Raw genomic sequence first — 249,444 nt, 5'->3', positions numbered from 1 at the left:
TCATTTTATGATCAGATATTGGTCTTAAAATAATCACTTGTGCAAAAATTTCAATGGATCTCCTCCTAATAGCTACAGGCTTACATACTTGAGCAGAAAACTTAAAATGTGTCTTTTTATATCTTAATAATATTCAACTTTCAGGCTCATACTGATGCTGCTTATACCGGCCACTTCAAGTGTTTATAAGTTATGGATTTCTGTTTTAAACAAGTGCTCCTTTCAGTATTCCCGTCTCCCTTCATTCTTCCTGAACGCCGGCCTCTGGCAACCTCCCAGGGCCGGAGAGGAATAAGATCTATTTGCCAACTGTACAGAACACAGTTTCTCTGCACCGAAGGTCTTCCGCTCAGCTTGAATGGGCTCTTTTTCCTCACGCCAAAGTCTTCTATTCATCAAACTCTGTCGAGGGACCTCACGTATGAACAGTTTGTATTCTTTAAATCATAGATGTAAGCTGCTTTCCGTTAGAAAGTAAACTTTCCACTCTGTGACTTGCCAGCTTCTGTTGCATGTGAACATAGGACTTCTGATAATATTTTCTGAGGTTCATTGTTGATTTTTGTTTGGGGTTTACTTATACTGTGCCTACAGTGGCAAAAGACCTGCATGGACACTGAAAGATTGTACTTTAAACCCAACAAGCGCTGATCTGTGCACCTTGATCAAGAAGTCACGTGCCACTGAACTGGCGGGGTATTGTTGTTAAAATCGTATACTATTAAATATTTCTGGTAATTGAAATACAATAAAGTAGGCGTATATACTGTATAGAAAACTTAAAGGGATAGTTCACCAAAAAATGAAGACTCTGTCATCATTTACTCATCCTCGAGTTGTTCCAAATCTGTAGAATTTCTTTGTTCTGATGAACGCAGAGAAAGATATTTGGCAGAATGCTTGTAAGCAAACAGTTCTTGGCCACCATTGACTACCATGGAAGGCAAAATGACAATGGTAGTCAAAAGTGCCCCAGAACTGTTTGCTGTCCTACATTCTTCAAAATATCTTCTTTTGTGTTCAACAGAACAAAGACATTCATAAAAAAACTTCCTATGTTAGTCAATGGTGGCCAATAACTGTTTGGTTAAAAACATTCTTCCGAATATCTTTCTCTGTGTTTATAATAACAAAGAAATGTATACAGATTTGGAACATGAGCGTGAGTAAATGAAGACAGAAGTTTCATTTTTGGGTGAACTGTTCCTTTAAACTGAACAAAAGTTAGAAACGTTGCCTTGGTCATAAACTGTTGAAATTAAAGAACCAAAAATTATTAACTGAAGATAAATACAAACTAAAGTAAACCTAAAATAAAATAAAATAAAATAAACATAAATAGCAAAACTAAGTCTAGTCTAAGACTAGTCCAAGACTAAAATGAATGTTTGAGCTGAAAATAATTTGCCCTGCCATATCTTTAAATATATCAGTAACATTGTTTTGTCTAAAGATGAACAACAGTAATGCGTTTATCTAAGGCATTTTATTAAAGGGACTTAAATATCCTAATTTAACTAAGACATAGTCCTGGCTTAAACTAAGCCTTGTCTGTGAAACCGGGCCTAAGACTATTAATAAAATTACAAAAACAAACAAAAAGAATCTCAGAATACTGTCAATATACTAAAAGACCAACACTATGTCTGTGTAAATAATTCAAAACTAATCCAGCGCAATAAAAACTCAGTTTAACGTGGACCAGATTTCAGTCAAAAGTGTGGCCATGCTTCACTACCCCAGAGAAACATGCAATGTAATACATTTCATTCATTTTGTTGTTTTAAGTAAATGAATATAAAAAATAATTTGAAATATAATGGTACAATCCATAATAAAATATGTATTTTAACAGAAAACGTCAAAACTGTTCAACACTCAAACTGCAGATGGCAGTCCTGAAGTCCCGTGTCGTTTTGAAACTCAGGAATGAATAATGTTGAGTATTTTCCCAGACAGACTTCATTGTCTGTTATGACAGCACGTCACTGTGCACCATACATCAGTTTCACGGAGAACGTGTCTTCCAGCCGTCTGCACGGGTCACCGGATGCACTGAATGCAGATGGAGATGGACTGCTGGACCGTCCCCATGGTAACCAACGTGGATGATAGCAAACCCTAAAAGAGAAGCTGGAAGAAAGAAACCTTGATGTCTGCGTTGTTTTTACATCATTGTTTGGAGAGAGGCAGAAAATCAAACAAACTCAACAAAAGTGAATGATGCAGGTGGTCGTACCATGACAATGTATACTTACAATAATGTATACTTACTACGCACATAGCACTCCTCATCACCACCATCTATAAAAATACATCATCAAGCTACAAAAAGTTGAATGCATGTTAAAATAAATATGGTAGAATACGTTAGCATTTACTATAGTAAAATTCTAAGATACTATTGTGTTTTTGAACCTTATAGTAAATATTAAAGGGGTCATGTGACACGGCTAAAACGAATATTATGGTTTGTTTTAGATGTAATGCAATGTGTAAACACGATTTAAGGATCAAAAACGCCGTATTTTCCACACACCGTGCATGTTTGTATCTCCTCTTTGCCCCGCCTCTCTAAAACACGCAGATTATTTACAAAAGCTCATGGCTCTGAAAAGCGAGGTGTGCTATGATTGGCCAGTTCACCAGTGCGTAGTGATTGGTCGAATACTGCAAGCGTGTGACGGAAATGTAACGCCTCTTACCATATTTGGAACATCAGGTTCCTCTTCAATTGTACTGACAGGTACGCCCACCTTACTTGCGTATACATTTGGGCGGTCTTAGTCTAATTATATGACGAACTGACGTAGATTTGTGGGGGTGTGGTTACACGAGGCGTTTCAGGCAGGTCTGGGTGAGCATTCGCTTTTAAATAGAATGCATCTTTTGTTCCGACACTTTAATTATTGCAATTTTACTACATGTCTCATACATGCATGGGCAACTTATAACACACCAAAGACACAGAAAAATTATTCGCGCCATATGACCCCTTTAAAGTACAATGCAGTATTTACCACAGTTTATCAATTCACTATAGTTAATACAAAATACTGTAGTGTACATCAACAAGGTGTAGTGATTGCTATAATTTTCTTTAGTATACTACAATTTACTACAGTAAATACTACTGTATACTACAGTGTATTTTTACTGGGGGTTGTTTCAACACACACACACACACACACGCACACACACACGCACGCACGCACGCACACACATATGTAAAGCTTAGAAAACAAGAAAAAACACAGTATTATGGTGAGGTCATAAATGCACAATTTCATTCTTTTTGACTTGATCAGTACAGTAATGTTGACATGGAGATGCGGATTCACACTGGGGGGCAACAGTGTCATGTGGTGACCGTGCGGCTTCTTTCAATGAGTTTCTCCGCTCTGACTTTGAACAGTCCGGATGATGTTCCCTGGCTCGATGAAGAGCCGGGCTAGAAATAGACTAGAGCTGGAAATGAAATGAAGTCTCTCCAGGATCTTAATTACGACTCGTAGCTGCAGGAGATTTTCTCTGATGGGAAAATAAAACAATAAGCCGTGAGAGGCTGTGATAAAATCCCCATAATGCACGACCTTGAGCTGCGTTTCGCTCCCAACCACCGCAGCAATATGACAAATGACACATACTGTCGCTTTCGTGTGTTTTACTATAAGGCAATTACATTTAATGTACATATCACATATGCATCGAACATTTATGAAAGAGAAAGTTCACCCAAAAATGAAAATACCGTCATCTTTTTATTTTCCGCATGTCATTCCAAACCTGTATGACTTTCTTTCTTCCGCAGAACACAAAGAAGATATTTTGAAGAATGTTGATAACCAAACCACATCGGACCCCATTGACTTCCATCAAATGGGCACAAAACCACTGAGACATTCCTCAGAATATCTTCTTTTGTGTTCCACAGAAGAAAGAGTCATATAAAGGTTTTGAAAGACATGAGGGAGAATCTTTAATTTCGATGAATACAGTCGGACAGGTAGGCAGACAGACGACACGATAAGCATCGAACAATCCAATTCATAACATCTACTATAATTTAATATCACAGTGTAACAAATTTTTATAGTTCTTGTACAATCCTGTGGAGCTAATTATTGTGGTAATATTTATTTTCATGAATAGCATCAATGTTTTAGTGCATATTTAGCTCAAGTAAATTTTGAGCTTAAGTCATTCGATATATCGGTATATTGCAAATAAACAAAAACTGCGTAAATATTCATGTAGTTTAAAAACTATTTTCCAATGGTCACTGTCAGACATTTCTAGAAATGTCTGTAGCACAGGGAAGGTGGGATGAAGCGATGATGGGTGACTACGTCTGGAACTTGGTTCGTGAAGACAGTATTAGTCATAAAAGACAAAAAAGATCAAATGTACACTTCTGAAGTTTCGGACGACTCATTTTTAGTAACTGTTTGGTTAAACTCTTGTTTGAGCGCAGTGTTATGCCAGTACCTTGTAATTTCTGCTAATAAGTAATAATACCGAAATGGATAAATGTGTGGACATATTTTTTTGTTAGTAACGTCGATGTAAAAAATGTATGTGATTTTCATATACAGCATCTTAAACTTCATACTGTAAAGAAACTGTACAAATTAAAGCGCAATAATATGATAATATAATATAATTATACTATAAATGTATAGTATAATGCAATGTAAGTCGCTTTGGATAAAAGTGTCTGCCAAATGCATAAATGTATTTAAAATGAAACCAAATTGGCTTTTTACCAATTTTTTTCATTGTGTATTTGCACTCCAGTTTCGAAGAAATGCATGAATATTTATGTAGAGTTGCATCACTCTGAGGCCAATTTATAGTCAAGGTTTGATCCCAGCAGTTTAACTTGAACACCACATGAGTTTAACAGTCAAACAAGGGTGGGCCGGAAAAAAACGTGGCAGCGTCTGACACCCAGGAATCTTACAAAAGAAGCCATTTCGTGTGTCACACCGCCATCAAAGGAAGCCAATTTCTACTCTGCCTTTTTACCCCACAGATTTAGTGAGCAGATGGAGAAGTCATCCCTCCGTGACAGACAGCCGAGACAGAAAGAGAGAGAGAGACCTCCAGAATCTTCAGTCTGAGGGTGCACCGCCGAACACGGCTCTAATTCAACAGCAGCTGTCATAAAGCAAACAGTCGTTTCTCCAAACCAGTCACAAAGCACACAATCTCTCATGTGAATGACAATACCACCAAAAAACATCAACTCATGATTGGATTACGTGAAGAAAAACAAAATTGTATTGCTCAGATGTTACTCTTTTATAAATCAGGAGATTTGGAGATGTTTCTCCTCAAATTGCTTAGGAGAAATAAAACTGAGAGTAGAATTGTTGAAATGCATGAAAAGTATGGAGGTGTAAAATGAATGGCGATTGTAGAGGTCAAATAATCTGGATTTGGGTAAATTTGATGAGAAATGTTTGAGATCATATTGAGATCTTCAATAATATCAACTTTCGATTGCAGACTTGACAAATCTGAGCTCAGTTTGAGACATTGTTGACATCTCTTTTGAAACTAATGCAGTGGTTCTCAAAGTGGGGGCCCCAAGATGGATCCAGGGGGGGCCGTCACAAAGGGGGCCTTACAACGAAAAAGTTTGAGAACCACTGCTCTAATGACAGAGACATTTGTGAGAGTTCTCAATCTTTTTCTCAGGAGAAATGAAGCGTTTAATTCCATAAAGAGATAACTCCGTTTTTAAAATCGTTCAAAAATCACGTTTTTATTATGCAATCATGTTTATGTTTTATTGTGTTAGTTAGCTGCATTTTTTTTTAGTTATTATGGCTTAAATCAAAACAAACCAACTGCAGTTTGATTGATATTCATTGGAATGCTGATGCACAATAAAAAAACATGATTTTTGAACAATTTTAAAAACTCTTTTTGGAAATAAACTCTTCAAAAATCAAAATCAGTTTCCATTTTCTCTCCATTTAACCTCACTGATGTCTAAGAGAAATAACAGAGATATTAAAGAAATCTCATCTGTGAGTTTTCTTTCTGGAACAGCTAGCCTGTCATTCATTTATTCACCCTCATGTTGTTATGTGATTTTCTTTCTTTTGTGAAACGCGTTCTGTTTTTCCATACATAAAAATGGACAGCGACAATGTTCGTAAGGCTTCTATTAGGCCAAAAATCTCCATAAAACACCACACCAGCAGTCCAACCCGGACTGTTTTGCGGGTCTTTTGAAGCGTGAGAAGCTTTGGATGAGAAAAACTCGAATCGAAACGGTTATTTAATGGCGCTGCGACTCACATTCGTTCTTCTGAACGCCCATACTTGAGAAGCAATGATGGTGTTTTTCAATATGTGCATGAAATGTGAAGGAAAACTGCAAGTCAAATGAACTGCTTTTCTGTCTTTTATGAAGCATTGCTCGCCGTCATTATTTATAAACCAGCAGCGCAGACGTTCAGCAAAAATATCAATTTTCAGGTGCACTGCTTCAAGAACATGATAGTAAACCGACTGCGTTTTTGGAAAGGTTGGCTGTTTATTTTATTTTTTTGTGTGTGCGTGGGTTGCCAACATCTCTGCGAGTTGCTACGGGTATTGTGGGATTTCTCTGTGTTTTGCAGGCTTGTAATGGGTGTACATTATGTGGCGCACTAGTCTCTGAGGGACACATTTTCTGCATTCGGGACAAACGCTACCTCAAAATAGTGCATTGACACCAGCTCTATTTTTGCTGCCGTCAGATTTTATCAGGCTTTTTAAGTGGCTCGTGCTATAATCTAAAGCGTAGACCCTGCCTAAATGTCAAGTATGGAATGATGGACCGCAAAGTCTGCTATCCCGTAATATTTTGTGTCAGGAGAAAATGTCAGCTTCAGATTCATAACACAGCTCGCGCCAATACCTAAAATATTTAAGCATCCCGACTCGACCAAACTATGTTTGGTTTATCAAGGACGATTTATGTAAATGATATTCATATTTTATGCATGATAAGCACCATTACCTTGATAATTACGGCAGTGAAGAGAACGATACAGATGGCAATGCGAAAAGCGCAGACCTCAATCTGCTCCAGGAAAATGTTCTCCAACTGCTTCCCGCCTTCGTTTTCATTGAAACTTGAACGGAGAAGAAAGTCACACAAAAGGTTTCGTGTGAAGACGATTGCCCTGATAGCACACATACATCTGGTTTACGTCTATTTGACATCTGCATTTACATCTGCAAGACATCTACAATACATCGTTTGCTCATCTGCAATACGTCTCGGAGATGTCTGCTGTCAGACGTCATATAGACATCTAGAAGATGTCTGTAAGATGTTTATGATTTAGAATGGATGTACAACAGCTCTTTCTAAGATGTTTAGCAGATGTTTTTAAGCAGCAGATCTCCAGATCTTTAGCAGACGTATTACAGACTTTCAGATGTCTCCGAGACGTATTGCAGATGAGCAAACTATGTATTTAAGATGTCTTGCAGATGTAAATGCAGACGTCAAATAGACGTAAAACAGATGGATTGTGCTATCTGGGTGGATTTGCTCACTAGGCCGAAATTGGGGCGTTTCTAATTCGTCCATACGTTCTAGTGGATCACAACAAAGTTCTAGTTTGCAGGTTTCGAATTCAACTCAGTAATGTGTTGTGAATTTAATTATACGGCTCATGAAAAACAGCAATCGTCGTCATCAGATTAAAGATATTCTCTGCGTGAGTAATAACCCTGCGAGGTATGATTGCAGAGCGAGTGGAGCTGTGTTTGCTGTTATGCAATAGGTTGCTTGGGAAATTACTGTTTTTGCCTGCTGCCTTCGCTCTATTGTTGTTGTTTCAATAGCAGCAGTGTTGTTATTTTATGACGACGGTATCATTTAAAACGAAAACCATACGGGACGCACTTTTTGTAAGGAGGCAAAGACATCGGGGGATGCGCAAAAAAGATCTCGATTACTTGAAAGGATTTTATAATGAGGCTGCACTCTTATAAAAAGATGCTTAAAAAAAACCTTTTGGTTCCACAAAGAAGCTTTAACATCTGAAGAACCTTTCTGTTTCACAAAAGGTTCTTCGTGGCGAAAAAAGGTTCTTCAGATCATATAAAAGTAAGAAGACCTTTGGCTGAATGGTTCTTTGTGGAAGCAAAAATGGTTCTTCTATGGCATCGCTGCGAAGAACCTTTTAAGCACCTTTATTTTCAAGAGAGTGGTTTGGGTTCACCTGACCCTGACCAACGTGTTAAAGTAAAAGTTCACCCGGAAATAAAAATTCTGTCATCTTTTATTCACCCTCTTGTTGTCCCAAAACTGTATATGACTCTTTCTTCTGTGGAACACAAAAGAAGATATTTTGAGAAATGTCTCCGTTGTTTTGTATTCATACAGTGGAAGTCAATGGGGGTCAGTGTTGTTTGGTTACCAACATTCTTCAAAGTATTATCTTTTGTGTTGTGCAGAAGAAAGAACATCAAACAGGTTTGGAATGACATGAGGATGAAAAATGACAGAATTTTCATTTTAGGTGAACTGTCCCTTTAAGCATTACTTTTACATGCCGAGTCCATCTTTCTTTATTATACCTTGAAACCAGGGTCGTAGCTACATGGTGGCCATGGGTGGCCACGGCTACCCCTGAATGATGGATGGCCACCTATCTGGCCACCTCTGTTGTGCGAAGCAGTTTTAAGATGCGCCTGTCGGAGTTTACGGAGTGCTGCGCAGATCATTTAGCGTATGCACTGAAAGTAACGTGAGAACATTACTCTCGCGTTAATATGATGTCATACGCTGATGCACTGACGCAAACAGTCTGAGCGCTATAGCTGAACAGCTGCTAACCGCTTCGTGACAGCGTACTGTCTGTGTACCATGGAAGTTCACCGCGAGCAGAAGGATCAGGTCGGTAAAATCAGTCTTGTTTAACTGGATTCCATTCATTAATTACAGTTTAATTTGGGGTACTGCAATGTTTATTTTCTATAAAAAATGCTAACTTACTGCAAATGATAGCTAGCAAATTATTTTAAAATAATGTTAGCACATGAAAGCATTGCGAATAAATTGTTTACTTTACGTTCTTTGTGTATGTTTTTGACCAGCAAACTATGTGTAATGAAGAATTGGTGTAAATTACAGTAGAAGTTAAAGAATTTCAGTCTGTAAGGATTTTTTGGTCACCCTAATAAAATCACTGGGTCTTACCTGGACACCTCTAAAAAAAAGTTCTGGCTACGCCCCTGCTTGAAACGCTTATTTATTTTTAAAATTAACTTTTAATTATTCAATTAAATTTAAATTAATCAATGACAATATTGTAGAGCACTCCAGGGTAACTTTAAAAAAAAAATCTCCTTTCCAACATATTATCCTTAATATTTGTCCTTGACCCATTAACAGCTAAGCAAAGCGTGCTGTCAGAATCGTTTAAAAATACAGAAAAATATCTAGAATAAATAAACTCTTGGTTGTTGGTCACCATGACAACCCGTCACATTTCTGTCACATTATCAGTTCAAGAAGTGTGCATGGTGCACATCTGTGTGTGAGGCGAGAGAAGACAGTTTTGAAAGGTTTTGATGTGTGATGGGTTTGTCATGTGCTCAGGATCTCATCACCTCTGGTTTAATGGAACAGTCATCAGTTTCACCTGCGCCGGTCTTCGGATCAAACGATGAAACTAGAAATCTCCAAACAAAAGCAAGAGGCTGAAAAAAAACTAAAATTTGATATTTCTGGTGTATTTGTTTACTGTCAATTCAGATATTAAGTAGTTACTCACCTACAGCCGCAGAAAAAAATAAGAGACCATTTCAATTGACTTTTTATGCGTTTAGGTAAAATGATCATTTGTGTTTCGTTCTGTGAGCTGCTAACATTTGGTCTCATTAACTAAGCATGCGTGCGCACAAATTTGTGCGTGAAACCTGCGTACGAACATTTTGACGAACAAATCACGATTCACTAAAACTTTTGTACTAAAATATATTCTAAATATATTTATATATATATACAGTAATTACGCTTAGATGTATTAAGTTAAATTATTTCATCACATACAGTGAAAGAGTAAGAAAAGCTGCGTTAGACTATAGCTCGAGCTGCGAAATTTCTCTGAATAACAGCAAGAGCGGAGAAACAGGTCAAAATAACAGAAAATATGCTCTATTTTTTCAAGACCTCAAATACTACAAAGAAAACAAGTTCATCTTCACTTTTAAGCAATACAACAGTCATATTTCTACATGTATTTAGGAAACGTTCAAAAACAATTTTTTATGTGATAACCTGGATCTTTATTACAGTTTCCATACGTCTTGTCATGCTGTCGGTCTTTCACATTGCTGTTGGATGACTTTATGTCAGGTTTGATTTAGTTGAAATTCAACAGATAGAAATGATGATTAAATGCAAATTTGGAATGCTCTCTCTCATTTTTTTCTGCGACGGTACATGGCAGCACTATATTTTGAAACGAAGCTATGGCTTGTTGGTCGCCGAGTGAAACCGAAGTCAAGACATTTCTGTTTAATTGTTGGTCCCACACCATTTTCTCTCACATTACGTACGTCGTCTGCAAGCTGCTCTCTGCCTTAATTTGCACTCTTTCTCTTTTAATTTGGTGAATTGCATCTACAAGGGGCAGTGCAAATTGTCCCGACTGAGTCTCGTGTGTATCACGCTCCATTTGATCAACCTCGACTGTTTATATTCCCATCACCGGCAGTAAACTGGCAGTTTCACTCGCTCAATTTCCATCCCTCATCAATATTTGATCACATCTCTGGTCCTACAGCCAGTTTAAAGCTCCACATACAGAAGTCAAACATTTTGTTTGATTTATAAACACTGAAGCAAAATTTCCTAAACTAAAAATCTCAATTTAGTGTATTGTTTTGACCTCTCCATTAGTTGCTGTTTATTTCCACCAATCACTAAACTGCACACACAGGATTATGGGATATCTATACCATTATTAATGCCTTCCTACTTGTTTTTTTATTCAGACCCAGCCTTCATCTTTCACTTGAACTTGAAGTCATCATAAAAAACAAAAGAAAGATTCCAGAAAATTTAGAAAAGCAAATGACTTTTTATTTGTAAATGGCATTTACAAATGAGTATATGTACATAACCTTTTATTTTACAAATTTCTCACAAAAATAGAACTCTTTTCAAAAATGTTAAATATATGTACATTTTTTATGAACGTATTTACAAGAATGGTGGACCCATATGAAGGAGTCCATGTTTAAAAGCAATCCTAAATCTTTGACAGTGTTTTTATATTCAGTATCACTAACAAGAATAGTGAGAACCAAATATACGGCACGACAACACCGCTCAACTGAATAAAAAACAAAAATCTGTATAAATATACAAGTTGTTAACACAAAGACAACATGGGCAGCGACACAAACATTTCAAACATAGCAATGATGCTATATCTGATTATATTTGGCAGGTATGTGCAAACGTGAACTTTTTCCCTTTAAAGTAACGCAGAACAATTTAAAAATTAGTTACTGCAGCTGATCTTGTAAATAAATAAACAAACGGAAACCTTTATTTCCAAAAACACCATGAAATATTATACAAGGCACTATTATGAGTGAAGAAATGAAGGTAATGTAATAATAATTGAATTCTGCCATTACCCAGATGTGAAATGTGATTACAAAGTAAATAAACAAAATGGGAAATTTTCTTGAATAATTACACATTTTTCAATATTCAATATAAATCTTAAATCATAATGTATAACTCAATGGGTGTACATACTTGACAAGTTAATTTTCTTATTTTTTTAAATCTGCAATTCAACATTTGTCTCTCTATCGCCATCTCTGTTTAAAACATAAAATTGCACATGACTTATTTTTATAGACTTAGCGGCAACAACAAACGTTATGTGGCCCAAACTTAACTCCGCAAAGAATCAATAATAGTTGAGGAGTTTTAAATCCATTTAATACAATTAATATACAATAAAATATTAATATAAATTAATATGAATATAAAATAAAATAAATTGTTATATTATAACAAAACACAGACCGGAAGTTAACTTCAGGACAGGCGTGTGTGTCTGATCAAACCGTCTAAACGTGGCGTGAAGTCAAAAAACATCAAACTGATATGTATGTACTTGCTCAATGACTAAGATTTGTTTATTTTCGACCTAAAAAAGTTACAGATTGCAGATTTAAAGGTGAAGTGTGTCATTTTTGCGCCACTAGTGGCAACAAACAGAACTGCAAAAACAAAGATCACTTGAATTGTTTTTGCACAATCGATCAGAAGTTACTCATTCCTGTGTGTCCACTGTGCTCTTTTTAAAAGTTACTCTATTACGATGAACAATTCATTGAAGCGCCACGCATCGAAACCGCCACATTTAAAGTTCACGTTAAAAATAGTTAAGCAGCGTATCAATGCGGCTACAAACGCGTCTTTAGGACTCTCAAAAAAAAAGCAGAAGAATGTTTTAAAAGCGTCACACGGCCACAGTGTTAAAACTCCAGTTTACAGTATATACAGCTGCACATTAATCTGGAATATGAGAAAAAATATTAAGACAAAAATCACAAACTTCACCTTTGAAACAAGCGCATGTAATGGCAACGATAACTTTGTTCCTCATAAGAAATGTGTGTTGATAAATTCACATCTGAATGTTGAGCATCATCTGGATAAGCGGGAGGTCAGAAAGTTTAAAGCAATACTGGATTGATGTGACAGAACTCGGTCTGTCAAACGATTAATCGCGATAAATTACATCTAGAATAAAAGTTAATATATGTCTGTGTGCTGTGCATATTCGTTTTGTATTTACAAACACATACACGTATATGTATACATATTTAGGAAATATTAACATGTCTTTATTTATATTTACCAATAATTTAAATGACATATAAATGTTTATTCATTTTCATATTTTTCTTAAATATATGAATATATGTAAATGTGTTTGTAAATACAAAATAAACATGCACAGCACACAGACATACATTATGCAAACACAAGGGCCGTTAACACATACAGTGTCTATATTGTCGGTCAAAGTAGACGCTGTGTACCGCCAGATGCCCTGTTGGGTCTAAATTTGATTATAAATGAGATGTATTACCAGTAAAAACAAGACGTCATTCTGTTCTGACAGGGAATCTGTATCCGTGCGGCTAAAAATTCATATTCTGCAGAGGTCCGTGTTTGTATGTAAATCACGGCGGGGAATAATGCATCAATATCACGCAGAAGATGAAGGATTATCAATGCACGAATCGGACCCGCTCAGAATACCCGACATGCTTTCCATATCATATCCTGTATCTGGGCAGAAACTAATCCTGTAAAAGAATAAAACCACTCACTTACATCACAGCACCGACAACTAGGGGGGCACTAATCTATTTCTTGATAAAAAAAGAAAGAAAACACTGTACGTGTGAGCGACCCTCGGTGAGCGTCACTTTAGGAATGGCTTAAAAAAACCTGCTCCGTCGTATGAATATGTCCAGCGAGGTGAAAAGAACACATTTACACCTTTTGTCTCTTTTGAAATACAAAAGCTGTAACACTCTCAGAGTGAGATGTATAGAATATATATTTCTCCACTCGGACGGTGAAGAGTATTTCGTTTTTCTGTAAATCCACTCAAAGCTTAGCGACATTAAGTGAGTGTCCGACCCCAAACCTGTGCTTGAAAGTTGCTTAGAAGAGAGATCCAAAGATCGTGTCATATAGCAACACAAAAGTGACAGCGAACCCTCAAACCATTGTGCAAACCGTGTTGAGGTTGGGATCGAAGCGGACCACCTTTCCCTCGATGGATTTGGAGTTGGTGCTGTACATTGGGTTTTCGAATGTAGCCTGACCGTTGTTGTTTTCATGCACGGAACAGCCGGTGTACTCCGTTTTATCAGACCTCCTGCGGTCAAACATGAAGGAAAAGGTTATCAAGCGTTAGAATTTTACATCCAAGAATTGTTCAGCGTTTGCTCTATTCTACTGCAGGTCTGTGTGTTGGAATAGTTCTCCGTGTTACAACAATTTTTTTGCATGAATATTGCATGAATGTTAATACCTTAATGCCTTTTGTAAAGTATTCAGTATACAGTATATCAGTAGTTCTCAAACTGGGGGCCGTGGCCCCTGGGGGGGCCCCGAGATGTATCCAGGGGGGCCCCGAGATGTATCCAGGGGGCCACAGATTTTGTGGCATTTTATGAAATATAGAAATTGATCATAGATTTTATGCAATCAAACATCAGAAAAATAAGACCACCAGACAAAAGAATTGATGTTTCAGCATTGTATAACCGATTATGTTTTTGTTTAAATAAAAATGTTAAATTTAAGATTATAAGTCTTTATTTGGGAGGCCGCAAAGCGATGCACTCTACACAAAGGGGGCCTTACAACGAAAAGGTTTGAGAACCACTGCAGTATATACTTTGCAGTATGCTAGTGCACATCACACAGGCGTTCTAACACACATACCTCTGTTTATAAAGATAAAATCCAAAGCCTGCAACGATCAGGGCAAAGAAAGGCACGAGAATGGCGACGGCCACAGAGCTGCTGTTGGTTCTGGGTGGAACCTCTGGGCTTTTGGTGGCCTCCATTATGTTCAAACCTGAATGATGCATGATGGGAAAAAAGATACTCATCCAAGTGGCTTGACAAAACAATCATTCAAGTAGAACTTCATCAGATGACTACATACGTCATATCACATACGTTAAGTGTGATTTATTTATTCCCACATCAATTCCTTATGAGAGATATTAGTAAATATCTCATAATATGATTCATTGTGTTGACCTTGTGATTATGATTAGATGACAAATGTATTGAGGCGTCGATAATAAGAGCCTGATTAAACCGAAACATTAACATAATTGTGTAATTCCTTAGTTACATTAAACATAATAGAATGATGGCACGGTGCATGAAAAATATGTTCTGCTTGCATGAATATGCAGGGACCAAACATGAAGAACAACAGATTAAATATTTTAATTTGATAATATATTAAATGCTGTAATCAAATTTACAATATGATACAGATTATGTAAATATAAAATGTTAGAGATATTTAAATTTGACTGTATATTTAATATAGAAAAAAATATATTTTTAAATTGAATGCATATTTAATATTTTAATGTAATAATACATTTTACATAAGAAAGTTATTCTTAATTAAATAATTAAGTAATTAGTAATAAAGTAAAAATAAGTATTTTGATCATTTTTAAATAGATTTAAATATATGTTTTAATGAAGTTCATGTTAAATATGAAAAAAACGCTTATTTATAATATATATAAAATAATTATTTAGTATATTAAATATAATAATAATTATTTTAAAATATAGTAAACGTTTATAAAATGTTAACTACATATTCAGGGATTTTGTAACTTTTTTTGAATGTTACACTTTAATTTAAAGTTTAATATTTTGATTTTTGTTTTATATTCTGCTATTTTAATTCAGTGTATATTAAATATAATAATGATTATTTTTAAATATATTAAACGTTTATAAAATGTTAACTACATATTCAGGGCTTTTTAAACTTTTTTGAAAGTTACACTTTAATTTAAAGTTGAATATTTTGACTTTTTTGGAACAGGAAGTTTGATATTTTTGTATCTACGAATATAAATCTATATGTATTCTATATTCAGATATTGTATAGTTACTGTTTGACTTCTCCCATGACAAACACAACGGATCACTGTAGTAAAATGAAGTTCACCTTGTCTCTGTAGTCCAAACGGGCCGTAATCTCTGCCCTGTATGAAGCCTTGGAACAAGTATGTGTTTCCTTCATGATCAGCAGAGACCTGGAGTAAAAAATCTAAGATGAATACCAAGATCTCTCGACCTCACGGGTCTTTAAAAAAGCCAGAGATGATCTTTGGTGAGCGTTTGACACAAACGCACCATTATCACCACGGCATTAATAGATTCGCTTAACCGATACTTACAAAGCCGTCCATGATGAAGGTTTCCTCAGTGACCTTGCTGTACGTGTTCTTCACCAGAAGTCTCATGTGATACAGCTGCAGGGTCATACGGGCGTCTCTGCTCTTATAAACACCTGCGTTTAAACCACAAGACATTCAATTGTACATGACGGAACATGTGTGCACCAAAAAACACCAAACAAGAGTGATTTGAGGACATTGAGAAAGCCACTGTTGTGTGGAGAAAGAAATACACAGAGAAAGAAATATGACAGAGCTGCTTTCCTGCATCAGGACCCCTGACAGCTTGATAGTGTGTCATCAAATGAGAAACGAATTTCCAGTTTATCAGACATTCTGCATGAGAGTGTAAAGCCACCTGTCCAGCCACTGAAGCTCAACACAAGTCTGCTGATGCCACGGGAAAACCGAACGGATTTAACAGAAGATGATCAATATTCTGCGGGGATATGACCTCAGTCTGATTGACATCCTACGGCATGACCTCGTCCTGAGAACTTTTGTAAAGAGGAAGTGTAGAAAGTTCCTCTAGACCAGTGGTTCTCAAACTTTTTTGTTGTAAGGCCCCCCTTTGTGTAGAGTGCATTGCTTTGCGGCCCCCCAAATAAAGACTTATAATCTTAAACTTAAAAATTTAAATAAACCAAGAAAATATTCAGTTAAACAATGCTAAAACATCAATTCTTTCTGATGTTTGATTGCACAAAATGTATGATAAATATCTATATTTCTAAAATGCCACAAAATCTGTGGCCCCCCTGGAACCATCTTGGGGCACCCCAAGAGGACACGGCCCCCAGTTTGAGAACCACAGCTCTAGACCGTTTTGTGGAGGTCTGAGCGGCAATTACAGAAACGTTTGCTGGAGGTCACGGCTGTCAACCGGCTGTTAAACACAAGGGTTTCCACACTAGAGTACATGATGTGTTCATGTATTTCATATCATTTTCATCATATAATCAAACTAAAACTAATGTATTCTGTAGGAAAAAATATGTTCTTTAAAAAATTAAGAGATAATTTCAGTTTTTCTGAATGGACTATTTATAGGTATGTGTTTATGATCATTTTGTTTCATTCTGTGAGCTGCTAACAATATTTCTCCCAAATTTCTAATGTAAATATTGTTTCTATTTGCATTTATTTGCAGAAAAGATGCTCTGTATTTGTTCAGACATCAAATAAGGCAAAGAAAACAAGTTAAGATTCACTTTTAAGCAATACAACAGTCATATTTCTACATGCATTCAAGAAAATTATGTCACTCCTGAGGTTTGATTTGGTATCAGGATGACGTTAGTATCAGGATAAACACAGGTTTAGTTGTGACTTTCACACAGGCACCGCCCACATAATGACACGTCAAGTGAGCTGTCCAGTTATCATTGGCTAAAGGTCAGCTGCAAATGGGATCAGAGTTGATATTGTTTGAACTCTGCGCATCGACACATGACCTGCGTGACAGCGTGAGGGCGAAACGGTCACGAAACGGACTTCACGGAAGCCTCAGGTCTTTCTGAGGACTGGAAGGATAAGGCTAATGAAGTTGAATGTTTTTTTTCTCTCTTTTATAATGTGAAGAAATAGAGTGAGATGAGTCGTGGTGAGGAAGGGTTTGATATTAAATGGAGTTTAGTTGTTTACGGTTGATTTGCAATGTTTGAACTGAAAATATCACATCCATAACGGCCAAAAATATGAGCTTTTAATGCCTCCTTCAAACAGGAAGTTGTATAATATTGAAATTCAAACAGCATTTAATATAAAGTTGAAGCACAGAGTCAACATTCAATTATTATGAATAATCTTTTGGTTCAAGTCCATCAAATAAAGAGGGAAAGTTAAATTTAATGTGATCAAGTATCATCACCACATAAAGCATTTAATACAGTAATATGCTTTCCTGTAGCTCAGTGGTTAGAGCGTGGTGCTAGCAACGCCAAGGTCATGGGTTCCATCCCAGGAAGTGCAAATACTAACAAAATGTGTAGTATAATGCAATGTAAGGATAAGGATGCTTTGGATAAAAGGCCAAATGCATGAATGTAAATATACTATTACTATTACTCATACCAAGAAAACATCAAATTAAACATACCAAGAAATGTTTTTCCATCATACAGTACCTCCCACATCTAAATTGAATTCAATTAGCAATAAAATCTACACACATATATATATACTGTATATATATATATATATATATATATATATATATGAACACATTTACACTTCATACTGTTGCTGTGAAGAATGAAATGGAGCTATAACGTCACATCTCGTGGAAACAGTAAGTGACAGTTTTTCCCCATGACTCTGACACGAGCCGTTTCTCTGGAACGGTTGACACGACACCGAGCAGATGTTTGCTCACATCAGGTGTTTGTGACATGAGCTGTACTGCACAGAAGCGCCATTACGGCATCTTACCTGACAACAGCAGTTCTGAATGTCTGTTAGTTAAAGTCACGTTGACTTTCCCCGAGCTGGAGTTAAAGCTGGTGATTGTCAGAGTCATCGGCTGTTTCAATCCTTTATATTCGAAAGAACCTTTCCACGCGTACGTGGGAGCGAACACGTCATCGGGGACTGCAATGAAGAACGTTAATGTGTCAGATTCAGAGCCATTTACACTACTGGGTTTGGTACAAATGAACACCTTCAACTTTTCCACGATCTCAGTGTGAAACGCTGATACTGTGAGCCATACTACCTCTCCATATAACACTGACTATTATAATAAAGCACTTTAAAAACAGATATTTCAGATCTCAAGGTGGGATACCATGGGTCACATAAAGCCACTTGGCTGTTTTGGTGAAAGACATAAAAATGGTTCAGTCCATTTACTGACTACTGAAAAAAATAGTTTTGAGTTCATTGAACTTAAAAATATTAGTCAACAAAGGGTTTGCATCAAATTTATTGAATGAACTAATATTTTAAGTTAAATCAACTCAAAGTTTTAAGGCAACCAGGTAACTTAATTTTTAAGTTGAAAAAACAAGAAACAACAAATCCTTTTACAGTGATAAGCAATGATATTGGCTTCGATTTCTTACCATGATGCATTTTCGTATTGCAATTAAACTTATATTTCATTCATACAATGATGTGGATGTTTTTTCCCCATATTTCCATTTTAAACTATTTCTGTGGGTCCTGAGGTTATACCTGAAATAAAATGGGTCCTGAAATATAAAAAAAATTGGCAACCCCTTTATTAATAAGCATGTAATAGTTTGTTTGCCAGCTTGAAAAAAAAAAGAGAAAACATTTAAATAAAGAGAAAAAACTCTTTATTTAAATGTAGGAACTTTATGCTCTTCATTTTAAACGTATACAGTTATTTGACAAATAAATGTGACCATGTGTCCTACAGTGTGACATAGCCAATATCTACTGTCAAATTACTATTGCATTTTTGTTTGATGCCTAATTGCTTGTTTTGATATCAAACAATAATGTGAGGACCCCATACTGTACCACTATGGACCCCCTATTAGTTTATGAGATTGCTGTTGCTTGCGCTTTACAAAAACACATACGATCAACAGCATCATGTTGATGGTTGCTAAGCAACTTAATGCAGTAACTTCTAATGTATGGTAATATGTTCAGGTATAGACGGTTTAGCGGCAACAACATAAGCAAACATTATGTGGCCCAAACTTAACTTCCGGTAGACCTTTGCAAAGACCCAATAGCTGTTGAGTAGTTTTAATTGAATTAAATCCAAGTGAAATACAATTAAATATGAATATAAATGAAATAAATTGTTATATTATAACCAAATACAGACCGGAAGTTAACGTTGGGCCAGACAAGGTGCGCCCATGAAACCGTCTTTTGTCCACTTGGGAAGATGCAAACAACGCTGTTTCAGTTTTTTTACACTGCACAAACGTTTGAAAAGAATACAACCAACAAAATATTTATAACAGAATCGGAATGCTAAACGAATTTATGTAATATTAAATTTATATGTAAGATTAAAAAAATAAAATATAAAACCGGAAGCGCTTCTGAACCATCCAGTAAAATGTCAGGACTTGAGCTTAGATCAGAATCCATTTGCAACAAAAGCAAAAAAAAAGTAAATACTGTATTTGAAAGCATGTTAAATACAAATCTTTACGTCACATATTATACACAATACCACACCCACAGCACTGTAAGATGCTCACCGTTGACTTTAGGGCTCGGAGTTCCTTGAACAGGCGTCATGACTTTTTCTGTCGTTTTGGAGCCAGCTGAAAAACAACCAAACGCATATCATGGCAAATGGCACATGCCCGTCGCATTTGAAATGGGTTTAAGGAAACACATTACACACATGACTTCTCACAGCAAGCGGAGGGAATGATATTAGACCATTTCTGCCTCGACAAGACAAAAAGCAAAGAAAGAAAAGTAACGGGCCACGAGGTTCGGGCAGAATATAAATGTGAATTTTGGGGGGATTTGACTGGTTACCTCTACAGACGGGCACCTTCCCGGTCCAGGATCCATCTGTGCGGCACACCCTGTGCTCGGAGCCTCCGGTGAGAATGAAACCAGGCTGGCAGGAATACAGCAGCGTGTAGCCAAAGGATGGCAGGTCCATGCCCAGCACGTTGGCATGCGGCGGGGTCTTTGGTTGCTTACAGGAGTGAGCTGAAGACAGACACATGACAGCCGGTCACGTCAATTTGTTTGACCTAAAAACAGATCTGTGTCGTATTTTCACCCAAAAGTCTATTATAGGAAATTCTTCTCATTACTGTAATGTGGCCGCGTTTTATAAAAAAATTTGATGTATACATTATATTTTTTTCTGTAACATACATTATTCTCGAAGGTCATTCTTATTATAATCACATTTCCTTTTTTTAATTTAAATCAGCATAAACCACAACAAAAGGCCTTTCAATCTAAATGAATCCCAGAAATAAAAATACAAGGCAATGTCTTTAAATCTCAACAAAAAAACGCAATAGTAGTCTTTTAACTATCTCTCAAACTACACGCAATTATTCTTTCGAGCATTCTGAAATATGAAATATGACAGTTTTCAGCATGAGACACATTCCCTAACTAGAGGCGAGCATTATAAAGTCCATTCAAATGCTGTATAAAGCTGTGTTTTCTTTTGCACATGAAATGAAATGCATATGAATGCAGGAGAAAATTTCTCCAGGGCGAAAGAAAAAAGTCTCGAGACGTCTATAATGGATGGCCTGTGTCAAACAAACAAAATAATTGAGTTCTGTAAGAAAGTATAATGCACAAGGGTCAAAACCAAACTAATGCTCAGAGAGAAAACCACCACCCACACATCTGTCATCTCATCTTTCTGTCATTAGAGAGAAATGAACCTTGTGTTGAGTCGTGTGTTACACTGATTTCATAGGGTTAGTAACGGTCTCTTAAAGGGACAGTTCAAAACTGACATAAAAAGAACATTCTTTCATCATTTATTCACCAAACCTGTATGACTTTTCTGCAGAACACAAAAGAAGATATTTTGAAGAATGTCATCAACTAAACAACACTGGGACCCATTGACTTCCACTGTATAGATACAACACCACTGAGACATTTCTCAAAATATCTTCTTTTGTGTTCTACAATAAAGAGTCATATACAGGTTTTGAACAACATGAGGCTTAATAAATGATGAAAGTATTCTTTTGACTTTTAAAAGTAAAAAATTCAGTAAAATCTATTTACGGCTGTTTTCAAACCTTTATTATCGCTCAATTTCATGTACACAATTTAAATTATAATATATTATAAATATTATTTTCAGTTTTCCTAAATTCTTCTGAGGTACGTGCTTAAGTATAAAATTGTCATTTTTGTTTCATTCTGTGAACTATAGTGACAACATTTTTCTTAAATTCCCAAAAATCTTTTTTTGCGTTTAACAGAACAAAGAAATTCATAAAGCATTTTTTCCTACTATGGTAGTCAATGGTGGCCAAGAACTGTTTGGTTACAAGCATTCTTCCAACTATCTTTCTCTGTGTTCATCAGAACAAATAAATAAATACAGATTTGGAACAACTCGAGGGTGAGTAAATGATGACAGAATTTTCATTTTTGGGTGAACTGTACCTTTAAGGCAAAGGGATCTCTTCATTTTATATTATTTTACATTTATATATTTCAAAATAAAAATGCCTCGCAAATGCCTGTATCTCCCAGAATAACCCAGTTAACCGTGGTAAAGTCATTGAAACACATGACCAGTGGCATAAACATGATCCATCCCTTCTCCATAATGCTTGTTCTATGAAGTGCCGCAGAGAGCGCTGGAGTCCATTCCAGCACATCACAGAGACACTCAGGACATGTGGCCGGCCAGACACACACGCACACACGCACACACACAAGCACACAAGCACGCAAACACACACACACTGACCTGCGGACAATTCAGAGTCTTCATCTCACCTGATCTATATGACTGTGAAGGAAACTTACAGCAACACATTCACATACTAACTCACATACTTACTAACTCACTCACTCACTGACATACTCACATACTAACTCACATACTTACTAACTCACTCACTCACTGACATACTCACATACTAACTCACATACTTACTAACTCACTCACTGACATACTCACATACTAACTAACTCACATACTTACTAACTAACTCACTCACTCACAAACTCATACTAACTCACATACTCACTCACATATTAACTCACTCACATACTCTCTAACTCACATACTCACTAACTCACTCACATACTAACTCACTCACATACTAACTAACGCACATACTAACTAATTCACATACTAACTAACTCACTCACTGACATACTCACATACTAACTAACTCACATACTAACTAACTCACTCACTCACAAACTCATACTAACTCACTCACATACTAACTAACTCACATACTAACTAATTCACATACTAACTAACTCACTCACTGACATACTCACATACTAACTAACTCACATACTTACTAACTCACTCACTCACAAACTCATACTAACTCACATACTCACTAACTCACTCACATACTCACTCACATACTCTCTAACTCACATACTCACTAACTCACTCACATACTCACTCACATACTAACTCACTCACATACTTACTAACTCACTCACTCACAAACTCATACTAACTCACATACTCACTAACTCACTCACTCACATACTCACTCACATACTAACTCACTCACATACTTTCTAACTCACATACTCACTAACTCACTCACATACTAACTCACTCACATACTAACTAACTCACATACTAACTAACTCACTCACTGACATACTCACATACTAACTAACTCACATACTTACTAACTCACTCACTCACAAACTCATACTAACTCACATACTAACTAACTCACATACTTACTAACTCACTCACAAACTCATACTAACTCACATACTCACTAACTCACTCACATACTCACTCACATACTAACTCACTCACATACTTTCTAACTCACATACTTTCTAACTCACATACTCACTAACTCACTCACATACTAACTAACTCACTCACTGACATACTCACATACTAACTAATTCACATACTAACTAACTCACTCACTAACACAGAAATATGCTCTTTGCTTTTAGAAATTGCTTAAAAGTGCATCAGGTGACCATGAAGAAATAGCGCAAGTCAGAGAAATATAGCAAGGAAAAAAACTTACGGATGCATTCGGTCTGAATACCACTCCAGGTCAGGTCTTCTCTGCATGTGCGTGTGGTGGAACCCAGTAACAGGTGACCAGTCTGACAGTGAAACTTCACCGTACTGCCCACCTGAAGATCAATGACAAGCATTTGAGTACATCCACATAATAAATCAATCACAGAACAAAGGACAACAAATGTTTCTAAATGTGTGATCCAACACTACATAACCCAGTTTTAAAGTAGTAAAGAGACAGTTCACCCAAAAATGAAAATGATATCACCATTTACTCATCCTAATGTCGTTTCAAACCTGTATGACTTTCTTTCTTCTGCAAAACACAAAAGAAGATATTTGCAAGAATGTTGGTCACTTCCATTGTATGAACACAAAACCACATTTCTCAAAATATCTTCTTTTGTGTTTCACAGAAGAAAGAGACACATACAGCTATTGAACAACATAAGGATGAATAAATAAAGACAGAATGTTTATTCTTGAGCTTCTTCTGGAAAAGTAATCAAACCACGAATTCAAATATGACCTCACAAACAAACAAAAAGTGTTTCCACAGCATCAGACAGTACCTAAAGAACCAGATATCATTTTTCTGGTAAAGTATAAATGTAAAACGCAATCCAGTATTCTTGTCAGGATTAAAGAAGAAGATGTAAATGAGGAGGAGAAGCGACGTGCCGTCAGGTCCTGCTGAGATGAAAGGCCTCAGCACACTGGAACATTAGCTTTCATTACAGCAGCTCACTTCTGAAGGAATCGGTGACAACAGAAACCCGACTGACACAAACAAGACACAACCCACTGAGAGGACCTTTCTTTTCTTCTGCCTTTCAAAGAGCTTTAATTCCTCCTGGCTTGAGTGATGCAAAGCCAACGGTCAAATATATTTCACATTACGTCTGTCAAGCAGCGGGAGACGTTTGCCTAAAATCTGCCGATAACTAAACAGATAATGCATATTCATTTTCAGTAAATATGTGCGACTGGTGCTATTGATGTAAGTGACTCTGCATACATTTGAATTTGAGAACATCCCACCATATTCAGATAAGACGCTCGAATATACTTTGCTTATGTTTCAATTTCACTAATTAGCCTAATATATATATATATTTTCTCTGACAAATGAATTGTTTTGCTTCAGAAGTCATTTTATTAACCCATTGGTGTCTTTTTAATTATTTTATTGAGGTATGCATGCAATTTATGGAGCGTGCATACCTCAATATAAAAAATACGATTATTTAAAATATTATTAACATTCTTTAATTTACTTCAATTTAATTACTATTATTTATATTCTTAACAAATATTTGAATACAAAAATGTTTACAATTAAACTTTGTGTTCAACTGAAGAAAGTCAATATAATATACTTAACATACCATTTTTTAATATTATAAATATTATTATAATTCATATAATTCACATTAATTATTATTTATATTCTTTGAAATCATATCAATATAAAATGAAACTTTGCATTCAGCTGAAGAAAGTCAATATAACATAGTTCATTTAAAACGATTTTAATGATATAATTTAATCATTAAATTAAATTAAATGTAATTAATATTACGAACTATTAAAATATACTTTAATAGAAATTATCAATCTAAAAAAATAACTATTAAACTGTGTTCAGATGAAGAAAGTCAATATAATCTAGTTAATTTAAAATTGTATTATTCATTTTAAATATTATTCATGTCATATAATGAAAACAGTGCAGCGTGGAAAGTTGAAACCCGTTGCATTGACACGTACTCAAATGAGAGGCTTTGATCGCGTCTCTGACATCAACCGCTTTAGATGACCCCGTCACCAGAGCAGAGAGAATATCCTTTTTATCATGAAAGTGAGACTTTCCATTCTTAATAGGCACATCACATATCACACTGTACCATTTTACACAGCGCTGGAAGATAAAAAAAAGCTACAAACATTCTTTATTTACTTTAATTTAATTAGTATTATTTATATTCTTTACAAATATTTAAATATAAAAATGTTTACTATTAAACTTTGTGTTCAACTGAAGAAAGTCAATATAATATACTTAATATACCATTTTTTAATATTATTATAATTAATTAAATTCATATTAATTATTATTTATATTCTTCGAAATCATATCAAAATAAAATAATTAATATAAAAATAATAAATATTAAACTTTGCGTTCAGCTGAAGAAAGTCAATATAACATAGTTAATTTAAAACCATTTTAATGATGTAATTTAATAATTAAATTAAATGTAATTAATATGATTAATTATTCAAATATACTTTAATAGAAATTATCAATCTAAAACAAGAACTATTAAACTGTGTTCAGATGAAGAAAATCAATATAATCTAGTTAATTTAAAATTGTATTATTCATTTTAAATATTATTCATGTCATAAAATTGAATTCAAATTGTTTATTATAGTCCTAAAAAAATACTTTTTATTAGCATAAAAATAGTAAATATTAAAGTTTGTGTTTAACTGAAGAAAATCATCTGGAATGGCACGAGGTAAATTATCAGAGAATATATATTTTTGGTTTACAATTATCTTTTCGCGACATATGAAAATGCAAGTGAAACAGAGCAGTTAAATTCATTTGCGTTTGATATAAATGTAATTCAGGCCTAACTTGTATTTAGAATAATATCCTCGGTTTGAGTTACTGAAAAACCCGCATCCGTGGACCTCCATAGCTCACATGATGTTACAGGAGGCCGTGCTTGCAACAGATATATGTGCAATACATTGCTTTAACTAGTGTCTAATTCATCTATTGTTTCTCTCATCCCTCCAGGAAAGAGCATCATCATCCCAGCAGTCTTTAAAGTGGCGGCGGGGTCGTTTAGGTAGATAAAGTGAGTGTATGGAGAGCAAACGCTCCCCCGGACAATAAGAGCTGATGGCAAGAGGAGGACACACATCCTAAATCTGTTTGACAAGAAATCAATTGCGCTTATGAAAACAGTGCAGCGTGGAAAGTTGAAACCCGTTGCATTGACACGTACTCAAATGAGAGGCTTTGATAGCGTCTCTGACATCAACCGCTTTAGATGACCCCGTCACCAGAGCAGAGAGAATATCCTTTTTATCATGAAAGTGAGACTTTCCATTCGTAATAGGCACATCACATGTCACACTGTACCATTTTACACGGCGCTGGAAGATAAAAGCCAGCTACGACTGACAAAATTGTCTTATACTTATTCTGATTATAATGGCTTTGATATAAAAGTCCAGGAAAGTCTGTGAGCGTCAGTCTCAGCTCATCTTACCTTAAAGCCGAGACTGCTGTTCAGAGAGCCGTACTCCGGGGTGCCTGGATTTTCACACGTCGTCCTGCTCGGTTCTGTGGTTAAAGTGATATAATGACGATATGATCATCAGCGTCACCTTTATAATCGACATAATTGCAAGAGAAGTGAACTAGAGCGGATATTACAGTGTACGCCATTACAGCTTAATAAGCCTTAAGCTCAACAAATCTGAATGTAAAAATGTCTATGATATGAGATTGTACGTGTCATAAAATACCTATGCAACGCGGCTGGGTGCCGCTCCACGTGCCGTCCATCAGACACATGAGTGTAGACGAGCCCACCAACACGTAGGGGGCGCTGCAGCTGTAGGTGATCTCAGATTTAAAGATGAAACTCTGGCCCTCCCTTCGGGCGTGGGCCGGCAAGCCGGGGTCACCGCAGAACTTAGCTGTAAAAACATTGACAAAATTCATGGTTTTTATGATCTTTTGTAATTCATTCGACTCTTTTAATGTGATATGCTGTATTTCAGTGCCGAGCAGATTATTCAAGAAAACGAGACGAGCAGGATTTTATTTAATCTTACGTCACACGATTAGATGATTAAATGTAAGTTATATTGGAGAATTGGATAAGAGGAGTGTGTGCCGTCAGCCGTCATAAAGCAATATTACTAAAGCGGAGGTTTTTTTTCCTGCGGAATAACACACGGAAGATAAAAAGAAAAATCACGGATGAGATCTCTTTAATATCTGAATGATTTCTTTTGGACATCAATGAGATCAAATGCAAAGCAAATGGAAACTTTTGCTCATGTGTGTCTTGAGAAAAAGAGCGAGAAATCTCACGAACGTCTCTGTCATTAGAGTTTAGAAGAGATGTCAACAATGTGTCAAAGTGAGCTCCGATTTGTCAAGTCTACAATCAAAAGTCAATATTATTGAAGATCTCAATATGAGCTCAAAAATTTCTCATCAAATTGACCCAAATCCAGATTGTTTTACCTCTACAATCGACATTAATTTGACACCTCCATATTCGGTAAATTACCCGCAATGTCACGTTTTAAACAGAGATGGCGACAGAGAGGCAAACAAGATTCGGTTGCAAAGTTTAGCCTATTTCTTCTAATCTCATTCTTAAATCAGTTTAGATGGTGCTGCGATTCCTCCCAGTCGATCCATCTCTGCTGTCAGGGAACATCTCATCTAATGACCGTGATTTCGGAACGATTTATCTGACCTGACAATGCCAAAAGAACTCCAAGTGTGGACAGAGACTTAAAAGAGCAATACACTGCTTTAAAATGCACGCTGTGAGAGAGACGGCGTGAACCCGACACGAGAAGAATCCATTTTTCAACTGGCACAGCTCTGGAGGAAATCCTAATATATCATTTAAAAACATCACATCTTTTCTAGAGATATACTAAATTTCTCCACCGATACCGATTATCCAGAGGCTGTTGACATACAAAAGAGGTAAACAACCAAGCGTTTGGCATTTTAGGTAACATGCTCTGGTTTTACCAAACACACACTTCTGAGAGCCAAAAGTCTGACAGAACCCAAATAAAATCAATTTCTGCATCTGATATAGCAGGATTTGCAGGGGCGAAAGCATCTGACGTATAAATTGCAGCAATGCTCTGCAGGCAACCTGGTATTTAAAGATCAGAAGTGAAGCGGAGCATTTCAGTACACAGGTTGACTCACACGTCTCACCTGAATGTGAATCACACCAATTATCGTGCTTTAAAAAACTAAGCCGAATGCTAAAGGGGGCGCGACGGCTAACCCGCTCTCTGATGTATAATTCACGGGGGTGGGACTGGGAAGAGATGGTCCGAGTGCGACCGTCTGGTCGACATCGCCACATAGAGAGAAATTCAGGCCAGAGAATCAGCGTGGATGGAGAATTATCTGTGGAACACATAAGAAGATATTTTTGAGAAATGTCTCAGTGGTTTTGTGTCCATAGTAGGGTTGCAGGGTGTACCGGTGCTATGCTAGCTGTGGCGTCTCTCTCCTAAATTAATCAGAGTTTTGAACGACTCCGATGAGATATCGATTCAGTCGTTCATCCAGACGCTTTCTTCAGTCTTGACTAAATCAGTCGTTTTGAACGAATTGGTTAAATGATTCACTGATTCAGCAAAAATTCCCGTCACCTACCGGCCGTTTTAGTTTCACATTTGAAGCTATGCCTAACATTTCCCTTTATTTTGGGTGAATCATCCCTTAAATGTGCTACTAATGTCAATAAAGTTGATTTAATGTGCCGCATTATTTATGGGAACCTCACTCTGGGAATAAAATCTAGAACCACAAACTCTCACCTTCAATATTCTCATCACACCAACAACATACAATCCTGACAAAGAAAACGAAGATTTTTTATTTGTGCCCTCGACCATTTTCAACAGATCGAAATATTTGTGTTTTTTTGCATTATTTACTGCGTAGAGATATTCATTTATATTTAGTTTCCTTAGTACATTTCCGACATCAGAATATTACAGAGCATCCACAGTACCAAATTCCACATTTGAGGACTTCGATGGCATCGAGATAACCCGCTATTTATTTTGTTTTCTCTCCATAAGATAAAAAAGGATCAAGCTTTCTCTGCCATCACAATTGACCACGATAAAACCACATCTGATTCTTTTCAAACCGTGTGAAGCAGAGTTTCTCTCAACAATTCTGATCCGGCACGACCAGACTCCACCCGACTGCGACTTCGCCTCAAAATTACGACTTTCTAAATCAATGGATTTCGCTTAGACTCAATGACACGAGAATGGCTGGCAGGGTCGGGGAATAGATGTATTCCTGCAGTATAAATTGTGAGAGATGAATAAAGATGCAGACAGAACCGCGAACGCCGCTATTATATATTCCACAAGCGACGGGTCAATGGTGGCAAGGCGACGAGAAGCGTCTATGATGTTCGTACAGTACAGATCTCGTTCTGTTTATTTTCCAGTCTTCCCAAGGAAAAAAACAACTTCGGCTCCAGGCGAAAGCAAGTTGTGCATGAAAATGAGAAGCGGAGTGAGAGAAAGAGAGAGAGAGAGAGAAGACCCCGGTAGGACGCCGTGTCAAAGAGACTACTTGATGAATAATACAAAGCTGTGGGGCAACAACAAACAGCACACAACAAAACGCAAAACTGGGTTTCTCGCCGCAGACGTACGTGAGCTGGTGTGATTAAAAATATCCATGAAGTCTTCCTACTTGGTGTAATGGGGTAGTTAAAATAAAGAGAAGGAGGAACATAATGGGAAAAGAGAAAGAAGGACGATTCCCTTTCAAATTCAATGAACCGGGTCTTGAGGGCACGGATGTGACACCTGGACACACAAACATGTTCTGTGTGCTTCACACCACATGTTACCCATTGCTTTAATCTTGTAGTCCTGGCAGATTCCTCCCAGAATGAATTACGGTTCCCGTAGCTCAACCGGAGTTTTGTGAACCCGAGGTCAGGGGTTCGATTCCCAGGGAACACACATATTATTATTAAACAAAATCTACCGTGAATGCGCCGAAAGTCACGATAGAAGCATCTGCCAAATGCATGAACGTCAACATAACAGTTGCTTCTGGACACACGGGTGGGAAACGGGGCGACTTCGGGTCACGTTTACCTTCTGGCCGCGGGCACGTTCACGTGAAGAACGCTGGACGTGCATAGGAAAAGTTAATGAGGAAGAAATTAATGAGCTGTTTACATTCCGTGCTTGCTTGAGATTCTGAACAACTTCATGAAACTTGGATTAAGCGATGCTGAGAGAGGCTTTTGCTGCGTGCAATTTATTATTTCCCCCTCTAACGCAAACATTAATGTACGGATATCTGCCGTCTGAATGGAAAGAAAGGCCATAAAGTGGAGAAAAAAATCAAATGCTAATTATGCTCTTTCCCGGCTCACAATGTACTGTTTGGAAAGAGATTGTTTTTCTTTGTAGATGATGCCGAAATACTGGTTATGGATGATGAAAAGTGTCTCTTTTTTCCATTAATGAATGACAGAACTGTGCAAAAAGCTCTCACAAATAAAAGCAGATAAGCATGCCGGTCTTACAGCTCTGAAAAGCACACAAAAAGCCCACTCTGCGCACTTCTGTCATCTCGTTTCATACCACAAAAATGTTCATTTCTATTCGCAAAAAAAACAGGGATAAATACATGTGGTTACACTTTTTAAAGAGGCAGCCGTATTAAAAAATTCACAAGTCATATTATTTATTAAAGGGATAGTTCGCCACAAAATTGAAATTCTGTCATCATTTACTCACCCTCAAGTTGTTTCAAACCTGAATACAATTTCTTTGTTTTTGTTCAACACAAAAGAAGATATTTTGAAGAATGTGGGAAACAAACAGCTCTGGGGCACCAATGACTACCATGTAGTATTTTTTTCCCTCTATGGTAGTCAATGGTGCCCCCGAACTGTTCGGCTACAAACATTCTTCCAAATATCTTTCTTTGTGTTTAGCAACGAACAGACAGTAATCTTTCGGTGAACTATCCCTTTTAAAATATCGAAACATTCCCTATAACGTGACCCCTTCAAAATCCCATCAAAGCAAAACTACAGGTGAAAGACTCACGCAGACACAGAGGAAGCTCTCCGCTCCAGGAGCCACTGGACACACAGGTAAGGACGGCGGGGAAGGACAATTCATAACCCGTTTGACAGCGGTAGCTCACGCTGACGCCCCACTCGAACAAAGCGCCCTCCACTTCACCGCTGGGAACGCTGGGAGGAACAGGACAGGTCACCGCTGCAGGGGTGAGAAACACAGAGATGAAATCACTGTGAATGAACTGCACCATCATTTATTTACAAGCACCGTCTGCATCCAGCAAACAAATTCACTAATGATGAATTATAAATCTGGTAATGACACAAAAACGGCCACAAAATTAGGATGGTTTGGGCAATCTGGTCATTTTTGAAGGGCAAATGGGCACAATGCCATATATTGTAAACATGGACGTGAATATTGTAAGTGTGTGTATAGACTTTTTCAGCGGCTACAACATAAACAAACGTTATGTGGCCCAAACGTAACTTCCAGTAAACCTCCGCAAGGAATCAATAACTACCGAGTAGTATTTTAATTTAATACGCTATACATAGAATAAAATATAAATGAATATTAATCAATTAAATTCAAAATACCAAACACAGACTGGATGGTAACTTTGGGCCGGGCTCTGCGTCCAATGAAACAATCCGCTGTACATGTGGGTAAAAAATGTGGTGATTAAATATCACCACTATTGATCAGACAAAATCCTCATAAATGACATAAAAACTTAATATGCAATATTAGAAGTTTTGTTTGTCACATACATAACAATAAATGATATAAATTCAATTACATTCTAGTTGATTTGTATAGCACTTTTCACGGTTTACAATGTTGCTAAGCAGCTTTACAGTGAAATAAATATACTGCATCACTAGATTGAATTATATAGTTTAGGGATAACAATAAAAGTAAGAATAAAAAGATGAGGAAATCTATAGATTAAGAAAAAATGTGATAATATTAAATAAAATCGAATTTAGTTTTAACAGAAACATTTTCAAAATGTTAATTTTAGTAAACTAAAATAACCTTGGTCTATAGATAAATTGATATACTTTATATATGAAAAATCTTTCTCATTTTTCCCGTTCCCATTATTTGCTTTTTTGGCCATAAGTTCTGGAAGGAAACAGAAAACCAAACTTCCTTGTGCAGAGCTGCAGGTACCTAACATTAAAGTACTGATCAATATTTTTAAACTCTTCTGCCCTCAGGCCAGACTTTAATATTTCACAGACACTCCGCTGAAGAAACAAAGGCATTTTTCAAGTATTTCTTCCGTGAAGGACTGTATTCCACTTTAACACAGCACAAACATCATATTCCATACTGTACGTCACTGACATCAACTCCCGCCGTATCGAGTGTTATTTATGTATTGCCACTGAAATACAGGCTTTAACAGCACTCGCTCCTCTCGCCGTGTATTCAGAGTGTTAAGAGGTTTGAAAGAAGCAAGTTCAACAACGTGTTGAGTAAAATATGTGTGGGCATCATCCCCCCGGGCCACCATCCGTCTCTCTCTTCCCCACTGCAGCAACGCTTGCATCATTCTCAATTTGACTTTCAAGAAAAGTCTTTCCACGAGCCAACGTTTATTTACAAATATCCAACAAACCCGTGTCGGCGAAAGCAACAGAAGCCTGCAAACGTCTGTGGGCCAATCAAAAGATGTTTTAAATTGCAAATCGCAAATTAAAAAAAGGTTGCGGGGGGAGCAGATGGAAAACATGTCCACTGATATTCTGACACAGTTGGAGAGCGATGGTCGGGGAGCAGCTGGGGTTTGGACGGCGTATGAATAAACGATGAGATGTTTTGGAAAGCAAGCGCTCCAATAAAACGGATAAAAAAGACGTTCTGGAGCCACGGCGCTCCTTCGTGAAGCTTCTATTGTAAACACATGTAAATCCTGTTAGTGTTTACAAAACCGTGCCAGAGTCATAAATTAACACTAAAGGTCAATTACGTGTCCAATAATTCATCACAAACACCCACAAGTGTTCATTAAAAGGAAACGCATATAAAATATTCGAGGAAAGACGTCAATTTCAAAAGGTCAAAAGGGTTTGTAATGACATTGGAAGGATGACAGAATTGTAACTTTTGGGTGAACTGTTGCTAAAACCTTTGTGCTTCACCTCAGTGCAAAAATAAGACCCGCACACCTGCGTGCTCATCTGAAGGTGTTGGAAACTCCAGTGAGCATCTCGTAGCTTTGGAGATTAGGTGTAAAGAGAGGACAGAATATCCTCCGCTGAACACAGCACGGGCTTTAAGCTTCTGGACTTACCGGGCTGATGCTTCAGTAAATATCAGACGCTGGATACCAGCCGCACCGCGACTCCAGTGCCCGGACCAGCTGTCCGGCCCAATCAAACTCAAAGGCGGAGGGATAAAACCATGGCAGCGAAAGTTTAGCCCGCTCTTTACAATGACCCGGATGATTAAAAGCCTTCACACTTCTACGACGTTTAATGTATAAAAGATGAGTGAACGTTCAAGGTGTGTGAAGACTGCAACTCCGGAGAATTTAATGTTCTGACCTTTTAGCTCAAGGCTCGGGTTTAATGAGAGATGCTAGCTAACAATGTTATGAATTCATAGGCGTTATCTCTTAAATAAGGTGTTTATGTTTAATGTGTTGCAAAAGGTTAGTGTAACCCAACTCAATTATAAAAGCAACACATGCAGTAAACCGTTCCAGTGCACTTGAGTTAACAGGTAACCAGACGTCTAGAGAAATCTTGCTACACATACTTAAAGGTCCAGTGTGTCATTTTTTGGAGGATCTAATGACAGAAATGCAATATAATATACATAACTATGTGTTCAGAGGTGTTTAAAGACCTTACATAATGAAACTTTATGTTTTTATTACCTTAAAATGAGCTATTTCTATCTACATACACCGCGGGTCCCCTTACATGGAATCCGCCATGTTGTTTCTACAGTAGCCCTAAAGGGACAAACTGCTCTACAGAGCGCGTTTCCTAAATAAGTTATCTCCTTCAGCAAAGAAGCAAAAACGTGACGACATCTTAGCGCTGTGTCAGCCACCGTAGTGCTTCGAAAGGGAGGGGTGGAGTGAGCCGTTGGTTGCAATTCGCAACCTCACCGCTAGATGTCGCTAAATTTCATGCACCGAACCTTTAAAGTATTGCATATTTACAAACACTTCAAATATTTCATACTAAGACTATCTGACCGAAACGGTTATTTCTGCACCACTAGCATCAACAAACAGAACTGCAAAAACAATAATTACACTTCTTGTTCTTCCAAGGGTCAGATAAAAAGACAGTCCAGACCCAAACTCACGCCACTCACTGAGACAATATTGCTTTGTCTGTTTGGTCGAGTTTCCAACAAACAAAATAATGTTTGGGTAGTGCAACAAGGCTGTAGTGTTTGCACAAAGGAATTCAACACACCAACAGCTTATTTATAACAAAATGACAAACTTCAGCTTTAAAGGGTACTCGACTATTCAACCCCGGAATTGGCTATATATATATGTTTAACATAAACTGTGTAAATGTCAAAGTTTTTAGAAAAAAAGTTGTTTGTGTGACAAGGATTAGCGTGCAACTTATTTTCTTAAAACGAGATAAATATATTACGTTCAGCATTTTCAATTTAAACGTAAAGGAAAACATGAACGTTGAGGATATTAAAGGAGATAACAATCGAATTGTACATGAAAATAAAGACAATCCTGTCAAAAAGGTAAGCTTATGCATTAAACTGTCATCTGATAATAAAAAATCAATCATTTAAGACATCCATCACTGTCGCATTCTTCATAGACGGTTTCATCGGACGCACGCACCTGGCATGAAGTTAACTTTCGGTCTGTGTTTGGTTATAGTATAACAATTTATTTTATATTTCATTTAAATGAATATTAATTAATATTAATATTTGAATGTATATTAATTAAATTCAAACTACTCAACAGTTATTGATTCTTTGCGGAGGTCTACCGGAAGTTAAGATTGGGCCATATAACGCATGTTTATGTTGTTGCCGCTGAAACGGTCTATAGGTTTTAAGAAAACGTAAGTGTCTTACGTAGGTTTATTATATTTACAGCACAAAACTGTCAGGCTGTTTAGAGCTTGAATTGACTAAGTGTTTATGAAAATACACTAAAAAGCATCTTTGAAATATTATTTCAAATGTATTTTTTACAGCAAATTATATCTACAAGAGAACTTAGTAGTGGTTTCTTTATCTATAGAATGTTGTATTTCATTTTGTTGTAAAAGTGGCAAAACCAAAATTCATCACTGACTGACCTAGTAATGGCGGCCTCCTCAGGTTAACATGTGTATTACATGCGTTTTTTCAAGTAGTAGTTTAAGTTTTTACTGATAACTGTTAATCCTTCGCTATTAGAAATTTTGCCATTTTAATGCAATTACAATGTTTGAAGTCTTCACAGTCAGGGTACCCTTAAAAATCTGTTGTCAAGATTCAGAATACACAAACAAGAAAGGTTAGACCTGGGGCTTGTTCTTCATACATAGCTTACTACATCAAAGATCAAACGAAACATCCAAGATCAAATCATCTCGCCGTTTATGATCTGGTTCATTCGGTCCTTCGAACCTCTGTTGTTCACAAACTGAAGTAGTCAAGTGACAATTCAGGGTTATTTTAGTTTACTAAAATTAAAACTTTGAAAATGTTTCTGTTTATTGAAATCAAATAAAACATTCTCCTAAAAATTATTGGAAAAACTAAAAAAAGAAAAGTTCAAATGTTGCCTCAGAAATAAACTGAAATAGGTTTAAGGCACTTAAATTATAATAATAAACACAAATAAATAAAAATAAATTAATTTTAAAGGTGCAGTTTGTAACGATCAAAACAACAATGATTTTAGTTTTCAACAATGAAGTAGTTGGAAACATTTGAGATATTGTAAGTACTCAGCTAAATATATAACACAAGCTTAGTGGTTTTTGTATATTTTACTGCAAAATTGTTACAAACTGCACCTTTAAATAGCAACAAAAAAAATGAAAAAAGCATATAACAAAATTGCAAAAAATTTACTAAAATTAACATAAAAACTCAAAATTAAAGCCAATTTAATATATTAATAAAACTAAGAAAAACTATATTCAAACTTTTATTAACTCTATGACAATTAAGCACATTTTTTTAACTAAAACATTTCAACCAGATGTATGTATAAATTAATCACAAGCAAAAAGTATGAATGTAAAATAATACAATTGTAAAGTTCAACTGATGGCATTTTTGGTTTACAGCAGAAATGCCTGTTTGGCCAAACAATGGATGAAGCCCAAATTCCCTTTGCTCCCTCAAATCCCCTAGAGATGTCACACTGAAGCTTTACAGATCTTTAGACTCTTGCAGGTGTGGTCTCAACAGGCAGTTTGTGTGTGTGTGAGAGCGCAGGTGTACGTATACTCTCAGCATGTATAGCACGTAAGGCCCGTCTCTCAAAGCGAGTCCCTAAGGCCGTCCGTGTCTCCGCACGGGTGACAGATGCACTGCGTCACCAGCGCTCATCTGCACGGCTGACCCCGAGGTGAACAGCAGTCCTGCCAAGTATAAACTGTTCTCTCCGAAATGGCGCTTTTTTCCTTTCTTACGATGTTTTGACAAGACTTTCACATCCTTTCCAACTAACCTTACCCTTTACCCCCGGTAACAGCTTAAAGCTATTGTTTTCACTTCTGACAGAATATCAACTGTTTTGGTGTGGAAACTGTTCACAGGTCAACAAATTAAGCAGCGGTGCACGTTTCAGAAAGAAATAGCTGCTGTTCATTAAGACAGAGTCAACTGTCCATTAACAAGCGTGTAGACACGATGTTTGGAAATGCTTGGAGCGCAATGTAATAGCTTTGAGTTGTTCTTTCATAACGTAAATATTAAAAATGAATGAAAAAGAATGCAGAAATCAAAAGACAAGAAATGAGCCCATTTGGAACACAATCGAGGTATAAAGCTGCATAAATAATGTGAAAGAAGAAAACACTTCTTCTTCTTCGTCTTCTTTTACGAGAGCACTTCAAAAGTAGACAGGTTTGTGCGACGAACGCCGCATGGGGCTTGCCCCTATTGGATGCCGGCGTTCTGACGCACAACGCAGAAGCGCAACTCTGTGTTTACATGCAGAAGATGCTCTCGTGAACGCGCGCCATACACTGACAAGAAAGAGGAGAATTCGGTATTCGGTAAAGTCGGTATTTTTGGTTTGTTTTTCGCACGTAAAGCATTCTCGTCACTTCAAAAAAGTTCAACCGAGCCACTATGAGCGGATGGACCAATTTAACGACGTCTTTAGTACTTTTCTGGACCTTGGCAAAAACTGACATCATGGTTTCAATGAGGAGGCCTGGAAAGCTCTCGGATGTCACCTAAATATCTCTATTTGCGCTCCCAAGACGCCGGAAGTTCTCTAAACATGTTTTACGTCATGTGGGCGAGTAAAACATCACACAAAGTTGATTTTTGGGTGAAATTCCCCTTTAAGTCTCATCTGCGTATATTTCTCCTGAGAAAAAGAGTCAGAATTCTCACAAATGTCATTAGGGTTTGAGAAGAGATGTCAACAGCGTCTCAAACGGAGCTCAAGTCTGCAATCAAAAGTCAATATTATTGAAGATCTCAATATGAACTCAAACATTTCTCATCAAATGAAGAGTTTGGTTCCAAAATGAGATTCAAACTTTTCAAAAATCATGTTTTTTTACTGTGCATTCCAATTAAACTGCAGCTGGTTGGTTTTGATTTAAGCCATAATAACTAAAAAAAATACAGCTAACTAACGCAATAAAACACAACAAAAACACGATAACATAATTAAAAACATGATTTTTGAAAACTCTTAAAAATGGAGTTGTCTCATTTTGGAATCAAACTCTTCAAATATACCCAAATCCAGATTATTTTACATCTACACCACGTAATTTTAAGAGAAACATCTGAGACTACGTTGATTTTTAAACGAAACACGACTGAGAACTCCATCAAATCTCTTGAGCTAAAAAAGAGCTCAGACCTCAGAGACAACTCAAAAAAACATTTCAATAGCCTATTTTCCTTATTTTTTCTTAAAAAACCCCAGACACTTCAAACAAGCCTTTGTATATCCAGATGCGTTAAGGAATCGCCGTCTCGAGTTCTAACCTCCAACAGCTCGCTGGACACTGACAGCCTTCAGCTACGCTGGCTGCGGTCGGCGAGAGGGAAGCGATGGAGGAGAAACAGAGAGATAAAGCGAGAGAGAGATGAGCCCTCAGGCAACACACTTCACCGTTGACTGGTTAAGCCGCTGACAGAAAGTTTGCCCCGGGGTCAGACTCGCTCTCACGGACGGCACTTATCACTCATGCCTCCATCCGTCCGTCGCTATAGAAATGGCTTTCTAATGACTCTGCATTAGGGTCTATTAGGACGGCGCATTGATGATTCTCAGAAGGATTTCACGGAGCAATTTCGCTCTTTTGTTTGTCGGAGTCGTCTAATGGGCACCATTTTTAAACTCGCAATGCAGATTTCTTGTGCAAACAAAAAGGTTTTTGAGTGTGGAAAAAGGGTCTTAATGAGACGGATTTTGGATATTCATGTTCATTTCCTTGAATGGCTAACGCTGGAATGACGATGATGAGGTCTACCTCTAAAATATCGAGCAAGAACTGTCAACAGACATTAGGCAGTAATGGGAACGCCGGAGGAAGTAGATTTTCCTCTCAGTGATTTGTAAGTAGATGCGAGCATGTGGGCAGGCAAAGAAAAGATGACAGCGGATGAATAAAACAGCTTTTTAATACAACTGATACTATGTATCAAAATTAACAATGAAATACAAATGAAATATATGTTAGGAATTTCAAATAAAAATATTGTTTCTATTGTTTCCCGTAATCTCCCCTTAGTGTTTCATTCCCCTCACCTGCCCTTTGTAATTATCCCTCCTTAGTTTTCCCCATTTAAGGCCCTCGTGTTCTCTGTCCGTGTGGAGTATTCCCTGTTAGATATACCTTGTTCCTGTTTTGCCTAGTTGTGTTTTGTGGATATTATTTGTCATCTGGACTTCCTTTGTTATTCCCCCTCGTGGTAAGTGTTCTGTTTGTATTATTATGTCTTGCTGTTTTGCCCCCTCATGGGTTTATTGTTTATTATAAGTATTTTGTTTTTTACTTCGGCTGTCTGCGTTTGGCCTCTCTGTCTGTGCATATCCTGACAGAAAAAGATGCTCTGTATTTTTTCAGACTTCAAATACTGCAAAGAAAACAAGTTCATATTTACTTTTTACCAATACAACAGTAATATTTATATATGTTTTAAGGAAAAGTTAAAAAAAATCACAGTTTTCATGTGTCTTGTCATGCTGTCGGTCTTTCACATTGCTGTTGGATGACTATGTCACTCCTGAGGTTTTGATTTTTGACACTGGACTAGAATGACCACAATACATCTACAATACAATGAAAATTGGGATGTATAAAAAATATAAAAATATATATTGTCTTTTTCTAATTGGGATAGGACAGTTTTCTTAGAAACTAAAATGTTGCCAATTAAAAAAATGAAGTAAAATTTTGCAAGTCTTTAAGTTATAAAACAGAAGATTGCATAAAAGTGAAAACACTTTTACTTTGATGCTTTCCTTGAAAAACATCGGCCCCCATTCAAGATGTCTTGGCAACTATATTCTGACATCCGTTTGCTTGTGGCATTCGCCGCCTAGACAAACAATCCAAATCTGTCACAGTTTTGTGGAAGAGAAGCTTTTAACCTTGTACCTCGGCAGGCGGGTAACGCGCCGCTCCAGGTGCCGTTGTGGAGGCAGGTGCGAGTAGCGACGCTCCCGTTTTCCATCACATAACCAGGCTGACAGGAATACGTCACGTTCTGGCCGATGGTGAAGCCGTCTCCGTTCCTGAGCCCACTGGCTGGAACACCTGGATCTCCACAGCTGATCACTATCAGAGGACAGAGAGGTTCTCAAGATTGTGCGAAAAGTTCGAAAATGTGAAAGTTCACGTCTCGAAACTCTGGAACGGAGATGCCATTATGCAAGTGAAGAGACTGTGGGTGTACATAAAGAGTCTAAAATGCAGAACATCATTAAAATGTTTATAGTCTCAAGACTGTCTCCAAGGGAACTATAACTAAATAAACCCTTATTCTGGATGCTTCAATTAAAATTCAGGCTGCTGTTTGATGGTCTAATGGTCAAGCCTTGAGGTGAGATGACAAAGCCATTTTAAACATTTTATACGACAACATTTAGACTGTTGTGAAGTTTCATTCATTCATGCAGTATTTTCTAACTCCACTCAGACAAGCAAATAAACAATAATTTTTTTAATATCAATTATATCATTAATAGTTTTTGCTAAAGCAAAACTTTGAACTTTTTTACTACTATTTATCTTTTTACATCTTTTTTACTACTATTTATACTGTATGAGCACAGATCAACACCAACTCTAAATAATAATAATAAAAAATAATTAAAATAATAATATTACAGGTAAATGAAACATATTTGTTAGAAAGACCAGAGTCACATTTATGTACTAAAAGATCAGAGAAGGACTCTTTTAAAAGCTCATTCACATTGATCCAACAGACACCAACAAAAGACAACAAACGTGTGAAATCTTTCCCCACCAGTATTGAAAAAGTCATTCAGAACCTGCATTTTTGATGCATCACCCTCATTCATGGGTCTACGACAAAAGCTGCGGGACAAGTAGCGAGCCGAAAAAAGTATGGAATAAGAAAAATAATAATAAGCATGCACAATAGTAATAGTGAGCTTTTTCAAAGCATCACTAATAATAAGTTTAAGTGCTACATCAGAATGTTGGCTTTCTCAAGCCAACATAATAACATTTCACAACACTTCATGAAAAAAAGCTTTTAGCATGACTTTCGAACAAAAAAGCCGAGATTATTGTTTTCGTCGAAGACTTTATCCAGATCAGATTTAGAACGAGGATCAAAACACAGTTGCTTGTTTTTGGATCCCTAGATTCTGTACAATATAAAAAATGCTGGGCAATTTCAACCCAGCACTGGGTCACCCGCTGAGTTAAATGAACCAAAAACATTTTTTTTTACATTTGACCCACCAACAACCCAGAATTTTAGGATAAAATAACCCAGTATACGTGAAATTACGAACAATTCGTTTTTGACCCAATGCTGGTCTGAACAACCCAGCACTTTTAATTCAGAAAATACGAAAAAGCACCCTCTGTCGCATAACAGTGAAAACACAGAAAGACGGTCATAAATGATGGAAAATCTTGTCAATGATGGGGAAAGAGCTCAGTGGATCAGTAAATCACTATCTAGAAACCACTAAAACACAACTGCATAGCGATGCTCTAAAAACCGCTCAGAACACCTTAGCAACCAGACAGCAAAGCCCTAGCGACAACCCGCAAAAAAACTACTCTTCTTATTTACTCTGGGGAAAAGAGAGATTTATAGAGAGTTTATATAAAATTTCTCTCTTTAAATTAAAAACATACTTTAAGTGAAATGCCATGGAGATTTCAATTCATGCGTCTAATAGAAAACTAATGACGCAGGGACCGGTGAAATATGACTGTCATTTCTGATGTGAACTCACTATACTCACAGCATCTCTTTAACACTGTGACATTAACGTCACATCTTTTCACGAGGCTCTCTGAAATACTCAATTCTGATTGGTCAGTCGCGACATTCAGAGGTAAACTACGCCATTCCCCAATAACAATCGCTCAATAACAAAAGGTCATCCGGGTACTGCGACTAATCTTAAGGAGGGCAGTTGAATACAAATAATCTAAATACAAATATATATATTTTTAATAGCATAAGATTATATTCGCAAATGATTACACCAAATCTGGTTTGTCTTGTTTCAATTTTGTCCCTTGGTTTAAAGTTGCATCTTTTTATTTGTTAAAAATGAGCTAATAAAGTATTTCAAATCAATATTTTGTGTACAATTATTCACTCACTTGGGAAGTATACAAGACCTGTTCACCCTGTCGCAGTTTATTTGACAAAAACAACCCACTAGATTTACTAGTGTACTATACTTATCCAAAACACACTATATATATATAGTTCTCGTAATGCAATACAACAATTTATATGAATTGATGACAAAAAACAATATATTTTTAGGGTGCACATTTAATGTGTATCGATCGGATCAGCCAAAACAACACCGGCTCAAACAAAGTCAATATTTTCGCAACGCTCATTATTTTTGCAATTGCGTTTGATGGCGCTAATGGTTGAGAAATGACACACTTCACCTCCAGCGTCCAGTGAGTTTATCTGGACACTCCATCAACAACGCACGTCGCTTCACAGCCTTGAGTAATGCCATACCAGTGGCCTATTGATATTCACTGTAGCCCCGCCGCACTCCCCCGCTCATTATTCGCAGACTATGCCAAAATCAATCTCGCATTATATGTCAGCCCGAGATTGATTCTTCCTGTCAGATCATTCTCTTATTACTTAGACAGCGGCGCTAATAAATCTCTTTATATTAATGAGATTGCTGGAGAGGTGAGCCGGGTCCATCTCAACAAAAACACTGTTAGAAGATGCTCGGCTAATTACAAACTGGGCGTCTTGTTGGTATGGAAAATCGGTCCTGCTGGATTGGCAACACTAACAACACTAAACAGATGAGAGAAGACTTCAACAATGCCAAATGTTGCTTGGATTTGTTCGAGTTTTGCCGCGATGCGGAACAACAGCTTGAGGATCTCAAGGTTTCGAGTACGTACAGGTGCAGTTGGGCTCGGCGCCAGACCAGGTACCGTTTGCCAGGCACTGTCGGGTGGGTGAACCGGAGAGCCGATATCCGTCCACGCACGAGTAGATGATGGAGTGAGAGAACATGGTGCCATCCACACGCAAAATGCGCCCATTAGCCGGGGTCCCTGGGTTCCCACATTGAACAGCTATTGGATGAGAGAGAACTGCATTAGTAGTCTGCCAACACAAACACATGTGTAGGGTTATTTAGTGTGTAATGTATAGAACTACATTGAATTTGACATTACAAGACTTGTGCTAATGATAATGAAACCACAATGTGTTTCCTATAATGTCTAGGAAAATGCATGGGGTATAGACTGATTTATATTGTACATATACACAAACAAACATACTGTATACATGGACACACGTACTGTATACACATACATATTGTACACGCACACACACACTGCATATACACATACACAAATATATACTGTTTATGCATCCAAACACACACATATGCTGTATATACACAAACATAGACGTATATCATACACTCCTACATAATGTATACACACGCGCACACACTGTATATACACACACACACACACACACACACACACACACACACACACACACGCACGCACACACGCACACACACACGCACGCACGCACGCACACACACGCACGCACGCACGCACACACACTGTATCCTTGAAATAAAAAATCTTGCATATGCTGTATCAGACTGGCAAAGTGATGTGTTTGTGTAATGCTTCTGTGCTATGGATTGAATCTGAACAGCCCTGGATGTTGTTTAATTCTGAACAGGAGAAACTCAACGCAAGTTTGCTGCAGTGTGTTTTTGTCTGCACGCTACACTTTGTTAAACCGGTACCTTTACTTTTGCATGTCCCTTTCATCCAATGAACTTGGCCCACGCTCAGGTCGAGCCGGGTTAACTTTTAAGGTTGACCTTTTTCTCTAGTCACTCAATTCAAGATTATTTTTCTTACCCCATTGGCAGATTTTTTTGCTTGTTTTAAGCACAAATTCACTGAAATTCATATTTTTTTACTAAAAACAAGACTTATTTTCTTAGGTCATTTTGCTCATCAAGAAAATGCTCTTGATTCAAGAATTTGTAGACATTTTTCACTGGAAAACAAGAAAGAAAAGACTAAGTAAGAAAGTCATTTTTTGCAGTGTAGTACATTATGTTCTACACTCAAAACCGTTTCTTTATTGTAACGTGTGTGCGTGTACAATATGTATGTGTATACAGTACGTGTGCCATGTATCGCATATGTTTGTTTGTGTATTGTACATATAAAACGTCTTACCAGCATTTTCCAACTTATAGGAAACCATGTGGTTTCATTATCATAGAAAATTCTTGTAATGTAAATTCATAAAGTTCATACAACTAAATAACTTACAATTGTAGGGCTGCAGCTATCGATTATTTTAGTAATCGAGTATTCTACTGATTTTCCATCGATTAATCGGGTATTCGGATAATAAGTACTTTTTCTTTATTAAAGAGCAATACTAAATATACAAGAGAAAATAAGACAAGGTCTCTTGAACATAATTTTTTCCTTTTTAGAAAAATTAACTATTTATTGCTGAAATTGCATCCATTAACATCTGTGAAAACTAAACCCATTTAGTACATTCCATTGCCATATTACATTCAAAATGCAATATAGGCCTAATACAAATGTATAACATAGAAACATTAATAAAAAAAGAAAGAATAATTTCAAAGTAAACAATAACTTCAGCTTATGCATGATGCATTTAGTTTATCTAAATTAGTTTTAGTTTCTTTTTTTATATTAAATAGTAATATATTTGTCCACATAAAAATACCGAGTTACCGACTTTTATTTTGGCAGGTCGTCGGAAGACGCTTATTTTTTAGTGCATTAGTTTCACTCAGAAAATTTCTGAAATAAACTCTCAGAGCAACTCTGGAGTGAAGTTCATGTCCTCATAAAGCGCAGAGGCAGACAAATTCATGAGCATCACCGTGTAGCACGTTAAACTGTGCAGTTCATTCACGCAGACACGCAGAACAGACAGATGAATGTGTAAATAACAGGATTCGGAGTCCACAGTCGCATCTAGTTTATGGACTCAATGCAGCGGAAAACAAGTTTCACTCGCAAAATAGACTAAAACAAGTAAAATAGCAGTTCACCATTTCAATAAGCTTCATTATTTATCAGCATGAGAATACGTGTGAGCGTGTGAACAGACTAAAATGCGTGTGTCTCAGGTGAATGCGGAGACTTGAGACCCGTAACATGAAAGAGTTTAGCGGGCTGTGCGTCAGTAATAACGGTCGTGGGGAAACGCAGTGCTCCGTGTGTACTGTAGTTAAATGGATTAAACGAGGCTTCGAGGCAACAAAAATTGCCTCGATGATTTTTTGTATTCGAATAACTCGAGTTACTCGAGGAATCGTTTCAGCCCTACACATGTGTTTGTGTTGGCAACTAATGCAGTTCTCTCTCATCCAATAGCTGTTCAATGTGGGAACCCAGGGACCCCGGCTAATGGGCGCATTTTGCGTGTGGATGGCACCATGTTCTCTCACTCCATCATCTACTCGTGCGTGGACGGATATCGGCTCTCCGGTTCACCCACCCGACAGTGCCTGGCAAACGGTACCTGGTCTGGCGCCGAGCCCAACTGCACCTGTACGTACTCGAAACCTTGAGATCCTCAAGCTGTTGTTCCGCATCGCGGCAAAACTCGAACAAATCCAAGCAACATTTGGCATTGTTGAAGTCTTCTCTCATCTGTTTAGTGTTGTTAGTGATGCCAATCCAGCAGGACCGATTTTCCATACCAACAAGACGCCCAGTTTGTAATTAGCCGAGCATCTTCTAACAGTGTTTTTGTTGAGATGGACCCGGCTCACCTCTCCAGCAATCTCATTAATATAAAGAGATTTATTAGCGCCGCTGTCTAAGTAATAAGAGAATGATCTGACAGGAAGAATCAATCTCGGGCTGACATATAATGCGAGATTGATTTTGGCATAGTCTGCGAATAATGAGCGGGGGAGTGCGGCGGGGCTACAGTGAATATCAATAGGCCACTGGTATGGCATTACTCAAGGCTGTGAAGCGACGTGCGTTGTTGATGGAGTGTCCAGATAAACTCACTGGACGCTGGAGGTGAAGTGTGTCATTTCTCAACCATTAGCGCCATCAAACGCAATTGCAAAAATAATGAGCGTTGCGAAAATATTGACTTTGTTTGAGCCGGTGTTGTTTTGGCTGATCCGATCGATACACATTAAATGTGCACCCTAAAAATATATTGTTTTTTGTCATCAATTCATAAAAATTGTTGTATTGCATTACGAGAACTATATATATATAGTGTGTTTTGGATAAGTATAGTACACTAGTAAATCTAGTGGGTTGTTTTTGTCAAATAAACTGCGACAGNGCACATGAGAGGTGATGTCGTACATCTTAAGATGAATTCGTGTTCAGGTTTGAGGTTTGAAGATGTGTGCAAGACGTTTTCATAATCGAGTAGTTTGTTTTTAAGAAGAACTGTGTAATTATACTGCAGGTTGTTTAGTATCTGAAATAGCAGATCGGTTTACATGAAGTTTGTTGTGGAATTAAGCAGTGTTGTTTAATCGTGACGATTGTGTTTTTTTATTTGGTTGTTAAGTTTTGGAGTCAAGACAGAGGTGTATCACAACTACTGCACTGCTGTTTTTACAGCAGAGAAAAAGCTTCACTTTTAATGAGCAAATTCAATTTGTTCCAGTGCTTTTTAACTAAAACATGGAGCATTTTTTAATTTGCCATTAAAATACGTTCCATGTTTTAGTTAAAAAGGTCAATATTACTGCATAATGTCTACATGCAATGTTTTACTTTATAATGTTGCCTTTATAATATATATTAATATTACTTTTAATGTTTACTATACATTTTACTGTATTAAAGTATAAATATACACAGTACATACAAACACACTACCGTTTCAAAGTTTAGGGTCATTTCATTGAAAGTTTAATCTGTAGACATTTTCATGACATTTATTTATTTATTTAGGAGACACTTTTATCCGATGCAAATTTACAAATAAACAAAACATATAATAATGCCAACCTATTAATTTATTTTCTTATAAAATAAAATAAAAATTGACGTTTTGAAATGCGTTACTGACTGCTAAAATAGATTTGTTTTCAGTTGTCAAGTTTCAAGTCTGAACATAATTACTGTAGTTATGAAAAAGTATTTCAAATAAAAAATAATTATGCCAACATTTCTTTCTTTTAAGAAAAATACTATTTTCATGTTTTTTAAATGCATGACTGCTAAAAAAATTTAAGAGCATTTAAAATAACCAAAAATGTAATTATGTCAGCATATTTATTACTTTATTATAAAAGTTAAAAAAATGTTTTTAATTTCTTGACTATTAAACTAGTTTTATTTGTTTTCAGTTTTTGTGTGTAAATTCCAATAGTTCTGTTTGTTTTTCCTTAGTTTTGATTTTATATATATGTTTGGAGAAAGAAAGTAATTTAATAATATATCTTACAAGGTGAACGTTGTTTGGAGCATGACATATGTCCATCAATAATTGTCTTGTTGCAGAAGACAGTGAATTTGTGTGCTGAAGTGAAGTGGTGCTTTAAAGCAGATGAATGTATGCTGTATATTCTCTGTTATTTTGTACACGTTTCATTGTATGAGGAAGCACGACTCGGCTGATATTCACCCACGCTGCACTTGTGTTGTGTGGCATCTTCAGACCCACACAGAATCTGTGCTTGTACAGGCCCTGAACATTTCCACGCTATCATTCACAAACTCTCCTTGTGTCTCTCACATCATCAGGTTATATTTGAACAGACCAATAAGAAAAGGAATTAGGAAAAAGACTAGTTGATCTCAGATCCCCTTTGCAAGTTAACACAAAACTTGTTGACAAGATAAACATCTTCAGTATGAAATGGTTGTTGTGTAATGTTTTTGTTCTGCAGAGGTTGACTGCGGCCACCCCGGATCCCCTCCCAGTGCGGTAGTGATCGGAGACAAATTCACCTTCGGTTCCACCGTCCACTACAGGTGCTCAGATGACAGAATTTTGATTGGTGATTCCACCCGCAGCTGTCAGCTGAACGGCCAATGGAGTGGCTCTCAGCCCCACTGTTCAGGTAAGACCAACCTCCAAAATCCCTAAGGTCCCTCGCACACCTGCCACCACGATGATGCTTAAAGCATAAGACAAGACATTTGACATAAAATAAATAAAATAAAAATCTTTTAGTCATCCTCACGTCACGCCAAAACCTGTGTATGACTCTAGTGAGATCTGATTCTGTGGAACGCAAAAGAAGATATTTGGAGAAATGTCTCAGTGGTTTTGTGTTTATACAGTCAATGGGGTTCATTGTTGTTTGGTTGCCAACGTTCTTCAAAATATCTTCTTTTGTGTTCGTCAGAGGAAAGAAAGTCATGCAGATTTGGAAGGACATGAGGATTAATAAATGATGACAGAATTTTTTTGGGGGGTGAACTATCCCTTTAAAGAAGTTTTAAGCCCTCTGTGCCTCGTGATGAAGAACTCTTGTGATACAATCATGGTCTTCTGTAAAATAATGCCTTACTGTACATTCAGAACTGTTGCTTTAAGGTCTTTGTGTCTACATTTGCTAATAAGGCCCAGTGTGATGTTTGAAAGAGAATTTGTACATTTGACAAGTGAAGTTCATCTTATTTTCTTGTCATTATGTGTCAGTCTAACATTAACTTCATTAAGTTCAGATGAATAGTGACTTCTGTGTGTGTGTGTGTGTGTGTGTGTGTGTGTGTGTGTGTGTGTGTGTAAAACAGTCAGCGTACATGCGGAGACATTATTTTCCTTTGTCTTTTAAATTCAGTCACATCGTGCATAGGTTTTTTTTATTACTTTGAATGAAAAGTTTGTGAAAAATGGGAATTATTTCATCATTTGGAACATCATAAACGTTTCTTTAATATAATCAGTAAAGTCATGTCCAGTACAGTTAAATACAGGTAATATGCATAACTAGTCCAACCTTAAGACCAAAGACCCACAAAGTGTGTGTGAATTTGTGTGAAATAAAACCAAAATAGAAAGTGTTTGAATGGCATCAGTAAGAAACGGTCTGTGCATTTGTGTGCAGCTCTGCATTCATGATCTCGGACTACTCTCTCTCTGTCTCTGATAGTCCTCCTTTATTCTCTTCTCTCTCTCTGTAGCTCACTCGCTTTTATCTCTCTCTATAGGCATTTCTCTTTAGCTCGAGCTCTGTCCATGTGTCTCTATATACAGTATATCTATACATCTGTTTACAGGGCTCTCTATAGCTCTGTGTATAGGTCTATCTATCTAATTTATCTATATAATTATATTTTTACGTCTTTCTATAGTTTTCTCTATAGCTGTTTCTATAGGTCTCTCTATCTATAATTATCTATACTGGCAAAAAGTCTATCTATATCTCTGTTTATATACAGTATATCTATAGCTCTGTCTATAGGGCTCTCTCTATAGTTCTATCTATATAACTGTCTATAGTTCTGTCTATAGGTCTCTCTCTTTAGTTCTATCTATCTAACTTATCTATATAATTATATTTTTACGTCTTTCTATAGTTATCTCTATAGCTGTTTCTATAGGTCTCTCTATCTATAATTATCTATACTGTCAAAAAGTCTATCTATATCTCTGTCTATATACAGTATATCTATAGCTCTGTCTATAGGTCTCTCTCTATAGTTCTATCTATATAACTTATCTATATAATTATATTTTTACGTCTTTCTATAGTTATCTCTATAGCTGTTTCTATAGGTCTCTCTATCTATAATTATCTATACTGTCAAAAAGTCTATCTATATCTCTGTCTATATACGTAACAATCTATAGTTCTCTATAGCTGTCTATAAGTCTGATCTGTAGGTCTCTCTATACTTAAAGGACTTTTTCTATAGCTATATCTGAAGGCCCCTCTCCTTTATCTCCATAGCTCTCTTACGGTTTCTCTCTCTCTCTCTTTATATTCTAGATTTCTATAGCTCTATCTCCCTCTGTATAGATCTTAAAGATCTTTTTCGTTCCTTTTTTCTTTCTCTTGGTCTCTGTATCTTCCTGTTTTATCTTGCTCTCTCTCTCTCTGTGTCTTGCTGTCTCTGCCTAATTGCTTTTGTCTGTCTTTGTGTTTGGAATGCTGAGTGCTAGCCGAATATTTAATACTACACAGTATATAAAATGTGTACTGTGCATCATGCAACAACAGCGTAAATGTTTCAGGCAGTAGTGTGCAAGAAGATCTTTGATACCTGGAGATGCATGAGTATTCCCATTCCTTTTAATGTCAGTGACCATTACCCAGAACTTTTAGGAGAAACATCAGAGACGAAATGAAATTTAACAGAGTGTTTCATTACGTCTCTGGAGCTTTGAAAGAGTAACCTCTGAGCAATAATGTCCCTCTGAGTTCTCCATCCGTGTCTTTCTAGTGCTGCTTCTGTATTCCGTGTGAGCGTGCTCAGTCTTTCTCAGAGGGTTTGATGTGGGGACTGTGTTCTGGAATTCTGGGACATTCCTCAGGATACAGTATTTTAACTTGTGAATTTGCTGGGATTTTCAGGAGGTGTGAGGAACAAAGTAGGCATCTGTTACTGTGGTCGTAGGAGCCCGCAGATTTCACCGCTTGTTTTTGTTAAAGATTGAAAGCGCGTCCCCTGAAGGGCTCGGCTCTGTGGGAGTTTCATGCTTTTTAGCCACTGCTTCACGTTATTTGGCGAAATGAATTTCGCTGCAGACACGAAGCCGATACTACCAGCCCGACGTGACAAATTGTGCATGGAAAACAAAATCAATAGCTCTCGCCGCTGCCAGGTGATTCAGACTTTATGTAACGAACTTCGCAGCCTTATTATACGGCGCTAAGCTCCTGGTGGGCGAACTTTAACTCAAATTCACACCTCTCCATAGTGCCAATTACTGAGAACTGTAACGCTTTCATAGCATTCAACACCTTCACCTTTGTAGAAGTATCTAATGAAGCTTATATAATAGTTCAGCGCATGTACGCCCGAGTCCATTGGGAGCAAAACACTGTTCGGTTTCAGCTGATGGGAAACATGATGCTGTTTTTAAGGCCGTTCGAGGTTAAAAAAAATCGTTTCCACGCTGTCTGTTTGGAACGTGGAGAACAAAGGCAGGACATCGAACCGAAGTGGTTAATGAGCAGAAGCAGCAGGTCTTTTGTCCCGTCTGACACCATTTTATTTGAGGGAGACAGGTGAGGTGAGACTGAGGAAACGGTGTTTTTCTCTCGCTCTGCGTGCATCTCTTTCCTCTGGAATGATGTCAGACGGACACGATCCTTCCCTCGCTTTCCATAGCACTGCGTAGAGAAAGGAATGTCCCAGATTTCTAGCGAACTGAGCCGAAAGTCTTTTTTTTCGTTTATTTACGAGCACGGAGCGTGACGGTGCACTGAAGATGCGAGCGTGTTGCTGGTTTTAATCACTGGTTAGTCGTCCCCCGGGTTCACGCGGCATTTGCTGAGTCGGGCTTTGTTGATCGGCCTCCGGGTGCTTGTACATATAATTAAACGGGGTTTGATTTTCGGGTCATCAGGTGATTTTAACAGGACTGGATCCTCAGAGGAACTGTCTGCGTCCAGCTCTGTTTGATGAATATTTCACCATCATTATTTGTGGTAATCCTGCGACTGTTAGATGATAATTGATTGCTTGTTGGGTATAACGCTGTCATTTGAAAAAGCGTCGCATTTTTCACACCCCTGCAGATTTCTATTCGCGGCATTTCACACCGCTAATAAATGTAATTTCGTCCTTAATTGTTTCTCTTGAGAATATGGCCGGGTTATTGCACTTCAAAAATACAGTTTTCACAGGTTTATACTTGTGCGTTTTAACTGAACAAGAAAAACTGCTGGCTTGTTTTAGCTCATAGAAACACACCTCAACTGTTGGTTTAAATTTACCTCGAACATGTCTGTATTTGACCCAACCATGGATCAGAACAATCTAGCATTTTGGGCTGAAACCGAAGCATTTATAGTTTTGTTTTTATTGCTTTTATTAATAACTTGTGTTTGCTTTTTTATATTTTTTGTTTTGTTATGTCATATTAGTTTAATTTTTAGCAATTTTGTTATGTGATTTTTTTTATTTTGTTATGGGAGTGTCATTTTATTTATTTGTTTATTTTATATTGCTATAAACTGTATTTAGTATTTTATTTACTTATATATTTTATTATAATACAATGTTTTAAAAGTTTTGGTTCTTTAAAAGCTATAAGCAAACCAGAATAACCCCGTTTAGATGAATTTAAACCCAATGTCCATATTGTACCCAACCATGGATTGAAATAAGCAACTTTAAACCTTTTTGTAAATGAATAGTTTACACAATAATGAAAATCCAACCATTATTTCCTCATTGTCATGTCATTTATGACTTGATTTTAGAAATATAGGGACCAGAAGTTATGTTATTTGTGGATTTAATTTTCATTGTATTGGAAAAAGACGGTGTAACGTTCTGCCTGATATCTCTTTCATAATCCATTAAAGAAATAAAAAGTCAGGTTTGACACGACATGGTGTTGAGTACACAACGATAGAATTTCCATTTCTATTATTTCAACAAATCCTCCTGAAACTGATTTGATTTTCCATTGGCTGTGTCATCGTTCAGATACCTGCCTGTTCGCTCAAGGCCGGCAAGCAAAGCGTTTTTAGAAGCTCAATGAGGCAGCAGTTTCACACACAAAAAGCGTTTGAAAAGTTCCTCTCCTCAAATCTTCTGAAAGGCCACGAAGAGTGACAGCTCGGAGAGGTGGGCAAGTGTTCCTCTGAGACCTCTAACCGCTCTTTATCCAAGCTGTGGCAGTTCAGTGCCGTGAAATTCTCCTTTGTGGCCAAACGGCGCTCCAGAACCGCTCCGGTAGAGGCGGAGTAGCGTTCGGATTTATAATATCTTTAATAGATCACGGACTATCTCTTTATTGCTCTCGGGCAATAATGATTCCAACTGTTGTCATCCCGATGAAATAGTGGTAATATCTTCATGTTCGCTCCGTTCGCAGGTGATAAAAGGAGCGCTTGCGGGGATCCGGGCACTCCGGCCCACGCCACCCGAGAGGAGAGCAGCTTTCAGCAGCACGCCAAAGTTCGATTCACTTGCTCCACGGGTCACACGCTCTACGGCTCGGCGGAAAGGATCTGTTTTCCCAACGGCACCTGGTCGGGCCGACAGCCCACCTGTAAACGTAAGTGACTCCCGCAGATGCCATAAATAATGCATGCGGTGTGTAGGCACACGCAGAGACGCCGATATCTATTCTCTCGTCAAACATCAGACTCGCGTCGCGCCGTTCACACACTTCGTAACTCACACGAAGGACGACCTTGCCGCCCGGCCCAGAGGCTTCGAGGAGGCGCGCGGGTGCTTTTGCAACTCTTTTTAGCTTGACGCATTGTCCACGCCGTCTCAAGGGTGACAGGTTATTGCAGTCCAGCGCTCAGCTTGGCTATAAAACAGATTTACAGATTGTTAGCGCTCAGGCCCCAGGAGGCGGAAATTTCTCAGGCTTGAATGTTTTTGCTACGCAGCTCTGGTCCAACAGCTTGTCTTGCATTAAATCCCATCATGCCTGTACAAACATCAACACATCCCCCCTGTAAGTTAACCCGGCTCGACATGAGCGTGGGCCAAGTTCATTGGATGAAAGGGACATGCAAAAGTAAAGGTACCGGTTTAACAAAGTGTAGCGTGCAGACAAAAACACACTGCAGCAAACTTGCGTTGAGTTTCTCGTGTTCAGAATTAAACAACATCCAGGGCTGTTCAGATTCAATCCATAGCACAGAAGCATTACACAAACACATCACTTTGCCAGTCTGATACAACATATGCAAGATTTTTTATTTCAAGNGATTGTTAGCGCTCAGGCCCCAGGAGGCGGAAATTTCTCAGGCTTGAATGTTTTTGCTACGCAGCTCTGGTCCAACAGCTTGTCTTGCATTAAATCCCATCATGCCCGTACAAACATCAACACATCCCCCTGTTTCAAGTTTATTTTTCTTACCCCATTGGCAGATTTTTTTGCTTGTTTTAAGCACAAATTCACTGAAATTTCATTTTTTTTACTAAAAACAAGACTTATTTTCTTAGGTCATTTTGCTCATCAAGAAAATGCATCTTGATTCAAGAATTTGTAGACATTTTCACTGGAAAACAAGAAAAAAAGACTAAGTAAGAAAGTCATTTTTTGCAGTGTATATAATGTATACACACGCGCACACACTGTATATACACACACACACACGCACGCACACACACTGTATACTTGAAATAAAAAATCTTGCATATGTTGTATCAGACTGGCAAAGTGATGTGTTTGTGTAATGCTTCTGTGCTATGGATTGAATCTGAACAGCCCTGGATGTTGTTTAATTCTGAACACGAGAAACTCAACGCAAGTTTGCTGCAGTGTGTTTTTGTCTGCACGCTACACTTTGTTAAACCGGTACCTTTACTTTTGCATGTCCCTTTCATCCAATGAACTTGGCCCACGCTCAAGTCGAGCCGGGTTAACTTACAGGGGGGATGTGTTGATGTTTGTACAGGCATGATGGGATTTAATGCAAGACAAGCTGTTGGACCAGAGCTGCGTAGCAAAAACATTCAAGCCTGAGAAATTTCCGCCTCCTGGGGCCTGAGCGCTAACAATCTGTAAATCTGTTTTATAGCCAAGCTGAGCGCTGGACTGCAATAACCTGTCACCCTTGAGACGGCGAGGACAATGCGTCAAGCTAAAAAGAGTTGCAAAAGCACCCGCGCGCCTCCTCGAAGCCTCTGGGCCGGGCGGCAAGGTCGTCCTACGTGTGAGTTACGAAGTGTGTGAACGGCGCGACGCGAGTCTGATGTTTGACGAGAGAATAGATATCGGCGTCTCTGCGTGTGCCTACACACCGCATGCATTATTTATGGCATCTGCGGGAGTCACTTACGTTTACAGGTGGGCTGTCGGCCCGACCAGGTGCCGTTGGGAAAACAGATCCTTTCCGCCGAGCCGTAGAGCGTGTGACCCGTGGAGCAAGTGAATCGAACTTTGGCGTGCTGCTGAAAGCTGCTCTCCTCTCGGGTGGCGTGGGCCGGAGTGCCCGGATCCCCGCAAGCGCTCCTTTTATCACCTGCGAACGGAGCGAACATGAAGATATTACCACTATTTCATCGGGATGACAACAGTTGGAATCATTATTGCCCGAGAGCAATAAAGAGATAGTCCGTGATCTATTAAAGATATTATAAATCCGAACGCTACTCCGCCTCTACCGGAGCGGTTCTGGAGCGCCGTTTGGCCACAAAGGAGAATTTCACGGCACTGAACTGCCACAGCTTGGATAAAGAGCGGTTAGAGGTCTCAGAGGAACACTTGCCCACCTCTCCGAGCTGTCACTCTTCGTGGCCTTTCAGAAGATTTGAGGAGAGGAACTTTTCAAACGCTTTTTGTGTGTGAAACTGCTGCCTCATTGAGCTTCTAAAAACGCTTTGCTTGCCGGCCTTGAGCGAACAGGCAGGTATCTGAACGATGACACAGCCAATGGAAAATCAAATCAGTTTCAGGAGGATTTGTTGAAATAATAGAAATGGAAATTCTATCGTAGTGTACTCAACACCATGTCGTGTCAAACCTGACTTTTTATTTCTTTAATGGATTATGAAAGAGATATCAGGCAGAACGTTACACCATCTTTTTCCAATACAATGAAAATTAAAACCACAAATAACATAACTTCTGGTCCCTATATTTCTAAAATCAAGTCATAAATGACATGACAATGAGGAAATAATGGTTGGATTTTCATTATTGTGTAAACTATTCATTTACAAAAAGGTTTAAAGTTGCTTATTTCAATCCATGGTTGGGTACAATATGGACATTGGGTTTAAATTCATCTAAACGGGGTTATTCTGGTTTGCTTATAGCTTTTAAAGAACCAAAACTTTTAAAACATTGTATTATAATAAAATATATAAGTAAATAAAATACTAAATACAGTTTATAGCAATATAAAATAAACAAATAAATAAAATGACACTCCCATAACAAAATAAAAAAAATCACATAACAAAATTGCTAAAAATTAAACTAATATGACATAACAAAACAAAAAATATAAAAAAGCAAACACAAGTTATTAATAAAAGCAATAAAAACAAAACTATAAATGCTTCGGTTTCAGCCCAAAATGCTAGATTGTTCAGATCCATGGTTGGGTCAAAAACAGACATGTTCGAGGTAAATTTAAACCAACAGTTGAGGTGTGTTTCTATGAGCTAAAACAAGCCAGCAGTTTTTCTTGTTCAGTTAAAACGCACAAGTATAAACCTGTGAAAACTGTAATTTTGAAGTGCAATAACCCGGCCATATTCTCAAGAGAAACAATTAAGGACGAAATTACATTTATTAGCGGTGTGAAATGCCGCGAATAGAAATCTGCAGGGGTGTGAAAAATGCGACGCTTTTTCAAATGACAGCGTTATACCCAACAAGCAATCAATTATCATCTAACAGTCGCAGGATTACCACAAATAATGATGGTGAAATATTCATCAAACAGAGCTGGACGCAGACAGTTCCTCTGAGGATCCAGTCCTGTTAAAATCACCTGATGACCCGAAAATCAAACCCCGTTTAATTATATGTACAAGCACCCGGAGGCCGATCAACAAAGCCCGACTCAGCAAATGCCGCGTGAACCCGGGGGACGACTAACCAGTGATTAAAACCAGCAACACGCTCGCATCTTCAGTGCACCGTCACGCTCCGTGCTCGTAAATAAACGAAAAAAAAGACTTTCGGCTCAGTTCGCTAGAAATCTGGGACATTCCTTTCTCTACGCAGTGCTATGGAAAGCGAGGGAAGGATCGTGTCCGTCTGACATCATTCCAGAGGAAAGAGATGCACGCAGAGCGAGAGAAAAACACCGTTTCCTCAGTCTCACCTCACCTGTCTCCCTCAAATAAAATGGTGTCAGACGGGACAAAAGACCTGCTGCTTCTGCTCATTAACCACTTCGGTTCGATGTCCTGCCTTTGTTCTCCACGTTCCAAACAGACAGCGTGGAAACGATTTTTTTTAACCTCGAACGGCCTTAAAAACAGCATCATGTTTCCCATCAGCTGAAACCGAACAGTGTTTTGCTCCCAATGGACTCGGGCGTACATGCGCTGAACTATTATATAAGCTTCATTAGATACTTCTACAAAGGTGAAGGTGTTGAATGCTATGAAAGCGTTACAGTTCTCAGTAATTGGCACTATGGAGAGGTGTGAATTTGAGTTAAAGTTCGCCCACCAGGAGCTTAGCGCCGTATAATAAGGCTGCGAAGTTCGTTACATAAAGTCTGAATCACCTGGCAGCGGCGAGAGCTATTGATTTTGTTTTCCATGCACAATTTGTCACGTCGGGCTGGTAGTATCGGCTTCGTGTCTGCAGCGAAATTCATTTCGCCAAATAACGTGAAGCAGTGGCTAAAAAGCATGAAACTCCCACAGAGCCGAGCCCTTCAGGGGACGCGCTTTCAATCTTTAACAAAAACAAGCGGTGAAATCTGCGGGCTCCTACGACCACAGTAACAGATGCCTACTTTGTTCCTCACACCTCCTGAAAATCCCAGCAAATTCACAAGTTAAAATACTGTATCCTGAGGAATGTCCCAGAATTCCAGAACACAGTCCCCACATCAAACCCTCTGAGAAAGACTGAGCACGCTCACACGGAATACAGAAGCAGCACTAGAAAGACACGGATGGAGAACTCAGAGGGACATTATTGCTCAGAGGTTACTCTTTCAAAGCTCCAGAGACGTAATGAAACACTCTGTTAAATTTCATTTCGTCTCTGATGTTTCTCCTAAAAGTTCTGGGTAATGGTCACTGACATTAAAAGGAATGGGAATACTCAAGCATCTCCAGGTATCAAAGATCTTCTTGCACACTACTGCCTGAAACATTTACGCTGTTGTTGCATGATGCACAGTACACATTTTATATACTGTGTAGTATTAAATATTCGGCTAGCACTCAGCATTCCAAACACAAAGACAGACAAAAGCAATTAGGCAGAGACAGCAAGACACAGAGAGAGAGAGAGCAAGATAAAACAGGAAGATACAGAGACCAAGAGAAAGAAAAAAGGAACGAAAAAGATCTTTAAGATCTATACAGAGGGAGATAGAGCTATAGAAATCTAGAATATAAAGAGAGAGAGAGAGAAACCGTAAGAGAGCTATGGAGATAAAGGAGAGGGGCCTTCAGATATAGCTATAGAAAAAGTCCTTTAAGTATAGAGAGACCTACAGATCAGACTTATAGACAGCTATAGAGAACTATAGATTGTTACGTATATAGACAGAGATATAGATAGACTTTTTGACAGTATAGATAATTATAGATAGAGAGACCTATAGAAACAGCTATAGAGATAACTATAGAAAGACGTAAAAATATAATTATATAGATAAGTTATATAGATAGAACTATAGAGAGAGACCTATAGACAGAGCTATAGATATACTGTATATAGACAGAGATATAGATAGACTTTTTGACAGTATAGATAATTATAGATAGAGAGACCTATAGAAACAGCTATAGAGATAACTATAGAAAGACGTAAAAATATAATTATATAGATAAGTTAGATAGATAGAACTAAAGAGAGAGACCTATAGACAGAACTATAGACAGTTATATAGATAGAACTATAGAGAGAGCCCTATAGACAGAGCTATAGATATACTGTATATAAACAGAGATATAGATAGACTTTTTGCCAGTATAGATAATTATAGATAGAGAGACCTATAGAAACAGCTATAGAGAAAACTATAGAAAGACGTAAAAATATAATTATATAGATAAATTAGATAGATAGACCTATACACAGAGCTATAGAGAGCCCTGTAAACAGATGTATAGATATACTGTATATAGAGACACATGGACAGAGCTCGAGCTAAAGAGAAATGCCTATAGAGAGAGATAAAAGCGAGTGAGCTACAGAGAGAGAGAAGAGAATAAAGGAGGACTATCAGAGACAGAGAGAGAGTAGTCCGAGATCATGAATGCAGAGCTGCACACAAATGCACAGACCGTTTCTTACTGATGCCATTCAAACACTTTCTATTTTGGTTTTATTTCACACAAATTCACACACACTTTGTGGGTCTTTGGTCTTAAGGTTGGACTAGTTATGCATATTACCTGTATTTAACTGTACTGGACATGACTTTACTGATTATATTAAAGAAACGTTTATGATGTTCCAAATGATGAAATAATTCCCATTTTTCACAAACTTTTCATTCAAAGTAATAAAAAAAACCTATGCACGATGTGACTGAATTTAAAAGACAAAGGAAAATAATGTCTCCGCATGTACGCTGACTGTTTTACACACACACACACACACACACACACACACACACACACACACACACAGAAGTCACTATTCATCTGAACTTAATGAAGTTAATGTTAGACTGACACATAATGACAAGAAAATAAGATGAACTTCACTTGTCAAATGTACAAATTCTCTTTCAAACATCACACTGGGCCTTATTAGCAAATGTAGACACAAAGACCTTAAAGCAACAGTTCTGAATGTACAGTAAGGCATTATTTTACAGAAGACCATGATTGTATCACAAGAGTTCTTCATCACGAGGCACAGAGGGCTTAAAACTTCTTTAAAGGGATAGTTCACCCCCCAAAAAAATTCTGTCATCATTTATTAATCCTCATGTCCTTCCAAATCTGCATGACTTTCTTTCCTCTGACGAACACAAAAGAAGATATTTTGAAGAACGTTGGCAACCAAACAACAATGAACCCCATTGACTGTATAAACACAAAACCACTGAGACATTTCTCCAAATATCTTCTTTTGCGTTCCACAGAATCAGATCTCACTAGAGTCATACACAGGTTTTGGCGTGACGTGAGGATGACTAAAAGATTTTTATTTTATTTATTTTATGTCAAATGTCTTGTCTTATGCTTTAAGCATCATCGTGGTGGCAGGTGTGCGAGGGACCTTAGGGATTTTGGAGGTTGGTCTTACCTGAACAGTGGGGCTGAGAGCCACTCCATTGGCCGTTCAGCTGACAGCTGCGGGTGGAATCACCAATCAAAATTCTGTCATCTGAGCACCTGTAGTGGACGGTGGAACCGAAGGTGAATTTGTCTCCGATCACTACCGCACTGGGAGGGGATCCGGGGTGGCCGCAGTCAACCTCTGCAGAACAAAAACATTACACAACAACCATTTCATACTGAAGATGTTTATCTTGTCAACAAGTTTTGTGTTAACTTGCAAAGGGGATCTGAGATCAACTAGTCTTTTTCCTAATTCCTTTTCTTATTGGTCTGTTCAAATATAACCTGATGATGTGAGAGACACAAGGAGAGTTTGTGAATGATAGCGTGGAAATGTTCAGGGCCTGTACAAGCACAGATTCTGTGTGGGTCTGAAGATGCCACACAACACAAGTGCAGCGTGGGTGAATATCAGCCGAGTCGTGCTTCCTCATACAATGAAACGTGTACAAAATAACAGAGAATATACAGCATACATTCATCTGCTTTAAAGCACCACTTCACTTCAGCACACAAATTCACTGTCTTCTGCAACAAGACAATTATTGATGGACATATGTCATGCTCCAAACAACGTTCACCTTGTAAGATATATTATTAAATTACTTTCTTTCTCCAAACATATATATAAAATCAAAACTAAGGAAAAACAAACAGAACTATTGGAATTTACACACAAAAACTGAAAACAAATAAAACTAGTTTAATAGTCAAGAAATTAAAAACATTTTTTTAACTTTTATAATAAAGTAATAAATATGCTGACATAATTACATTTTTGGTTATTTTAAATGCTCTTAAATTTTTTTAGCAGTCATGCATTTAAAAAACATGAAAATAGTATTTTTCTTAAAAGAAAGAAATGTTGGCATAATTATTTTTTATTTGAAATACTTTTTCATAACTACAGTAATTATGTTCAGACTTGAAACTTGACAACTGAAAACAAATCTATTTTAGCAGTCAGTAACGCATTTCAAAACGTCAATTTTTATTTTATTTTATAAGAAAATAAATTAATAGGTTGGCATTATTATATGTTTTGTTTATTTGTAAATTTGCATCGGATAAAAGTGTCTCCTAAATAAATAAATAAATGTCATGAAAATGTCTACAGATTAAACTTTCAATGAAATGACCCTAAACTTTGAAACGGTAGTGTGTTTGTATGTACTGTGTATATTTATACTTTAATACAGTAAAATGTATAGTAAACATTAAAAGTAATATTAATATATATTATAAAGGCAACATTATAAAGTAAAACATTGCATGTAGACATTATGCAGTAATATTGACCTTTTTAACTAAAACATGGAACGTATTTTAATGGCAAATTAAAAAATGCTCCATGTTTTAGTTAAAAAGCACTGGAACAAATTGAATTTGCTCATTAAAAGTGAAGCTTTTTCTCTGCTGTAAAAACAGCAGTGCAGTAGTTGTGATACACCTCTGTCTTGACTCCAAAACTTAACAACCAAATAAAAAAACACAATCGTCACGATTAAACAACACTGCTTAATTCCACAACAAACTTCATGTAAACCGATCTGCTATTTCAGATACTAAACAACCTGCAGTATAATTACACAGTTCTTCTTAAAAACAAACTACTCGATTATGAAAACGTCTTGCACACATCTTCAAACCTCAAACCTGAACACGAATTCATCTTAAGATGTACGACATCACCTCTCATGTGCACCGCACACGAGCGCCCCCATTCAGCTAAGATAAGCTTCTTAGCATGTCCGCTTTTTGATGTTTACTTTCTTTTGAATTGGAAATGCACCTGAATTACAGCGCGGCGGTTAAAACTTTAATGGCATTCATCAGATTCAAAGGCTGAGGAGAGAGCCGAAGCCGCTTATTAAAAATCCCAGTTTAAAAGCAGCAAGTGGCCTCCGTCGGCCAAGTAAAGTGAAGAATCGCCTGGCGTACACCTGAGGAAACCAAAACAAGACTAATAAACAGCCGGCAGGATTCTTCACTTTCCCTCGCGGCAGAATCCAGAAAACTGACAGAAAACAGTCAAACTCGGGTTTGAAGCAATTACACAGACGGCGAAACACGAGGCAATTACAATCTCACAGGAAAATGAACACGTCTCGCTAATGAACCCGCCTGACAATCCCCAGCATTAGTCTCCCTTGACCTTAACACTCCTCGCTCTTCCCAAGCACAGAAAAGGTGCGTTAAACTCCCCGCCGTCCACCGCTGAACGTCTCAAACCATGAAGACGTTCACAGACAGTGAAGACTTCATCGCAACGATTCTGCACTGGGACATTTCCCGTCGCCTTTCAAAGACATCAGTGATAAAGAATCCAAACCAAGAGAAATGTGCGGGGAGACGTACCCAGGCAGTCCGGTAATGGCTTGTCCCAGTAACCCACCGGCTGGCAGGTTAAAACCGATGACCCAAAGAGGTAATAGCCGGGACTGCAATCGTAGGACACCACGGTTCCAAAAGTGAAGTTGCCGTACTCGATTTTACTCTTTCTGATGGAGTTGGCTGGAATTCCAGGATCAGTGCAGTTCATGACTGTAAATACAAAACCACAAGAGTCATACTACTGTATAATGTCTTCGAAACCATCTCCAAACAATTCAGAAATTAAACTAGAATATAATCTGATGTGATTAGATTCGTACTGTTAATATTAAACTCTTAAAAAAAAGGTGCTTCAAAAAAACCTTTTGGTTCCATGAAGAACCTTTAACTTCTGAAGAACCTTTCTGTTTCACAAAAGGTTCTTTGTGGTGAAAAACGGTTCTTTAGATGATAAAAAAAGTAAGAAGGAGATGGTTCTTTAAAGAACCTTTGGCAGAATGGTCCTTCCATGAAGAACCTTTTAAGCACCTTCATTTTTAAGAGTGTAGAAGAACCATTTTTGGGTGAATGTTTTCATAAAGAACCTTTAACATCCGAAGAACATTTCCGTTCACAAAAAGGTACTTATCAAACAAAAGAAAGAAATGGTTCTTTTAAGAATATATTTCGAATAAATGGTTCTTTGGGACATCGAAAATGGTTTTTCTATGACATCGCTGTGAAGAACCTTTTGAAGTACCTCAAGAGTGAAGGCAACAGAAAAACACCGTTTGGTGATGCTATTGATGTTGAAAAGACAAACTTCAGTTTTCGTGAGACGCAGATATGCGTGTACCCACTTTGGTGAATTAAACATCACTGGTATTTGACAAATCTCCTAAAATATAATTATTTTCTTGTTTGAGAAGCTCATGCAATCAACAGCAGCCTTGAACACACTAAGAGCGTCTCATACCCAGGGGCGGACTGGCCATCTGGAGTACCAGGCGTTTTCCCGTTGGGCCGCAAACGTATAGGGCCGGAACGGAGGCGGTGGCCGCTAACGTATGGGGCCGGAACGGAGGCGGTGGCCACTAACGTATGGGGCCGGAACGGAGGGGGTGGCCGCTAACGTATGGGGCCGGAACGGAGGCGGTGGCCGCAAACGTATAGGGCCGGAACGGAGGCGGTGGCCGCTAACGTATGGGGCCGGAACGGAGGCGGTGGCCGCTTAGACGGACATATTATAAATGCGAATGCACGCAACGCGAATGCAAAAGACACGTGTGCATATCGTATTACGATACATTTTTCATATTAGTAAATTGATCTATATTCAATTTCATTGTACAATAAAGAACAGTCTAACATCTTTTGCATTTCATGGAAGAAAGAACGTCACACATAAAGGTGAATAAATGACGACAGAATGTATGACCCATTCCTTTAAACTCTCAGATATATGGATGAATAATGGTAAAACGCTGGCAAATGTGGGAACAGTACATTTCCAATCTTCAGATATTTTCGAGGCAACCAGGTGAGACACGGCGAGTTTCCACCCAGAAAGTAATTTGTTTGTCCGTTCCGAAGGCAACACTCTGCAGAACATATTTAATGTCTAAAAACAGATTTCCATCATGTCTCTCATGTCCCTGCGTACGCTTTTCTTCCCACGTTATTTACACTCAAGTCAAAATTTCATGTGTGTTTTATATTTTGAATAAAGGTAGATAATAAGCACAATAACGCGTCCTCAAGTCGCAAAATAAACCCAGACAGGGTGATTGTGACCCCGACGCAAAGCTATATAAGTTGCCAGGGGCGGACTGGCCATCTGGCATACCGGGCGTTTTCCCGGTGGGCCGCTAACGTATGGGGCCGGAAAGGAGGCGGTGGCCGCTAACGTATGGGGCCGGAACGGAGGCGGTGGCCGCTTAGACGGACGTATTATAAATGCGAATGCACGCAACGCAAATGCAAAAGACACGTACGCATCACCCCCCACCCCCGTCGACAGATTCGGTGGAGGGCCGATGCGGGCCTAAAAATGCCAGGGCCGATTTTTCTTACCAGTCCAGCCCTGTAAATTGCTCATAATCAAATATATTAATATGAAGCGGTTTCATTCAAGTATCAACTTAGTCTCATATGTTTCTTCTAAAACTGAATATGTGTAAGATTTCTGCGTCTCTTTCTCAGGAGAAACATCTGAGACGCAGATGAGACTTGAGCAAAAGCTTCCATTTCATCTCTAATTAATCTCATTGATGCCTTGAAGAAATAACAGCGGTCTCGTCAGTGATTCTTCTTTCTCACGGGCAAATACAACCAAAAGTCTGATCACCAATCAGCCGAACATCACTGTTGATCACTTCATCTGTTTTGTTGTGAGAATGAGCCACTACAGACGTCCCTCAGAGACCCTCATAATCACGCCGCTAACAAATCGGAGATTAGATTCAAAATATACATCTCATCTTGTGATTCGCAGCACTAAACGGTTGCTCTCTAGATTACGACTGAATGGGTTTCTGCAGGCTGAAAGGCCAGAGGGCTCCCAGCTGAAATGGGCCATTGGCGTTTTTTAACGGCGGCAGAAATAAACTCATTTCCATCACTGCCACAGAGCTTAACTTGAACTCTAATGAGAAAAAATCTCTTCGGGGTTCGCACCTCTGCAGGTGGGTGGCTGCTGACTCCACTGACGGTCGGCCTGACACTGCGCTTGAGACGGACCTTCCAAGATGTAACCGTTATTACAGGTGAAAGTCACCACGTCGTTGAGGTTGAAGCCATCTCCAGTGGTGCGGCCGTAGATAGGACTGCCCGGGTGACCGCAACTCACGGCTGAAACCCCCAAAAAATGAATATTACAACACGTTTACAGTAAGAGTAAGTGTTTGGACTAGGGTTGCATGATATTGAAGAAAAATGTGATACGATGCAATAACTTGCTAAATAATGTATCATAACATGATATCCGATACTGCAATATAATGCATATAATTGTTTTATCCAAAGCACATTACAAATGAGAGAACATTTGGTCTAAAACTTTTTTATTTTCTGTTCTCACAAGCAACTTCATGAAATGAATCCTTTGCTGTTTAGAAACATTATCTTTATTTTAGTTTTGAATCTCATGCGTAGGCACAATTTATATCTCTTTAAAGGAGTAGTTCGCCTTCAAACCTGTTCAATTTCAGTTCAATTTCAAACCTGTATGACTTTCTTCTGCAGAACGCAAAAGAAGATATTTTGAAAAATGTCGCACTGCAAAAAATGACTTTCTTACTAAGACTTTTTTCTTATTTTCCAGTAAAAATGTCGACAAATTCTTGAATCAAGATGCATTTTCTTGATAAGCAAGAAAATAAGTCTTGCTTTTAGTAAAAAAAAAAAGAAATTTCAGTGAATTTGTGCTTAAAACAAGCAAAGAAATCTGCCAATGGGGTAAGAAAAATAATCTTGAATTGAGTGACTATTAAGGTAAACCTTAATTCAAGATTATTTTTCTTACCCCATTGGCACATTTTTTTGCTTGTTTTAAGCACAAATTCACTGAAATTTCTTTTTTTTGTTACTAAAACAAGACTTATTTTCTTAGGTCAGTTTGCTCATCAAGAAAATGCTTCTTGATTCAAAAATGTTTAGACATTTTTACCAGAAAATAAGAAAAAAGTCTTCGTAATAAAGTCGTTTTTTGCAGTGTGGTAACAGAACAGCACAGCCCCCCATTCACTTCTATTGTAACCAACGCAAGTGAATGGGGGGCTGTTAACAACATTCTTCAAAATATCTTCTTTTGTGTTCTGCGGAAGGAAGAAAGTCACACAGGTTTGAAATGACAAGAGGGCGAGTAAATGATGACAGAATTTTCATTCTGAAGGTGAACTACTCCTTTAAAAACGTATTCGTGGTCTTTTAAATATAAACATTTTACATTTAGTCAGGTGTGTCTGAACCTTTGAGTGGCATCTGTATAAGACTAATCTTCAATTCTGGATGAGAAAAAACAAAAACTCGCAAGCAAATATCTAAGAAGCTTTACACTGTGTAAGTCAAGTGACGCTGCTGTTTTCATCTCAAAGAGTTCATTGGTAATGATGAGATTTACAGTTCTAATGAGGTTTGCCTCATGTTTTTCACTGGCTAATCTCTTGGATGCCTACCAAACTTTACCCACAATGCTTTGTCCTCCTCAAAGGCAGGATGAACTTACACACGCAGGACGGGAGCTGGCCGGACCAGTTGTGATCCTGCTGGCAGATGCGCACGGAGGAACCGATGAGCCGGAAACCAGGATTACATTGATAAACCACCGTATCCCTGTAGCCGAAGTTCTCCCCGATCACCTGACCGTTCACAATCTTGTCTGGAACACCACAGTGACCAGCTGACGGAGGAACATGAGAAAATGTCATCGGAAATCATTGAGACGGGATTAACACGACATATCTACAGTACATGTTCCTGAATCGATATTCTTCTACAAATAAAATATCAGATTGACTACGTTTACATGCGCACCAATAATGCGATTATTTCCAATAATCAGAGTAAGGATTTACAGTAATCGCATTAACATGTTTACAAGTCACGAGCAAACCTCTTCACTCCCGTTTACATGCAGTTCTAATTATTCGGATTATTTGCTATAATACACAGAACAAACGATGCTCTCGGGTACAGTAGGCGTGTTACTATTAATATATTCGTGTGAATCGCGTCAAATGCTAAACACCTTCCTCCGGGTGTGTTTCATAGTTAATCGGCGCTGTGATAAACACAGAAATATGATGGACCGTTTGTGTACGCTGTCATCGCGTTCGCGCAGTTTCTGTATGAAGATAAGGAGCAGAGACTGCTGGCAGCGAGTTGTGTTGACGGGGACACTATAGACTGTCATGTTTACCATGAAATTTGCGCTTAAAGGGACAGTTCACCCAAAAATGAAAATTCTGTCATCATTTACTCACCTTCGAGTTGTTCCAAATGTGTATAAATGTCTTTGTTCTGATGAACACAGGGAAGATATTTGGAAGAATGCTTGTAACCAAACAGATCTCAACCCCCATTGACTCCCATAGTAGGAAAAAAACAATGGTAGTCAAAAGTGCCCCAGAACTGTTTACTGTCCAACATTCTTCAAAATGTCCTCTTTTGTGTTCAACAGAACAAAAAAAAACGATATAGTAATTTTCCTACTATGGGAGTCAATGGGGGTTGAGATCTGTTTGGTTATAAACATTCTTCCAAATATCTTTCTCTGTGTGCATCGGAACAAAGAAATTCATACACATTTGGAACAACTCGAAGGTGAGTAAACGATGACAGAATTTTCATTTTTGGGGGAAGTGTCCCTTTAAGGTGCGTGACAGAAGCGCATGCGCATGCGCCTTGGTCAGAGCAGCATAAATGCGATTAAGTTGTTTACATGCCTTCTTATTGCGATTAAAACCGGCGTACGCCACATATGTTACTTCTATTGTGCTTACTGCGATTATTATCTTAATCGCATTATTTAGGTCGAATGATCGCGTTTACATGAGGTAAAGTGTAATCGCAATATTGCCAAAATCCTATTATAATCGTATTTTGAGGGCGCATGTTAACGTAGTCATTGTGGTGTTCGACTTTGGGGTGAGATTCCAACATTTTCTTTTAGAGGACTAGGAATTGAGAAGAATTTCTTATGCAGAATTTCTTTATTAACTTTTAATATCAAGACTTTTTAGAGATATGGTACATACAATATGCTTCACAGACAACCTAAATCCAATGTGAGCGTTTGGAATAGAGACACAACTTGAATCTGAATCATTAAATCATTGTTTCTCATTTATCCTGGGACCCTGAAACGTGTCTTACACATTTCTATCATGTCGTGCTATATGATGTATAGATGTCTTGATCAAAACATTTACAAAATATGAATACCTGTGAAAGTGTTTTGGAGAATCACAATGTGGACAAAGGAATTCACAATATAGTCCGACTGGGAGATGATGTGTTGAATGACAAAGAAAGACGATAAATCAAAAGCTGTCAGTGGTTTCCTCTGTTTTGATTGATGATGAAACTCAACAGAAGTCTGCACACTTCACAGAGCACGCCGCCTGCTCAAATAATGCACAAACCATTTCTTTACCTCCTTCCTATTCCAGAAAACGCACTTCATTTCCGGTTGCAGCGGTTGGAGCTGAAATTATTCTTTTACATGAAGACGCTCGCGCAATTGCCGCTCAGGGAAACATAACGGAGAAACGTGAAGATCCACAAAGATTTCTTTCTCCGTTTCAAAAGCTCCCCCGCTTAAGCCAGCAGAAACCGGCCTGAGGTGCTCGGCTGATCTCAGAGACTGACAGGATTTGATGGTTTTACAAAGGTTTGGGTTATCGATGGTTATTTTTTAAAATGATTATGAATCGCTTTTCCAACCTTTATATTTATTCACATATCATAAAGATTTTATTATAAAGATCTTTATAGTCTTTTCATAAATACAGAGGGTGAATGACAAACATTACCCACAAATGCTGTCTACAGTATGTTGCTTGTAATTGGGATAAAGTAAACATCTGATAAGTATTTTTACATTTTTATGATTGTATTGATTTTGTCGGCCACCACCCGCTGTCATAAAACATTTACAAAACTTACAAATCAATTTCACAAAACTTTGAGTGCCTCCAGAATAATCTTCTAAGGATGGAGGAATATTACCTCTCGAATCTGGGCAGGTTTCTTCAAAAATACAACATTTGGAACAAAAATCTCTATTATCCAATTACCTTTTACACATAAGCTTAAAAAATACACTGCAAAAAATGAATCATTATTATAATGCAAATGATTAAAAAACGTTTTTAATAAAAAAATACATTATATTGTGCAATCTTGTTTTGAATAAGTAATAATAACTAAAAAATACAGCTAACTAACACAAAACACAATAAAGACATAACACGATTTAAAAAAAGAAAATCTGTTTTTGCAAATGTTCAAATATTAATATTTCAATATTTATTAATTGAAAATAAAAATAAGAAAAACTGATGTAAAGTGGTCAAACTTAATTTAAATATATTTTTCTTACCCCATTCTTGTTTCAAGCATAAATTTGATATTATTTTTATCTGAACACAAAACTTTATATCTAAAGTCTAAAATAAATGTATCTCGATTATACACGGGAAAACAAAACAAAAAAGTAAGAAATTCATTTCATTTGTAGAGATCAGATATTTGCTCATTCATTCAAGCAAATGCTGTTTTATTTATTAATACTTTTCAGTACAGAATTTTAAAAAACTACTAAAATATTTCTCTAAAATTTTTCTCTACCTTTTCCCTTTTACTGAGCTTATCACAATGCATTGTGGGATTGGTTTCTCTATGAACATGTGCTTCTACCTTAGAATTTGGCAAAAGATGATGTCTTAGAAGGCAGCATACAAAGGCACCCCAGTACGTTTTGAAACACAGCCTTTGTGTGTGTGTGTGTGTGTGTGTGTGTGCGTGATACTGAAGCTGTGTATAGTCACTGTTGCCATAGCAATACAGATTATTAAATGCCACCGATCTTTTTAGGATCCCATCTCTGCTTAAAGGTTACGCTGATGGTAATGCCTAACAGGTGTGATGTTCTGAAAGAGAAGAGGTTTGTTGCGTTACCCAGACAATGCGTTTCCGTCCCACTCCAAAGACCCGAAGCCAGACATTCCCGTACGGTGGAGCCAACCAGAATGTAGCCCGAGTTGCAGGTGAAAATGGCCGTGGCTCCAAAGGTCGTCTGCGTTCCAATTTTCTTTCCATTAGGAGGAGTGGGCAGCTCTCCGCACGAAATAACTGCAGTAAGAGGCAATAGAGAGCGCGGAATGAATCGGCACGCAAGAGTCGAAATGTGCTGCGATTTACCCCCCATTTGTGAGCCTGTTCCCCTGCCCCAAAAACACACACAAGAAACACACACCACAATGAGGAAACTATCTAAGACGAATGGCTGCATGATGCTGGATTTCAGCTATTCTTGCGGTGTAGATCCGCACCACAATCTTTTAAACGCTTTACTTATCCACTGTTGAGGAGTAACTAATACTTCAAGTTAGAGATGCGCTGATACTAAATTTCTCCACCCATACGACAGACGTTTATTAAAAATGATATCTGCTGATGCGGATTCTGAAGATTAAATTAATATTTCTTTATTTTCTGAATGTGATTCATTCATATTCGGCCCTGATCATCTGCTTTTTTTAAACTATCGGCTGATAGCGTGAATAAACGCTTTTATCGACTGATACCGATGATTATGCCGATATGTCAGTGCATCTCTACTTCAAGTAGACTTACATAAGACTTTCAGTAAATTTACATAAACAGTGTAACTTTTATTTGTTTTCATCATACACAGACACTGAATTGACCATTTTGGTAAGTTGTCGGCCATATTGGGCAGGGCACGTGAAAGAGGGGGCTGGGTTTCTCTGAAAAAAAGCATAAAACATTTACATTTCTCCACTTGAATTCAAAGGTTTATGATGCATGTGGAGTGCAAAAGAGTCCTGTCACATTTTTATTATCAGACAATTATTTATAGGGCTATTTAATGATTAATCGTACCCAGAAAAAAAAAATTGTTTACACATAATATATCGAATTTATTTTGTATTTAAAAAGACATACACTTACATGTACATGTTAATATAAACAATTTAAATTTTATATAAACATTTAATCATTTTTATATTTTGTTTTTTTATATTATGTAAACACAAACTTTTATCCAGGATGCGATTAATCGCGATTAATCATCGAAAAGCCCTTAATATTTATTGTCAAAGAATTGTGAAAACTTGCCCCTGTGTTTAATTCTAAGTGTTTACAGGACAGTCTTAGTCTACCCAATATGGCATCAACATGGATGTATGATTTAGAAGTCAATGCGGTGTCTATTTTTTATCGATGGCTAATATTGGCACGAGCAAATTAAAATCATCTGGAATATCAGATCAGACATTGTTGAAGGTAAACAAATAAATATTTATCATGTACAGTACGTGATGCACAGCGGGTTGCCCATGTATAAAAAAATGCACGGTGGTTTCCAGCTGCTCATCATCTATCCGCTGATTGTTGTTGTTTTTGAAAATTGCCACGGCGCTGAGTTCCCCCTCAGCAGCGCATTGATTCTGTCAGATTCCATCAGTCATAAAAGGCCTCTAATGTTTAGATTGTGAATCTCATATGGGGGCATCTACACATTTATCACCTCTGAAGCTACAGCACAAGACTGTTTTCCCCACAACGTTGAGAAGCAAACCATCCGAGGACAGCACCTGCCAATACACAACACATAATGACACGCAAACCTGCTTTTTAAAGAATCGGAATAAAAGGGAACCTTTATTTATCTTCACGTATCTTGAACAGATGGAATTTGTTATTGTGACACTAGTACCATACGTCTTTCTTTTTAACTTCTTGATAAGGACAGAAGGTGTGTGAGTGAACGAGTATTAAGAAAATAAAACAGGGTTCGTTTTACTTTCACGTGTGACTGTGTTTTCAAGACTTTATCGACACCATGGTGATGGTTCACCAAAATATGAAAGGTTCTCTCATAACCCTGCTAAAAAAAACAATAGAACCATGCCCAAAATATCCCTGCTGAAAAAACAATAGAAACCATTAAAGAAGTTGTAATGGTTTGAATGGTTTTAAGGAGATTTGTATTGGTTTTAATGGAAACTGTGATGGATTCTATTGGTGGGATGTTAAATCCTACTGGAATAATGCCCAAAACACACTACAAAAAGGCATTTTGTAATGGTTTTAATGGAAAAAGCTAATGGTTCATAATGGTATTTTATTGTAAACCATTAGAATTTCTGTAATGGTTTCTGTTGGGGTTCTATTGTTTTTTCAGCAGGGTTGTTTTTTTTCAGCAGGGGTGGTTTAAATGAAAACTGTAATGGTTCTACTGGTATGTCATGGATTCTATTGATGGGACGTTAAATCCTTTTGGAATAATGCCCAAAACACAATACAAAAAGGAATTTTGTAATGGTTTTAATGGAAAAAGCTAATGGTTCATAATGGTAGGTATATTAATGGAAAGCATTAGAATTTCTGTAATGGTGTCTGTTGGGTTTCTATTGTTTTTTTCAGCAGGGCCATTTTCATTCTGTTGTTCTTTTCAGCAGGGATTTAATGGTTATTATGGGAATTGGATTGGTTTTAATGGAAACTATAATGGTGTATACTGGTATGTGATGGATTCTATCGCTGGGGCGTTGTCTGGCAGATTATTGAAATATTGTCCAAAACTCGCTACAAAAAGAAACTTTGTAATGGTTTTAATGGAAAAAGCTAATGGTTCATAATGGTATTTTAATGGAAACCGTTTCTGTGTCCGTTCTGAAAGTTTCTGTGATGGTTTCTATTGGATTTCTGTTGTTTTTTTCACCCTCATGCCATCCCAGATTTGTGACTTTTCTCTAATCAAACACTGAAAAAAAACACGTTTTAATTCAACAAAATTAAAACACATTTGACATTATATGATTTTAAAAACAAATGTTTCGATGGCAAGAGTGTGACTAAACTTTAAACGTATTTTCATGTTTTGGTGAACTATTCCGTTAAACCACCATTTTATTTCATCTTATGCCTTTCACCACTAGGTTACATCAGCCCCAAATAAACAAAAACAACATAAACATACAAGCAGAAAAACATATCCTGGCAAAAAGTTGTAATGTAATTCTTTAGCAACAAGCCAACACTGATTTTTAAGCATTAAACTTTACTCACAAAGTTGAACACCCATGACCTGTTTCACGTATGTTACTGTATATTACAGCTAATGTGAATGTTTTCAACTATCAATCAGAATGCTAGATTAAGATCTACTTTCCCCAAATAAATAGCAGAAAATGTTTCCAGATGTCGTCTGGACCCGACAACGAGCGTCTGGATGCTGGAGGCAGCCGAGCTGCTAATCCTTCACACGTCAGCGCTCAATTGACAAAATCATTAGTCTTGTTGTCTGGACCGGCTGACCTTAAGAACAGGTCATTTTAACAAGGTCTGGGATTGTGTATGTCATCTTTCCTACGCTGTTCATCTCCGAGCAACAAATGAAGCGCATCACTTACTCTTGCAGCGAGGTCGTTCGTTTCTCCAGCTCCACGTCCCATTGGCCGTGCAGTGAATGTGGGCGGGGCCCAGCCGGTAGTAGCCCGGGTTACAGGCAAAGGCCACCTTGGTGCCAAATTCGTAACGAGAGCCATTTACAATCCTCCACTTGCCGTGATCCAGGGTGAAGGAGCCGATACTGGGACACACCACAACTGTAAAAAAAAAACAGGGCACATGTTCAACACTTCTAATGACACTTCTAATGTTCGCCAAGGTTTCTTGTAACCAAAACAGTCATAATTTAATTTAACGCAAGGCTTCGTTATGAGAGGACCTGGGGGAGTCATGGCCTCCTCTGCCAGACCTTAAAATTCATCATGCAGCCACTACATAGCGATACGGAAATGTATGCTAATATGTGAATGAGTTATCATAACCATTACTGAATGACTCATTTTTAGCATCTTAGTATTAGGGCCTGGGGGGCATAAGATCGACAGTTTTTTTTAAAGCAAGAGAAATGCTGTGATATTGCCCTGTTAAAATTATGCAACCGGCTTCGTTTTAAAACCTAGTGAGCATGCAGGAACTTAAAATACTCACTTATTATATATACTATGTAATATAAATTGAATTAAATAATTGTGCTATAATAAAGGAACAAGCTTTCCTGTGGCTCAGTGGTTAGATAAAAGCGTCTGCCAAATGCATAAATGTAAATTGTATATTAAATTATATACATATATCAACTATAATATTTATTATAAATGTCCAAATTATATATACAAACTGTATATATAGTCTTTAGGAACATAAGACTTCTGATCGAGATGAATTGCTTTTCTTAGCAAATAAACAATAGACGGTTTCAGCGGCAACAACATAAACAAACGTTACGTGGCCCAAACTTAACTTCCAGTAGACCTCCGCAACAAATCTATAACTGTTAAGTAGTTTTAATTGAATTTAATACAATTGATATGCAATAAATTATTAATATAAATTACATATCAAATTAATTGTTATATTATAACCAAATACAGACTAGAAGTTAACTTTGGGTCAGGGGTGTACGTCCGATGAAACTATCTATATAAATATATTAAATATTGGATTCCATATTATATTTAATATATTTATATAGATAGTTTCATCGGACGTACACCGTCCGATGAAACGTACATAAATTACAAACACGCATATATAATGTAATATACAATACATTAAATAAATGTACATTAAAAAAGATTCAAAAAACCTAAATTAAATAAACATATTATATATTAAAAATCATATTTAATAAAATGTCCAAATTATACATATATATATATATATATATATATAGACTTCTCACAATCAAGATGAATTGCTTTTCTTTTCAAATACGCTACATAGATTTATTAAATATAATATGGAATACAATATTTAATATAATTACAATATAAATTGCGATTTCAATAAAGTTCGGCATTAAATTAAGTTAATTTGTCAATACTCTCCCTTCAAAGCACAAAAAAGCGCATTTTTAACCTTTTTAGATGAACTGCTTCTCTTATCAACATTTGCTGGTATTAAAAGAATGACTTTTCTTTTGCTTTGCCATTTTGTAGGGATGCGATGCAATGGAATTTGTCCGAAACAAAGTGTTTTAAAAGGCAGCATAATTACGCCGCTTATCTTCTGAAACAGCGCGTCAATGATGCATTAACACGTTTAGAAGCTCATTACGTTTCCAAACTGAACTCCAGTATGGTCAATGAAAACAGCCACCAACACAGCCTCACAATCTGTGGATTTCGTCCTTCACCTGTGCAGCGAGGGATTTTATTGTGGTTACTCCACGTGCCGTCAGCCTGGCACACGGTGCTGGTCACCTCTTTGGAGGACAGCCGGAAACCATCGTTACAGAAATATGTGGCTCGTGTTCCTGAGGAATAATCAGCGGCCAGAACTCCTCCATTCACGGGAGCCACGGGTGCGCCGCAGGATACAGCTGCGAAAAGACACGCTGATGAGACCCACAAACTCCAAACAAGGAATAAAAAATGACATTCAAGACATGGTCTGTTCCTCACATCCAGCTTTCATATGAGCTTCACAAGAATGTTTTGAAGGCTACACTTACTTGGATCTATAGTTTCTCATGTCCAATTTTTCCTTAAAATACTGGAAGTGAAGTATTTTCACGAAGGCACATCCCACTCATGAATATTAAAAACATAAATACTTCAAATACTGACAAACGTTGTGTTGTACAATGTTAACACTTAACTTACCTCTTCTAAGGCTACATACAGTCCTGCCATAGCTGAAAGATGCCTTTAGATTTTTTTGGAAACATGACAAGCAGAACGTGCATCACAGGCTGAGGAATTCAAAAGAGATCAACGCTGCTCGATGCAATAAATGTGAATGGAGATAACCAGATTTCCCCCCAAGAATTGCAAAATGAAATTTCTGATTTGCGCCGGAAGCTGAAGCGATCATTTGACAGCTGCAGAAATGAACAATGCAGCGAGAATGTTTTACAAACACTGTCCATTTCTTCTCCTTTAATACTGTTTATAAAATTATTAAAGAACCTGCACATATCTGCACCACTCAACCAAAGTAAATAAACATCAACATCATTCCCATTTTTGGGAGGTATTTTTGCCAGCAAAATCATAAACTTTCTTTTGGGAAAGGAATGCTTGTGAGATAAATAAAAAGAAGGACAATAAAAAGATAAAAGACAAGTCAATCATCATTTTAAGGGCAGAACTGTCATGGCGGCTTAACGGAAAAATGTCTTCATCCAAGTTTCAAAGCTGATGGTTTGCTTTAAAAATGGCAGCCTGTTACTATCAGAATCTAGTTAACCTATCCACATAAGCCAATTAAACGATAATTGAAGCGGGGCACTGATACACACACACCTCGCCGAGTTTTCCATCAGGTCAGGGAAGGTCAAGTCAATGCCATGGATTCAATTCCCAAAGAGTGGACCTGGAATTAACCCTTTTTCCCTGCAGAGACCCGTGTTTTGTTCCTGAATACCAGCAATGCTTTTCCAAATTACAGACCGCTCGTCTCTATAGGTTCCTATATGCAGTACATCATATCACCATCACAGAAGTCATTATTTACTGGGAAAAATATTAAGCCCAAAAGCAAAAAAAAGTTAACTTTTTTTGTTTTTATGACTATGTAAACAAAGTGGTAAATTATAAATCCTTTTCATTTTTTTTAACTAACATACGCAGCTTTCACTATACCACTTTTGGTGAGAAGCAACAACCTAACCATCAGTATTTGGATTTGAAAAAGATAATAAATAAATAAAAAAAAAATAGAAATTTACAGAAGTCAGGATAATATAAAAATAAAAACACTACTAATTTTACAAAAATTAGGAGCAATGATCTTCAGCTTTTTACTTTAATTCGTGAAGGTTCTCTTAATTTTCGCCTTATATTTGACATAATCAGGTTATTCCTTTCTAAAGTTAACCATAGTTTTACTACAAATAAAAAAACATGACTAATATTATTAAATCAAAGAAATTTACACGTTTGAGCTCGAACCAAAGCCTATTTCTCAAAGTCTGCAATACTCTTACGTAAAATACTGTAAATTCATTAAATTACAACACAAGTTTCAGAGTTTTTCAAGTACTGTATACCAGAAACAGCCCACCTACATTCTGAACAGTCATGTTGAATAATCAGGCAGCGCTGTGTTTAGCCAAGATGGCAGAAATGTGTAATGAAACATTTGGAAAAGGTGCAGGGGTTTGCTCAAAGCAACATCAATATGGTGCTGAGACATAATGGGATGTCCAATTATTGAGTGCTAAAAATCTAATCAAATCAAACCAACAAAACAATGGCGCTCTCATAGAAAGCTAATAACGGCGAAGCAAAAAGCAGGCGCTCGTCCGGTGGTGTTCATTAGCAAAAACAAAGAGCCAGTTGGTCAATGTGGCTGGCACAAGACACAGCATACCCCAGCAACAACAATTCAATCCAAATAACACCTTCCAAACACACTGCTGAAAGAACCTGTGTGGCCATACTGTTAAACAAAGTGTTTTGTTGATGAAATGTACTGAATAAGATCCAAGCGTTAAATTTAGATTGATAACAGATACATGTCATTGGTTCTTGAGTGTCGTGACACAACACGCATGACGACTAGTGACAATACACGCAAGAACAAATGAGATATACACAATTTCATATAATTTAATAATTTAATATAACAAATAAATTCAAATTATTTTCTTTATACTTTCTAGTTAGAGGTTTTCTTCAAGGTTATTATAATTTACTAAAACTAATTGAACATTTCTGTTAACGGAAACATTAAAACATTTAGGTCCACGTTTTATTTGAAATACTAAATTCATTTATGAAACGTTGAGAAAATGAATTAAACAAGTATAAATAAGTTACTAAAATTACTAATCATAAATGAATTCAAAAAGTCAAACTGAAATACAAATAAACCAAACTCATAAAGCAATATAAAAAATAAGATGACAAAAGCACATTGCCAAAAAAGCCCTAAAATGAACAAGAAATTACAAATATAAAAAAGATGCTAATTAAAATATTAATAAAAATACATAAACATATATAAAAACATAAAATTGACTTCAAGAGAGTTTTAAAGGAAGTTTACTCAAAATAATGCCCCCCATTGACTTTCCATAGAAGGAATATAAATTACTTTACTAATTTTACTAATTATTATTAATTAAATATTACTTTACTTTTTGCGGACCATTTGGGTGAAGTATTCCTTAAATTTTTGGACCATTTTGTAGCCCACATAAAAATAACATGATAGTATTTTAATATGAAATTGCGTCTAATAAAAATGAAGTCACGGGCCATCTTAAGGGTGAATAAATTGTTTCATTTTTGAATAAACTATTCCTTTAATGTTTTCTGGCCAAACTCATTTCTTCTTTTTGTTCATTCTAGTGATTCAAAAACGAATTTCTTGTTACACTGAGAAGAACTTTGCAGAAACCCCTCTGGATTGTTTTCTAACCTCTCCAGCACTTGTGAATAAGAAAATGAAAATAATCGTCCTCCAATCCGCACCAATGTTAAAAACTAGAAAACAAAGCTTAGCTTGTTTACAGCCAAGGTTAAAACACAACAGCGCTTTGCAAGTGACTCTTTTAATCGACACCGGATGTGTTTCATACAAATCGAGGTAAAGGAAATAAATAAATGAATTCAACACCTTGACAGGCGGGCACAGACGAGTCCCAGGCCAGAAAACCCAAGTCTGTTCTCCTGCAAACGGCCATATTTTTGCCAATGAGCCTGTAGCCGCGGTCGCAGGCCCAGCGGACGACACTGTTGGCGTGACCGCCCGTCTGGCTGACCACGAAGCCGTGCTGAGGAGAGTCAGGTGTGCTGCAGTACATGGCTATAGATAAAACCACAAACTGTTAAACACTTACACATGATTCGCGTGACACAATATTTCTATTCTACTCCTTTCTTCAGGTCACGTCAGAAAAAATGGCAGAACAAAACTGATCAAATATAAAAAGCTTCTATAGCTTTTTTTCGGTATTACTCTTAAGTTGTAATACGCCATTTAATTCTAACCAAAATCACAAACACACATCACAGCTACAACATGTAGAAACTCCGCACACAACATAATGACCGTTTTACACATCATGTATCTGCCAAAATACCATGTTTACCACACTTTTACTATACTAAAACTATGGATAATGATTGTAACAATGCTAACAGAAAAATCAATCAAATATAAATAAAAAGAAAAATATGAGAGAGACAAGTCATGTATCTGTGGTAATGCAAATGGTAACCAATCTGCCAAACCACAATGTTTACTATACTTTTACTATAATAAAAACATTGTACATTTTCAGATACAGAGTGTTTAAAACAAGCCTCAAAACAACTCAAGCACACTCAATATTTTGATCAAACAGCTTCTGACACACTAACTTCAGAAATACAAGGGTACATACAGATACACAAACATTTGGACACAAACACGAGGACAAATGGACATACACGAGGACGCTGGGGTCATGGACGGGACAGACAGAACGTGACGAGAGACACACAGAAAACTAAAGGAATTACCGATCGGGGATACATACTTTGATACTCACCAACGTAAGTGATTCGGAAGCCTTTTTTATTGGTGCCGTGATCGGAGGACCAGCGTAAAAATAACTGGTGGCCCGTCGTGGTCATATTAAAGGGCACGCTGAGATCTCCGCTCAACACCGCCAGAGTCGGACTGTAAATATTGGGCCCTGCAAAAACAAACCGAAATCAGTAACAACTAGACTGCAATGACATCATCACCGTAGATTTAGGATATTCTCACAGGGTACATCAACACATGTCTTTCCATTTTTTCTTCAAAAAAATGTGATAAAATACAAAATTACATACGCATAGGGAGACCGGGGGACAGTTGCAATAGGGGACGGTTAAGCGTCAATGCATTTATTCAAAACAAACTTTTAGAGGTACAAAAAGTGACATTTTTTATAAGCTGTATTTTTGTTATACGGCCCTAGCATTTTGTATAAAAGAATCAAAACGAACTTTCAAACAAAGTCATGGTTTTGTTGACTTCTAAGTGAAAGTTAACAAGTGTCAGTGTGTCTAGAACTGAGATAGTTTCAACAAGTTTATCTGTTGATAATTAAAAACTAAATATATTTTTAAAAAATTATAAACGTTTGTTGCACTGCAAATGAAGAGTTTGGTTCCAAAATGCGATGACTCTGTTTCAATTTTTTTTCAAAAATCATGTTTTTTTTATCGTGCATTCCAATTAATATCAATCAAACTGCAGTTGGTTAGTTTTTATTTAAGCTATAATAACTAAAACAAATATAGCTATAACTAACACAATAAAACACAATAAAAACATGATAACATAATAAAAAACATGAATTTTGAATTTATCTCATTTTGGAACCAAACTCTTCAAATAGTTCATATAGTGAAATATAGAGAATAAACATTTTTAACAACAAGAAAAAAATAAATAAACTCAATATAAAACACTCAATACCATAAAGCTATTGTATAAATAAAATCTAAAAAATGTTCATGAGACACACGAGAGCCAATGCCATTTCACTGTCAACGCTGACGTAACGGTTCACACACCAGCGGCAATTTTTATTTCCGTCACTGTGCTCGCGATACCACTAAATCCTATTGTAATCGAGCTGGCTGCGATATGCAATGTGTCGATATCTTTTTTCAAGCGTAGCTTGTCCGTGAAGCACGGCTCTGGGATCAGTAGGAAATGCTGCTCGATCTAAAAGCAGTGCGAGTTTGAGTCGCTTATAATGTGCATTTGAAAAAGCAACACCCGTCAAACATGATCGTTATAAATATACTTTATTATCATAAAAATACCTGAGGAGGCTTGAGTAACAGTGATAAAAAGACGTCCATAGGCATTTCCCAGATTCTAGAACGTGTCATGGTCTTCTTCTGCAGTGCGTAATTGGAGTTTCCGCACGAGAGCGCCCTCTGGCTTTCGGATGCAGCAGCATTTTCCCGTACTTCACTCAAAAGCTGTGCATAAATCACGTGATATGATATTTATCGTCAATTTATCGTGACAGCCCTATATGTACCTGACCGTATTTTGTGGCGCTGCAAAAAGTATACATAGGTACGCATTTCTGAGACCAGGTTGTTAGAAACAGAGCTCCACAAATCCCACTTGAGTATCACTGCTAAACATTCAGGAAACGCTGTCGCTGAGAGGAGGAGAAAATAGATACGGCTCCTCGTTCTCTATTCCAGTGAGACTGTGGCGATGGCGCGAGCATTAATGAGCGTCCCATCACTGATGAGTTATAGGGTCATTTACTGATTGCAACCACTTAAATAATTAGCGGCTAATAACACACCGAATGCATCTCAGAGTGTCTCGGCCGCCACACCGCTATCAAGAAACACTCCAGCATCTTTCAGTGGTTTGCACGTCTGCCGCTCCTAAATGAGATTTCAGGAAACATTTTTCCGTAATGGTCACACGGCATAAAAAACCCACTCCGTTATTTCTCAAACAGATTCCGAGGCTCCAAATTACGTTTCAAATTCTCCACCGAGGAAGAAAGGGTGTCAGAATTACGACGGGGCGAAGAATAATGGCTGTAATACTCAGACGGGCGCTTGTACCGCTGTCGGTCTGAATGTGAGGAATGATTCAAACTCACCATCAAAGATCTCCAGAATATCAAACTCTTTCTCCGTCTGGAAGAGTTCAAAGTGCAGTGTGATGTTGTAGCCCTTCTCCACGTTCACCATCCAGGAGCACATCTGAAGGTTTGGGTAGCTGTCTGGGTAACCCGGACTCAGAATTACGCCGTTCGAGTCGAACAGAACCTCGTTGTCTGGACACTGAACTACGAAAAAAACGCGTGTTAAATACAACAGACACCAGCAGACATACACACCATCTGCAAGACACTATTTATATTTCCTAGATGTTTTTTGATTGATTACCATTTGTGTAAAAATATTATGGTTAGACCAGTGTTGGGTAAGTTACTCTGAAAAAGTAATTAATTACTAGTTACTAATTACACATTCGATAATGTAATTAGATTACTGTACAAGTTACTCTCTTCAAAAAGTATTTAATTACTAATTACTAATTACTTTCTATATCCTACATCAACCTTGATGAGTTAAGTGATTCAAGGATAGACATGAAACAGCTCTTTCAATTCATTTAAATAAATAACATAAAACTACATAAAGTATTATTATTAATTACAAACGTGAGAATTATACATTAAAGCACAGATTTTTATGTTAGACTTTGAATTTTGATGTAAATTCCTCTTCTGCACACACACATATTACACAAAGTATTTAGTTTAATTACATCAGAAGTAACTGTAATTAAATTACAGAAAAAATAAGAGTAATCCCTTACTTTACTTTTTCAAGGGGAAAGTAATTAAATTACAGTAACTAATTACTTAGTAACTAGTTACACCCAACACTGGGTTAGACTATGGTTAAAAGCGTGGTTTATTTGTGGTCAATATGGTTACTATAGTTAAACCATGGTACATTTTCATAACATCTCAGTCTCAAGTTCATTCTGTAAGCGCTCTGAGTGACTCAAACTGATAACTTGTGAGTTTTCCGGAGTCTTCTTGACTGATTTTTGGAAAGAACAGGCTCATAAATCTTCCACGTTGCTTGTTCTGTACAGTGTGTTTATTCTGAGTGCAGCCAGTGAGACTCGATAGAAAGATGACTCGCCTATCTATTATTTTCTTTCACTCTTATCGCATTCAATTCAGACAGCAAACTCCAGTATAATACATTTCCTTCCTTCTGTGTCGCTTTTATATTAGAGATTACGGAGTGGAACAGCAGTTCAGGAAACTGAAATGTTGATACGCAAACCTGGCCGATCGTGGACACATGCTCAGGGTTGTGATGGCGTTTCAGAATAAGATATCAATGAGGTTTAGTCATTTTAGGTTATTGTAGTTTTATTCATTGTAGCTTTATTTTTTATATATTTTTATTTTCAGTAAGCTGTCATTCATCTTTTTCTTTTCAGGTTTCACATTATTTTAGATTTGTTTTATGTCTGTTTTTCTATCTTTTAGAAATACTGGTGTTTTTTTACTTATAGTTTATATTTCATTTTTTTATTTCCATTTTAATAACTGCTTTAGGCAACATTTCTCACTTTCAATTAGTCTGGGTCTTTCACATAATATTACTTAATAAATAATATTATTTTTAGTTTTAACTATATTTTATATTTTGTCATATTTTAGTAATTTAGCTTTAGTTAACAATAATAACCCTGGTATGGATTAAACCCTGCAAAAAAAATAATTTCTTACCTTTGCATTGTTTTCCAGTACAAACATCAAAAAAGCAAAGCAAAAAAAAAAAGTATATATATATAATATATTAAAAATATCATTCTGAAAAGCAAAATTACATCTTAGGCCCTAAGATATAAAATCTTGTATTTTGAGAAAAAGTTTACGCTTAAAGAAAGAATATCAGCCAATGGTGTAAGAAAAATAAACTTAAATTTACTTTGAGAACTGAAGTTTACTTTTGTACCCCATTGGCAGATGTTCTGTCTTGTATTAATCGTAAACACACTTCATTTAGACTTTATTTTCAGAAAACATCAATTCATTTCTTAGGTCATTTTGCTCCTCAAGTTAACGTATCTTGATTCAAGAATGTTAAGATATTTCTACTGGAAAGCAAAAAAGGTTAAGAAAAAAGTAAGTAAGAATTTCATTTTTTTTGCAGTGAATGTTAAAGTCTCAGTGAAATTAAAATTTACAATGCCTATTTTTTCATGAAATATTGCAGAGTTTATTGTAAATAGTTTATCAATGTGGGTCATTGTCTCTTAAAATTGGAGTGCCCTTCAGTTAAAATCTGAAAATGCACTTCCTTCCTCAAATGACTACCCATCTTAAATGACCTTTGTTAGACGGCTTGGGCGGGGCATCCGTTAACTTTCGGTCTGCTGCCGGTTCCATTTCAAAATGCAATGGCTGTTTTTATACATCCAATCAAATCGCAGAGAAAGACGAAAGCCACGCCCACTATCTTTCTCATTCAAAATTCCATTTCACTCGGAAATGCGTCAAAATATGGAAGAAAAAACGATCGCAACTTCCGGTTCACGGGGACTTTAAGAGTACATCTATACATGAAATAAAACACCAAAAGAAACCCAATTTTAAAATCCACAACCTTTCGCATCAAGCACCAAAGACACTAACAGCCGTTGACAGAGCCGACAACATGACGAGTGAAACCGCAAACAACACGAGACACAAATGAGACGGCGTACGGGACGTTCTGCCAAACTCACCTTGGCAGACCGGCGGAGGACCATCCATCTGCAGTCGCTCACCCAGTCTACAGGTCAAGATCTCGCTCCCGAGCAGCGTGAAGCCCGGCAGGCAGCGGTACCTGATGATGTCTCCTGTTGAGCGATCGCACACACGGATGTTTGCTTCGGCCTGTTCAACTAACGCTCAACAACTCATCAGTTCATTAAGTCCCGACGGCTTACACGTGTGACAGTAATGATGACAAATGCCAAGCAACGCATGTTATTTTTCCCACAAAACAAAGGTGGGAACCTCGGGAATGTCTTTTTAATGAGGATTCCACACACGAGAGATGTAAACAAACACATGATCAAACGTTCCCTTATTTACCGATCTGGAATTCGTCGTCTTCTGCCTGGATCTCAGCGTTGGCGATGGGCAGGGGCGGCTGACAGACTCGAAGCTGGTAGGCTGAGGAAAAAAATAAGACATGTAATGTTTGTGAAAACACTTAGAAACCTACGCATGACGTATAGCTGAATTACCCGAAGACGCGTGTCATTCTCAGGGTCACAGATTCTAACTCAAACTAATCACGTTTCTAAAACCAAAATAAAATTCTGTCATCATTAACTCACCCTCCAGTTGTTCCAAAGCTTTATACATTTCTTTGTTCTGATGATAACATATTTGGAAGAATGCTTGTAACCAAACAGTTATGGGCCACCATTGACTACCATGGAAGGAAAAATGACAACGGTAGTCAGAAGTGCCCCAGAACGGTTTGCTTTCCTACATTCTTCAAAATATCTTCTTTTGTGTTTATCAGAACAAAGAAATGTATACAGATTTTGAACTCGAAGGTGAGTAAACGATGATAGAATTTTCATTTTTGGGTGAACTGTCCCTTTAAACAACAGCAACTTCTGCAGAACGCACAAGAAGATATTTTGAAGGACGTTGATAACCAAACAACATTGACCTCCATTGACTTGCATCATATGAGCCCAAAACCACTAAGTAATTTCTCAAAATATCTTCTTTTGTGTTCCACAGAAAAAAACACAACATGACGGTGAATAAAAAACTGAAAACCAAATGAAAAACCTTTTGTTTAACCCACCATTGCTGAGTCTTTCTTTTAAGAAAAAGATATATTCTTTTTTATATATGGAAAGAGAGCTTGCCTTTAGCCATCAGGCACACGGCGTTTCTCGGCTTTCCACACCTGCTCATTGAGAAACGCTTATTATCACACACGATGGAAGCTTCCAAACACATTACAGCGCCATCGAAATGTGACAGAGGTAATAATCCCAGCCATTTTCCCAAGAAATAAGTAATATCGCTCCTGGCCCATGTGTTTGAGAGCGGTAAAACAAGAAACAAGGGGCTGGAGGGCAGCAACGTGACGCTTAAAAACAGACACAAATGTTCCTCATGCAATTTCACGGCCCCATTTGTGTTGAATGTACGAGTATTCGTGTAAGCGATTCGTGTAAGCGTAATGTTTTCGTGGGAGGGAATAAAGCGGGATAATCGACCTGACAATAGGCGACACGTGAGCTATATGAGAATTAAGCCCTCGTGAATGCGGAGACCTGAGAAACGATGCTCACCATGGTAACGGAGAACAAAGAACCCGCTGGTGCTGAAGTCGCTGTGGAACTTCAGAAGGATGTGATTGGACATGCTGGAGACGGCCTCCTGGGGCGAGCTGCCGCTGAACTGACCCAACTGTGGAGATGTTTGGTCAGGGCCGTCCCTACGAGAGACAGCGGTTCTGTTCAATGCCATGCATTCCACACACATCAACATTTCAAACCTTTTTCATTCTGTTTATTGATGCGCCACGCTCTTTCACTCTCTCTAATTTCTTCTCGCACTCGTGGCCAATCTGTCTCGGAGCTTCAGTAATGAATGTTCATAAAAGCAGAACAGCAAACGTCAAAGACTTCACGAGCGTAAAAACCAACGGCAGCACAGTATAAATAAAGGGAAGAAAAGCCATTAGACGCTGACCTTGCTTTTTATAGAAAAAAAACCCACAATGTATAGCAAAGCGCCTTTATGAAGTGAACACCAATGTATTCTCATCTATATCGGTCATCATGCTTTTATAGGAGTATATTCAGTTGAAAAAAGAGTTTTCAATGGAAAGCTACATTGAAAAAACGAAATGAAGAACTCCTGCGCAAACTCTCACCCCCACATTTAATCTTTCATTTAGTTTTATGTGACCATCTTCCACCCTCTCTCTTTAACTCAAGCAAACCGTTTCTCCTGCTGTACTTTGTATGTAAATGACCTTTCACATGCCAAATGAATCACAATTCATTAAACCAATGAATACATAAATGAAGGTCATGTGTTGACGATGATGTCACAAAAGATGATTTAAATGAGGAAAACAATATCGTATGTTGTGACCTTTCACATCAGCAATCATTGTAAAAATCATTTAAATGATATTAAAAGTGCAATGTGGAGATTTTAGCAGCATCTAGCGGCGAGGTTGTGAATTGCAACCACCGGTTCACTCCACCCCCCCCTTTCGAAGCTCTACGGAGTTCTACACGTCTATACGTGTCTTTGCATTGGCTTTGCCTGCGGAAGCAGGACAAGATAACATATATTATTCCCGGGAGTGTGACAGAATCCCGCTGAACCGGGTCGTAATGACATCTGTCCCGCGCGCAGGTTCTTAGAACAGTCAGCCATCTTCTTAAAGGTACAGTGTCATAAAAATCACATGACCCGCGCGACTAGTCGACATCAAGCTTTAAATGTCACGCCAGATCATTAAGGTTCGTGCAACCCCTTATGTATGTAGATAGAACTAGCTCATTCTAAGGTAATAAAAACATGCCACTTCATTGTGTAAGGTCTTTATACACCTCTGAATAGATGGTTATGTATATTATATTGCATTTCTGTCAATAGATCCTCCAAAAAATGACACACAGGACCTTTAAATATACACTACCAGTCAAAAGGTCTAGAACACTTGGGCGAAACATTTCTCATAATATTAAAAACAGTTTATGAAGGTAAATGCTTTAATGTCTCAAAGTAGTAGACAAAAAAAAAACCATAATTTTGCCAACATGAATGCTTTTTTCGTTACAAAACTAACATTTTATTTAATAAAATTGTTTATGAAATGGATGACTTTGAATAATAAAGCTGCTTGATAAAACGACAAGAAAACACTTTTGCAAATTTAAGGCAAAATGTGACTACACTGAAGACGCTAAAAAAAGGTTTAATTCAGTTTTTAAATAAATTTCTGAATCAACTTTTGAAACGCATATCCTGACTAACATTTACATCTCTCTACTACGTGCATCAACCAAAAACCGGCTATACATAACATTTCAAATGATTAAAATTACTCAGTTTTTGCAAACCACTGCGTTATGCACATATATATTGTATATATAAGATATTTCTTGATAAAACTTGCAGCCCTTGTGTTCACACAGTGTGGATGTGGTTCGCAAGAGCATACAGTAAACAAAAGACAGCGTGTAAACTAACGACAAAGCATTACATAACTCTGAGCTAACAGAATCATCACGAGAGAATAAAGTGCAAACGCTGCAGAGGAACGTTCAACGCTCTTCTCCATCATTTGAATTAATAATGTCGTGCGTTTTTAATATAGTTTTGTACAGCAAAATTAATAAAATAGCGCTGAGTTCTAAGGAACAATCCAATAAATAGCCTAATTATGTGTTTATTATGTGTATAATTGTTATTATTGTTGTAAAAAAAAACAATTAAAAATCTGTTATCAATTATCAAATACTTCTAATAAATAATCCAGCTAACTCCTTAAAAAACACTGTCTGATTTTCCTCGATTCAAAACAATGTTTCCAAATCGTCCTGACGTCTGCATTGGTGCGTTTGCACATAACAGATGTTAGTCTTTAGGTGACGTGTTCTTATAAAGCGTTTGCAGAAGTCTTACCAGATGGTGATGTAGTCGTAGATAGGCTCCGTGTTGAGCACGGTGAAGTTGATGTGAATGCCGTTGCCCGGAGGAACTCTGATGCTCCATATGCAGTCTTTCAGATTGGGGTAGTCGGCCGGGTGGCCCGGAGAATAGATGGTTCCGTTCAGGGCCGTGATATTACCACCGCAAAGTGCTGATGAAAGAGGAATCCAATCAAAGAGCTATTCACCGAGAACGGCGATGCATTTCGCGTGCGACGGAAATAAATGCGGTGATAAAGTCTCGCAACGCTTGTAACGGTTGCTGTCTATGGTATTTGGTCCATATGTTCCCCCAAAAGCTTTGAATTAAATTTGATTACAAAACATCACGGGTTAGATTATAGAGAAACACATCAATTTGGTCGGGTACCTTCACAGCGAGGTACCGGGTGGTTCCAGTTGCGGCTGACCCCATGCAGGCACGTGAGGGACGCCTCGCCCAACAGGGTGTATCCCGGCAGGCATTGAAAAGAGATGGTCATGCCCACTCCAAAATCACTGCCAATAACCATCCCGTTCCGAAAGGGTCGTGGGTCCGGGCACCTCTGAAGCTCATACGCTGAGCAGACAAACAAAGCTCTTCAAATGTTTTTAAGTGGAACATCAAGAGTACATTTGTAAAAATAAAAAAGTCCTTTAATGGCTCTTCTGTATCCGTACCCTTCTCTTAACACAAAGCCATCAATAGACTGTACTGTCAAAGTTTCTCAGTGTTTCCAAATGTTCGAATCTATACTCGTTGAAATAAAAAAAGGACAAATGGTATCGCTCAATGCAGCGGTACGAAAAAAGGTCTAAAAGTTTGACTGAACTCAAAAAGAACAATTGGTTACATATCTCTTCCTGTTAGTGTCTGTATTGGCAGGTGAAGCGATGGCTGAAGACAGGTCTCATCTGTCTTACCTTCGTAGGTGATGCGGAAACCGGGTTTGTTCTGGGAGTAATCGCTGCGAAAGAAGAAGCTGGTCTCGTGGGTCGTGCTGAAGAAAGGCTCCGGTACAACAGGACCGCTGAATCTATCGATCACCGAGCCCGAGTCCAGCGTCCCGCTACGAACTTCAAGGTAGTCGTGCACGGCCTCCGTGGAGAAGTTGAGAAATTGCAGGTGAATTCCTGATGAAAAATGAGAGACATGCAGTACGTTTTGAGAATACCTCAGGATCTACTTTGAGGTTTCCCTGCAGGAATGGAAAAACTCGTCTTTAAAGTCTCAATTGTTTCTCACAGATACAGAGAGAATGGAGAACTTTGCTCCAGAGAAAAACCGCTCGATAATATCATGGGGTCTTCAGAAGATACGCTTCAGAAGAAGAAATCTCAAAAATGACTGAAGTCGTAAATAGATATGATAAGATCTTTGCAACTAAAGGCCAGACAGTCTTTTGACTTTCACCCATCATAAAATAAGTTTAAGAAGAAAATGAGAATGACCAATGATCTTTTCGAAGACACTGTTGAGATCTCTTGTGAAACTCTAGAGGAGACATATAGTAGTGGCAAAATTTATGTCTAACTTTGGAAAATTGATGGCTTTACACTTTATTCAAGTATGTTATTAAATATGTATTAAAACTCAAGAATTTAGGGATGTAACGAATACCGGTTTCACGATTAACCATGTTAAAAACGCCCAAAGGTTAGTATTATTATTATTATTATGTCATATTTCAATTATCATTAAACCGTATATCGTTTTTAAAACTAATGGTAAATACTGTCCAGCATCAGCCAAATTTAGCAACAGTATAACAGAGGCGCATCATGAAATGCGGATTTTGTTCATTTATGTCAGGAGTGCAAAATAAACAAGCAAAATAATATGTTATTGATCCGAGACATTCATACAGTATTCATCCTCATATGCTCCTGTTTATTCGTGATCACAGGACTTTTAGTCCAAAAATATGCACATTGGGGAAATATAGATATACTGAAACACGATCACTTCATATTTCTTAAAGTCTCAGTGAAATTTAAAATGACAATGGCTATTTTTTCATGAAATATTGCAGCGTTTTTTGTTAAGTTTATCCATGTGGGTCATTCTCTTTTTAAAATGTGTGTGCCCTCATGATCTTCACTTAAAGTCTGAAAATGCACTTCCTTCCTGTAATGACTGTCCATTTTAAATGACGCGTGTTAGACGGCTTGGGCGGAGCATCCGTTAACTCCTCCCCTTCGACTGTCAGTCTGCTGCCAGTTCCATTTCAAAATGCAACGGCTGTTTTTATACATCCAATGAAATCGCAGAGAAAGACGAAAGCCACGCCCACTATTTTTCTCATTAGAAATTCCATTTCACTCGGAAATGCGTCAAAATACGGAAGTAAAAACGATCGCAACTTCCGGTTCATGGGGACTTTAAGACAGACTGAATGACGAGTTAAACTCCGTCTGTCTCTTTTGCGATCGTTCTTATGACTGCAGATGTCTCCTGGGTCCTAAAGTACACCCATTACTCAACACATGAAGACAGATGATTTTCTGATTTGTGTTGCGTTTAAATCAATGTTTGATTTGCTTAAGGTTGTGTTCAACCTGAACAAGAGAAACTTTGACCTGATGGCCCCATTGTGCCATGATTAATGTTAATGTTTAATGTTTAATTTATTTGATGTTTACGAGAACAAAAAGGTGCTTTTAACAAGTCACATCAATATTAAACTTGATATCTTGGTACTTTTTTGTACATTTAATCATCTGATAATCGTGATCATTTTGTTCACTATAATCATGAGGTGAAATTTTCATACCGTTTCATCTCTACAATAATTTAAGGAAACAACACATGAGCAAAATTTGTTGAGTCAAGACCCAGGAGAATGACTGCTGGAGTCAAAAACCAAGAGAAATAAAAATAACAATATAAATATCTGATAAAACTTTAATACTCAATGCTTGCTTTATTTCCTCTGAGCTTTAAATGCCTTTTTTTGTATATAATAGAATAAAATCCATATTCCCTAATATGCTGTCGTTTGCCTTTTTGCTAAATAATATTTCCAATAAATTCCTTCAAATCATTTTTTTCTCCTCCTTGAACCATACAAATCATATTTTGATGGTTTAACTGACCCTGAGGGGGCATTAAAAGCAACTATAAACATAAAAATATACCCTCAATAATCTGAAAAGTAGGAAACACAGATCTCCATTTGCTTTTTCTAAATGACTCTCAGTGCCATGAAGAAATATAACAGCAACCCACATGACAATTACATAGATGAACTTAAAGGAAATAAAAAGTAGAAGAAAGTAGAAAAGTTAAAGGATACAAACCAAAACCAACAGGAAGCTGGACGGTCCAGTTGCAGTCGAGACCGCTTGGGTAATTTCCAGGAAATCCAGGACTCAGAATGACTCCATTCATCTCAGACAGAAAACCTCCACACTGAGCTGTGAACCGAAAACATCATGTACACAATCCTCCATCAACACTTCTGATAGCATCACAACAACACCGCATAAACCAAATCCATGAAATCACTCATATAGAAAAAGAAACAGGCTTATCAACTTCTCAAATGAAGAAGAAAGCCAATAAAAGCCAACAATACTATTATCACGCAGATTACCTTCTCAACTCCATTACGGAATCTAGCGAAACACAAAATGAACTAATTTGCACATATAAGAAACCCTCGCGTTCTTTATATTAATACTAATGCAATGGTGTGCAATAAGAAAGAGAAACGTTAATGGAATGAATTTACTGCATTCGTTTTGAGCTTGGAAGAAAATGATGCATGGGTTATGGCTTCTCCTAATGACTTTTTAAATTAACAACGTCCAATCTCGTTCGCATTCCAAAGTCAATATTGAAGCAACCGGTGCGAGGGGGAGTGAAGTACATGCCCTCGAGTGTGTGTATGTCTCCCCCTGTGTTTGAGTTTGTCTTATTGGCAATGATGTAATGAACGCCTCCTCTGACTGACTGCATCCATTTACGCTAGTTTACGAGCGCAATTGAAATGTCAATAGAGACACGCGGCAAGCTTTGTTTACGGTGCACGAGCTCAGATCAATTAAACATCAAGTGTCACTCGACAGTAAAACCACAGACGTACTCTAACATATGGTTGAGAAAACATCGCTTCTTTCATCTCCGACGGCAACGTGCTGAAAAAAACATCAATGATCTTAAAAGAAGTGTCAGGTTATTTGGATAATAAAAAAATGGTTCATGCTATAAGCCAGTGGTTCTCAAACTGGGGGCCGTGGCCTCCTGGGGGGCCCCAAGATGGATCCAGGGGGGCCACAGATTTTGTGGCATTTTATGAAATATAGAAATTTATCATAGATTTTATGCAATCAAACATCAGAAAAATGACACCACCAACCAAAAGAATTGAGGTTTTAGCATTGTATAACTGAATGTTTTTGGTTTAATTAAAATTCTAAGTTTAAGATTATACGTCTTTATATGGGGGGCCACAAAGTGATGCACTTAACACAAAGGGGGCCTTACAACGAAAAAGTTTGAGAACCACTGCTATAAGCGATATATTCTCACAAGTTCACAGAAATCTGTGTCAAAATCAGCATAATAAAGGACTTTCAGTACATTTTTGTAAAAATGGGGATTAGCAATACTCCAAATTTGTATGCTTAATTCATACATTTTTTGTATATGTATTTAAATAAATATTTAACAAAAAAGTTATAATCTCATTGCTGTCGGGCGGAAACCTCACATCTTTATTTTTCATGATTTTCATTTATCTTTTTTATAAAAAATATGAAACTATATATTTTTTGTTATTATTGTTCATCTTTTATGTTTGTCTGTGGGTTGCAAATATTTTCCCAGAGAAATGAAAAGAGAGAATTAAGAACAGCTATATACAATGTTTATTTTTTCATTTTTTTCCATTTCAGTTTTGAAGCTACAGAGCTGTCCCCCAACAGCGATGCTATAGAAAATATAAAAAGACATATACTTAAGGATAACTGATATCATTTCATATCTCTCGTATGCCCTCCAGCTCTTAAATGTTCAATTTCAGATGTCCCGAAACGTTTTCCTTGCCACTAGGTTACCGGAGGAACCGTCAACAGTTTGTGAGTTCTTACTGGAACTAAGAGCAAGTCTCTCAGAGACCTGAACTAGTGCCAAGAATATTCAGGAGATTCTGCCAGCGTGGCATCAGAGGACCCATAAAGAATCTTTTAATTCCTGCATTCAGAGTAAATTGCTTTTGGAGAGCGGTGTTCGCTGCATTTAGTGTCTTTATGTGTAAACTGTCAGTGGCAAATCCTAAGAGACACATACTTCAATAATCTTCTGGAGTTGTTCTCAGCTACAGTAGTAAACAGCTGTCACTACTCATCGCAGTACTCACATTAATGACACAACCGCTCGGAGATCTGGACATAAACTTAAATTGAGAGGAACCCTTACATCCCTCTCTGTGTGTGTGATAGTGTTAAATTATAATGCATTTCATTTCTGTTGCTATAACTACACACAGACATACATACTGTGTACATACTAGGGATGCACGGATGGTCTCGGACGATAAATGGTCTTTTTTAATGTTATTGGAAATCACCCGATAACAAAATCAGGCCGATATTTTATAGCCGATAAATTATGAATCCTCTGGTTGAACCACTTCAGCTGCACGCTGCTCACAGTTAAAATCCAGTACAGTCTTGATCAATCACTGCTATTAGCAAAACATTGTTGATGTAGGTACAGTATGTAGATCTTTACGAATGTGTAAATCATAGGAACAAAAGCATATTGTTTGAATCAGATTGCTGTTTGAATGATTTCTGTCTTGAGACCTGTTAGACTTTTCTGGGTTGCACTGAAAGAACATCTATAATTTGATAAGTAAATAAAAGTGATACCAGAAAAGTTTATAAACAGCATTCACTTGCCCCCCCCCACCGCACACCAAAGGCACAGACAGACAGACAGACAGAGACAGACACAAGACACAGACACAAGACACAGACAGACAGACACAAGACACAGACAGACAGACACAAGACACAGACACTGAAGGACAGCCAGAGACAATGGCAGATAAAAAGAGAGACAGAGACAGCAAAACCTAGACAGACAGACAGGCAGATTCAAAGACAGACAAGTCAGGGAGAATAAAAGACAGACAGAGACACTGACAGACAGACAAAGACAGACACAAGACACAGACAGACAGACAGACAGACAGAGACAGACAGAGACAGACAGACAGACAGACAGACAGACAGACAGACAGAGACAGACACAAGACACAGACACTGAAGGACAGCCAGAGACAATGGCAGATAAAAAGAGAGACAGAGACACCAAAACCTAGACAGACAGACAGACAGATTCAAAGACAGACAAGTCAGGGAGAATAAAAGACAGACAGAGACACTGACAGACAGACAGACAGACAGACAGAGACAGACACAAGACACAGACACACACACAGACAGACAGACAGAGACAGAGACAGACGCAAGACACAGACACTGAAGGACAGCCAGAGACAATGGCAGATAAAAAGAGAGACAGAGACACCAAAACCTAGACAGACAGACAGACAGACAGACAGATTCAAAGACAGACAAGTCAGGGAGAATAAAAGACAGACAGAGACACTGACAGACAGACAGACAGACGCAAGACACAGACACTGAAGGACAGCCAGAGACAATGGGAGATAAAAAGAGAGACAGAGACACCAAAACCTAGACAGACAGACAGACAGACAGACAGACAGACAGATTCAAAGACAGACAAGTCAGGGAGAATAAAAGACAGACAGAGACACTGACAGACAGACAGACAGACAGACAGACAGACAGACAGACAGACAGAGACAGACACAGACACAGACGCAAGACACAGACACTGAAGGACAGCCAGAGACAATGGCAGATAAAAAGAGAGACAGAGACACCAAAACCTACACAGACAGACAGACAGATTCAAAGACAGACAAGTCAGGAAGAATAAAAGACAGACAAACAGACAGAGATGTTAAGAAACGTATAGCCAGACAGAAGCTGTGAAAGACAGACAGACAGAGACACTCAAACATAGACAGACAGAGAAAACCTATACGGTACAGACACTGAAAGGCAGACAGACAGAGAAACAGTGAGACAGACATCTAAAGATAGACAGACAATGACAGTGAGGTAAGTAAGTAAAACAGACACCAAAAAGACAGACAGACAGAGACCATGAAAGAGAGAGAGAGAGAGAGAGAGAGAGAGAGAGAGAGAGAGAGAGAGAGAGAGAGAGAGATGACAGACAGACACATTGACAGAGACTACGAAAGACAGACAGACAGATACACTAGTCTCTAAACATTTATTTTCCTCTAAATACATAAAAGATATAAATGAAACAAAGACAATAATATTGGCTCGTTTCATTCAGTTCAACTGTGACACCAAACACAAGACATTAAAGACATATCAAACGCCTTCGCTGTCCTGTACTCGAGAAAGACACTTGACCTCAGAGGGTCTCGCTGCTATTAGAGAACTTCTGAATGAATGACAAGAGTAACATTACAACCCAGAAAATCGTGAAAATGTGAGACATGAATGAGGTTTAAGGCCAAAAGATTTCAACAAAAGAGAAAATAAAAAGACGGCAAGAGCGGACTGAATGAAAGCTTAAACGATGGCCTGAAGATAGTCTTTTCATAGTCCGTTTGATTAAATAGAGTTTCAACATACTACATCCGATCTCTCCACGGTCGGTCCATTAGAATGAAACAGCTGCTACAATGAGACGAAAAAGGCAGAAACTCACAGAATAGCAGGAACGCGGGGGTCATTACGGCACGCTTATTTGAAGAATTGAGATTACCCGGAAGGAAAGTGGTAGAAGCGCAGGGACTGATGTCGACACTTACCCAGGCAGAGAGGAGCCGGATAATTCCATCTTCTGACGGGTCCTGGCATGCATGTTATGTGTGCACTTCCCTACAATGAGTGAAAATGAAGAAAGATGTTCACTAATCCAAAGCAACGTCTCGCAGGATCACCGGGGACCAAAACAACAACACTGCGCATTCTGAATTGGTTAAAGGGAAAGTTCACCCAAAAATGACACTTCTGTCATCATTTGTTCATCCTCGTGTCAATCAAAACCTGTATGTGACTAGTTCTTCCGTGGAACACAAAAGGAGATATTTTGAGAAACGTCTTAGTGGAAGTCAATGGGGTCCCAAACTGTTTGGTCACCAACGTTCTTCAAAATGTCTTCTCTTGTGTTCTGCAGAAGAAAGAAAGTCATACGTGAAAGATGCATGAGATTTCATTTTTGGCGAACCGTCTCTTGAATGTGTCGCCAATTACGAAAAAAAGCCAAAATAGGAAAGACATTTCTGGTCCTCCAGTAGCACTAAACAGAATTTATGAAAAAAGGACAAACACATTTCCCCCAAACAGCCCCTCCTCCCTCTGTCATTGCTCAACAGAAAACACACACTGTTAAAAAAGCAATCCCATCATCTACATAATAACATGTATTTGCGCAAACATTGTCTCATCACATTGAAGAATTCTGCTGATTTGTTTTAAGGGTCGGTGAGCTCCCAGCATGCACTGCAGTATAAATAAATAATGCAGTTACTGTAAAAGCATTATTGCTGTTTGCTATATTTATGCTGTTGTTGATTCTGTGTTGTGTGCTCTTCTCTTCACTTGACGAGCTTTGTTGATTGCCACTTTTATAGAACTTGTGTGTTAAGTCTGTGCGCGTCTGTGCGAAAATACGGCACATAATATCTAATGAAAAGTATGTCTTGCAAGCCATAGATTTCATATTAAGAGGCATATACAGTACATGTAAAACCAATAATGGCAAATAAAATCACTTGTCTTGACAATTTGTTAAACAAGAAAACTTTAGGTCCCCTGAAAAGAATTTATCGGCTGCATGAAACATTTTAAATTTAGGAAACGATCCATTTGGAATGGGCTAAAACGAATATTTAAAATGATATTACAAAAGAGATAATTCACCCCAAATAAAAACCATATCACTGACTTACCCTTGTGTTCGAAAGATGTAGGACTTTTCTATTCTTTACAATAATGAAACCTTTTTCATTTAAAAACCTTTTTACTTTTTTCCAAACAAAGAAAGTGAATAGTGACACTCACTAAAATCAACACAAAAGCCTGTTTACACCAACACCTATAAAGTTTCAAATATCGTTCTAAATTTGAATACAGCACCCCAACGATAACTATACAGAGGAACAATATCGATCGAGCATTTTCTTCAGCTGATGAAAGTAAACATTTTCGAGTTATAATAAAAAGAACATTATTTGAAAAATAAAAAGAACATCGTCCTTCAGTATTTATTGTAGTTATTACAGTTGTCTTGCTTTGCGTGAAGTTCGCACCTGCTTTGTTGTTCCAAAAAAGAAAGTCAGGGGAATAAAAGCCTGTTCACACACAAATGCTGTGTTCTCACCAAACGCGAATTAAGCATTTGGCACCAGTAAATTACATACAAAGCCAATGCAAAGACGCGCATAGATGCGAACTCGCGGCAGGCGGTGCGAATGACGCGAATCAGGCGGCGCGTTTGAGGCATTCTTCCGCGCAAGTTGAAAATTTTCAACTTGAGCTATGAATTCGCGCAAAGATTTTCGCGTCACTCACGCGAAAATAACAAACTTTTCCCGCGATTACTCGCGTTTGGTGTTCACACAGTATAAGAATGATAAACATCAAAATATATAAGAAGAGTTTATTTGCAAAAACAGGTAGTTACGTTAAAAAAAACAAAATCAGGTTTTTATGGTGTTGTATTGTGTTAGTTAGCAGTATTTTTTAAAAGTTATTATAACTTAATGAAAACAACCCAACTGCAGTTTGATTTATATTTTTTGGAATGCACAATAAAAAAACATGATTTGTGGACATTTTGAAAAACAAAGTTGTCTGTTTTTGCAAATGAACTCTTCATAAATGATACCGATGAGTCCATACCGATACGATAAGGTTACATTTATTCTAAGTTAGTTTCACATTTTAAACCCCTTTACATGTTAATGTTTTTAACGTTCATCAAATAGAAAAACGTAAATCTGAAAGTGGTTTCAACAATATCGTTCCTCAGTTACGTTACGGTTAAGGTTTTGGTGCGGACTCGGCTATTTCTTCAATCTTTTCTTTATCTATATAAAATTATCGGCCTTATGTACCAAAATGTCCTTTCTGTGAGAACTTTACCTTAAAGACGGTTGTTAAGACGAGTCAAAAATCATCTTCCAACTTCTCTAAACAATTCCCTTTTTTTCCACGCCCAACCTCACGCTATTGGTTGAGTCAACGTTCCTCCGCTCAAACAGAGAGTTCGTTTACGCCTTTTCTAAACCTCAACCCACAAACGTCATTTCTGCATATTAAACTACCGTAGGACAGGACGCCATTTTAACCATCAAAAACAATGACACGCCTCACTTTTAAACCAAACACTGCTGGATTCTAAATCAACCCACCTTTAGTGTATAGCCCTGTTCACAGTGAAACGACACGACGTCACCCACCAAGTAACGGTCGCCCACTTTCAATCCATTGCTGGGGGTTTGAGGTTCCGGGCAGGAGTCCAAACCTATTGCTTAGGATACAAGGAAACTCTTTATTTGTCAGAAAGTGAAAGGTCCCGACGCACAAATGTATTTCATGCCTCACGCTGAAAGATGCAAAGCAGCGCCCTGTGGGAGAAAGAAAGTCACAATACAGCAAACGCTGCGTTACGTCCCTTTCTAGAGGCCATCAGTCATCATACCTGTGTACTCCAGATGAAAACCTGCTCCGGAGACGCTCATGTCCGTCTGAAAGGTGAGGTACAGGTTGTTGGACGTGGTGTTCAGCAGGGGTGGTATGGTGGTCCCTGGAGGAAATCAAAAAGAATTTTTGGTTTGCGTGATGGGGGAACAGTGAAGGATTGTGACGTTCCGCCATGTGGATGTCAGTCAACTCTGTCAGGGCTGTCACTGGTTTTATGGAGTCGCTAGGTTCATTGACGGAGCGCCGCTCAAGTTAAAGTTGGGTCGCACCTCGCTGCCGGTCCACCTAATCACTCTGAAATTACAGTTGGGCACACGACAAGACGGATCAGACCTATCGCTGTTTTGTGAACCTGCCGTGACCTCCGTGGAAAAGAGTGATAGCCGCTCTGGAATCTCGATGATGGGCTATTTGTCGAGCGAGCGCTGACATTCGGCAGTAAAGAGGTCGTGACGGATAGAGTCAGGCATCGCACTCGCTGTCTTAACCTCAGGGTGAATTTAGATCGAGGGCGTCCCATATATCCTATTTGCCGCTCCAAATAAAGAGCAGGAACGCTGGTTCTGCTAAAGCACATTCGGGTCCTTCCGATAGATTCCTTTAATCTTTCATTTGTCCTCCGAGCAGATTAAACGTCAGCCTGTCGACAATAGTTAAGGTTTTGTCTAAGAGTGATGGCGAGCACTAAGGTCAGCCTGTGTTTATTTTGCATTGTGCTGCTGACGCGATAGCCGGTGTCTGGCGGTGGGGATACGCTGCCAAATAACGCTGATATCATCCCGTGTCTTCTACTTACAGCGAAGGAAACTCAGACTGCGAGTTCATTCTCGTTGCTTATAAAGCTGTTGATCCGTGATATCCTGTGACAGCTCAAATATTGACACGCTTTGGCTGATAAAACAAATCTCTAGATGAAAGCCAGACCAGAGTGAGGTTATTTTTATGAGGTCTTCACAGATACGACAGCCGTGATTCTCATCAGACTCTTGGGTTGACTAAAGTAAAAAATAAGCTACAAGAGGGAGCACCTAGATTGTGGGTGTCGGTTTATTTGGAAAATAACCTGTCACAAGTACGGTTTTTATAGATAGCAGATAGTTTTGAGGAAATGATCAGGAAATAAGACGGAAGTGAACTTGTGTCACCCATTTGAGCATCACAACTGTATTTGTAATTAATAATAATGATAACAATATTGTATACCTAATAATAATAACAATATTAGGTAACACTTTATTTTACGATGCCCTTTTACACACGTAATTACTATACATTTTGCTTAAATTAAAATAAATGTAACTAATAATTTAATCATAACAATAATTCAATATTTGTGATAATAATATCTAATAAAATATCTAAACTGAATATTGTTATTATTTCTAAAGATAATAATAATGAATAATAATGATGATGATAATAATAATAATCATTTTCAATATGTCAGTAGTTGTAATAATATTTAATAAAATATCTAAACTGAATAATATTAATAATGTTAATAATATTAACAACAATAATAATGATAATTCTACGATTATAATCATTTTTAATATTATTAATCAGTTTAGTTTTTATTAAATATTATTATTACAAATATGGAAATATTGTTACATTTTCTTTATCTGCACATGACAGTGTCCATCTTACCTGAATAGCTCCCGAGTCTTGGAGCGTTGCTGTCGACACCATCGTAAAAGTCCAATGAGTCCCAGTTGTGTTCGGTGGAAAATGTAACAACTGTAATCTACAGACATAAAATAAATTAATATGGACAAAAAAACAATAATGGATTTCTGATTTATAATGAACAGCTTAAATACTGTACATATAAACTGGTTCATAATGAACAGCTTATTCTAGTTATGAAATATTTTATCACACCGTAACTTTGCCGTCATTTTCTTTTTTTATATTACAAAGAAGATGCTGTATTGACAAGAGACTTCCCTCTTTAAAATGTAAAAGCCATAAAGAAAGGCAATTTAAATACCACAGCAAAGCAGAAAACACTGAAATTCCCTTGATAACATTTTCAAGCTCCTTGAAAGCTTTGAGTAATCAAACTCACTTCAACCAATCCTCATTCAACATGTTTTTCAGAGATGCAACAAAACTGTTTGGTCTCACTTGGATTCCGGTTCCCTCGGGCACGAAGACCTTCCAAACGCAGTTCAGGTGGTTGTCATAGGGATCCGGGTAACCCGGAGACAAGATGGTCCCACGACGCTTGGTCAGGACGCCTCCGCAGGGAACTGAACGACAGATTTTGGAAGAAATTCAGAATGAATTTGACAGAACGGGTATGAAAAACAGAGCGAGTAAACAAGCCCACAGAGCCAAAATATATCAAAAATACAATAACCTGAAGCAAGAGAGAAAATGAAGGAAGGTGATCAGCAAATGTTATTATAATTAAAGTCTAAATTGAATCGTCAGTTCGTTGCAATGTTGTATGCAAGTGTTTTGAATTTAATCTAATCTGATTTGAAAAATAAAGCTTTAATAACACGAACAATCCTACATAGCAGATATACAGTATTCAATAGGAAAAGCCCTGTGCATGAATCATAAATCTCAGTTCATTTTATTATCATTTTAATATCATGTCATAAAATGACATTGAAGATTGCAGCACAATGAGGGGATCTCAACAATAACAAGTAAGAACACATTACAGATGTAATATTCTCCAGCCTGAACACAACATTATTCACAATGAACACTTCCAAAACCAGGTTACTCTTACACCTCAAGCAAGCAGCCAATAATCAACCGGGTCCATCTTTCTCAACTCCACAGGGATGTCATTACCACAACCGGGTTTAGTTTTGAAGTGCCACACATTAATATTAACATACATTGCGCCCTCTGCTTTCATGTAGCATGAACTAGTTATGTATAAAAGTGTCCTTGCCTCCCACTTTATTCAGATTCTGGGAATTGAAATGACATCCAGAACACGGTCCGGTATGGGGCGACCGCAGGATTTTAAGACCTTTAATACAGGCTCAGTCTTGCTCCGGTTAAATCACATTATGCATTCATCACTTTCAATTATTTAACCTCGCGCTCCTACTTGAAGTTTCCCCTCGTATTTCTGCTCGCCATCGAGAACCCTTTGAGCTGAGAGAAACTCTCGTCTTTTGAAGAGTCGTCTCGCTTAAGAGCGATCCCGCTCATCTTTTTTTCCTTTGGTCACACCTTGCATATAATCCAAACTCTATTGTTAAACTGAACACTTTATATCATATAGTAAATAAAAGCTAGTTTCAAACCATGGTTGAGTCAAAGAAGGACATTTCTCATCAATCAATCGCATCCAGAATAAAAGTTTGTGTTTACATTCCATATATCGCTGCTGTCCTTCTGAAACCTTGTCTCTCCATATTTCCTGATTTCAATTTTTTGCCATAAATCATTATTATTAGTCACCCTTTATTATGTAACTAACCAATAAAAAGTAGGGGTGACCCCGAATAGTTGAAGATTCGATGCTTCGATAGGAGGAGCCTGATTCGACAGTCGAATCTTCGCAGAGGTGTTATGCAATGGGGATCATGCCATTTCGGTTATATAGTCAGTGGCGTAGCAGACGGGCACGCACTGCGCCGCTAAAAATATTACTATATGATATAAAAATGGGACATTTTTAGGGTTGAGTACCGAAATCCTCGGCACATATGAGTGCGAGGTCTAGCTATAACCCAGCGCAGGCCCGGTTTTACAGACACGGCTTAGCTTAAGCCAGGACTACGCCTTAGTTGAATTAAGTTATTTATGTCACTTTTATAAAAATGCCTTAGAAGAATACATTATCGGTGTGCATCTTGAGACAAAACAATGGCACTGATATATTTTAAGATATTACTGGGCAAGTTATATTAAGTTAAGACAGGTCACACATTCATTTTAGTCTGGGACTAGCCTTAAGCCTTGTCTGTGAAACCGGGCCATAGTGTGATTGAGAATAATTAGTCATATTGGTGGCACAGAGGGGCCCCCACATAAAATTCTGCTTAGGGCCCCCCTGAAGGCTTGGGCCGGCAGGAAGAGTGAGCAGGAAAAAAGGTACTTTTTGACGGTTTAAATTGTAAGATGCGTCATGACATTGCTCTAACATGCAATCATGCAATCTGACATGCGCTAACTTAAAGGTAGTTCATTGGTAATGAACCGTTTGTAAAAATATAATTCATTATTATCGAGTAGTTTTGAAAATAGTTTTGAGGCGAGATCTGGTCTAGTAAGTGGCACAGCATTGTTACGTGATGTAGGAAAATGTCCATTAATTTGACTATTTGTGGCTTGTGTTTTGAATATATGTTCTCCTGCATTTCAGACACTTTGCCTAAACACGTTTTTAATTATATATTTTTATATTTATTATATATATATATATTATATAATATAATATATTATATATATTTATTTTGTATTCATAACACATACACGTATATATTTAGGAAATGTATCTAATAATATTTATATACAGTCATTTAAATGATATATAACATTGATTCAATTTTATATTTCATATTATTCTTAAATATATACGCATATGTATGTATGTGTTTGAAAATACAAAATTAATATGCACACAGTGCACAGACATGTATTATGTAAACACAAACATTTATTCTGGATGCGATTAACCGCGATTCATCGTTGAACAGCCCTAATTTAAACCAACGGTTGGATATGAACACAGCATTTTTTATAGTGCAGATATGCACAAAACTTGATCATTGAATATCACAAACAATAAACACATGGATTAAAATATAAATGAAGTATACTAATTAATCAACTAATTCAAATGTGATTAATTAAAGTCAATAAAAACTCTAACCCAGAGTATAAACCATATAACATTGATATGTGTTTCTAATTATTTAGAGATGCTTTGACATGGAGTGGAATGAAACGATAAGATGCCATCAATGGAGATCATTTTAAAAGAACAACTGTTCCACCAGTCAATCAATAACATAATACCAAGAGCTACACAAATGTGTTCTTCTTTATGTCCACAGACGCAAATACAGTCATATCCATTTTAATAACCCACAGCCACCGCTTGAATACAAACACTTTATCATCAAGAATGACTTTAATTTACCATTTCCATTAATGCACTTCAAAACATTCAAAGCATACATACAGCGGCTAAGAACAAACACGACGAAAAAAAACCCCTCTCAGACTATAATGTAGTGAAAGAGAGCGAGAAATTAATCTTCCGCGCCTGGCGCTCTCAACCTGACCGAGAAAAAATGCCGCGTGGTTGTTTTTCTCTTCTTTTCTACGCCTCTGTTGACTGGTAGGAAAAACTGTATGTACGTGGTTAATACATACTTCCAGAGAGGTGCTCTTACGCCTCTGTAAAACCATAACATTTCCAGCGATGTAATGTCTTCATTAGCAGATGTAGCAATCAAAGCAGATCACTGAAAACACACGTAACATACATGAAAAGCGGCACACAACAACACGCCTCCATCTGTTGTATCGTATGTTTTAAGACATGATTGAGGACGGAGGCTACAGACACACGAGGACAACCGTCTCGTTCAAATCAATGTTCATCTGGACTGTGACGGCGGTGTTATTTTTAGGACTGGAGGGAGGGCAGAAACGTGGCAAAGGTGAATGCGGTAATGGACACAAGGACCTTCTGCACCTGCACTGAGAATGCCACAAAAGAGAGAAGAATTACATAAACCGTTACCAATAGCAACTACTGTTGCCCACACACTGTAAGAATGAATATGACTCACTCAAGTTCCTCGTGTAGTGGAAATAATCGATGGTGAAGCATGCATGAGGATGCACGGAAAGATCTGCTATTGTTTAACAAAGTTATATTATGTACATATCATAAAAAGATATGATTCCTTAATCTATTGCAAAGTAATACGGAAAGAAAAGCTTTTTAACACTGGTTCAAGCTGAATACAGACAATAAAGTGTCCAACTTTTATACACTTTACTACTTACTGCACACTACAAAACATACAGTTCCAGTGCGATTCCTTCGAAGGCACTTTTAAAGTCCCCGTGAACCGGAAGTTGCGATCGTTTTTACTTCCATATTTTGACACATTTCTGAGTGAAATGGAATTTCGAATGAGAAAAACAGTGGGCGTGGCTTTCGTCTTTCTCTGCGATTTCATTGGATGTATAAAAACAGCCGTTGCATTTTGAAATGGAACTGGCAGCAGACTGACAGTCGAAGGGGAGGAGTTAACGGATGCTCCGCCCAAGCCGTCTAACATACGTCATTTAAGTTGGATAGTCATTACAGGACGGAAGTGCATTTTCAGACTTTAACTGAAGATCATGAGGGCACACGAATTTTAAAAAGAGTTTACACCGTTTACAATAAACGCAGCATTTTTCATGAAAAAAATCATTTTTAATTTCACTGGGACTTTAATAACTAATACATTATACGGTAAAGCCGATTCAAAACTGTTTTTTATATATGTGTTGTAAAATGCATTATAAAAGAAGGTGACTTGACTAATAGCTTCTTGGGATATATTGGATATTAAACATCAGAAACTTCAATACTTCAGCATATGACACTTGTAGATCAAGAATGCCTGTCTTGCGTCCAGAAACCTCCCATTTAAAAATCGCAGATGAAAAATAAGACCCAGAAATCTTATATAATATATTAAATTGCATAACTATCTTGCATATTTCACCAGGTTAGTCCCTTGCGATTCAAATCTGTTGTCAACAAAACAGGACAAAATAAAAACAAACATAAAACAAATGAAAATTCTGTCATCATTTACTCATCTTCTTGTCATTTAAAACCAGTATGACTTTCTTCCGCACAACACAAAAGAAGATATTTGGAAAAATGTCGTTAACCAGCACCCATTGACTCGCATTGGTTTTGTGTCCATACAATAGAAGTGAATGGGTGCCGGAGCTGTTCGGTTACCAACTTGCTTCAAAATATCTTCTTTTGTGTTCTGCGGAAGAAAGAAAGTCATACAGGTTTAAAATGACAAGAGGATGAGTAAATGATGACAGAATTTTCATTTTTGGGTGAACTATGTCAAATCTTTGTAAAAAGAGAATTATTAAAATATGGAGCTGTAAAAAAACTATATTGAACCTGCAGCTCTAAGCAAAGCCAAGAGTTTGTTTACAAAGAACCCAAAAAATCCCAACAGTTTATAGACAGAAGGGTAAACGCTCATGTAAATCCAAATTACGAGTGCGTTGGCTGAGAGAAACCTTGCCTAAGCGATGGCACACGAGGGAAAAATGAGGCCTTTAATGCAAAATCATGAGTATTCGCGCTCTGTGCACAGAAAATGATAGCACATTGATCTGTTGGTGGATGGTTGCTTTGCTTCCAGCGCCTGTTGATTCTCTCGCAGGAGTGTTTCTATTAAACTGCGGGAGGACAGAGCCAGAAGGAAAGTGTTCCGTCAAGCTGCATCAGGAGATTTACCTGAGAATCACATTTCGCTTGAAATTGCGCTCCATAGTTCTTTCTTCACACCGCGTGAATGCCTCCGCATCCATTAGCTCACGGCATATTGATTTTTAATAAAACCCACTTAAATCTTCCTCCAACTTTGTTTCAAAACATAGCGTGCTGCCTTGCTGTTCAATACCTACGTAGAGAGCTGTCTTCTAAGGCGACATGCAAACATCACGGACACTCGCAAGGGAGTGTTTTAGGAGTAGCACACCTCATTCCAAATGCACAGAAATGTAGTAGAATTGCCAATAAACTATAAGGATTATAAAACATTAAATAAATGCAAATACATTTTCCACTCATTTAGACAACTATAGCAATTATTTGTATTACTTTGATTGTAAAAATATATTTTATAACTGAATTGCGTGTAAATACATTGCGTCTGAATCCATGAAGCATGCATGCAATGCTGACACAAAACTGCCAAGGGTTGGGCAATATATTAAATATAAGATAAAAGTACAGAATCTTCTGAATATTAAATACGGTCGAAAGTTAAGATGAATGCACCAAAGACGACACCAACAGGCAACCTTACTTCTCTTTATGTAGTTGTGCAAAACATAACACGTATATATATATATATATATATATATATATAAAAATATAAAATATAAATATAAAAATGCCGATACAAGAGACAGAGACAAAGGAGTGGATGGCGAATTTGTATTATGGGTATGGGTATGGTTTGGTTTTGAAAACAAAATCCACATTTTTTGCAAGGTATGCACGTATACACTTTCATCACCACAAGCAGCATTTATGTGTGTTCTGTGAATTCTACTAAATTTGAAAGAAATTTAAAATGTGAAATTATTTTAGAGCAAAAGCAAAAACATTGAGAGATATGGAGCCTTAATAAAGAGCACAGGTACGTACCGACACATGTTGGCACAGTCCCGTTCCATTGGGCAAGAGAGTTGGGAATAGCCTCACACCTGATGGCATTTGCTCCATGCAGAGTATAACCTGGGTTACATTCGAAAAGCACAACGGTGCCAAATCCAAAGTCGTTCCCGATCCGTTTGCCATAGCGAGGCTCGGGCACAGAGTTACACTGAGAGGCACTGGTCCTGGGAACAGCTGCAAAAGAGCGAAGAGAAACAATAAGGTTCGTAAGAACCGTATACAAGGAGTTCTCACATACTACTGACTTAAATAGCATGTAAAAGACTGCAGAAAAACACTGCAGCAGAGTATGTAAATATACATATTCACTCAAAAAAATGATTCGTTGAATTTACTTATAAAAGCTGCGTCAAGTGGTTCCACGCAACAATATTAATTAATTTGAACAAATAACACTTTAGTTGTATGAACAAAATAAATTGAAGTAATGTTGACAAAACTTTTTTGAGTAAATCCAAACCATTCCGATTGTACCAGTAATTTTAAGTTAACTGAACTCTATATTTATCCTTCTCAATGGTACTTTTTGTTGTCATACATAAATTATATACGGACGTACTGCATGTACTGTAAGTCAAAACACAAAGAGTAAATCAGATGAGAGGCATCTCAGTACTGGCATTAGCACAGTTTAAGCTCAACGAATGATGCAACAGACATAAGGGCGCGCATAAACCTCTTAAAGACTATGCATATGTACCACTCTTCAAAACAATGGCAACCCTAAAACTCAAAACTACAACAAACTCTTTTAAACCTCAAAGATTTAATGAACATTAAGCACAAACAAGTCTTTTTTCTTTACTGAAAAACACTTAAAATAAAACTAAGTTTCGAAATTTACTGCCTAAATGCAGTCTTACGCAAAGCATGCTGGGAACTGAAAATCCCCCTCAACAAGTTGAATTAACTTGTTTATATTAAGTAAACTCAACAATGGGTCCAATATTATAGGGTTTTGCGTTCTACTCAACAATGTTAAGTTAACCAGTCAAACACTTGTTAAGTGAAGCTGACAGATCAACATGTTTAGTAAAAATACCATAGTTAACTTACGTTAATGCAGTTACTTGCATTCTTTAAGTACTGTGAACAAGGATGGGTTAAGTAAAACTAACAGCAGCGATAGTTAATTTTTTTGTAGTGAGGTTGTTGTCACCTCACTACAAGCAGCTATCCTCTCAAAAATAAATATAGTAAGGCTGCAAGATATTGCAAAAGTGCAATATACAGTACATATCACAATGGTTTGCAAAAGCTGAATGATTTTAATACTTGAAAAAAATATGCAAAGTTTTAGGGAAGGTCTGGCAAACAGAAATTACACTTTCTTTTACAGAAAGAATGTGAAACACGTTGGTCACATCATTTTCCGTTTAAAAAAATATTATATATATATAATATATAATTTAAAGGGATTTTTACAAATATTAGGCATTGTGTCGCACTTTGCATTATTAAACAATGACTGTATATCATGTTTTTCTTCAATATCATGAAGCCCTGTTAGTTGTTATTCAGTTTAAAACACTACCGGAAAATCGGAAACACCGCACTGTGGGATTCATTATTCTATATAATATTTACATAACATGATGTACAGTACACAATCAAAACAATAGTATACTATTCAAAACATGCCTTTAAACATAAACATTAAGCCAAGCTTACTGCAAAATTTTATACCTTGATAGACGAAATGAAAACCTTTGGCCGTGTTCGGACCCTCTGTCTTGAACTTGATGGTGATTTCGTTGGCGGAGCTCAGTGGCAACGGTTCTCCTGTGAGAGCGGATATTTGGGGAGGAAAGCAAAACAGTTCTGTTATCTGTTCACAGTCACAACAGCGACATAAATGAGATCAATATCAACACATCCGCAGAGGACTAGCACATCAACAGGGTTGAAATGATACGCCTTCACACACAGTGAGCTCCGCAAGACTGAAGCCAAAATAAAAACTTTTTTAAAGTTATAGTTTTGGCTTTTATGGCTTTATTTGGACAGCAGAGTGCAGAGGCCAAAAAACGACTAAGAGTGGGGACACAAACATGGGTCGCTCGAAGGCTATTGGTGTTGACATTCGTTTCTAACTTAATATAAACTGTTTCATCACTAATTACATATCACAATTAAATAGTTGAATTTTTAGTACTGTACATGTCATGTTCCCCTTTTGCTTTAAAGCATGCATGGATGAGACATCAATGTGTTTAATTGGTTTGCCCGGAAAATAAAAGAAAAATGTTAAATGCACATATCAGCCAAAAGGTATGTTAGGAGTCAACTTTTACAGTAGTACACTGGAATATGGATGACGTCAAAAGCGTTCTCAAATCCGCAAAACATACACAAAACTGCAGTTTTGACTTCAGAGAATTTCAGTGATACTTTATAACCAGGTTGCATTTGTTAACAACGCTTTCAAACGATTAATTGCGATTAATCGCATCCAGAATAAAAGTTTATGCTAACATAATATATGTCTGCGTAATGTGCATATGAATTTTGTGTGCAAAAACACATACATGCATATATTTAAGAAATCAAATTTACATAATTATATTTATAGAAAATATAACTTATTAAAACTTAAGATATTTGTAATTATAAATAAATAAGTGTAAATATTTCATAAATATGTAAACATGTAGGTGTATGTGTTTATAAATACAAAATTAATATGCACAGTACACAGATATATAATATGTTAACGCAAAGGTTTATTCTGGATGCGATTAATCGCGATTAATTGTTTGACAGCCCTATTTGTTAACATGAACGAACAAAGAAAAATACGTACACAACATTCATTAATCTTAGTACATGTTATTTTGAACATTTACTAATACGTTTTTGTTAAATAAAACACTGTATCTGTTAACATTAGATAATGCACAATGAACTAACATGAATCAGCAATTCTATTTGCATTAACTAACATTAACAAAGATTAATAAATGCTGTGAAAATATATTGTTCATTTATAGTTTATGTTAATGAATGCGATTTTACAGTAAAGTCTTACGACATCATTTTGTTCAAACAAAATAAATTTTTAACAGAGTCTCATACTTTAAGACCTCATGGTATATCACAAGCCCGTCAACAATACATCACATCCTCCACCGCTGTATTCCTGCACACAGTTTAACGTCGTCTCTTCTCAACAGACCTGACTTCGGTTGTTCACACACAGGCAGGGTAAACAAAGCCTTTTACCCGAGTGAGAGCCATAGATTGAGGTGAGAAGAGGAGAATCCACTGAGGGTCCGTCAAAGATCTCCACCACATCATTAGGGGTCGTCTGGAAGAACACAAACTGGCCGAAGAGAACTGTGAAGAAGGACAAACAAAAGTTAGGCTTCTTAAAAATGGGCACAAACTAAAACTAAACTGCTGCGTGTCTGTTGTAATTCATTTGCTTGGGTAAATCTCGACCTAATTATGGTTTATTTATATCAGTTTTTATATCTGATATCAGCAGGTTTTACAGTAGGAATGTTTCCCAGAGGGAAAAACATGATGTTTTCACCATGCTTTAAAAGGGAACCGAAGAGCAACAACAAGTCTTAAAATTAATAAAAAACTCCTGTATAGACCATCTGACACCTTCCACAATATAGGCCAATATTTCATCTCTTATCCAGTATGGCTCCCAATACGATCATCCTTTAATTGAATTCAGGAGTTGAGACTAAAGCCACCGCTCCAAACTTCAGCAGTGAAATACAATAAATTCATCTCGCAGCTGTAAGCGAAGCTATAAAAGAGCAGAGAAGTCCATGCTCTTTAAAACTAAACTTTACAAAATACGAAACCATAAAGCAAGTAACTCAAACCAGTCCGCCCGAGGCGCAGAAAACAAAGTATACCTTCAGGCAACTGCAGTATATTAGACACATGATAAAGGACTATAGCGATGCTTAAGGTGAGAATAAAAACACCATATGTTTGTCATTTCTTATGAATAATTCACAATAAAACCTGCTTCTTCGTTTCACTTTCAGGCATTTAAAAGAATTATAATGTCCTGTATTTAAAAAGATTAAGTGGAGAGCACATTTGTTTCTTTGAAAGAAGCAACGCATATTAAGTCAATTTTAGCAGCGTGTCACATTAAGGGAATGGCAAGGCAAGGTTAAAGTCGGCATGAAACGGAAGCAGCGATTGTGTTTTTTTCCATTTCGTGACGTATACCAGAGTGAAACGACTTCTGAAATGAGAAAAAAATGTAGGGCGGGACCAGTGTTGGGTAAGTTACTCTAAAAAGTAATTAATTACTAGTTACTAATTACATATTCAACAGCGTAATAAGATTACTGTACAAATTACTCTCCAAAAAGTATTTAATTACTTATTACTAATAACTTTCTATATCCTACATCAACCTTGATGAGTTAAGTGATTGAAGGATAGACATGAAAGGGCTCTTTTAATTCATTCAAATAAATAATATTAAACTACGTAAAGTACTCTTATTAACTGACCAAAGTATTACAAATGTGAGAATTATACATTAAAGCACGGATTGTAAAGTTAGACTTTGAATTTTGATGTCAATTCCACTATTGCACACACATATATTACACAAAGTATTTAGTTTAATTACATCAGAAGAAACTGTAATTAAATTACAGAAAAAACAAGAGTAATCTTACTTTACTTTTCAAGGGAAAAGTAATTAAATTACAGTAACTAATTACGTGGTAACTAGTTACACCCAACACTGGGCGGGACTTGATTTCATCCACTGACAACTGATTGGATCGTTAAAAGATGAAAAATTTGAACGCCAGTTTGCAATCTGTCAGTCATTGAAGCCCCGCCCTCACACCATTTCTCGTGACCAGAAGTGAAGAGAGGTCGTTTCGAGAGGGGGAGGAGGTTACAGTTTTTGAATTTATAATAAATAATTCACCAAACCAATTAGAATGATCATTTTTTATTTTATGCCGACACAAAAAAAATGTGAGCAGTGAAATTCTGCCTTATATTATGTAATATTCTTTGTATATTTTTCTTGAAAAATAACCTGGATAGCTACAAGATTCAATATACTCTAATACACTGGGTTTAGTGATAGTATCAATATTTTAATAGATTTATTTTCAAACCATTACCAATTTACAATAACATTTTTATTGCATATACAACCTTTTATAGAAACGGCAAAATTCTGAACACATCTTCTGAATGTAAATGAATTCAAATTGTATCAGAAAAATGAACAAAAATAATTTTATAAAATATTTAAAATAATATTTCAATGAAAAAAAATCTAAAACCAAACAGAACTTTTTAAAACAGTAAAAGGACAACATAAAAATAATAATAAACATAATTGATGCAGGTCATAACATTCAAGTTTAAAAATTAACATAAAATTGAGAATTTTATTAACAAATTATTTCTGTTCATTTTTCTGTGACAGATAGTTTTATTAATTTACATACTGGAGGTTTAATAAAATTTTTATAAAAATTATTTTAAATATGTTAAAAAAATCATATTCTAAACTTTATAACATATTTTACATAATAGTTTAACATATTAACACAATATTAAATAAAGAAATGAATTTAAAAATCCCAAGAGAGAACTTAAAACATTAAAAGCACAAAAAAATGAAATATCATTTGTTGATGCAGGTCACATGTTGGCAGCTCAACCAATAGAACTAAAAAGATGACATATCGTTAAAAAATAGTCATAAAATACATATAGACGTTTTATTTCATTCTTTTTTTAACGCCATGCCAGCTTCTATGGCTATATTAACTGCAGATGTGTTAAATTAAAAACAATAAAACTCAATACGTTTTTTTAAGATTACATTTTTCTAAAAACTACAATCGAATTAAAAACTTTTTCAAAAGTATCAACAGCATAAAACAAGTTCCTTACAGATGCAGAAGTAATACAATCCATCAGACTTTATGTTTAATGGATAGTGGATTCTAACAAGGGTTTCCTCCTGATTGTAAAAATTACTAGTGAGTTTTGAGTGTAGACATTATTTGTATCGCAAAACATCAATCTCTCTCCACTTTTAGTGCATTTAATCCACGTTTTTCATCTTTTGTATTCTTACTACCAACTGAGCTACAGGAACACTTCTATGGAGTTGCCAAGGTGCTCCGGCTGGTTGCTAGGGTCTTCTGGGTCATTGCTTTCAGGCTTATTTCTCTCTCTCTATGATATTTTGGTACCTAAGTAAGCGTAAGTATAAGCAGTAATAATAGTGTTGGTTGCCTTAGCAAGCACCATTAATTACCACTCATTAACTTCCTTTAATCTGCTTCTCTTTCTAACCACCTCAATTATCAGCAGTCAATAATAAAGAACTCCCTCGGGTGCGTCTGACTGCCGGAATTAATATTTCAGCGGATCCTACGCCAAAGATCCCGTCGGGCACACGTAATCGTATTATATTACAGGTACAAGAAATGAGTCAAAAGTCAAAATCAAGCATTCATTGCATGATTCATTCCGACAGACACAAATCAAGCTACTTAATTGGATCTTCTGCTTTCTTTTCATGCAACAACCGTGTGCTGCGTGATCTTCACACAGTGTCGAGTAAATAACGCTATTCTCCGCACGCACGGTACGGAGGTCACACATACCGTCTGGTTCGACATCACTCTCCCCTGGGAATCGATCAATTAAACGAAAGTTTCATGCATCAAAATGATCCCAGATCTTTTACCGAAAGCGTCATTAACACAGGCTCTCCAACATCACGGCCTTTAATGGTTTATTATCTTAAGGCAACAGCACCGAGTGTTGGCGCGGCAACCTTTTTCTTTCTCAACGAAGACCATTAAAGCGAATCCAGTCGACATCTTTACAGCGGAGGTCAGCAGACTGATCTAGAAAGGATAATGTTGAGAAGCTGTTCCTGTCCTAACCAATCTAACTGCACCTTCAGGATTTTATGGTGCTGCGTGATTGCATGTGTGTGTTCGATCGGTGGACGTATAAATCAGCGACTACACACGAATACTGTAGTTATCTCTGACGAAAGCTTCTGTTGAAGAAGAAGAATTATCCTGCTGTGTTCATGGAACGAAACAGTGACCTTTTTCAGTGCCTTGGTTTAGAAAGCACCTATTTATTTTTTATATTTATAAAATTCTTAGGAGTTTTAAGGAATGCACTATAACTGAAATGTACAATGTAATAAACATAACTATGTCTTCAGATGTGTATAAAGACCTTACATAATGATGCGTTATGTTTTTATTATCTTAATCTTAATTCAACATGGAATTCTCCATGTTGAATTTAATTGAAGGGGGCTGGGGGGATCCGGGACCCCCATAAGGTATTAGGGACCCCCCAAAACAAGTACAAAATAGACTTCAATAGGTCCCTCAGATATTTTTATTTGAGTAAAAATTATAATGACAAATGTGATTAAATTCATGCAATGGATATGGTACATTTCGTAAATTAATTATTTACAATAGTTTATATTAAGTTTGTTTATGGGCTAGTTGTCATGTCTCTTTAAAATTTAAACGCCCACCCACATTTAAACACTGCTAAGCGCAGGACATCGTTGACATGAAAATGTCCGGCATTTAAGTGAAGGTCCAGACATTGTTTGGCATGTGAGAGGATGAGCTGGAGTTTAACTAGACCTCTAAACCAATAAAATGAGATGAGAAAAAACAAATATAAAAGGCCTGGAGAGCCGGATCAGTGGTAAAGCCCGTGTTATGGCTTATTGCTGGAATATCACGGAACTTCAAAGAATGAAAGACAACATGGATGTAAACCCCCGTCGTTATGAAAAAAACTCAGTGTCAATTATTCAAGGCAACGCAACCGACTGTAACAACAACGGCAAACAATCAGGCGAGCAAAACGCCTGAGAGCTGAAAGTTGTACAGCTGTATCATCCAGCAGATTAATGGAGGCGACTCATGTCTCAAGTGTACGGCCCTTCCCAGCATGCATCTCAATACTAACAAACCAGACCGACTTCAGGCAAGCATCACAAACCCAAAAGATTGCTTTCTATTGAAAACAAAAGAAAAGTTTGGTGAGTTTTAATACTTGCTCTTCTGCACCAGAAAGTAATATGAACTGTAAAGGCAAATAAAAGACTATATAAAGACTATTCAGTAGTTTCGGTTTGTTTTCTGATAAATGACAATAAAAAATTTTGTTTTAGATGAGGTTGACAGATTCCTAAAATATGAGTTTTTATTATTAAAGGTGGTCTATTACATTTGCAAAGGAAAAAAAAAACGATTTTACTGAAATTCTCATTATTTAACTTTACTTATTTAATTGTCTTTAAGCAAAAATCAACTTCAGCAGTTTTTGGTTTACTGTTCATCAACATGCCAGTAAAATAAAATAAGCTTCTTGAAGAGAGTAATTAAAATAACGTAATGCAAAACTTGCGATTGCTGTAATGGAAGTAAACGTGCGGTGCGCGTATCACTAGCGCTCAATGGGAAAGGCCAAAGATAATATATTAACAAGGTGCGCCACTGCGATTGCAATAAATTGGAAGAAATGCAATGCTATAGCTGCCTGGAGGCGCTCTTGCTATGACGTAAATAGCTGTCCGAAAGGCAACCGAGTGGCATACTTTCATTAAACGGACTTTGGCGTGGTGCCGTAGATGCTCTTTCTGCATGTGCTGCTTTCGTATGCAGTGTAAAAATACATTCTTGATGTGCCAAATTCTGAGATTATCACTTTAGTACAATGGGTCATACAATAAAGCCAGCCCGCATCGCTCAACAGCACATTGCTTCTCGTGTTGCAGGCAGCCTCGCTTCACCGCCCGACCACCACTCGCTAATACATACAGACAAACACGGACAGAGCCAGTTCAGAGTGTCATTGAGCGCACAGAAATAATTTAAACGCAATACCGCAATTCACTTACACGTATAGAACCGAGGAGGTCGTACCGAACGGTTCAATATTATATTGAGTATTGTGGCATGCATATTGAGTACAGTACGCAGCTCTGCCGCAGCGAGCTGAGGGAATAATGAGACGTCTTCTCCTCCATCGCAAGTCATTTCAGTGAACTGCTTCGCTCGGACAGCTTATGTAAATGACGCAGGTTTAAAAAAAGAAACAATGGTGGATTCCGTGCTGCGAGACGCATTATACTTCTTTTTTCCAACACTTACAATTAGTTTCACTTAAAAGTTGATGCTCATGACCATGTTTTTAGTTCAATAGTTGTGCTGTGGTTTTTCTAGTTACTTTAGTTGTGTAACTTTGGTCCAGTTTAATGCAGATTTAATTATTCTTTGTGCTGGAGAAATAGCGCTCTGCCTTTAAAAACAAATTACAGTTCTTATGTAAAATGAAAAAAAAAAAACCTTAAAGGGACAGTTCACCTAAATATGAAAATTCTGTCATCGTTTATTTACCCTCTTGTCATTTCCAACCTGTGTGACTTTATTTCTTCGGCAGAACACAAAAGAAGATATTTTGAAGAACATCTCAGGGTATCTGCAGGTTTCTGAGAGTTAGATTTAAGACTTTTAAAGACCTTTTTAATACCGTGCAGAATGAAATTTAAGACCAATTTCATAGCAACAAATTTGCACTTCCCCACGGCTAAAGCTCCAACTTTTCTCCATGTGCTAATGTCCAGTCCACTCACCTAACGAACACCCCGCGAACGTGATATTTGTTAGTTGGTTCCGCCTATTTTGTTCTGCGTGACAAATAGACGTACATGATTTTAAAACGAAAATAAAATCTTCTTTACGGTGTCGGTTCGACTGCATTTCTAAGACCTTGGAAATGTGGATTTAAGACATTTTAATGCTAATTAAGGCCTTATTTTGACATTATGGAATTTAAGACTTTTTAAGACATTTTAAGGATCCGCGGACACCCTGGTTGGTAACCGAACAACATTGACTCCATTGACCTCCATCTTACGGACACAAAACCAACGCGCCATTTCTCAAAATATCTTTGATAAAGTCAGGTTAGGAATGACATGAATGCGAAAAAATGACAGAATTTTATTTTGGGATGAACTGTCCCTTTAAATCAAAGCATTTCTTTAAGCAGTCTGTTTACTTCAGATGAGTTACTCGACTATAAATAACATTAATGCTTTAAATTATTAGCGGCTTGTAACTCGACAACCCACACTTTCACGTGCCGTTCACGTGCCGTTCGGCTCGAGCAGAAGAGTGAAAGGTGGAATAATCGCGGCCTAATGTGTCATACGAACTCTCAAAGAGAGAAAATAAGCAAAGAGCAGATTCGCGGAATCCGCAGTAAAGTGTGGATGTGATACACAAGCGCACGGCCCCCGTACCCAGCGTCTTGTCCTCGAGGCGGGATTTTCACCATCACCCTCTCCCGAACATCTGCCACCAGTTTAAGGGAGCGTGAATTTATCAATTGGAGTGCCGTCAGGAAGCAGTTCGGGATTAGCGTTGGCAAAACAGCTATTGAAGCGTCAGCTAAGATTACTTTAGGACATTGCGATTGGCATAAAAAGACACAGCGCTACTGGAACGCCGCATGAAACACGAGGCTGTCTGCCGCCGTTTACGTCAATCTAATAAAGCCTCTAATGTACTAACACCGGCGACATTTTACATACGGCTGAGGGACTTCGGCGCAACAGCAACAGATTCTCCGCCGTCCCTCCCAGATGCACAGCGTACGGTTGGTCGACGACTTTCTATAAACGCGCAAGCCGGAGCCTACGGCGCTTGTTTGGCAGCTGTGAGTAATGCGGCTTTCCAGATGCTGTTTAAAAATGTGGTGATTTATTATTTGTGACGGAATAATTAAACATTAAAGGCTGGCCAAAAAGCAGAGAATTGCCTTATTATTCCGTTCATACGCTAGTGTATAATTGATGAGATTAAACGCAAGATAAATTCTTCTGACAGCTCTGTTTGTACGCTCAACTATCCTGCCGTCGACTAGCCGACCTCTTATCGATCTCAGAGAGGACACCGTTCATACAGAGCTTTAATGAGACTTGTGTTGATGAGTTTGCTTTCAGGCTTGTAACTTTTAGTCATTACAAGAAAAGGTCAAATAAATACAGTTTGTTATCCCCATATGGCTCCAAATGCAATATAACATCTACCCTGAAACTCAAAAGGAGGCAGAAAATCTGAGCAGCTCTTTTTTATACGATGAAAGTGGATGGGGATCTATATTGCTTGCTATATTTTATGTCATGCTATACCAGTAGGGCTTGACACGATTTACTATTTTTAGCGAATAACGGCTTGAATATTCTTCACACTAAGCTATCGTACGACTTCAGAAGTGTTGAAATATACGGTAGCATCCGACTCATTCCAGGTGCTTTTATACTTGGAAAACAGCAACTAAGAAAGATTCAAAACAACATGAAGGTCAACAGTTGAGACCTCTTTATTCTCTCGGTTACTTCTCCTAGACGTCGATGACATTAAATGGAAAGCATATGGAATCTTAAGTCTCTGCGTCTCAGATATTTCTCCTAAAAAGTCAGAAATGTCACAATGTCTCCATTAGTTTCAGAAGAGATGTCAACAATGTGTCAAACTGAGCTCAGATTTGTCAAGTCTGCAATCAAACGTCAATATTATTGAAGATCTCAATATGAGCTCAAACATTTCTCATCAAATTTACTCATATCCAGATTATTTGACCTCTACAATCTACATTCATTTTACTCCTCCATACAGAAACCTCTGAGACTAAGTTGATTCGTGAATGAAACACAAATGAGAACTCCATCAAATCTTCTGAGCTATGAAAGAGCAACATCTGAGTAACGCTTGAAGTGTGTTTTTTTGTGATGTGATATTTTAAGAAGAAAAATAAAACATTTATGAGGAAAAATAAAACATTTATCACAGTATCATAACGTAGCATATATAAAAGCACACTTTTTAAATCACTAGATTTCATAAATACTTTCATACTTAGGTACGCTAAAAATCTATTACTATTTACTTTCACTCAAGTAAAAATATTTGAGTACTCAAGTACTTGAGTAAGAAATTTCTAGATTTTCTATGTACCCTCTATGGAGACAAAAGTGTGATATATGCTTTAGAATGCAGTGAAGCGTATGCATGTCACGTCCCATTAAAATGTGTCAAACCTAAAACCTGTAATGAACAAAAGAAGAAAATGTCTCTTTGGTTTTGTGTCCAAACAATGGAAGTCAATGGGGTTTAGTGTTGCTTCTTTTGTGTCTTACAGAAGAAATTCATGGAAATGACAGACTCATTTCTACAGTTTAACAGCCACTCGAGAGCGCAATAAAGTGTCATTTGTGGTGGAGCATTGACACGCTTCGTGAACAACAGAAACAACCTAAGACTGTCTACTCTGAACTGTTCTACTGTACGGTTCACGTAAGGTCTCCGAAGCCACCGCAGACACTTCTTTATTTGTTGCTGGATGGCTCGGTATCGTGCTGCGCTGCCAAGTCGACGCCGCTTGTGTTACAAGCAGAACTAAATAAATACAGCGCATACATGCATAAAATATGAAGCTCTGATAAACAAGCCGCTCTGATGAGAGCTCAGAATGTGATCTTAAATCACCCCGGAGACTTTGAAAAAGTCCACAACATCTCAGAAGTCAGGCTCCTGCTGGGATATGACGACCTCCCTGATGTTGGTAAAAATGTAAGACCTGGTCTGTAAACAGAGCTGGATTTCCATTTGAGAAAGGCATTAAGAATCGCTGGGATTCTTTCAGCAACACAAACCAATCTTTCCCTTGTAACACATCAAATAAAATAACATAGACACAGATAATTTACTTTTTTTTATAAATAAAACATAATCAAATAAATAAAAAAATGACATATTTTATTTATTAACTTACTTTTTTTTAAAATCATAAAACAAATAAATTTCATCTGCGACTACCGTGACCTCACAAACACAGTAAATGACGCTTTCTAAAATGCCTGAAAATGTTTTTTGTGTGTTTACCTGAGCAGCACATACGTGCTTTGTATAATATCTCAACATATAAATATAGTGTTATCAATAAAGCTGTGCGTTTACCAAACTCTCCCGGCACGGCGATCTCGTAGACGCAGCTCAGGCCCTCGGTATAGTTGCGTGGGTAATTCGGAGACAGCACGGTACCCTCCGACCCCGTCGACCGGCTTCCACATGGAGCTGCGGGAACACAAAATAAATTCAGTCTGAATGCATCCAAGCATTGCAAAACCAATTCTGAAATATTCCATTTTTTGGTCATGTGATCTCAACGCAGAGGACACCGTGAGGTTGGACAGACCGTATGTGAAATAAAAGCTTTTGGCTTCCGGGCCGCTCATATGCCTAAAGGCTTTTCTTGTCTAAACACTCTTCATTCTGTAAGCTTTTACTTACGGGAAAGTGGATGAAATGACTCCTTTAACTCAAGGTTCATAAACCTGTGGACAGATATTGTGTGGAGTTCTGTGCTTAAACCACACTTAACCAAAGGCAACAGGACGTGTAAATCTATATAATGTGAAACTTGATGACAGCTCCGGCGAGACCATTAGAGTTATAACCGCGCGCAGTCATTCATCAACCGTCTCCAGCGGTATGACAGCCCTGACAATAATACTATTCAATCTGACGCTCTAAAACACAACTCCCACTCTCCGTAAGCAACGACCTCCGTGTGATTTCATTGGTTAAGGAGCGATTTACATTATATGTCGACACTAAGTGATACAGTTTAACGTAACGCAAGAGAAACGGGCAAATATTACGGCGGCAATTACGGGATAAAAACGTAGTCGGATCTAATGGAGCGGAGAGAAGCTTTCTTCTTGTCACACGACTCTGAAAAGTATAAATCTTTCTTTCGAGTGACATTTACAGCCTTTTACTTGCACACATGGGAAACCCGCCGCTCCATTTGCATTATTCGATGGGAACCCCGCGGTCCGGTCCGTACGCGGCTTTATCGCTGCTGATTCCACAAATTTCTGTTTTGAAAGAGTCATTTCAAGAATTAGCAAACAAACGACTGTGACGCGGTCAATACGAGCTTTAAAAGCGTTCCTGCAAGCTTCGAGTCAAATCATTCACTGCGACTAATGTTATAATTATTCATATTAACAGCTGACAGAAAAGTGTTTATATTGTTCTGTGGAAATGTGAATATCTCCCAGCTAGTCAATGAAAGTATGTCCGTTCTCGCACTTTCTGAATAGCACGTCTATGAAGTCAGCGTTCAATTCTAAACAACAAAAAAACCTCCAGAGTTCAGTAAGCCCTACCGTCTTAAGATTTAAAGCTGATTGCTCTCTCTATCACCATCTCTGTTTGAAACATATAATTGTGGATTATTTTATGTACTTATTTTTATGTCAGTTGCGGTCAAATGACGTCAAACTGACTTTTACAACGATATTGTACCTGACAGCTCAACGAACACATTTCATGAATAGCTTCATATGCTTAAAAATGAACAAAAATCACGCATTGAGAAGGTGAAAATGTGTTCACAACTGTCTCATTATACTTGAATGGACTTTCCCCCTAAGATAATATTATAAATATTATAAATAAATAATATTTTGTACATAATAAAAATAAAATATAAAATAATAATATAACAAAATATAATAAAAATTTAATTAAATGTATTCAATAAAATATACTGTATATATATATATATATATATATATAACAAAATAATAAAAATTAAATATAAAAAAAATTAAATACCATATAATAGAATTAAAATATAATATAGTAAAAAATAAAATACAATCTAACAAACAAAAATACAAAATTTGGATAGTTTTTAACTAAATGTGGATATTCCCAGGGCATAAGTGCAAAAAAAGGATACACGTTTAAAATAATGCTGTAAACCGTATTAGCCCTGTTTCCAAACTATTGAAGTCAGTAGTTCCCAAACTTTTCAGATCAAGTGCCACCTTTCATCACATGAATCATTCCAGGTACCACCTACTATATATATTTCACATGAGGATTGTCTCTGCAAATTTGACTGTGACAAGTGTCAATAGTTTAAATCATGTTACTCTCCAATTTCTACATATATTTAAATGAAAACGGAAGATAAAAATGCCGCGCAATATCACACTTCATTCCAGCCCACGTACCAATAACATCCATCCAGTTTTTCCCACTTCACAAGCACATCTGGCTGAAAATTGCACTCTTCACCACTCATTCCGAAGGGACATTCTGAAAAGCTCATTCAACAGAGCAAGGTAACCAAAGGGGCGGAGCTTAGCACAGGGTCAATTAACAGCCAGGACACATGCACATACTGTATACAGTGTGTGACAGGCATTTCCCAAAGGTAATGTAGAGTGCATCTGTTTACACGCCACAGGCTGCTTTAACAGGTGTGTGTGTGTGTGTGTGTGTGTGCGTGTGCGTGTGTGTGCGTGTGTGTGTGTGTGTGTGTGTGAGAGAGAGAGCTGTCAGGAGACCGGTCAAGCCCTCGTGAGGTCGTGCGCAGGTGTCACAGCACATGGGTGGGACTGCGACACAAACGTATTTAATATTAATGGACGTTCTGAAATGTATGAAGTCCCTCCCGAATGTTGAGTGTTATGACTGATGTCTTTTCCTCTAGAACAACACAGAGAGAGAGAGAGAGAGAGAGAGAGAGAGAGAGAGAGAGAGAAAGCAGCAAGCTAACTGACACGAGATGGAAAAAAGTTCAGACTAGTGGTGTAAAAATACTGTCGAGAAAATACTGCCGAACTCTTTACCTCATGCTCTCGGCATCGGTTGAGCCAATGGTTGGAACGCTCAGATGAACACAAAAATGCCACAAACCTGCATGTGCCTTAATTCCCTATGAAATTAAAATAGAAGTTTTTTGTCTTTTAGAATGAATTTGTTAGCCATGAAGGGATACAGTAGTTCAACCAAAAATAAAAAATAGTGTTATCATTTATTTACCCTCATGTCTCGTTTATGACCCTTTCTTCCGCGGAACGCAAAAGAAGATATTTTGAGAAACGTTCTTCATTTGTGTTCTGCAGAAGTCAAAACTGTTTGGAATGAGAAGAGGGTGAGAATTTTTTTTATTTCTGGGTGAACTACTATAGGGATCCTAAAGTACGAGTGTGCTTTAAAACACTGACGAAACTCACATTTAGAAAATTAAAACATTCAAAACTTACAGCCCTAAGCACCTCCAATACGAAGCGACGATTTTCATGACTTCATTTTGCACTTCAACTAACTTTCTATTTCAGGGGTGCTTACCTCACGGCACCAAACAAAGTTACACATTTCAAGGCACTTCAATGGGTCTTCAAAACCATCTCAATGCACTTAACCAAAAAAAAGAGACCGTTTTAACATTGACCACACGCCACACTTCACCTTTAAGAGCGCCGAGATCTGAATAGATTCGCTGACGAAACGTGAGCTTCAAAACTAAAGCAAGACCAAAGTCCTCAGTCATCCTCTCCCGGGCATTGCGAGAAACATCACAAATCACGCCGAATAAAAAGTCTTTCCATTTTATTTCCGCTGTCTCCTAGGAGACGTTAGTGATGCTTTGTACCGGCGGCACCGCGAGAATCATTCGCGAAATAGCGAAGAACAATGAGTCATTACTGAATCACTGTAGCTGTAACCAAAGACCATCGCTTCTGTCGCAGCGGACCGCCGGCTCATTCCACATGATGAATCCCAAACTCAATCTCAGCCGTAGAGGGTTCGCAAGGCCACGCGTACAACACGGCGGAAAAAAATCAATAGAGAAGCCTTGGGTCTAAATATGTGTAAAACCGATTCAGGCTGTCTCGTGCGCTGCTGTACAAAAACTACTTTGTCATGTCTTTGTGTAGCATCCACTTGTGTACATACAAGCGCCTCTTCGCATTTATATTTGAAGAAAGAACAATGTCATCCTAAAACGAAACTACACTTACGCTGCTTTAAAGTCACCTAAAATGTAACTTTCATTCCCAAGCAAAACTATTATAACCAGGCCGTTTAAAACTTTCATCTCACATCGGGTCCAAAAATAGTGCGTCACGCTGGTATTTGGGTCGTACAGGCGGGGTTGTACATGTTCTGTATTCCAGCACAAAACAAATAGGGCGTTAAAAGCACCTTGACAGCTGGGCAGAGCTCGGTTCCATTCGGGTCTGTTTGTGGCGCCCATCACGCAGGTGAGACTGGAATAACCCTGGAGCTCGTAGCCTGGATCACAGTGGAAGGTCACGGTGGAGCCCAGCTTATAGTCGCCGCCCAGCCGTGTGCCATTCATCACGCTGCCGGGGTCGAAACAAGCCTCGCGCAGTTTAGCTGTACGGGAGAGAAGCACCAGACGTGTGGCATGTGACAAAGATGTTGAAGATGAAAGGATTTAAAGGGATAAACGGCAATCGATGAGTTGCTCGCTTGAAGTATCAATTTGAAAGAAAAATGAAAACGCAGAAATGACATTACTGTGACAGCCATATGAATTTCTCCACAGTGAAACAGAAAAAGAGAAGAACAAATTTGTAATATTTCAGAATCAAATAAAATTATGGTGCTTTTCCATGTAATGAAAGTGAATGGGGACTGGTTGCTTTCGATTTTTTGAGAACGATGACAAATAAATTCACACATATCCATTGGATAACTGTTTCGATGCTTTACGCTGCTTTTATAAGGTGCGACGCCTCCAGTCCCCATTCACATTCATTGTATGGAAAAGAAAACGAATAATTACCTGAAACTGAATTTTTGTGTAGTACAGAAGAAAGTTATACAACTTTGAGTCTGAATAAATGCGTGCACAATTTGCATTTCTGGCTGAACTATTCTTAAAAAGTTAAATGGCCAATGCCCATAGAGTCATTCAGGGTTAAATGCTTTGCTCTAGGGCACACAGTTAAAGAATAAAGCTCTAGTTCCAGAATTGCCTCTTGTGGAGTCAAACCAAAAACATTTTGGTTGCCTGCCCAGATCTTTAACCGGTCTGAACCTCTCCACCTGAAACAAAGAAACAAGTACCTTTGTATTCCAGATGGAAGCCGGTGTAGCTGACGGAGCCGTCGCTGCGGAAGGCGATGTGCATGATGTTAGAACCGCTCTCCACCTTCTCAGGCAACTTGCTGTCTTGAAATGTGCCGATCAGATGACTGTTGCTGTGCGATCCATCGTAGATATACAGGAAGTCATAATTGGGTTCGATGCTGAAACTGAGATGAGATAAAGACACGAAATGTCAGAGAAATGAAACAGAGAGATTTTTGGGAGATTTAGAAACCTATTTATTTAAAAGAGTTAAATATATACTGTACATATAGTTATAGGTATATATTTAGAAAAATAAGAATTAAATAAGCAAAAAAATAAATGAGTGCAAGAAAACAAGATTTAATTCAAAACACACAAAAACAGAACAATTTTCTCCACAGAATAGAAAAGAATGAGCGAACGAACGAATGAACGAACGAATGAACGAAAGAAAGAAACGAATGAGCGAGCGAACGAATGAACAAACAAAAGAAAGAAAGAAAGAAAGAAAGAAAGAAAGAAAGAAAGAAAGAAAGAAAGAAAGAAAGAAAGAAAAATAAGAAATACTGTAAATAAGCAAACAAATAAATAAATGAGTGCAAAAAACAAGATTTAATTCAAAACACACAAAAACAGAACAATTTTCTCCACAGAATAGAAAAGAAAGAAAGAAAGGAAGGAAGAAAAAAAGAAAGAAAAACAGAAAGAAAGAAAGAAACTATTAGCGAATGAACGAACGAACGAACAAATAAACGAAGGAAAGAAAGAAAGAAAGAAAGAAAGAAAGAAAGAACGAAAGAAAGAAAGAAAGAAAGAAAGAACGAAAAAAGAAAGAAAGAAAGAAAGAAAATGAACAAAGGAAGGAAGAAAAAAAGAAAGAAAAACAGAAAGAAAGAAAGAAAGAAAGAAAGAAAGAAAGAAAGAAAGAAACTATTAGCGAACGGACGAACGAACGAACGAAAGAAAGAAAAAAGAAGGAAAGAAAATTAACAAATGAAAGAACGAAAGAACGAACGAATGGACGAGTGAACGAACGAACGAATGAAAGGAAGAAAAAAGAAAGAAAAACAGAAAGAAAGAAAGAAAGAAAGAAAGAAACTATTAGCGAATGAACGAAAGAACGAAAGAAAGAAAGAAAGAAAGAAAGAAAGAAAGAAAGAAAGAAAGAAAGAAAGAATGAATGAAAAAAAGAAAAAAGAAAGAAAGAAAGATCGAAAAAAGAAAGAAAGAAAGAAAGAAAGAAAGAAAGGAAGAAAGAAAGAAACTATTAGCGAATGAACGAACGAACGAACGAAGGAAAGAAAGAAAGAAAGAAAGAAAGAAAGAAAGAAAGAAAGAAAGAAAGAAAGAAAGAAAGAAAGAAAGAACACCATTACAGTCTTCTGAAGATTCTTTCATCGTATGGAAAACTACTTCTGTTTCACAGAAACAGAAAATAAATCACACGGGTTTGGAATGACATGACAGTACATTTCTATTTTTCCCACCCATCCATTTCTAGTATCCGTAAAGAAATGCTTATAAAGAAAGATTGCTATAAAACAGGAAAGATGAAAAATGTGTCACAGGCTTCATGCAGAGAATGTTCAAATAGTGCCTGTGATCTTCATAAAAGACCTTTTGGTTCATTTGAAGTAGAAAATGGCTTGAAGAGGCAGTTTTATATGTTTCAGGTGGGGGGTAATATTATCAAGTAGAATAAACCTGCTTGAAGAGGAAATATTCACAGATGTGGGAGGAGAAATGAACGTAAATATCCCATCCATGCTTCAGAAAAACAGATTGAGAAAATACTGCAATTCATGATTAACTGCAATGAGAGCAGGAGGCCGTTCTCATGTGACCTGTGCTGAAACTGAAGAAACATTACAACGACATGACATTTATTCACAACATCACTTGAAATGACACGATTTCCAACACTTTTTCTGTTTAAGTGAAGGAAGCAAATTTCCAGACACAAAGTAATCTGGTAATTGAGCTTTCTGTGCACAGATCACGATTTGATATTAATGTCATATTCCAATTTCTAAGGTAAGATAGAATCAGTTACGGGTCAATAACGTGACACTTATTTAATATGTCTGGATCTATTCATTGATTCCAAAACCCATTAGAAATGCAATTCTTAAAAACACCTTCTGCATCCATAACATCATCATCCACATTTTCAATTAAAATTCTTCTTCTTATTATTTTTTTGTTTCTGGCCTAAAGCAAACTGTGTGTGAAACACACACATAGATTTGAATCAACTTTTATTACTTCTTGAAGAATAAACAGCGAAGTAGTTTCGTTGGAAAAATATCAATTATATGTGAAAAAACTAAGTGAAGGTCACTGGAATAGACGGTTTCATTGGACGCACGCGCCTGGTCCGAAGTTATAGGTATGTGTTTGGTTATAACACAACAATTTATTTTACATTTAATTTATACGAACATTTATTATATATTAATTGTTTTAAATTCAATTAAAACTACTCAACAGTTGATTCTTTGCGGAGGTCTACCGGAAGTTAAAGTCATAGTTCACCCAAAAATGAAAATTCTGTCATCATTTACTCACCCTCACATTGTCCCAAACATGTACATTTCGTTGTTCTGCTAAACAAGAAGGAAGATGTTTGAACGAATGTCAGTAACCAAACAGGGGTGATGACGTCACAGGTGGTGGAGTAATTAATCCGTTAGATCGATTAATGTCATATTACTGCTGTAAATAATGTACACTGCATCTGAAAACTATTTTTGCTATCGTATTTTTGCTCTTTATTGTTTAATTTCACGATATTTAACGCATTCATAAGTTTCCTCCTACGTAACTCCGCCCAGGGATTCCCCAGGGTCCTAGAGCAGGTAGGCTCAGCCGTATGCTGAAAATTCAATATAATCATTTCTGACTTCTAGAATGGTAAAAAAAGATTTACCATGTATTACCATATTAATATTCCACCGAATTGTATTGTAGCAATACCATAGTATTACCATTACTAGACAAAGTAAAGATCTTACCTGATAAATGCCAAGGAGATGACATAATCAGGGTGAACCGTGATGAACCAATCACAGTCCTTGCTGTGTGGGTAGGGGTGGGGAAAATTTGGAGACAGAATGAATCCAGAAGATCCTGAAATGTTTCCACCGCAAGGAGCTGAAAATGTATATTTGTGTGTAAATTGTTATGAAACATAAATATAAATGTGCATGTAGTATTGTAAATAAGCATTTCATTTCGTTCAGTGAAGTGTTCTGTAGTGCACTATCAAGAACAGTTAGCATCCGTTTTGTATCTTGTTAGGAAGCATCTTGTCACTTGCCTTCAGCGTGCTCACTGGAGGCTGTGAGGGAGTATTCTCTGTACAGCTTTGGGACTTTATTTATTATAAATGTTCAGGTTTATACGTCTAAAATTACAGTACACTGTCAGCTTCATACAGAGATAAATCATTTGACGGTTCACTGTCTGTAACTCACTTGAACAATGATGATAGAAAAGCCCATTGAAACACATATTTAGCATCCTTATAATATAAACACTTATTGGTTATACAACATGGCATATACAGACGCAAAAAAAAATGAAGAGACCATTCCAAATGTGTATTTATTCAATATTTCTAGATGTATTGTGTCCATTTCAGGCCATTGTTTGTAGAATTTCAACAAAATCAAACCTCAGGAGTGACATTAAGTCATCCAACAGCAACGTGAACGACTGACAGCGTGACAAGACGCATGGAAACTGTGATAAAGATCCAGGTTATTATTATTATTATTAAACTTTTCCTAAATACATGTAGAAATATGACTGTTGTATTGCTTAAAAGTGACTATGAACTTGATTTCTTTGCAGCATTTGGGGTGTGAAAAAATACAGAGCATCTTTTCTGTTATTTTCACCTGTTTCTCCAGTTTTCATTTTCTGCAAATAAACGCAAATAAAAACCATGTTTTCATTTGAAATTTGGAAGAAATATTGTCAGTAGTCATTTTACTGAAAATAAATGAAAATAATTCATAAAATGGTCTCTTGATTATTTCCACGGCAGTATATGAAAATACAAGGCTGACTTCATATTTTAGGAATGGAGATGATCATATTTAAGACTCCTTGATATCACAAGTCTTCTTTTGCTGTCTCTAAAACTTCAACTGATTCTTCTAGACCGTACCGAGATAACAAAAATCTCCTTCTGGATACCCAAATAATGCCAGATCCAAATCCAGACATGCAAATAAAGCCCTTCTTATGAGCTATTTTTAAAACTTTTAAAAGAAGAGAATAAGAGCGCCGTCATCTCGCCTGTAAACCCGCCATGAACTTTAAAACCCCATAATATCAATAACACTTGGAGGCAGATGCCAGGAAATATATTTTTGCAGACTGCAGGTACCCACCAAATAAATGCATTTTCTCCCAAGCATTCATCACGGGGAAAAAGTCCCCAAATTTCCCACAGCCCAGAAGTCTAAGCGCTGACTGCGCATACGCATAAGATATTTCCATCAAAGAGATTTATTATTACGCCTCGTTTTTTTTTTATATAAAGACTGAAAGTGGTTTCTGGGAGTCATGGAGGACATTTCGTCAGCCCTGACAGGTGTGAAATGAGCCTGTATATTACACATCTCAGGTGGCTTTGCGGCAAACAACATCTCACCGATGCAGGTGGGGGGACTGGGCTGCCAGTAAAACCTGTTGTCCACTTGGATGCAGGTGATTCGGGGCTCGCCCTGCAGGTCGTAGCCCGGATCGCACGTAAAGGTCACGGTGTCGCCCGGCTCCTTGCCTTCGCCGCTGCGGCTGCCGTTCATGGGCGTCCCCGGGTCTCGGCAGGCGGTCGCCACGGAACCTGCGAAACGAAAAAGTGTACCGGCTGTGCTCACTTTTCACTTGCTTGGAACTCACGGCGGGAGGTTGCGTTTTCTGCTCGGAAATGAGGTTATGTGGCCTTTGTGCTGTTCAATGTCTCCATGGGGTCCTTTACAACCTCGCCTGAGCTGAATACTGTCTAACACAGGTGTGGAACAAAGTTCGTTTTTGAGTTATAGCAGACCCGGTCGGGCTTGAAATCACTCGCTAATGGGTGTGCGCTGTACTTACACAAATTATATGTCCATGCATGCAGTTTTCGGCCTAATTTATGTTCAGTTTTTGCTCTGAAATGGTTTGAAAGGTCCTCAAACAGAAATAACGAGCTTCCCTGCCCCGAGCCGGCTCTGCACATTTACATTTCTGCATTTGGCAGATGTACACATTTGACTTTTCGTCCAAAACGACGGTGCATTAAAGGAGTAGTTCACTATAAAATGAAAATTTCATGATAATTCACTCATGTTGTACAAGCCGTCCGTGTCTTTATTTCTTCTGTCGAAACCATACTGAGGCTTTTGAGGAAAGGTTTCCAGGCTTCTTGTCCATATAATGCACTTAAACGGGGAGTTGTTGGTTAAGGTCCAAATTTCAGTTTCATCGCAGCTTCAAAAGGCTCTAAACAACACCAGCTGATGAATAAGGGTCTAGCGAAACGATTGGTCATTTTCCAAGAAAACAAAACAAAAATGATCTACCTTTCAAACATAAATATACGGCTTGCACTGCCACCACGATGCACGTCCACGACTTCGTATTACGCAATCACGTTGGAAAGGTTACGCGTGACGTAGATTTCAAAAGATTTAAACATCCCTGACTGGCACACGAACTGTCCATTTTAAACAATAATCTCGCATAAAAACATATAACGTGTCATTCAACATCCAAGAACTTGTGAAAGGTCTTCTTTCTCCACACTCGTAAACACTGGATCGGAACTTGACCATTCCAACGTGATTGCAGAGTATTTGAACTCGTGTACGCGCAGAGTGGAGGCACTCTGAGGCAGAGCAAGCCATATACAGTATTTAAGTATTATATAAAGTATATATATTTTTGGTTTTCTTGGAAAATGACCAATCATTTCGCTAGACAACACCCTTATTCATCAGCTGGTGTTGCTTAGAGCATTTGAAGCTGCGATGAAACTGAAATTTGGACCTTAACCAACAGCCCCCCGTCAGGGGCGTAGCTACATGGTGGCCATGGGTGGCCACGGCTACCCCTGAATGATCGATGTCCACCTATCTGGCCACCTCTGTTGTGCGAAGCAGTTTTAAGATGAGTGTCGGAGTTTACGGAGTGCGTATGCACTAAAAGTAACACGAAAACATTACTCTCGCGTTAATATGATGTCATACGCTGACGCAAACAGTCTGAGCGCTAAAGCTGAACAGCTGCTAACCGCTTCGTGACAGCGTACTGTCTGTGTACCATGGAAGTTCATTCGCGAGCAGAAGGATCAGGTCAGTAAAATCAGTCTTGTTTAACTGGATTTCATTCATTAATTACATTTTCGCGAAAGTTTAAGTTGGGGTACTGCAATGTTTATTTTCTATAAAAACTTACTGCAAATGATAGCTAGCAAATTATTTTAAAATAATGTTAGCACATGAAAGCATTGCAAATAAATGGTTTACTTTACGTTCTTTGTGTATGTTTTAGACCAGCAAACTATGTGTAATGAAGAATTGGTGTAAATTACAGTAGAAGTTAAAGAATTTCTGTCTGTAAGGATTTTTTGGTCACCCTAATAAAATCACTGGCCACCTCTAAAAAAAAGTTCTGGCTACGCCCCTGTCCCCCGTTTAAGTGCATTATATGGATAAGAACCCTGGAAACCTTTCCTCAAAAGCCTCAATTTGTTTTCGACTGAAGAAATAAACACACGGACAACTTTTATGACATGTGAGTGAGTGAATTATCATGAAATTTCAATTTTATAGTAAACAACTCCTTTAAAGGGATAGTTCAGCCAAAAATGTTATATACATTTGTGCATTTCGGAGTTATTAAAGTTTTGTTTTTAGTTTAATAAATATTTTTTAATTAGCTTCTATTTTTAGATTTTTAAGTTAATTCTAGTAAAATTTTTAGCAATTTTATTATATGCTCTTGGCATTTTATTATTTATTTGTTTATTTTTGATGCTGCTATAAAAGAATAATTTACTTTTAGTTTAGTTAATTGTTACAATTTTAGTGCTTTAGGTTTTTCCTATAATTTTTAGGCTAATCATTTATTTTATTTAAATAAACAGAAATGTTTTCAAAGTTTTGATTTTAGTAAACTAAAATAACCTTTCTTTGACTTACATCGTGTTCAAATTGCGCATTTTATTAGCATGTGTGTTCTCTTAAAATCAAACCCGTGAGCTTTGCTTCGTTGAATACAGTAGCACACCCGCTAGAAGCCGAATTACACAGATGCAGGTCTGCAAAGAACAAATATTATACCCGCACACATGTGTTTGTACAGGTAGCATGTACACAGTCGAATTGAATAACATGTGCACATCAATTTTATATGGCACACAGCAGAGGTGTTGCCCTATCTAGTGACCCTATAAAGATGTTAACCCTTCATGAGAAAGTCCGCCGGAGGGAAAGATTTGTTCTTACATCTGCTCCGTAAAGCCTGACAGGGAGGTATAAAAGTACTGTGAAACTGAGTATCGCAGGGTTGAAAATGTACTAACTTGAGAAGTCAATGGCAAATCCAGATTTGCTTATGTAGAAGTCCGTCTCAAACTGGATGGTGACCACATTCAGGGTGCTGTGGATGCCGTCGGGTAACAGAGACCCGCTCACTTCCCTTAAGGCCATCTCGTTCTCGGGATGTCCGTCCCACACCTTCAGGATGTCATGGGAGGCTTCGGTGTCGAACGCCAGGAACTGGAGACTGAAAGATCAACAACATTCAATGAAAACCATTCCAACGTTTCTCCTAAAATTGCTTAATAAAGAGAAATAAAAAAACAGAAACAAATGAGATTGTAATTGAAATGCATGAAAAGTATGGAGGTGAATGTAGATTGTAGAGGTCAAATAATCTGGATTTGGGTAAATTTGACGAGAGTTCATATTGAGATCTTCAATAATATTGACTTTTGATTGCAGACTTGACAAATATGAGCTCACTTTGACACATTGCCCTGATAGCACACATACATCTGGTTTACGTCTATTTGACGTCTGCATTTACATCTGCAAGACATCTACAATACATCGTTTGCTCATCTGCAATACATCTCGGAGATGTCTGCTGTCAGACGTCATATAGACATCTAGAAGATGTCTGTAAGATGTTTATGCTTTAGAATGGATGTACAACAGCTCTTTCTAAGATGTTTAGCAGATGTTTTTAAGCAGCAGATCTCCAGATCTTTAGCAGACGTATTACAGACGTTCAGACGTCTCCGAGACGTATTGCAGATGAGCAAACTATGTATTTAAGATGTCTTGCAGATGTAAATGCAGATGTCAAATAGACGTAAACCAGATGGATTGTGCTATCTGGGTGCTGACATCTCTTCTGAGACATTAACTGACATTTTTGACTCTTTTTCTCGAGAGAATATCTGAGATGCAGATGAGACTTTTTCCATTTGCTCTACATTTAATCTCATTGACATCTAGGACAAATGCTGAGATCTTAAAGAGCGGAGTAAATATCACAGTAAAAAGTTTCACTTCCATAAAAAACAAGCCTTTCAATGCATTTAGCACCTTGATAAAGTGCTCAACAACTACACTAAAGTTCTATCCAGTAAACACTTCAGAGTCTCGTGAAATAAAACTCTTTTAAAGCAGACGTCTTATATATTTTCTATTTAATAAGCAAGCTGTAAACACACCACGCACAACTGCGCAGGTTAAAGACCTCAGTCGTAATGAAAAAGATGAAACCTCCTTTTATTTATGTAGATAGATTTTCTCTGTTTAAGGTCAATGCGATCGGCTAAAAATAACGTCTCCGACGCAACAGCCCAATTAAAGCCTTTCATCTGCTGTCTAAATACATGTTACACAGCATCCAGAACACTAACATCACTGACAGCATGTGTCCGGGTAAAAACAGCGAATCGGTGCCAACCCGTGATCTCTTGAAATGAAAATGAAAAAATGAGCCACGTGTCCATACATAACCTCTCATTAACAGTCACCTGACAGTGTTGCCCGAGTCCACCTCGATGGTCCAGGTGCACCGGAGGTTGTTGTCATAGGGAAAAGGGTATCCGGGAGACAGTATCCGTCCAGATGACTCGCCTTTAAAACTTCCCCCACACTCGGCTGCAATGAAGAAATAAACTCGAGTTATCTCCCACACACGATGATGATGTATTCAGCGGCCCTGCCGAGAGTCAGGCTGTTTGACAGGAGCGAGCCGCGCCATCCTATCGCTCTAATGCAAGAACCGGCCGTAATTATGCATGCACAAGACGGAGGTTTTTAAGTACGTTCCCCGTGCATGTCATTAATTAATGTTAAAACTCTGTCCACGTTATTTATGAGCTCAACCGTGCATAAAAACCCAGAAGAGTGCTGCATATATCACAAAATAAAGGAAGGATTATCATATTCATTATGGCGGCGTTCTCTGTACTACATCAGTCAAAGCTCGCTCGACTCGACTCTGCATTATGTATAAGCCGAAGCAGTAGTACAGATAACAGCGTGATTAGTCCAAACATCAATCACACGGCCTAAAACACTACTCCAAATTACAAGAGTAAAGAAACAAACGCACAGGCTTTCAAACACTCCAAACTGCAGATACATGATGTCAGCCCATGGCGCTTCTTACATCTGAGAATTTTCCAACGCTCCCTTGGATCCAAGTATTTATTCAACTTTGATATTACCAGCTAAACGTGCAACTTCAAAGTTGAATATGTCTGTGAAAGGGTTAACCAACTTGTGAAGTGAAGATGATTGTCTTCTGAATGGCATACACGGAAGGTTATTTTTGTTGTTGTTGATAACGAACTTTTGGCTTATTCTGATATACAGTAAGTAACACATTGTGTCTAACAAAGATGTTTTAAATTGACTGTAAACTACAGGTTCTTGAGGCTTATTGCATTCATTTACACTATGTTTTTGCCCTTACAAAAAAGTAATAAGCAAAAAATAATAATAAGAAGAAATAAGTAATAAAATAATCTTGTAAATACTAAGTTAAAAATTAATAAAAAATACGTAATTAAAATAATCCTATAAATAAGTTAAAAATAATAATAATAATAAGTAAGAAAATAATCATATAAATGAGTAAAAAAGTTTTTAAAAAGTTATAAAATAATCATATAAATAAAAAAGTTATAAAATAATCTTGTAAATACTGTAAATTAAAATATAATAAAAAATAAATAAAAAAACAAACCTATAAATAAGTTAAAAAAAATTACAAGCAATAAATAAGTAATAAAATAATAAGTAAAAAAGTAAAAAATACATACAAAAACAAGTAATAAAAAATCTTGCAAATACTGTAAATGAATAATGAATTAAAAAACAAGTAACAAAAATAATCCTATAAATAAGTAAAAAATAAAAGTTCATTTTATGAAGTATACTTTAGCACAGTTTAAGTATACTTTTAAGGATATTTCACTTAGCAAGTACAACTTCTAGTATACTTGTTAGTGTGTTACTTTAATCCTACTTGAGAATTCGGCCCGTTTTTGACGTATACTTTTAAACAGTATAAGCACTGTCACGGTCCTACCTTCTTGTTTATGAAATTCTAGTCGTGTGGCAGGATCGGGACAGAGCCCTTAGGTTTTATGTGAGAAAGCCATGAGTTGTTTATGTTTTGACATCTCATGTGCTTTCTCGTGTCTTGTCTTTGGCCCCGCCCCTCTCGTTTCATGTATTGCTTCCCTGCTTTTTTTTTCTGTCACGGTCGGGGTGAAGAAGACCCCTGATTTTCTGCCTGCCTGCATCTGGGTTCTTCTTCACCCCGACCGTGACAAAGCACATTTCAATAAACTTTGTAATTACATGGATTCCTGACAAATTACTGTATACTTCGTATAGACTTCATGTTGTTTTTTGCAAGTATTGAATTATTTTACGCAAAGAAAAGCATTTGGATTATGCAACGGGCATTATAATAATAAACCATCGGTCAAAATCTTTTTTCCGTCCCACAGAAAATGCCCGGAGGTAAGCCATTTTTAAAACGTTCGCAGCATAAACACTGTTTTTATAACTCATCGTTTCTTTGCCTCAGTATTGTCACGATTATCTTTCAATCAATGGCAGACAAGAGGAGAGTTCGAGAAACAGTTTGTTAACAGTTCACAATTCAGAACAAATCCAAATTATTCTCCAAGAAAACACTAGAAAGCCGACCTGCATGGCTAACTTTTACTCGTTCACAAACGTGAGCTTAAACTCTGTCAGGAAGCATCCGGAGTTAATATTTTATACCACGTCTCATAACTTCACCTGATCCATTTTGCGAAGGAGGAAAATAGGTGTATAAAACCAGGCGTTTAAAGTCTAGCGTTGCATGAAATATTAAGCACAGCCTCAAAGAACAGCATTTTGAAGTGGAAATTCCCAAGGTGCTGTCATGAGAGCAAGCGGACCCTCGAGGCGAGCTTCCAGCATCTGCTCACCAGAGAGGAGTTCAGCTTCGTGTTAACCACTCTGTTGTTCACAAATTTCCTCATACACCAGCCACACGTACGCCGGACCACCATTAATACTGCTGACTGCTCGAGACCGATCGAACTATCATCCTAATGATTATTTTAAAGGATCCTTGGGTTTGGTTAGCGTAAAGGTCTAAAGGAGAAACACAGAAAGCAAGAGGCGGATAATGAACAGACTGGTCATTACGACACACAGTAAAGCCGACAGGACGAGCGGGTCACGTATAACGCTGAAGAGATTTATTTTGAGATAATGACCACATTACTGTACTGTATCCTGCTTACGGCATGAACATTACCCAGATACATAAATGCATGGGCATGAAATATTCAGTTGTATTGTTTTATCTTCCTGTACATCCACGCTAAGAAAGAAATCTCTTACAAAAAACAAGCATTTACACAAATCAATATGAAATATTAATGTATGTCTTTTTACAAATCTGCTGTTCAAGTTATTTGTTTTCCTCTAGTTTACATTCTTTGACATCATATCAAACATACAGTACATGCTGCATGAAGCGCCTTGGAGTGCATGGGTTGCAGGAATTCTCCATAAACACATACAATTGAATAGGGGGGAATGTGTATTTTTCGGGGGGATAAGAAGCACAAGAATGTTTACAACCATTTTTTTACATTAGGGATGTATCCCCAACTATAATCAACAACAACAAAAATAACAACAACAAAATTAAATGAATGCTTGACAAGCCAATGTTTTTCCTTTATGACAAAAGAAGTCAATTTTTTTCCAAATCTATCAAAATTCAAGTAACTGTAGAATTTTTTAGGGTTTCCACAAACATCATCCAGTCATGCTTTTTATTCAGAAAAAAACTGCAGCTCCCTCCGTTCACTAGTTATAGAGAACTGCCCTTTCCAATATGGCGGCACCGGCGACAATGACCCACATTCCCCATCAGATTTTTGATTGCTTAAAATAAAAATAAGGAATTGTTTGTTACTCTGGTTGATCGACGAATCACTGCTCCCCGATGTTTTCAAAGTTATTGGTTTAATTATGTCACGTGTTGTGCGTAGCATCTTTTGCGCCAAGAGTTTAATTTATACGTTGCGATGGCGGGTGCACAATATTCTGTTTTCTTTTATAAGTTATGAAAAGATGAGCAAGAAGAAAATGAGTAGACTGCTAAAGATAAGGATTACACTGCATATGACTTCCTGTAGTGTCGTGTAAAGTGTAAAGACTTTTCTCAACAGAAACTTTTCTCACCCTCTAACACTCTGCCTTGCCCTGTAAAAGGTAAGCCAATGGTTGGACTGGCAGCCGCAGAGCTACTGCGGTTCTGTCCTGAAGATGCAGCAGTCATTCCTACTATTCGGTGACATTTCAGAGTAGTAACTTTCGAAAAATTAAAAGTAACTTTCATTTTTACCAGAGTTTTTCTACCATGTGACATAGGCCAAATGTCCCCCGTTACAGGACATTTTCGTATTTTTTAAGCATTTAAAATGAATAGTTAATGTAATATTTACATTTAATAAGGGCGAAAATGTCCCTCACTTTACCCTGCAAATGTATTTCAATAAAGTATTACTAAAGAAGCCATGTTATGTTTATGCCACATTGATATTTTTATGCATTTCATTTACTATATTAATGCAATTTAGTCCCATTTTTAAGTGACCTCATTTTGCCTATTCCTTCCCTACTGTTTCCTCTAAAAATAAGCATAACAGAGAGGCCATGTTATGCTTTACCACATCAGTGATCTATTCTGAAATGTTGAAGAAAAAGCAGATAAAAGAGTAAAACTAAAAGCTCGTACACACCAGGACGATAATCACACGTGCTTATCGCCATCGTTTTTCAAGACGTTTTTCGGCGTTCATACCCAAACGGTTTTCACTGGCGATGAGCCGAGTGAACGTGCAAATTCACTCCCTGACATAGATGGCGCTACACAAGGTGGCGCTGCGCAACTTTATGCTTCTGACACTCGCTTGTCACACAGAAGAAGAATTCATCTTGCTTCCTCTTCGTCAATGTGTGCTCGGCAAGACCGTTTTGTGCTTGAGCACCACCAAGTCGTATTTTACTGTAACTTCAGCAGCTCCAGGCACGTGAACAAAAGCGGCAATCTCATTGGTCGGCCAGTTTTTAACGCGCTGCGTCAAAAAATTTTTTACGCTTTTACACCTGCCGTTTTGCGCGTCGGTGTGCACACTCACATTGGCGCCCTTTGTTTAGTCACGAGGCGTTAAACGTCGACGATAAACGCAAGCGATTAACGTCCCGGTGTGGACGAGCCTTTACTCTGCTTCTTGTAGATGATTTACCACAAATTGTATGCTACTTCCTGAGAATTATGTGACTAAAAGAGCAACCAGGTGGCGTGGTCAGAGGGATTACAATCAAAGTAACAGGGGGGACATTCATCTCACATATTTATTTAAAGATTTTAACAATTAAAAATATATTAATAAAAAAACTGCTGTTAAATATTATATGGCTATACAACAGCAGTATATAATAGTATATATATAAAGTGTAGTATTAATTTGATTTTCTTAGTTATATTTAAGTTAAGCATACATGACTGGGGACATGACAGTTCAGCCTGCCTGCACTAAAATCAGAGTAATTTTGTTCAATTTAAGTATGTATCATAGTGTTCTGAGGTGAAAATGGGTAAATTATGGAAGACAAGCTTTACGAAATTATTATAGTCCCGTTTTTAAATCAAATATTTCATATTATGTCTTGGAGTCTCAAATGGCACCGAACAGTAGGAATGACCCATAAGCACACAAACATCTGACGCAGGCAAACCGGCTCTGTGGTTGATGTCCTCAGGGCAACATCATGTTGACCCTAGGACAACATTTCAATCAACCAATCAGATTTCAGGAATAAGTTTACAGTTTATTTTAAGTTTAATCTTACAACCAAGATTAGATGCTTATAGACCATTGTTTTTCACTTATCATTTTCCTCTGATTTTGGGGTTAGGTTATGCTTAGGGTTGGGCTTTAGGGTGGGTTTAGGTTTTATTTATAAAAATGTTGTCCATCTCTCAAATGGACATCTCTCACTTGGCAAAATCAGGTCGAGCCAGGCAAACCAGTGTTCACAACATCATTCAGTATGCTGGCGTTGCATATGCACTCTCATAATGGCATTTACATTTACATTTATGCATTTGGCAGAAGCTTAAAAGCGACTTACATTGCATTATCCTATACATTTGTTTCTAAGTATGTGCAATCCCCTGGGATCGAACCCACGACCTTGACGTTGTTAAAGCCATGCTCTTAGTACTGAGCTATAGGAAAGCTGTGAGAATGAAATGAAAAAGTTTTTCTCCCTCAAGTATTTTCAGTATGCGCTGTGTGAACTCAAGGCTACGTGAAGTAAAGATTGTCTAGTTATAATATTACAAGCTATTATAAGCACATTAAACTCTGGATTTAAGCAATGAAGCAAACTCTAATTAGCATAATGCAATGAAAGCAAGAACGCCGACAGAAGAACACCAACCAGAAACATCACAGACAGCATTTCTGAACACTGTACTTCTCACCAAACACAGCTTCCTGAAGAATTGCGATTTCCAACCTGCTGAAAACAATCTGTATCGCAAAAATGATAATAGTTTCCAAACAAGCTCTTATCCCATTGGTTGGACAAACACACAGCACTGGTTGAGGCAGAAGTTGACATGTTCAAGCGAGATACGTGACAGGCACACTCCTGCAGATCAATTCTGTTCAAGGTGTTAGCATACGTGCGCAAAACGGACAGACGTGCGTTGCTAAGCAAGTCCAATTAAGTGCAATTTATGAATCCGGGGAAATCCACCGGATCAACAGAACGAATTCTCTGAATGGAACACTAACTTCCTGCATACTGCATATTGTTTATATTGCACACTGTCTGCTAGTTTAAAACAAAACGGATTTTGCAGAATCGAAACAAAATGCTACACCACTCTACAGATTGCATATTACAGTATACTATTGAATTAGAATCAAATCCATTGCTGTAAATAAGTGCAGTGCAAAAGACAACATAAATAAATATGACATAAGAATTGAACGTCATGAAGATGATATTAGTTATTAATCGGTAACATTACTTTGACCCTTATTTGTCACGAGGACACCCTAATGAATATTAGGACATAATTGCCCTTGACAAAAAAAAACCCACAGCAACACAGTTGCAAACCATGGTAATGTTAGACTAAAATGAAAAAAAAAAACGTTAACAAATAAAAACCGTACAATATTTTTGCTGCCCTTAAAAAATAGGTAAAAATGTGCAAAATCATTTTTATTTAAAATAAACTTATAAATAGGTCAAAATAAGTCATAAAATCTTATATAAGAAATATAATATATCTTATAGTATTATATCTTATAAGTAAAAAAACAAGTAATAAAAATAAGTTCCTTTTATTAAGTATACATAAGCAAAGTTCAAGTATACTTTTAAGGATACTTCATATAGTAAGCACTTCTATTAGTATAGTATTATATAGTATTAGTGTACTATTTCAGTACTACTTGAGACTAATCCGGCCCATTTTTTTGTTTATCCAAGTATACAAACTTTGAGTATCCAGCTGGTTAACAACAATGCTTTTATGACAACATACAAATTACACTGAAAGTGCACTTTCTTATTTTTTAGTTTAAAAGTAGTACTTCTTCTTTGTATTAGCATGGATGTCTGTACTGTATACTTTGTATAGACTTCTTATGTTTTAGTAAGTTTTTAATTACACAAAGAAAAGCATTGTGATTATACAACAGGCATTATACAACGCAATGCCTTCACGATTTTCATAAATAAACCATCAGCAAAACTACATATAAACACTATTATAAATATAAATAACATTATAAATCAATGCATTTATTGACTATCAATTACCAAAAACCACAATTATTTTTCTCTTGTAACTCCTTGTATCCAAATTCCCAACCAAGAACTTTCTGGAACTTCAAGTGATCAAGTGATGACGGAGCATTTTGAACTTCCGTTGTCTCAATTCTCTCCCTCAAGGACTCCAGCCTTCACTACATTTATCACACACCCTCCTAATTCTCGATGAATAATTCATCCTGTTATAATCGTGATAATCAAAGCAGTTGTTTAGTCATTTGGGTGGATCACCTATGCAGGATGGAAGAGGGTTGTCCCACGCCCGTCTCTCCCCCGTCATGCATCTCAATATACTGCTGCCATGGAGACTGTATCCCGCATCACAGCGGTACATCACCATGCTCCCGGTGAAGTGGCCCTGATCGCTCACTTTGGATCCAAACTGAGGTATGCCGGGGTCGTCGCAATGAGAAAGTTCAAAGCCTACGGGACAGATGAAAATGAGATATGAGAGTCAGTGTTGTTGAACATTAATCATAAGCTTTAAAAACTGTGAATATGAAAGAAACATTTAATTTAGTGATTAAATCTATGATTTATTTCTTAAATAAATATATTTTATTAATCCCTTTTATAACTTCTGACACAACTTCTAGCAAATCTCAAACGACCAAACCCTTGTTTATCCCTGCAGCTAACACTCATAAGCATATCAATATATTCCACAAATTTACTTCTGAAAATCTATTGAACGGCACAGTGCTCCAACACAACTCCTTTCCCTGCCCATTTCAATTCAATTTACAGGCAAACAGGCTTTCTTTTGTATTTCCTATCACACGTAATTACACCAAACAGATGCACGAATAATATCACACCAAGCATTTAATCCTCATCAGATCTTAACCAGTGAATGATCCGGCTAATGAATTCATTAAACTAGGTGTGGGTGAAAGAAACACGATCCAGGCCTGCCAGGAGTTCCCGTCCCGGCGGAAACGGCATTATGAATTTCACTTTGAGTTTGCATAATGCAACCTTGTTATGCACATAAAGCAAGAAAGAATTACAAACTCGCAGCTGTATTAATATCCGCATTTACGTACGTGAACACGCAAACTGATAATGTTATGAGACAATAACACGGCCGACACAGCGTCTGCTAATTAAGACGCTGAAAATACGGGCCGTTAGGAACGACATAATTGCTCGGCTAACAGCGTCAACTCTTTTTGTGACCAACCACATTGTTACTAATAACACATCAATGCCACTGAATTCACATTCTGACCGTTGCTTAGTTATTAACATGAGGATTAAAGGGATAGATCAACCAAACATAAAAAATCTGTCATCATTTATTCACTCTAATGTCGTTCAAGCCCTGTATCTGACTCTTTTTTTCTGTGGAACACAAAAGAAGATATTTTGAGAAATGTTTCATATAATGGAAGTCAATGGGGGCCAATGTTGTTTGGTACCCAACATTCTTCAAAATATCTTCTTTCGTGTTCTGCAAAAGAAAGTGGCACCTTTTGAAAAGATGTTTCATTTCAGGGTGAACCGTTCCTTTAACCTCGTGAAGCATTTCCAGTAACAAGCAATATGTTGGATGCTGGCAGCCTTCACAGAGAACCTTGTGTTCTTTGTGCTAAACCAATACTGCCGTGACTGGAGGGCACAAGTTTGTATTGAAAGAGTAAATAATTAACCGATCGTGACCCCAGGACATCCGCTTCTCAGATGAAGAACAGCTACGGTTTTCAAGTAACCGAGAGAGTCTAGAATTGCTAACTTCCACAAGTACACTCTTAAAATAAAGGTGCTTCACGATGCCATAGATAAACCTTTTTTGTCTAAACGGTTCCATAAAGACACTTTAACATCCCAAGAACCTTATTGTTTCAAAAAAGTTCTTTGTTGCGAATTCGCATTATAAAAAGGTAAGAAAGAGATGGAAGAACCTTGACTGAATGGTTCTTCTATGGTATTGCAGTAGCTCTCGAACACTTTCGTGACACGTTAAACGTTTTCGAATAGACACAATGAGTAAATATTAACAGAATTTAATACGTCAACAACTGACTGAGCTAGATCGGTAAAAGATGCATTGTTCTGGATTTATTCTTTACAACTCGAGAGTAAATCTAAATGCATGATTCAATTTTAACACACTATTCTACCCGACAGCTGATTTATAAAGAAGATACTTAGAGGAAAGTTCTGAGAGTCTCGTGTAGTAAAGCACATTTATTCGTGTAGTAAGTGTAGTAAGAGCATCATTTATCATTATGAGTATCATTCCTCTATTTTGAAAGTCAAAGCTGTAGAACCGCGCTGTCTCATTCCCCGTAATGTTTATCTCACGCTGGCTAGAAATATAACAATTTAAATTTGATTTAATTTATATTAATTTTAGGGCTGTCAACGTTAACGCGTTTACGCATGCGATTCATTTTTTTCAGATTAGCGAAAAAGAGTTGTGAAAATGGGATAGAGCGTCAGCTCTTAAAGGGGCGGCGTTCTTACACCTGCTGCTGTGACTCTTGTAATTAATGTTCATCGATGAACAAAAGAAAAGAGGAAATCGATGTGTTTTGTAGCTTTAATTCTGTATTTAATTTAGAATTTAGCATTAAAGACTGTGAAGTGTTTGAGAACTTAATTCAATTTCTGTATATTTCCTACCTCTTAGACATGATAGCTCTCAATTATACTGTACTTCAATGTTGAACGGCTATAATTCATGTTAAAATAAAGAAAAAAAATATATTTAATGGAGACATCAGTTGCAGTACTAATATCAGAATGTAGGCTTTCATTCATAAAATGATGTTGTTAAAGAAATCTGTTGTTTCTACATTCATTTGGAGATTAAATGTGAAATTATTAGAATGTAAAAGTATATTTAAAAACATTAATGTGATGTGAGATTAATCGTGATAAATCACAGAAAAAATGATTAATCAGATTTATTTTTAATCAATTGACAGCACTAATTAATTTACATACATATTTTATTGTATAGTAATAATATTAAATAAACAATTTGTTAAATGGGTAGTGTAACTTTGTTGCGTTTAAGTAACAGCTCTTCTCAGGGGCGGACTGGAACTATAAAAGTGGACTTGGATTTTTTCACCAAGAGTAGCCCACCACAAACCCCTCTGTTCCAGTTCCGCCTCCATCTGGTCTGTTTGCGATAGAGTTCTGGGGGATGTCCCCCCTCCACCCATTTGTGATCGTGTTCCTGTTTGCGATCGCGTCCACATGAACAGCATCTCCCTGGGAAATCTCCCGGTGCTCCAGACGGATTGTTATTTCCTTTGTTTGTTATCAGAAATAATCTGCAGGGACTCTACTCTTTGCAGAGGTCTACGCAGTAACGTTTATGTCGTTGCCCGTGAAACCGTCTAGAGTTACATTTTCAAAACACTTATCTGCATGTGTGTGTGTGTGTGGGAGTGAGAGAGAGCGCGTGAGAGAGAGAGAGAGAGAGAGAGAGTAAATGAAAGATGTGAGATGCGTTTGGGAGTGCTGGGAAAATTACACAGTTCAAGCTGACAATGAAATGAAGAGATTAATCTAGAAATGAACATTAATTGAGGTAATATATTCCGCTGTGTGTGAGGTAAGAGATTCTGACAGAAAGATTGAGAGACTGCATATTGATCTCATTCACATTTGAAGGTATTTGTACGTGTAGCGCACACAAAGCATTGTAAATAACATTCTGCCACACCTGCTGATGGTGAGAAAAATGACAGAGAAAACGCACAGGATGAGACGGGTAATGCAACATCATATCTCTCCATCTCTCTGTGAATATGCGTCTGTCATTACAACACAGAATTGTCTAATAATTGCTTTCCGTGTCTTTGATTTGAGTCATTGGAGATGGTCAGATTATCACATGATAAACACACATGTGCTAGTAAATCGTGACTGATGAGTTGCTTGTGTTTACGAGTGAAATCTTACTGTTGTAAATGAGTTTAAATCCTCCGGCCGTATCCTCTTGATCAGAGTTAAACTCCAGCCACAGATGGTTAGATGTGCTAGTCAGAGACTGACCCAACATAGAGGAACCCGAAAAAGCTCCCAGAACTTCTGCCGTGTTGTCAGGCCCGTCATAAATCTGACAGAAGAGGAGTGTGACCAGAAATGATTTTCAGAGGAACCAAACAACAACCAAACATGTCGATTCTTTACTACATGGATCTAAAAAATATCATTTTTTTATAATTTATTTAATTAATCTATATTATTATGATCATAGAAAATAGTTCAACAAACATAATCACTGTACTGTAAAAATTGATTTGTGATTTCAAATTAAAAAAATTAACTTACCCGGCTGCCTTAAAATTTTGCTTTAATTCAATGTAAAAATATTAAATACATTAATTTGACGCAAAATTATTATGTTAACTTATATTTTAAGTTGAATTAACTAAATATTTTAAGGCAGCCGGGTAACTTAATTTTTTAAGTTAAAACAGCAAATAATTTTTACAGTGAAAACCTCGTATCTCCATATTTCGTGATTAATTTTTTTTTGCCATAAATCATTATTAGTCAACCTTTATGTTTGTCACTGGGTTTTGCCAATATCTAACCAATAAAATGTATTAAAAAGGGCTTTGAAAACACAGTATTTAATTATTCAAAAAGTACAGTTTTTTCCATTTCCTGAAAAACAGTGAATTTGGACATCTGAGGTTTTGAAAGGACAGCGACAAAATGTTCTTTACTACAGTACATGGCTATAAAATATTTATCTGTAAATGAAATAAATTAATCTATAGCAAAATGATCGTACGCAACAAAACAGTTAAACAAACATTTCCCTGCTGTCCTTTTAAATCCTTGTATCTCCATATTTTGTGATAAATCATTATTATCAGTCGCCCATTATGTTTGTCAGTGGGTTTTGTAAATATCTAACAAACTGAAAGTATTAAAAAGTGCTTTGACAATCCAGTATTTAATAATTTAAATAGTAGGCTACAGTGTTTTTTTCCATTTCCTTTCCAATTCAAATTTGGACACCGGAGTTATTAAAAGGACAGCGGCGATATAAAATATAATCGGGACTACAGAAAACAATGCTGAATGATGACGCAAACAAACTGTTGAATCAGGATTTAGATGACTCGCAGTTTATGTAAATGTGCCAGTGTATGATTCACAAAAATGACTACTCAGTCTACTCTGTTTTTGCTTTTGTAGTCACTATTAAAACATCTGTTTTTATGTTCTCATACAAGTCATATGGAAGGACTGGCAAGTCAATCTAGAACAAAGCAAATGTTCTAAAACAGAGCTGATGTTTTAAATAATAAATATGTTACAATAAAAAAATGATGAGATGTGAACCTCATCTCATTATTCTTCTGTCAATGCTATTTGTTTATCATTATAGCATTTCTCTGGGAAATAGTTTGCAGATTTACCTTGATCATGTCACCTTTAGCCAGATTAAATGTACTGGACGAAATGTTGATTCCTTTTCCTGCCTGGACCTGAATGTTATAAATGCACTCGTGGTTGTTCTCGTAATTCCGGGGGAAGTTTGGAGACAGCAGGACCCCGGCGTTCCTGGACACGGTCGCTCCACACTCAGCTACAAACAATTGGGAACGATAATGACACAGTGGAACAGTAACATGTAAAAAGAGTTTAAAGATTATAAATAAAAGGCAGAAATCTGACAGAGAGAACATTTCAACATGCAGCTGGTTAATAAAAACACATCTTAAATATATTGTCCCTCATTAGTTGCATTTGAGTCAATAGTGTATCCAACAACACGACACTCTAGACCTTCTTTTCTCTGTGTGACAAATGAACCAGAAATAATACTGTCCACAGTCCGTTTTTATGTATTTTAAACATTCAGACAAATGTGCCATCTCTAACTATTCAATAAATATATTTTGAGAGCTAATTTTGCCCTCAGTAAGATTTTAGTGTACATTAAAAGTTGACAAGATTATGAAACTACAAGATGCATATGAAAAATTGAATAATGTTTCTACAAATATCAATTTTTAATTCAGAAAAGCATCAAAAGCTTTTTCAAACTATTCCACAACTTCATGTCTTTTTGATTATAAATTGTCAATTAAGACGTAAAATTAAATGAAAACAAGACAAATATATAAAGAGAGATTAAAAACTAACACTGTCTTTTTATTGTCATATGTTGTATGTTTTATTGTATGCATATTTACTATTAAACTATTTGCTTTCAGACATTAAACAGAGCAGAAACATCATTATGATGAAAGATAATAGTAAAAATGTGTATTAATGTAGCACTAAAATAATTTTAAAACTATTCCACAACTCTTTGATGAATTGATAATACATTTTTGATAATAAATTGTCATTTAAGACATTAAAATAAATAAAAATATAGACAAAATCTATAGATAGATTGAAAACTAATATTGGCTTTTATCGTCATATTTTTTATTGTATGCATTTATTGCTATTAAATAGAGCATTAACACCATTATGATGAAAATAAACAATTTAAAATACAATTTAAAGACCAAGTTATTGGATGCATTTACAAAAATGTGTTTTGACAAAGTCATATTTTTCACTGGTACCTAAAGAAAAACATGAATGCCATCCGTCTTGTAGAATAACCCACATGTTGTTTATTTGAAATTGAATTAAGAAGGCAAATAGGCGAAAAAAATATTTCTGAGATAACTGAAACGTTTGAAATGAAACGTTTATGGCCTCAAATGCAACCATGAAGACAGTTGGAAGCAAATGAAGCAGCTGACCACGTACCCACACACCTTGGCAGAGGTGCACTCCATATGCGCCGCCCGCCGCCCAGACACGAGATCTCACGAGCCCCCTGCAGCCGGTACCCAGGGTCACAGGAGAACGTCAGGGTGTCACCGATGCCAAAACTTCCTCCGCTGTGTCTGCCAAACTGAGGCACACCGGGGTCATCGCAGGGCTCCAGGTCATATTCTGAAACACATTTAGTGGACAAACAACCGCAATCAGTTTCTCAGCATCACATCTTTTACTGTATTATAAAATGTACACAATGAGACTAAATAAATTGGTCAATGTTAGGGATAGAAAAGTTATAAAAAGGAATTACTTTTCATTTTTATTGCATTGCATTTGGCAGATGCTTTAACCCAGGGGGAGGTTTTCCTGCCAAATATGACGAGCCTTTTGCGAATAAATATCTATTTTCTTGTATGAAGAAGCATTTAAACCATTAGACAAACAGTACGTGTGATATTATAAAGACAACATTGTTTGTAGAAATGAAATTGTAATAATCTTGCCTCAGAATTTTACAACTTTTGCTGTCTTTAGTTTTTGTAATATTCTGGGGACCCCTTAAAAAGGCCTCCTGGGAGTCTTCTTGAGACCCCAGTTTGAAAACCCCTGCTTCAACCCATAGTTTTATCAAGTTATACAGTTTATCATAATATCATTATTTGATTAAAAAAAACCTGGGGAATTGAACCCTATGACCTTGTTTCTGGAGCTGCAGTTGTATAAAGTTACAACTAGTTTAGTTTAGTCTTGAGAATTGTTTACAATTTAGGATGACAAATCACAGAGATTGAACAAAACCCTGGCTTTCACAAACACTCAAAGGTATTAGATTTAGCACTGGAAAAATCCTTCATCGTTTCTACAGACGTAAATGACACGAGGAATGGTATCCGGAGGACCGCAGGTGTGGTGCAAATGAGATTCCGGCACAGAGTTTGACGGTCAATGGCAAAAGAACACGAATCTCTTGTTTGTCCCTTTTTACTTCCTCAGAGCAACAATCATCTCATATCTCCATATTCAAATGAACTTTGGGAACACGGACGTGTTTAGCATACAAACACCTCCAGCTGTCAGCGTGTACCTGGACAGATAACCACTAGATTTCTTATTATGTAAAAAGATCAATTCCTGTTCCTGAACTTTCTCTCAACTCAATGCTAAAAAATGCTAATGGTAGCAGGTCTTCTTCTGCGGTTTCACACCTCATTTTTCTTACATTATGCATGCCTGCTTCTGTCAAACCCATCAATATTCAATACCAATTAAAGGTCAAGCGTAGTTTTCACCTGGGAATTTCTATTAGGCTAATACAGGATATGGGGCCGTGGATAATTGTATGAGTATTCAGAACTTCAGCCCTTAATTAATGTATATGATGGTTGTGTAAACACCAGTCAAACCCATGGGCTCGCTTTACCGCTTGGCCCGCTGTCCCAATGTCGTGTCCTCTAAAATGGTATAACTCTGACAGGAAAAGTTTGCCAAAAATAAAACCTGCCAGCACCCAAAGTCACTCCGGATCTTTTTTTGTTGATGAAAGACAAAAGAAGATTAAAAAATGAAAAAACAACCTTAATTCGTGTCAAAAAAGATTTCGTTTTTGCATCAGAAAAGTGAAGAATGTTTAAAGTTGGGATGTAAACGTGGACTCGTGCTTGTGCACATTTGTACTTGATGTATGAATTGAATATCCAATGTTGTGTAGAGCCAAACATTATGATTGCTTAACTAACACAATACAACAAGATAAAGGTGAATGAATATGACATTAAGTTACTCTAGTTTAAAAACTTTATTATAAAACCGTCAGTTCTGGTCCTTGATTCTGATTGGCTGAGCCAAGTTCTAAGCCGTTATAAAATACCACGATTTATAACGGCTGACCGCAATACATAGCCTAAATATCACTTTATTTTATGAAACCTTGCTACGCATATGGAATAACCATTTTATAAAAGCAATAAGCCCCGCGAAGCAGTGGGTTACAGTGCATTTTATAACAGCTAAGGGGGTTTTAGGCACTCCGATTCGCGTCGTGCCACGACGCCCTTAGCTGTTATAAAATGCACTGTAACCCACTGCTTCGCGGGGCTTATTGCTTTATTAACCACTTGAACTCAATACTACAAAAACACAAACCAACACATTTCTTCTAGTCGGTTTTTACAACCAGATGCAATTTTGTGGCATTTTGGAAAACTCAGTGCGAGTGATGAAAGCAAGAGAAATGTTGACTGTTCCAAGATGGCTAACATATCGTGTCTGGAGCAGCCAAATGTGGCATCAACGTTTCACATCTTACTATATATAATAATACTTCGAGTTCGTTTGCAAAATCGGGTAACTTTGTTTTTAAAAATTGTCAAAAATCATGTTTTTTTTCATTGTGCATTCCAATGAATATTTATCAAACTGCCGTTCGGTTTTATTGATCAAGTAATAATAACTAAAAAAAATGAACAAAATTCAACACAATAAAACCATGAAAACAAAATTAAAAAAGAACAGAATATACATTTTTGGAAGAGCTATTCCTTAAAAAGTCTGTCATCTGAAATAAAAGTCCTCTGTCAGTACCCGCTGTTAACCAGGGTCACGAACACAGTGTAAAAATGATCCGTGCTTGTGAATCCGCTTCAAAATACACTCACATTTTGACTCACATTCAGCTGTCAAGTAATGTAGGATTCTTTCCCTGTTTGGCATCAAAATATGAAGTAATTCATTTGGACGGCAGGCTGGTTGAACCCGGCGGGCGTGCGCTGGTGACCGTGCGGTGCGGACGAGCCAGTGGGGAATCTGTGACTAATGGAAAACGCTGCCCAAAGCAAGTGCTGATATCAGCCGGCAGTTCACTACTGAAGTATGACGTGGACACTGCAGGCATCGCTGATAAATCCCACACTTTCAATATGCCACTGAGACGCAACTCAAGCTGTTGCCAATCGATTTATTTTATCAATGTACCAGGCGGCATCTAAATCTAATTGTTGCAGTGACTCTTCATAGAAAGGTTCGAAGGATGGTGGACGTTGTCGCCCAAGAATAACTTCGGATTTTGTCCTCCGATGAAAAATCGACATTATTTTTCCAGTAATAAATGATACACGCTGCAGGCCTTCTTCATGACACCAGCAAAACCGTTTTCTGTGAAAGTCTTTGGCAAAAGCATTCTTACATACATTTTATAAGCATTTAGTTTTTCTTGAAAAAAATATGACACGAATTACATTTCATAAATTTCTCACATTTTTTATATTATCGTTTATGTAATTTTAGTTTAAGAAACTCATTGGGTTTATGTAAGAATGGTATGAAGCAGATCTGTCTGCGGAAACCAGAAGTCGCAATCAACTTCAGTGCTTCAGTATTGAGACATATTTCAAAGTATAATGACACATTAAATGAGAAAAATAGAGAGCATGACTTGTTTTTTTACTGAAAACTGACTGGAAAAATCTCATTCATTTTGAAATCATTCTGAAATAAATGAGGTGAATTTTGATTTTAGGTTGACTTTAAAGTCCCAGTGAAATAAAAAGACGAAAAAGCCACGACCATTTTACTCGGAATCGCAGCATCCGGTTCACGGGGACTTTAAACAAGAATTTTTACAGGCCATATTTTTCTAGTGTAGTGCACACTGCATACTATGTAGTATGTACTGTATACATACGACCAAAGATATTAATATTAACAAGATGCGCCACTGCCGAGGACTGCAACGCTCAATATGGCCGCTCTAGCGAAGGAAGTCCCGCCTACCAGGAAAACGAGCCAATCGTCAATCAAAAAAAGACTGACGACTCTCTGGGGCGGGGCTCTCGTGAGGCGCTTGCCAGCCTGTGGTCAGGCGCAATAGATAAGGCGACCTCGAAAAATCAATTTAAGCATGGCAAACCAAAGTTATGATACCGTTCATGTCATGTTTAATATTGATCGGAAATATGCTGTTTAATTGTGATTCATGCCAGCGATTTGAGAAATATCTTGCCGTCTCCCATAGGACTGTGGACTTGCTATGACGTAAATAGGCGTTGTAAACATGGCCGCCGAGTGGCACGACTTCCGTAAACGGACTTTGATACGACTCGTTCTTCGCACTGAAAGTGTTGTGTAATACTACAGCAAATGTAAATCATCTGTACGCTCCATGCATACAGCAAATGTGCACACTATACACACTATGGAGTATATACTGATAAAACCAGTGTGGATAGTAAACAGCCACAGACAGCATTTGATAACAGTGTGCGTCACGCTTATATCTTTCACCTGAAAAAGAGATGTTGAATCCCTGGAAGGAGATGGAGAAGTCAGAGATGAAGCGAAGCTGCGCCTTGAAGTTGCCGTACAGGCCGGCGTTGATCGGCGGGGGTCGCTGGGAACCGGTGAGCCGGGCAAGAGGGCGCACGAAACTGCTGTTCTCAGTCAGGAGCAGGTAGTCATGGTGATCCTCCAGGTGAAAGGCGTAAAACGTGAACTGCACTCCTGAGAAGAGGAGGGACATCAGATGATGACAACTGACACAAATCATACCGTCACCACATCAAGAGAGAAATGATGTAAAAAATGCACAACATGATCGGCAGTTTTATTCATCACTTTCAACGTCAGATTTCTGTTTCTGTTTATATATTTTGTTTAGAACTAGGAAGTTTATTGTTAATTGAAGTCCACGGTCTCCATGAATAAGGAGTGACACAAAAGGTTTCATTACATGGCTTTTAACCTATTTAAAGGTAAAGTTTGTAAATGATTTGCATTCTTCTAAAAACTCAAACGCTCACAGCAAAAACGGTCGATATTTGTGCATTTTCATTTTCACTTCACCCTTACGAAAATGAATGAGGTACATTTAAAGGAAGACGCATTAATGTATTTAAGAACACACATTCAATGTATTCATGAGACCCGCAGCTCGGACACTCAAGAAGGGGCAGTCATCTTTTATTGACAGCACATAAAGATTCATGCGCAGTCTCTCGGTTACGTACCTTTGCCATGACTGACCTCCACTGTCCACGTGCAGTTTAATGAGTTGGGATAGAGCTCTGGAAACCCGGGAGAGAGGATAATTCCCTCTGGACCCTGCACATCACCTCCACACAGAGCTGCAGGGAGACACACGGTGAATCTTAAAAACCTGGCAAAGTTTAGGAACTAAATAAGAGTGCGGATGCAACAGATCTCAGATAGTGTTCAACGCTCTGTGGAGGCACACAGCCTCACCTTCACCACACGCACAAATACCACTGAAAGGTTAATGACAGTAATGAGCAGATTCCTGTATTTTTACATTTCTCTCCAAAAAGGTCACGATTTCTATCCAAGTTTTATATTTTCGTTATTTATATATATTTTATAAAGTTTTGCCTGTTGTCAGGGTGTTGCTATGCCGTTTCAATGATGTACTAGGTGGTTGCATACAGGTCCAAGTCTCTAACATCCTATTTCTATACTGCATCATATATTGTAATACTGCATTTTTTCTTTTTTGTCCACAAGGCAAAATAATACGTCTGTTTATGAACAACGAGGTAACACCGAGTTACATGTTTATAAATGATAAATCCTCAATCTTAAGCATGATGCTACTGATCGACTTAGTAAACATCCCCATAGCACTGAATTTGAGATGCATCAACATTCTGTTCCCTACCCAGTAAACAACAAGATATGAAGATATGAACAAACAGACCAGTGTTTCTCAACCAGACAGCTTCAACAAACTTCGAAGGAGGCTTTAAGAAGATTTTTTTTATTGAAAATGATTTAAACGAATACAAAACAAGCATTAAAATAAGCCAACAATAAATAGAGATATTTTTAGTATATATATTTTTTAAAACAAATATGTGTTTTTAAATATGCCAAGCATATAAAAATGTTCGTATGCTTGTTCTATTGCTGTAGAAATTGTGAGTGGTTGTCCCTTATTGAAATAAATATTTTAAATAATTTCTTTAATTTCGCTAAGAAATATCCCGATTTTAAGTAGGGCTGTCAAACGATGAATCACATCCAGAAAGAAAAGGTTTGTGTTTACATAATATATGTCTGTGTACTGTGCATATTAATTTAGTATTTATAAACACATACACATAGATGTATACATATTTAGGAAATATTTACTTTTCTTTTATTTATATTTACCAATAATTAAAATGATATATAAATGTTTATTCATTTGATATTTTTCATAAATATATGCATGCATGTGTTTGTGTTTTAAATACAAAATGAATATGCACGGTACACAGACATTTATTGTCAACACGAACCTTTATTCTGGATGCGATTAATCGCAATACATTTTTTTAAAAGTCAAATTAAAGTTTGACAGCCCTCATTTTTAAGTTCTCAAAAGGGAGTTTTGCGGTCTATTTTAAACATCATTTGTATATTACATGTATCTTAAGAGCAAATTCACAAACATTCTAGTTCATAAATGTTCTAAAAACATTGGCCAAATTTTTTACTGACATCTGGCAGACGCAATCAAGATCAAAATAATGCAATAATGCTAAATGTATGTGCTATCAGAGAGAAAATCTGAAATGCAAACTCACAGTAGCCTACATATCATTTCAGAACACACACACACACAAATTAAAGAGTGATTCAAAGTGTCTGAAGAAACATTATCACAGCGTTTTCCAACATACCGATAACTGAAAAGGGCTTAATCTTGGCAGGGCTTAAGCTTTAGCCTGGATCGATCAGGGGGGAAATATAGATCATGAGTAATTGTCAAAGCAAAGAATCAACATTTAAGAGAAACAGCAATGCTCTAATAAAACATTTACAATCCCAAACAACACTATGAACCTGTGCAGTGTTTTTAAAATCACAGCCGCTGAAGTGTGTTTTAGCTGTGAAAAAACCAGTGCCCTTGAGATTCATCTGTTAAATGCTGAAGACGACTAGTACATGAACCCAGAGAGACCGGGCTGCAATCCAAATCACATCCCTTTTAATGTGTTCTCCGCTGGTAACAGGAAAGTACATACTATCGAGTATGCAGCAGGTCATTAGAGGGATATCATGATACTGTATGGTCTACTATCTAGCTGAAACAGAACAGTCACTAACTATAGTACACAGCAAGGGCTTATGGGTAATATTATGCCAAGAACACACACAGATGCACACTTGCATGCAAAAAATCCACTAAAGGTAACGCCCACTTCTTTGGCATACTATTTTTAACATACTACTTTGCGCACACTACTCATAACCTTGAATACTCCCTTATAAAACCTGTCGATTTATGGTCGATTTTCATTCACGCTTATCCAAATGGACTTAAAGCTCGTTAAATGTCTACATTTTTATCAATTTGTGTGTTTAATGACCGTTGTGCTTCCAATGCAATGCTCCACCAACTGAACTACAAAAACACAACTGGCAACCAGTCTACAGCGACATCCTACCTGAAATAAATCTTTTTAAACAACTGTTTTGACTAATAGAAGGTCTCTTGGAAGGCAGAGTATTCATGCCATCTATTTTTTACGACAGGCGTTGTGTCTAAAGTGAATCTCTAACTGGGATCTGGAACACAGCAGCTTTATGTGAACTGGCATTTGGCCACAGTTATGGTTTCTCAAGATGAAACTGAAGGCCTGAACTCGAGAATTTGAGGAAAGAACGTAGAGTTCCTCCATGACTTTAATGATAATGAATGTCAACGGTGTTCCCCTTGAGATGATAAAAGAGTCTACAGCCTCCGGCTCAACATCTGCCCGAGTCTCCAAGTCTGTCTGAGTGCCGTTCACCCTCCAGCGCTGTGACAAACCCAAAATACCTCCTGCTCATATTCTGCTCGTGCATAATGACAGAAAGTCATTCAAATCCAACGAGCCGAATGAGCCAGACCTGCTGTCATTGCTTTTTTTGGAAAATTCAGTTGAAGTCCAAATTGAGTGCATTTAGTAAATACGCATTTCTGGTGTTGTGCACGGTTCTAAAATGATCTTGAATGAGGTTTGACCAATTTATTAAATACATAATTCAAATGTATTTTTTTACCCATTGGCAGATGTTTATATTCTGGTTTTAAGCATAAATTAAGCATTAAGACTTAATATCTAGGGTCCTATCGCTCCTCAAGTAAATGTATCTTGATTTAAGAATTTTGAGATATTTGTACAAGAAACAAGACAAAAAACTGAGTAAGAAAATCATTTTTTGTAGTTTCGACTTAAACAATTGCAGCCATTTTGCTGTTTTACAGCAAGTGTGTTTAAGCACCCATAAAACAAGAAAAATATATTTTTATCTTACCACAATTGCGTAAAATAATAAAACCTATGTTCCAGTGAGGCATTTTCTTACTTGATTGTTAAATAGGTATTATTATTCCGTTCTTATTTCAGGCACAAATCATCGTACATTATTTTTCTTCCCGAGTGAATTGATCTTGTCTTAAAGGATCTAAGAGGGTTTGGTAGCATCATCAGATGTCGTCTTTTTTCCCCAAAACCTTCCTTCTAACCACTGGCCTCTGACTCTGGTTTACTACTCACAAAATTCAATCAACTCTAGATGGATCGTTTTAAGTCATTCCCTGCATTTTTAACATAAAGGAGCAATGTGGAGATTTTAGCGGCATCTAGCGGTGAAATTGCGAATTGCAACCAATGGCTCACTCCACCCCTCCACCCTCCCTTTCAAAGCACTACGGTGGCTGACACAGAACTAGGATGTCGTCACGTTTTCGCTTCTTTGCTATAGGACATAATGTATTTACGAAACACACTCTGTAGAGTTTGTCCCTTTAGGGCCACTGTAGAAACAACATGGCGGATTCCATGTAAGGGGACCCGCGGTGTATGCAGATAGAAATAGCTCATTCTAAGGTAATAAAAACGTAACGCTTCATTATGTAAGATATTTATACACCTCTGAACACATAGTTATGTATATTTTATTGCATTTCTCTCAATAGATCCTCCAAAAAACTACACACTGGACCTTTAAACTATTCTAAAAAATGTTGACACAAAAAACAATTACGTTAAAAACAAACCCAGCATTATGTCTGTAACAGTTGCAGAAATGCAACATTGATAAACCCATTTAAAAGTCTAATGTTTGATTAATGTTTAACAGCAGCTCACCGTCACATGTGGGCAGCGGGCGACTCCACCAGTGATTCTCCTCACACACCAGCTGCTCCTCATGGCTCAGTCTATAGCCGGGCTCACAGCCAAACCACACCACCGAGCCGATGGCCAGATCCTTACCATTACGGATCCCGTTCACCGGCACGCCAGGATCCAAACACGAATGAGTGTCCAGAGTAACACCTGCAGTCGAGCCACATTTCCCATCACAGTTCCTCTCAATGTTTCAATGATATGAGCACGCGATTGCTTGTCACGGTAATACAAATGTTTGGTCAAATGTATTAATTGATACACTTCCCCCTACATGCCATTATTACATTTTCATTCCTTTATATCATTTATTTGTATTATTATATTTTTTACATTTCTCTTTTTGCCAAACCTCTCGCTGCTGTGCTGCGAGAGGTTTGGCAATATGAATACAATTACACAACAACAAAAATGATACACTTTAATACAAAAACTAAGACCGAGTAACTTTGTTAACCCTGTATATTGCTGCCGTTTTAGTTCACTCTGTACTTTATCATTTTAACCGACTTAATTTCATAAACATTTTTATGTGATTATACTATTGTACGACTAACATTACTGACTCCAGTTCCGTTATTGTTATTTTACAGCAGCATTTGTCATTGTAAGCAAAATGGTTTGGCAATAAAAGCAGCAGTTTTGTAATGCTATTAAAGCGACCAAAAAAACTGAAATAGAAAGAGCGAGGACAAAATATATATATAAAGAGAGTGAGGTCACAAAGAGAAATCCTCAAGCTGTCTGCTTGTGTGCAGAGACTGATATGATTCAGGTCGAAATATCATGTCTCGGGCAAAAGGCACGCGGCGTATTGAAACGGCCGACTCACTTTCATAAAAGAGCTTAAAGCCGCTGTTGGAGCGACTGTTATCAGTGGTGAAGAGAAGATACAGGAAGTTGCCGCTGCTGAACAGGAACTGAGGGACCTGGGTGCCGTTCAGAGAGGCGATTAGGGGCGAGAGGAGATTAGGCCCATCGTGAACCTCCAAAAAGTCATAATTGAGTTCTGTCTGGAACCTGCCGGAAAAAAAAGAAATCATAGAGAGATAATAAGAGCCGCGTTTCGGTCGGCACACACAGTATAAACGCAAACACGGCTCATTACACCCGACAGGGCCGCTGTTTCCCGTCGAACAGGCGTGTTAATGAGAAGTCGCAGACGCGACCGGCGACGGCGGATCTGTTTATTGACGGAATCAAACTGGTAATGTGATGAATAAACACAGATCTACAATGGTGAACTGGCTTTTAAAGGAACCGTTCGCCACAAACTACAGGGTTGAAAAGCACCTGGCTCTTTCCGTTTCCTCTCCATTTAATCTCATCGATGTCAAGGAGAAATAACTGAGATATTATGAGCTAGGTGACAACACGACGAACGGGAATTGTCATTTTTGGATGATCTATTCCTTTCGATGCGTGATGCCAAAGAGGAGCTGCCAAGCTTTACTTTCAGCCATCCGAAATCCCAGTCAAACGCTCTTTTGTGTTATATCTCCAGGCATTAGCTCCCAGGAGTCTCTGTATCCGACTTCATCTCTGATGCCATTTCATTGCTCGACTCGAGGGAAGCGTTGCCATGCTAATAAAATTAAGTCCACCATTTGTAACTTGATAAAGATTAAGTCCATTCCCCTTTCACGGGCGCCACGCAGCCCGCCAGATTTATACGGCTAGAACAGCACATACGCATCGGGCCACGCCGACACAGCGCTGTGTAATCATTTATGGAGACAGTAATGGTGAGCGTCTCCCATGTTGGCGTGACAAACGCTACTCTGAAACAATATCATTCTTCATAGGTTTCTACACATGAACTTTGCCTCGATCAGCTCGGGCTTTCGATTCAATTACATTTGACATTATACTTTATTAACTCGGCTTTCACGGCACACCGTTACAGAAACACTCTATAAAAACTTACACAACCCAAAGGATTACATGTCTTATACTACAAAACATACAGAGGCGGAGTTGTGAATAATTTTGCTGCGGTGGCTTATTTCGAACCTGGAAAACAACTTTCTTACTGTAGAAACAATGCCTGGAAAAGATGCATTCGAATGCTGTCGCATTTCTGTTTACATTTCTGAATTTCTAAACAACTTTCAATAGAAGAGATGTACATTAATGGCACTTTTCATATAGACGGTTTCAAAGCAACAACATAAACAAACTTTATTGCGCATGCGCGCTTTTGCGGCCCAAACTTAACGTCCGGTACGAGTCCCTGTAGATTATTTCTGATAAAAAGTCAAATAAATAACAACAAGTAAATTACATTAGCTAGCAAGATAAAAGTATTATTTTGGGTTACCAGTAGAAGAACCGTTACTTGGCTAAACTTAAATGCGAACAAAAAAAAAAGTTACACTACCCATCCAACAAATTGTTTATTTATTTATTATATATATTAAAATATTCATATTAACATAAATTTATCAACCACTAGCCAGACCGATAAACAAACACGGACCGGAAGTTAACGCGTTCGCGCCGGGTGCGTACGTCCGATGAAACTGCTTTACATTCGTTTAGTTCAAATAGGCCTAGACTGAACAAAACGGCTGTCTCACATCTTCCCAGAATGCACTGGGGCATGAATCATTAACGATGTTACACTGTTTAATCTTCATTCCTAATGTTGATTCTGTCCTCCCGTTTACTACGTTTTCAGCATGACAAGAAGCTATGGCTGTCACAAACGCCATTTTCGCTCAAAAAATAAACGAATTCAACTTCATTTTTTGATAGTGTAACTGTGATATGTGCTGAAAGAGATTAGTCCCCCCCCCGCAAGGCAGATGTCCCGAGATATGAATCCGAATAACGCCGCGCTGTGTTCAGTTCTCTTAGCTTTCCAACAGACCTGTCGAAGCTTATCTTGATGGAACGTCCCACCTCGGCCTCGATGACCCACTCGCAGCTCAGGGAGTCTTTGTAGTAGCCGGGCCACCCCGGGGACAAGATGACTCCCACCGGCGCGGTGAAATGGCCTCCGCAGGGTGCTGCGGGAAACAGACACCTTTCTGTTATTTCATGTATATGTGAGGAGAATGTCTATTTATAAATAAAAACAGTTCTTCACAGGTGCTTTGTAGCATCATAGGTTCAGAAAATCACCCTGTTCTTATCACTGCATCATTGTTTGGAGATGTCTTAAAGTGATAGTTCACCCAAAAACGAAAGTTCTGTCATCATTTACTCACCCTCGTGTCATTTCAAACCTGTATGACTTTCTTTTATCCGCAGAACCCAAAACATGATATTTTGGAGAAAGTTGGTAACCAAACAGCTGCGCCACCCATTCACTTCTATTGTGTGGACACAAAACCAATGCAAGTGAATGGGCACCACTGTCGGTTAACAACATTCTTCAAAATATCTTATCAAAATATAAATACTGTATCTTTCTTTGTGCTCATCAGAACAAAGACATTTATACAGGTTTGGAACTTGAGGGTGAGTAAATGATAACAGAATTTTTATTTTGGGGTGAACTGTCCCTTTAATGTTATGCCTGCAGGACATTTTTCACAAAATAATGCAAAGAAGTTGTTATGAAAGGTCCCGATAACAAACCAGCAGTTCACAAGTCAGTGCGGCATAAAACCGTTTCTCGTCTGACATGTGAAATAGATGCCGGCATAGAAGTTTTAAAAGTACAGCTGCAAAAAAATCCACGTTTAATGATCAACAAGAGGGTGAGAAATGGTCTTCATAAAACCAAATGACCACATATTTAGTACAAAATCTTTCCTAATGTTATAAGTGGACCTCAGGGAAAGAAAAGAATGATAAAAAAAGAGTGATATGGCCCATTTCAAAGGGGTATTGTGTAAAATCAATTTGGCTTCTAATTGGAAACTTTATTTTTAGAAGAGAAAGAGCAATAAAGAAACCATTTCAACATTCATAACAATCCTTCTGAATGATATGACGTTCTGGTCAATTACAGGGACATTTAGAAATGACTGCAGGTTTTGACATGAGGAACTCTGCAAGCTCAAAAGATGAATTTCCAAAAAAACGTTTACACAACACAAACACGTTGAAACGTACCTTCACATCTGGGGATGAGTCCGCCCCACATCACCTTTCCCGCCTCCAGTTCACACACTATAGTATCCGAGCCCTGCGTCTTAATAAAACCCTCCTCGCACACCACCAAAATGGAGCTTCCCAGCTGGAAATTATTACCAAAGCGTTTGGCATTCATGGGCACTCCGGGGTCCGGGCATTCGTTGTGTCCAAACGCTGAACAAAAAAACAGAACCCTTTACTTGAGACATGATTTAATCAAATGGAAGGAAAACAGCAGACACATAATGGAATTTCTAAAAAAACAGGATTGTGGGTAATCATCAGAAGTGTTTCGTATGTCAAGCGCGCATTTGCGGATTATTCCGTCCGAGCTGATGGCACGATGTTCGGCGAACAGGATTAGGCTGTTTGATGCTGATGGATAAATGGCTTACGATTTAAATCGAGGAAATATGTCCTTCCATTTGTCCTACCAACAGCCTGTTTGGTATCAGACAACACGACAACACTTGTGTTCCAAAAATGATCTTAGCAAAAACTTGGCCTAAAATCACACGATCATCTTTTTAAGAGAAGTATTAATAAAAAAACATTAACAAAGCTTATCTTAATTTAATAACAATGTACACATACTAGGGCTGCAAGATATATCAAAATGACCATCTGCATATTGCTATATTAGTTTTTGTCGATAAATAGATCGTTTTTAGATAGTTTAGTTTTTATGTACTACAGTAAAACATGTCTGTTCACTTTCAGAAGTTGTAGTAATTAGGGCTGTCAAACGATTAATTGCAATTTATCGCATCCAGAATAAAAGTTTGTGTTTACTGTGAACTTTGCATATTAATTTGTATTTATAAACACATACACATGCATGTACATATTTAAGAAAAATATAAAAATGTATGAACATTTATATATAATTTAAATTAAAGGTAAATATAAATAAATGCATGTAAATATTTCCTAAATATGTATACATGTGTATGTTTTAATAAATAAAAAATATATATGCACAGTATACAGACAAATATTATGTAAACACAAACTTTTATTCAGGATGCGTGTAATCGCGAGCAGTGTTGGGTGTAACTAGTTACCAAGTAATTAGTTACTGTAATTTAATTACTTTTCCCTTGAAAAAGTAAAGTAAGGGATTACTCTTATTTTTCTGTAATTTAATTACAGTTATTTTTGATGTAATTAAACTAAATACTTTGTGTAATATATGTGTGTGCAATAGTGGAATTGACATCAAAATTCAGAGTCTAACTTTAAAATCTGTGCTTTAATGTATAATTCTCACATTTGTAATACTTTGGTCAGTTAATAATAATACTTTATGTAGTTTAATATTATTTATTTGAATGAATTAAAAGAGCCCTTTCATGCCTATCCTTGAATCTCTTAACTAATCAAGGTTGATGTAGGATATAGAAAGTAATTAGTAATAAGTAATTAAATACTTTTTGGAGAGAGTAATTTGTACAGTAATCTAATTGCGCTATTGAATATGTAATTAGTAATTAGTAATTAATTACTTTTTGAGAGTAACTTACCCAACACTGATCACGAGTAATGCTTTTTCTCTGAAAAACTCTTTTGGTTATAATATTCTCATTTTTAAATATAACTGGAAGTGATATAACAACCAAATAATAAATGATCAATTATTTAAAATGTGTAAATTATGTAGCAAGCTATGGCATATCACATTTTTCTTTAATACAGTACAGCCCTAATATATATATATATATATACATATACATATATAATGAATATATAATACTGTCTTTGTAATGAATATGAATATTATGTTTGAAAATAATTCTGAAAATCTGATTTTAGATCTAAAGATTAATGCTAAATAAGATGAGCTATGTAGTCTTGTTAAAAAGCAGCTCATGAAGTTGTTTGAGAGAATGCAGAGCTGTGAATGCATTAAATATTATAATCCAGAATGTTTTTGCTTTTGTTTAACGTTTATTTGTCCACTACATAATTCTCAAATGTGCGTGTAATTTCAAGTGGTGTTAAAACAGAGAGACACGCACTGCTGTAAGTGATGTTGAAACCGCGTCCGGACATCGAGTGATCGGCCTGGAACTCCAGCTGGAGGATGTTGGAGTTGCTGGTGAGGTGGGATGGCACCTCCGCTCCGGAAAAGCGTCCCAACACCACAGCATCGGTGAGTTCTCCGTCCCTCACTGTCAGGAAGTCGTAAGGAGGCTCCAGATCAAAATCGTTGAAGGCCAGATGAATACGGCTGCCCGCTTCAGCGATTATCAACCACACGCAGTTGAGGTTATTGCCGTAACCTTCCGGATAGTCCGGGGACAGAACAGTACCCATCGTTGCCGTGAAGTTGGACATGCATGGAACTGAGAGATGGAAGAAGATGCCGTGTCAGTCAAATTAACGTCAAATAAACATCGCTAGTATAATTGATCAATTTTAACATGCCTGTATATAAAAAGCTTCTTTAACTTAAATGTAGTGACGTAATCAACTTTTTAACGCCTCCCATCAAACCCCCCGACTCCATTAATCCAATCATTACTGATGGATAAAAGTCTCAGTTATCTTGTTGCATTCACAAACATGCCAGATTAGGGCTAAAAATGTTATGCAAGCGCCATTTCACGTTCACGTAAAAGGTATCAGCTCTGCCAATATTCCTCACTGCTCCCTGTTAAGCAATAAACACGCTGGCGTTCGACAGCGGAGCATCAGACAGGACTGAAATCTTTTGAAAGCTGCACCTGTTCCCTTAAAAGTGTATTGTGTTGTAATCAAAGCTGTAATGGTATTAAATTGTATTGTGCAGGTATCAGGAGTTTAAAACCCTCCAAAGAAAACCTCTCTGTGGCACAACGTCGCTTTCGTTCCCAAAGAATTACTCTCTTATTATCTTTCGGCGTGCAGCTGTCCTCTCGAAGCTGTTAGCCATATATTTAACAGCACGGCAGGCATTTTGTTTACAAGGCGAAATAAAGCGCGGTTTTAATTAGTCCGACCTCGTGACATGATTTCATTTAGACATGTGTCTTATCTACTCCAAAAGATTCAAAGGTTCAGCAGCACTTATCTTCATAATGAGCTCTCACGCAGGCAGGTCAAAGAACTCGCCTATTAATAAAGATTTCCTGATGGTGAAACTCTCAGATGCGACAAGCAGCCGGTGTTTATGATGGTTGTGACCTAAGACGGCTGCTTTTGAGAGAATTTGCGATTGCGTCAGGTTCTAAAAACATTAAATGTTTGATAAACATGAGAGCGAATGACACCGTTTAGGGTTGTGTGGAATGAAGGCATACACCACTGCGACAGAAAAAAGTGATCGGTTTTTCTTTCACTTGTGTTCTAAGGTATGTAAATAAATGGGTGTGGCTAGAACTGCCACAGTATCAGACTTTTACTACACAGTTATTGTAACGTAATCTTGATAACAATATTATCACGATATCTGCATAATTGTATACCGTGGTATATAAACGATTGGGTGTCCACAATATCAGACTTGTACTACACAATTATTGTAACGTAACCTTGATAACAACACTATCGCAATATCTACGGAACGGTATACCGTGGTATTTAAACGATTGGGTGTGGCTAGGACTGCCACAATATCAGACTTGTACTGCACAATTATTGTAACGTAACCTTGATAACAATATTACCGCAATATCTACGGAACGGTATACCGTGGTATTTAAATGTGTGGGTGTGGCTAGGACTGCCACAATATCAGACTTTTACTACACAATTATTGTAACGTAACCTTGATAACAACATTATCGCAATATCTACGGAACGGTATACCGTGGTATTTAAACGATTGGGTGTGGCTAGGACTGCCACAATATCAGACTTGTACTACACAATTGTTGTAACGTAATCTTGTTAACAATATTACCGCAATATCTACGGAACGGTATACCGTGGTATTTAAATGTGTGGGTGTGGCTAGGACTGCCACAATATCAGACTTTTACACACAATTACTGTAACGTAGCCTTGATAACAACATTACCGCAATATCTACGGAACGGTATACCGTGGTATATAAACGAGTGGGTGTGGCTAGGACTGCCACAATATCAGACTTTTACTACACAATTATTGTAACGTAACCTTGATAACAACATTACCGCAATATCTACGGAACGGTATACCGTGGTATATAAACGAGTGGGTGTGGCTAGGACTGCCACAATATCAGACTTTTACTACACAATTATTGTAACGTAACCTTGATAACAACATTACCGCAATATCAATGGAACGGTATACCGTGGTATATAAACGAGTGGGTGTGGCTAGGACTGCCACAATATCAGACTTTTACTACACAATTATTGTAACGTAATCTTGTTAACAATATTATCGCAATATCTACGGAATTGTATACCGTGGTATTTAAAAGTGTGGGTGTGGCTAGGACTGCCACAATATCAGACTTTTACTACACAATTATTGTAACGTAACCTTGATAACAACATTACCGCAATATCAATGGAACGGTATACCGTGGTATATAAACGAGTGGGTGTGGCTAGGAGTGCCACAATATCAGACGTTTACTACACAATTATTGTAACGTAATCTTGTTAACAATATTATCGCAATATCTACGGAATTGTATACCGTGGTATTTAAAAGTGTGGGTGTGGCTAGGACTGCCACAATATCAGACTTTTACTACACAATTATTGTAACGTAACCTTGATAACAACATTACCGCAATATCAATGGAACGGTATACCGTGGTATATAAACGAGTGGGTGTGGCTAGGAGTGCCACAATATCAGACGTTTACTACACAATTATTGTAACGTAATCTTGTTAACAATATTATCGCAATATCTACGGAATTGTATACCGTGGTATTTAAACGTGTGGGTGTGGCTAGGACTGCCACAATATCAGACTTTTACTACACAATTATTGTAACGTAACCTTGATAACAACATTACCGCAATATCAATGGAACGGTATACCGTGGTATATAAACGAGTGGGTGTGGCTAGGAGTGCCACAATATCAGACGTTTACTACACAATTATTGTAACGTAATCTTGTTAACAATATTATCGCAATATCTACGGAATTGTATACCGTGGTATTTAAACGTGTGGGTGTGGCTAGGACTGCCACAATATCAGACTTTTACTACACAATTATTGTAACGTAACCTTGATAACAACATTACCGCAATATCAATGGAACGGTATACCGTGGTATATAAACGAGTGGGTGTGGCTAGGAGTGCCACAATATCAGACTTTTACTACACAATTATTGTAACGTAATCTTGTTAACAATATTATCGCAATATCTACGGAATTGTATACCGTGGTATTTAAAAGTGTGGGTGTGGCTAGGACTGCCACAATATCAGACTTTTACTACACAATTATTGTAACGTAACCTTGATAACAACATTACCGCAATATCAATGGAACGGTATACCGTGGTATATAAACGAGTGGGTGTGGCTAGGAGTGCCACAATATCAGACTTTTACTACACAATTATTGTAACGTAATCTTGTTAACAATATTATCGCAATATCTACGGAATTGTATACCGTGGTATATAAACGAGTGGATGTGGCTAGGACTGCCACAATATCAGACGTTTACTACACAATTATTGTAAAGATATCTTGATAACAATATGTTCACAATATCTACGGAATTGTATACCGTGGTATATAAATGAGTGGGTGTGGCTATGACTGCCACAGTATCAGACTTTTACTACACAGTTATTGTAACGTGATCTTGATAACAATATTATCACAATTAGGGCTGCAGCTATCGATTATTTTAGTAATCGAGTATTCTACTGATTTTCCATCGATTAATCGGGTATTCGGATAATAAGTACGTTTTCTTTATTAAAGAGCAATACTAAATATACAAGAGAAAATAAGACAGGTCTCTTAAAATGAACAACTAATTTCTTTCCTTTTTAGAAAAATTAACTTATTTATTGCTGAAATTGCATACATTCATATCTGTGAGAACTAAACCCATTTAGTACATTCCATTGCCATATTACATTCAAAATGCAATATAGGCCTAATACAAATGTATACATATGAAACATTAATAAAAATAGAAAGAATAATTTCAAAGCTAAACAACTAACTTCAGCTTATGCATGATGCATTTAGTTTATCTAAATTAGTTTTAGTTTCTTTTTTTAATATTAAATAGTAATATATTTGTCCACATAAAAATACCGAGTTACCCGGACTTTTATTTTGGCAGGTCGTCGGAAGACGCTTATTTTTTAGTGCATTAGCTTCACTCAGAAAAATTTTCTGAAATAAACTCTCAGAGCAACTCTGGAGGTGAAGTTCATGTCCTCATAAAGCGCAGACGCAGACAAATTCATGAGCATCACCCGTGTAGCACGTTAAACTGTGCAGTTCATTCACGCAGACACGCAGAACAGACAGATGAAATGTGTAAATAACATGATTCGGAGTCCACAAGTCCGCATCTAGTTTGATGGACTCAATGCAGCTGGAAAACAAGATTCACTCGCAAAATAGACTAAAACCAAGTAAAATAGCAGTTCACCATTTCAATAAGCTATCACTTATTTATCAGCATGAGAAATACGTGTGAGCGTGTGAACAGACTAAAATGCGTGTGTCTCAAGGTGAATGCGGGAGACTTGAGAACCCCGTAACATGAACAGAGTTTAGCGGGCTGTGCGTCAGTAATAACGGTCAGTGGGGAAACGCAGTGCTACGTGTGTACTGTAGTTAAATGGATTAAACGAGGCTTCGAGGCAACAAAAATTGCCTCGATGATTTTTTGTATTCGAATAACTCGAGTTACTCGAGGAATCGTTTCAGCCCTAATCACAATATCTGCAGAATTGTATACCGTGGTATATAAACGAGTGGGTGTGGCTAGGACTGCCACAATATCAGACTTTTACTACACAATTATTGTAACGTAACCTTGATAACACCATTACCGCAATATTGACGAAATTTATTAAAAATTAAAAATATATGTTATCAGTCAAATTCATTATTTATTTAAGGGGTTTTCTTTTTTTTTGCCCAGTAAAAACGAATCAAAATACAAATTAAGGTAGAAGGAGAGAGCGCTGGTAACCATAGTTGAGTGTTAACCGGATATTGCTGCTTAAACATTTACGACATTACACTTACGTTCGATTTTTGGGCCTAAAACTGTAACATGGTGTACACAAAAGTGCAGATAAATATTAATCTCAGCGTCTGCTTTTCAGCTCCATGGAATACAGTAAAAACATTTCGCTTTGGAACAACATACCCAGATAGCACAATCCATCTGGTTTACGTCTATTTGACGTCTGCATTTACATCTTTAAGACATCTGCAATACATAGTTTGCTCATCTGCAATACGTCTCGGAGACGTCTGAACGTCTGTAATACGTCTGCTAAAGATCTGGAGATCTGCTGCTTAAAAACATCTGCTAAACATCTTAGAAAGAGCTGTTGTACATCCATTCTAAATCATAAACATCTTACAGACATCTTCTAGATGTCTATATGACGTCTGACAGCAGACATCTCCGAGACGTATTGCAGATGAGCAAACTATGTATTGTAGATGTCTTGCAGATGTAAATGCAGACGTCAAATAGACGTAAACCAGATGTATGTGTGCTATCAGGGTAAGGATGGGTAAATTAACATTACATTAACATTCTTGCACTTGGCAGATCAAACGTGACTCGCGGTGCAATTGAGTAAACATTGAATCACTCGGTGCGAATCAAGCCTTCAACTACACTAAATAATGACAGAATCCCCATAAGGAATGGTCAATGTTGCACTCACATATACAGATGGGGATGTTAGCCGACCACTGATTGTTATTCTGACAGGAAATCATTCTCTCGCCGATGAGCTCGAATCCAAACTGGCATTCGAATCGCAGTACGTCTCCGTTGGAGAAACCGCCGCCCTCTCGGAGCCCGTACAGGGGGATGCCTGGGTCCCCGCAGCTTTCTTTATCAATTTCTGCGGGAGGGTGAAAGACGAGAGGTGTTGTGAAAGAAGCGGCAGAGCATTTGATTCAGCGCTGTGATTTATGTGACCGCTTTAAGCAGCTCAGGCAGAAAACAGGCTCACCTTTATAGTTGATCTTAAAGCCAATAGAGCCGACGCTTTCATCCGACTGCAGGTGCAGCCACATCTGATGGGTCATACTGACGATTAGATCGGGAACAAAACTGCCTGTTAACCTGTCGATACAGAGTCAACAAAAGAGAGGTGTGAATGCAGCATACTGACGTACCGTGACACTATTAACATTATAAATATGCTACGTTTTGCGACTTTAAGTGTGTGTTATTCTTAACTACTGCCTCTCTATCGCCATCTCTGTTTGAACCATAAAATTGCAGGTTACTTTACAAACTTATATTTATGTGGGTTTAAGTCAAATGACATCAATTTTTCACAAAATCTGACCCAACAGATCAACCTCATCATTATCATAATCTTACAGTTGCGAGTAGGAGAAATAAGACAGAGAAAAAGCACATGGACATGGGATGCTTTACAAGTACACAAATCATAAAATGTATACAGATGACATAAGGCTTTAATTGAAGTACACTGTATGTATTCGAGCTCTGGCAGTGAGAGGGCTTTTGTCCTTGAAGAACGCTGTGTGAGTGTTAAATGGATTCGGGTCTGGCACAGCTCCAGGTAAATGCACCAGGAGCCAGCCGCAGACATTCACTGAAGAGACTGCCTGAGATTTCCTCCTGACTGCCAGAAGGTGTTAGGAAAGACGAAAACTTGATGTACAAAAAAAGAGGATTTAAAACTTGGCAGTTGTTATGGTTTTGTAGCTCGCATGCTATTGCTATAACAGCTGACAGCTGAACAAAAATACAAAAACTAAGCTAAAGACTGTTAAAGCTGGTTATTTTAAAGACGGCAACATCACAGAATCAGGATATTCGTTGCTTGTTTGAGATTAGATTTCGACGTACTGTCAACACACTGTACTTTGTCTATACTGCCAAATCAAATCAGAGTCAATGTTGTTTTCATTTTAGTATTATTTCGGCTTCCTTAAAATTTGAGAAAAAAATTAACAAAATAAATATATACATTAATATATAGTTAATTATAGAAATGTTTATGTGTTTTTACTAACTTATTACTAACTTATTTTTAATAGTGCTATATAGGTTTTATATATGTTTACTGTATTTCAGGTTTAGTTTAGTTTTTATTTTATTTTATGTCCAGATAGTGCCTAAACTAATTTTAAATCGTATTTGAGTTTTCGAATATCCAATTTTTGTTTAGTTAAACTTTTTCAATATTAATTTGTAATAATATTATATTTGATTTCGATTAATAGAAATAATTGAATAGCTTTAGTTTACGATAGTAACCATGAATCAAACAAAATCACTCGCATTATTATGAAAGCTATCGGTATTAAAAGTGTCTGAAATATAATCAAATATAATTCGGCTGACACATTAATTTATTTTACAACAAAACCGGCATTTAAATGAAAACAATAAATAGATATATATTATGAATAATAAAAAATATATGTAAAAATAAATTTCCCCAAAAAATAAAATTTCTTTTTCGGTCCACACCAGCACATGGTTTCAAATAAAAATAAAACTTTTCAGAACAAATATTTGTATTCGCAACCGATAACAATGAAGCTTACACTTGTATGATGGTTTTCGAGTCCCCGACTTCTCCGCCGTCTCCGACGGTCAACGTATCGTATCCGAGCTCCAAGTCGAACTCTTCGAAATTGATTTGAATAACCTGCAACGGGAAAGAGAAAAAAGCATCCGTGCATTAGCGGTAGAAGTATTTCTAATGGAAAGCCACAAGAATCAATGAAGCATCAGGGCCGGTGGGGATTTCTCTATGCGGTCTCAATCAGACAGAATGAGAACTGTGCCTTTTAATTAAGTTTCTCCATTCCAGAGTGCTTCAGCCACCATCAAATATAAACGAAACATACTATTCTTAATAAACAAGATCTTCACGAGCACAAGGGAGTCGCTACTTGGCTGCAGCGTATGTCGTCTGTGCGTTTCGCTTTGTTTCTGCGTACCCTCAGCGGTCTTGTTGTACCACAGAGCTATAAGTGGAAAAATTCACCGGGGACTTGGGAGCCGAGAAAGCAATGCATCAATTACGAGACAAAACAAATCTGGGAAAGTGCTTTCAATCAGGTCTGGAAGTAAACAGTCGAACGACATGCTCGGCTTGTTCCATATTATGTCCAATGCTCACTTGTACATTAACAATGTTCTGTTTACATAATCGCCCCCCGGTGTGTTTGGAGACACACGCTTTTGCGTTTAGTTTGATAACGACAAAAATATTGCACCTTTGCATATTTAAAAGGACAGTTCAGTCAAAAATTCTTTCGTCATATATTCACCCTCATGTCATTCAAAATCTGAATGACTTTCTACTGCAGAACACAAAAGAAGATATTTTGAAGACCGTTGGTAACCAAACAATTTGGGAGCCCATTGACATGCATTGTACCAACACAAAACCACCGAGACATTTCTCAAAATATCTTCTTTCGTGTTCTACAGAAGAAAGACAGTCAAACAGTTTTGGAATGACACGATCATGAAAAAAATCCATATTTGGGTGAACTATCGCATTAGACACATGTGATACGCCCAGTCGGTTACCCTGGCCTTCATGGGTGGGGTCTGGATCTATATATGCTATAAATTCTCCTCTGTACCCTTCTAACTGACGTATTTATGGGCAAACTAATGAACACATTGCGGATCACGTAAAAGAAAAAAAGAGTTCTGCTCTGTCCCCTTAAGTTCATATATTAACTTCATTTATTGTGTTAACACAATAATAATTCCAATGAGCTGCCCATGGGTCTCTAATAACGGGCACGCGAAAACCGCAATAAAATTTGAACTTTGCAATTCCATCGGGCGAAGACAAATGAGGTAATAATGTGATGTCTGTTCGAGCTCATTTGCATTTCGCACTGGAGGAGGGCACATATTTAGCACCAATTGAAGACATGAATCTGCAAGCGTCTAATGGCTTGGCAGGAAACAGGCAAAAAAAAAAAACGTTTTCGAAAACATAAGGCAGGTTGTTCCGCACCTGTAACGCGATAATGAGAAGACATGTAAAGAATAGGCTGTGTTTAAAGCCCAAACTGCATTTATTTCAATAGTTGAGGCGCAGCGGGGAAGGAAGATGAGGTGTAATGTGTCTTACACACAGGGAGACGCCTCCGCAGTCAGGAGAATAACGGGAGATATTGATATCGCATCATTCCTTAAACTTCCAACAATGTGAGGATGTTTCAACGGAGGAGAATGAAACCGAAGCATCCACAACATTCATATAAAGAGCGACCATTATGATTTTTTATTTGACCTTTCATAGTGTAATTGTTGATGCGAATGCTTATACACATATACTGTACAGTAGTTATTATGGAAAAGTTTCTAGCAGAAGCCAAATTAAAACTTGATAGTTAAACTTGATAATGACCATAATATGGGATTAAGTTCTGGACGCAGCAATCAGGATTTACTGTCATTGATAAACAGAACCTTACGATGGTACACGACTCAGAGCAGAAACAAAAGAAGGTTTGACGAACGTTATTAAACCGACAAGTGCTCAGCGTGTTCATGGGTGTAGTCATACAGTCAATAAAAGCGTTTGGTCGGAGTTTTATACCTTATTGTGGTTACTGGCAGTGATGATCCAAACACACTGAGAGTTACTCTCGTACTGAATGGGGAAGTTGGGTGATGTGAACGTTCCTGAAGGGCCCAAGAGGTTCATCCCACACGTTTTTACTACAAAACAGCATGAAAGAAAATCTCAGCAGGCAGAAACATCGGACAGTAACAAAACTTTAACACGTGGACGGTTACCATGGTAGTACTACGGTATTCACTGAAGTACCATGTAAATACTATAGATCTATTCAATTATACTGCACAACCGTATCACATCCGATAACAAATATCATTTTGTGTCCTCGTTAACTTTTACAAGACCCAGAATGCAGCACGCAACGAATGTAATACTATGGAAATTCAATTTACACACTTTTCTATGTGTGCTTGTATACCCATAAACCCTCATTTTTGTCTTTTGTGTAAACGTCTTTTTTTGAGGATTGTGTATTTTATATAGATTATGGTCTGATTGAAGCATTCCTTCGTGTGTTCATTCGTTTGTGTGTTCTTTCGTTCGTGTGTTTATTCGTTCATTCATTTATTATTTGAATCAGTCATTTGCTTGTTTGTTCAGTCGTTCATTTATTCATTCAATTCATTTGTGTGCAAACTCGTTCACTCATGTGCTCACTCGTTCATTCATTCATCGAGGCTTTCGTTCGTGCGTTCACTCATTTGCGTGTTCACTCTTTCTTGTGTTCATTCATTCGTGTATTCATTGATTCATTTGATTCATCTCTGTGTTTATTGATTCATCCGTGTGCCCACTCGTTCACTCATGTGCTCACTCGTTCATTCATTCATTGAGGCTTTCGTTCATGCGTTCACTCATTTGCGTGTTCGCTCTTTCTTGTGTTCATTCGTTCGTGTGTTCTCTCATTCGTTCGTGTATTAATTCATTCATTTGATTCCTCTCTGTGTTTATTGATTCATCCGTATGCCCACTCGTTCACTCATGTGCTCACTCGTTCATTCATTCATTGAGGCTTTCGTTCATGCGTTCACTCATTTGCGTGTTCGCTCTTTCTTGTATTCATTCGTTCGTGTGTTCTCTCATTCGTTCGTGTATTAATTGATTCATTTGATTCCTCTCTGTGTTTATCGATTCATTCGTGTGCCCACTCGTTCATTCGCGTGCTCACTCATTCATTCGTTCATTTGTGTTCATTCGTTCATTGATTCATTCATTCGTTAGTTCGTTTGTTTGGTCATTCGTTCAGTCGTTCATTAATGTCTGTTCAAACAACAAAGCTAGAAAACAAGCTCTCAGGACACATACGCTCTGTAAACAACATCAATTATGGTCCAAAACCATTTCATGGAGTGATTACAGTACATCAGTGGATCTGATGGTAGGCTTTACTGAATGTGATAGTCTGACCTTTACAGACGGGTCTGTGGTCACTCCAGGCGGCGAACACCTCGGCCACCCTCTGACACGTGATGCTCTTGGATCCCTGAAGCACATGGTCTCCATCACAGGTGAACTGAACCGCCGCCCCGATGCTGCCGCGTTCAGACGAGAACAAACACAAGAATCAATGAAGGAATTCTCCCACGCGTGCCCACGGATTGATCAGACGGTCTCGTATCACAGCAAATGTCACAGGACTGGAGGAATATAATCAGGTCTTTCACAGTTATGGAAATAACCCCGTCTGATGGAAGGAGATTCAGCACCGTTTTGTCTCCATCGTTTTATGAAACAGCTAGCGGCAGAGAAGGAGATGTCAGTTCTTTGTGTTCAGTAGTGAGAGAAAAATGTTCTGCTGAGTGCTTATTGTGATTGTTATCAATTGAAGAAAATGAAAATGTTTTTACAAAATAACTTTCTCGCAGTGGTTGAACCGCATTTCTCTGCCCCGACCATATACAATTGGGTCGTTTTATATACTGAATAAAAGAATCTGCTTGTAAGAGTCTTTTTTTTGTGAGCCTGACTACAGTTGTGTTGCGATTTTGTTTGATAAACATAATAAGATAACTTTGGACGGATTATAGGTCAGAACTGCTCAAACCAAATGTGACCCTGGACCACTTAACCACTAAACACGGGCAATTTTTTGAAATTGACATTCACACATCATCTGAATAAATACGCTTTCTGTTGATGTATGGTTTGTAAGGATAGGACAATATTTGGCTGAGATACGACTGATTGAAAATCGTCTTTAAAGTTGTCCATCAGAGGTGCTGTAGCAGGCCGTTGCTAAGAAGAAACAGGTTTGTTTTAGCGCTCTCTATTGGCTTACCGCTGTAATGACGTTGTGGAGAGTAAATAAACCTGAAAGCGGAAATTCGAAGCTTTACCGAGATACCAAACGTGAGTGGGTAATTCCTAAAGAGCAAAGAGTAAATATTCCTTGATTTATGTTAACGTACATAGAAGGTGTAAAAACACTATTATTTTGTTGTAATAGGCAGTTATTCTTATCTTACTTCTTGACTGACTCTCAAATGATTCGTTCGGCGAATCATCCGTCTAATCCCCTCCTTTCTGCCAGCCCACTCTGATCTGATTGGTCAGATGGTCTAGACTGCTGTGATTGGTCTCACGAGCTACAGTGTTTGGGGGAGAAGAGTGAAGTTTTTGCGGGCAGTCCTAGCAAGACGTAGGCGGGGACTATATGTAGTGACGTAAATCCGTGGCGGTTCCGAATCGGACTAGGGCACGACTCGTTTGTGTGATCCAGAGTCGACTCCCGTGTTGTTCATTCACCTTCGGCTTTACAACTTGGCAGACTGCTTACATTCATACACGGTAACATTACACACTGCATGAAATGTCATTTACATGATCTCGTAATATGTACTCTTTTTAATATCCTAATGATGTTTGACCCATACAATGTATTGTTGGCTAACTTCTTCTTTTCCTTTCGGCTGTTCCCTTCAGGGGTCGCCACAGCGAATCATCTGCCTCCATCTTGCCCTATCCCCTGCATCCTCTTCTCTCAGACCGACTACCTTCATGTCCTCCTTCACTACATCCATAAACCTCCTCTTTGGTCTTCCTCTTGGCCTCCTGCCTGGCAGCTCTAACCTCAGCATCCTTTTTCCGATATATTCACTCTCCCTCCTCTGAACATGTCCAAACCATCTCAACCTGGCCTCTCTAACTTTGTCTCCAAAACATCTCACATGTGCTGTCCCTCTGATGTACTCATTCCTGATCCTATCCATCCTCGTCACTCCCAAAGAGAACCTCAACATCTTCAGCTCTGCTACCTCTAACTCTTCCTCCTGTCTTTTCCTCAGTGCAACTGTCTCCAAACCATACAACATCGCTGGTCTCACTACTGCCCTGTACACCTTTCCTTTCATTCTTGCTGGTACTCTTTTATCACACAACAGACCTGACACTTTTCTCCACCCATTCCAACCTGCCTGCACACGCTTCTTCACCTCTTTTCCACACTCCCCATTACTCTGGACTGTTGACCCTAAGTACTTAAAATCCTGCACCTTCTTTACCTCTTCTCCCTGTAACCTCACTGTTCCACTTGGATCCCTCTCATTCACACACATGTATTCTGTCTTGCTGCGACTAACCTTCATTCCTCTTCTCTCCAGAGCAAACCTCCACCTCTCTAGACTTTCCTCCACCTGCTCCCTGCTCTCACTACAGATCACAATATCATCCGCAAACATCATAGTCCATGGAGATTCCTGTCTGACCTCATCTGTCAGCCTGTCCATCACCACCGCAAACAAGAAGGGGCTCAGAGCCGATCCTTGATGCAGTCCCACCTTCACCGTGAACTCCTCTGTCACACCTACCGCACACCTTACCACTGTCCTACTGCTCTCATACATATCCTGCACCACTCTAACATACTTCTCTGCCACTCCAGACCTCCTCATACAATACCACAGCTCCTCTCTTGGCACCCTGTCATATGCTTTCTCTAAATCTACAAAGACACAATGCAGCTCTTTCTGACCCTCTCTGTACTTCTCCATCAACCTTCTCAAAGCAAATATCGCATCTGTAGTGCTCTTTCTTGGCATGAAACCATACTGCTGCTCACAAATGCTCACTTCTCCCCTTAGCCTTGCTTCCACTACTCTTTCCCACAACTTCATTGTATGGCTCATCAGCTTAATACCTCTGTAGTTTCCACAACTCTGCACATCTCCCTTGTTCTTAAAAATCGGCACCAAAACATTTCTCCTCCATTCCTCAGGCATCCTCTCACTCTCTAAGACCTCGTTGAACAACCTAGTTAAAAACTCTACTGCCATCTCTCCTAGACACTTCCATACCTCCACTGGTATGTCATCCGGACCAACCGCCTTTCCTCTCTTCATCCTCTTCAAAGCTCTCCTAACTTCACCCTTGCTAATCCTTTCTACTTCCTGCTCAACAATATTTGCCTCTACTACTCTTCTCTCCCTGCCATTTTCCTCATTCATCAGTTCCTCAAAGTACTCCTTCCATCTTTCCCTCACCCTCCTGTCACCTGTTAACACATTTCCATCTCTATCTTTAATCACTCTAACCTGCTGCACATCCTTTCCATCTCTATCCCTCTGCCTCGCCAACCGATACAAATCCCTCTCACCTTCCTTACTATCTAACCTTGCATACATATCCTCATAAGCTTTCTGTTTGGCCTTTGCAACCTCTATCTTAACCTCACGCTGCATCTCCCTATATTCCTGTCTACTTTCCTCCGTCCTCTCACTGTCCCACTTCTTCCTAGCTAACCTCTTCCTCTGGATACTCTCCTGAACTTCCTCATTCCACCACCAAGTCTCCTTGTCTTCTTTTCTCCTTCCAGATGATACACCTAGCACCTTCCTACCTGTCTCCCTGATCACTTTGGCTGTAGTAGTCCAGTCATCTGGAAGCACCTCCTGACCACCTAAAGCCTGTCTCAACTCTTCCCTGAAAACAACACGGCACTCTTCCTTTTCCAACTTCCACCACTTTGTCTTCTGCTCTGCCTTTGCTCTCTTCATCTTCCTCACCACCAGAGTCATCTTACACACCACCATCCTATGCTGTCTAGCTACACTCTCTCCTACCACTACTTTGCAATCGCTAATCTCCATCAGATTACAGCGTCTACATAAAATATAGTCCACCTGTGTGCTCCTGCCACCACTCTTATATGTCACCCTGTGTTCCTGCCTCTTCTGAAAGTACGTGTTCACCACAGCCATCTCCATACTTTTAGCAAAGTCTACCAACCTCTGTCCTTCTGGGTTCCTTTCCTGAAGACCAAACCTGCCCATCACTTCCTCATCCCCACTATTCCCTTCACCAACATGTCCATTAAAGTCTGCGCCTATCACCACTCTCTCACCTCTGGGAACACTCTGCATCACTTCCTCAAACTCGCTCCAGAATCTGTCTTTCTCCTCTTGCTCACAACCTACTTGTGGAGCATAAGCACTGACAACATTCAACATCACACCTTCAATTTCCAGCTTCAGACTCATCAACCTATCTGACACTCTCTTTACCTCCAGAACATTCTTCACACACTCCTCCTTCAGGATCACTCCTACTCCATTTCTCTTCCTGTCCGCACCATGATAAAACAGTTTAAACCCTGCTCCAATGCTTCTAGCCTTGCTCCCTTTCCACCTGGTCTCCTGGACACACAGAATGTCGACTTTCCTCCTCTGCATCATATCTACCAGCTCTCTGCCTTTACCTGTCAACGTACCAACATTCAAAGTCCCTACTTTCAGTCTGAAACTCCTGCCTTTCCTCTTCTCTCTCTGCCTACGGACACGCCTTCCTCCTCTAACACACCTTCCTCCTCTCCTTTGACCAACAGTAGCCCAATTTCCACCAGTGCCCTGTAAGTCAACGGCACCGATGGCGGTCGTTGTTAACCCGGGCCCCGACCGATCCGGTATGGAAGTCATGTTAGTGATTCGCATATTTGATTTGGCAAGTTTTATGTCGGATGCCCTTCCTGACACAACCCTCTCTATTTATCCGGGCTTGGGACCGGCACAAAAAGTACACTGGCTTGTGACCTCCTGTGGCTAGATTGTATTGTTGGCTAACAAACGTGCTATTTATGACTGGTTTTGTGGTCCAGGATGACAAACAGTGTTGGGTAAGTTACTCTGAAAAAGTAATTAATTACTAGTTATTAATTACATATTCAATAGTGTAATTAGATTACTGTACAAATTACTCTCTCCAAAAAGTATTTAGTTACTTATTACTAATTACTTTCTATATCCTACATCAACAGTGATTAGTTAAGTGATTGAAGGATAGACATGAAACGCTTATTTAATTCATTCAAATAAATAATATTAAACTACGTAAAGTAGTCTTATTAACTAACCAAAGTATTACAAATGTGAGAATTATACATTAAAGCACGGATTTTAAAGTTAAGACTTTTAATTTTGATGTCAATTCCACTATTGCACACACATATTACACAAAGTATTTAGTTTAATTACATCAGAAGTAGCTGTAATTAAATTACAGAAAAATAAGAGTAATCCCTTACTTTACTTTTTCAAGGGAAAAGTAATTAAATTACAGTAACTAATTACTTAGTAACTAGTTACACCCAACACTGATGACAAACGTGAAAAAATTATATCACTCCACCAACACTTAACAATAGAGACACACAGTGTTCGATATAAAAATGGTGTTGTTGTTTTTGCACTTACTGCAGGTTGATGGCATTAAAGAGTCTCTTGCTAAAGTGATGTTATAAAATACTAGAAAAGTGGAATGTGAAATTAAGTCTCTATAAAATGATTACCAATTATGTTATCATTTGCTGCCTTAAATGTTTAACTACCGAACAATCAACTTACTATTTTGCAAATCTTGCACATTTTTGCCAGTGGTCAGTTGATGTAACTTATAAAAACAAGTTGAAACTGCTTAACCTATCATCTTGAATAGTTGACAGTAGATACAAATTTAAGGCAGAAAGCAATCTTTTATTTTGTGTTTCTCTTTTTTTACACCAATGAATCGCACACAAAATACAAAGTAAAGGTGGAAAAGAGAGAGACTGTAACCATTGTGACTCTTCTTGATGCATAAAAATGTAACAATTGTAAAATATTAAAGGGGTCATATGGCGCGAATACGTGTTTTTCTGTGTCTTTGGTGTGTTATAAGTTGCCCATGCATGTATTTGACACGTAAAATTGCAAAAACGAAAGTGTGGGAACAAAAGATGCATTCTATCTAAAGGCGAATGCTCACCCAGACCTGCCTGAAACGCCTCGTGTAATCACACCCCCACAAATCTACGTCAGTTCGTGGTATAATTTGACTAAGACCGCCCAAATGTAAACGCAAGTAAGGTGGGCGTACCTGTCAGCACAATTGCTTTGGTACCTGATGTTCCAAATACCAGAAAATCTGAGCATATTACACCAGTCCTTAGATCCCTACACCGGCTTCCAGTAACGGCCTAGGACCAAAATACATCGCAGATATGCTCACTAAATATAAACCTAACAGACCACTTAGATCATTAGATATACCAAGGGTTCACTCTAAACAAGGGAATCCGCTTTTAGCTTTTATGCTGCCCGCAGCTGAAATCAGCTTCCAGAAGAGATCAGATGTGCTAAAACACGATCAACATTAAAACTCATCTTTTTAACTGTGCATTTACTGAATGAGCACGGTGCCTTGTCCGAACTGACTGAACTATATTTCATGTATAATCAGTTTATTCTAAACTGTTTTAATCATTTTTTTTATTTATTATTTAAATTCCTTGTTTTATTGTTGTGATTATTTTTACATGATTATTTTAATTATTTTTATGTAAAGCACTTTGAATTACCATTGTGTATGAAATGTGCTATATAAATAAACTCGCCTTGCCAAATATGGTAAGAGGCATTACATTTCCGTCACACTCTTGCAGTATTCGACCAATCACTACGCACTGGTGAACTGGCCAATCATAGCACACCTCGCTTTTCAGAGCCATGAGCTGTGTAATAAATCATCGCGTTTCAGAGAGGCGGGGCAAAGAGGAGATACAAACATGCACGGTATGTGGAAAACAGCGTTTTTGAACCTTAAATCGTGTATACACATTGAATTACACCTAAAACAAATGATAAGATTCGTTTCAGCCGTGTCATATGACCCCTTTAAATGTTCAAATGTCAACCAGATACTGGCAGTGAATTACTTTTATTACCATACTGTGTGTGAAGTATTAGCACAATTTCAATAATCACAGTTATTGTCAACAACGGTATATTGCAACACCCCTGAAACTAAATATTGAAATTTACATTTACGCATTTGGCAGACGCTTTTATACAAAACGACTTACATTGCATTGTACTTTCAATTTTTTGTTTGTAATTCTGTCCAATCCCTGGGATCGAACCCGTGACCTCGGTATTGCTAGCGCCATGCTCTAACCACTGAGCTACAGGAAAGCCATTATATAACGGTCACTAAATTTACCTCATTATAATGAAATAAATAATTATTTCAATCAAAATGTACAGCACAGAAGTAACGAGACAGCGAGAGGCCATACCTGAAATCAGCTCCAATGCGTTTGCCATTGTCCGGTTCCCCAGGGTCTGGGCAGAAGTTGGAGACCTGTTTGACCATGCCCTCATTCACTACAGGAGAAGAGAGAGCATATGGAGACCTAAGCCAACCTGAAACCAGCATCCAGCGTCCCGTTATCTGTAATCATGCTTTACATAACGCATACTTTACAGCCCTGCTAACAGATCTCCAGTTTTCACAGTCAATCAAAGGAACAAGCTGGCCCAATATCCCGTCCATAAATAGGTGTTAGAGCGAGATAATGTCTAAAAGGAGACGATGCTATGCTGGTAATTTAAGGCGAGCATTTACAAAGAGGTGTTTGGCAGTGTACAGGAGCCCTGACTAAGTCCCGATAATTCACCCATAATTCATATTTCCAAATCTGTGATGCAGGCACTGTGAAATAGAGGCTAATAAAAATTCTATCGGCTTGTAATTAAGTGTTTGGAGTGCTACATTGTTGAAGCAAAATGAATCATTGGGTTCGCCGCTTCATTACGACAGCGGGCACGCAAAGCCATAAAAAAAGAGCTCGGTGTGTACAAATCATTTCCATAGATAGCAATCGGCATCTGCCACTGGCTTTGGTGGAGCGCGCGGCCCAGGTCCGTCTCTCCCCGATGGGCCGTTGGGCTGCATGGCCGTCTCAGTCGAGTAATTAAAACTCGGTTGGAAAGAAATCCAACCACCTGTGCGCCCTCTGAAGGGCAGCCGCGCGCTTGAAGGGTTTACATTCTTTTCCGGGGGGCTTCGGCGAGCGAGGGACCCGCGGCTCGGCTAAGCCCCATTAATCAGAATGCTGATTTCGGTTTGGATGGACGCACTAATTTTCTTTGATCCATTTGCTACATGGCATGCGGGAGGATTACAAATATTGTTGGTGTTTTATAAATGACGGGCTTTGAAGGCGTAGACGCAACATGGCTGGTGGAATAGCATGCGATGAATATTAAAACAATTAACGGGGATGCAAATGCGAAAAGAAGAAAACAGCTTTGATTCAGTTTGAGCAACTTCAATAACAGCTATAATCGTGCGTGACGCGTGTAGAATTGGAGAGCGTATCTTAAACTTGTGTGTGGCTGGATATTAACTCAACCCGTTATGTGCCTTTTTTGTTAGTTTGACTCTTTCATTTCACCTGGTTTGCACTGAAGCCAGATTCATTGTTCATTTGTTGTGAGTCAATGTCATGTTCCAAATGAGAATGGAAAATATCCAAATGACATGAAGTGCACTTCATTTGTCAAGTTACTAAAACACTGAAGCACTCAAAAAAGAAAAAGAAGCATTGCCACATGATGATTTGATAGAGTATGTGACCCACTTTTCTATTGAATTTCTGACAAAGTTATTGTGATATATAGCATTACTGTGAATCAGCATTTTGGTCATATCACCCACCCCTTTTTATTTCAGAAAAACATTCACTCTAGTGTGTATGTGTGCGAGATACATTTCAAAGACACACTTACTTATTGAAAATTTACTTGTGTTGTCCTTTCCAGGTAATAGTTTTACTCCCCTCGATTTGAAATCTCCCGATCGCTTCACTGCTCAAGAAAACAAAACAAAAATATAACAGAATTAGGCTCCTTACAACTGAGATCGAACAGTTAGTATGTACAGGATATACAGTAGATATGCGCGACACCAAACGAGGTTATTTTAGTTTACAAAAATTAAAACTGAAAACGTTTCTGTTTATTGAAATCAAATCAAATATTGGCCTAAAAATTATTGGAAAAAAATCAACTAAACAAAAAAGGGAAATGTTGCCTCAGAAATAAACTGAAATAAGTTTGAAGCACTCAAATCATAATAATAAATCAAAACGAAAATAAAAATAAAGCAATCTTATAAAGCAACATAAAAATAAACAAATAAATAATAAAGTGACACAAAATGACTTGAAAAAGGTAAAAACAATATGGTTTCCTTTTCTTTACAGTTATGCAAGGTTCCATAATAACTATAAAAGAAATCCCTAACATCTTACCAGAATCACTTTAATAAAAATATTACAAAAATATCAAAATTAAGATGTCAAATATAAAAAAAATGTAATAAACTAATTTTCAATACTTCTCACAAAACCTGTCAATAACATGTTGAGGTTATATTACAACCCAAAGAACCAAAAAATAATATTTAGTGCTACTGTATTTGAAAAAGATGTGCCCTTTTCTTTTTTTTTCTTTATGTTAAACATGCCGTATTTTCTCTGTTTTCATGACCTTCACCCAACAGGTTAAATATTCAAACTGATTTAAAATTATGACATAACAATTATGAGACTTACTGTAAATAAGGACAATGTGAATCATGCAATATTTTGAACAATATCAATATAAAACCTACCTTGATATTGAGCACTGAATCCTTTATGCCGATGGCTGTTGTCTGTAGTGAAATGAAGTCGTAACCAGTTCTTGTTGCTGACTATGGGCACAGGAATATTAATTCCAGATAACCTGCGAGAGAGATGCAGACCGATCAAACCACTTTTACTACGTATCAAAGTCTTTTAAATGGAAATCACTTCACTTGGTGGCCATCTCGAAATCAGCCCCATGCAGTTGTTTTCCAATCAGACAAGTACAGCTCCTACAAACTAAAATGGAAAAAGATTACATTACATTTCACGTAGCAAATAAATGAGTCAAATGCATAAAATTGGCCATGTAGTATTTGCTTTTTTTTAATCAGTTTGACTCAACGTTAGTCCAGACAGTTAAACAAGGTTTACCCTCAAACTTCTTCTCCAGATCATAGGTTTTTTGGGGTCTACCGCATATCCAAATCTGTCTTTAGAGTTTCAGATAAGATCTCGACAAACTTATGTGCCAACATACCATTTTAAAATGAGCTCAACATTTTCTCGTCAGATTCTCCCAAGACCAAATTATTACACTATCCACATTAATTTTATAGCTCCTGCACTGTGCCAACAATTGAGTCATTTGTGTCTATTTTTATACCTCCCAAGGAATATAAGGAGACAAGTTAGGCTAATACTCACAAAACATAACCAACAACGAGTCTCCTGAGCAACCTCTTAGCAAAATAATACAGACAGCTGCTACACATATCTGCTGAGAGGGACTGAAGAAATAAAAAAGTACAAAATAAATAATGCATCAATCAGTGAAGATTTTGTAAGTGTTACGCAACATCTCTTAATGTTTGCTGCAATAAGCAGGTTTCTCCTACAAAACCATCTGCTCAAATATGACTCGAGTATTGATTTGCTGTCAGTATATACTGTACAAAAAGCAATATCGTTAAATATAGCATTGAAAAAGAAAATCACACACTTTCACCATCTAAAAGCTTTAACACGATACAGCCACAATACGTCTTTGTACGCGAGTGGGCAAAGCCGCTGAAAAGCTGGACTTAAAGTGAAAGTATCTTATGGTTAACATGCTATAAAATGTGACCTTCAGAAATCACCGTGCCATTTATCGAGATGTACGTGACATGAAAACACTCATCTGCTGTTAGCCGCTTACAAAACTGTTGTTCCATCTGCATAAAACTCAAGGACTCGTAACTTTGATCCAATCGACAATGGCGGTAATGCTCAACTATCTCAAAACTAAACAATTCCAGTCATCGCAGAATTTCCATATCGACTCCGTTCATAGCGGTGAATTAAACCGCTCTGCCCTGCTACCTATCCGTCAAAACACAGAACCGCAATCAGATGAGCGAGATCGCCAGCAAAATCTCTTTCTGAAGAAAAACACCTCATATCTGAGTCTCAGACAGTGTTTGAGGTTCGTCATGTTGAAAAGGGCAAACGAGAGATTTTGTACGTTTGTAGAACGGACCTGGAAAAAAACTGAGGTTTGATTCCATCTAGCCAAGGCGATGCCTGTATCCAGCACTCCTTTTGAGCCAAAGAAGAGCTAAAAGCATAGTTCACCCAAAAATAAAAACCTGTCACCCTCACGTGGTTCAAAATCTGTACTTTTTGTTCCGATGAAGATGTTATGAGAAATGTTTCAGTGGTTTTATGTCCATATAATGGAAGTCGATGAGGGCCGTGTTGTTTGCTTACCGACGTTCTTCACGATATCTTTTTTTGTGTGTTCTGGAAAAGAAAGAGAATCAAACAGGTTTGGAATGACGCAGAGGTAAGTTTTTGGGTGAACTTTATTCCGGTCTCTGTCTTGGGGCCATACCTAAATTTAAAATGAAAATCTGTCATCATTTACTCACCCTCAGGTTGTTTCAAACCTGGTGAAATTTCTTTGTTCCAATAAACACAGGGAAAGATATTTGGACGAATGTTAGCCATTTTGAGTTCTGGGACATCATCCGCTACCATAGTAGGAAAAAATTTTTTTTTAGTTCTGTTGAACACATAATGAGATATTTTGAAGACTTTAGGAAAGCAAAGAGTTCTCGGGCACCTTTGACTACCATTTAATTCTTCCTAATTCTTCAATGACTAACATTCTTTAGTTCTTTATGTGCACTGCCATCACAAACATGTACATTTGAAAAATTCTGCCTTAAAGGTGAGGAACGCAGCCCGTTGTGAACATTAAACCCCGTCAGTTGTACGACCAGCTGAGCTCTGATAACATTATCACTACACAGACATAATGTGCATTAATACAGAGTCTGAAGACATCTGGTCTACTGTACACTGACCCACAGCACAAACAACACGACACACAGAGATTTTAATTAAATGTCACTAATAAATCAGGTAGCAATGACATGCAGGGTATAGAGGCTGTATTTCTCTTTCAGGGAAAACGAAATAAAGGTGTGGAAACAAGAAGAGGAAATTAGATTCGCAAGAGTGGTGCTTGCATATGCGAAACTTGTTGCAAGTACGCTGGTGTGCTGTGGGTGATTGATGGATAGATAAACAGACAGACTAACAAACGGATAGATGGATGGATGGATGAATGGAAGAATAGACTGATGCATGGACGCATAAACTACAAGACAGATTAATGTATTAATTACACAATATGTTTAGGTTTTTTTTTTTTTTAAATATTGATAAACATGCTGTGAATAAAAAACACACGTGTGCAGTTCAGTACAATGCATTTAACCTAACAGATGGATGAATAGAAGAAAAGATAGATGGATAGATGAACAGACAGATGGATGGATGAATGGAGGAATAGATGGATGAACAGGTAGGTATGTGGACGGACAAACGGACAGACAGACAGACGGATAAAGAGAAGAATGGACTGATGAATATACAGACAGACAGATGGAAGTATGAAAAAATAAATGGATGAATAAATAAACAAGACAGACGAATAAACAGAAGAATAACTGGATGAAGAGACAGACAGACAGACAGACAGACAGAAAGCCACGGAAACTGATAGAAAGATAAATAAACGGTAGAACAGACGGATGGAGAGATAAACTGACAGACAGACAAATGAATGAAAGAATAGATAGATGAATAGATGAACAAACAGACAGACAGGTAAACGGAAGAATAACTGGATGAAGAGATAAACAGACAGACAGATGAAAGGGGGAATAGATGGATGAATAGATGAACAGACAGACAGTTATGACGGCTGAAGAGAAGAAAAGACTGATGAATAAACAAACAGACAGATGGAAGAATGAAAAAACAGATGGATGAATAGATGAACAAACAGACAGACAGGTAAACGGAAGAATAACTGGACGAAGAGACAGACACCAATATACAGATAAATAAACGGATGGAGAGACAGACAGACAGAAGAACGAAAGAAAAGATGAATAGATTAATAGACAGACAGACAGATGAATGAACAGAAGAAAAACTTGACAAATAAATGAACAAACAGACAGCCAGACAGGTAAACTAATAGATAGACAGTTGGATTAACAGAAGCATGAATGGATACAGATGAACAGATAGATGGATAGATGAATGGGAAAATAGAAGGATGGATAGATAAACAGATGAAACTATGGATTAATAGAAGAACAGACAGACAGACAGATAAACAGAAGGACAGACAAATATACTGTAAAGTTGATATTGGAAGAATAAAATGAAAGAACAGAGCGATACTTGGATGAAAGGAGAAATAAATGGAGGGATAAACTGATTAAACTAATAGACAGACAGTTAAATAAGCTGAAGAACATATAGAAAGATGGGCAGACAGTTAAACCAAAAGACAGACAGTTGACTGAATGGAAAAATAGATGGATTAACAGATAGACAAACTAATTAATGACTAGATATATTGGCGAGGGATGAAAGGACGTTTCTTGACCGTTTGTTCAAAGCCCTATACATGAGCAGCAACACTAATGTTTGTCTTAACAAACGCCACAGAAATCACAGCACAACTCCCGTGACACTGTTGCCAAACCAATCAATGTGATCAAAGAGCAAAGCTTCCACCTCTGCTGCTGCTCAAGAAAATCTGGCAAGCGGCTCATTTTTTAAATCCCCTTAAAAATCAAATAACCCATTTCAGCCGTGCTTCACATCTGAGCGGTGTTAAAGAAAAACAGTAATGTTCTCTCAAAGAAACCATCACAAAATAATGACGACATGCCTGCCACCGGCTGCTTTCAACCTCTCTCACCATGCAACATAATCTGCGTGTGCGCGCGATTCATTATTTATTTTTCGGCAATGTGGTGCAGGCAAGTGGGACAAATCTTGTATGCAGAGGGCGGCTGCAATCATCGCCAGCGTGTAAAACCTCGGAGGAGTTCACCGTTACAAAAGACTCCGTTCGGCTGTTTCTCTCGCGGCGGAAATATTAGGAAACACATAAGAGCGATTGGATTTAAACCCAAAAATGTGTGCGACTTTCCTCTGCCAAACACAAGACGTTCATGCCGCTTAATGTCATTTGTATGATTTAAAAATGCTCGTTTGTTCACTTTGTACAATTCTGCATATTTGAATACATTTGAAACGCAGCACAAGTGAGTCATATGAACGCCTTGTACTGGTATTTTTATGCATTTAATGAAAATTGTATTATTGCACTGAACACAAAAGAAGATGTTTGGAAACATGTTTGTAATCGAACAGTTCTGGGGCACCATTGCCTTTCAGAGTAGGAAGCGAAACTACTATGTAGTAAATGGTGCCCCAGAAGGGACTGGTTTTCCAAATCATTCTAAATATCTTCTTTTGTTTTCAACCGAACAACGAACTTTACACAGATTTGAAACAACATGAGGGTGAGTAAATTATGACAGAAGTTTCATTTTTTGGTGAACTAGCCCTTTAAATGACTCCTATTCCTCACAAAGCACACCATTAGCCACCCAACACCCAAATATGAATCGCAAAGCCTTCCTATCAGCACTCGTTCCAAAACACTACGCTGACCCAAAAACGCTTGGAAATTGTGGCCCCAGGTGTCTGATATAAATTGTGTTGCATGTTCCAACCAAAACACTAATATGGGAAATATCCTTTTCGACTACAGCCAACCCCATCATCATCAGAGCGTGAGAAATCGCTTGGGTTTGCCCCTTTCTCGGAGTGATTTGTAACTTACAAGATGCTGTTTTTGCCCTTTCTAACATACACAGGAAGGATTGCAGACTTCTATAAAGGTCATTCCAGCGAAACCATTGATTTGTTTGTTTGCACGATATTACGGAGGAGAAGTTCATTCTGGCCTAGCAAAACTTGGCTTCGTTTGTCATGTCGCTTACAGAAATGACTTAACCGAATCAATGGAGCAAGCAACGAGCAAGGTCAACGCCATTCCAGAATAGCGAGCGCACAATCGTGTTCCTTGTGTAATTGTGACACGCTTAGCATGCATTCGCAGACCCTAGCTAGTTGCCTACATAGAGAACGGTCTTCGCAGAAATCGTTTGAACTGAAACCTCACTTGAAAATGCTCTACATAGGCAGCAAACTAGCATTTCTCACACAAAGAGCACATTGTACCATTTAATATGCACAAAAATATGTGAAGCCCAATTTAATTGAATTAACTATTTCGCAATTCTTGAACCGTTTATAAGCGTATCTAAAAACGAACATATTCTCACTTCGTGTGTCAACTTGCATTCATTTTTTCACAAAGCCTGTCGCAATGCATTCTGGGATTGCCTTTGAATTTGGCCAAAACAACACAACAGGGCACAATAATTATGCTTCCCACCTTTCCAAACTGACTCTGCATCCACAGCGTGCCGACGTAACCTTAAAATGCCGCCTACGTAGGCAGCTCACAAATTTTTTGGAAGCGAGCCAGAGTGTTTGACTGCCATTCCAAGTTCAACAGTTGAGCACAATGGGGAGTGTTAGTTTTAATACTCGGCAGCGCCGGAGAGTACAAAACTGAAATCACTGGATTTGCAAAGTCATGCCGGCAGTATTGAATCAAGCCACAGACATGTTTTGCATTTCGTTCCATTCTCACAACCTCACAGAGTCATTTCAGAGCTCTGATGGAAGTTTTTGCACCTTTTGAGTAGTTTCTTTGGACAATCGAACACAGAAGTCACACATTCTCTTCGTTTGAATAGTCATCAGAAAACCATTTTCCACACTGTGAAATTAAGAATCTCTCCAACTTATCAGGGCATTCATTCATTTTAAATGATGTTTTTTGAGGAATAAAAAACATTCTATTCTAAAGCACGCTGTTCTCTGACTAACACACCATTGTGTGAGGAAAATTAAACTAACACACAGGGCTGACTGAACAATAGCTTGGTTATTTGGCTTCTTAAAAAAATATATTGATTTAAGACGAAATCTCACAATGCAAGGGTCATGGGTCTTGGAGATCAGGGAAAAATCCACATTAAATCCAGACAAAATACAACTAAACAAACCATCATGCAGTCATCTGTACCAAAGATATTCATTTTAACAAGATGTGCCACTGCCGTGGCGAGGAATGCAACGCTCAATATGGCCACTCTAGCGAAGGAAGTCCCGCCTTCCAGTAAAACAAGCCAATCGTCAATCAATAAAGACGATTCTCTGGGGCGGGGCTCTCATGAGGCGCTTGCCAAAAAGGCGACCTCGAAAGAGGTGATTTTTAGCGCAATTTAATCTTAGCAAACCAACGTTATGATACAGTTCATGTCATGTTTAATTATTGATCGGAAATAGGCTGTTTGTAAATTGTAAATCGATTTTAGAAATATCTGCCTTCCCCCATTCAAGTAGATAGGACTGTGGACTTGCTATGACGCGTTGCAAACATGGGCACGACTTCAATAAACGGACTTTGCCTGTACTATGTCAAACCAGATCCTCAAAACACGTCCCCAAAACCCTTTAAACGCAAAACCCCAATTAAAGATTAAAAAAAATATATTTATAAATATATATATCTACTCATGTAAGAAACACTAATTGTTTCTGTGTCGTGTCACCGCTTGAACTCCAATGTCAAATTGAGGTCAAAAACATATCTTAAATGATTTTAGTTAAACCAGACATTAAACCAGTCGAAATGCGCAATGAATGGGTTGCCACGGGCAACAGCCAATTATGCAAGTATATCAAGTACCATCCAGTACCATGCTCACCATATCATTGGCGGATCAGATCCCTCGACTTCTAAAGAGTCCAGCTTGCTGTCCATCTGAAACTCGGTGAACACCAGTGAAATGGTGTCTCCAGGATCGGCGAGGATGGTCCACGTGCATTCCCCACTGCTCTGATAGTCCTTCTGAAAGTCTGGACTGGAGATGGTTCCACTGGAGCCACGGAAGGTTCCTCCACAGGTGTCTTCAGCTGTTGGACAAACAAATGGGCATTTCAATATATTTCCATTATTACAGAAGAAATTACTTATGTGTTGCATTGTTGGTAGTCTTCGCTTCATCTTCTGAAGGATGGAGCACACATATAGGTATACTGTAGGTACTTTGATGTCATGCGCAATACCGCATGGAGCCAACAGACACGATAACTGTTTTTTTAACCAATAAACACACACACGTAAGTTGGAGACATCGAATGTGCTGTAATTCCAGCAGTATTGAAATGTAAAACGATCACTCGGAGAGAACGTTTTTATGAGAGACTTTGACAGTCTACTGAAAAACGCTGAAATTTGTCTAAAAATAGCTTGAGTCGTCCTTTTTTGTTAAAACAGTCGCAAACATAGCAATACTGGTTGGACTCGAGCCTCAAGTTCAGGGGTTGCCAGATCTGCGTTTGCAGTTCAGGATGCCAATTTAGCTTTTTTATAACTTGATGCATACACGAAACACAAAATCTGCTTCTAGGGTTTGCAATGTTAATAATTTCGACAAATTTACCGTCAACTTTAAACGTTGCATTCTTCTGCTGTTTCTCTCACCAAAAAATCTCACTATTTTTGTAACTAGATACAAAAATACACTCGTGTTTAGGATTTGGCGGAGACGTTCATCTGCGTTTAACTCTAAAGTACGATATTTCCGTTTTCTTCATGTGGATTCTGATGCCTTCACGTGCTTTCGAAAATTCGATAGTTCCCACTTTCAACCCGGAAATAATTTATGGAACGATGCTCTTTTAATGTTAACAGATACTTGTAGGGGCGGTTTCCCGGACAGGGTTGAAATAAAACAGGCCTTAATCTATAACAGTTAATCATGGCATAAAAAATGTCTTTCTGAAACACAGATTAAGTACAGATTACTAACACCTGGACTATGTTGTAAAAGTCCTGAACTCAAATAAACTTGATTCATTTAAAACCACCTATGCAAATCTGAATTAGCTGGACTGAGGTTGCCTATAAAACACGGAATGAACCAAGAAAAGTTTAAAATTGAATGCAACGGAGAAGCAAACGGCAAAAGAGTGTGTGGTCAAAGAATTTTTCTGAACACGAGAAAAGTATTTTCAAGCCAATAGTGTCCAGACATCCTGTTTTCGAAGATAAACAGCACACATCAGCTGTTGAATCAAAGAAAATGTATGCCTGGAAATCTATTTGCAATTAATTTAATGCCAATGAACGCACATCTACAAGAACAATACAACAACTTCAGGTAAACCTTTGGAGAACATACCAGATGATGACCATCTAGATAGTTCAGGTGATGGCTCACACGCACCTACATGAAGTATCGGAATTAGATTTTGGTTTTGTTTCTCTCCTCTCAAACTTCATTTTGCTTCCGTCATCTGATGTGAAACATTTTCCCATTTAATCTGTATTTATTGGACCATACATGAACTGTTCTCGTTTCAAGGAAAAGGTCAGAACAGAAGTGAAGAGTTGGAAGGCAGTTTACCCTCCACATCCTCAGGAGCAAGGGTGGCAATGTCTGCCAGTACTGTCCATGAAAGGTTGACTAATGAATTCCAAGAACATAAGTTGAAATATCTTAAGGAGGGGCATGAAATGAAGATCAAGATACTACAAGTAGAACTGGAGATGAAGCTCAAGGAGAGAGAGGCTCAAATGTCCAACAGTACATTAATCTGTGAAATAAATATTGTTTTATTAAAGTCCTTGTCTTTGGTCTGTTGCAAGTGGTGGCACATCTGGATTACTGTAACTGGGGAGTGCATACACCTTGGACATTTATGGAATAACCAATTATTTCGGTTCCTGTATCCCTCAGCATCTGAAGTAGAGGGACGCTTAACGGGAATATGGGTTCCATCTATGCAACCTATGACTCCTGGGAAATGTCCGTATTCATAGAATAGTACCTTGTAGTTAGCCTGGGTTGTAGCATCAGGGAAGTTTATGTAATGCACAAATTAATTCCATGTGTCCTCCAAATGATATTAATATGAAGTTAAACCTGCCTCCTGGTAGGTTTCATTTAAGCCTCAATTTAGTCCTGAAGTTGCTCTAGTCTTCCTGGACTAGACTAGACTTAGCCTAAGACTAATTAAAACCATGACAGAGAAAGCAGATTTTTGTTAATCTGGTTTAAACGGCCATTTTAGTCTAGGACTATGCTTAATCCTGGTCCGGGAAACCACCCGTAATGTTTTAATGCTACTAAATCAATAGTAACTTGAATGTTTTAATGTTACTAAATCATTTTAATTTTATTAAATCCAGACGTTATGTGGGAAATATCCCACTTCCGATGTGTCTTGAAATATTGTAACATTTTAAATTCATATTTTTATTTTCATAGCTTTGGTATCAATAGAGATAAACGTCCTTTCCAACAACCATTGACTTTAGGGTAGGAAATGTAGTTGCCAGAGTCGTAGGAAAGCTCATAAATAACTTTTATTTATTTATTTTGTGACTAATGTCTGTCCTAAAGTAGTAAGTGTAAATATTTAACAGACATACAACAACTAACATTTCTGCTTGTCCTTCCCTCTGGACTTTTATTTTGAAGTTTTCTTTCATGTTCCTTTTTCCGTTCTTCATTGATCTCACCCGTGTCTGGTTATTTTGGTTAGTCCCTTGTGTTTTTAGGCCTTGTGTCCTTTGTCAGATCTTGTTTGTACTTTTGTATTGTTCCGTTCTCTTCTGGGTTTCGTGTCTTCTGTTGTTTCATGTTGTTGTGTTTATTTTGTATAAATAAATATTTGCTGCCTTTCTGAGAACCCCGTGTTACAGAACTCATGAATCAAAGCATTTCTGCTCACGGACATCTAGCCAAGTGCCTCAAACCAAACTCAGAGTATATTGACAAGAATTGATTTCCATATCCTAGTAAACTTTGGCAAACATAGTGATTGTTTTTTTCTTCTAACACCCTCATAATAGCAACCAGGCACCTTGTAAACATGACTTTGTTTCCTGACTTTGTGTATCACAACGTCGTCCAGCCAAGAAAAGCCCACTAAGACAAACTATGAGCCAGGAAAGTAAGGAAGAGCCCTTGAGACAGTGAGATTAAATGCAGTTTTTGAATCAAAGACTCAAAAATGAATATGACCAGAATCGTGTAATATGTTTTTAATCATAAGGGTCTCTTTTTCTCATTTCTTTGAAAGCATGGCCTGCAGAAGTTAATGGTTTTGCTTCGGTAGGTCCAAAAGTTAAAGTGAGGTCATTTTCATGTCCAGCCTCCTATTGAATGAAACTAGACATCCGCTGAACTTGCTCTTTTCTTGATTTATTTGCTGCGCTTAGCAAAGTGCGAAAGGCAGCATTCAGTAAGCAAATCAGACATGATGCGTACAGATACATTTATGACCCCTATGCACATCTGCAACCATCTTATGGATAATATCATTGGCACATCGACCTTTGGGTTGCATATTGACCGTGTTTAACGCTCCAGTATTTGTTAAACAGCTTTAAACATCATGTTTTATAAAAGGTGTTTACAAATGAACCTGACTTGACCTAGGTAAGTATTTGATTGTTCTGGTCTCAATCCCTTAAAGTCTGGATCTTGTCTTGGTGTCAACAGCCTCTGGTGTTGGTCTTGACCACAACACTGCAAGTAAGAGTAATTTATAAGTTTTTATTAAAGGTGCAGTTTGTAACAATTTTGCAGTAAAATATCCAAAAACCACTAAGATAGTGTTCTATATTTTGTTCCGCTGAGTACTTACAATATCTCAAATATTTCCAACTACTTGTAAATCGTGAGAAAATCGCAATTCTAAACAGTGACACGGGGCTGTGCAGTCGCCTGTCAATGGCGTCATATCCGCGTTCCCCTTTGTTGCCGCCTTTACTGACATAGAAACCGCATGACAACAGTGTCGTGGACAAATGTAGTGTCTAGCGTCTAGCAAGCAACTTTCGAGCAGTCACTTATTTATGGACATCTGCTAACATGATTTCTCGTTCCTGTCTGATTGATGGCCATCAGCGGTGGCGTTGAAGACAACATATCCCATCATTCCACGCTCCTTCACAGCGTCATCAAGCTACGGCATTGTTGTTCTTTTGATCGTGCGCCCTCTAGCGGCGGTTTTTACAAACTGCACCTTTAAATTAAATACTTAGAAGCATCATTACATCAAGTCCTTTGTTTTCCAAGAAATCAGACTAATTCTGTAATGTTTACACTTACAAAAAGAAAAACAATTGACAATGGAAAGGTAAACTTTCAAGGTCCAGTGTATGAAATTTAGCGGCATCTAGCGGTGAAGTTGCGAATTGCAACCAACGGCTCACTCCACCGCTCTCCCTCCCTTTCGAAGCATTACGCCGGCTGACACAAAACTAAGATGTCGTCACGTTTTCGCCTTTTTGCCGAAGGAGATAACGTATTTACGAAACGCGCTCTGTAGAGCAGTTTGTCCCTTTAGGGCCACTGTAGAAACAACATGGCGGATTCCATGTAAGGGGACCCACGGTGTATGTAGATAGAAATAGCTCATTCTAAGGTAATAAAAACATTACACTTCATTATGTAATTATATTATACACCTCTGAACACATAGTTATGAAGATTATATTGCATTTCTGTCAATAGATCCTCCAAAAATTATACACAGCACCTTTAAATTCAATTACCTTGAAAAACACATTTTTTCCCTTAAACCATACAAAAGAATAACTGACACTGGTGACAATAACTCTCAATGACATTTTTCTCCTCAAGTAAACACATCACTTTTTTACTGGCAAACAAGACAAAAATACTGAAAATAACTTTTTGCAACTTCCTCTTGACTTGCCACTGAATTAGACCCCCCCCACACACACACACATCACACCCCTCTCTCCAATGATTGTCAGCAAACTCAAAAGCACAAAATGATTCACAGGCAAAAATCATTTCTAACTGTATAAAACAGCGTGGGCTTTTCCCCTGACTCTGTTTCTGCTGTTTACAGAGTGTCTGGCTCTCACCGAGACAAGTTGAATTTCTCAAGACACTCATTTCATTGACATCTGTCAGGTGTTATGGACATTTTATGCTTACTATTCCAAAAACTAAATAAAATAAAACAAGTTTACAGCACCTTTAATGTCAAGAGTTGTTGAGAGCAGAACTTTTCATACAGCATTATGATTCAGGGTGAAGATTCATCTGAATCCACAGACAAAGCATAAAAATGATGAAGTATATTGTTTCTGCGAGTAATTACCGGTTACGTTGTGCAGAAGAGGATGATTAGTGTAATGAGTTATGTACAGGTTATGTAAGCAAAACACAAATGATAATAAATGAGAAGGTAATTAAGAAGCCCGAGCCTTGAAACAGACAAAGAGTCAGTAAATTAATTCAATTAACTACATGTAGAAAAACAAGAGTGTGTCTGATCCAAACACTTCAACAAAATGCCCTTCATTAATGAGTTTTATAATGTCAGGATGGCTTGATTTTCATGGTACTGACTTAAAGAGACAGTTCACCCAAAATCACAAAACAAATCTGTCTTCATTTACTCACCCTCGAGTTGTTCCAAATCTGTATAATTTTCTTTGTTCTAATGAACATAGTTGCTTTATAAATTGCTTTGTTCTGTTGAAGAAAGTAGGAAAGTAAACAGTTCTCGGGGCACTTTTGACTACCATTGTCATTTTTCCTATGGTAGTCAATAGGGGTTGAGATCTGTTTGGTTACAAGCATTCTTCCAAATATCTTTCTCTGTGTTCATCAGAACAAAGACATTTATACAGATTTGGAACAACTTGACTGTAAATAAATGATGACAGAATTTTCATTTTTGGTCGAACTATCTCTTAAAAAGAAAAAGAGAGATACTAGTCACTTCAGGTATCGTTTTGCCTTCAGGTCTTCATGGAAAGTTCAGACTTATGTTTATAATTGTAATAAAATTGATGCATTGGATGCAATTTGATATTTTCATATTCATATTATTTCAAAACAAAGACGAGAATGCACAAATTAGAGGTCGACCGATATGGGTTTTTCTCTGGCCGATATATGGGGCCGGTTTATTTTGGCCGCTATGTTTGGCCGATTTTCTTTTTTCCACCGTCATCTCATAAAATCGAATTAAGTAATAAGAAGTGATACAGAATATTGCTTAAATTAAACATTTATTGAAGAAATGTCTTTTCATATCAGTGCACTTGACTGAGAAAGATTGAGTAAGTGTTTACTGCAGGGTACAAGATAGCAGTCTAATTCATAGTAATAATACATTGCTCAAAACTTTTAAGCACCTTCTCAAACTGTTCTGAAGCATGCTTTTGCTTTATGTTTGTTGGCAGACACTGCTATTAGTCAAATGGTCATAATCTAAGTGAAAGCAAAAGTAATTATAAAAAATAGTTTCTCCATCTCACACGTAGCCTCAGAGGGAGAGAAATTCTCCTGTACAGAAACAGTATTGATAACATCGGAGTTTATCTAGCTATACAATGCGGACAACTGTAATAATTTAGCCGCTGGGCTTCGTCACTGGGTTTTGGTACCCATGCGTGCATGTAGCCTAAACTATGTGGTTGAAGGCTCGCTAACAATGGAGTTCCAAAAAGTTACTCGCATTCTCAAGTAGCATCATATTTAATCAATGAAATACACAAAAGAACAAGGGATAAAAAGAATTGAAGTCTTACCGATTTGTTGTGAAGTTATTAGGTAGTTAAAAAGTTAGCAGGCAGAGGGACATCACAGTACGCCGGTGATATTCTGTTTCCCGCAACAACGCTTAGCTGCTCACAGATGCACCTGCCTGTTAATCGGCCTAATTTGCGGCACAATCAGCCGATGCCGATTCATTTAAAAACCCAATAATCGGCCCGATAAATTGGCCGGCCGATCAATCGGTCGACCTTTAGCACAAATGCAATACAACGAAGAATGAATGTTGTGCATTCTGTGTGTATTTGACGTTTTACCTTATTGTGGCCGATATTTTCTCCTTCCCTATTTCTATATTGTTGCTATTATTCCTATGTTTATATTCAATGTCTGTTTATTTTAACATGTTTTCTGTACAGCTGCGTTGCAACAATGCACAATTGTAGATGGCACCATATAGAAATAGACTTAAATACACAATATGTCCACATTGCTGTCATTGTTGATTTGCCATCCTTTTAAATGTGCAATATACAAAACAGCTTATTAAAACCAAATATTTATTTTCAATGCCAACGTGTGTGTGATCAGAATAAAATCACAAATAAAAATTCCCAAGACTTTTGTAATGGGCTACATGTCGGTGCACATCGTGGTCGTATTAACCGATGCACAAATGAATTTTTCATGTAATCCACAGTAAAATTGTGTTTTGTTTGCATTATGTTACTTCAGTGTTATTCTTCCATTTGAACATGCTATATGTCATAATAACGAATGCCTGACTCCGGGAATTATGGGAAATGTAGTTTTTATACATGTCTTTAAGGCAGCATACTGAATTCAGCAGCAAAATGAATCTGCTACACTTTCATCTGCTCCGAATCGAAACCTGTCTGATTTCCTGATTTGTAAATGACATGAAATATAAAACGTTAAATGGTTATTTAGCAGATCGTCTTCAGAACCCTCCCTCTGGCCGGCAGATTTGAGACGTTTCAAAGCCGAACATTCACTAGTAAAGCATCAGCTTTATATATCTATTAATGTCTGCTGGCAATTTATGTCCCCAAAGCTGCAAATTACCTTATACGTCTGCAATTCTGGCCTAAAAAGCTATTTTGGGCAAACTCATGCTTTATCACGGGACTCTCGACAGCTCATGCGAAGAGGAAATAAAGAATGCGTTTCAGCCTCGAGAGGGTCCGGACCTGCACCACACGGGCTCTTAAGATACAGGTAACGTCATACTGTGTGTTTGTTTGTTTGTTAGAGAGAGAGAGAGAGACATTTCCGAGTTCACAATGATGTATTTTTGTTTAAAGCGCAATGATCAACAAGAAAAAAATGATATTCAGGATTTCACATCGACTTTCTGCTTGTATTACTATTAATTTATTCCAAAGACAGTGGCACAGCCAACATATTTTCTCTTTAAACATCCTCTTTCACTCGGAAGTATATCACATTACAAAAGCTACAAAAGATTTTAAACAAAGGCATTTCTCAGTAGGCAATTACCACTCGGGTGTTTAAATCCCTTACGCCTGCCATTTTCTTTCCCACTCACAATTATGCAAACCTAATCTACGCTTAATAGTGTCAGGTAATTATCATTATTATTATTAGCAAAACGCCAAGTCCACGCACGAGGTTCGACATACAGGAACAATGCAGTTTAATGAATGTGCCACAGATGCACGCAGAGGCTCCGACACCCAAACCAGCGCTAAATCAAACACCTGTGTCATACTTACACACAACACCATCACAATGAAATCAATAACCACAATATATGAGATTCTCTGTCGCCAGACACTCCATCTTCCCCAAATGAGGCGTCTTGTAACTGCAGGGGACGAATACGTTTGGTGGAAATGGTCAATGGACGGCGGTGTCTGATGCAGGGCGAGATTGAAAACCCAACGGTGGAAAACGGCAGCTGTGAGACGGGAGGAAATGTGTGAATTACACATCTGAATGAAGTCATGTCGGAATGATTGTATTCACATGCATTGCATCACGATGCGGTGATTGCCAGTGCGGTTTCACATCATCAAGAAATTCAAGAAGCTGAAGAAAATTGGTACTGTTCATAATTGTGAGGTTGACTGTACAATTTAGTTTGCGCATATTTTGTGCGCTGATGGAAACGTACTGTATAAAGGAAGGCATGAATTATCTCTCATTTGTCTGTGTCCACATGGACAGACTTGTGGGACAAAATATTTTCTATGAAAGATGAAACTGGGTCTTTCAAAAGATCAATCAGGATCAATCACATCCAGAATAAAAGCTTGTGTGTACGTAATACTTGTCTGTGTACTGTGTTAATTTTGTATTTATAAAAACATACACATGCATGCAAATATTTTAAAAAAATATAAAACATAATAAACATTTATATATAGTTTAAATAATTGATAAATATTTCCCATGTATGTGTTTATAAATACAAAATGAATATGCACATTACACAGACATAGATTGTGTAAACACAAACTTTTATTCTGGATGCGATTCATCGCGATTAATAGTTCGACATCCCTACATAAAACAAACTTAACCCACATCACATTAAATTGTATGCAAATATTACACTTAAAGGGATAGTAAATGAAATAAAAATATTTACCATCGTCCACAACCTGTGTGTGACTATTTCTTCTGCGGTACACACAAGAAGATATTTTGAGAAATGTCTCGGTGGTTTTGTGTTCATACAATGGAAGTCAATGGGGGCGAGTGTTGTTTGGTAACCAATGTTCTTCAAAATATCGTCTCTTGTGTTCCACAGAAGAAAGAAAGGTTTAAAGTGAGTAAAAATCTCATATTTTTGGGTGACCTATCTTTTTAACGTACTGTATACACACACTCAATATTATTACATAGGAAATCTCCTTGACAAAAAAACAGAGTTACGCTCTCACTTTTAGTATAATAAAACATTGACCTTAAACCATCCCGATATCAAGTAATATCACAATGACATAATGATTTTTATAATAGCCTAAAAACAATGCAATGGGCTCACTTAAACCCAAACCATCGTCGTTGTTTTTATTTATAGTTTTAATAAAAAATATCCTGAGAAATTCTCTGATTCTCCATCAGCTTCTTTGTGAATTTAAGTACAGGCACTGCGACTGGCAGCCTGTGGGTCCTGAGGAACCTTTGAAATGATAATGCTCTCACCACGATACATTACATTTTTAAGCCGGATTTTAACATTCACGGTTGGAACGCCGCTCTGAGACAAACAGATACTCTGTGAAAATGTTTTTGATGTAGTCGACTCTGGAATTAGCCGCTAAACAAGCAAGGAGGTGAGGAGAGATAAGATAAGTTCGCTTTGCCACACGAGACGCTAAACATCTTGACACGTTCCGCGGGGTTTCGGAATAAGCTGTCTGAAAATGTGATGGGGCCATTCAAAAGTCCTCCTAAGACTCATCCTAAAGTTTACGTGGACAGACAACACAGTTGTCGGACAACCTGACAAACGACAGAAAGTGCTTGCACGGCAAGAACTCAACGCTTTTGAGAGTGCGTATGTTGGGTTCCATCTGGATTCTGCGATATCTCCTGCAAGACCACTGAGGACTCCTGGATGAGCTCCTGCGTCGAGAGAATGGGCAGGTTCTCGGAGGACATGAGATCAAAAGACCATCTGCCCGTTCTGAGGGTCCAGGCTTCATTCTCAGGATGACCGAAGAACCGGGCAGAAGATGCACGGTGTTTCACCACGGTTTGGGTTTTGACCCGAGCCAATCTCCCGGCGCCTTTTCTAAAATGCAAGCAGCCGACGAGTTAATAATCTTAAAACGTTCTGGTTTGCTGAGATCCGCATTTGTCGCAGCTTTTCCTCCCAGCTGGCATACACACAAAGAAGCCATCCACAGCACAAGAGCCCGCTTTCATCCCAGCATCATTCCACCCCAACATAGTTTGCTTTAACAACATCCAGAGTGGGCGGAGAGAAGGGGCAAACCTCCAGGCTTAGATATCCCCGTCAAAGAGGATGAATTTCCCTCGCCTGAAGATTAAAAAACACATGCGCTACAAGGCCCACGGTCAGAAATCCCACAAATATTGATTCGTCTCATTGGTTTGACTGGTTTGGCTGCGGCGCTGGCAGTTTCTTCAGTTTCACTCACTGAGATGAAGAGCTGGCGTTAGTTTTCCCTCTCTGTGAATCATCCAGAATCACTTCTGCACGAGTCACACAAACGCCCGACCAATTTCCACATGTTCGATTTGATAAAACATTAATTAAACATCTGAAAAGACAGTCAGAAGCCATTAACATAATAATCAGGGTTGGACTGGGAGTTGAAATTAAACAAATCCTCACTATTACGTGTGCACGTAATACAAACTTGAATCATGCTGCAGAAAGCTACTGAATCATAAGCTTAAGGTGGGTCACTGGTGTCCCAGTCTGGCAAGGCTGGTGTTTACCTAGTCCACCAGCTGGTCTCCCAGTCTGACCAGATGACACGTGCCTAAAACAAGCAAAACACAGCAACCTAACCAGCTGGTCCTGGCTGGGACACCTTAAGCTGCTTTAAACTGTTACTTTTACCTGCTTTTTATCCACTGGATATGTATATAATTTCACAAAAGTCATTTTTACAAATTATTATATGTATATAAAATGATATGCACACACACATTTTAACCCAAACGAAACATTTTTTTACTTTATAGAAATACCATATTTGTACAGCGTTTTTACAAACGAGGACATCCCCAAAGGAGGTTTTGCTCATTTTGGCATACAAATAGTTGACCAAAATATGGTAAAGTAGACCCACACAAACACACTTTCTGTAATTACGTTGCGTTTGCAATGCAAAAAAAGCGAGATCAAAAATTGGATAGATGGATGAAAAAAGATTGATGACCTTCAAAACCTTGCAAGCTTGTTGCCTTTTGCACAGTAACTGTCTTCCACAGCTGTCTCTTAATTGAATTGGCACTTTGTAACTCATTTACATTTACATTTATACGCATTTGGCAGACGCTTTTATCCAAAGCCACTTACAATGCATTGTACTGCACATTTGTTTCTGACTATGTGCAATCCCCTGGGATCGAACCCACGACCTTGGCGTTGTTAGCGCCACGCCCTAACCACTGAGCGCAATGCATTGTGGGATTGCCCTCTTTGTGAAGGAAACATGCAAAACTGCTTCAGAATTTGGCGAGAACAATCCCAACAAAGCAAACCCTACATGAAGTCTCTTCAATCGCAATAATTTTTTTCTGGAGAAGTGAGATCTCCGAGATTATTTTACGTCTACAGTCGACATTCATTTTATACCTCAACTCTTCGTGTTTCTTAACAATAACAGTCTCATTTGTTTCTGTGTTTACTTCATCAGTATTATTTATTTCAAGCATTTTGGGGAGAAACATCTGCGACTACAGTAGTGGTTTTGAAACTGAGCTACTGAACTTCATAGTGAAAGCAACATTAGAGTTTATTCAAATAAATAAATAAAAACCGTTTTTAAAATGCGAATAAACGATAAGTCCTAAATTCAGTTTCAGCCAAATGGAAAACTACTAAAGCAAATAAAAAACCAACAGGAGAGTCTGTCAAACAACATTACTACATTAAACACGGCTCCTAATGAGGCTTTGTTACATCAAAAAACGATTTTTAATTGATATGTACTTAGCTATTAAGCACAAAATAAACACCCTTGTCGCGTTCACATGTCCTGGGAATTAAGCGTATTTTATTTTCATTTTAAAACGAAAACGCGAAGCACAGTAGCAGGGCGCACATCAAAGATCCTGCTACTCATAATTAAAGCAACGCCTCAATTATTAACCGTATATCTGATAGAAAGAGGCATTTCCCAGCGGAACGTCTCTGACTCAACATCGATTGAGCCGTGCCAAAACGACTAATGCAAAAGAACAGCACGGCTTTACACCGGGCACCGCAGAACGCTTCATAAATCACCATATTTAATGCGATCCCGAAAAAAAAGACAAAGGAAGAATTTTTAAAAACAAAGCTAATTTGCAATTCAATAAAACAGAATAATACAACACAGGCATGTATTAGAGCCACAGCGAAAGCATTGTGGGTTTAAACGTAATCACTACACAACATTAGTTTAATAAATCAACTACTTGCAGGTGCTGTGCGACGTAGGCTATTTTAGAACATTGGTTAGACCTTAACCTCGTCGTAACTCCGCCCCTTTCAAACCCCGCCCTCTAAACACATGCATCCACCCACAAAAAAATATCTGACCGTATCAACACAACATGTCTACCAACTGAATTACAACTACATACACAACAAAGTAACAACTTGACAAACTCTCTCAACTTCCTGTTTTCCATATATGGGCATACTCTGTAACCTTGCAGAATGATTGATGGGCAGATGCGCCACTGGTTGGCTAAACAAAGAATATTACCGGGGACTCTCATGTTGGCTGTTTACACAGTCGGAGAGACAGGAGTGATACTTCAGGACAGCTATTTCAATGATATCCGTCAGGTAATGGATGCATGTTCTGTGCCATTCCATAAAAACATCTCCTACAGCACCAATGAGCCACTCTCACAAACGGCTGGATGTCATTGCATTAGATAACAAAATATCAAACCAAGTGCCTCCGGGAAAGATAGCGCAAGCAGAAAATTACACACAGATAGGTTTGTCGGGTGTAAAATGACGAATAAATAGATCCACTGTTCAGAATGATGAGTTAAATATTTGGACACTTTCACACATAAAGCCGAGAAAAAAAATGAGGGCCATTCCAAAATTTCATTTATTCATCATTTCTAGATGTATTGTGTCCATTCCAGTCCAGCGTCTGTCGAATTTCAACAAAATCAAACCTCAGTGCACATTAAGTCATCCAACAGCAATGTGAAAGACCGACAGCATGACAAGAGGCATGAAAACTGTCATAAAAATCCAGGTTATCAGATAAAAAAAGTATTTTTGAGCTTTTCCTAAGCACATGTAGAAATATGACTGTTGTATTGCTTAAAAGTGACTATGAACTTTTTCAGTTTTTGAGGCCTGAAAAAATACAGAGCATCTTTTCTGTTATTTTCACCTGTTTTTATTTTCCGCAAATAAATGCAAATGGCAACAATATTTTCGTAAATATTATTAGCTGTTCGCAGAACGAAAGAAAAATGATCATTTTACCTAAAAGCATACCTATAAATAGTACATTCAGAAAAACTCTTAATTTTGTTTAGCGACTGTACTTAAACTACCCTGCACAACAAATGAAAAAACTACAAAGATTTTGCTGCCAATTTAAAGTCAAGCAACACTGCGACAGTTGGGCTTTAATAATAATTCTATAAAAGTAAAAAAAAAGAGGGAAAGAGACACAATTTTAAGCATTTTTAAAGAAAACACATAAATATTTGAGATACGCATCGCCAAAAGGCTGAAAAATATCGCAATCATTTCAGCAATATCGCTCAGCGCAACTTTGTTAAAAGTTATTGCAAAAATGCCTACGAAAGCAAAGCTAATTCTGGAAAAACTTTACCATCATTTCATCCCTGTTGTCATTTAATGTGATATTTTGCTGTAAAAAGACATTTTTAACTGCATTTTGGAGCCGTTGTATCCCATGACACGGCACCACAACAACAACAGGGAATGATTTCCAAAAATAACCTCTGAAAATAACAAAGAGGAGTTTCTTGCGTAATTCTCCTGTTCTTACCTCGACAGATGGGAAGTGGAAAATCCCACACGGCTACATTAGATGTGCTGGTGACACAGGTGAGCTGCGCGTGGCCGTCCAGGGTGTAGCCAGAGACACAGTGGTAGCGGATTCGGTCTCCTACATTGAAGCTTGTCCCGTTCAGAATCCCTTTAGCAGGAACTCCTGGATTCCCACAGGAACTGCTCTGTAGCTCTGTAGAGAACATACAGATATAATAATGAAACGGCGAGGAATAACTTTATCCTTAATGCATCACTGACTTCAGCGGCTTGCTTGTAAGACGCCAATTAGACCGTTGCCAAGTCTGTGTTCATCAAAAAATAATGAAAATAATGCATAAGAAATATGTGCAGGATACAAAATGGCAACATCCTAATGAAATAGAAAATCTACAAGAGATACATGTCAAGAGGACTTGCTATAAATTTAGTAGACGTGTTCCTTTTATAGTGTACAAATTTGTGGAGTATTACTGAAAGTATCAGATACACACATTGAAATCCCGTGGTTTTTCTTGTGAAAACCGTAGAAATCTTTGAAAAATGATTATACAACACATTAATCACTAATCAAAATCGAAATGACCCGGTACATTACAATTTATTTTCAGTTAAATATTTGAATGAACTTTTATACCAAACGTAATTGTTTTATAAGTATCTTGATTGTCATAAAGATGCAATGAAATTCTTCCTTTGATTATTCTTCATGAGAAAAACAAGGTGGAAGGGGATCAAAACAATTTAGCAATACAATAAAAATACCGTAAAGTATACAGTATATACCGTAAGGTAAAACCAAAGAAAAAATAAAATAAATAACCAATAATTAGAAAAAGGTTGATAAATGAATATAAAAAGAACCCGTATGAAATGAATAATAAAACATACAATTTCACAGCATAAGGAGGCGGTGCAAGTAACAATGATCGTCTCCTGTTACAACACGTTATTAAGACCCATTCCCTGTTCTTTTGCTGGAATAATCACACAAGTCAGGATTTTAAATTGTACTTTCGTAATTTGAATATGAAACGAAACAGCGCACATATTTTGTTGTTTGTAAACTCATCATGGACTGAAGGTTAATTACGTAACTTTACTGAATCGCAGCTTGAAAAAAGACTCCGTGTCATTAGTGAAGACCAGTAGACCGTTCTTATGTTCTTGTCAGCCATCTGACGTTTGACTAATGCACCTGATGACGTGTCTGGATATATGACACGTTAAGCTTCTTTATCTTTGATTTAAACCATCATGCATCAGCTCCAAGCAGCTACCGCTATCAAAAACATCCATTTGGGTCTTTGCTGAAAATCAGCGGGTATGTGCATCCCATTTCAAACTGCTACCGCCATCAACATTCAGCTGAATTCAAATGAATCAGCCATAAATATGAATATATATATCAGTGTACACCGCCTGCTATGTCAGAAAATACTGCATTCTGCAAGCCAAGAGATGGTACAGTATGCAAAAATGTTTTTGGTTTACTAAACAGAATAGAATATGTTGTTTTAAAGATGCTTTTTACAGGTCAAGTTTGCCAATGTGGGAAAACTGAGCCCAACAAATACCATGGTTAATTTGAGGTTACCATGTTTTACTGTAGTAAAAATATTATTGTTGTTTTATTTATAGTTAAACCATAGTTTTTGTAGTTCGATTATAGTTTTTTTTCATAAGGGATTGGTAAATTATTGCACTAATAGTTTTTGTTAAATGTACAAGGTTGAAATGTACATATTCCACAAACCTACATGCAGATAATGCAAACGTTGTTAAAAAATAAAGGTACCGAACTACATTTACATTCACGCTTTTATCCAAAGCGACTTACTTTGCTTTGTACTATAGATTTGTTTTCGGAGTATGTGAAATCCCTGAGATGGAACCCATGACCTTGGCGTTGCTAGCGCCATGCTCCAACCACTGAACCCATAAAAGAACCACTAATAGTTGCACAAAAGGTTCTTTATAGTGGAACAAGTTTCCACAGACTAAGTTAAGAAAGAAATCTTTGACCTAAAAAGTGTGTTTTTAAAATAAAATGTAATTTTAAATTTGGCGTTCAAACTTCGTTTGAAAATGAAGGCAAGATAACCAAATATAACAATTCATATACTGTGCAGAGAGAGGAAAAAGCCCAAATAATCAACATAAATTATTTTTATTTAAAACATTTTTCCAAAATTATAAGATAACGATATTTGCATACAAAAATGTATATGACTAAAAGCAAATGAAAACAATAAATATGAGTAAATCAACTCACATTTTAATCATAGGAAAAAGAAAAAAATATATATGTCATATGTACTATAAAATAAATAATATTTAAATCTATCATGGTTAATGTATCATATGTATGTACCATATGCATGCATATATTTGCTTGGATGTAATGTCTTTCTATTTACATTCATGCATTTGGCAGACTTGCATGTGAATGTCCATAGCACTTTAGAGACCACTTTGCAAGATGTAAACAACACTGGTGCAGAAGCACGTCTGGTTTCGTTTTTTTTATCTTACATCTATAATTATAATTTTTATTCAGTTTTCTGTTGGTTGTATTCTGCTCAAACGTTCGTGTAGTGTTAAAAAACAAAAACAGGAAGTTCCCAGCGTTGGACCAACCGGACATGCAAAATTATAATTAAAGCAGATGATTCATATTCAGCATTTGGAGGTGTATTTGTTGTTTGGTACTATACTGTACTTTCTAAACCATTCATTTAATCTCAACACGAGCACTAGAGTCATCCATATAAAGTGTCTTAAATTCCCCTGTCAGTTAACACCGGCGAGAACATGATCTCCACATCACTCAAACACGCACAACCTACTTTTCTTAATCTGCCTTTAACAACAGAGCGCACACTTTGGGACCAACACTTCCAACAAACTCAATTTCCATTCGGCTGCGTTCAGGAGTCCCGCTGTTAAAACGCTCGTGCTTCAAGTTGATCAAATGCTCTCCGCAACAATCCAAGCTTACGCGCTGTCTGTTTTCCACACGGGAACACGGCACATCTGTCAGCCCGTCTCAATGGCGTCAGGATAGTCCCACCGAGCTTCACGCCCCTGATCTGGGGTAATGGAGGCATCGCCTGTTCATTACAGGTTGGCATTGGGTATTATGGCAGTCAAATAAATGGGCCAGAAATGAGACGGGCTTTGTGCGGAAAGTATTACCTTGCAGAGAGGATTTTCATTATTTAAATCTCGACAAAGAAGCAATTATAAAATTGTTAGAATGTTAGAATATGAATAATACAGCCATGAATATTTTGTCAACAACCGACAGATGAATTTGCACCAACTAGCACAGAGGGGTTAAAGTCGAGAAGCCTGTTTATTTTGCTCTCCTTACTAAGATATGATTTCTTGTATTGTGTTGCGGTTTTTCTTGACTAAAAGTCCTAAAACATAAACACTGGAACAAATGTTCTTTCCGGCTGACATCACCAATCCCTTCATAAGATTCCTCTTCATTCTGCGCTCTCCTGAAACATCCCTTCAGCTTCATCTGTCTAACACACAAAGCTTCTTTTCTAAGATGTTATTCGTTAATTCCGCCTGTATTTACATGAAGATCACAGCAGCGGCCTGTCCCAACATCTGATGAAGCACGATACCTTCAATTACTTAACATGACAATTTATACCACAAACACCGACAGAAACATGCCATAAACACAGCATGTCACCTGTCATAAGCACGCAGGGAAGATTACACGTCCAGCATCTGCCACAAATGATGCGGTTTCGTCAAAATCAACGTGGTTGGGTGATCTGCACCAGCCACGAATCAACTAGCAAGACATATTCTAAAGAAATCTGGATGTGAAACCGGTCCGCTGTGTCATTTCATCTTGTTTTAGGAATTGTTTTAGACTACGTGTCTGCTGGAAAACAAGATGCAAAGACAAAATCGCAGATTAAGATGATACACACACAGAAATGGACTACTTCATGTAACGCATACAGAATATTACATGGTTCAAACCCCCTTCCGCAAGAATTACAACCAGAAACTAAAAATATTAGAACTTCAATTGAAATTAAAAAAAGAGAGGTCAACATTATCTGGATTAAACTGAATAAAAATGTTGCCTTAGCAATAAACTGAAGAAAGTTGAAATGGTACAAAACATATAACTGGAAATAAATAAAAACTAAATGTAAAAAAAATATTAAACCTAAGTAAAAATATTAAAAAACACATCAAAATGCTTCAAATTAAACTTAAATATGATAAAAATATATGAATTTAAATCTACATAAATGAAAAATATATACACAAAAAATATGAATTAATATTCTTTAATATATAATTAAAATTATACGTTACACTTTAAATAATTTATTGAAACTTTTAAACTTTAATAATTGTAATAAAAACTAATTTAAAATATTTAAAATAATATTAAAAATAAAACAAAAATCTACAATAACTCTGACCAGGAATCCTTCCACCACTAAAAAGAAAATCAACCAAAAAATAATTACTAAAACAAAGAACAAAATAAGATCTGCACATTCCTGCATTAAAGGCCTTTCACTGTAAGTGAGATTCCGGTTGTTTTAAAAAATAAACCGCCTGAGGGCTCGAGTCATATTGAAGCTGAAATAAACGGTTGCGATAGATGATCACACACAGAGAGGTCCTGACACTGACCTCAGCTCTCTTATGAGGAGAAATTGAGCTATTTTAAACCACTTGTGGTTGCCGGAGATGTTCATCACGGCTCCCAAAGTGTCCAAGAAGAGACCACCAGAAACACTATAATGACACTTTTATTTGTAATCTTCTAAAAAAAAATGGAACACAGATTATCTGTGACCTTTCATTTCAAACCATTGTACACGATGATAAACCTGCTCTATTTGTCACATTTACCAAGATAAACGCTTACAAAAAAAACTTAAAATGACACGAACTGATAAAAGTCATTAAAGTCAACCTAAAAGATCATTCGTAATAACCCAGATGAAGATTTTAATGCTCGGTTTTATTGCTCCTTTAAAGCTCAACAGATTTGATAGAGTTTCAATTTAGTCTCAGATGTTTCTACTTAAATTACGTAAGAAAAATAAAAAATAAACAAAATGAGAGTGTAATTGGTAAAACGCATGAAGAGACCGGAGGTGTAAAATGAATGTAGTTTGTAGAGAAAAAATAATTTTGATGAGAAATGTTTGAGTTCATATTGAGATCTTCAATAATATTGACAATTTTGAGTTTGACACATTGTTGACAGCTCTTCTGAATCTAATGACAGACACATTTGTGAGAGACTCTTTTTCTCAAGAGAAACATCTGAGACGCAGATGAGACTTCCATCTCACTGATGTCTAGAAGAAATAACGGAGATATTAAAGAGATCTCATCTGTCATTTTTCTTTCTTATGAGCAGATTCAAATGCTTTTTCAATCATTTGCTCTTCTTTTAATATCTAGGAGAAATATTTGAGATATTACTTTTTTCTTCTGGGAAATGCTTCGGTAAACTATAAAACATGACAGTTAATAAGATAAAGGGGGAGAAAGATTTGTAATATCAGTCTAAGCGACTTAATTTCATTCAAAACAACAAAAACGTTCACCAATGTGAGAATTCTCATGCTTGCAAATATTCAATTAGACGTGAAATTACGGAGATATTTTACAGATTTAGACCAACAGCCTTGTTCATACACATAAAACACAAAAGTATATTATTTTATAATGAGAAAACGAGAGAAATTTGATTTGGTCTTTTTACATTCTATCACACCGTGCATTCATCTATTTTCAGGTCAAATCTGATGCATCACATCTGTAACCTGAAGGGCTTTGAGTACAATGAGAAAGGCGTTGAAGTAATGGCCACAGACTTATCCCTGGAGATGAGCTATTTATCCCTCCATACGTCTAATGACTCCACCGCCCTTGAAGATGATGGAAGTTTGTCAGAGAGCACTGCGGCACCGAGCGCACTTCAAGACGCAGCAATCTTTCACCGTGAGCCCGTCGATAGTCTCCACGCATTCAGAATGACTGAGCTTTCCGTGGCTTCCTTGCAATCGTTAAACACAAACCTTCACTGAACCCTCCACACGCAGATCCGGTGGGTCAGCAGAGAGAGACGGGCCTTCCGGAGACATTACCACACCACCGCCACCTCCTGCCGGCGTTTATATTTCGCTCATTTCTATGCACGGCGGTCAGTCCTGAAAATGCTTCTGAGTCGACGGTCGGGGTCTTCCTAACATTCAGATCAGCGGAGACCTCGCGGAGGGGGGGCGGCTAATGCACATCGTGATGACCGGACATTAGCATGTCGATGGTGACGTGAGGTATTTCCAAAGTCATTAGCATTCATCCGAAGGGCACGCGCTGTGTCGCAGACAGAAAGGTTGAAGATTCTCTGTACTTTATACTGAGATGATGACTTGTAGCGGATGGCGATAGAGACATTAATCAACGCGTACGTACCGACTGTCAAACATGCTTTTGGTTGTTGCGACGTGATGGCAAACTGACAGCAAGCAAAATGAGATTTCACTCCCCCGCGTGTTCTTCGTGCACGATGTCTATCTCTCTCATAAACTGTGAATTTCTAACAGAATACAGCGCAGTTTGGACGCAGACCAAACGCTTGTTAGTGGTGCTGGCTGAGGCTTATACTTACCTTAGGGATTTAAACAAAGCTCCAAACCCAAACTGCTTACGCCGGACAGGAATGATCCTTCAGACTGAGTGGATTGTTGGAGAGAGGTGTGGTATTACTGCTTTAAGCCATCAGAATTTCAACCGCTGAACTGTTTTACCCAGCTACAAAATCCTTGAGACGGAGGAACTCGGTGAATATCACAGGCCGGCCACGTACGCACAGCTCTTCAGGTGTGACACGCGTTTAGTCTGGACAGAATACAGGAGTCGCGCCTGAAATGCCAATGGTCGGCATAGTGATAACCGTAGCAACAGGTTGCCAAGCCATTTTTGACTAAAAACAATTCTTTAAAGTGATCCTTCACCCCAAACTTCCGTTATCATTTACTCGCCCTCTTGTCGTTTCAAAACATGCATGACCTTCTTTCTTCCGCAGAACTCAAAAGAAGATATTTTAAAGAATGTCGGTAACCAAACAACGGCTGTACCCGTTGACCTGCATTGGTTTTGTGTCCATACAACAGCAGTGAATGGGTACCGCCGTTGTTCGGTTATCGACATTCTTCAAACTATCTTCTTCAACACAATTATACGCAAGTAGGGATGTAACGATTCACTCAGCTCACGATGCGATTCTCGATTCTGATCTCACGGTGCGATTTTATTCACCATTTTTTAGAGAATGAACTGATTAAAAATGAACAACTGCGCTTTTATTATTTCTCGAATGCTGCACGATTCTTGGTAAAATTATGTCAATTAACAAAACTAAATTGCAGCTTTAAAACAAATTCCAAATCCAATAAAAACGAATAACCCAAAAGTCTCTTTAATATAAACAAACTCAGACTTTGCGCTTTTTCTAACTTTGACTTTTTTAGGAAATATCAGCATATCCACGTTTATCAAGTTTGCAAAAAACAGCCGACCCTGCTGTTCAAAACACGTACTGCGATTCTTTCAACCGACTTGAATCGTCGCGTATTATAAGCGATTTTCAACCGGCTCGCAGTTACATCCCCACAAGACATTCAAGCATAGATCAAAGGTTTGAAGATGAAGAGAAACGTTTCACTTTTCAGTGACCCTAAACTTTTAAACATCAGTGTGAGTGTCCTCAAACTCCTCATTTACAGTACATATATTAAACTACAAAGATGACTAGAAAGGACACAAAGTAATTGTAAATTCAATGGCAATCTAATGCCCCCAAGAGTGTAATACCCTGCAGGATTAATATTCCAAAACCCATAAAGATCTAAAGGACATTTAACACAAAAGCACGAGGCCTGAACCGTGGCTATGAATAATTTACACTGTAGAGAAGCAGCAGATGGACTAGCATGCTGTGGTCCGGTCAGGTGGACTGAATGATGGAATGATGGAGACCGGTTGAGAAATGACGGTCATTGACGGTGTGACCCAGACGCCTGCGAACGGAACCAATCGACATCCAGACTCACACAGCATCTGCTTACTAACTAAAGATTCCCTTACGGGGAGTTATTTACAGAGACACGAGTGATTTAAAGTCTGTTTGCTGATCTGAGAGGCACAGACAAACCGTGTTTGTTTTTCCTAACAGGGGCATGTCACGGAAAACAAGACCCTTGCAACTTAGCCAATGATTTTAAAGATATCACTCTTTGCCTATTCAAGTACACAGAACATGACAAATAATACAATAAAAGTGCACGATATGGTCCCTTTTATCAGAGTATTAAAGAATAAATACTTCGTTTTTTCCTGTTCTATCTTTCCGCCCACTGCCTGCTGTAAAACCACACGCACGCACACACTTAAGTGATACAAATCCTAATTGACTGCTACAGTGCACGATTTTCCACCTTCAAACTTAAAAGCCTTTGTAAACAGCAGAGAAAATGTAAGGTTGAGTAATGTGTCTCACCTTCATAGTATATTTTAAATCCATGAGCGCTTACAGCAAAGTCACTGGTGAGACGCAGAGAAAAGATGGACCCAGTACTTGTGACCGGCGCTGGCAACTGGAATCCGGTTATCCTGTGTGACAAAAGAGAAAATGTTCGTGAAAGATTCCCATGCAAACAAACATGTATCAGCATCTTTATGTCCCAGGAATTACGTTAGTATTTAAACCTTTTTTTTTTAAATGGGACATTTTATATTTTGCTAAATAAACATCTGAAACGCCTTCAAACTGTTTTAAAACTATGATAATTCAATCAAATACTGAAATGAGCAACGCACCAAACCATGTAAAAACTATTTACACAAATAATGACTGTCCTTCAGTTTTATTTATAATATGGCAATCATCATGGCAATTTTATGATTTTCTAGTTTTGTAATCAAGTTTCTTAAGGGAAACAACCGTGTCAGTAAAAATGTTTGATATGAAATATTAATCGTTCCAAAAACATGCGCTTATCTTCCAATCAAGCTGTAATTTCACCGATTATATAAAATGGTTTAAATGTAGCAGCTAATAGCAATGAAATTATCCTTAACAAGACAAAAGAGTCTGTCATTTTATTCCAGAAAGGTTTACTAATTTCCGCCGGCATCATTTGGATGGAAATTCGATTTTTCTGGTTTAGAAAACCAGTGGATCAAAAAACTGACAGAATCACAGTGATGGGTGGACATTAAATCCACTGGAAACTTTTCAAGTTTATAAAGTTTGTACCAAAAAACCTGCATGATCCATTAATGCTCTTTATGCAAGTTATGTCTTGTCTTTATTGCTTTTAAATTCCAAGTGCAATGATTCTGGGGATGACTTAGTCGTGTATCTTTATTACAAATGACCCCTGTTGGTTTTACACGTTGTGCTGCAATGACATTTCAAGTGTCCAATTGCTCTTTGAAGCATTTTATTCAGAGCTTGTTTAACAATAGTGTCTCCCATGAGTCGTGCCTGTTATACACCAGTTCTATTCTAGGTAAACAAATATCGTATGGAGAAAGTTTCATAACAGCTCATTCAAATAAATGTTTGTGTATCACCTATCATTCTTAAACAGATCACATAACTCTTTAAAGATAGGCAACAAAAATATATTCACAAAAGTACCATCAGCAGAACTGTGAGGCCTGATCAATTTTATTGAGCGAACAATATAATAACTTTTATAACGAAATGTATACGAATATTTTATCAGTGTAATTTCTAAATAGCCGCCAATGGTCCGTTTCGGCAGAAAACTCGGGTTCACTCGGGAATAACATCACATTACAGAAGTTAAATACATGCCTTATTATTAAAAATCGGAGAATTATTGAATTATTGTAAAGTCAATGTAACGCTGGAGTTCAGGTTAATGATTTCATAAGCTCACCTCTCACCCGGCAATTAGAATGTTTTTTTTTACTTTCAAAACCAGTGGGATTTAAGTTATGTGAAAGCACATGCAAACATATGTTTGGTAAAGTAAAGGTCACTGAAAGTGCAAAGTAATCTCAAGCAGTCCATTCAAAGACCAAGATGAAGCACAATGTGCACAGAAATCTGAAAAGCACGCCGGAATTGTGTTATTGGACAAACCGGACTGGACTTTATCAATCTGGCTATGCACGGACTGCATAAGAGAGAAAAATCACAAATGAGATCTTTTTATATCATGACTATTTCTCCTAGACATTCATGAGAAATGGAGAGCAAAGGGAAATTTCGCTTGAGTGTCTCCTGAGAAAGAGGCAGAAATCTCACAAATGCAGGGGCGTTGCTAGACCTAAAGCTCTACTGGGGCACGAGTCCCCATGACTTACTCTATCACTTTTTTCTTAAAAACCTGTGCAAGAAGTATGCAACACAATGCACTATACAAACTTCCCTTGCTTAAACCACTATTCTACAGTGCAACAATACTGGGGAAGGTAAACATTTATGTATTCCAAAATATTTAGGTATCTTCAACATACTTAACATTAACTTTATTAACATGTTTGCATGCATTGTATGTAAATAATGAAAGCAGAGATACATTTTTCTTGCACATCTGCATTCATTACACAATGATAACAATCAATCATTTCACCCATTCAAGAATTCTCAACTAGCCTACAATGTTTCAAGAAAACAGTCATTTTATGGCTCCAACTAATATAAAGAACATATTTTATCTAAAAAATGTTTTAAACAATATTCCAAACAAAGTTGTTTCATTTTTTTTTACCAACTCAGGGCTCCAGACTGCGACCAAATGGTTGCATTTTGCGACCAGTTTTCGAGACTGTGCGAGCATTTTTGACAAGAACTCGCGCATGTGTGACCTGCAAATTTGGAATTTCTTCTAGTTGTTATTTCATGTGGAAAGACGAGTAGAACGCGAGCCGCCGTCAGTGCAAGCTGTGTGCGATAGTCAACTGCGCGGGTCACGGACAGCGTCATTGACAAGTTTACACACACAACGTGAGCGCATTACTACGAGTCGCTGTTTGCTGTGACAGATTTCTTGAGCCCGAGGACGAACGAAATAATATACGAGACGTTTAAAACGAAACTAACCACCGAGGAGTGCAGGAAACGTCATTTATCTGTGGATTACTTGAGACAGCGCTGGATCATTTCAAATCCGTTCACAGCAAGAACGAACGACAGGCAAATGTTCTAAAGTTTTATTTGACGGTATATTTACATGTATTGCGAACATGAGTTCAGCGGCTGTTTTTTGCGAAAAGTGTCCTTAATACACAATGGACTCATCGTAACAAGAACGTAATAATAACAAGAGACCTTTCATTTTGCTTTAATGTGTAACACTGTAAACATTTTAAATACTGTACATACTTTCTGACAAGCACTTTCTGTTGGTTCACATGAATTCAGATTACAGTCTCTCTATTTAGCACCAATCAATGACAAAGCTTCTCTGTAGTCCCTTCCTCTAATGACAAATAGTAAACTGTTAAAACTTACACTTGAAATTTATACTGGGGCACATCAGATTTATACTGGGGCACATCAGATTTATACTGGGGCGACGCACAAATGTCTTTAGTTTCAGAAAAGATGTCAACAACGTCTCGAACTGAGCTCAGATTTGTCCAGTCTGCAATCAAATGTCATGAGGATCTCAATATGAAATCAAACACTTCTTATCAAATATACCCAAATCCAGATTATTTTACATTTTACACCTCCGTCATCCAAACTGAACAATAACAGTCTCATTTGTTTCTGTTTTCATGTCTTTCAGGAGAAACATCTGAGACTACGTCGATACGTAAATGAAACACAACTGTAAACGCCATCAAATCTCCTGAGCTATGACAGAGCAACATCTGAGAGATCAAGTTTTAATTTGGTAAAGTGCAAAGTGACCCAAATAATCTTCAAGCCATCACACAGACAAGTAACACACTTGAGAAAGCGCAATATACCTGCCATTATTTGGCAATTGAAAAGTAAAGCTTTTGATCCTGCAGACACGAAGCCAGCGCATCTGAGGGATTCATTACCACGTCTGTGAAACAACCAAACGCTGGAGAAAAGACATGAATTATCCCAAACAGAGCACAATTATTCTCCGTCTTATTGGTTTTTCTTGGCTGTGAGTCCATATTCACATACACGCACACACACGGCAAATACACAACAGCTGCCTTCCAATAATGCATCTTTGGAATCTCACCCAAGCTTTGTTTTTACATAACCCTTACATGCAAATGCAATCAATGTCAACGGCAGTAACCATGGCAACGTATAATCGCAAGCAGCTCAAGAAAACAATGACATAATACATACACATGTTGTTCAGAAGGACCATTCAATAAATCTATAAATACACAGCACTATAAACATGTATGCAAACTATGCATGCAACCAAAATATCTGTTAATAAACCGATTAATAACTCAGGCTTCATATAAACATCTTGATTAAAATCCGTACATGATAGAAAGAGCTGATTGATTTAAAAACCCTTAAAGGGACAGTTCACTGGCCCTTCATTGACTTACGTTGCACGAATACAAAACCACTTGTCTCAAAATATCTTCTTTATTGTACCATAGAGAGTCATGTACACGTTCTGAGGGTGAATGACTGATGACAGAATTTTTATTTTTGCATAAACCATCCCTTTAAAATCAGCAGACGTAATTTTTTTAATTTTAATAGCCAGTAGTCTGACTCGGTCGCTTTCCCCAGCATCTGGTTGCCATGGTAACATCAGCTCGGATCATTTGTTATTGTATAATAGCGGTGCAATATCAGCACGGCTGTAAATACAAGGTCACATGTTAATGGAGAGGAGAGGAGAGGAGAGGAGAGGAGAGAGGAGAGGAGAGGAGCTCTTATTGGCTGCTATTTCTTCATTATTTAAAAAAAATAGTTATCTATTAAAAAATGATAAAATGATCATTTATTTGTTATAACAAAACAATAATAAAATTAATTCGTTAATAATTCATTCAATTAAATTATTTAATAAATAATACATATAAATAAATATTTGACAGCCACACTGAAAAAAGGTTTTCATTCAACCAATTAAAATATTTTAGGGTAAGGATTCACACCAATCAAAAATAAATAACCTTTTTTTTCATTGGCTCAAATGATAAAATATAGACCTAAAATGACCCTAAACTTTATTAATTGGTTGAATGAAAACCCTTTTCAGTGCCTAAACAAATAAAGTTTTTTTGTATGGCAAAGAGGCATTGGACAGGCTCCACCATCCGGGTTAAGTATGCCACGAGGGAGAGTAAACGATGACAGAAGTTTTATTTTTGGATGAACCAATCCTTTAAGAAAAGTATTATGACCTCCGTGAACATTTACATCAATCTGCTGCAAACAGCTTCAGCAGCGGCAGACTCACACCGCTGACGTGTCATCTATCACGCGCGATGCCGCTGCCCACAGAGACTCCCGCTCCTTATTCCAGAATTGTAAGACGAATTGTGCTTACAAGATGTCACTGCACATCAAGCCAAGCTGACCAATTTCCCACTCGGAGCGCAAAACATCATAAATGCCGCGTGCGCGTCTGCGAACGTGGCGCGAGCCGCTTCAAAGTTAAATGACTGGGCAGACACTATTTAAGAGAAGCAAGACAGGCCAATTACTCAAACGCGCCGCGCGTCGCGTCTGACCGAAGCGCGCTATCCAATTAGCCCTGCGTTCTCTGAAGGTTGAGTAAATAACCGTGCTTGGATCGGCCTTGCATACACACGGAGCGCCGCCTCACTAATCAGACTTTGTTAGAAAGCTTCTCCTTGATCCTGACATGTTTTGACCGTTTGCCGTTAATCTGTATCTGACTGCCGCCCCGTATCTCTGAAGCGGGCAGGTGAGAAAGAAAAATCTCTTTCAGATATGCTTTCGCAATCTCGCGAAACGCTCCACGAGAACCAAATTCATTACTCGCGCCCGCTTCGGATTCATTCATCAGCTCTGGAAAAGGTATTTCTCACGCACGTGTGTTTTCTGTGTGTGCTGAAAAACGACGTTCTAATCGTGACATTTTGAAAAACAATTTATCATTCTCACTCTTATCTTTGGAGTTCAGCTTTAGTTTATTGTTCATTTGCGGCGAACACAGAATCTTGAGAATTCGTATCTTCACAGTTTGTTTAGCTCTAATTTATTTTCATACAACTGAGTCTCTGTAATGAGTCCAATTTATCCAAGTTTGCAAGTATTTTAAAGGTGCCATTCCCAGTGATGCCAATTTTCAAACTTTAGTGAGTGTGTAATGTGGCTGTTAGAAGATAAATAAAATCTGCAAAATGATAAAGCTCAAAGTTCAATGCCAAGCGAGATGTTGTCTTTAACAGAATTTGCTTTTGAGAACGGCTGGAATCGGACTACAGCACTTCACTTCCCGGGTAAATTATGTCACTATTCCGAGTTTTCGAATAACCTCCGCCCACAGGAATACCCAAAAAAAGGGGCGAGGTCTTCCTTAGAGAAGAGGAAGAGCCGCTGGAGTAGTGTTTGATTACCAGAGATTGTAAACATTTGACTGAGCTGTGCACTTAATTGCTTTCACTTTCATCACAGTCCTACAGCTGGTAATAAGAATTCAGCTACACACATTCTAAGATGACCAATGGTCAAATAAGAGCTTCCATGACTTTAACATCGGCTGTGAAAGCTGTTCTGTGTAACACACTAATATTGTGTGTGTGCGCGCATACCTCTAAAACCTTTCTATGAAACGTCCTTTCCCCTGTCAATCTGCTTGTTTTATTTTCCAATTTAGGTCCAATATAAAAAAGCAAAACTAACGCTTCTGTTTTTAGTGTTAATAACTGGTCTGACGCCAATCGGTCTGGTCCCAGATAGCACAATCCATCTGGCTTACGTCTATTTGACGTCTGCATTTACATCTGCAAGACATCTGCAATACATAGTTTGCCCATCTGCAATACGTCTCGGAGACGTCTGAACGTCTGTAATACGTCTGCTAAAGATCTGGAGATCTGCTGCATAAAAACATCTGCTAAACATCTTAGAAAGAGCTCTTGTACATCCATTCTAAATCATAAACATCTTACAGACATCTTCTAGATGTCTATATGACGTCTGACAGCAGACATCTCCGAGACGTATTGCAGATGAGCAAACTATGTATTGCAGATGTCTTCAAGACGTCAAATAGACGTAAGCCAGATGTATGTGTGCTATCAGGGGTGTCATTTCCCTCGCCATAGTAGGAAAAAATGCGATCTCTAACAAAGACTGACGTTTGCACATGCACTAGCAGACCTCCGTTACACTTCGATCGATCCGCATGTGTTTAACTGATGAAGTGAAGTTGACGACATTGTTACTGTTTATTGCTAAAAGCCAAAGCTTATAAATACACGTGCGCTGAGAGGGGACCCGACCAATCACAACAGCCTGAGAAGCGGAAGCTCTCACAGATATGGTGTGGGTGGGACATCTTCACGCACACTCTAAGCGGGAAACCAATCACGACAGACCTGGTCAGCTTTACCAATCAGAGCGTTTCGGAAGGAGGAACTTTAAAGAAACCGGAAAAATCTGATCGTTTGTGAGAAGAGGGACAACGGCGAACAATAGACTTGAAATATGTGAAATATAAAACTAGATACATGAACATCCACTATTAAACACCCAAAAAAACATAATCAAAGCTTCAAAAACAGCCGGAGAACGGCAGCTTTAAGATATTAAAATAACAACTCTTACAGGCCAAAATAAACCATCAATTTAATCGATCTTTACCCAGATAGCACAATCCATCTGGTTTACGTCTATTTGACGTCTGCATTTACATCTGCAAGACATCTTAAATACATAGTTTGCTCATCTGCAATACGTCTCGGAGACGTCTGAACGTCTGTAATACGTCTGCTAAAGATCTGGAGATCTGCTGCTTAAAAACATCTGCTAAACATCTTAGAAAGAGCTGTTGTACATCCATTCTAAAGCATAAACATCTTACAGACATCTTCTAGATGTCTATATGATGTCTGACAGCAGACATCTCTGAGACGTATTGCAGATGAGCAAACGATGTATTGTAGATGTCTTGCAGATGTAAATGCAGACGTCAAATAGACGTAAACCAGATGTATGTGTGCTATCAGGGATATATACTCTGGGGAAAAAAAAAAACCACAATTAACTAAGCGTCACGCTTTAATGAAATCATTTGACGCCTCTAATCTCAATCAACAAACGGGAGGTCAACTTTTAATTGTTGATCTGCCCCACAAACGTCTGTCCTCATGCTTCAGTTCAGGCTGCTATGAAAACAGAGCCGTGTGATGTCGAAGAAACTCTATTTCCGAACGGAGAAATGACAAATTGCAATGCCAGGAAGCAGTTGGATAAGTACCGTGTCAAAGGCATCTGCTTGAATTGCTTTGATTAATGGATTTTTTTCCAGAACGTGTTGAAGTCGAGGGTTGCCGGAGGAAAGCGAAATATTTCCCTATTTGCTGGATGGCAAACGAGTGGTTTTGTCCTCAAATGTTGTCTGCCGGGCCTTCACACAAAAACACTGCTAGTGAAATAAGGCGTATATTGTTATAGAGACAAATTTGAACAAAATAAGATACAAAGCATGATATTTGAAAAGATGAAGTTATAGCAATAAAAACTGATTTATGCATCAACAAGTAACTTTTGCATCTCTCTATCGTCCTGTTTGGAACATAAAATTGCAGGTTATTCACGTACTTATCTTAATGAAAACATACCTAACAGCTCAACTTATAAACCATTATCAGACTCTTAAAATAAAGATGCCACAAAAGAATGGAATGTTCTAAGAATGTCAATTCTATTTGATTTTTTTATGTAAAAGAACCTTTTTTTAGCTTTTGTGAAACAAAAAAAGGTTCTTCTGATGCCTAAAATCATCTAAAAATGGCATCACGCAGCACCTTTTTTAAAAGTGTATAGACAGTTTCATCAGACGCACACGCCTGACCTTAAGTTAACTTCCGGTATGTGTTTGGTTTTATTATAACAATTAATTTTATATATATTGTATTATTAATTTATATTAATATTTGAATGTATATTAAGTGTATTAAATTAAACTACTCAACAGTTATTGATTCTTTGTGGAGGTCTACCGGAAGTAAGTTTGTGCCACATAACGTTTGTTTATGTTGTTGCTGCTGAAACGTCTATAAGATTTAACACAGACTTAATGTTTTTCTAACGGATTTTAAAGTAAAAGTGATGAATTGCATCTTTTATCATATAAGCTAGAAGTGTAGAAGGGTCGATGGGAAAATACATCAACACAGTAAACGGCACTCATAAAAAGATTTCACAAGGTCATAAAAGACATTTTGAATTCTTGTGCAATGATGTAAACTTAAAGCTAGCACCCTTTATTAAGCAACTTGCAGAAAATATCTCCGCTTGAGATCTTCCATCTTGTACAGACTTGAGTAAGGGATGAGCATTACCTGACAGCTTTGAAAGGCCCACAGAAGAAAGTTGAAGCAGGACTCATACAGCAGCAGCAGATGTAATACGGGACACAATAACGTCTCATGGATGTGACAGATCAGTCAGAAGGACATAATGTTCTCATGCTTCAGTAATGACAGATCCAGCGTGTTCCGGGAAGCCATTCGAGTCCCGTTTCACTCTTTGGATTGTTGCACTTTTAAGACACGAGCATCTATTACTTCATGCTAATGAAACCGGCTGCTCTGCTCCTCCTCAGTCTCATATCAGACTCTCCAACAGCAAATACACCAAATAAATTTTGAGAGTAATACCTGTTAAACCCAAGAAAACCGTATAACTGACAGGCGGGGGTTCACGCGCTGTTAGATTAATGCTTTAATAAGTGTATAATGAACTGCCGTGCCTGCAGAGAAGAGGAATAACTATTGATTTACTCGCCGCTTCGATAATAAAATCTCCTTCTTATTCCGCAACGTATTTGTGAAGATTTGCTGTATTCATTACACGCTCTAATTTGAAGAGTATAATGGGAAAACTTCACAGGGTTAGTGACCAGACATTATCTGATGAATATCTCCTAAAATCTGTAAAAGAGAGAACATTTACTCATGCTTTGCACTTTGATGTCAGTTTTGGTTTCATGGAAATTGTGTCTTGGTGAGCACAGAAACACTGCGGGGATGTATGCTTGGGAAGTTTTATATTAAATGTAATAATAATTAAACAAAACTACAGCAACGTGTTCTGGCTAGGGCCTTATAATAGTGACACGAGGTCCTTTTTTCAAATTTTTAAAGGAACAGTTCACCCTTAAATTACAATTCTTGCATCATTTATTCATCCTCATGTCATTATAAACTTGTATGATTTTTTTCTTCATCAGAACACAAAAGAAGATATTTTAAAGAATGTTGGTAACCAAACAACACTGGCCTCCATTGACTTCCATTATATGAACACATAACCACCGAGACATTTCTCAAAATATCTTCTTTTGTGTTCCACAGAAAAAAGGGTCATCCAGGTTTTGAAAGACATGAGGATCAACAAATGATGAGAGGGGGGTTTTTGGGGGGGTTTTTTTACTTATATCGCCATGTATTTTAAGTATGGCGTACATTTTTGGAATCCTTTGTTCATAAAAATGTTGTTCTGTTCAATCTCTCCACAGGCATTTTAAATACGTCAATATCAAGATGAATCTCAACATTACAAAAACTGAAATTCTTTTATGAGGCAATGAATTGCACATCCCGTGAAGCATTGCAAACGACATGATCGAATCAAAAGAGACGGGACAATATTAAACGATTGACTACATGCCATCGCTTTTAAGTATACAATACAATATATTTTACGTTTACGGAAAAATCTGCAACAAACGTTGGGGAGCGCAGGATGCGGCTTTATACATTATCGCTGAAAATGACTTTTTTTATTACATTTAAAAAATGAATGTGAGTTTTACTTCCAGAACTCCTGCACTCCACAACGGAAATGACTTTCAATGAGCGCTATAATGTTCGGATAGAAACTTTAAGGCCAGATTGACATAAAACAAATACTTTACGTCATTATAATGAGCGGAAGTGAGAATGTCTTTGGGCTCATCTGGAGAACAGAGATCTGCTGCTGTTGTTTCTATGGCTGATGGAGAGTGTGTCGTTATAATTGATTTAACCTTTAATTAGAGAAACGTAAGAGCAGGTTAATTTTGTGCTCTTTTAAGCCTTTCAGAGCATTTTGACTCCATGTAATGGCGGCGGGTGTATAATTTATAAATAAGTACTCATGATTAACAGGGGCGCAACTGCACATTTTCTGAGGGGTATGCGAGATCAGTATTGGCGCCCCATCAGCCACCCCAATATAGAAAACACACAACAAATAAAAAATCCGCAGACAAGTTGTATATTACCTTTGGAGTCATTCTATTTTACATCATGTGACGGTGACAATCAGATTTGCATCTATAACAGAAGCATAAAGGTTTCCTTTTACAGAAACACTTTTCCAACTGCTTCACACAGTGTAACAGATACACAATTCTGAAAAGATAAATAACAATCTGAAAAATAATGAAACAAAGGAGCAAAAAGTAGTAAAAGTACATAAAGTTTATGTTCAGACATACACAATAAATTAGGGCAGAAACTAACGATTATTTTAATAACCGTATAATTGGACGATTGTTTTTTTGATTAATCGGATAACAGGCTAAACAATTTATAATTTTATCTTTTGCTTATAATAACTAAATAAAACCCCAAATAAGGCTATTTATTGTATTCTTTGAAAAGTGAGTTTCACTTATGTAGTCTAGAATTTTGACATTTAAAACCTTTAACAAAAAAGCTTGTCAAGTTTTAAACAATAAAACTTCTTTAAATATCCCAAATATAAGAGATTAGAGATGTGCTGATGAGGAAATAAACTTATTTTGATTTTTAAAGTTATACATTTAGATTATTCCCTTTCCTTCAACAAAAAGTATTATTAACATTATTTATTATTATCAGAATAAGACGAATAAGATGTATCGCATGATATACTCGCATTGTATAACGCAAATATACAAACGGTCTTTGTTTTTTTCCCACTTAGGGAAAAGACAAACTCACTTACATTGAACGCTCAAATTATTTTTATTAACTAACGTTCTTTTGCGCTCTTGTCTCTGTCATCCTGTCAATCATTGCGCTGTTTGAGTGTCCACATGCAATATCTCCGTTGCTCTGTGCTGCGCGCTGTTTTCAGAAGACGCAACTGCTCGCATTATGTGAAGGACACGGACCGGACGTTGAAACTGCACAGCTCGCGTCGTCATATGGGGAAAACACGTCCGACGATTAATGAAGAACCCGATAATGCGTGATAGTGGGAGACTTAACAGCTTTAACAACCATCTCAGACTCTCCCGAATGTAATTACAAAACTCCTTCACAGACATAGATTTATTTTATAAGCGCCAAAGATGTAGGCCTAGAGGTGACCTGATATTGTATTATAATATGAACTACCTCTCAGGCAACGTTAAATAACTTGTTTTTTACTTGTCAATTTACTTTTCATTTTCATGTTCTGTTCTGCGCTTTGGGAAGTTTCTTTGCTCGATCCATTTGGTCATTTGACTGTCAAAGAGTGATTGGTTGACATAATAACTTGATTAAATAAATTATATATTTATTGAACTCGTTTAAAATGCTAGACAAAAGTGAAACTAAAACGTTTTACATAATGACTTTTTCATTATATTTTTTATAACGTTTTATTTAAAAAAACGTTAAATAATATTTTGGCACAATGGCGCCCCCACTTGTGCGGCGCCCCTATGCACCGCATATACTGCATACCCCATTTTTGCGCTCCTAATGATTAACAAACGTGTCATTCGCAACCCGGTCACATGAATTGCGTATAAATAACACGCTGTTGCATTATCGTGAAATACGTACGCCAAAGTTCGATATTGCATGCATAAATACGCCAATGTATGCGTGCACCTCGCTGGAGAGCAGCCATTTTGAAACGTACATGAAGAGGAAACACTGAAATAATGAAAATAATACTGTTAGGTTTAGGGTTTGGGTTAGGGTAGAGGTTATAATATGCACGCACGCTAACATTAGGTTTAGGGTTTGGGTTAGGGGACAGGTTAATAAGACAAATTGCCAGTTAATATGCACGCGCGCTAAATTGGCGTATCATATGCACGCAAAAATAGGCGTATTTATGCACGCAAAATCGAACTTTGGCATACGTATTTCACGATAATGCAACGCGCGTGTTATTTATACGCAATTCATGAGAATGGCCTGGTCATTCGACAGAGATATTTTTGTATAATGACTACTAAATACACCGTATAATTGACCTTCGTCCTTAGCGAATTATACTCTACATAACTGCCCTTGTGTCATCTCTATCATCTCATATTTATGTGTCTTTATAAGAAATGAGATAAAGGATCAGCCTATCACCATAAAAACGAACATTGTCGCACACTTCTGACTCTCAATTCAAATTCAAAACTCACCTTAAAAAACCTACATACATCCCAACACAATCTCATGGCAATTCATAACCACATTTTAGCCAAATTTGGATGAATTCATACCCATCCGATCTGCTTTCACCCCACGGTTAGGTTTACGTACAAAATCTTACAAAATCGCCACGCCGTAAAATCGTTTCGTTTTCTTGAGTAATCAAGTTGTACATTCCCAGCAGGAGAAGTTCAGAAAGAACACTGTAAATATTGAATGCAATCTTTTTTTTGTTGACAATTTTTAGTTGCACACGCGTTCGAAACTGAAAGCCATGATGTAAAAGCCACAAAAGCCTCATTTTGATTTTATGAATGTAAGCCCGGCAGAACCCCTTTCACAACGCCTGTGAACATGACTTGCCTCGTTCTGAAGTTGGCAGGATGAGGATGTCCGTCGTATAAAGATAAAAAGTCATATTCTTCCTCCACAGCGAAGGATTGAAAAACTGTATGAATTCGGTTCCTCTCCTCTGCTACAATAACCCACGTACAGTTCGCTCCATTGGGATATCCGTGAGGAAAACCCGGACTTTCTATGGTCCCATTTTTCCCTTTTAATGTCCCACCACATGTATAAATGAAGCCTGGAAAAAAGAAAGAGAGAATGAAATATTAGTGCACTGTCCCAAGCCATAGAAAACACACACTGTAACCGTCTTTAAGGTTAACGTCAAACAGCATTCGCAAGTTAATTTACTTCTCTTACAGTTTATAACACATTGTTTACTGTAAAGGTTCACCCAAAAATATGAAAATTCTCTCATAAGTCTGAAGACATTTATTAACCCGCTGGAGGCATTTGGATTAGTGTTACGATGATGACGGATGTGCTTTTTTGGAGCGTTTCTATTTAAAATCACATTTAATAATAACATATAATACATATATTATACTTAAGAAGATAACATGATGGCACTTCAGCATTAAATTGTTTGTTTGGTTTCATCTTAAAAGAGAAAGTCATATTTGGGATGGCATGACGGTTTCATTAAAAAATAAAAATGCTTAAAACTACATACAGCACTGTGCAAAGATCTTAGGCACATCAGATGTTTTACAAAAAATGTTTGTAAGATGTATGTTTAGCTCTTGCTTTAGTGCGCCGGTATAAATATAAATATAGATTTCCAAACATGCCTTTTGAGAGTTACTTATGAGATTTTTGTATAAACAAGCATTCCTACAGCAGAAGGTATGGCCCACACAGAGATCTGATCCATCATCGAGTCAGTCTGGGATTACATGAAGAGACAAAAAACTGAGACAACATAAATCAATAAGAACTGTGGCAACATCTCAAAGATGCTTGGAACAAACTACATGGAAACTACTCAATGATGGAAAAATCCAATTTCAGTGTGGGCCATACCGTCTGTTGTGGTAATATTGTTTTTCTAGAAAACGATTACTGTTAATGTTGAAAAATTTCCTTTGATATTTTCTATACACACAGCAAGGCAAAACTAGATAAATATAAACAACACGTTAACAAACAAACTGTATAACAGCAGTTCAAACTTAAGACAGGAACATAGTTTGGGAAGTAAATATCTACGATTTGCATCTCATAAGAAAAATGACAGATGAGACCTCTTTAATATCTCAAGTATTTCTCGACATCAATGAGACTGCGGGCCCTTTTTTAACCATCTAAGCGCATGGTCTACAGCGCACGGCGCAAGTGCGCTTAGGGCGTGGCCGAATCCACTTTTGCTAGTTTAAGGACAGGGAAAATGGTCGCCAGGCGCATGGTCAATACGTGTTGTCCCTATTCTCAGTAATGGGTGTGTTTTGGGCAAAACATGCAGTAAACCAATCAGAGCCTCGTCGCCCATTCCCTTTAAGAGGCAGTTGCGCTCGCGCCATGGCGGATTCGCTATTTACAAGAGCAAACACCGCACGCTTCTCCAGGGAGGAAACGCATCTGCAGGACAAGCCGGATTTTTTATCTTTATGTGCACAATAATAATCTTTTACATTGTAATCCATTTATTTGTAATATTTGGCAGTATTATGTGTGCTGCTGCGCGTGTGTAATAAGCAGAATGTACGCGCGCTGTGCACCCACCTGTAGTCGCGTATTACAAACGCGCTCTTTAAATAACTCAAAAAATATTGCGCCGTTGACTTTAGACCTGCCTGGTCTGATCAGGTTTCAGTTGTTCAGTGGCGAAGTCTATTTAAGTTGCCTCAAAATAGCAACGCGCCAACAATGCGCCTGAACACACCTCGTTTTCAGACCAGCACGCCCATGGATGCACAAATGGGAGCAGATGCATTTGCTACGTAAACAGCGTGGCGCAGGACGTGAAAATGAAAACTGCGTCGGGCTGAAGCTAGGCTCCACATTGTGTCGAGTGTATGATAAATGGAGAGCAAATGGAAACTTCTAAATCTTAGATATTTCTCCTGAGAGAGTCTGAAATCTCTCAAGGAGTTTCAGAAGCGATGTCAACAATGTCAGTGTCACTGAGCTCAGATTTGTCTGTCATCAAAAGTCAATATCATTGAAGATCTCAATATGAACTCAAACATTTCTCATCAAATTGACCCAAATCCAGATTATTTGACCTCTTCGATCTACATTCATTTACACCTCCATCCTCTTCCTGCATTCAACAATTACACTCGTTTGTTTCTGTTTTTCACTTTTAGGAGAACCAGCGAATGAAGCGAAACTGACACGTTCTGAAAGAGCAACATCTGAGCAGCAAGACTTTCTCTGTGTCCCAGAATGCCGCCTGGCAACACTGCTGCCTGTTCTGAATCAAATTTAGCCGTCTCCTCCAGGCTTTAAAAGAGCAACCTCTGAGCAATTACTTCTGGGAATCTCTTGTACAGCTAGTTAGTATTCCTCTCCACAACACCCATTTCAAGTCTCCCGTCTGAAAAATCTCCAACCGGAGACATCTGATGTCGCTCTGGCATTAGTCAAAGCATGTAAGTATCTGCTCTGATGCTCGTAATGGTCCGATTGTGACAGGAATTACTACATCCGTGACAAATGTTTGAGTCACTGTCATCAGATGGTTGTTCTCGGAGATGATAGTGGCTTCATTTAATGACCGTTCCTCATATTTCAACCCGCCGAGCATCGTGGGTGTGCATCTACCACCTGCTACACACAAATTAGCACCTTGTTATGTGACAACCTGAGCAAATAGATGGGTAATGACAACTAGCATTAATTGAGCTCTTCTTTTTATCCCTTCCGCTTCCCTTAAGGCGTAATTAGCTTCCGCGACTCCGCGAGATAAAGGATCTTATTCTCTCACATTTTTTCATGTCTGTTGTTGGCCGGGAGAGAAGAAAGAATGATCGCTCGTGAGAGACGTCGGCACTGACTCACAACCACCATGAGACCCAACCATGAGACTCGATAACAAACTGCAAACAACCAGAGGAACGCAAGCGATGGAGATGTGCAGTACATACAAACAGATGTTTGGGTCATTATATTTAACCAAAGAAAATGTAAAAAGAAAAAATGAAGGCAGTAAAATGACCATGCTTTCTAAATACTTTGCAATTTCGGCTTTCTGCATACGGGAATGAGAATGGAAATTTGTTTTGTACCATAGTGATAAGAATTAAAGGGGACCGTTCACCCAAAAATGAAACTTCTGTCATTTACTCATCCTCGCGTCATACCAAACCTGTCTGAGTTTCTTTCTTCTGTAGAACACAAAAGGTATTTTGAAGAATGTCGGTAACCAAACAACACTGACCCCTAATGAGTTCCATTCACTGATCTATATAAATGACTGCATCTAAAACGCTAAACAAACAGCAGGAGGTGAAGCCACCGGAAGCGATCGATCGCACCGCCATCTTGGTATGCCCAACTGACAGAGAGCGCCATTGACTTAGTCATCTAAAATCTAAAAATTAACCCATTTTTCAGCTTATAGGAGCGCGATATGTACACTACTGTAATGAAAATGAAATATCTTCTTTTGTGTTCCACAGAAGAAAGAGCCATATGCAGGTTTTGAACCACATGGTTGTAAATAAATGATGACATCATTTTTAACCAGCATTTAGCATTAGCCTACTAGAATGTGGCATTGACCAATCAGCAATCAGAATCAGAAACTATCCATTCCATAATGTTGATTAGACAAAAGTGTCTATTGCATTTCTATTGCATTGCCTGCTTTTGTCAAAATGACTTCAGGATAAAAACTAAAATCCATTAATTCATTGGTTGAAGGCTATGAAGCCTAACATCAAACAAACATTTACAAACAGCATGCTAATGCCTTTTTTTCCCCACAAACCTTTTATGGAAATTACCAAAACACACACATACATAAACGAGAAAACGCAGCAAGAACAAAATGGCTTTACAAAAATTCATAAACATTACAATTTGATTGCAGTGAGATTACATCACAATATTCTAGACACCAAAACTAAATCAAACAAATATTTTAAGTAAGATATGCTGTCCAGTTAAAATGTTTGGATTCCAGAAACTACTTAGAAATCCGTGGAAATAACGCTGGATTTGGAGATCGTTTGAAACTGATAGATGGCGTGGTCCCAGCGCTAAAAGATACCGGACATGAACCGCATGCGGTAAGTGAAACTAAGTCATATGTCTGTGTTTTGTTGATAACCGGCACGTACGTGCATAATGTAAACAATACGAAGTTATAGTGAATCAATAGTTATGCAGGGATAATGTATTACGATGATGTATTGTGTGCTCGTGATGTAGTTCCACCCCCCCTGCACACCCCTAGGGGTCGAATTTTTCCAGAAATAATCGTAGAGCTGTATCTAAATGTGATAAAACTAAATACTCTTCGAATATACGAAGTATGCAATACTACTCTATAGGTACTCAAGATTAATATGAGATTGGCAGAAACTGCGTGTGTTATGGCAGCTTTGAATGCAAACAGCAATAGTAAAAAAAAATTATTAAGAAAATATTATTAAATATAAAAATAAACATGAATGAAAAGTTAACAAATGCACTTAGCAAAATTGCTAAAACTAATATTGAAAAAAATATATAAAATAAAAAATGTAATAAAAATGATACAATTAAACTAAAACCAGCACCGAAATAAATTAAACCCAAACAACAGTTAAAAATAAACCTGAATGAAAAAATAACAAATGCACGTAGCAAAATTGCTAAAACTTTTACCAAAATTAACATGAAAACTAAAAAATATATAAAAATAAAAGCTAATTTAAAATATTAATAAAATGACAGAAAACAGAAATCTAACTGATACGACATTGTATTTGAGCAACATCAGAACCACTGCACGAGTGCCATTGCGGCAGCGTCACACCATGTTCGTCCAATCAGAACACGGAGCTGAAACTACCTGTTTCATACTGTTCATTATTTTCTGTGCGTTTCAGCCGGGAGCTGTGACATCTATGTGTCTGTGGTGAAAAGGGTAATTCTGTCTGGATAATACTAAACCAGTAATTTTTTCAGGCAGCTGCAATTGGAGGCAATCATGAACGAAATCGGCCTTTGTCTTCATGATTAGTGTCACATCATACGGTGATTTTGGTCCTCAATGGTTTTTAGAGGCGGACCGGCAGAACCCAGGCCCTGAGCACATTCATTTAACATTCAGTGTTTGAAAGGGTTGGGCCCGTTACTCATATCTTGTTGACACGGCTGTGGATTATACCGGCACTGACAATTTAAGTTTAGCATAAAACATAGTGATTAGAGCAAGCTTTGGAACACACCAATCCTGGGAAAAATCTAACCGCTGGTACTCAAGCAGGACCGAAAGGGTAGATTTCAATGAACCAATCAAATGTATGACAAATAAATAAAAACAACAACATGACAATCAACTCTTTCCTCAGTTAATCATTTTTTATATAAGATTTGGATAAAGTGCAATATTTTATATTTATACCCGCATTCACTGCACCTTTGCTGTTGTTGCCTACGCATCATCGGCGCCCATGCGCTATTATCTCATAAAGATTACTTGCATTATTCTGTTTACAATATTACATTGTTCATATTCTGTATTGGGTATGTTTATATTGCCTATATCTGTCTTGTAAATACGTGTAATTAGCAATTTCGCTGTCCTTGCACAAAGACAATAAAGTTCTATAAGTTTTAAGACATAGTTCTCAGTTATCTTAAGTACTTGCTTCAGATGGCTCGCCTAAACCTACTTAGGAGAAATAAAGATAGACACAAATGAGAGCACTGCTGACATAAAGATTACAGCGATATAATGAATGTGGATGGCATAAATGATTCACTCTCTAGAAAAACTGCTGAGAAATATAGAGTCTATTGAGACATTTTAGTAACTCTGAGCGCAGTTCGAGACATTGTTGAGATCTCTTCTAATGACATACATGTGATTTTTATGATTTGATGGAAGACTATTAATGGGATAGGTTACCCTAAAAATAAAGATTCAAGCATCATTTATTCACCCCAGATTAATTTAGTTGTTTTATCCTCACTGCTTATTTCTGCTTTACTTTCAAGGCAGGGCGTCTCGTCTCATCCACCCATCACTCTTATTATACGCTGCCCTCCCGGGGGTGACCGCTGACACCGTAATGGTGGCACGCCCGCCGCCGCCCCCTATAAATTGATACGAGAAACAGCATTAACATCACGCTGCGATTGCGGAGCAGAGAAAATAGGTCAGTCATACGAATCAACATCTAAACACATAAATCTCATTGGAATGGAAACGCGAGGAGAAGATGGGAACCAGCTGCTCCTACGGCGATTTTATCACGTCGTCTCCACCCGGCAGCCACCGATGAGGCGGACGAGAGCTCAATCAAGATTTGTTTTGCCGCTGGAGAAGCAGCGCAGAGATGACAATAGACCTCAATCATATTTCTGCTCGCATAACCAGATGGCCAGAAGAGAATTAAAACTGACAAGCTTAAAAATGCTAAGCAACAGCATAACAGCGTTTTCTTACGCTTTCGGATCTTTTACGGTACACTTGAAGGCTTATGCATATCTGGATGTTGTGTTGTGCAAGAAACATGGTTTGTCTTTAAACCTAAATGGAAAACAAGCCTGCATAGCCAAAAGAAGCCAAAGACAGTCATTTATATATCAGCGTTTCTGGTTTGTGTTATATAAATGTGAATCCTGTGGCTCAGTGGTTGGAGCATGGCGCTAGCAACGCCAAGGTCATGGGTTCGATCCCAGGGATTGCACATACTTAAAAAAACAAATGTATAGTACAATGTATGTGGCTTTGGATAAAAGCGTCTGCCAAATGCATAAATGTAAATGTGAATAAAATGAACTAAACAACACTTTTCTATGGGTCCAAATACAGTAGTGGCCAAAAGTGGTATCCGTCCCAGCCCAGGAGAATTTACATCTTCGCCCTTTATTCAGATATATTATTAAAAATAAACTAAAGACTTGGTGTGCACGTTGCGTAAGTTCCCTTAGAATGTAAACTGAAGCTCAGCATTAGTAAAAATTTAAGGAGGCTTGGCAAAAAATGACTTGAGAAAAAAGAAAGACTGCTGTGCTCAAAAAATAGAGATGGTCAACAAAATATTAATATATATAATCAAGATACATTTACTTGACAAGGAAAGTGACGTATTTCAAGTTTATATTTAGACATTTTTAAGCATAATGTTCAATAATGTTACATTTTCTTTCAGAAAAAAGAAGATTTAAAGCTCCAGTGTGTAATTCTTTGGAGGATCTATTAATAGAAATGCAATATAATATACATAACTATCTATTCAGAGGTGTATAAAGACCTTATATAATGAAGCGTTATGTTTTTATTACCTTAGCATGAGCTAGTTCTGTCTACATACACCGCGGGTCCGCTCGCATGGAATCCGCCATGTTGTTTCTACAGTAGCCCTAAAGGGACAAACTGCTCTAAAGAGCGCGTTTCGTAAATACGTTATCTCTTTCTGCAAAGAAGCTAAAACATGACGACATCTTAGTCCTGTGTCAGCCACCGTAGTGTCTCGAAAGGGATGGGTGAGCGGTCGAGTCGTAACCTCACCACAAGATGCCGCTAAATTTCACACATTGGACCTTTAATATCTTTGTTTACTATTCTTGTCAAGAAAATGTATCTTCATTTAAGAATTTCCAGATATTTGTACTGGAAAACAATACAAAAAAAGTGTAAAATGCCCTAACCAAGTTTTTTCTCCATCCAGGTTAATCTAAACCCGAAGGGTCATTTGTGCAAATATCCCCTCTGTGCATCACCTTTGTCCACTCCTGTACACTATATGTGCTGTTTTCTGAAAAACAAGCTCCAAAACTACCCATATTTATGACCAAGTTCATAAGAAAAGCAGCTCAAAGTCACTTGTACTGTAATAAGCGGACACATCATGGCTGATGTCGTGCTCCTGAAAGTTCACTACATCTCTGTGATTCATAGCATTAAGCTCTAAGGTGCACAAACGCTCTCCGCTATGAGAGAAGAGCTTGATTCATTCGTTTTTACCGGTAGGTGAGTTTCTTACCCCTTTTATCATTTTACTCTTTACCCCTGAGGTCCACTTATAATGTTAGTATACTTTCTGGCACTAAAAACAGTCATTTCATTTTATACCACCATTTGTCACATTTCTGACAACTAAAGTAAAATGAGACATTTCGGAGTTACTTTATCTTAAAGAATTGAATGCGTGTCATTTTTTATGTTTAAATATTTTCTAACCTCATAGTAATGTGCACAGACAACCTCAAGAAATTCCTGGGAAGATTCAACTATTTATCATTTACCCACCCTCATGTAATTTCAAACCTGTGTGACTTTCTTCTGCAGAACACAAAATAAGATATTTTGAAGAATGTTGGTCACCGAACAACGACTTCCAATATGAACACAAAGCCACTGAGACATTTCTCAAAATATATTATTTTGTGTGACATGACAGTGAGTAAAGGCTCATTTTAAACTATTGAAATAAAATGTGAAATGTATGCATTAAAGAAATGTTCACCTAAAAATAAAAATGCATCTGAGCCTTGACTTGTGTGACTTGACTCTGTGATCAGGTGCTCACAGATCACATGCTCTCGAGACCGACATTATAATGAAATCAATCAAATGACTGCACACGCCTGGATCAATCACTGTCATCTGAAGACCTGTCACACCCGGACGGATGTCACCCGTTAGGTCGCTTTTCTGTTGTTTAAATCTGCTCATTGTATCATCAAATAAACTAGCAGTGGCTTTACCAATCGAAAGCCAGTATTGATTCTCAACAGGGAAGACGAGTGGAAGAAGCAACGGGGATCCCAACATGAGTGAAACTGATCAAAACAGAGCAAATGGCCTTTTGAAGCCGACAGGCCAAACATTCAGCTTATAATTTTTTATTTAGTCTTCAAACCCAACTTTATACAGTACGCAAAATATGTAACTTCTAAGCCACACTGTTTAAATGCCAGTTGCTTTGATATTTTGTCAAAGATGACATGGCACATTGTCAATCATAGAAAATATGATCACCTTGTCAATACATTTTAAATAAGTATAGGCAAATACAGAAACTAGGGCTGTCAACTATTTTTAAATATTTAACGGCATTAACGCAACATCCGTTTTCTCTGCCATCATTGTCTAGTGTTACATTATATAATCATGCTCTTATTCATATAACGGCCTATAAACTATTATGGCGCGATTTGAAATGGTTTTATTGACACGTTTGATAGATTGACAGCTGCTGGCTGTGGAACACGGCTCAACACGACAGCGGTCCCGTCTGATGGTGAACACATGGGCTAAAGACCGCGTCAGAATCTGTCAGACAGCGCACCAGTATTAACTTCTCTTTCGTGCTTGAATAAACAAAAACACATAAGATTATGTCACAAAGCACATTTTGTCTAGTATTTATTCAACTCGTTAAATAAAGTCTTAAATGAATGCAAAGAGTAGTGAAAAAAGGAAGCGCATTAAACCTGCTTAGAGCGGCAGCTCTTAAATGTGCTGCTGTGACTCCTGTCACTACTGTTAATCAAAGAACAAAAGAAAAGAAGAAATCTATGTGATTTTGTGGCTTTAATGAGGATTCTTCTGTATTTCATGTATTTAGCAGTAAAGACTGTGAAGTGTTTGAAAACTATTTATTTCCTTATATGAATCCTTATATTCCTAATAAAACTTATTATAATGGGTTTGATTAGTAGAAAAAATAATATATTTAATAAAGACATCAGTTGCAAAGCCAACAATATTAGAATGTTGGCTTTCATTCATAAAATGATGCTGTTAAAGAAATGTGTTGTTTCTACATTCATTTGGAGATAAAATGCGAAATTATTAGAATGTAAAAGTATATTTAACATCATAAATGCTGTGTGTGATTAGTTAGTACATTTTTTAATCGATTGACAGCATAAACATGTTAAACAAAATAAATAGTGTATGTTTAATTTCACTATACGTGCGCGATTAATCACAGTTAATTGCACGAAAGGGGTGTGATTAATCGCGATTAATTTTTTTACCTATTAACAACCCTAAAGTGATGAACTACATAGGGCTGCACGATTAATCGATAAAGAAAACGCACACGATTTGGCGGTTGGCTGCGATGTTTTATGCGCAGTTTGTCAGTGAAATACTGTTAAATGCAGCTGCACTTGAAAGCCAGAGGGCGCTCTCGCAAGAAACTCCAATGCTCCATAGAAGAAGTTCCGCACGTATAACCAGGAAATGCCGTCTTCCTATCTGCATCTGGCATCTTTCTATCACTGTTTTTCAAGCCGCCTCAGGTATTTTCATGATTAAAAAGTATATCTATAATGATGATGTTTGATGGGTGTTGCTTTTTTAAATGCACGTTTCCGAACGCGTAGTGCGTTCATATGGAGCAGCATTTCCCACAGATCACATAGCCGTGCTTCACGAACAAGTTGCGCATTAAAACACAATTGCAGCCTTGCAGCGTTTTCACAATCACGATACCCACATCGATTTAATCATGATTTGAATGGGAACTGCGATTAATCCTGCTACAATACTACAATACAATACAATACAATACTACTACAATAATGGTTATAGTACTGCGGCAATGGCAATGGCATTTTGTAACTATTTTACTAGGTGGATAATTCATATGAATTCATATGATCTCATTCGTACATTTCAGTACAATTTGCTTTCTCTCCAGTTACAGTCAGGGGTGAAGCAACATTTTTGCATTTTCCCAAATCCGTAATCGTTAATACAAGTCACATCGTACAAATGTATACGAAAACCAGCACCTCCTAAAATAGTTACGTTTTCTCGTGAGATCAGGTCGCATTGAGCAGTTGGTTAAAGCTCAAGCATCATTTGTTTGCAGATGCCAATTGCTTTGAAATGTTGTTATCTAACGCAATAAGAGTCGTTTTTAATATGACTGTATCCCTCATGTCTATCTGACTTGTAAAGTGTCCAAACAATTTTTAAATCTAATAAACTTCAAGCCACATTCGAAGCAATATATCTAGATTAAATTAAATGCGAAGTTCTGGAAACCACTAAGGCGATGATCAAAGCTAATCCATTTCGACAGAAAGCAATCGTTGGTCAGGGAAAAGTTGATATAATCGACTTCAAATATTATTAAAACATGAATTACATTATCGAGAACATCACTAACAACACAAATGTTTCTATTAAAAAGCGCGTACAGTTTACTCAGGCGGTCTTTGGAGGGGGCGTTAAACTGCACACCTCAACACAACTTATCAAACTTCATTAGAGTCAATTAAACACAAGCCCGTTCATCTATAATAGACTGTAGCTTTACTTGTGGCCCTGATCTGGTTTATAGATGAGAAGGCTCTCCTGATTTGCTGGTGAATAATTACAATCGCCCCGCTCTGCCATCTGTTATTCAATTTGTGAGATGGGCAGAAAACGCTTGTTTTTCAAGACCAGGGATTCCTTAAAGAAAAACAAGCGAGAGCCGCAGTTTGTGTAATGAACTTAAGCAGCGTTTGTCAATCAAGGCGTTCTCATGAGCGGAGTGGAGCACTGCTATATAACACCACAAAGAAGCTCTGAAACTGAGCGAGGCTGTGAAAGGATCTTAAAACAAAGACTCTGCGGACCATACGGTTGTAAAATAAAACTGCTAAAAATCTGTATATGGGTAGTTGACAAATAAACCGTAAATGGTGTTACAGAACAAAACTAGAAAAAAAACTAACAATAATGATAAATCTCTCTAATGCTATTTTATATAATAAATATAAATGAAGAGTTTATTTGCAAAAACAAATAATAAATGAAATCATGTTTTTTATTATGATATCATGTTTTTATTATGTTAACTGTTTTTGTTAGCTGTTAAATGTTTTTGAGTTATTTTCACTCAATCAAAATGAATTAGAATTCTTCAAATATTATATATATATAAAATAATATATTACAAATGTTTATATTCTAAATTTTTGCTCTCACACCATTGGACATGTGTACGGTTTATTTGTCAACAGCTGTGCCAAACCTCATTGAGAATTCTTAGTAATACTAATACTACTAATACTTATGCTACTACTACTACTAATAATAATAATTTGTATTTTATATAGCGCCTTTAAAATCTACTTCTCAAGGCCCTTTACACAGTAAATGTTAAAGGTAAAAATAAATAAATACACTTGTAACAAAAGAAATGAAATAAGTTTAACAAACTTATATTGTATAATCAATATAAGATCACGATTATTAAAAATGATTACTCACTGAATTTTGAAAAAATAAAGAACTTAAATAACTTGAATTTAACTGAAAAAAAAAACAAATAAAAACTAATTTAAAAATAGCACATCTGCACTGCTGTGCTAGAAATAACAAAAGAAATGAGAAATCCTTACAAAATGGAATGTAGCACAATACGTTTTTTTTTGTAATTGTTGTTTTGTAATCGTTTTACCTCAAATTTTTCGTTTTTCTAATAATTTAAAGGCAAAATTGACGATTACGATTAATTACGATTCATTGCACAGCCCTATTAACAACGTGTTTATAATTACAGAACACCTAAGCAACCGCATAGCAACACCCTGGCAACCGAACAAAACACCGCTGCATCACGAGGGTGAGTTTTGCATAATCAGACAGCATCCACATCTCTCCATACAACATAAAAATGTAGCTTTCAAATCAATTTTCTAACTCGCTTTTTAAAAAGAGAAAACTAATGTTCATGCTACTCAATTAAAACCTAAAAATCGCTTAGCCAATCCCATCTATCCACATTACATTTAAAATTTCATTTAATGCATTGCAACCTCTCGGGGCTTTATAATTAAAACTGCGCAGTCACTCAGTAATGACTGAATTCATGTCCTACCCGAGAAAATCCAGTTCACGTTAACTTACAGAATAAAACCTCTCTTGCACATCAGAATACAGCGGATGAACATGTCTTTACACATGCCATGAATCATTGGTCCAATGAAAGATGATTCGGCACAATACTTACGGCACGTATTGAAAGTCGACTCAGTAGCTACAAGAAGAATCTGCCATCTGAGCGACGTTTCAAGTCAATTTTCTTTGATAAGGACGTCGTGGTTGATGATGGATCACAATGTCAATTAAGGCTTCAACTGCTTGACTGATTAAATTAATTCCCTTGCAGCCTCCTGCCCCGCTTTACGCGGGGGTCACGCCGTTTTTTAAGAAATGATCTTCACAGCTTTTCATTTGGAGAGCGATGCTGAATAAAGGTTATCTGCAGGTAACACTTTTATATTGGCTCTTATACCGAGAGCGACCCTCTCTCAATTCAACCTGAATCCGTCGTTGGATTTCTTTTAAAAAGTCTGAAAGTAGCAGCGAGAAAATCACGTCTGCAAAAAACCAAAAGGTCTGAGGGACGGCTTATGTGACAAACACATGTGCACAGGCCTCAGTCTCCAACACTCAAACAGTAAACCACGAATCTGAACTCAAATCTAACGGTAGATCTCGAAGACAAAAAGTAACAAATGAGAACTTTTCAAAGCTCAAATGTTTCTCCAAACGGAGTAAAATGATTTTCCTTCTAATAGAAGGCCCCACAAGTCTCGAGATCTAAAACGGATCTTAAGTTAAAAATGTCAATATATAAACTTTTAAAACATTTCTCATCAAAGTCTCCCAAGACTGAACGATGGAAGCTCTGATATCCACATTCATTTCTATAATTCTCTACTCTCACCGTATGTCAATAATTGGATTAATAATACGTCTCCGAAGGGAACGAAATCTCTTTAATATACGTCAACTGTTTCTTCCAGACGTCGATAAGATTAAATGTAGATTAAATGGCTCGCGTTTATGAGATTTTTCTCCTGACACTTGTAATCTCAGGTCTACCCTAGATTCTTCTCAACAACGTCTCACGCCAAGATGTTCTGTAATCAAACGTCAGAGATTTCATTATGAACGTAAAGACTTCTCATCAAAGAGACCAAACTCTGAGCTGTGCTATCCACATTCATTACAGGAATCTATACTTGTAGTTGCTCCTAAAACATTTTACAAGAAGGTAACAAAGTCTCTCGGGTTTTAAAAGAACAACATCTAAGCAATTCAATGTTTTCCAGGGGTTGTTTATAGCTAAAGGGATCAATTATTGAGGACGTCACGACAGCATTCATTTATCTAGTGCAGTGGTTCTCAAACTTTTTCGTTGTAAGGCCCCCTTTGTGTAGAGTGCATCGCTTTGCGGCCCCCCCCCCAAATAAAGACTTATAATCTTAAATGTAACATTTTTATTTAAACAAAAACATATTCGGTTATACAATGCTGAAACATCAATTCTTTTGTCTGGTGGTCTTATTTTTCTGATGTTTGATTGCATAAAATCTATGATCAATTTCTATATTTCATAAAATGCCACAAAATCTGTGGCCCCCTGGATCCATCTCGGGGCCTCCCCAGGGGCCACGGCCCCCAGTTTGAGAACTACTGATCTAGTGCAATGGATTCCTAAATTACTGGAACATCACGTGACTCGTGAGTCGTGATGTTAAAACAATAAGTATTACCACCACAGGATACATCTCAGCGACATCATATCCTTCTCTGTCCTGCGGGCAATCATTGGTTAAAGTGAAAAAACATTGACAAGATGTGAGCTATTCAACAAGCAAGTGTCCTTGAGACGTCGGCTAGAGGGAAAATAATGACAGTATCTAAGCAGTATATGAGCTGGCAATGTCCCACTCAACCGGAATAGGGCTGTTTGAACTTGACATTAAACATAATGTTATTCCACAACCCATATGCTGTTATCATTTTTGCAGGACACTGTAAGCTATCAGTACATCGACGGATCGTAGTGACCACGGCTGCCAAACTCCAAATAAACACAAAAAGTAGTTCATTTGATTTTTGATGCTCAGACACTGCGGCTCTCAGATCTCTTCACGTGTTGCGGAGTAAAACTGGCACGTTGCGTTCGGTTACGCCACGAACGCGCCTGTCAATCACGTCCCACTTGGCGTGACCACACCGACGCGTCATGAGAGAGATTTCAAAGCGTCAGTGCTATTGTTCAAAAAAGGTTTTGTATGCTTTCTGGAAAATAAGTTAAATGGAGTGCTTTCATTAGCTTCGTCTTTGTCAAAGCTCGACAGCTATTGAATTGATATTAAAAAAGTAATACAATTTTAAGCAAAAGCGTTCATAAAAAGAGATTTCTCGCATTTCCTCCTCCTTTGTTTTACAGATTACGACTGGATTTTCGATTGAGGCTTTTTACTGAGCAAACAAAGCGTATCAGAGAACTTAGATCAAACTCCGTCCTTACTGATCTGATGAAAGCGCCCCATACCACAGGTAATATCCATTAACAGTCGAGCTTTTAATGCTCATACCATTAAACTGACTATAGGCCATCCACATCAGGACCAATCGAGCACGACCGAGATCAATAATCTCAAATCAGATGTAAAGTTATTTCACTGGCCTCTCTACCCAACACACTGTACAGGTTTTCCAAGCGCCTCTTATTAAAAATGTATCAACAGAGCGTTGAAGGCAGTGCCGAGCTGTTTGTTTGGTCAAGGACGTTATATGAGGAATAACTTCAAAGCTGCGGCTCCAATGCCCGAGGCCTCGTCTCATCGCTGTAGAAGAAAGCCACAAAATCTTTGCATTCGTGAAAACAGGGCCCTTTATTTAACCATCTGACATGATGAATCGAGCAAATCTCAGAGCTGATCTACATTAATCACGCTTGTTTTCCTACAGCATTTCAATCTCACCACCATCTGATATTTACCTGCGTCGCCAGACAAATGTAATGAGGAATTTAGCATGCAGTACGCTCTACTGTCTGTCCATTGGCCGACATGCACATGCAGAAAACCAAAAAATGAACGGGTGGGGGGGTTAATATCTTGCTGTGCTGGCATAATTTCCATCAGATTTCCATTAGACTGAGTCACTTAGCACCGAGCGCACAGGAACGCTGCGAGAGTTTAAAGGTGTTTGTTAGCAAAAGTAGCAATTATGTGCGTGTTTAACTTAGTCGTGCTTTTAAGCGGACGTGCGGACGATTTTTACTAGCTAGTCGGCTTCAAGTCATGCGGTTCTGCCTGACACAGACTGCAGCAATAAATATGGATCCCATTCGATACCACCCATGCAATATAAATAAGGAGATCAATAAAAATTCATTCCTTCATACACGTCGGACGCACAACAATCTCCATTCACATCTCACAGTGGACGTGCAACTCTTAGCTTATAGAAAAGTATTAAAAATCAAATATGATGCTGTTACTCTACAAGTCTCTGCGAGACATCACGGTGACTGTCAGTGTTAGTTCCACTTATGAATCCTACGTATCAGCACATGAATAATTGCAGTACAGAAGTGCAATGGTCTGAAATACAAAGGCGCTTTCATTACAGAGTTTAAACATTTTGCCCATGCATCCTATGGTTTTTAATCAAACTAAAGCCCAGAAGACAAGAGCTAAACTATATTGTATTATATATATTAATAAATACTGTAGGCAATACAGAAACAGCCATGCAATATGAGATCGTGTGGATTGTGTAGATTTCTAAACGCCAAATGAAGATGCACATGCAACAATAGTATTACATTTAAACACTAATGTAATAAAATCATGAGTAGAATATAAATAATAATATAAATAAAATGTCTCCTCGATACACAAGCACATTCGTTCATCGCAACAGCACAGATAGATAGATAGATAGATAGATAGATAGATAGATAGATAGATAGATAGATAGATAGATAGATAGATAGATAGATAGATAGATAGATAGATAGATAGATAGATAGATAGATAGATAGATAGATAGATAGATAGATAGATAGATAGATAGATTGGAGCACTTTTGCTCACTTGAGGAGCAGGACGATGTGCGCGTGAAGTACGCACATATCATGTCATTTTAATCCCTTATATTCTTGCCTATAGCCAAAACGTCTTGAAATAGGAGAAAGTGAAAGCAAAGGACATAAAATGCGTTTCGTCTCATAAACGTCCTTTGCTGAAGCAATAGATTAGCCTGCTTAAACATTCGTGCCAACACGCATATCTAGATCTGAACGCATGTACATCTTCAAATTCGTGCCAACTGAAATGTCCTGCATTGAAAACTCCTAATATTCTCGCATCCTTTGCATTCCGACACCTGCAAGCCCTCCGCCTCACCAAAGCATCAGAAAGCAGCACGTACCTTGCGCACACGTGAATAAAAAGGCGAACACTATATTCCAAATGATAAATCCAGCTTTAAACGTCATTGTTTTAGCGTGGTAAGACTTCGCACGACCGCATGTCGTACATCCCATATGTGCAAACGTTAGAAATCCATGCCATCCCTCGTTTTCAGCTCCTTTCATTGTCTCGAAGTGTCCGGGAGAAATGGATAGTCCTCGGCTTGGAGAGGAAAGCGGTCACTGGAGCGCGTCTGGATGTATAAGGAGGTGTTTTAGGAGACCAGCATCGGCAACCTTGGCGAGGACTCAACCATCTCGCCAACAGGGGCACAAAGTATTCTCTGTACTCCTCATATGACTCTCATCAGTTTCTCCTCACTTACAGAGCAGAGAAGAGCTGCTGGCTCAACGCGTGCATTTAGAGAAATAGCACTGCGCGTGCACTCCGCAACTAATGGCAATGCACGAGCCTCAGGTCAATGGCTTACTTTAGTATACGTTAATATACATTCCACATATGCAGAATGCACAACGCATTTAATATGATTTCGCAAATAACAGTATGCCAAATGCGCGAGGGTTCTATGATTTGAAATGTTGGCAATGCGTCAAACTAAATGCTTTGCTGTTATAAACGCATTTACGCATTGATCAATTTTGCATTGCGGGTGAGTAGGCTACTTAGAGCAAGTATTTAAAAATGTTACAAAAAGGAATGACTTGTTTTAAAGAGCGCGTGCATTACCACTGAATCAATGCACAAAGCATTTAATTGGATTTCGCAAATAGTTAACTAAATGCACGCTCGTGACTATTTAAAATGCTTGCAATGCATCGACCAAAACAGGCTTGCGAATAAACGAAGGCGTCCAGAAAACATCACATGCAGTGCACATTACGCAGAGAGTTGTCAACTGCATGTGTGGTACTGTTGCACATGTATGCAATCCATTAACAAACGCGATGCCTTCCTCTAATAAATCAATGTTCTTTCTATCGAATAGTTTACGCAATGCACACTGCATTTCATTAATTGTTCCCGTATGCACGCGCCACTGTTTAAACCCTTGGCCATGCTTTAACTAAAAGCAACGCACCAGTCTGAACTCGGTGTGTGTTGCATTGTCGTTATTGGTCCATTTCAGCACTTCATTAAAGGTGGGAGAGGGTCCCAGCATTTATCTCCAACTCCTCGACCCCACCCCCTCAGGTACATTTAATCAAACATGAGATTTTAGAGGGAGTCTTCTGCCATCTGTAGGTTATGTGACCACTTCTGTTTCACACATCACCGGCACCCCTTATCCTCTAATACACACACTTTTGTTTTATACATTGTGGGGACATAATAACGTCTTTACTGTACAAACTATTGCCTACTGCCTTGTTTCAGAGACAAGGCTTAAGGCTAAGACTAAAATGATTGTTCGAGCCGTCTGAGCTGAAAATAATTGAAATATCTTAAAACACGTAAGTGTCATTGTTTTGTTTCAAGATGCACACCAGTAATGTATTTTCTAAGACATTTTTATGAATGCGACTTAACTATTATAATTTAACTAGGGCATAGTCCTGGCTTAAGCTAAGCCTTGCCTGTGAAACCGGGCCTATAGTCTATCCCTTAACCCTAGCATTTAGTTTGATTAAAAATCTATTTGCATTGTGGTGACCCCAAACAGAAACCGGAACACACACACAACCCATCTTTGTCTTAACGAAAAACAACAAATCAAACTCATGCATGTATATTTATGACCTAAATTGTATCATTAACTCTCCCTAATGTCATTTCTGAAAGATTGATGTGTTATCACTGGTTAGTTTCTCTAAAACAACATTGCTGGGGAAGTCAATAAAGTATGGAAAAAGCACAAAATATCTAAAACAATGTACGCTGCCGTTGTGCTACAGTACATCCCAAAAGTACGCGTCTAGCGACGCTGAATTTTGGGATTTAGGGGGTCAAAAGCACCTTTTCAGTAACAGTGGTTGTAAATCAGCTGAAAAAGCCTCATTCTGATCCGGTGAAAGCCTGCTTTCTGCTGAAGAAGGCATGCCCTGTTCAACTTTCATCCCTGCCAAGGATTAGCCTACACGCTGCAAAACACAACCACTGCAATAACATCTATGATACACGCTCATAAATGCAAAGCATGCCGCTATCCCGTGATTTATTTCGGGAGCAACCCATCTGTCCATTGATTCGGTCGAGGCCAGCAAAGCTGCTACTCCACTGGCCCGCTGTCAAGATATCTAAAACCAGGTATATAAATGCGCGCGCATATCAAGAATGCATGAAATGCTCCAGAAAACCGCATTATCAACCCCTGCAGTTTGTCAAACGGCCAGCGCGTGGGCCCACGCGGACATCACACCGCTAAACAATTCATATAACAACTCGAACGCGCTTGTTTACGGAGCTAAACACAGGTTCCCTCTAGGCAACATAACCGCATAAAAGAATCCTCTAGACTTGTTTCTGTCATCTCTAATACAGCATTGAGTATGATGGAGATAGGATGAGCAGCGCTTTGACATTTCAGGCTTTGATTTCCGCTTCATTAACATAGATTAACAGAGAAAGAGAGATACTCCGGGATGGAGGTTTTGTACTCGCTAACAATCCGCATCGGCTTCCCTGCCAACAATGAGCTTCTCAGCCACCATCTGAAGGTTTGCTTCAAAGATGAGAGCGAGCATTACTCGAGCTCATTAGCCATGCACTTTGCGAGTTCCCGTCTGCCCCCACGTTCTGCCTGCTGGCCAATTTAATAACTAGCAACTCTCTCCTCCTCTGATCTGCACCGCTCTCTAAATTCCAGGCGAGTCTCTCTTACAGTCCTCCCAATTTAGTCTGTTAAACGCCAAGGTGCTTTTGTCCAACTGGAAGCACTGATCTTGCGGTTCCATCGGTTCGAAAATGCAGGCGAAGGTGGCAATGCATTTCAGAATTGTATTTCTGGAAATGGATAATTGACCGCAGAAAAGTGTTAACAAAGGATGTTCTATATCTTGACCTTTGGAGGAAAAAAGAATCGTTTGAGACTGTTATGAAATGTTAGCAATATTCCATAGCAAGGTGGTGCAGTTTTTTCTGTGTTAAAATACTTCTTCTTATGTTAACGTAGTGTGCAAAGAGAACCAAAAGTAAAGCCATCTGTACGTTACATCTTCCAAAATTTGGAAGATGGTTTTGCAGCCGTCTATTCGTTTCTCCAAACCAACAATA

The 249,444-nt window shown here is 37.7% G+C and overlaps 1 protein-coding gene across 5 annotated transcripts; it reads right to left on the bottom strand.

Moving 5' to 3' along the window:
- Positions 1 to 11,105: 11,105 nt before the first annotated feature.
- On the bottom strand, positions 11,106 to 246,617 carry csmd3a (CUB and Sushi multiple domains 3a). Of its 5 annotated transcripts, none has more exons than XM_057339366.1 (70): positions 246,233 to 246,617; positions 228,895 to 229,117; positions 215,501 to 215,613; positions 206,930 to 207,124; positions 192,354 to 192,561; positions 185,196 to 185,308; positions 184,310 to 184,390; positions 182,815 to 182,902; positions 175,680 to 175,804; positions 174,291 to 174,412; positions 172,264 to 172,367; positions 170,688 to 170,800; positions 170,394 to 170,576; positions 164,590 to 164,916; positions 162,551 to 162,745; positions 161,358 to 161,496; positions 159,318 to 159,505; positions 158,447 to 158,635; positions 154,319 to 154,435; positions 153,597 to 153,812; positions 149,304 to 149,492; positions 147,950 to 148,119; positions 146,475 to 146,631; positions 142,785 to 142,976; positions 135,140 to 135,266; positions 133,673 to 133,875; positions 130,760 to 130,951; positions 129,111 to 129,249; positions 126,091 to 126,278; positions 125,200 to 125,394; positions 121,147 to 121,263; positions 111,329 to 111,442; positions 109,793 to 109,888; positions 108,077 to 108,280; positions 101,812 to 101,936; positions 101,332 to 101,428; positions 99,680 to 99,784; positions 99,390 to 99,508; positions 96,783 to 96,852; positions 92,191 to 92,307; positions 89,815 to 90,024; positions 89,282 to 89,470; positions 88,886 to 89,063; positions 86,530 to 86,675; positions 85,301 to 85,381; positions 84,949 to 85,062; positions 82,289 to 82,477; positions 80,192 to 80,350; positions 79,288 to 79,476; positions 75,857 to 76,042; positions 74,067 to 74,261; positions 70,582 to 70,755; positions 67,127 to 67,300; positions 65,578 to 65,751; positions 62,947 to 63,132; positions 60,554 to 60,727; positions 55,431 to 55,613; positions 43,381 to 43,557; positions 40,375 to 40,554; positions 31,595 to 31,768; positions 27,251 to 27,424; positions 26,992 to 27,065; positions 23,703 to 23,814; positions 20,491 to 20,670; positions 20,202 to 20,267; positions 18,445 to 18,603; positions 16,015 to 16,127; positions 15,783 to 15,870; positions 14,516 to 14,651; positions 11,106 to 13,943 (listed from the first exon to the last, which is right to left on the bottom strand). In XM_057339366.1, the coding sequence occupies exons 1-70, from the start codon at positions 246,396 to 246,398 to the stop codon at positions 13,784 to 13,786; spliced, it is 10,815 nt and encodes a 3,604-aa protein (XP_057195349.1). In that variant the 5' UTR covers positions 246,399 to 246,617; the 3' UTR covers positions 11,106 to 13,783. The 5 variants fall into 5 exon arrangements, with proteins under 5 accessions (XP_057195349.1, XP_057195353.1, XP_057195352.1 ...); XM_057339370.1 differs by having other exon boundaries at positions 80,204 to 80,350; XM_057339369.1 differs by having other exon boundaries at positions 99,390 to 99,502.
- Positions 246,618 to 249,444: the final 2,827 nt, after the last annotated feature.

Source organism: Triplophysa rosa, linkage group LG8 (genome assembly GCF_024868665.1).
Source record: "Triplophysa rosa linkage group LG8, Trosa_1v2, whole genome shotgun sequence".
Taxonomy (NCBI): Eukaryota; Metazoa; Chordata; class Actinopteri; order Cypriniformes; family Nemacheilidae; genus Triplophysa; species Triplophysa rosa.
Note: the sequence above shows the minus strand (reverse complement) of the source record. Positions and strands in the feature narration are given on the sequence as shown.

Bases quoted from the DNA above. Each gene is read 5' to 3' on its own strand.
- csmd3a (XM_057339366.1), bottom strand. From the start codon at position 246,398: ATGAAAGGAGCTGAAAACGAGGGATGGCATGGATTTCTAACGTTTGCA. The intron at 162,746-164,589 runs GTGCGTGTCTCT...TTTTTTGTTCAG, and splicing joins TTTCAACATCACTTACAGCA to CGTTTGGACACAACGAATGC. The intron at 80,351-82,288 runs GTGAGTTTGAAT...TTGTTTTTGCAG, and splicing joins TATTCTGGAGATCTTTGATG to GGCCCAATATTTACAGTCCG.